Consider the following 288,358-nt stretch of genomic DNA (forward strand, 5'->3'; position numbering starts at 1 on the left):
TTTATATAATGGGTATTTATTTGGGGTAGGAGCTTATAGATACCAGGACATAAAGCATAAGTTACTTCTGTCACCAAAGTCTATTGGGAGCAAGATGGCTGCTGACATCTGTGAGGGTTCAGCCTTCCTGGGTTCCTATGTTCCTGGGGCTTGCTCTTCTCTGGGGTAAAGTTTCCTTTATTCCTGGGGCTGGCTTCTCTTTCCTCAGCATGCTGACTTCTTGGGGCTGCAGCTTAAGTTTTGACATCAAACTCCAACATCAAAATGCCAACATCAGTAACCCTCAACTCTGTTCTTTGCCCTGCCTTTTATCTGTGAGTCACCCTAATCATAACTCAATCATGCCCAGTTGCAGATCAGATTACAAACATAATCCAATATTTCTTTTTGGAATTCATTTCAATAATATTACACTGCTACAGGGAATAATAATAAAGACTTCTTCAGGTGCCTTGCTCAGAGCCTAAAGCTTGGGAAACTTTTGACTTTGGTGTGCAAGGACTCAACGTCAGAGAAACGTCATTAGAAAGCCAGTGTTTTATTAAGCTTAAAATTAGCTTTCACTAATTAATGCCCTTCAGGATAAAATTTGTGTTTAACCTGACTTGATGCTTGGACAGAGATACTAAAACCTTTTCAGCTAAAAGAGGAAACTAATATTAATTACTAAACTTCACTGTGTGTCAGCAACCTTCCTTAGTCATGCTGGCAGATTCACTAATTTGGATGGTATTCACATATATTTACGCTATGTCTGTCATGCAGGCCTTGTTCTAAGCGACCCACACTCATCCTTACACCTCATCCTCTCCTACTCCTGCCCAGGCTCAACCTCAGAACTGGTTTGTTGTAAGGTGCCCAGTGAAGAAAGCCAGATGTTCTTGGGCCTCTACAGAAGAAATTGCGTCGGCAAGCTGAGCAAACAATTCTGTGTCCCCTAGATTCACTTCCAGCTCCCCCAACTCAGATCCCATTCCTTGCCAGCCCCCTGGACTCCTTCCAGTTCATGCAGGGAACAACAGAAATGGAGAAGCAGCCTAGGCCCTGCCTGGCAGCGCGGGGGAGACAGGCTTGGGGTGGGGTAGAAGAAGGTTCCCTGCCCGGTTCCTTTCATACCCGGAGGGCCCAAGAGGTGGCCCACCTTTTCAAGTCTCAGAGGCTGCGGAGCAGCGAGCTGCCGGGCTCTGGCACCTCCCCTTCCGGCTGACCCGCCCGCTCCTGCCTCTTTCCCTTCCGCTGCTGAGGCGGCGGGAGCTCAGTCTGTGCCGACAAACCTGAAGTCCTGGGCGGGAGTCGGCTGGCGAAGGAGAAGCTCCGGTAACGGAGCGGCAGCGAAGTTAGTCAGATTGCGACGTTGGTGCCGGTACCCCGCTGAGCCTGCCCGCTCCTGGCACCGGGAGCCTGCCGTGCGAGGTGGCCCGAGGCGGAGGCAGCAAGTGAAGCTGTGAGATGAAGCCTTCCAGGACAAAGCTTCAGGCAGCTCCCTGATCTCGGGCTCCAGCCGCCCTTCCTAGCCCACCATCAAGCCGACCCCAACTACCTGTGCAGCATACTCGGTCACGTCATGATCGCCCAAGTGGTAGGTGCTATGTGGGGCCCCCCGTGTCGGGCGGGAAGCCTAGTTGTTTGCCTTCCCTACCCGCTCCAGCTTTGGGGACACAGGTCCTGCAGCCTTGGCTGTGCATCCGCCTCATGGGCCAGGACCCTGCTCTGGCAGCCCTTCTTCCTAGCAGTGTACGGGGCAGTTCTTCAGCCTGTGCTGGGGATCCCTTCCCTGGCATGAGATGGCCAGTCCCCTCCCCAGACCCTCAGGAATGGAAGACTTAATATTTGGACTTTGTGATGCATGCAGCATGGCACCGGGCTATCGCTGTCCAAGGGGCACTAAAGATCTTAGTTACTTGTGGCATGTTTTTGTTCTGCACAACTTCTACCTTCCCAAATGGGTATTTCCCTCTCAGTATCTACCGCTGGGGATTGGGTCCTGTTTCCTCCCCAGCACCTAGAAGAGTGTGGGGCATATGATATGCCCAACAAATATTTGTGGAATGGAGAAATGTAGCCGAGAAGCAGTAGGACAGCCCAGATCTTCCACAAAGTCTTCAGTTTATATTGCAGAGTTGTTTTTTTTTTTAAGATTTATTATTTATTTCTCTCCTCTCTCCCCCCCTCCCAGTTGTCTGCTCTCTGTGTCCATTTGCTGTGTGTTCTTCTGTGACCGCCTCTGTCCTTATCGGTGGCACTGGGAATCTGTGTCTCTTTTTTGTTGTTGCCTCATCTTGCTGTGTCAGCTCTCCGTGTGTGAGGTGCCACTCCTGGGTAGGCTGCACTTTATTTTGTGCTAGGCAGCTCTCCTTACAGGGTGTGCTCCTTGCACATGGGGCTCCCCCACGCAGGGGATACCCCTGCATAGCACAGCACTCCTTGTGTGCATTAGCACTGCGCATAGGCCAGCTCCACACGGATCAAGGAGGCCCAGGATTTGAATAGCGGACCTCCCATGTGGTAGGCTAATGCCCTATCCATTGGGCCAAGTCTGCTTTCCTATATTGCAGAGTTTTGACTCCTCATAATTAGCCTAAAGAGAGAAGTCTTTCTTGAGTCCACTGCCCCAGCACAGTGGCTAGAATTGCCCAATTGGTACCCAGAATTAAATCATTTGGAGAGGGCGGCCAGTGTTGGAGGTAACAGAAACAGAGAACTTTCTGTTGGACTTGTCCATAGTACAGCCATTTCACAGGGTCTTTCTGATCTGCCCCTGTCTTGTGGTTTTGTAGCAGGCCTCTCTGGGCAGTTACTTTGCTCTGTTGTGGATAGGGCATGCTGCAGCTCAGAAAAAAACTGTGCCACCTATGTTCCCAATCCCAGGTAGACCTTGCTCTGAGGCCTGTTAACAAAAAACCTCACAACCAGAGGTGAAGTTTGCACAAAGCTGCAATGTATGTGTATTTTGTTTCTTTCAAGGATTGGTCATCTTGTGCTTACTTGAGTGCACAGATGAACATTCCTTTAAGTAAAGGTCTCAGTGTTTATAACTCACAGAAGCATAGATTGTTTTATATTTCTTCTGGGTCAAAGGCTTGTTCTGCTGATGACTAGAGAGTAGTTTTGAAGGATTCTAAGGAAGGACAAATGGAGCAGGTTATCCCTATGTAGAATTTTAAACTGATCTTTTTTTAAAAATAAATATTTAAAATTTAATTGTCTTTTTTAAAGAGGTATATAGACCACAAAAAATGTTACATTAAAAATATAAGAGTTTCCCATTTACCCAGTGTCCCCCAAATCCTCCCACATCAACAATCTCTTTCATCATTGTGGCACATTCATTGCATTTGGTGAATACGTTTTGGAGCACTACTACACTGCATGGATTATAATTTACACTGTAGTTTACGTTCTCCACCAGTCCATTGAGTGGTGGATAGGAGAATATATAATGTCCTGCATCTGTCCCTGCAATATCATTCAGTACAACTCCAACTACCAAAAATGCTCCCGCATCATACCTTTTCTTCCCTCTCCCTGACCTCAGCAACTACTGTGACTACTGTCTCTACATCAATGATACAATTTCTTCCATTGCTAGAGTACAATAGTTCTATAGTAGAATTCCAGTAAGTCCACACTAATGCATATTTTATTCCTCCATCCTGTGAACCCTGGGATGGTAATGTCCACTCCACGTCTAAAATTGAGAGGGCGCTTAGATCCTACATCACTGATGGATGCAATTTTCCTGTTTGCATTTGTAGACACTCTCAGTTCCCTGGTGTGGTGTTTGACCATCTTCACCTCCCTGTTAGCTGCCCTGGATAAGTCCAATGAACTGGAGAGTAGGTGTTAACAACTTTGCTGAGGCTCAGGGCCTAGCTAGCACATGGCCAATACAGAGATTCAAGTCTCCTGAATATACAGAAAACCCAGCACCATCCAGAAGTTCAGTAAAAGTGACAGAAGAGGTGTGTGTAGAATGATGACATCTGAGTCCAAATCCATCATACTCAGGAGCACAAATTCCAAAGTACAGTCCACTGGAAAGGCATTGACCTCCAGAGCCATCTGCCATGACCATAGAGCCTGTGTGTGTCCATAGCCCTCAAGGAGCACCAGTACCTGGGGTTGTATCTATTTTGGCTGTCTCTGAAATTGTGCTGAGACATGCATAAGTGCATACCCTCTGATAACCTCCTGACTCATTTTCAAGTCTCTTAGCCATAAAAACACATTTGTCTTTACCATTTCCCTCTTTTATTCAAGGGCTTTTTCTAGTTGCATCACCAGCTGGTGATTGGTAGTAATCCCTCGACACCAGGGAGGCTCATCCCTGGGAATCATGTCCCACACTGGGGGGAAGATAATACATTTACATGCTGAGTTTGGCTTAGAGAGTGTCCACATTTGAGCAATATGGAGGCTCTCAGGAGGTAACTCTTAGGCATCCTGCAGCTCAAGGCCTAGGTGAAATGTCAAGCCCACTGGCTCATAAGCATAGTCATCAGTATCAAGGGCACATCATGGGACCACCCCTCTTCACTGGTGTTTGCCCTTGTACTTGAGGGATTGTTCCTGTGCCATACAGCAAATTTTATCTAGTTTTTGAGGAACTGCCAAACTGTCTTCCAGAATGACTGGATACTTCTGCATTTCCACCAGCAGTAGATGAGGGTTTCCATTCCTTCACATTCTCTCCAACACTTGTAGTCTGGTTTTTTTAATAGTGACCAGTCTAATGGGTGTAAGATGGTATCTCATTGTAGTTTTGAATTGCATTTCCCTAATAGCTAGTGATGTTGAGCATCTTTCCATGTGCTTTTTAGCCATTTGTATTTCTTCTTTGGAGAAGCATCTATTTAAATCTCCTACCCATTTTTTAAATGGATTGTTTGTCTTTTTATTTTCAGGATATAGGATTTCTTTATATATGCTGGAAATTAGTTTCCTATTGGATATATGGTTACCAAATATTTTTTTCCCATTGGGTAAGCCATCTTTTCACTTTCTTGATAAACTTCTTTGAGATGCAAAATGCTTTAATTTTGAGGAGATCCCATTTATCCATTTTTTCCTTTGCTGCTCTTGCTTTGTTTATGAAGTTCATAAATCAATTTCCTATTACAAGTTTCTGTAGATGCTTCCCTACATTGTTGTCCAAGGCCTTTATAGTCTTCGCTTTTATATTTAGATCTTTGATTCATCTTGAGTTGATTTTCTTGTAAGATGTGAGATGATCATCCTCTTTCATTCTTTTGCATACTCATCCACTGCTGGTAGGAGTGCAGATGATCCAGTCTGGAGGACAGTTTCGTGGTTCCTCAAAAAACTAGCTATAGATTTGGCATATGACCCAGCAATTCCATTGCTGGTTATATACCCAGAAGAACTGAAAACAAGGGCACAAACCAATATATGCACACCAGTGGTCATAGCAGCATTATTCATTATCACCAAAAGTTGGAATCGACCAAATGCCCATCAACAGATGAATGGATAAACAAAATGTGGTATATACATACATACAGTGGACTACTACTCAGCTATAAAAAGAAATACGGTACTAATACATGGAATAGTATGTATGAATCTTGAGGACCTTATGTTAACTGAAGCAAGCCAAAATTTAAAGGACACTTACTACATGACCTCTGTGATATGAATTAAGCCGATCAAGCTGTCTCAGAGAGCTAGAGACTGGCTACTTGGCTTACAGGAAATGGGGGGAGAGGAAAGTTGTGAACTTTCAGCTACATGGGTGAAATCTATTACAAAATTGAGCTAAACTGACCTTTTGCAGTGAGCTGGAATGCTCTCAAATACATATTAGTTTTGTATTTAGGTGTTGCTGTGGACAACATGAATGGGGGAGTGGGGCCCAGGTGAAATGCAGGGCCTTTGGTAAACTTGCTCTGTTTAGGCTGTGGCCTTTTATTAAATTTAAACATTTTATTTAAAATAATGCATACTAAAGATATATTTTTATACCTAAGCATAATAAAATATAGTTTGTAGGTAGATTTAAGTAATTCACATAATTGTAGGTGGATCTTCACAAGGATGCTCTTCAATGTGAAAAGTTTTGTTAAACTTTTTGATATTTTGTATGATGATTCCCAGTCAAGGGCCTTCTGAAGAGCAAACTACAGGGCAGAAGTAGTCAAGAATCTGAAATAGTGATAATTTCATAGTAGCAAGGTTTTTGGTATTTCAAATTCTATGAACTTTACATAGAAAATATTACTCAAATCTTTCGCACAGATATGTTACCTCAACTATAGCTCCTTATTTTTGTTAGAAATAGTCTATTTTTCTCAGGCACCCAGTCATTTTTCAATATAGTACTCTATTTTCCACAATAGTCTTGCATTCTTCATAGTACATCTGCTCAGGATGAAATTAGTTCACACAGAATTCCAGCCTCCTTGAAACATCTACTGTATTTGTTCAGGGAAATATAGGGCCAAAATAGGGGCCAGTTGAAAAAGCTTAATTTTCCTGATTGAGAAAGACATGATGTATTCAAAACAAACCTAGAAATATCGGTACTGGTCATCTTTGACTACCTCTGTTGATAATATTTCAGAGGTGCCTTTTAAAATGAACCATCATATTGGAGCAGACATATTATATATATTTATAAGTAATCTTTAGGTAATTCTGTTATGTTTTGAGGAGGAGGAAATGCCACTAGATTTCTTTTGCTTTGTTTTTTCCTTTGTATTCTCAAAGCATGTATATTTAAACACTAAGACAATCACAAAGAAACCTACAATTAGATGTTTTTTCAATTATCATTTCAAATGCAATAATTATGGTATTGAATTCTACAGGATCCAATGAAATGGAATTATTCAGAACAGCTGTAGTGAACAAATATTTACTTGTAAAATGCTACCCTAGATATTGTAGTAATACAAAATTTCAATAAGAACATCAATTAAATGATAGCAGTTAAACAAAAATGAGATAAATCAAAACTACTTTTTAAAAGCAAAAAACCCAGGTATATATCTTGCTGTAGTTGAGGAGGGGCAGAAGTCAGCAGCTTTGAAAACTGAATCAAAGCTTCAGGCTCCTGAAGTTTGCAGTTGGAACAGTAGAGAGAGTAGGGCCACCTGGGGAAAATGAGGCTTCAACTCTACTTTTGACAATATTCTCTGTTGTAATCATTTTTTTTGATTGCGCTTTCTCTCAGTGGATAGATTTTCTGACTGCTAAGATGGTTGCTCATTCGGCAGACTTTTGATGGCCCCTCTAATATCTCCAGTCACTTGATTTTCTTCACATGTATTCTTTAATAATTCTTGTTTTGCTCCTTCTGACTTTTTAGAAGAAACACTTACATTCACAGTATTAATAACTTTATTCAAGTTAACTTCTGATTGATATAGGTGTTCTCATTTTCTGATTCTCTTTTTTCCAAATTCCAAGTTGCTGTCACCCATGCAATCTTTAAAGTGGTGAGGCAAATTTATGCTCTTCAGGTCAGTTTCACTGAGAGATTTTACCTTGCACTCTTTATCCTCCACAGCCTCTTTCATTCTTGCATTGAAGTGTTCCAGCACTTTCTTCTGTTTTCAGTTTTTTTTTTAAAGTCCTTTCTTCTTTTGCTGCCATCCCACAGCTTCTTGAGCATTCACTTGTATATTTTTCTGAAGAAAAGTGTTTTCATTCACACCAGTTGTTATTTTCTTCTGAAGTTGTTCTTCATTCATTTGAAATGCTTTTAAGGTCTTTATGTTGCATCAGTCACTTGGAATTGGAGGGATTCTGCTGCCTTGTGGAGAGACTGAGTCTGTTCTTGATGGTGAGCCATCATCATTCCATTAGGCTGTGACCTTATTAAAAGTAAACAGAACTTGGCACTGACAAAGGTGAACCAACTTTTCTTGCAAAATATTGCTATATAGTAGTTTGTACAAAATGTTTTCACTTCATTGCTGGGAGTTTCTTACCTAAGGTCAGGGATGGAAGCCAGTGGTTTTTTTATTCTTGCCTTTTTGTAAGGTATTATTTTGTTACAGTACTTTACTTTTCATCTAGAAGTAATTTTGGGCCCAGCTCCTAAGATCCTGTCCAACTCTGCCAGTTGTCTAATCTCTAGAATTTTAAAAGTGAGAGGTTATGTGTATGTGAGAGAAGAGATAGGACCAGTTTGAAGGGTGTGGCAATGTGCAGCAGTTTTCTCTGTACTTGGCTTTTTAGCCTTAATAAAAATCAGGGATGGGAGCAGATATGGTTCAAGCTGTTGAGCTCCTTCCTCCCATATGGGAGCTCCTGTTTGGTTCCCAGTGCCTACTTAAAAAAAAAAAAGAGCAACAACCTAAAACAAATGAAAAACAACTCAGGGAAGCCAATGTGGCTCAGTGGTTGAGCATTGGCTTCCCACATACGAGGTCCTGGCTTCAATCTCTCAACCTGGGTACCCCCCAAAAAAACATCAGGGGCTTTAGGGGACACTCCCTTTGTCCCTTCCCTGGAAAACTCAAGTAATTTGATTCTACATTTTAACTGGAAATGAAAACAGATTGTTATAAAATCATCCTAAGGTCTTAGAAAGTTCAGAATCCCATCAAGAAATATGGATATTTCCACTTCAAATCCTGTGATTTTTTTAGAAAATTTTGACTTTTAAAAATCTGAGTTTTAAAAGATTTTTTTGCATGTGTGATTTATGGCCTATTACAACCTGTTGATCCTTGCTATCAAAAGGTGTACCATATACCAGCAGCCTCTCCAAGTGAGAGCTTGTTAGAAATGCCTCACCCCAGACCTTCTGAATCATCGTAGTCATCAGGGTTCCCCAATTGATGCACATGCCCATTAAAGTATGAGAAGTACATTTCTGTAAGGTTTTGTGCTAAAATCTCAGATGGATGAGAGCCATCAGCTCTCAGAACCATTTAATAATCCACTTCAAGGCTGAAATATTTCTGGAAAAGGAGGCTGCACCTCCATCACAGGATTAAATGATGAGAGAGCATGTAGAAATAGCACCTAGCTTCTTCAATTGCTTTGTAGTAAAGGTTAGCTATCACTATTGCTAATTAATATTCTCTGTCTCTGAAGAAATTTGGTAAGAATGTCACCCCCAAATCATTAAGATATATTTATATTAATGATACTTGTTCACTAATGATTTAAAAGTTAAATTGACATTTTAAATGGGATGGTATTTGATAGTAAAACAAATCTGAAATATGAAAACTAATCAGTGGAATTACATAGATCTCTTTAGAAAGTGAAACCCATACTTGTCTCTTAGTGTAGAGAAAGTCTCCTACTGTTATAATACATTAAACAATAGTAATGTATTTTTTGTGGAAATGAGTTAATTTAAACTAATTTGAATTAGCTTTTTCCTACTCATAGGTCTGAATTCTTTGAAAGCTTATTGTATTTTAGCTCCCATACATCATTTTATGAAATAGTTAATGTAAATCTTATGGTTTTAAAAATCTAGGTACTTAGTGTTAGTTTTATAATCTTGATTGAAAGCAGAATTTTGCTTTCCAAGGGAGGAATACTGTCATATATACTATAATATAAGGCCCTGGATAATAATGACAGCTATCATTTAATGTGGCTTACCCTACTGTTGTCACTTTATGGATGAAGAAATTGCACAGCAGCTGTAGAGGTCATTCAAGGTCACATGGCTAGTGGATAGTGGAGTTGGGATTTGAATCCAGGAAGTCAGGTTTCTGTGTACTCTTCAGTGCCTTCTGCATGCATCATTTTGAGTTGTTCCACATAATGGTACAGAAGACCCTGAGCCCAAGCATGTTTCTGTGACCCTTGGGAAAGAACCTAGACACCTGTGTTGGTGACTTTTCACATGCCTAAGTGGCAGAATTATAAGAATTTCCATTTCTTTGTGGGCATGTGGTCTTCTAGGTGTGCAGCGACTCAGCTGACAGGCCAGCCTGCTTCTGGTGAAGGAGAGGGCAGGGTTTCTCAAAAGTGCCAGGAGCAGAATCAGCATTTCAGTTTGGGAATGATCCTTCAGGGAGCTCTTGTAGCTTCAGATCTTTTCCTTGAGTGACTTTAATGACCTTCTGATATTGCATTCGTTAAGGAATTCTTATATCTTTAAGCCAAGTAATAGAAGATGGTTTTAAGATTGAGATGTTTATCTGCTGATCTTGTAACCTCTTAATCTCATTCTGTCAGTTTACTCAATGGGCGAACATAGATGGTAATGACTAAACTTTTAAGGAATTGTCAGAAATAAAGGGTTAATGCTTTCTTAGGTAACTCATGGACAAATTAGAGTATTTCCATTTAGGGTTTGGGTATGACACATCAGTTTGTTGGAAACCTTTTCAGTTTTTCATGTCCATGCTAATCAACACAGAATCCATGAGGGGTTCCTGCTGGCTGGGTATATGCTGGTGCTGGGTGAGGACAAAGATTTGGTGATAAGTGAGGTAGGGAGCTTCACAGTATTAGATTCTCAGAGCCACCATAAAATGCCTTCTTAAGTACCAAGTGCACTTAGGCAGAATGTTACCTTTGGCAGTTAGTTGCCTTTCTGACCAGGGACTTGGAGTCAAATAAATCCTACCAGAAAAGAAAAGTTATAACCACTCTTCACATTTTTATGATGACTGAAAATAGTAAAATTATCATCGAAAACTTTGGAAAAGAGAATAATTGTTTTACAAGTCACCCCCATTATACCCACGGCCCATAGAATCACCTTTCTTTAGAGGTATGTATGGAGGGTAGAGGTTTGAGAATGTGGACTCTCTCTCTTAAACAAGAAACTTGGAGAGGTTTGAGAACATGGACTTTTCTTTTTTAACTGTGAGACTTTTGGAAAGCTGCTTATTCATGTCAGACCTCAAGCAGGTCTCTTCACGTGTAATCTGGGGATAATGATAATACTACCTGTGTTTTACAGTCTCTTGAGAATTAAATAAGTCTATATGCCCATTCTTTAGCATAGCATCTCACATAACAAACTATCAAAACTTGCTTCAGTATAAACTATCTCTTGAATATTTCTAGGAAATAAAGCCAGGGTCGAAAGGAGACTTTTCACTGTATAATTTTTCCTACCTTTTTGAATTTTGCAACAAAAATAGGTATCTTCCATTCAAACATAACTAAGGCAATATCATGTTATTATCTCTATCTTAATGTAGATTAGCCTTAAAGCAAATATATTGAGCATAGTCTTTATTCTTTTATTTGTTGTCTTTACTTTGTAATTTGGGTATACTGGGGAATGGAATTTGGGAATGTTTTAGATAATGCCTCTTGAACAAACTTGAAGGTGATACTTCCTTTATCAATAAATTTTTCCTGTTAAAAAACAGGCATTTTTCAAACTCATAGAGGAAGAATTTAGAATACAGGTTACCAGGAGATGAGACAAATATTGGGAATATAGAGTTAAGACTTATAATTTAAAGAGTGTCTAGTTGGAAAGATGGAAAATTTTCATAATAGGTGATAGTGATGGTAGCATAATATAGCAAAATTAATTAACAGCACTGTTATACATTTCAGTGTAATGACAGGGGTAAGTTTTAGGTTGTATATATGATTAAAAAAAAACAAAAGCCAACTAATAGGCATTCTGCTGGCATATCACTATAGCAGGTACTTGTATTTTTGTTGAAGCTAATGGTAAAGTTTCTTCTTTTTAAAAGGATTTTCACCATTTTATTTATTAGTTAAAATAATTGTGACACAGTATGTCCTGTTTGGACAAAAGCATTATTTCATTCCCAGGACCCAGACTGTGTACAAGAGGAATAAAAAGAAGGGTAAGATGATAAGAGATTGGGTTCATGAGCAGGTGGAATTTCAGCAGGCAGAAGGAAGGAGGATTGACTGAGAGAGATGGAGAGTAAGAGAGCAAGGCACCCCTTGCCTGGGAAATGGCTGTAGCATCATGTGTGGTGACAGAAAACTCAGTACATAGGCTTTGACAAATGTATAGTGTCATGGATCTGTCATTACAGTATCATATGCAACAATTCCAATGCCTTGAAAATGCCCTGTACAACTGTAAAACTGTATAGCACAAAGTGAAAACTATAATGTAAACTATAGAACCTGTTAACTAGCAATGCTTCAATATTAGTTCATCCATTGTAACAAATTACCTCACTAATATAAGATGTTAATAATAGAGGAAATCATAAAAGTGTTTTGGGTATTATATGGGAATTCTCTGCACTTTTGATATAACTTCTATAATCTAACACTTCTCTATAAAATTTAATATTAAAAAATAAAATCAAATAAGATTAAAAAAGCAAAGCATTAGAAGGAAGAAGAAGAAGAAAAAAGAAACCAAATCAGGGTGCTAGGTAGCTCATTGCTATTGGGTTGTCACTGCTTACAGGCCTTCTCAGTGGCCAGAGCTAAGGAATATATGAATATTTATACTGTATTTATATATCTATATATACATACATTTACATAAAGACAATTATATATATATTAATTTCTGTATATATGGAAAACTGCAAATCCACATAAGACCACCTCCTTAATTTACAGGATCCGGTAAAAATGAAAAGTGGGACCCTTTTGTTCTAACAGCAGGAAAAAAGGTGCCCCAATAATGATATAAAAATATAAAAATTTTTCATTTCTTTCACAGCATCTTTACTTTTCATGGTGTTTTTTTGCTTACTACCTGATGCCATTCTAGTAAAGAAAAAAATAGGTGGCAGACTTGGCCCAGTGGTTAGGGCATCCGTCTACCACATGGGAGGTCCACAGTTGAAACCCTGGGCCTCCCTGACTCATATGGAGCTGGCCCATGTACAGTGCTGATGCGCCCAAGGAGTGCCGTGCCACGCAGGGGTGTCCCTGCGTAGGGGAGCCCCACGCTCAAGGAGTGTGCCCCGTAAGGAGAGCTGCCCAGTGCGAAAGAAAGTTCAGCCTGTAATGGTGCTGCACACACGGAAAGCTGACACAACAAGATGACGCAACAAAAAGAAACACAGATTCCCGTGCTGTTGACAACAACAGAAGCGGACAAAGAAGAAGATACAGCAAATAGGCACAGAGAACAGACAACCGGGGTGGGGTGGGGGAAGGGGAGAGAAATAAATAAATCTTTAAAAAATAAAAATTTAAATGATTAACATGAATTTTACTGTTCTTTTTTATTGCGTAGGCACTTTTAAATGAAAGAATAAGAGCATTTAACTTGTATGTAATCATTATATTACACAATTTCTATTTCAAATTCTTTCATTGCGCATGTATTTTGTTCTTATTGGAATAGTGGAAACCCTGCACAAAACTAAAATGGTTGTTTTTATTTTCCTTTTCATATGTGCCCATTTGCCCAACATACTCTACCTTTTGCTTAGAGATAAATATGTAAAGACTTAAGGAAAGGAATTATTAGTTGCCATATCTTTCCCTGTCCTGTCATCATTTCCCCTGTAAGTGGTTGGCTAACAGAAGGGAACACATGTAACAAAGGATATGATAGGGTTCCTTGGTTGTTTTGTGTTTTAGAAGGTAATTTACTTCCTTTTATCTTGGAAGTAAACTCTGATTTGAAAAGAAAGGGTGGTTCCTTGGAGTGATAGGATCACCTTTACTCATAGAGGTAAATGTTTATTTTTGTACACACACCGAGTCTTGCTGAACACCCATCCATCATATGTTCATTGTAATTTTGTGCTGATAGGATGTTGTGAATGCAACAGGTTAATGAGGTAGCAAGTAATGGTAGATATGCATATTGTACCTGCTCTTCTTCACTGCACTGTTGGACTTCACTTATAAAACACAAGTTAAAGAAAAATGGTTAAGAATTTTAGAATGCTGAGAACAGAGCATTAAACAAAACAGAGCCCTTCTGACAATGGGTCCCTGTGCATATGCACAGGTTATGGGTCCAGGAAGCTGGCCTTCACAGTGGCTTCTGGCAATCCAAGTAAAATCCAATTAAAATCTGTCATTGAAGATGTCATAGGTTTAGTAAGAAAAGCCTCACATTATACACGTGTAAGTACTGATACATGGAAAAATACTATTTATTTTGTAAATGTAACAAAATTTGGTTAGTGTATTTACCCATACATGGCTGGGGAAAGTCTCCAAATAGGAAGCTTATAAATATGTCCAAGGTGAGTTACTATGGAAAACCAATTTGAATTCTCAATGAACAGTTCTCCTTTTTCTTAGACAAGAGCTTATGTTTCATGTTCTATTTCCAAATCATTTATGCTGACCTATTTAGGTTACTATCATGACATACCCAGTGTTCAGACATTTTAACAAGGACCTGAATCATTGTTGAGAAACACTGTGTGGATGTCAGTCATGATTTTGCATATTTATTTTCTTTCTTCCACTTACTGCCAGTGAGTTTTTTTCTACAAGAAGGTAATCTGATTTGTGTGGGTTATGAGTCTCAATTTCTGCTTCATAAATATTCCAGCTGCTCCTCGCACCTCTTGCTGATTCTGGAAATATCCCCTTATTATTTTAGAGTGGATGAAATGATACCTCTTCCTGACTGTCCAGAGAGAGTTGGTCTTTCCCTCTGTGTTCTCCTCTGCTTCTCTCAGTGTGGAACTTAGTAGTTTATCAGGTAATAATGGATTTCTGTTTCCTCCATAAGGATTTCAAATTTCCCCAGGGAAGCTATAGTGTCTTTTTCCTTTCTGTGTCTCTGATGCATGTCACAGTGTGAAGCACATGGTCAACTTAAAAAGGGAACACTTAACAGCTCTTTAGTTTTTACATATTTTCTTCTCGTATTTTAGTACTAGCATTTTTCTCAGTTGAGATGGCATGTTTGTTCAGATGTTGAAAATGAAATGAAAGGCATGATCCCATATGGTTATAATATGCTTTTATTACTAGTAGTTAGGAATTGTCTAAATAGACAGTTATTGTCTGAAAGGATAATATAAATAATCTCTTCAAAAACTGAACTATTTTAATGGCTCCTTTCTAACCATTTTGCAGTTAGTTTAATTAATTTAACCTGCTTGATATTTTTGACTCTTTGCTAAATTATTTAAAAAAACATTATTTTACTTTAATGGCACAAATAGAATTTGATAAAATATATATTTAAAGAAACTGCCTGGTAAGAATTAATATAGGGATCTTTGTTCTTAATGGCCTCCATCTGAATTCTAAGTGTCCGGTTATCTGTGGTTGAAGTGGACCTAGAATTGTCCCTTGGAGATGTTAAGGCACTGCTTCCAGTCATTCTCTTGGCTGTGTCCACATAGAGGCAATGACCTGTTCATGTGCCTTGTAGTTCATCCTACAAACCCTACCTGAACTCAGCTCATGATCAAGGGCTGTGAACTGCTCACATATTGTAATGTGGTATTTGCACATTGCATAGTTGTCAAAGCGAAACTCCAAATGTACTCCCAACAAATGCTTATGAAAATTAAGACAGAAGATTTACAGAAGGTGGTCTGATGCAAGGCATCTTTGTGTATCCCTGTCAGTCTGTCAATAAATAATAGAATTTTCCCACTCACCATCATCTACTTCTTCTCTGTATTGTTAAACTGTTGTTTATATATGTAGATAAATGTGATCTAGTCCATTTGTTCTCTGTTTTTGCTGGAACCTCTAAAAATCCTTCTTAGACCAGGCAGACCATTGGCTTGCAGCTGACATACAGCACATTATTGTGGTCTTCTGTAGACCTGAGTTTATGGAATGGGTAAGTAGTATAATTTAGAAATTGAGAGCTTGAGGTTTGGTGACACATTCCTGAATCCTGCTCTTTTCTGGGCTCTTCTCTTGACCACTGTATGACCACTGTGACTTCTGACCATTTTAAAGCTCAGTTTTCCCGACCCATCTGTAAAATAGAGTAATATGACTCCTTACAGTGTTGCAGAGGCCATTAAAGGAATCATTCATGCGTAACACTTAGCAAAGTACCTGGCTGTATTTGTCAGCCAAAGGGGTGCTGATGCGAAATACAAGAAATCTGTTGGCTTTTATTAAGGAATTTATTTGTGTTAGAAGTTTACAGTTATGAGGCCATGAAGTATAGGTTACTTCCCTCACCAAAATCTGTTGCCATGTGTTAGAGCGAGATGGATACCAATGTCTGCAAGAGTTCAGGCTTCCTCTTCCTCCTACGACTCTGGGGTCTCAGCTTCCTCCAATATTAACTGTAGGCTGGGGGTAAATCTCTCTCCTGGGGCTCATTTGTCTCAGGGCTCAGCTGCACTTCTTTGTCCACAGTGCCAGCTGTAAACTATTGGGTGAAATCTCTTTTCCCTGGGCCTCTACCATGCCTAAGAAACCCTTTTCTCTTTCCTCACATATCTGATTCTCTGTGTATTTAACTCACAGGGCTCAAGCATTAAAACTCCAAACTCCACCTCTGCCGTGCCATTTTCTCTGTGAGTCCCCATCCAGCAAGGACTAACAAAGCCTTAATCATAATTTAATCAAGTAAAAGTGAAACCTCTGAATCCAAAACAATATAATATGCCCAGAAGAGAAGACCAGTTCACAACCATAATCAAATATCTATTTTTGCAATTCATAAACAATATGAAAGTGCTACAGTGACCCATAGTAAGTGCTCAATATATATTTCAAAAAACTATTTTAATGTGATTTTTTTAAGTGCCCCTTGGTGTATTGCCTTTGATATTCATGGCATAACACTATATGACAGAGACAATCTTGGCATTGCAGGGATATTCATTTATTTAACAAGTATTTGTGGATGGTCTGTTTTGTGCCAAGCATAATTCCTATTGTGAAAATAGAGCAATAATAAAATTGGAAATAATTCAGTCCTGAAGGAGCTTATATTCTAGATGGTGGTGGTACTTATTAATGGGCAGGGATTCATCCTGGAGCCTATGAGAAATTGAGAGTGCTATAGAAATAAAGTGAGAGCAAAATAGTGGGCGTGGGGAGTGTTGGGGAGGAGAATGTATTTTTAAAAGTTGTAATGGAGGGCATCATCAAGAAGGGTCACTTGAGCAATACTTGAAGGAAGAATAAGTGAGGCATGCAGATTTCTGGGGAAAAACATTCCATCAAAACATTTAGTGTGGGAATGGGATTGTGGTGTATTCTAGGAATAATCAGGGTACTAATGGAGCTGGAGAGCAATTGAGTGGTTATTCAGTGATGAGGTTGAAACTGGGAGTGTGCGAAGGTGGGACTGGGGTGAGGTGGGGAGGGGGAAGTCACTTAGGCCTTGGGTTCTTCTCATAGTGAGATGGGGCCATTAAAAGGTATGAGTGGAAGGCAAGTTGTTCAGCTTGTGTGTTCCTTTCTCCCTCCCTCTCTCCCACACTTCCTTTCTTCCTTCTCTTCCCTCCTCCCCTTTCCTCTTGCCATTCCCTTCCTTCTTCCACTTCCTTTCCTTCCCTTCCTTTCTTTTTAATATCTATCTCTCCCTCTCTACTCCTTCTGGGATAAACCCAACATCTGTTGGCATCTGTTGAATTTTTTCTCATTCAAATTGAAAATTTCCTTATTCTTGGCATGACCAGTGGTATTGTATTGTACCTCATACAGGGTGGTTCGGAGACTCTGGATCCTATTTAGCCTTCTCCTTTGCAGGCAGTTACCCTCTTGAAGTAAAGGTTGCAGTCCAGATAGAGGTAGATGTTTAAATCCATACTGGGCTCCAATAGGCACCACCCCAGCAAAAATGAAGCAACAACTGTCCCCACCTTGCCTTGCCAGTTGGCATCCTCTCACTTTGGCTTGTTGCTGCCAGCTGGAGTGGATATTTGATTATCTCTTAAGCCCAACTGACAGTTTGGGCAGTTTTTCATTTGGAACTTGGGTGGGTGTTATCAGAAAAGTTTTTGTTGTGCCTTTTCCTGGTCCTTCAATTAGAGGGGCAAGCCTGTTTGTCTGTAGCAGTTGGTTTTGGATTGTGTTCTCTTGTACCCTATTTGGATATATGGAAAGCACAGAGAACTCATCACTGCATTTTTCCTCAAGGCCTGAGGTCCTTAGCTAACTTGCTTTTTTCCTTCCACCCATCCCTGTTTTTCTATATTTATTGTATTATGTCCAAGGATTTTTTGTGGTAAGAGGGAGGATTAGCAAGCAATGTGGCTTCTCCATCTTGCCTGGAGCCAGATGTCTGGTAGTTGCATTTAGCAGATGAACTGTGCCACTTTTGAGACTGAAAGAACATATTGTCTGGATCCTGAATAATAGGCACAAAACAAGATTATGGTCACTACATCTGTAATCCTTGTCCTGGGCTAATCTCAAATAGGAATCACTTTATTACTTAAGTTTCAACCACATTTTCAAGGGCCCAGTATTATCAGATGTATGGAGTTTCTTGATTTTTTTTTCAAAGATTTCTTTCTTTCTTTCTCTCTCCTTCCCCCCCACCCCAGTTGTCTGTTCTCTGTGTCTATTTGCTGTGTCTTCTTTGTCCGCTTCTGTTGATGTCAGTGGCACTGGAATCTGTGTTTCTTTTTGTTGCGTCGTCTTGCTTCATCAGGTCTCTGTGTGTGTGGCACCATTCCTGGGCAGGCTGCACTTTCTTTCACGCTGGGTGGCCCTCCTTAAGGGGCACACTCCTTGCGCGTGGGGTTCCCCTACGCGGGGAACACCCCTGCATGGCAGGGCACTCCTTGTGCGCATCAGCGCTACGCATGGGCCAGCTCCACACGGGTCAAGGAGGCCCAGGGTTTGAACCGCTGACCTCCCATGTGGTAGATGGATGCCCTAACCACTGGGCCAAGTCTGCTGCCTTGATTTCTTATCTTGGCTACTACCTGTGGGATTTCTAGTCAACACTTTTCCTTCTTTCTAATTAAAGAAAGATCAGGAGTGATAACACTGGATATAAGGAGGGATTCTACACAGCCTAAGCTTTTTCTCCTCAATTTTGTTTTTTAGGTGACCTCCAAGGAAGGTCACTAGCTGGTAGGAGTTTGTGCATCAGTGCCTCCAAGATTCTCTGCCCTTGGTGCTCACTTTGTGTGGCAAGAGATATTTCTGACTACAGGCCTCTTGTGTTTCCAGGGCTCAGAAATATCTAAGTTTTTTTGTTGCTTATTTGTTCCCTACATCAATTAGTCTCCAAGTCAGATGTTCTAGGGGTTGCTCCAGTGTGAATCCTGCCTAATTCTATACAGTTACCTCCCAGACCTTTTAAACCTTCTGGGTCCTAATTAGAGGTACTTTATCCCATGGTGATTATTTATGCTTTCTCTAGAATAAATTCTATACAGAAGATCACCCTGCCATTTCCATGAGACCTAGCTTTGTCTCAGTTATCTAGGTAAAAGACTTCTATGGATCCATGGGGAACTGGTTTATGAGAGTTTAGAGCAACTTTGAGTTACTCCTCAACTTTCTTCACTTTGCCATTATATATGAAACATTTTTAAATAGTTGTTGGTACTTTTGGACAAGGAACAAGACTTCATGTGGTTACCTAAGGTTTAGAGGCATCCTGGATGGAGCATATATTTAAGTGAAAACTTAAGATTGAGAATAAGTTTAAATCTGGACAGAGAGTAGCATTGACTGTATTTGGGTGGAAGACATTTTGGACTGGATATCCATATAGCATATTAATATTCCTCTTTCAGACAAATATTTGTGCCCTTGATGTATAGGAAATAAGCAGTCAAAAATGGTTAATTTGTGTTATTTCTCAAAAGTTCAATTTATATTTTATTTTTATCTTAAAGAGGCAACATAATATAGTGGTTAGATCATGGACTCTGAAGTCAGGCTGGATTTTTTTTTAAATTTAAGATTTATTAATTTATTTATTCCCCTTCATTCTGCACTCTCTGTCTGCTCTCTATTTCCATTCACTGCGTGTTCTTCTGTGTCTGTCTTCTCTTTAGGAAGCACTGGGAACCAATCCTGGGACCTTCTGGAGTGGGAGAGAGGTGCTCAATCTCTTGAGCTACCTCAGCTCCCTGGACTGCATCATCTCTTATTGGCTTTCCTCTGTGTCTATTTCTGTTGCATCATTTTGCTTTGCCAGCTCTCTGCTCCAGCCAGCACTCCTGCATGGGCCAACAGTCCTTCATGGGCCAGCACTCCATGTGGAGAAAGGCTAGGTTTTAATCCCAGCTCTGCCTTTTACCTCTGTGCATCTCTGATTCTTCACCTGAAATAAAAGCAAAGTACCTCCATGACTGAGCTGTTGAGAACACTTATATGTGTATTTATATAATGCTTAGAATAGGGCCTAGCCCACTGGGTGGACTGGAGGAGAGTATAAACTACAATGTAAACCATTATCCATGTGGTGCAGATGAAAGAGGTTGTTGATGTTGGAGGAGTGGGGTGAGGGGAATGGAGCTATATGGGGACCTCTTATATTTTTTGAATGTAACATTTTAAAAAAAAGAATAGGGCCTAGTATGAAGTAAGTGATGCTTCTGAGTTAGCTTTTATTATTTTTATTCATTTGAGTGGAAATGCTTATTATGTGAGTTTATTCACTTTTATCAACTTCATAAATTAATTAAAAGTATTTTTTTTGTGTGGAAAAATGAAAGTAATGGTACATGAAAGCATGGAAGCCTATTCAGAGAGACTGAGAGAGGCTGCTTGGCACATGGTTTCAAAGAAATCTTGTCAGACTAAGCATTGAGTGAAGGAGTTTAAAGACATTTTCTTTTTTGCTTTTTATTTATTTTTAAAAGATACATAGATTACATAAAGTGTTACTTAAAAATATAGTGAATTCCCATATGTCCCACTCCCCACACCTCCCACTTCCTCACATCAACAACTTCTTTCATTAGTGTGCATAATCATTGCAATTGATGAACACATTTTGGAGCACTTATGCTCCAGGGTACCATTCCCTCATAGAATTTTGAACAACTAACAAACTCAGAAGCACCGTCTTTCTTAAATCTTTGGTAATGGGTTAAAGTGCTGCAGTAGAAGGGTGATTCCTGAATCAAGAAAGTACCGGTTTAAGCTTGGTAGCAGCCCATGGCACCTTTCTAGCCTCTCCCCCATCAAGTTCCCAGTGTGCTAGGGAGCTGACCTGTACTCCCATTGTGAATCCCGGCCCCTGTTTCTGAGAGAACAGAGTAACCCCTTTGTACATATTTGGGCACTTGTATGTCAGCACCAGTCCATTGGTTGGCAGCCTGAAAAACTGACCAGGAAACTAATCTTTGGCATGGTCTCTTAATTTTCCCTGCAGGCAGAAGCAAATTGTAACCAGCTAATACAGTGTAATAAGCAATTGGGTCAAAGTGGTCTAAGCAAAGAATTACAGGTTTTAAGAAATACAGTAGAGTATGAATATATAGAGGGGGGAAATGCTAATTCACAGGGTATAGTAGGGACATAAGGATTGCTGTAAATGGGGAAATTCTTAAGACCACAAGTAAGCACAAGTCCAGGCCAAGGGAAAGGTTCAAAAAATATGAAGAGGAACCTCCACTTCACTTTTTAAAAAACATGTTTTTTTATTGAAGTATATCATTCATACATGAACATGCATAAGGATAAGTTTAGAGTAAAGGTTGTGAACTTATAAAATAAACTTGCATACATCATAAAGGGACCCAAATATCATCCCTCCACCAATACCTTGCATTGTTGTGAAACATTTGTTACAAAATATGCAAGAGCATTGTCAAAATATTACCACTAACTATAGTCCCTATCTTACATTTGATGTTTTCCCCCCAATCCACCCAATTTTCAAAAAATATTTTTTATTACAGAAGTTGTGAACTTACAAAACAATTATACACATGTGTAGAATTCCCATACAGCATCCCTTCACCAACATACTATACCATGGTGGAATATTTGTTACAGATTATGAGAATATGTGATCAGACTATTACCACCAACCATGGTCCATAGTATATATATGACACATTTTCCCATACCCACTCATTATCAATATAGTACATCTTTGACATGGATGTAAGAATATTATAGTATTGGTGTTAACCACAGCAATGAGGTCACATCAACTCTATTTTCTCTATGGTTCTCTACATTCCTTCCATCCTGCAATATGATTAAATCTGCTCTATCTCACAGAAGGACACTCTTGTATACGTACCATCAACAACAATTCTCATCCATCTTTGGGTTCACTGTGTTATTCAGTCTATATTATTCTCTAGCTTTATTTCAATTGACATTTACTTCCCCAGACTACCATTTTCAACATAATCCAATTTATAAACCAGCTGCTAATCACTAAAATCTGTTACCATCAACTCTATCAATTTCCACACTTTTACAGTCAAGTTAATTAAAACTTCTACATACATTAATCATAAGTAATTCTTCCCAACCCTCCTCTTATGTCCTAATAACCCATACTCTAGGTTTTAACTCCATACATGTATTCTTCATATTTTGTTCATATTAATGAGACCATGGAATATTTGGCCTTTTCTCTCTGGCTTACTTCACCTAGCATAATGTACTTAATATTCATCCATGTTATCATATGTGTCCCAATTTCATTTCTTCTTACTGCAGCATAGTATTCCATTGTACGTATATACCAAATTTTGTTTATCCTTTCATTGGTTCTTGGACGTTTGTGTTTCCAACTTTTGGCAATTATGAATAATGTCACTATGAACATTGGTGTGCAGATATCTTTTTGTGTCATGACTTATAGTTCTTCTGAATATATTCCTAGTTGAGGAATTGCTGGATCATATGGCAGTTCTGTATTTAGGTTCTGGAGGAACTACCAAACTGTCTTCCACAGAGGCTGACCCATTTTACAATCCCACCAACAATGAAGTGTTTTTATTTCTCCACATCTTCTCCAATGCTTATTGTTGTCTGTTTTTTTTAGTAATGGTCATTCTGTATGGTTTTAGATGTTATCTCATTGTTTTGATTTGCATTTCCCTATTAGCTAGTGATACAGAACATTATTTCATGTGCTTTTTGGCCATTTGTATTTCCTCTGTGGAGAACTGTCTGTTTAAATTTTCTGCCCCTTTTTAAATTGGATTGCTTGCTCTTTTATTGTTGAGTTGTATGATCTCAAGGGAAATCAAACCCTTATCAGATATGTGGTTTACAAATATTTTCTCCTATTTAATGGGCTGCTTTTTCACCTTCTTGATGAAGTTCTTTGGATCACAGAAGTGTTTAAGTTTGAGGAGGCCCCATTTATCCATGTTTTCTTTCATTGCTAGTGCTTTCAGTGTAAGGTTTAAGAACCCACCACGTACCACCAGGTCTTGAAGAAGTTTCCCTACATTTTCTTCTAGGGGCTTTATGGTACTTGTTTTATATTTAATTCTTTGATCCATTTGAGTTAATTTTTACATAAGATGTGAGATAGGTATATTTTTTCTTTGTTTTGGCTAAGGATACAAGTTCTCCCAGCACCATTGGTTGAATAGACTGTTTTGCCCTAGCTGGGTGGGTTTGACAGGCTTTTCAAAAATCACTTGGTCATAGATGTGAGGGTCTGTTTCTGAACCATCAGTTTTGTTCCATTGGTCTATGTATCTATGTTTATGCCAATACCATGCTGGGTTTTTTTTTTTTTTTTAATTTATTTTTTTAACCACTCTAGCTAATAATATTTAAATTCTGGAATGGAGAGACCCCAACTTCACTTTTCCTCTTTAAGATGTTTCTGGCTGTTCAAGGTCTCTTACCCTTCAAGATAATATTGTTTTCCATTTGTATAAAATTGCTAGTGGAATTTTTATTGGAATTGCATTGAATCTGTATATCAGTTTGGGTAGAATTGACATCTTAATGATATTTATTCTTCCAATCCATGAGCATGGAATGTTCTTCAAATTATTTAGATCTTTTAAAAATTTCTTTTATCAATTCATTGTCATTTTCTGAATATAAGTGCTTTATATCCTTGGTTAACCTTATTCCTAAATATTTGATTCTTTTACTTGTTGTAAATGGAATATTTTTCTTGACTTCTTCCTCAGATTGCACATTAAAATTGTATAGACAGACACATCAGTGATTTTTGCATATTGATCTGGTACCTGACACTCCACTGAAATCTCTTATTTGCTCTGGCCACTTTGTTGTAGATTTTATGGGACTTTCTAGATATAGGATGATATCATCTGAGAATTGTGAATGTTTTACTTCTTCCTTTCTGATTTGGATATCTTTTATTTCTTTTTCTTCCTGTTTACTCTAGCTAGAACATTTAGCACTCTATTGAACAACAGTGGTGACAGTGAGCATCCTTGTCTTATCCCTGATCTGAACAGAAAAGCTTTCAGTCTTTAACCACTGAATAAAATGTTAGCTCTGGGTTTTTATGTGACCTTTATAATATTGATAAAATTTCCTTCAATTCATGTCTCTTGTTATATTTTTATCAAGAAAGGATGGTGTATTTGTCAAATGCCTTTTCTTCATCAATTGATAAAATAGCGTAATTTTTCTGCTTTGCTTTATTAATGTGGTGTATTATGCTGATTGATTTTCTTGTGTTGAACCATTCTTGCATGCCTGGTATAAAACCCAATTGATCATGATGAATAATTCATTTAATGTTTTGTTGAATTCTATTAGCAATTATTTTATTGAGGATTTTTGCATCTCTATTTGCTAGAGAAATAGGTCTGTAATTTTATTTTTCAAATCTCTTTATCTGACTTTGTTATTAGGATGTTATTGGCATCATAGAATGAGTTTGATAGCATTTCTTCTGGTTCAGTTTTCTTGGAAATGTTTAAGATTGTTATTAAATCTCTTTGAATGCATGGTAGAACTCACCTGTCAGATTGTCTGGGCCTAGGCTTTACATTTTTGGGGCTGTTTGATGACTTTCAATCTCTTTAATTGTTATTGGTTTGTTGAGCTCTTCTGTTTCTTCTAGGGTCAGTGTAGGTTGTTTGTACATTCCTAGGAATTTTTCCATTTCATCTACATTGTCTCGATTTTGGCATAAAGTTGTTCATGATATCCTATTAATATCTTTCTTATTTAAGTGTGTTAATTATTAATGTTCTCATTTTCATTTTTTAATTTCATTTATTTGCATCTTATCTATTTTTTTTTCTTAGTCCAGCTAAAGATTTGTCAATTTTGTTAACCTTTATTAACCAACTTTTAGTTTTGTTAATTCTACTTTTTTTTTTTTCGTTGTTGTTCTCAATTTCACTTATTTCAGCTCTGATCTTTGTTATTTCATTCTTTCTACCTGCTTTGGGATTAGTCTGCTATTTCTTTTTTCTTCTTCCCCAGCTGTATAGTTAAGTATGATTTTAGCTCTTTCTTCTTTTTTAATGTGCCTATGGAAGGCTATAAATTTCCCCTCAGCACTGCCTTTGCTGCATCCCATACGTTCTGATTTGTAGTGTTCTCATTTTCACTCATCTTTAGATATTTATTGATTTCTCTTGAAATTTCCTCTTTGACCTACAGGTTCAAGTGTGTTGTTTAATCTCCATATGAATATGAATTTTCCCTTTTACTGCCTCCTATTGATTTATACCTATATTCCATTATGATCAGAGATTGTACATGTATAATTTCGACCTTGTTGAATTTATTGAGGTCTGCTGTTTTTTTTACACATACACTCAAATGAGATCTGCTTTGTGACCTAACATATGGTCTGTCCTGGATAAACATCCATGAGTACTTGAATATAATGTATATCCTGCTGTTTTGGGTTACATTGTTTTGTATATGTCTATTAATTTTAGTCCACTTATCATATTATACAAGCTCTCTACTTATTGATCTTCTTCTCAGATGTTCTATCCATTGGTGAGAATTGTGTATTGAGGTCTCCAACTATTATTGTAAAGATGTCTATTTCTCACTTCTGTTTTGTCAGTGTTTGCCTCATGTATCTTGGGGCATCCTGGTTAGTTGTGTATACATTTATGATTGTTATTTCTTCTTGGTGAATCATCCCCTTTATTAATAGGTAATGTCCTTCCTTGTCTCTAATAGTTTTTCTTTTAAAGCCTATTTCATCCAATGTCAGTATAACTACCCCAGCTTTTTTCTGGTTACTCCATGCATGGAATATCTTTTTCCAACCTTCACTTTCTTTTTTTTTTTTTTTTAAATATTTATTTATTATTATTATTATTATTATTTTTTAATTACATTAAAAAAATATATGAGGTCCCATTCAACCCCACCGCCCCCGCCCCCCACTCCCCCCACAGCAACACTCTCTCCCATCATCGTGATACATCCATTGCACCTGGTAAGTTCATCTCTGAGCATCACTGCACCCCATAGTCAATGGTCCACATCATAGCCCAGACTCTCTCACGTTCCATCCAGTGGGCCCTGGGGGGATCTACAGTGTCCCGTAATTGTCCGTGAAGCACTATCCAGGACAACTCCACGTCCCGAACCAACCTTCACTTTCAATCTAAGATGAGTCCCTTGCAGACAGCATATTGACGGCTCATATTTTCTTATCCATTCCATGACTTTGTATCTTTTAATTGGGAAGTTTAGTCCATTAACATTCAGTGTTATTACTGTAAAGCCAGTACTTATTTCACCCATTTTGACCTTTGGGTTGTATCTCTCATTTTATTTTCACTACTCTTGACACTTTTAGTTACTGTTACTGATGCAATCATCATGTTTAGTCTCTCTTCCAAGCCCCTTTCTCCTGCCTTTTCCATCTGTAATACTCCCTTTAGTATTTCCTGAAAAGCTGGTCTTTTTTGTTTTGTTATAAATGCTCTCATTTTCTGTTTACCTGTGAATATTCTAAATTTGCCCTCAGTTTTGAAAAATAATCTTGTTGGATACAACATTTTTGGCTGACAGTTTCATAACACTGCCCTCTTGCCTCTGGTTTCTGATGAGAAATTGGACTTAATATTATCAGACATCCCTTATATGTTATTCATTGCTTTTCTCTTGCTGATGTCTGGATTCTCTCTGTCTTTGGTGTTTGACATTCTGATTAGTATGTCTCAGGGTTGGTGTATTTGGATTTATTCATATGTGTGTATGATGTGCTTCTTGGACATGGATATCTAGGTCCTTCAGTAGGGTTGGGACATTTTTAACCGTTATTTCTTCAAACCTTCCTTCTGCGACTTTTCCCGTCTCTTCTTTTGGGACACCCATGACACAAATATTTGCATGTCTCTTGCTATTATTTAGTTTCCTGATATCCTGTTCAAATTTTTCCATTCTTTTCTTTGTTCTTTTGTATGTTTACTTTTGGAGGCTGTTTCTTCAAGCTCATGGGTCATTTCTTCTGCCTCCTCAAATCTACTATTATATTATTGCAGCATAATTTAAATTTCATTTATTGCAACATTCATTCCCATACAGTCCACTATTTTTCTAGTGATGCCTTCAGATTCTTTCTTTTGCTTACCCATTGTCTTCTTAGCATCCTTAATCTTTTTAGACATCTCATTGAATTTATTAAGGAGATTTATTTGAACATCTATAATTACTAGTCTCAAATCCTTTATGTCATATACAGGTTTACCTTTTCTTTAGACTGGGCCATATCTATCTGTTTATTGGTATGGATTGTAATTTTTTTGTTGGTATCTTCACATCTGAGTTACTGAAGTATTTATTCTTATTGCAGTTTCTCCCTTTAGTTTATGACTTTCTTGCCTTTTCTGCCTTTCTGATTGTATAGGAGGAGCTGAGGATGTATTTAGTGCTGTAAAGTATGGAGGCTGAAGTTGTCCACCTTGCCCCTGGAATTGTTGAAGCTTCTTCCACCTTTCTTCTTTGCCCGAGGTAGGGACAGAGCTGCAGCTGTGTATAATAATCTAAGGTGTGCAGGACAAGACTGTAGTTGCCTGGAGAAAGTGATGAAGCTTCACACCCCATCCTTCCATACATGAGGCAGGGATGGAGCTGGAGTTGTGGGCAGCAATCTATGCTGTGTGGGTCCAAAATTACCACAGTTGCCCAGGTAAACTTATGTATACCAGTCTCCCTCCATGCTAGGGGTGGGGATGGACCCTCTGGAGTTGTCAACAGTCTAATCCATGTTGGACAAATATGCCTGCAGTTGCCCTGAGAGGCTGAGGGACTACTCTCCATTCTGCCATTTAGGTGGTGGAAATTAAACCACTAAAGTGCAACACTTCAGTTCCTGTAAGCCAAAAGTACCCACTGTTGTCTAGAGAGGCTGAAGGAAACTCTTCCCTCCTATCCTATTGGGTAATGGGTGTGTATCTAGGAGTGCCCAACAGTTTAATCCCTTTAGGCCAGGAGTATGTATCATTGCCTGGAGAGCCTGAGGAAATACCAGCCCTCATCTAACCTAGTAGGGCATGTGGTTGGATCTACGGGCACCCAACAGTTCAGTCCCTACAGGCAAAATGTACCTACCATTTCCCAGAGAGGCTATGGAGACTCCAGACCTCTCGTGTCCTATTGGGTGTGGAGGTAGATCCTTAGGCATCCAACAGTCCAGTCTGTGTAGGATGAAATGCCTGCCATTGCCTGGAAAGTGTGTGGAAACACCAGCCCCCTTCTTTCCTATTGGGCTTGGTGGTAGATACACAATTACCCACCAGTCAGGCTGTTTCAGTCAAAAGCACCTGCAGTTGTCCTAGGAGACTGAAGGAATACCATCTCACCACCATCTGGGGGGGGTAGAGATGCAGATCGACTTGGAGGCACTCAACAAACCCATTTCATGTGGATTGACAATGTCTGCATTTGCAAAGAGAGGCTGAGGAAACCCAGCTTCTCTCCTATCTTATTGAGGTGTGGTAATAGAGCCTTAGGTGTTTTGACTATTCATTCTTTACTGGCTGAAAGCACCAGGAGTTGCCTGTAGAGCCTGGTACTGGTCCTGCCAGCTTCTTGCTGCCAGTGGTGGGACTGGAGCCTAGACTAGAGATTCCATTCTATCTTGGTGGAAAGAAGTCAGTCCCTAACTTCACTGTAATTTTCAGTCAACCAACTTCCCTTCATGCCAGGGGCAGAGTCAAAATGGCAGCTTCTGGCGTCTTTCCAACTTGGACAGTTTTAAACACTAGATGTTCCTCAGATTATACTTAGGCAGCTCAGACAACCTATCAGTAGCTGAAGTTGGTGGATGACCATGTCTTCCTTTCCAGTTTATAGGAAATGGAGCTTCTAACTCAAGTCATGGAATAGCTCTTGAGGCAGCCTGTGCCACTAGTGTAGGTTGGGCACCAATCTCAGCAGTGTGGCTTGCAGTTCCCAAGAGAGGTAGTACAGGTCCCCTCTCTTTCTCCCTGCAGGAGGTGGGCCTGTGTTTTAGGCTTGACCTGCAATCTGGTCTGGGTGGAAAAAGCCAGTTCCTACTAGCATTGTGATTTGCAATCAGCCCTGCTTTCCCTCATTCCAAGGGAAAGTCAAAGTGGTGGCTACTTTTCTGATTTGAACATGTTCAAAGTTTAGCTGTTCTCAGGATTATACTTTAGCCTGCCAAATTTACTCATCAGTAGGTGAAGTCAGTGCCACACGGTGTCTTCCTCCTTTTTGGGAAATGGAGTTTCCAACTCCAGCCATGAAATAGCTCCTGAGCTGGCTTGTGCCATGGGTACTGGCCTCTGCAGTGTAGAGGGCTTTACTAACAAATCTCTGCAGATGTGCAGTCTTCTCCTTCCATACTTGTTGTTGCAGGATACTCTTGTTTAGTGGGGTCCCCAAAGAGATGCTTTCAATAGCTCTGCAGGATTAAGTCTCCTGTAGGGTAAGCTGATTCTTGGAGCTCTTTACTCTGCCACCATTTATTTGACTTTGTTCTTTACTCTGCCACCATTTATTTGACTTTGTTCTTCACATTTTTCTCTCAGTGATCTTGATGGGAATGTAAAACTCTGAAGGAGAACAGCAGCCAAAGCAAAGTCAATTTCCAAAGGCTGTAAAAGGAGGTTTTTTTTTGCATTGAGATGTTTTTGTTAGCTCCTGGCATTCTGTCAAATCCCTAGCTGGATATAAAATTAAGGAAGAAACAACTTGCAATAAATTCAGAGTTAACTCCTTTTTTTTTTTTTTTAAGATTTATTTATTTATTTATTTCTCTCCCCTTCCCCCCCAATCCCGGTTGTCTGTTCTCTGTGCCTGTTTGCTGCGTCTTCTTTGTCCGCCTCTGTTTTTGTCAGTAGCACAGGAATCTGTGTTTCTTTTGGTTGCGTCATCTTGTTGTGTCAGCTCTCTGTGTGGGTGGCTCCATTCTTAGGCAAGCTGCACTTTTGTTGCACTGGATGGCTCTCCTTATGGGGTGCACTCCTTGCACGTGGGGCTCCCTTACGCTGGGGACACCCCTGCATGGCACGGCACTCCTTGCGCGCATCAGCACTGTGCATGGGCCAGCTCTGCACATGGGTCAAGGAGGCCCGGGGTTTGAACCGCGGACCTCCCATGTGGTAGACAGACGCCCTAATCAACTGGGCCAAGTCCGCTTCCTGGCTGAGGCCTTTTTATAAGGTATGGAATCAACAGTGAATTAGCAATTGTGGGACCTGGGTCCTAGTCCTGGTGGTCTTAATAAGCACATGGGTATATTGATCAAGATGCCTCACTGGGACTATTGACTAAATGTTATTGCGTTGACAGTACCACAAAATGGGTTGGCTTACACAAGGGGAATTTATTGACTCATTTTTGGGGTGGCTAGTAGACATGATTTTTTCTGGGGTTGTAAATACTCAGATGTTCATTTGGGAGAAGCCTTGAGGTTCTTTGTTTTCCCATCACATGGTGATATTTTCATCTTTCTCTTTTGAGTTCCCACTGGCTTTCAGCTTCTGCCTCCTCCTTGTACTTTCTCTGACTCCAGCTTCTTGTTTCTTTCTCTCTCTCTTTTTTCTAATGTTACATTAAAAAAATATGAGGTCCCCATATACCCCCCATCCCCCTCACCCCACTCCTTTCCCCATAACAACAACCTCCTCCATCATCATGAGACATTCATTTCATTTGGTGAATACATCTCTGAGCACTGCTGCACCTCATGGTCAGTGGTCCACCACATCATAGCCCACATTCTCCCACAGTCCACCCAGTGGGCTGGTAACTGTCCCTGCAAAACCACCCAGGACAACTCCAAGTCCCAAAAACACCCCCACATCACATCTCTTCCTCCCACTCCCTGCCCCCAGCAGTCACCATGGCCACTTTCTCCACACCAATGCCGCAGTTTCTTCAATTACTAATCACAATAGTTCAAGAATAGAGTATCAGTCAGTCCACTCTAACCCATACTCTATCCTCCATTCTGTGGACCTTAGAATGGTTGTGCCCACTCTACATCTATATCAAGAGGGGGCTTAGATTTCACATGGATGCTGGATGCAATTCTCCTGCTTTCAATTTTAGGCACTCTTGGCTCCCTGGTATGGTGGTCGGCCTTCTTCACCTCCATGTTAACTGAATGGGGTAAGTACAATAAACCAAAGTGTAGGAACTGCAAGTCTCTTGAGGCTCAGGGCCTGGCTATCACATGTTCAGTCCAGAGATTCAGGTCCCCTGGCTATACATTAAACTCCAGCACCAGCTACAGTTCTGGTAAAAGTAACAGGAGAGACTTATGGACAAAGATCACATCTGAGTCCAGCTCCATCACACAGAAACATAAACTCCAAAGTAGGGCCAACTGACATGGCACTGAACTCCATCTGCCATGACCATAGAACCTGTGGGTCTCTGTAGCCCTCAGAAGAACCAATACCTGGAGTTGTATCTACTTTATCTGTCTCTGGAACTCTGCTCAGCTCTGCATAAGGGCAACCCCTCTGATAACTTCCTAGCTCTTTTTGGAGACTATAGCCATATAAACTCATTTGTCCTTTCCATTTCTCCCTTTTATTAAGGTCAAAAAACATTTTTAACTCCTGGTATTATATGTAGACTGAGATATTCTGCTAGTCCGAGTTGACCCTTTTATTCAAGGTCATTTCTAGTTACATCATCAGGTGGTACTTGGTAGTAATCCCTCGGTGCCAGGGAGGCTCATCCCTGGGAGTCATGTCCCACGCTGGGGGGAAGGTAACACATTTACATGTTGACTTTGGCTTCGAGACTGGCCACATTTGAGCAACATGGAGGCTCTCAGGAGGTAACTCTTAGGCAACCTGCAGCCCTAGGCCTTGCTCTTATTTCAGGTGCACAGGCTCACAAGCATTAAGGGCTCATTGTTGGACCTTCCTTCTTTTTTGGTCTTTGCTGTTGCACTTGGGGGATTTTTACTGTTCCTTTAGGGACTGTGATAGAGCTCCCCTGGCTGGGAACTCAGCACTCCCTCAGTTGTTGTGTTTAACTGTAACCACTATGAAAATATCCAAACATTTTTATGTATCCTGGATATATGCCCTGAAGAACTCCCTGCCAGCCATGTGTCCCCTGTCAATAACATCCCACACCAGTATTCCTCTGCTGCCATTGTTGAACCTCTCTGTGATCCAAAACGTCTCCAAAAATGAAGCCCAATATATTGCCAGCTTCCATTAATAGTAAAATGGAATATAGTGATGAGTTTAAAGGTTAGATATAGAATACATATTAATTTAGAAAAATTAAGGTAAAAATAAATTAGGGTATCAAAAAATTTAAAAATGCAAAAGCTTTGTTTTTGGTGTTTTGCCTTCCATCACTGCAGTAAGTGTTTCCCTGTATGCAAATTGGCAAGGCAACTACTTCTGTCTTTTCCTCAGTGTCTGTGTCCTGTCTTTTTCTTTTTTCATTTTCCTAATTATTAAGCTTATCTTCACAAAAGTTTAGCAATGTTGATTTAGGCCCAGTCTCATTTAGTTGGCCACACCTTAATTAAAAATAACATCTTCCAGAGATCCTCTTTAAAATGAGTCCATATCCACAGGAATATGGATTAATATTAAGAACAAATCTAAAATGATCTACATAACTAAGACTTTAATGGATAAAGTACACTGATACTATTATTTAGACATGTCATTTACAAATGGCCTACAACTTTTACCCTTTAACCAAGGGTTTTCCAAATATTAATAATAGAATGTTTGCTGGAATTGCTCACAGCCAGCACCCATTTTCACTGAGGACAATGGAGGATGCCAGGAGGGAAAAAAATCAAATGCACTGGGAAGTAGATGTGGCTCAACCCCTTGGTCCCCCATCTACCACATGGGAGGTCCCAGGTTTGGGTCCCTGTGCCCCCTAAAGAAGATGAGCAGATGCCACCTCCTGCCACAATGAGCTTAGATGCTATCCTCTGCTGCAATGATCTTAGATGCCACCTTACTTCACAGTGAGGTGGACTCTGCTTCTACCACAACAGGCAGATGCCACAAACCATTAGATGCCACAGCCCAAAGGGAGTGGATGTGGCTCAGACTGTTAGGCACTCCCCTCTCATGTGGGAGGTCACAGGTACAGTCGCTCATGCCTCCTGGAGATGGTGAGCAAACAACGAGCAGATAGACAAAAGAATTATCTGGGGGAGGAGGTTAAATAAAAGTAAAATAAATATTTAAAAACGTGAATCTCTTTTGTCTGGTCCCCATCAGTTGTTAAGTGCAGAATTACCAAATAATCTGGCAATCCTTCTGATAGGCATATACCCAGCAGTATTGAAAGCAGAGACTCAGATATCTGAACACTGATGATTTCACAATTGCCAGAAGATGGTAGCAACCTAAGTGTCCATCAATCAGATAATGGATAAACAAAATGTGACATATACATATACACAATAATGCAAGGTGCTAATAACAGGATGGTGTGTTGGGAAAAAAATTACATTAATGTAAACTATGCAATATTATTAATACTTCAATAATAATTCTCTTTAATCAATTGTGTTGAAGTACTACACTATTGCAGTGTTAATAATAGAGGGATTAAAAGGGAAACTTGTTACATATTCTGTAAACCTACAACTATTCTACTTTTAAAAATTAAATTAACATAGCCCCCAAAAATCTCATTCCCAATCCAGTGTCACCTAGATTTTCTCATATATTTTCCTGCAGAGTGTTTATATGTTTTTGACCCGACCCGCGGATCTGTCAACCCGAGACCTGAAGGAGGGAGTGGGAATGAAAAAGGGACAAGAGACACAAAGAATGGAGACAAGACAGGATTCTGATCAAGTCTCGTTTATTGAGGGTCAATCAGGGGTTCTTATAGCCAGGGATGAATGAGGAGGTACATACTGACAACACATGTGTCAGTAAATAATTGGTTAACTAGATTTATTTTCGTGCCACACGTGCAGATGGTTATTTGGCAACGTTGTGGAAAGACTATTGTGTTCTTTAGGGAGTGCCCAATTGGAGCCTGGGGGAGTGGGGTAAGAATAGAAACTTAATTGCTTCAGGGAGGGTGGGGAAACAGAAACTTAACTGGGTTAGATCTAAAAATAGTGCTTAGCAACAAGATGGCCAATACAACACCTGTGCCAGAGGCAGCTTCCCACATGTTTTCATTTTATATTCAGTTTAATGATCCATTTCAGTTCATTTCTGTGCAGAATTTAGGTATATAATGCATTACTCTGTTGTGATTAATTTAGGTAATCTGTCATTTTTTCTCCATTATTCAGGTCATGCAAGAGTTCATAACACATATATATTTTGTTTTTATCAGTGTTCACTTTAAAGGTATTGTAGTTTTTCTGCTATCCTTTAATCTCTATTAGCCTCTGTACATCAGTCTGTCCTCAAACTCATTTACCTTAAAGTAGGAAAATGATTTTAGTGGGTGACCTCACACACACAGATTACTCTTCTTGGCCTTATTCTAAATGCACCTGTTTAGGGCCTGCACCCATCAATGTTGCCAGGAGAGTTTAATCCTCTAAATGACAGGAAAATCATGGTCCACCATTTATTCAAACCAGACAATGAATAAAGGATAGAATGGATAACCGGGGGAGGGCAACCCTTAATGGACGTAATGTCACAGATGAAACAAAAGAAGAGATTCAGTCTACAGGAGATTAAAACTACAAAAAAAATATTAAACCTTTAAACCTAAGAAAATAGTTTATATGTCTTCAATTTCATTGAAAAGTCAAAAGACATTTTGATTTTTCAAATGCAATGGGGGAAAGCAGACTTGGCCCAGTGGTTAGACTGTCCGTCTACCACATGGAAGGTCCGCAGTTCAAACCCAGGGCCTCCTTGACTTGTGTGGAGCTGGCCCACACGCAGTGCTGATGCGCGGAAAGAGTGCCATGCCACGCAGGGGTGTCCTCGCGTAGGAAGCCCCATGTACAAGGAGTGTGCCCTGTAAGGAGAACCGCCCAGTGGGAAAGAAAGTGCAGCCTGCCTAGGAATGGTGCCGCACACTCAGAGAGCTAACACAACAAGATGACGCAACAAAAAGAAACACAGATTCCCGTGCCGCTGACAATAACAGAAGTGGAAAAAGAAAAACACGCAGCAAATAGACACAGACAACAGACAACTAGGGCAGGGGGTGCAGGGGAAGGCGAGAGAAATAAATAAATAAGTAAATCTTTAAAGATAAAAAAACAAATGCAATGGGATTTCCATGTGAAGGTAACACCTGGTTTTTCACTGCAAAAATTCCTTAGACCAATTACCCTGAAGAATGAAAAATTCTCTATTTTTAAATTAGTAGAACCAGAATAGCTGCCATGCATGATTTAATATCTGTTTAATTTTACACAGAAACATACAATTCATACATTTACCTGGTTATTAACTTCCTTTATAACCAGCTTGGTGAAAGGCTAAAGGGCAGAACAAGCTGAGTAAGCCCCAGCTGCTGAACCCGTCCTTCCCCTTAACAGTTCCCAAGCAGAGCACAATTGGATTTTAAATAATGCCCACCGGTGTCGCACCACCCTCATCATCTTCCTTCCTTAGGTGACAGCTGCCAGAGCCACAGTCAGAGCCACAGTGCACCTCATCCATCCATGGTCTGATCAGCTCACACCACCTTTCACCTCCAGGCTTGCACCAACTCCTCCTCCCCTCCCCATCCTCCTCAGCTCAGCCAATTGGGTGGGAGGGAGCCTGAAACTGGGAATGTGCACACTTGTAAGCCTATGTGGGGGGGGGGTGCCTGAGCCAACCTTGGACCTGTTCCCCCACCCTGGGCAAGACCCCCTCCCGGGATCACATCACACTCACCGAGTCCCTCATCCTCCACCACTGGGCTGCCAGGATTTCTGTTAATTTTTCTCTGAATATTTAGTACAATTCACCAGTGAACCCAACTTATTGCAGACTTTTATTTGTTGTGAATTTGTTTTAATTATGGAGTGAATCTCTTTATTTGTTAAAGGTCTGTTGATAGATTTTCTATTCTTTTGTTTACCTGGGGAGTATGTTTAGCTCACTTGACACAATGCCAATGCAAAAAATCCACTCAGTGGAAGCCTTTGGGGTGTGATGCTGCTAACATGGGCACATCTTAGCAGAAAACTTTGTTGGACTTTATAGAGTAGCTCCTTCTAGTGGTCACTGTCAGAGTGACAGTGTATCTGTTGGCCTCTTTATTTGTTATGGAGTATTAAATTGAATGGATGTACAGAACCTGACCAGTTAGGATGAAAATATGAATAGGGCCATAAAAATGAAAAAAGTTCTGATATGAGACAGCATGAATGAACCTTGAAGACATCATGTTGAATCAAATATGTCAGGCAGAAAGTACAAATAGTGTATGATCATACTTCATTTGAAATAATTAGAATATATATATCTGAATATGGCTAAAAAGGAAAATTTTTACTTGTATAGGTGGCAAAAGAATAAAATATTTTTAAAATCCATGAAACTGAACTACACACACAGTGAATCCTATGTTAAACCATCACTAATAGTATAATTATAGAAATGTGCCATCATCAATTGTAACAAGTATATTAATATAAAGTGTTAATTATAGATTGATGTGTGGGAATGTTGTATTTTATGGATGATGGTATTTTAAACCCACAATTTTTCTAATAGAGTATAGATTTGTTGAGAGCAAGATCACATGTATGAAGATACTTTCAGTATATTTTTTAAAACTTCATTCAGCAAAAGTCCATCAATTAGCTTGTATTAGTATTTGGTTGCCAAACAGCAAGTTACCACAAATGTAATGGTGTTAAACAATACCCATTTATCATGCAGCAGTTTCTGTGGGTCAGAAATCTAGATTGGCTCAGGATCTCCTCTGCTCAGGATCTCACTAGGCAGAAATTGAAGAGTCCCAAGGGCTGCATTCTTCCCTGAAGGTTCTAAGGAGAGTCCACATTTAAGCTTAGTCAGGAAGTTGGCATAATTTGTTTATTTCTATATGCTATCCACATCTCCCTCCATTTTCAAAGCAGCAGTGGCAGATGGAGTCCTTTCTAAGCTTCCAACTTCTGCATTTGCAGGTTCATGTTAGTTAATACAGTGGGCCTGATCTCTTCTTTAGATTTTTAGAGCAAACAAAGCTATACCAGCCTACAGCAGTTTTACAACTGCCACATCCCAGCTGACTGTCCTTTGCCTCATGCCTTCCATTTCCCAGTTCACCAAGTATATAAACATGTGTCTATGACGCCACCATGACCTTTATCCCAACTGTCATTTTTAGGAAGTCTCAAAAATCTTTTTTCCACATCCAGGGCCTTTCTCAGCCCAGATCTCCCAACCTGGAGGGCCCTAGCACCATATGTCCTTCCCTACATCTTAAAACTTCTCCTCACTGGCTTCCTAACTTCCTCTTTCCAGATGGTTCCTCTCCTGCTTTGTTCCCTTGCCCCTGCTTCCTGTCTCCAGCATGTTTGCAGACTCCAGCTGGGACCACACTGCATACTCTTCTCCCTCTTCCTCCCTTGAAGAGGTCATGAGGTCCAATGCAGATCACTCCACCTACTTGTAAAGTAGCCCACTGACAGGATGGTCCAGTGGTGCCAAGGGTAGGTAAGGATAGGGGTGACATCTTTTTGCTGCAAACCATGACACAAGAAGTCACTTGAAGCTTTGCCTACATATTTTATGGGTCCAATATACTCACTAGGGCTCAAACAAACTCCTAGGAACTGATGGCTTCTGAGGTTCGGCGGTTTAAAGGGAAACCTAAATAATCATGTTTGTAGGATGCTTTGCAGCCTTCACAGCCTATTTTTGAGCTGTTTCCCTGGAGCAAAAGTCCTTCTTAAATGCTATGTGTATTTTCTATATTCCTTGCAGAGAGAAGTCCAAAGAGTTGTCACCTTGTCTTTGGAGTCCAATTCTGAAGTCTATCAACCCTGCACCCTCAGAGCTACTCAGGATTTCAGGTGAGGAAAAAATTACTGTTATGTAAAAACAGGGGTCTGTTGGCAGATGCAGTCTTATGGCCCTCCAAGTACAAGCTCAGAGCAATGTTCAGAATTGCTTAACTCATGTTAAGCCTTTATGTGGAACCCAAGGATGGTGCTCAAACTCAAAAATGTTTTATGGGGAAGAGAGGAAAAATAAATGAGAGGAACATGAATTGTCATTGTCGGAATGTGTATATGTGAGAGGGAAACAGGGATCAGAAGTGGACATTATGGATGAAGCCACAGGTCATATACTTCACAGTGTACTGAAATTTTCCCTGGCTTTGGAATGCACAAATTATGAAGTTTTGGATATGTAGTTACATCACAAGGACACAGGTCAAACTGCCAACCATTACAGAATGTAGCTCTTTGGTCTATGGCTATTTTTGTGTGATCTTTTTCACTTTTCTACATTTACAAATGAAATGGAAGCATAACTGTGTGGGGGAAACAGATGTAGATAAAGATAGTGTGTGTTCATATGTGTAGCTTATGGTATAAAGATGAGGCATGTGGTGTGACCCCGTGACCTCCACAGAGAGGACAAAAGAGAAGTGCCCTGGGGCTTGACCTTTTCAGGGTGACAGTAAGGGTAGGACAGTGAAGCAGGTAAGTATAAATTTATAATGGTGTAAATATCCCACTGTACAGCACTTTCCTGCATCAAGCAGATCTTATTTTGTAAGAGAATTGTTATCATTCAGTTCTAAGTCTATGTCGTTAATTTATAACCCATGAGTTATTTACCAGGGTGTTATTTAAATCCTAAAGTATGCAGAGATTTTTGTTCTTTTTGCTAATGACTTATAAATTAATTGTGTTTAGACTAGAGAACATGACCCACATAATATCTATTTTAAAATTTGTTCTGGATTTCTTTATGGGCCAGTATATGAGAGTTTAGGGTTTTTTTTTGGTAAATATTCTGTGAATACACACCAAAAAGTGTATAGTCTTTTTTTACAGGACACAAAATGCTATTTGTCTGTGGAAAAGATTTTTGGTGTGTTTTAATTTTCTAGGTATTTATCAATGTGTTTCCTTGATCTATCAATTATTGGGAATTTTTGTTATAAACAACACCTATATAGTTTTCTCTGTCATTCTGTCAGCTTTTAGTTTTTAAAATATAGTTATAAATGTTTAAAATTGCTATTATTATTGAAGAATTGAACTTTCATCGTGTCATGCTGGAATACTAAGGAGAAAAATAAATTTTAAAATGTGAATTTCATCTTAAAAAAATATTTCAGTTTGCACAATACATATAAAATTTTTTCATTTCAACATTCTTTATATATCATTTAATGCACATTTGGAATACATAGTATGAATAAAAGAATGTAAAGTTCCCATTAATAAACTTGCTCTGCTGCCTTCCTGCTGCAATGATAGTATTTTGGGCACTGTGGTTCAAATATATCAGGAAGAATAAAATTTACTTTGGTATATCAGGTCAAATATATAAGTAAGAATAAATTTCACCTTTTTCTTCTTACTTTTTGAACATGGCTTCGATAATATTTACAATGGCTTCTGTGACTCACATTTTATTTCAGTTGGACAACACTCCTCTAGATCATCTTCTTGTGGCATAAAGGAGATGCATAATATGTCAGGGCCTCTCCCTGTGAGAGAGATGCTACCTGGTCAGGCTCTACTGGCCAAGTCAGGGGCAGCAACTAAATAATGATCTACTACTCCTGGACCTAAATTGCACCCCAGGAGTCTATGCTGATGGACATAAAGTTGCCAATAGAGAGGGGTCTCCTGAGGCATGGGATAGGGTCACTTTTCATTAGGCCAGTGGAGGGACCTCCTAGCGGAGAAGCCTACTGGGCAGCCAAACTGGATCACTGACAAAGGATAGCCTTGCCTTCCACAGAATCAATCAAAACAGTGATCCTGACCATATGCTGGACACAGTTAGGAGGACACAGCACCTCACTCAAAGGTCCAGCCAGAGAGACTCACTGTGATACCCCAGGAAAGAGTGGCAGGCGGGCCCCATAATACCTAGCATGTGACTTACCTTCAACAGGGTCAAGTGAGCCAGAGGAACTGACTCTGCCTCAAGGAAACCAAAGGCAATGGTGCTTTTGAATTGGGCTCCCCTGTGAGGAAGCATATCCTAAGGCAAAAGGTGATCCCTCATGGAGCATGAGGTGCTCCATGGATGGTGGCAATGCATCACTGTTAATTTCTTGATGTGAATGGCTGTTCTGGGGTTATGCCAGCAAATGTCCTAGTATGTAGAAAATATATAATAAAGGAAGCGGACTTGGCCCAGTGGATAGGACATCTGTCTACCACATGGGAGGTCCGCAGTTCAAACCCTGGGCCTCGACCCTGTGTGGAGCTGGCCTACGCGCAGTGCTGAAGCGTGCGAGGAGTGCCGTTCCCTGCAGGGGTGCCCCTCCACATAGGGGAGCCCCACGCTCAAGGAGTGTGCCCCAGCATGAAAGAAAGTGCAGCCTGCCAGGAATGGTGCCGTACACACGGAGAGTTGACACAACAAAAAGAAACACAGATTCCTGTCCTGCTGACAACAATAGAAGCGGACAAAAAGAAGAACATACAGCAAATGGACACAGAGAACAGACAAATGGGGTAGGGGGTGCGGTATGAAGGGGAGAGAAATAAATTTTTAAAAATCTAAAAAAAAAGAAAAGAAAATATATAGTAAGGTATATAGTAAGGTATTTGAAGCTGGTGTGGCATTGGTCCTCAACTTACTCTCAAATGCTCATGGAAAATGTTCTCTCTCCTATACCTGAAAACTTTCTAAAGTTTGATTTTAAAAAAGCAGTTCTGCACACCTCTGTGATTATACTGAGAACCATAGATTTCACGTTCTGGAAAGATTTTATTTGTGGGAATACAACTATTTTAATTTTTATAATCCAAAATAAACTTCCCACAAGCCAAGAATAACATTTCATTTGACAAGCAGTGCACTTCACTTTAGGATAAAAGGCACCTCCGTCATGGCGTGTGTGACCCCCCTTGTTGTCTCCTGGAAAGAACCTGTGAATTTGTTCCAGACCCTCACAGGCTCTGGACCTCAACCACCTCCATTACCCCAGTTTATACTTCTCCATGATCTGTTCATCAGCCTGCAGGCTCTCCCTTTTGGCTCACACTTGCAGCTGCAAGCCTGGGAACACAGCTAATCCAGCAGAGGTCTCATCTCCCACACACAAGCATACCTCTCTACCTCCTCCTGCCTTCTGCATCAACCCTCTGTCTGGATGATTCAGAGAGCATTAGCAGGAGGGTAGAGAGGATTGCTTCAACTCCTTTATTCCTCAAAGTATACTTCTTAATTATAACCATATGAAAAAGATGCTTTTATTAAAATAAAAAGCAAATGTAAGCCAAGGGGAGTGGGTGTCTCTCAAGCAGTTGTGTGTCTGCTTCCTATTTGGGAGGTCCTGGGTTTAAACCCTGGTGCATCCTAAAAGACAAAAGCAAACTACAAGCAAATAAATGAAAAAAAAAAAAAAAAAAAAAAAACAAACCCACAAAAACACTCAGGGGAGTCAATGTGGTGCAGTGGTTGAGAGCTGGCTTCTCACATATACGGTCCAGTTTCATTCCCCCCAGTCCAAATACCTCAAAAAAGTAAACCAGGACAACATTCTCTGTTTTTCATGTCTTACTTAAAATATTTCAGTCAATTTTAGGGAAACAAGGATATGTGGGTCTTGCTTGTTAAAATATCAATAAAGTTGGCTGTGGAAAAAAGTGACAAGAATTCTATTATAGGTGAAGGGAACATGCTTTCAGCAAGGGCTGGGAAAAGGCAGGGAGGGCTCCAGAATTGTGGTGGGGATCATCTCCACTGCAGTCACCAAGGAAAAGCCAGATGGATGCTCTGAGCCTTCAGCAGACAGGACTCAGGCTTCCCACAAAGTAAGATTCTCAGTTCAAATAGCTGAGAGGCATGGGGGTGACTACCCTGATGCAAGGGAGGCAAGTGACTGCATTTCAAATCACTGACATTCAGGTCAAGATTAAAGATCCATACCTCTTAACCAACCCCAAAGAAGAGGATACAGCTTTATCATGAGCAGTTGCAGAGAGAGATATACCTGGCAGCCAAGCAGATGAAGAGGGTAGCTGGGACAACTCCTCTAAAGCAGAGGGACCAACACTGTGACAACAAGGACAGAAGGAAGGGAACACATCATTCACTATGAAGGATGTTTTCTGTTTAGGCATGAAATACATTGAATTACCTCTTGTTTAGTCTGATATGAGGTTTCATATTTTCTTCATCATTTTAAAACCTGTATGAATTATCTTCTTGTCTAACTTGTATCATACCATTATCATAGAGCAGTTTAAAATCTTCCTGAAATAGAAAAAAGAAAGAAAAGAATTCAAGTTCAAAATACCACTCAGAAAACAGCAAAGAATCCTAGATTCCTGTCAAATGAGATGAAAAAGACAAGTTTGAAGTTGAGTGTGAAATGTTGAGCCTGGTTCTTGGATTTTATAAGTAATGTTTAAAACTCCAAGAACATTTGTATAAATGATTCTTGGTGTGAACTTGCATGAAAACATTTCCAGTTAAGAGTTGGTCAAGATCTGTAATTTCTTTGTGAGTCTAATGGACCCAATGTATAGGAGGAAAAGTATTTCACCTAGTCCCTTCCCTTCTCCAGCCATTGTCACTCACTTGGGAGGAACTCAGACATAAAAGGAAGAGGATGAACAATTGTTTTCTTGTCGTTAAGACTGAGGTATGAGCTGAAAAACGGGGCTTATTTTCATCCTCTCCTTTCTGATATTTCCACAGAATAGAATTTGAAATATTTGCCAAAAGATAGATGTTTTGATACTAGTAGAAAGACTTTCCCTAAAATAAGGAGAACCTCATTGAACTGTAAATTATATTAAGACTAAATTACATTAAACCTTGGTCTTCTTTTATAGTCATCTTTCTTGGCACACACTTGTCACCTGTGAATTATGTGTCATGATGGAGAATGACCATGATAGGTGTTTTTATTTTTGTCCTTGTAAAATGCCACAATGAGGGAAGCAGATGTGGGTCAAGTGATTGGGCTCCCATCTACCATATGGTAGACCCTGTGTTTGATTCCCAAGGTCTCTTGGTGAAGGCAAGCTGTCCCATGCCATAGAGAGCTGATGGCCTATGCTTCAGAGGGCTGGTGCAGTAAGATGATGCAATGAGGGAGAGATGCAGAGGAGAGATGGAATGAACACACAGTGAATGGACACAGAAAGCAGACAGCAAGCACAAAAACAACAAGGGGAAGAGAGAAAAAATTTTAAAAGCCACAATGAATTATGTATGTATTTAGTGTCCTTATCTTTATCACTTTCCCATAGTGTCACTGCTGTCAGTGTGCCACAGAATCCCCACATCAGAGAGGCCATGACACATGATGGGGTGGATGCACTCCTGTCGAAAAGCTGTGGTTGTAGGTTCTGCCTGACACTCTGACTCTTGCTATGCCTGGTTCTCCTGAGCACATGCTCCATCTCTCCTACCCACTATCAGTCTGCTACATGATATCTCTGGAGTCGGGAATACCTTCAAGGGCATACCTACAATAAATAAAATAGGAAAGTCAAGATTTTCCTAAAAGTAACAGAAACATAGGAAGAAGCATAATGCCTTTCTCTATACTCTAGAATACAAAATGATTTCTACTGTTAGCAACACCATACTGAGCTAAACAGTGGACTGGGAAAACTATAAAGGTGGGTGAAATATTTCAAAGCAGCTTAAAGGCATTAAATAAACCAAGGCAGCCTGGATCTGTGGGGTCACTCTCCTGTAAATGAGAAATTCATAAGAGCAAGCCTGGTCAATCACATGCAAGACAGCTATGCCCCCCAGCCAACAGCTAATGAACCACAGAACAGAATCACCCAGCTAAGACACAGTTGACTGCAGACACAAGAGGGCACCCAGCCAAGACTACAACCATACAGCTGAGTTCTCTTAAAATATCAACCAACTCAATCATGAGCCCTCATTATTTAAGCCACAAAGTTTTCAAGGTGACTTGTTATGTGTCAATAGTCAACTGATACATAGTAGTCCAATAAAGAAAATGTCCAATATATTCAAAACATGTTTGTCAGTAAAGTTTTATATTTTTTCATAAAAGTTGTTTGCATTTTTTAAGTTTGTTTGGATGAGTTTTTGTACATCTGTATTTGTTGATATTGCAAATGGCATTCTTTATTACCAATTAAATGTTTTAACTGTTATGGCTAGAATATCACTGCAACTCTAGCAACAAAACAAAACAAACAAACAACAGTGTTCTTTCACCAATATGATAGCCTCATGCTAAGACATCTAAAGACAACATCATAACTAAACTGAAGGAGTCCTATCTCATAAATTTTCATGACTAAGAACTTTGGCTTTTTTAAATGCAATAATTCTCAGACACCATACATTAAGTAGAAGATATTTAGTTTTCCAAAAACGAAATTTCCAATGTAGTTGCATACAATCTCCATGTCACAAGAGAAATAGTACTAAGATGACAAAATAGTTCTAGTGCCCTGTTGGACTGAGGGTTATGTGGAACTCAAATGATAAAATGGAAGATAAAATCTTGAGTAAAAATGAAGCATGTTTTTTACATATTGGGAGTGGGATACCCCAGAAAGAAAGAATCCCATATATCCACACATACAAGGTCTTTGTAAACTCTTGACATTTACTTCTGGAGCTGGCAGAGGAATTGTTTAAGGAGTTACTGAATGGTTGTAAATTAGGTCTCATTTTAAGCTGACAATTAAAAATGAAAATAAAATAGTGTAAAATAATTTAGGTATCATTTTTTAAAAAGATTTATTTTTTATTTATTTCCCTCCCCTCCCCTTCCCTGCCCTGTCCCCCCAGTTGTCTGCTCTCTGTCCATTTGCTGTGTTTTCTTTTGTGACCACTTATATTCTTGTCAGCAGCACCCAGAATCTGTGTCGCGTTTTGTTATGTCATCTTGCTGCGTCAGCTCTCTGGGTGTTCAGCACCATTCCTGGGCAGGCTGCACTTTTTTCACACTGGGTGGCTCTCCTTATGGGGCACACTCCTTGCACATGGGGCTCCCCTACATGGAAGACACCCCTGTGTGGCATGGCACTCCTTGCGCGCATCAGCACTGTGCATGGGCCAACTCATCACATGGGTCAGGAGGCCCTGGGTTTGAACCTTGCACCTCCCACGTGGTAGTCGGATCCCCTATCTGTTAGGCCAAATCTGTTTCCCATAGGTATCATTTCATTAGGGACCTTCAGTTTCACAGCACTGATTTATCAGTTTGGTGTTTCATAATATTTTATGCTCAAGCAAGACCTGGCATTAAAGCATAAGTGTGATTGAGCCTCTGCACCCATCAAGTTCAACTGAAGGAAAACCCACACATAGAATCAGTCACAAAAATACCTGAAAATGCCCTGGTATCCCATAAAACAACAATATGGCATATCATTTACCCATTGCTTTCAACATATATTGCAGTTGTACTTAGTTAAATCTGACACAGTATGAAGTAGAAAACAATGAATTTGTGCATAGAGTTTGATCCTGGTTGCACCAAATACTTTTTTTCTTGAGCAAGATCTTAAACTTCTGTTTAGTCCTCAGGTGCTTATCTATAAAATGGGGATAAAAATACAAACTACACAGGATACTTGTGAAGTTTTCAGTTAGCTACATCTCTGGACCCAAAGACAGTGCTCACAAGACAGTCCCTGCAGAATGACAGTCTTGAGTGAAAGACAGCCTGCACTTTTCTGGAAAACCCCAAAGGGGACTGTGGAACAAAGAATCCCTAGAAGGTTAGGCTCTGTATAATGAGAAAGACCCCTAGTACGAGAGAGGAAGCACAGAGTAAAGGAACACTACACACACCTGGGGTGACCAGAGTACACACAAGAAAGCATGATATGATCATCATTTTCTCAGATAAGTTGGTTAAGCTAACAATTATGAGCAATTGCATTAATTCTGCATACATATTCATCAAATTGCTGTATTATACCCAGTGTTATCCATTCCACAGTATACCTGAAAATGGCTATACAAGTCCTACTTATTTACCATGGCAATGACTCTTAGAATGGAGGGAATCAATGACAGAAAGCAACACTCCTGTCTCAAGTTACTGTCATAAAATAGCACCTCCCCACTACCTTTTAATTTGAGATGCTCAGACCCAAATTCAGACTTATCAAAGACAAACCTGTCATTGGCCTTCTCTCTCTAATTGAAAGTAAGACAGGAAAACACTACACACTGAGAACCAGACACAGAGCATTACAAAGCTTTCATTTAGGGAATCCAGGATGACTCATATGTGTTTTGGAGGTCTGAATAAACAATTCCAGAACTGCCAACCTATCTCTGATGTCATGCATATGTGCACTACTGCCTCAGCTTCTCTGCAACCTGTGAGGTATACCATAAACAAAGGAAGTTTGGGTCACCAGAAAGAGGTACCCTTCATGGTAAGTACAAATGTCCCCACTTATGTTGTAATTGCTGTGAATTGTGTGTGACATGTAATGGGGGTGAGGGGACCAAAAGATAGAAGTTTATTAGGTGAGAGTTCTAGCCAAACATCATCCCTTGCAGATGGTGATCTCTTCCAGTGATCATGACAGAAACTTCACTTATCCCACACTGGCAACAGTTAGGAATTTAAACACATCTGCCTCTTTTCTATGGGGAAGTATATCCAGTTTCCTTCATTGCCAATGGATCTCACAGTAAGTTCAGAGCTATCTTTTGGGCCTTTAAGTGGACTTGACACAAGGCAGAAATGACCTGAGCATAAGTGAGAATAAGCTTTTTCACAAAGGGAATCACCTGCAGTCTGGTTCACAAGACCTATCTCTTAAGAGTCTGATTAAACTGGGAATACTCTTCTAAAGCTGATGAATTTTGGATGGTAAAGGCAGATAAATTCAAATTTCTAAACATGGGGAGGGCAATTTTTTGTTTTGTCTAAAGGCCTGATAGAAAATGATGTAGACTTTGTTGGCGATATATAGTAAACCTCTGTAGCATACTCTTTCTTTTTGTTTAACAAGTCTTTAAAAATACATGAATATTCTTAGCTTGTGATTTGTTAAAAAGAAAAAGAATGTGATAACAGGATCCTGTAATGCAGGGAGACACTTGGTAAGGCCCTAAAAGAGAAAATAAAATGCCTATTGTCTTCATTCCCTTGCTTCTTCCTAAAAGCTAAAGTGCTCTATGTCAAACCTCATGTTAAAGTGACAAGATCGGATGTTCTGGGAACTTCTGTGTGAAATACTGACACTAGCCTGCTTGAGTCCAGCTGGCTCTGATTATCCTTTTGCCTTCTTTCCAGTATCAAACTAGGTGGTCTCTTTCTGAGTCAGGCTCCTTTTCTTATTTCCCTGTAAGGCATTCAAGGTAATCAGAGCAATGGAGCTGCTAGATTCTCATCCCAGACTGGCAACAGCCAGGAATTTAAACATATTCACCTTGTTTCTAAGGAAAAAATAAAGCTATGAGACAAAAATCTTCCAGAGACATTTGTCACTCCAGATTTTCTTACAAGTCCCCACCTAAGGTGTTATCCTAGTAAAGAAAAATAATAAGCCCAGACCTGAAGCAGTCTATATTCCTGGTCTACTTTTTGTTACAAACCACTCAATTTACTAGGGGGAAGAGCAGGCACATACTTGAGCTCCTCTCCAGGCCTGTCAGGACCAAAATACCTCGCTGCTGCTCTCCACATTTCACTTCCTCCTCTCACCCTTATATTGATATTTCACCTTCTCTGGAATTTTTTTTTCTTATCCTTTTCTTTGGGCCTTTCTTGCTCATGGTCTGACTTCTCATTATAGTATTTGGAGTCGTGACTGGAGTACCATATTTCAGTCACTTCACTTTAAACTTGAGGATGAACTTCCATGACTTCTCCAAAGGCATCTCTGCATACTCTGAATTCCCAAACTGACAATGGATGTCACTGCTTTCTTCTTGGGCTGGAGGCAGGGGAGGTGATGACAGCCACAGGCCTGGCACCCAGGTCTCAGAAAATGATACACCCTCCACTTGGTGCCATCCCCTAGGCTTCCTTACCCAAGCCATATCCCAGACCTCCCTTGCCCCACATCTCAGACCAACCCCTACCTGCCAAGGCTCAAGGAATCCCAGGTGACATGGGGATCTCAACACATGATGCACAAAGTGGTGGAATGTGGTACCGGGGCCAAAATGGCATGTGCAAGGGATGACCTGACCCATCCCACAGAATGTCATAGGGCTGGGGATCAAAGTGGGTAAAGGAGTCTGACCCAGTGGGGTTGTGGCCCCCTGCATCAAGCGAGTTCACATTAGGGCAGCACCAGCATGGGCCTCTTGCTTTGGTCATTGAGGACAGCAGCCTCAGTGCATGGGGACCAGAAAGGTTACAACCAGGATGGGGGGCTGGACCCCAGATGAAGGTAAAAGCAGGAGTTGTACACTTGACAGAGGCCAGGGCATGGCTGACCTTTTCTGGGTCCTCAGTCTCAGGCTCAGGGCTGAGGTTTGAGCCTGTGGCTGTTAGTCCTTAAAAAACAACATGGAGACAGGATAAGTGAGTTCAGGCTGAGGTTGAGAGTGGGACTAAACAAACAGAAACCAGAGGCTCCTATGTCACTGAGAGGCAGGAAGAGGAAATGGTGAGTACAAAGAAATGGGGCACCTTTGCCCAGTGTGGGCCTGGCAGGGAAACAGGCCTGTCCTGGCCATCATGCCCAGTAGCTCCGGTTCAACTAGGCCTGGTGAGTCTGTCCTTTGCTGCCTCACCACTGGAGGACAAAGCTTCCTGATCCACCTCAGTAAGCTATAGTCACTCCTTCCCAGCCCAGTGGGACCCTTCCTTATCCCCACATTAGCTCAAGTCCTTCATTCTCCTGGTCCCTTGTCACTTGTGCAAAAAGTCACAGTCCTGAATTTCTCTTCAGATTTCCCCTTTTCTTTTTCTAAGGACAACTGCTTACTCGTAGCAGTCCCCAGTGCTCCATGGATGGTGGTGTGGGAGACAAGTTCAGAGCCTGGGGCATGGGTCTAAGCCTTCAGCCTCAGCAAAAGATGGTGGAAGTGGCTGAAAATACTGCCCACTCAGCTGAATGTTGGGGCTGAGGGTGCAGGGGCGCTCCTGAGAGAAAATCAACAAAACCAAACCAGCTTCATCATTCAGGGCCCCTTCTCACAGGAGGATTCCTGGGACTAGTGAGAGGCACACCCCTAGGAGGAAGGATGGGCCTTTAGGATGCTTCCAGCACCTCTGCTCTGGTCAAGGGAAACTGACCCATTGCCCCAAAAACACACCTCCAACCCATACAGACACCTATAGAATTTGTTCTTACCCTGGGGTAGCATCTCATCCCAGTCAGAAGTGTAAACAGGACTCCCAGTGTGTGAGGGCACACTCTGCTAAAATGTGCACTCCCTGTAGGTCGAGGAGCCCTGCAAGATAGCCAGGAAGGTGGGGGCTGAAACAGAAGAAGGGTGATGCATATTGAATGGCAAAAACAAACCATCAGGCCATGTGGGCCACTGGGCCCCTTGGAGTACCTCAGACCTCACCAAATATCCATGAGGTCCTGAGTCTGCCTGCATTCCTCACCCCCCCCACCTCATATCCATTTGCTCCTATACCTGCTCACGTTCTTCTCAGCCAGTTGCTTTCTGATTCCTCTGAAATTCTTCTAAAAAGTTTTTACTTCTGTCAAATTCTTCATTCATTGAATAGTTCCCCACTCCAAACTCCATCAACTGAGAATATAGCAAGTCAGGAAGATGAATAGGAGAAACAGGGATGTTTGATCCTTGAGGTCAAACTCTTCCATTTGTCATGTTTCTGTTTTATTCAGTTTGAAGCTTGGGGCTGTGCTTGCTTTATGTCAAACATGGCAATAAGAACTGCTGTCACCCTGAAGATATTATTAACAATAAAATAACAGAAAAAAAATTGCTCATTATTGCGTTCCTATTATATAGTATTAGCCAAACACAGATTGTTTAGTCAATTTTTTCAAAGCACATACAAATGCTTTTGACATAAAGGCAATCATTTAAGCAATTGAAAAGTTGGAATGGGGGGCAAGCTTCAATCTTCCAGTGCATAAATATGTCAGCTGGGAATCAGAGGCATGGGAAATGAAGGGGGAGGCAGGAATGGTTCTTGCAGGGCCTTGAGCAAATCCTCTATACATGCTCCCTGAAGACCCAAGAACTAGAATGGAGGGGCCAGGATAGAACAGACCGTGCCATCAGAGACATGGGACAAAGGGGAACCATGCCTCTTCTCAGGCCAGGTGTGTGTTCTGCTGGACATATTAGTAGGACGATCCCCAGTCCTAACAGGAGGAATCATAGCATGGAGACGAGTACTAGTTGCATCTGAACAGAATTCATTTTTCACTTCTTAGATATGTTATTGCATAGCAGGGAGCATGTTCAGCCGACACTTGTTATAAGATCACCTGCAATTTTGGCATGAGGTCACACTTAAGCTGGCAGAGTTTATCCTTCCTGATATACTTGCATGTTAGCTGCTGGTATGGGCATTTCAACCATGGACACCTAACCTATGTGCCCTGTATTGAGGTGACTGCCCCTCAGCTCTTGGTGCATTTATGAGACTTGGAACTCCACTATTCAGTCTCCAGCTATTGAGAACCTACCTCACATAAAGTCCACAAAAACCTCTGCCCTGTGAAATGCACCTCTTACTTTCTGTAGAGTGTTTTTCCCAATGTTTATCACATTTGTTTACATCTGCATGAATGCTTTCCTGCTCCTTCTGCATTCACTTCTCAGAGGGTCCTCTGACTGGTTTCTTGAACAAATTCTATACATTATGGTTGGAAGGATGAAGAACAAATAGGGGAAGGCCCAGGTTACTCAGATGCTCAGTCCACAGCCTCCTGTGGACTCCTATGCTCATGTCCCCACCTTGTACCAGACTGGCTTCCTTGTTCCCCTCCCACCTTTCCCCTGCCTGGCCATTTTGGCTCTGAACTTTGAGTCCAGTCTTGACATTGTGATTTTGATTCAATGCTGCCCCTTTGCACTGTACAGACAACCTGCATGAGAGTCAGGGAAGCTGTGGACAGCCAGGTTGGAGTCCTTGGGTAGGGTGGGGAGAGGAGACAGCAGGAAATATGGCAAGGGCATGAGTGACCCAGGCAGGTATCAGTGGAAAACCAGGGATATCCTTGGTCTTCCACCAGAGTCTTCAGTGTAGAGGAAGGGATGGAGAGCCTGGTTTAGTGGGAGGCCCTTGGAGGAGGATGGGGTTTTTGTTCTGTGTAGGAATGAGCAATCACTTTTCCTGGATTGTCCCCAGGCTCAGCCCTCTCAGTCCCTTGCAACTATACTTCTGCTGCAATGATTTCTAGTATTTTTCACCTGTTTGCCTCCACTCCCCTTGGCCTTCCTTGGTGGCTGTCTGTCTTGCTAAACATGAATTCAAGAAGTCCAGTGTCATACATTTCTTGCAGACAGTTTTCCATTTCAGTGACTATGACAGAGAGAGTAATTGGAAGTTCATTCTGGACTTGGTTAGCTGAGCAGCTATCCTTCTATCATGTGTCTCACAAGAGACCACCGTGTCAGAGAGTGAGAGTGAGTGAGGAAGCAGATAAAGTGAAAAAATGATAAGACCAGAGGATGTAGGTGCCCCAGCAGTCCAAGTTGAGGGGTGGTCCTTGCAGATGAGTTAGGTTCATGAAGCCCGTCCACTGGTGGTGTGAACAGACAAGGCTATTAATGTAAGTCAGCACTCTTTCGGAAGGGAGAGAGATGTGGGCCAACACCCTGTGCCCTGTGTATATGCCAGGCAAGAGGATGTCATGTTCTGTGTTTGATGTGTAATCCTCACATACCTGCATGTACCGCATGAGGGTTCCATTTTCCTCTCCATCTGGACCCCATTCTTGTTGGGAGATGGGTCATACCATGACACTTTGTCTAAGAGAGGGATGTTTGACCCATTGTACACTACCATCTCCTTTTAGTATCTGGTGGGTAACTGTAACTCTCCTGGGAATCAGAATAGAAGGGTCCCTGCTGCACATTTTTACTCCCTAAAATGATTTTAAATGATATGAAGATCGTATACCTCAACATGCATGGCTACTAAGATTAGAATTCAGAGATTTGGGAAATGCACACATGTTGTGGGAAACTGGCTTACCTGTTTCTTATTGTAAATGTTACACCTGTTCTATTATAGATGTTGCAGTTGTTAGATGTTGCAGTTTGTCCCTATTATTGTAAATGATGATGCAATTCTAATAGCAAACAGCTGCTTGGTAGTTTCCAATAAGTACAAGATGGAAACTAGGGTGGAGGCTCTCAGTTCCAGAAGCTGTGTGTCCCCTGGTCCCGTCCTTATCTCCTCTCTTGTCTCTCTCTCTCTCTTTTATTTTTGTATTTCATAAAGTTCTGCATTGTCTTCCCTTTGAACCAACCTATTGTGAGCTGATTGCAACAAGTGGCACCCAGTGTGGGGCTTGAGGGGAAGAAGAATCGCTTGGAGTGAAACTAAAGGTGTTATGGTGCAGAGCCCCGAGTGGTTTAGAAAGCCTTCCAAGTCCTCAGTGAGTAAGGACATTCTCGGGTATTTTAGCAGGGTTACGATGGGAAATGGAGACAGTTCAACAAAATATCACCCATATGTCTGTCTCCTAAAACAGCTCCTTAAAGTAGGAGGAGCCAAGGCCAGTGAGCCTCATATTTTAGAACTCTTACAGATTATAGAAACCACTTTGACTATTGTTAAATCTATTTTAGAACCCTTACAAACAGAAGATGAGGAAGAGAAAAATGAAAATAGAGAATGTGAGGAAGTTTCTCCTACTGAATTTTTTGATGATACTAAATCTAATTGCCTTCAGCTCCTTCATTAACTGACTTTAGAAAGCTACTTTCCCCTCTGCTGACACCTCCTCCCCCTCCAGACACACTCAGCCAAAGTTGTCAGCTTTACAAGAGGACGTTTTACAGGCTAGAAGGGAAGGTAACTTGGAGGCACTTCAAATGGCCTTTCCAGTTACCATACGAGAAAGAGTAGTTCTCGGAGTTGATCCTCAAAACCTGAATGGAGTTTACGAGTTCACTCATTAACCCTTCCCATTTAAAATTTTGAAAGAGTTAAAAGCAGCAGTGTAATAATATGGTCCAAATTCTCCTTTTACCTGTGGTGCAGTGCAAGGTCTTACAGAAGGCTCTAGGCTGATTCTGACTGACAGGTCCACATTGGCATGCATAACCCTAGGGTCCGAAGAGTTTTTACAATTCAAAACCTGGTGGACAGATATTGCAGAGACTCAGGCTGCTCATAATATCCCCATTTCCTTGGATCATTTAGTGGGGGTGGGGAATTGGGCAGGAGTAGATCAGCAATTAGCAATGGATGATCAAGCCATCTCACAGGTTAGTTGCTGTTGCTTAGGGACATGCGAAAAAAAATTGAGGCTAAAGGCCAGCCTCTGGTGTCATTTAAAAAAATATTGCAAGGACCTAAAGAACCTTACCCTGACTTTATCACTTGGTTACAAGAGGCTATCAAAAAACAGGTCAGTAATTTAGAAGCTGCTGATCCTATTTTGCAGCTAATGGCTTATGAAAATGCCAATCTGGATTGTCAGAAAGCTATTGGAATTATGAAAGGTAACGTGAATTTGACTGGATATATTAGATTGTGCCATAATGTAGGGATGGAGGGCCACCATGCTACTGTGATAGCTTAGGCTATGGCAGGGATGAAAATCAGTAAGAGGTCCTCTGGAAAATATTTTAATTGTGGAAAAGTTGGTCACATGAGAAAAGATTGTCAGAAAAGGTCTGAGGGAAAAACAATGCTACTTGGACAGAATATTTCTGCTCTGAAATGACCTGAGCTGTGTCTACACTGTGGTAAAGAAAACCATTGGTCTAGCCTAAGTTGGTCTAATTATTATAAGAATGGCACCCCCTTGTTGGGAAACTTCCAACTGTCCCACTCCCGGCCCTGCTCAAAATGCGGTCTTTCCTCGTTCAGCAGAGCAATCCCAGCACTCCCAAATTCTCTGCAGTGCCCTGGACTTATCCCCCGCCACAGGAGGAAGTACAGCCATAGATATTCCTATGGCAGAACCTGTTATTCTGCTTCCAAGAAACACCCCCGTCCATGTAAAAATGGGAATAAAGGGACCTTTACCAATTGGCATTGTTGGACTTCTCAAGAGAAGCAGTCATGTCACAGGGAGTTGGAGTGCATACAGGAATAATTCATTGTGACTATCAAGAAAAGATTGTTTTGTTTTCATGCTAATTCTGATGGGGCCTATTTAGCCAAATTAATAAAATTAGTACAAAATTTTTATCAAGGTGTTAGAAGGAATTTTCGGTTTCCAGTCAATAGCTTACTCCTGAACTTCAGGTCTTAGTGTAGTCTTAAAGAGTAGTAATCCCAAAAATGTGTGTTAACTGTCTGTCTAAATTGCTAAATAAAAGCTTAAGTGCATTTATGCTGCTCAGGTTATTCTAACTGGTTGTGATGTGGGTTATGGGTGGGAGGCTGTTGGTCTCTTTGTAGTTAACCTAAGCTGTCAGTGTCCTGGCTTGTGGGTGTGAGCCAGTAAGCGGCTGTAGTCCTACAGTTGGTGACCAAGGCAATGACTCCAGTCCTGGGAAACAGTTTATCAATGCAAACTCTATAAACTTTAAATATTCAGGGAAAATGCAAACCAAATGTGCTAAAAGCTTGTCTAGAATGTATAAAGTCCATGCTAAAAGTTTACCTAGGATGTGGAAGATATATGCTAATTCAAGCCTATTGAGCACTGAAACAAAAGAACCATTTGGCCCTTCCTCTCTGTATAAAAGGAACTCAGAATTCTTATTCAGGCCTTGGATTTTGGAATGAGAAGCTCCAAGCCTGGCTGGTCATAAATACATCATTTTTTCTTCCCAAAAATTATTCCTGAGTCCTGCCTTTCTATATGCAAAAATTGAACCTCTCTCAACTTCTACAACAGTTGCTGATTACTAGTAAGTATTTCCAAGAACAAGCTTGCATGTTACAGGAAACATCATTCCAGAAGAAATCCTAAAAGCAGTAAAATATAAGATGTGAAATGGAGAGCTTAAAAAAACAGCTATACCAGACAAGTAAGAATTATGAGTCAAATTGTAAACTTTGTTTCTGTTGGTGTGTTGAAATTGTTTTTGTGTTTGTTTGTTCATTGTCAATGTATATTTTAATACTTTCAGATGGTATAAATAAATAAAAACTTCTGAACGGGCTCTATTCAAATGGTCAAAAAATTAAATAAACTCTTACGTTATTACCTAAGTTTGAAATGCTAATGAGATCTCTATAGTTTTAAGTCTTGATTAATAGAATTACTGTAAGTCTTTTCATAAAAAAAATAGTTCTTGCTTAAATTGAAATGAATAATTTATTTTTCTTTATAGGATAAAATGAAAGAGTAAAAGTTAAGCAAATATTGAAAAAGGTAAAAAGTTTGTGGGAATGCTAACTTAAATTTAATAAGGTGTATTTTGTCCTAAAATAAAATGGTTAGTTTTATAAAATCAGAAAATGGAGATATGCAGAACAGAGCTAGTATGCATATAGCAAGTTGTAAAAGTATTGTAGTAGCATTCAGTGAGATAATGTGTTTGTAAAAGTAAAACAGACCTGAATGAATACAAAAAGCACAAAAACTGTGTGAAAAGGTCAACAATGGACTTTTGCAGTTCTTTAAGGCTTTCTGCCCTGGCCTGATGGCAATGAATCCCGCTGCATTGAAGAAACCTGTGACAGTGACCATACTAAGAAACATCAGAGACAATGGTATCTTATGAATAGGTCAACAATTGGGACAAGCTGTAAGATCCCTGCTACTCTATCAAATTCTTAAATGTTGTTTGGTTGGGTAAGAAAAAACTATACTCTCTGCTATAATTGCTAAAGTACAATATTTTCTCATGTTAAAAGAATTTGTAATATTGTTGAAATACTAAAAATCTTTTATCCCTCACTGAGATGTGTTAATTGGGAAAGGTCTTCATGGGAGTTGGAGGACCTCCAGCAGGCTGCTTTAAGGAAAAAAATGGGGGAGAAGGTGGATATTGACTTAGCCTGTGAATTGGATGTGGCCAGTACCACTACTGGCTTTGGGTGGGATTGGTGGCAAAGGCAACATTCTAATACAGTGCCCTTCGGGTTTTAGTCACAATTATGGGAAGGGGCTATAAGTACAATATAAAAAAGTAATTGTGTGCAGCTTAGGAGGCCCTGCTGAAAGTGAAAGGCTTAACCCAGTAGTGTCTGGTTACTCTGAAGACTGCCATCCCTATCCAGGGGTGGATTGCAAATACTAAAAACAAGACAGAAATGATGGACTGTTGTGAATTACTCTCTATGGGGGAGAAATCTGTGGAAGAACATCTGGGACACCTGCCAGCAGAAACAGTCTGTCATGTCCCTGCCCACTCCTCTAACATCCCTCTCAGGACGAAGATTCAGAGCCATGAAATTGGGACCTGAGAGGAAGCAGAGTGGCTCCACTGGAAAAGTGAACATCATGAATTCCTGACCTTGGAGTGCCTAGCCAGCAGTTCCTGCTGCCTACTATTCACCAACAGCTTGTGGCCTTAATGCTCATGCCAATGACTGTGACATCAGCACCCTCCAGCTCCTGCAAGGGGCAAAATATGCTTTCACTGCTACAGACCCTGCATCAGGACTCTTATAACAAGCCAGCTATTATTTTCTGCCTGAAAAATGAGTCCTCACAATGATGGACTAAGTTTAAATTCAACACTGAGTTGTGGCCCCAGGTCCAGTGAAGAGGCTAAGAGCAGGACCAAGGAAGGCATTGAAATTATGTGATAAACTTCTAGCCATCCCATAACCCAAAATGGGGAAGTAAGAATTTGTCATTGCCTATGCCTCACACTATGCAAATTGGGGGAAATGACATCATTTTTGATCAAGTACTGGCCTATTATCCTTGCTGGTAGGAAATCTTAAGCCTGTGAGAAATGAAAGTTTATTCATTAAATGTCTGCTAGTTGGAAATCTTATTGTTTGTTGTATAATCTGTGGTAGTTATGGATTATGTATAAAATTCTTGAATACTAATCAGAACTTTACTAATGAAACATATTGTGTACTTAAGTGATTTGTTGAACTGTAAGTGATATATAAATGTACCTTGATGTAAATCTCATTTTAAGTTTGAACAATCCTGGAACTGAATATATTGAGGGAAAAAAATGAGTATTGTTCAAACTTAAAAGTGAAAATATCATGCAGGAAGCTTTGTTTAATCAGTGAAACATCATTTGTGTAGACTTTGCAAAAACAAAAAGGGGGAAATGTGGCAAACTGGCTTGTTTCTTACTGTAAATGTTACATCTGTTCTATTGTAGATGTTTTGGTTAGATGTTGCAGTTGTTCCCTATTATTGTAAATGATGTTACAATTCTAATAGCAAACAGCTGCTTGACAGTTTCCAATAAATACGAGGTAGAGACTCTCAGTTCCAGAAGCTGTGAGTCCCCTGGTCCCATCTTTGTCTCCTCTCTTGTGTGTCTCTCTATCTATTCTTTTATTTCATAAAGTTCTGCATTGCCTTCCCTTCAAGGCAACCTATTGTGAGATGATTGCAGCACACACACTCATGTAACCAATTCCTAACTCAAAACCTAGAACATTTCCGTAAACCCAAATGGTTCCCTCATTCTCTTCTAATTTCTCCTTCTCTTTCTCAAGCAATCATTGTTCTGATTTCCCTCACCACAGGTTAATTTCTCTGTTCTTGAACATCATGTCAGTAAATCATAATAAGGAACACTGGGGTGTGGTTTATTTTACATACATGATGTCTGCAATGTACATCCATATTATATGGGTTAACATTTTAAATGTGTTGCTGAGGACGATGACATTTATGAATAGATAATGAGTTGTTTAGTCATTACTCTGTTGTATATTTATATTAATTACATTTTGGGACTGGTAAAAAGAACTAAAACAAAATAGAGTTACTATTGCCAAGAGTTTAAGATAGAGTTGGAGGTCATTCTGAAAATTACTCTCAGTAAAATATTAGCCGGATATCACAAACTGCCAAAGTATGAAAAACCTCAAGCAAAAATGTTCCTCAAAATCCCAAGGACATCAGGACACCATAAACAAATCAAAGATAACTCAGTAAACTCATCAAACACAAGTTATATAATATTCCTTCTTTTTAAAAACCCTTGCCTGGAAATGTCAAGACAGGACACAATTTGGGTTGCTATCTGAATTTGGCTCCCCAAATTACAATTCTAGGACCCCAAATAAATGTCTTCATTATCTTGCTGCACATTTTATTTCTCCATTGACAGACAGAATGGCAGAGCAGGAATTTTACAAAGAGCTTCTTCCACTAGAAAAATGGAAAAGCTGAAAAAAGAGACTGAGATTAACTATGTGGAAACACTGGAACCAAAATGGACTTTTCGGACAACTTCAGGAGGGCCAGAGGAAGCAAGAAGACTGCTGAGTACAGCTTTTGTAAATGAAAGCATGCACCAGTGACCAGCCCCCATAGCCTAGCCCAGCAGCAGCTGCCCAGAAGTAAGTGTTGCTGCTTCTGGGCAATCCAGCTTTCAAGAGTAGCCAGGTAGGCAGGGACTAGCAGAGGAAACATCCTCCTCCCAAAGTTGGGGTAAAGGGTTGAGAACAATTGGTAGATCTACGAGGGACCAGCACATATAAGCTGGACTCAGTTTTGGCCCTCTGGGCAGTGGTGCTGACAGCCTCTGACTAGCATCCACCTGGACATAAAGAACTAGTGTGGGAAGTGAATGTGGCTCAACTGTTAGAGTGTCTGCCTACCATATGGAAGGCCCAGGTTTCAATACCCAGGGCCTCCTGGCCCACATGGTGAGGTAGCCCATGCACAGTGCTGCCATGTGCAAGGAGTGCCTTGCCACACAGGGGTGCCCCCCATGTAGGGATGCCCCACATGCAAGGAGTGTGCCCCACAAGGAGAGGCACCCTGTGTGAAAAAAACACAGCCCACCCAGGTATGGCACCACACACATGGAGAGCATATGCAGCAAGATCATGCAAAAAAAAAGACAACAGATTTCCAGTGTTGGAGATTTGGGCCCTAAGGGTATTGGGAATGAAACAAAGAGAAAGAATGAAATGAAGAGAAAGAAAGAGAGAGAGAGATGGGATCAGGGGGTCTGTGAGTAGAGACTCCTCAGACAACTTTATTATCTCCAAGTGGCATTATATATACTCAAGCTATCGTGAGTACATGCAGTGTAGCTACACATTAACAATACTCATAAATTAAAGAAATTATCTCAGAGTACAAAGATTTAGTATTCCTTTCAAACTGCAAAGTGTGTTTGCTTATATTTCTCCCTGCCTTGGACAACTTTTTCCTGTTGACCCAAAAGGCTTAATGCTGCATTCCTATGTTAAAAGCATAGCCTTGGAAACAGCTTGTCTCTTCCTGCAAGACCACTGTGTCTTAGTTTCCCACACCCAGTGCCACCTGATGAGAATGCAAGCAAACACAGAAGAACACACAGCAAATGGACACAGAGAGCAGGCAATGGGGAGGAGGAGAGAGAAACACATTAATCTTATTAAGAAAAGAGCTAGTGTAATTTTTTTGCTTCTGTGTATGGGCATTTCCTGGTGTGGTATGACATAATGGTATAAATTCTGAATGTGGCTTCAATCCTATTAGCAGAAGGTACTTCTGACTTCACAGAAGCATCTACCAGGACTTAAAGATCCCATGTACTTTATCATTTGCTGGGTTCTTTCTTTCTCTAATTGAGTTGCTTATTTTGGCAGATCCCGGAGCGCTCAGTCCTGATGTTAACATCAAATTCCCTGAGAAGGAGCATCTTCTGGCCTTAACGCCAGCATCTACATGGTCATAGAGAAAAAATGCACTTCTTTTTCTTTCACTTTATTTTTTGGTGTTCTTATGCCTTTCTCTGCTTTATGGTTTTGATTGTGGCAGATCCCTAGAGAATGAGAAAAGATGCTGGTCTAGGTTTTGTCCTTGAAAGCGCAGCTTCCGCCTTCTCACCAGAACACAAGAGACTGGCGAGACAATACACTTCATTAACCTCTTTTTGTGTGGGTATTTTAAAAATCTAATTGTTTGTACTTTTTCTTTTCATTTTGTTCTCACTTCTCTTACTCTTTATTTGCTTTTTTTTTTTTTTCTCCTTGACTATGGACTGAAGACTGGGAGAACCAGTTTTCCCAATTGACCAACAAAGCATAATATCCAGAATGTTCCATTCTCAACAACAACAACAACAACAAAACAGAAAATATAAAGAAATAGAAAAGTATCCCCAGTCAGAGGAGAAAAATCATTTCATGGAAAATATTACAAATGGTGTACTGTCTCTGGAATTACTAATCAAAGATCTTAGAAAATCCTTCTTAAATAGAATCAATGAGTTAAAGGAAAAGAAGGACAAATACAAAAGGAAATTGGGAAAATATACAAATGAAATGAAAATTTAATTCTTAAGGTAAAAATTACAAAGAAGAGACGTATGGAAATTTAGGGATTCAAATGTTCAGTAAGTGAAGTGAATAATTGAATAGCATTGAATTGAAATTCAAGGCACATTGGAGGAGGCAGAAGAAAGAATCGTGGAAATGAAAGATCAAAAATTGAAATTGTGCAGCTAAGGAACAGAAGAAAAAAGGAATGAAAAAAAAAAAGCTGAACAGAGCCTGAGGAACCTGTGGAACACAATCAAGTGCATCAGTATATAAATTATAGGAGTCTCAAAAGGCAGAAAGAGATAAATGGCCAGAAAAAATATTTAAAGACACAATGGCAGAAAATTTTTCAAATCTGATGGAAGACATGAATACACAAATCCAAGCAAAATAAAGTCAAAGTAATCTACATCAAGACACTCTCTGATCTATCTAAACAATGCCAAGGACAAAATAGTATTTTGAGATTTGCATATAGCACAGTGTAAGTAAAGCCCAGTTCATAGTAAATGTCTATGCCTGCAAAGACCCATTTATACCTCCAGGGTTTACTGGAATCTGTTTGATTTGCTATAAACATTTGGCAACTTTCTCCAGGTAATCTACCCCATAGCCACCTAGTGTTTCTCTATTGTTGGCAGATAGAACAGCTCATCTTGTTTTTGGGTTCTTCAGAAAATACAGGAGGATTATTTATAAATTCAATTCATTTTTGCATACTGCAGCCCCCCAGAGTTCACTCATTTCTTGGACTCAGGTGGATAAATCAAGCAAGCACACTGATATATCTACTCATGGGTTCCAATCACATTCCAATCCTGGAAGATTGTTCTTCTGATGGACATTGAAATCTCTGACTTTAATGGATGCCTCAAATTCCCATAGTGATTCCCATAGTGTCATGCCTCATATAGGTATGTATAAAGTTATAAGATATTAGGTGTGATTATAGTAACACAAATACACTTGGAAAGGTGAAAATCAGACATTTTTATTACATATAGATCCAAATAAGAGGAGGCTGCCCCGGAAGGCCACACAGGTAATTGCAGCTAAGAAGAGGATAACTGCAAGTGGGAGTGATCCGTGCAGTTAATTATAGCAGTCAAGGTAGGGTTAGCTAGGAGTAAGGGCTCTCTGTATTGGTTACTCTGAATTATTCTGTGGATTCTGGGGAATCAGGCTTACTGAGTTATTTGATACTTGGTCCTAAGGAGATTCGGGTGGGCACATAGTGGCCCTAGAGTATGATGGCCTGATAGAGAGGTTATTGGCGTGTGGCATATTTAGCTGCTCCAGCTAATTTTTAGCATAAACCATACATTTGTGCTAAATGCATGGTTTATGCTTTCTATGGTAATGATTTCATGTTCCTGGTTTTAGCAAGAGTGGGCTTTTGACCAGTGTTAATCCATATATAACAAATATTAACTTTATAAACACCAATTTGATTATCTAATACTTACTCAAGGGCCACTCTGTTGTCAAAAGCTATTTTTACAAGAGTTATCTTGCCATGAATAAGCAGGCCTAATATTTGTTATCCTTTAGAAATTTGAAATACTAGAGTTGTAGACATCCATATTTAGGTGTCAATGATTTTTGATTGTTGGGTTAGAGCAATGGTCCCTGTATTAGGGTTTTCAAGGGAAACAGAATATACAAGGGATGTCTGTCAATAGTAAGAAATTTATCAGACTCTCTCACACAGTTGTGGGGATGCACAAGTTCAGGTTCTGCAGGCAGACCGAAACCAGGAGCTCTAATAAAAGTCCAGTGAAGATTCTTGATGAGTTCTGGGAAATGTTGGCTGTCCAAAGATAAGCTGGGAAATTCTCTCTCAATGCTGGAATCACTTCACCTTTTAAGGGATTCAACTAATTGGGTTAAGCATCACTCTGCTGGTTGCAATCTCCCTCATTGATGTATTTATAATCAGCTGTCTATGATTTACCATTGCAGTAAAGTCAATGGTGACTAAAGTCCATAAAAAAGTCCATAAATGCCCTTGTATTACAGTTAGCCCAGTGCTTGCTTGACCAAACAACCTGGCACAACTACCTGGCTGAGTTGACACAATAGCCTAACCATAACAGTCTCTGAAGCCATTCCAGCAAATTTCAAATGGCTTGCAAATACCAACATTATCGGTATGACTATGGCATGGCAAAAATATTTGGGTGGGGTGGGGGGAGAATTATTAACATTTACATAACTTGGAAGGCCAAGGGAAGCTGGAAAATATGTTTGTGGCTTGGGGGTAGTGGAAGAGCATAGTCATAGAGATTAAGATCCATGTTTGTTGGGCTGGAATTATGGTTCTATGGCATTATCATTAGATTGGAAAATTGTCCATAACCTTTGGCAATGGGGTATTGCTAAAGAAGAAGTATGGGGAATAGAGAATTTTGTTGGTCATAGAGTGAGGGTATGGAGTTGTCCATAGGTTACTTCGATGTGCTATGTACTGTTGAAACATGAGATCAATCACCAGTTTAATGAAGGAAAGGGCACCCCAGATTCAGTGGTGATGGCAGTTTGAAAGAGATTTTAATTTCTCAATATTTTACATCTCTGGGCCAGATATGAGCTAGTTAAAGGGTTGGAAGTAGGATGACAAATCTAGCAGTTGTGATTTGTCAAGGCATGAGTGACTAGCTCAGTGAATATGTGTATAGACTGGAAATCTGTGTAAATATACAAGGGTCTTGGGTGATGTATTTGGATTTAATTTTTCAAATTTAATATTGGAGGGCATCAGGTGCAAGCACTGTTAGGGTAGAGAGACAGAAGTGAGAATATGGATGATGAATAGTGAGAAAGGGAGAAGGAAGTAATGGAGAGGAATGAAAAGGAGGCCTGCAGAATTCTGTTTTACCAAGGAGAAAGCAAAATATGGATACCTCAGTATTGCCACCTGTTAGGAAAGGTAGGTAATATTAGTGGGAATCATAATCTTGGCGACACTCCACACAGATTTATTGTTAAAGGCCCCTAATGCACTTTATATAGTAAAAATTGGTATTACAAGTATGAGGGGTATATATTAAATTACAATTTTACAGGTTTCATCAAGCAAGGTTGTGTCACAGGCTAAGTAAACTGGACAGTCTGGAAAATCACTCAGCCTGGTGGGTCTCATTTTTTAAAATGACACTTGACAGTATAATTAGGCCCTGAAAATTTGAGGATATCTGGGGACTTTCATGGGTGGTGAGACTATCCCAGCTCCGGTATAGTTGGGACCCCTGATAACTGGTTAGGAATATTATGCTGGAAGTAAAAGAAACAGACTGAAAAAGGAGATGCAGAGCATGTTTATTGAGCTAAATTTACATTAATGTAGGAGCAGCACCAACAAAAGGTTTCTGCTCAAAGGGGTGAGCTCAAAGAACAGCTTTTGTGGCTGCTTGAAATGAAGGAACATTATGGGGGAATGGGGATGGATAAAAGTGACATGAATTATGGTTAGTATGAGCACTCTGTGAATAACATGGACAATGGGGGCTGTGGACTGTTTGGGCAGGACATCCTTGAGGCCTGGTTCATTAATTAGCAAGCAGGATGTTGGTGTAATGTTGTGGCCATGCAGTGAATATCTGCAGACTTTGCTGGTGTCAGCCTGAACTCTTTGTTACATTTCTTCCTCCCAGGCTGGGGCAGGGGTTTATTAGCACTGAAAAGTATTATTTGTATGCCAACCTGCTTCAGTTAACCTCCATTTCTTCTTTATCATTCCCTGAATAAAATGGAAACTCAAGGAAAGCAAGGTGGTTAGTGAAATCATTTATTCCAATTCCACATTCCCTCATTTTGGTTGAGGGAGTCCTTTTATACTCCAGGATTATGTATGACTAGTTTGGGTCCTTATAGACTAATACTTTAAAGGTGCAGCGTATAGAAGGAAAAGAGTGGTGGCTGTGAGGTACCAATGAAGTTGGTGATGATGCAGATGAAAATAGATCCAAGGAGAAGGATGATGACTAGCATTTTAGTGCCAAGATTATGGAATATAATCAAGAGGTATTAGGCAGAAGCCCCTTAATTGAGTCCCATACGTCTTTTGGTAGCAGGTTTATGCTGTAAAGCCATTTGGCTTGTTTGAAAATTTCCTGGATGTTGGTCTCCACTCACCTGGCACTGCTGCTCCATGTACAACAAGTTGTGTTGACAACAGAGCAGATGCCTCCTTCTTCTGCCATAAGGTAGTCCCAAACTAACCATTTGTCCATAGTTATTGCTGTGAGGAAATTGAGAATGGTGTTTAGTCCTTGCAGGTCTTGCCCTATATCTTGATCTCTGGCTTCAAGGGTGGCACTGAGGTTGCAGATAACTTGTTTTTGGTATTTGAATTATTTAGGGGACTACAAGCCCAATCCTGAGCCCTATTTCAGCAAGAATTAAACTGATAGCCCTTTGATTTCATGTGGGAGAGGTAAAGTTATAAGGGTAGAAGTTGAGGTCTATTACAGAGGCCATTGTTCATTGCTTACCAGGCTCTGGCTCAGTGAGAAAGCAAGTATATGCTACAGGCCTTAGAATGGTATTGCATAGAAAGCAAAACTTGAGGGGAGATAGAAAAGTATTTGGTCCGTGAGGGACTAAGCAAAAGAATAGGGTCATTTTAGTTAGACAATGAGGTTAATGAAGATTATATTGGCCTCAATTTAGATGAAGGCAATGGAGTTAACCACAACACAGACAAGAGTATATGAGGGACCCTAGGGGAACAGTCAGGGTGTTCTTGTTCTCAGGGGAGAACTATGCATGAGGTAAGAGACAAAAGGAATTTTAAGTGTACTAAGCCCATATGCAGAGATTGGAGAGGTCTATGCCTCAGTGGCCTGTTCCTTCTGTACCCTGTGGAGTCACAGGGTCAGGTCTCCAATGCTTTCAGTGGTCCACTCTGGTGATGGAGGTGGTTTTAGGTGGAACAGGTGAATCCAGGAGTCATTCCCTGAAATGTTTCCAACAGGGGGTGGTAAGTAGTACTTGAAAGTGTCCTTTTTACCAGGGCTCAAGTTCAGTTATTGAAGATTTCACTTCCAACATATCCAAATACCTGGTTGCAGAGAAGGTGGAGAATTGGGAACATCTGTAGAGTGAGAATCTGAAACAGTTTTGTGGGGTTCAGAAAGACTTTCTAAGAGTTAACAGGAGGTAGCCAGTGAGGAGCTAACTTCAGCAGTTTGTGACTAGGGTAATAAGGGCACTGAAGTAAGATGGCATGGGATTCCTCTAGGTTCATGGCTCTGTTACATAAAAGAATTTAAGAACATTCCAGTTTAGTAAGGTCAGTAAAAGAGTTTATTGGAAAAATGAGAAAAAAGAAATACACACCAAGATGTGGATGTGGGCTCCTCCAGCAAAGAGAGAGCATCTGGGGTCAGGGGCCTGCCTTTATTGACTGTTCTTTCCTCCTCTTTCCTAACATTGGGGAGGGGCCTCAGCTATTTGCTGTTCTGACTGGTTGCCTTTTGGTCCCCACCAGTTAGCTCACAGGGTACCAATGATGAAGCATTTTGTTTGAGGTTATTTGGGACCAATGGGAACCTGTTAGGAGTTATTCAGAGCTTCCCATGATTCGAGAAAGAATTCCAAATGGAACTCCATGGCCAGCATCTCAGTGGGTTATTTTGAGCTTTGTTCTTAGTAGCAGCTTTCCCTCAGGGGATTTCTGGATGGGGTTTCCCAGCCATGTTCTCTACTCTATTGGGTCCCAGCTGTGACTCAGTCTTCCCTCATTTCCTATGCTAAACTGTCTCAGTATAGGTCTTCCAGTAGCTATCTTTTACAGGGAAATTGGAGGACTGAAAGGGCATCCCTATAATTTCATGAGGACTAGGGGAGACCTTTAACTCAGGGGAGGGAAAATTGTTTAGTAAGTTTCCCTAGCTGTGTTTTGATTAGGCCATTGGTGCATTTAATTAGGCCATGTGAATGGGGCTGATAAGCACACTGGAGGCACTGTAGGATAGATGAAGTTTGGTAGAAATTTAGAGAGGGGTTTCCCTGTAAAGTGGGTACCATGGTCACTATGGATTTCTCAAGGAAATTCCCAACAAAATTTTGGCTATGGATGTGCCAGTTCCTTGTCTTACAAGAAAAGCCTCTGCCCTCTGAGAAAAAATATATATCATGATGAGGCAATACTTATATCCTAGACAGGGAGGTTTTTGGATGAAGTTGATCTACCAGATCACAAAAGACCCTTGAGGCAGTGGGAACTTCCCAGGGGCAGGCTAAAAGCGTTGAGTGGGGTTGTACTGAGGACAGAGCCTGTAGCGTGCAGCTGTTTCTTGAGCTGCAGATTTTAAATTTCCCCATCAATACTTTCTTTCAAGGTTTTCAAGCTTACTAGACAGCCCAATGGGCTTGAGAGTGAAGGTGTGTCATCATTAGGTGAGTGATTACATCTGGAAGGATGGATAGATCATTGGGGCTGACTCAAAGTCCATTCTGGCGATTTTTATGTCTCGCTTGACCTTCCAGATCTTTGAGATCTTGGGTAAGCATAGTCTACTGGGCTTGTGCAAAGTCATTTAAGAATGGCCATTGGGGCACCATTGGCATGGTGCAGGGAGGAAAGGCAGACTATTTTGGCAGGTTCCAATAGTTCACTAGGTGTTCCATACCTGCACCATGGCAAGATGCAGTGTCTACTAGCACTTTTCCTTGGGCTTCTTCTGAATCAGCTGTGATGTCCTGCAGTTTTCACTACTGCTACTGCCTTGGGGAGCAACGACTTTGGAGAAATTCACGTACCTAAAGCTTGTTTCTGATGGGCTGGCCAGTGGACTTAAGGAAAACCAGGTTCTTCCCGAGCATGCCAAATTCATGGGCTGCTTCAAAAGCAAAGGAAATGTCAGAATAAATGTTAACTGCTTTACATTTGCTAAGCAGTAGGCCAGCATTACTGCTGAGTGTTCTACCTTTTGAGCTCAGATATCTTCAAGGATGGGACCATGTTCAACAATTTCAGAAGAGGTTGTTATTCCATACCCTGAAACTAGATGTCCTTTTTCATCATGATAGCAGGAACTATCTGTGAACCCAATTTAGTCAGGGTTTTTCAGAGGAATTTCATTGAGGTCTGGTCTTGGACTGAGTACTGAGTTGATAAACCTGACGCAGTTATGGGGCTAAGCATCATCTTTGGCAGGTGAGTCAGGGAGGAAAGTAGCAGGGTTGAGAATCTTAACATGCTTGATTGAAATATCAGGGTTGCTTAACTGGGAGGCTTGTAGTTGTGTCAGGCAGCTTGCAGAGAAATGCTGGATAAGGTTGCTGCTTAGCAGAATCTCCACAATATGAGGCACAAGAATTGTGAGAGCTGAGTCTAGAGTCACTTCAGAGACTACCTGGGTCAAAGGCCTGTGGCAATAACTGAGCATAATCAGAAGGGAAGACCAGAGTTACTGCAACCAAGTTCTGTCTGTAATAGCCTATGGGGTGATAATGATCAGCATGTCTTTGGATTAATACCTCACATGCATTCCATCCCTTTTCATTCATAAACAGCTGGAGGGGCAGGGAGTATTTGAATTCCAAGGGAAGGGAAGATTTAACAGTGATTGCTGCAGAAACTGGAACCCTGAAATGGTAGTGTCGGGGAGTGGGAAATATTCAGGTTGGAAGTATTTGAGCACCTCATAAAGGGGCATGGAATGAAAAGAAACAATAAACCCACAAAGGGCAATATTCAGTGGGCCCTAAGAATCACATGGAATTGTCTTCTGGTGATGGGTTGGGGGAAGTTCAGGATGGCCTTGAGGCAAGAAGAGTCCACTGAGAGTCCTTGAGAGACAACTACATGACCATGGAATTTAACAGATGTTTGGGCAAACTAAAGTTTTCTTTGGAAGCTTTGTGCCCTTTCCCTTTGAAGCAAAGGTTTTTCTCAACTTGGCCTTTAAGGAAAGCTGACAATATTTCCTGAATAGAACCATGCTCCACCTATTTTCCTTAATAATAAAATATACCTATGTACTTTATATGCTTAAGTTACTAGTGTATCTTTAAACCTTTTACAACATAAAATCACTATAAAAATCAAACTTGTCTGTATAATGACTCAATTCAGTTAAATGCAAACATAATTTTTCTTTTTTCATTATAAATATTTAATAGATGCAACATTAGCTCATGATCAGTACAATTGTATAGATTTAGGGAGGATATAATTAAGTAAACCAAAATTGTTAGAAATGTTGCATTCTTCAGTTTACTCTTTTATCAGTATTTCAGTAAAAACATTTATGAAACATTTACAAAGACACATTTCTGAAACTGCTCTCTGGAGGGAAGTTAGGAGGCTGGTTGCTATCAGGACTAAGCCATGATTTAACTGCATGCTTGCAAAAGCAACCAGTATTTTTCATTTTTCTTTTTATAAAGTTATTCAGTTTAAAAGTTAGTAAACTTTAAGAGCACTAATTTTATTAATGTGGATATCCAGGTTCAATTTAAATTAAAATGGAAACAGAACAGAGATATATTGGTGTTCTTATTTTTTGACTATTATTCCTTATATTTTTTCTAGATAATATAGTGAAATTATACAAATGAAGCTATGAACATTCATTTTCTCCTAGTAGATTTATTGAAATACTTAAAGGTCCTTTTAATGCACTTTAAAACATCTTAGTTAATGTACTTAAAAACAAGAAAAAATATATATATATAACATGGATTATTGGCACATATAATTATTACACTGTTTCCAAGAAATGCAATGTAATGTATGCAATTCTATAAGAATTTTTAAACTTAGGAAGGTATTTTTTCTCTACAGTTTTGTTAAACTTTTGTAATTAGGCATAAATACAAATTTTATATATAAAACCTTGGAGAGGTTTTTCCTTAAATGAATTATTTTATTTATTAGCACATAAAAAATAAGTATTTAAATATTTATTTTAGATTATACTCTGGTTTTATTATATGATTCTCTGATTGCAGTATATTGAAAAACACCCTCGTTTATGACTTTTACCAGCAGTGCTGTAAATTAATAGGCAAATGTTTGAGTATCCAGACTTATAAACTGAATGATAAGATAGAATTCTTCACAAGACCCCACTGATTTTTCATTAGGATTTGGGAAATCTTACAATTACAAAAGGAGAGGGAAAACAAAGTTAGAACACAGAGGGAGAAGACAGAAGAATTTTAAAGAGCATCAGAAGCTTGGCTTCTCCAATTTCTGGGACTATAAGGGTGTTAATTTATTTTCAGTCATTTGAATAGAGCTCTCTTAAGAGCTTTCATTTATTAATAAAGCATTACCATACAGAGGTAAGAAAATATACATTAAACAGTCACATACCACAGAAAGAGCATAGAAAATATAAAGCTTTACTGTTTTCTACAGTAACTGTAGAAAACAGTAAAGAAACACAAACAGATGATAATACTTTTACTGGTGGATGGTAACAGAGACAATGAGAAGACATAACCAGACTTTAGCTCAACAAACAGATTTTACCTCAACTGCAGTTTGGCAGGCATTCAAAGATCTAAGAGGGGGCTAGCCATGTAAGCTAGGAGACAACCCAAGAGAATGTAACGCAAAGGATTCCTGGAGGTACCTTGTTTTTCTCTGAGGTATCAGAGGTGTCATCCCAGTATCAACCTTCAGATCCCACTTCTGTACACCAACTACTGTTATGCTGAAAGTGAAATAAATAGACATAAAAACAGGGTACAAAGAATATTTATTCAGCCAAAGTTGTATTAATGCATGAGTAGGATCAAAGGGACTAGCTGAAAGAGCAATTGTATTGTTGCTGGAAACAAAAGAAAGATGTGGGTGACTAAGAAGGGATAAAAGAGACATGAATTATGTGCACTCAAAGAACTACATGGACTGTTAGGGCCGGGTGTCCATGAGGCCCAGTGCATTAATTCACAAGCAGAATGTTTGTGTAAGCGTTACTGAATTTCTGTACTTACTGTTGTGATTGTTATTCTAGTCTGCCCTTTTTTTTTCTTTTTTTTTTTTTACAGATATACAAAACTAGACTTACCTTGTGTATAGTTACTATTGTGGTGGTTATTCTAGACTAACTTTCTATTTGTTTATGGTATTTTGTATACTATGCTCATCCCTGTGAATAATTACTATTTTGGTGGTTATTCTAGCCTGATCTTACCTTTTTTTATGGTTATTTCAACACTAGGCTCACCTTTGTGTGTAGTTACTATTGTGGTGGCTATTCTAGAATGACCTTAGCTTTGTTGATGGTTATTTCAACACAATATACACAAGGTTCATGCTTGTATATATTTAGTATTGTGATGATAACCACATCACCCTTCCCTGTTTGAATCCCTAAAAACCCTAGACTATTAAAATCAGGGAGGGAGATTTTCGTGCCCTTGCCCAATGACCTATTTGCTAGACCAGCAAATAACTCTTTCTCCTAGAATGCCAGTGTCTCAGGAATTGGTCTTTAAAGTGCATTGGGAAGAAAGAACCTACATTTGCTTATTATTAACCATGCTGTAACTACAACTAGACTAGAGAATTATACAAATATCATAGAGGAACTTGAAAAATGTACTGTGATAGTACACGATTCCATGAACTACAAGTTACCTTAATAGTTCATGTCCATTTTCATATTTGACACTAGATCTGCAAGAGATTGTCAACACAAATAAATTTTGGTCAACTCTTCATTTGTACACAGAAACTTGGATCATACAGACAAATGACAGTATTCCTTGTAATGGATCTATAAACAACATCACCTTGTCTGTATTTACATTGTTCAGTCAGGCCATATTTTTTGTCGAAATCTTATCAGATATTTGTCTGGGCAGTAAATTGGCTTAATAGTTGGTAAACATCTGGACAATGTGCTCATGGTCTCCTCCCTCCCAGCCCCTCAGGGGTTTATAATCAATTTGAAACTTCACACTGGACTATTCCTCTCAACCCAGGGTCACAAGCAAAAACAGGATTTACCCAGGGAGTTAATGATGCTGCGTTTGCCTCTTTTTGGCAGATTGTTGATACCATGGCTTGAGGATAACACAAATGAAAACAGGATTAGGTATCTATCAATCACAATATGAGGAATTACTGAATCTACTGATAGAGCAATAGCTGCATAGGATATCATCAGATTTATTAGCTAAACTTGTTTTAGACAATAGCATTGCCAAACTTGATTACTTGTTAACTCATCAAGGAGGGATTTTTGCCATTGCCAACACTACCTGTTGTACTTGGGTAAACATTTCTGGGGAAGTTGAGACAAAATTGCATGAAACAATTAAACAAGCCACATAGTTTAAACAGGTAGTCCTTCCTCAGGGACCTTATTTGATCAATTTGATTTCAGTTGCTTCAAATCATGAGGGCCTGGGCTTAGCAGCTTACTATGAGGTGGGCATTTATGCATTTTTATCACCCATAAGTACTCATTATAGTCTCCCTGGTTCACTTCTTTCCTCTCAGGAGTTTGGAATGTGTGTCCCCAGCCACTTGTCCTTCCTCAGGGACCTTATTTGATCAATTTGATTTCAGTTGCTTCAAATCATGGGGGCCTAGGCTTAGCAGCATACCATGAGGTGGGCATTTATACATTTTTATCACCCACAAGTACTCATTATAGTCTCCTTGGTACACTTTTTTCCTCTCAGGAGTTTGGAATGTGTGTCCCCAGCCACTTGTGCCCCAGAAAATGATTTATGTCTGGGATGACATAGAAAGGATGATCAAGGAAAAACTGATAACAGCATGACCTCCTCTGAACCCATCATGAAAACAACATGCAAGTACTTCTCCAAGACCTTAGGTTTTAACAGAAAATGGGCTCAACACCATAAATTTTGACAGCAAACTGAAGCTTAATGAAGTTCCTGTTGTAAATGTTCTTTTTCCCAGAACCTAAAAAAGAACAACCTGTCATAAGTTGCCAGCTTGTGTTCTCTCTTCCTCCTCCAGGAATCTGGATCCCTTCCACTTGCATTTGTGCAAAATTTTGTCCCCAGTTTCTCTTATTTATTTAAATTCTCATCTTTACTCAGTACCCCATTTTCCTTACACATTTCATTTATGGGATATTTTTCCTGTATGTATTTTCTGCCTTAAGTTTCTTCCTTGCAAGGTTATCCTGCCTCTGGAAGTCAGATGGGATCACTGCAGAAAGGTGGATCCCTCCAGAAAAATCTTTTTTGTATTTAGGTGGTCCCAATGACAGTACCTGGACTGAGGGCACCACCCAGCCACCACCCTTCTGCTGTTGTTTTACTCCCTGCCCCCCACTGGAGACCCCTTTGTTTTCAGCATTCCTCAGCACTCTTTGCCACACTGGGTCTCTGTTGGCTTAGATCTCCAGCCTGGACATGTAGTGGGTTCCAACTCACTGCTGTGAGTTACACTAAAATCAGTTTCTGTTGTGAGAGGGATCCAGGGTGTTTGCCACCTCCAGACATCTCCCAAGCTTTGCATGGGTCCCATTGAAAGGGAAGGGAAGAGGACTGGCAAGTCCTGGATGGAAGTTTCCTATCTGATATTTTTGCCTTTCTTCAATTCAGCATTTGTGGATTCCTTCTCCAGTCTCTATCATCCTCCACAATTCTGGAATCTCCCCTAATATTCACTGAATATTTCAGGAGATTTTTTTTCATGGAATGTCTTTTGTCGCCATGTTGATGATGTCACCCCTCCACCATTGATTTTTTTTAAAACTTTATTTCAACTTCAAAAAATAAAATACACAAAATACAACCTAGCAAATTATGGAAGCATTACTCTATAAAATTCTTTCCAGGTATATTTATCTTTTTTTTTTTTTTTTTAAGATTTCTTTCTTTCTTTATTTGTCTCCCCTTCCCCCCTGCCCCGGTTGTCTGTTCTCTGTGTCTGTTTACTGTGTCGTCTTTGTCCGCTTCTATTGTTGTCAGCGGCACGGGAATCTGTGTTTCTTTTTGTTGTGTCATCTTGTTGTGTCAGCTCTCCGTGTGTGCAGCACCATTCCTGGGCAGACTGCACTTTCTTTCACGCTGGGCGGCTCTCCTTACGGGGCACACTCCCTGCGCGTGGGGTTCCCCTACGCGGGGGACACCCCCGCGTGGCATGGCACTCCTTGCGCGCATCAGCACTGCGCATGGGCCAGCTCCACACAGGTCAAGGAAGTCCGGGGTTTGAACCGCAGACCTCCCATGTGGTAGACGGACGCCCTAACCACTGGGCCAAGTCCACTGCCAATTTATCTTATTTTATCATAAAAAGTAATTCAGTTGTTTCTCCAGTGTTGAGAAAAAAACCTAGATGAAGGACAGATTGGTTAAATGACTTGATCAAGGGTTCCTAGTTAATGAAGAAAATGAGGAAAAAGTTTGATTATATTCATATCTCATAAAACAAACCCCATATACATTTTCACCTTTAACATTCATGTAGTACCTTCTTTGTTGTATCTACAAAAATATTACAACATTCCTAGTAACTAAAGTCTGCAACTTTCATTAGTTGATGTTTTCCCATGTATCAGCATATTCTTAACATCTTGTAGTAGAATATTCTTGTATTCATATCATTAACTACAATCCTTATCTGTCACCAAAATGATATATAAAATGTTATACAGCTCTAGATCATCTTCTATCTGTTTTTCCAATTAACATTAACCTCCTCAGAGTACTCCTTACAACCACAATGCCATTTACAAATCAGCAGTGTTTGTTATACTCATTACAATGTGCTCCAGTAAACTATTCATTAAAATATATTTATATTCAATCGCATTAAATATTTGTCATATGTTCAGTATGATCTCCTCCTGCATAACCAATATAATGTCTCCTAGTAATATATAAATTCTATAGTTTAATTCCATAAGCTTACTAATCATATTTAGTAGAAATCAGTGAAAACATGCAATATTCATCCTTTTGGGTCTGTCATTTCACTCAACATAATATCTTCGAAGTTCATCTATGTTGCCATATGCTTACCCATTCATTAGGTGATGGCCACTTAGATTGCTTCTATTTTTAGCAATTGTGAAAAATGCCACTGTGAACATCAGTGTGCAAGTATCTGTTTGCATCCTTGCTTTCAGCCTTCTGAATCTATTTCTAATAGTAGGAATGCTGGATCATATGGCAATTCTATATATAGCATTCTGAGGAACCACCAAAATGTCCTCCATGGAGGCTGCACCATTTGACACTCACACCAACAGTGAAGGGGTCTTCCTATTTCTCCACATCCTCTCCAGCACCCATAGTTTCCTGAATTTTTAAAAATAATTGCCTTTCTGTAAGTCATAAAATGGAATCTCATGGTAGTTTTGATCTGCATTTTTCTAATAGCTAGTGATATTGAGCATATTTTCATGTGCTTTAGGCCATTTGTATTTCCTCCTTCGCAAAATATTCAATTCTTTTCCCATTTTTAAATTAAGTTGCTCATCTTTGTGTTTTTGAGTTACAGGCCCTCTTCATATAACATGGAAATAAAACCTATGTTGGATGTGTGGGTTTCTGAAGATTTTCTCCCTTCTCAGCTCGTCAGCAGTGTATAGAAATGCTAGTCATTTTTTGCATATTAATCTTCTATCGTGTCACTGTGCTCAATTGTTCTATTAGTTTTAGAAGTCCTGTTGTGGATTTGTTGGGATTTTCTATGAATAGGATTGTATCTGCAAAGAGCAAAAGTTTTACTTCTTCCTTTCCTATTTGAGTGTCTTTTATTTCTGTTTCTCGCTTAATGTTCTAGCTAGAAGTTCTAGCACAATATTGAGTAACAGTAGTGATAGTGGGCCTTGATTTTTTTTTCCCAATTTCAGTTGGAAAGCTTTAAGTCTTTCACTACTGAGTACAAGGTTAGTTGTGGGTTATTCATATATGCAATTTATCATATCAAGAAAATTTCCTACTATTCCTATTTTTCAGAGTGTTTTTAAAAAGAAAGGATGTGGTATTTTGTCATTTGCCTTTTCTGCATCAATTGAGATGATCCTGACTTTCCATCTTTAATTTATTGTTGTGAAGTAATTACACTGATTAATCATCTTATGTTGAACCACATTCATATATGTGGTATAAAATGCATTTGATCACAGTGTATCATTTTTAATGTGCTTTTGGATTTTGTTCAGGATATTTGCATCTATATTCACTATAGATATTGGTGTATAATATTCTTTTACATAATATCCCTATTTTCTTTACCACCAAGATGGTGTTGTCTTCTTAGAAAGAGTTGGGTAGTCGTCTTCTTGTCCAATTTTCGTAAGAGTTGGTGCAAGATTTGTATTAGATCATCTTTAAATAATTGGTAGAATTCACCTGTGAAGCCATCTGGTCATGGGATTTGCATTTTGGGAAAGTTTTTGATAACTGTTTCAATTTCATTACATGTGGTTGGTTTGTTAAGGTCTTTAATTTATTCTAGGGTCATTGTGGGTTGTTTATGTGTTTCTAGGAATTTCTCCACTTCATCAGTATTGTCAAGTTTCTTGGCATAAGTTTGTTAAGAGCTACTCTTAGATCTTTTTTATTTCTGCTCTGTCAGTGGTAATATTCCCCTACTCATTTCTGATTTTATTAGTTTCTTTTTTTCTTTGTTAATCTACTAAGGATTTGTTGATTTTGTTGATCTTCTCAAAGAAGCAATTTTGGCTCTGCTGATTCCCTCTTTTTATTTCTCCATTTCATTTATTTCTATTTTAATCTTTATTGTTTGTTTCTCCTTATATAGTGATTGGTTTGCTGTTCTTTTTCTGTTTCATTCAGGTGTTCAGTAAGGTCTTTGATTTTTAGTTCTATTGTCTTTTTTAATGTAAGCATTATGAGCTATAAATTTCCCTCTCAGAACTACTTTTGATGTATCTCATGCATTTTTTCTGAGGGACCAGGGACTGGGGAATGAAATGGGGACCTCATATGTGGGAAGCTGGTGCTCAACCACTGAGCAACATTGACTTGCCTGAATTGTTTTTTGTTTGTTTTGCTTGTTTTTGTTTTCTCAAGAGGCACTGGAAGCTGAACCCAAGACCTCCCATTTGGGAGGCCGGCACTCAACCTCTCAAGACATAGCCACTCCCCTCCCATGAGTTTTGATATGTTATTTTCTCATTTTCAATCATCTTGAAATAGTCACTCATTTCTCTTGCAATTTATTGTTTGTACCACTGATTATTTCAGAGCATAGTTTAGTCTTCATATATTTGTGAAATTTTCCTTTCCCTGCTTGTTATTATTTTCCAACTTTATTCTTTTATGATGAGAGCTTTTACAATTCAAACTTTTAGTATATTTTGAGATCTGATAGATGTCTCAACATAAGTCTGTACTGAGGAAAGAGTAATGAGCACCTGAGAAAAATTAATATCTTGCTGTTTGGGGGTAAACTCTTCCATTAATGTCTGTTAGGTCTACTTCATTAATATTATTAAAGCTCTGTTTCCTTATTTATCCTCTGTCTAGTTGTTCTATTTAATGCTGGGAGTAGTGTTTTGAAATCTCCAATTATTTTTGCAGGCTTTTCTTTCTCCCTTAATTTTTGCCAGTTATGTTCTTCATGTATTTTGGGAAATCTAAGATTGAATAATATTTATTGTCATTTATTCTTGGTGAAGTGTTACTTTTATTAATATAGAGCAACCTTCTTATACTATTATAACAGTTTTACATTTAAATTTATTTTGTTTGATATTACTACTCAATGTCAGTACAAATATATTTTTCCTGATATTAACAGTCAATATCAATATCACTTCTCCAGATCTTTTTTTATGGATAGATCTATCTTTTATGTACATGGAATATCTTTCTCCCAACTTTCACTTTCATCCTGATTGTGTCCTTGTGTGTAAGGTGAGTCTCTTGTAAACAAAAAAATATATGGCTCTTATTTTTTAATACATTCTGTCATTCTACATCTTTTGATTAGGGAGTTCAATTCATTAACATTCAGTGTTATTAATGTAAATGCCTTATGTATTTTGTCCATTTTATCCCTTAAATTTGCATTGCTATCTTACTATTTTCTGTATTTTAACCCTCCCAGTTATCCTTACTTATAATATTCATTTCTATACTCTTCTTCAAGCCTTTTGTCCTTGTCTTTTCCAAGTGGTCTACAACTCACACTTTAGCATTTCTTGTAGGTTGGATCTCTTCATGATAAACTGATGCATTTTTTTGTCTGTGAAGGCTTTAAACTCACCTTCATCGTCTGAAGGATAAATTTTCTGGATAAAGAATTCTTGGTTAGCAAGATTTTATTCTTTCAGTATTTATTTATTTATTTGTTTATTTATTTATTTATTTATTTTTTGTGGGCATGGGCCGATCACTGATCAATTTTATTTTATTTTTTTTTAAAGGTTAACTTTATTTTTTTTTTTGTCTTTTTTTTTTAATGTTACATTCAAAAAATATGATGTCCCATATACCTCCCACCCCCCTCACCCCACTCCTTCCATAACAACAACCTCTTCCATCATTATGGGATTCTTTCAGTATTTAAATATATATTTACCACTCCCTTCTTGCCTACAAGGTCTCTGATGAGAGATCAACACTTAGACTTATCGAGGCTCCCATGTAAGTTATACAGTTCTTTTCTCTTGTTGCTCTCAGAAACCTGTCTTTATCTCTTGTGTTTTGGATGGGTAATGTCTCAGATTTATTCTGTTGAGGGTATGTTGTTCTTGAATATATTTTTTTAAAGATTTATTTATTTATTTTATTTCTCTCCCCTTCTCCCCCACCCGCCCCAGTTGTCTGTTCTCTGTGTCTATCTGCTGCATGTTCTTCTTTATCCGCTTCTGTTGTTGTCAGCAGCACGGGAATCTGTGTTTCTTTTTGTTGCGTCATCTTGTTGTGTCAGCTCTCTGTGTGTGCGGCACCATTCCTTGGCAGACTGTATTTTCTTTCGCGCTGGGCAGCTCTCCTTACGGGGCACACTCCTTGCACATGGGGCTCCCCTACACGATGACACCCCTGCGTGGTAGGGCACTCCTTGCACACATCAGCACTGCACATTAGCCAGCTGCACACGGGTCAAGGAGACCTGGGGTTTGAACCACGGACCTCCCATGTGGTAGACGTACGCCCTAACCACTGGGCCAAGTCCACTTCCCATGTTCTTGAATGTTGATGTTCTTATCTTCCATAAGAATTGGAAAATTTTCAGTCATTGTTTCCTTAAATATTCTTTCTGCCTCTTGTCCATTCTTTTCCCATTTTCAAATACCTATAATGCATATGATTTTGTTTCACTCTATCATTCAATTCCCTGAGACCCTGTGTTCAGTTTTTTACATTCTTCTTGCTTTCACTTCTTATCTCTTTTCAAATTCATATGCTCTGTATTCCAGTTCACTAATTCTGTCCTCAGCCAATTCAAATCTGGTATTATATGCGTCCAAAATATTTTTAATCAAATCCCTTGTGTCCCTCATTTCCATAAGCACCGTTTCTTTGCAGGCTTTCAAATTGTTCCTTATGTTCACATAGTGTCATCTTCATATCCTTTTTCTCTTTAGTCATAGATTCCCTCAACTACTTGAACTGATTAAGGAGATTTGTTGAAACATCATTGATTAATTGTCTTCACTCCTGTGTCTCATATAGTGTCTTGGTTGTTTCTTTGACTGGACCATAACTTCCTCTTTCTTAGTATGGCTTGTAATTTTTGGTTGACATGTGGGCATCTCATTTTGTTGGCTTTTTATTCTGTTGATCAATTTCTTTCTCTTGCCTATTGATTTAATTTCTCAGCTCTACTATGAGATTTGGTTCAATTTTTTTGAAGCTTTCAGATTGCTCAGTTTAAGTTATCGGAACAGGGGCTAGGAGCCACTAATGGGGTGTAGACCATATCTAAGGTACCTCGGAAAGGGAGAGTCTTGCTTCACCTTCCATGCTGCCCGCTAGATGGCACCCTTTGCCAAATCTGTCCACTGAGGTGAATCCTTCAATTTCCACTGACCTGAGCCTTTAAACCAGAGGATAAGAAAAAGTTTATGCTGATTAAATTTATGGAGAAACCACACTCAGCCCTCTACTGCTCAATCCTTCTTCCTTGGGAGGAATGTGTCCTTTCCCCTCTCATTTGGCTTCTGAACCACAGGTTTTACTGAGGCTGTTTGCCTCAAGTGTGGGATGATGTTTGCCATTCTCAGCCATGAGCTAAGCAACTCATAGTTTTCCTTTTGACCTCTTACTTGATCCATCCCCAGTCCTTCCTGGATGTTGTGTGTAACATACTCGATTCAGTGGGTCTCCAAAGCAGTTCCCTGTGATGACTTCTATGCTTTCTTCCTATTTCATAAGGGAGCTGCACCCTGTCTAAGCTACTCTGGTGCCATCATCTGAGAAGACTTACCATTAATTTTTGTTGCTTGGGTTTCACTTTTGCATAAAAGTAATTTCTTTTAGTACCAGACCATTGGGAAGGTTTACATCACATACTAATTTTTACAAGCATTTCTGTTGTCCTTTTCTGTATTTCAAAGGTGCACGTCCATCTTTATGGTTAAGAAGATTCTGTATGCAAGAGACCCTTCAGTAATATCTTTTTTCTCCCCCATAAATATGGATTTCTCTCATATGCCCAACCCATAATAAGGACTGGAGCCCCGATTGAGGGAAGATACTCTCCTGGGACTCATTAATGACAGATTATCATACAGTCCCAGCATCTGTTATGAGACCATTGTTTATGGGACTTACTTTAACCTAAATTTCCATCCACTAAGAATGTTCTCCATTTTTTCAGGGTATAATGAATGAGGAATTCATCTTTCCCCATTAATATCTATTAATTTAAATTATTGCTCCAGGACATTTACATGAAGTGTGTACCATCAAGAAGGGAGATAAACAACTCCGCTTTGTAAATGATAGCAACATTAGAAAATAATGAGGGAGCAAAAACCTTACCCCACCATTAGAAAATAAGGGAGCAAAAACTCTACCCCACCATGATGAAACCAGACAATATTATTCATATTATTATTTGTAATATAATTTTTGCTAACAATTCATGCTGATGTGAGGATGGAGAAGGAGCATAAAACAAGAAAAACCCTTTTAGGTGCACATTTACACCATTCTGTTGGCTTTTATTTTTTTATTATTGGTTTCGGGGAATTCATTGACTTGCAGTTCAGATACTCAAACCTTCCAAATAAGCAACGCTTTCAACCAAAAATGGCAAATTCTGAGGTCCACTTTCCATCAAATTTCTCTAATACAAGCCCTGCTACCCAAAACCTTGCTGTCTTGTCAATCATCACCTGAACCACCAAGCTGAGGCAAAAGCCCCTTACTAATTGGAAAAATAAAAATCCCTGCCCCAGCCTTGTAGGAAGAACTGTGACAAAGAGTTTAGGCTGATACCAGCAAAATCTGCTGATCTTCAACATATAACCACAATGTTATGAAGCAGCCTGATAAGATAGGGAATCAATAAATGGATCTGGAACCTGGCAGAGAGTACACATGGACATCAATAACCCCAAAGATTGCTGTTGGAAGACCCTCCTCAAAATGCTGCCATTTAGAACAAAGACTTCTTCTGGAAGAGAGGTGAAGCCCCAGATATTCCCCAAGGACACTATCATTGAGGCCTCATGGGGAATTGATGAGTGGGGTTATCAATCAAAACACAAATAGCTATAACTCCTCCTATGCCATTAGCAAATGGGTGGAATAATTAATGGTTCAGAAAGCAGACAAGGCCTGAATGCTCTCTCTTGCCTCTGGACCCCAACTCTGTCTGCCTTCTCCACACTTGGATCACTACACAATTAAACCTTGAGATCTATAAACTACAATTGTAGTCCATAAATCAGCCCTCTTTTTCACTTTTAAGGCCTTCCTCTCTACTTGGGACCCCGATCTGTTATTTTCTTCCATTTCTTTTCCCTCCCTGAATAAATTACTGGCCTAACTCACCCAATGTGCTCTTGAAATTCATTTCTGCAGCAAAGAAAGGTGAGCTCAGTCTAGCCAGTTTCAGTATTTCATGTATCAGCTTTTGACTGTTCTATAATATATTGAAAAAGGGAAAAAAAAGTCACCTTTATAACAATCCTGTAACCATAAACTTTTCATAATTCTTAATTCTAGGTTACAGGTCACAAAGCTTAAGGCAGAGTAAAGAGACCCTGCCTCTAGAATTCATATATATATGAAACACATGGTACTGATTAATCCAAAGAGACTGAAGCATTTGGGACAAGAAAGAAATTTGTTATGGGTAGAACAGTGGGGTCCCTTGCAGTGTACATAGATCAGGGTTTATGGTGACAAATCCAACAGTCTATAAAGATACCTCCTTTTGAAATGTCCTGGGAGAAGCACAAACAATGGCATTGACTTTCCAGACCATTAGGATACAGTCTCCAGCTCCATAAGTCTTAAACATGTATGCCAGAGTGCCAGAGTGTAGAAAATAATAGTTTTAGATAAATATCAGGATCCATCTTTATGATTTCTCATCTTACCTTGTGCACAGGACAAAGAAGCAAGCATTAGCAAAATGAAGCACTTCTGCACCAAACAGATACTCCATCTCAAAATTTGAACTTTTTCACCACCAAGATTAGCCTAATAACCTTTTGAATAACACCTAATGAGATAGAAAGCTCAAACTCAAAAAAATGGAGCACAGATCAGAGGGACACATCCATGTACCCTGGAGATGGTGGGGAGAAAAGAAAACACAATGGACCCAGCAGACACTTTTGTCTTTCTTCTTGTCTCCAGAGTCATTAGTAAATGTCACCATTGGATCCAGTCCTCATAGCCAAAACTCCAAACCCTCCCCCCACCAAATCCAAAGGAAATTAATTTAATGAATCTCATAATTGTTTAAGCATTTCATGGGTTGGACAACATATAACCTATCAGTTGTAAGGGAGCATAGAAGAGTGAGAGCAAAAAAAAAGGCTTCTATAAATAAGACAAGGAAGTCTTAAAGAAAATTATTTTTATTGATTGATACAGAATAGGTTTCCTTGCTTGACTTAGCCTTGACTTAGAGATACTAAGCTACAGAAGAAAGTTCTGTTGAGTTATGATAGGTTGTTCTTATGATTCAGTGCGGTCACCCCTCGGGCTGAAGTGTGGTTTGCTGGCCTGGCGAGGGGAGCGGCCGCGGTAGGCCTAATTCCGCTGCCCCCATAATAGGGTGGTTGGTCGGGCCCACCGCCACCCCTGAAGGAAGCTCGGCATGGGCGCAGAGTGCCCTCGGGTCTCCCCTTCTCGGTAGCCATGCTTCTGCGGCCGCCCCTCCTCCCAGATGGCGCCACCCGATGCCTTGTGGGGCGGCACCCTTCTTCCTTCTCCCTGCGCAGGCGCAGGGCAGAAAATTCCAGTCTGCCCTTTTCCCCTCCCCCGACAGCAGCAACAGCCAGGCGTGGGCGGGAAACTCAAGTCTGCCCTCCACCCCAGCAACAGCAGTCACCAATCCCTAAACCCTGCCCCTTCCCCCAGCAACAGTGACAGCCAATCCCTAACCACCACCCCTCCCCCGTCCAGTACCGCCCACTGACTTTTCGCCGGCAACCAATCAGGACAGGGCGTGGCTTCGACCAATCAGCCTTCCCCAGCCCCTATAAAACTGTTGCCTCTCCCTCAGTAAAGGGGACTTGCGTGTTTACCTTGTCTCCGCGGTAGTTCTTCTGCCGTGCGCCCTCCAGTCCTGAGAGCCCCCAACAAGGGCCTGGCCTCCCTTGTCCCCAGTTCGTCACCTGCTTCTCCGGGCGACCCCTTCGTCGCCTGCTTCTCCGGGCGACCCCGTCAGCCGAACCGCGCAACCCCTTGTGAGACTGATCCCTCATCTGCTGCCGGACCGACCCCTCGTCCCAAGCGGGACCGACCCCTCGTCCAGAGCTGGACCGACCCCTCGTCCGCAGCCAGACCCCACCTCTACCGACCGAGCAAGCCGCCGCAATTCAGATCTGGAATAGGAGCACTTATAGAGACAGAACTTTGTTTAGCTGTGGTTTTCTGACATGAGGCTTAGAATGAGTGACTCAGACCTATGTATCTTATATCAGCCTGTAGGCTTATATCTCTCCTTGGTATGACTATAAAAATCCTTTCTATTTTCTCAAAAGAAAGTAGAATTTCCACATTGATTCAACAAAGCATATATTAAAATATCACAGCCTGAAAAAATCCACCTTTAAATAGCTCATGGACTGACCATACAAATGTTTCATACAATATTATGGAGGAAACATAAAAAATTTGAAAGTCATAACCAAAATTCCCTATTTAAAAGAAATTAAAATCAGAAAATAATGAGAATATGGAAAATATCTATGAATATCAAATTATGGGGAAAACTCTCATAACCTTGATACAAATAAAAAAGTAAATCATGAATAATAATGATATTTGAATATATTACATAAATTTACCAGTCAAAAATATAAACCAATATTCTTGAGCTAATTAGTGGTCTTGTATAAAACACTTATATAAACTAAAATAATTAAATGATATAAGCACTTACCGAGAAAAATTAAAAGGAAATTAAGCATTATTGTTTTGTAGACATAGAAGAGAGTTATAGAGATGCAAAGAAAAAATTATTTATAAATGGAAAAAGTAGAAGAAATATCTAAGACTAAAGTTCAACATCTGTAATAGTTCTTCCTTCAATGAAGATAGTATTCTATGTATGCAGAGTCCATTACAAAAGCCACTAGCCACATATAGCTATTGGGCACTTAAAATTTGATTAGTGCTACTAAAGCACTGGACTTTTAGCATTATTTAAATTTAAATATTTTAAATGTAATAGTCATATATGTCTGTTACTTACATTATTGAACTGAAAATGCCTTGGATCTTAGGCAGAACAGTTAAGTAAAGAAATAGATTCAAAACAAAATGTAAAAGGATACAAATAGTAAAAATAGAAAATGAGAATGTTGAAGGAAAGTGAATACAATAAAATGGAAGATATTTCTTTGGTTAAAAAGCCTCTCAATATAGTCAAGACTTATAAAATGCAAGTAAATGTTTCCTGCTCACATCTATTGTTTGGAGAACTATCAGAACTCCAAAATTGGAAGAAATAGTGAGGTCAGCTAGGTTCTGAGACAGGTTCCAAAAGAAAACAGCATTTTCCTCTCTTCCCAAATTCCTGCCCTGTCCAGTTTCTTCTTCTTAAAGTGAATATAACCTCTATTTTTGTATACCCTTTTAAAACAGTCAAACCACATAATGACTATATTCCAGGGGATCACACCAGATAGCACAGATAATTAAACTAGCCATTGATTGATTCTGTGGGATTCACACTGTTCATCCTCATTGGATTTGCCAGATAAGTTCAAAAGTATAACTCCAAGATAATGTTCTATATGTGTGGCTAATGTGAAGAAAAAGTTATATTCATTCATATCTTTGTTCATAATTTCTTTTGGTTGCATTATGTTTACTAATAAATATTCCAGGTTCTGGAGATTTATTAGGGATCCTGACACATGGATCTCAATAGATAAGAGGCTGTAATTCTCTGATATTAATTTGGAAAATAAAAATAAATGGAAGATGAATAAATATGAGCATTTTAACAGACATAATGATGTCACAAAAATTTAACAGGTTACTGGGATGAAGACTAGAGAGTGGAAGTGTTAAGAGTAGCAGCTATGTAGTACTCTAGAATAGGCTAAAAATCTTAGTAATAATCTGAGAAAATACTGAAAGCCAATTTATGTAAAAAAAAGTTATGTAAAAATTAAAGCACATAACACAGTGCAGGACATAATTTTGTTGCCATTTCATTTACTATTGAATTTTGCAAATATTTGAGAGGAATTCAAGGGTTTCCTTTTAATTTGTCATTTTTAATTTTATTTTCCTGTGAAGATCATATCATGTATGCATGAAAAACAAATATGAGAGAATAAATGTTTATTAACATTTAGAACTATTAGTGTTTATATTCATGTTTAAGCATTAAAATATATAATTTCATTCTAGAGAAAATTATTTCTTTGATTAAAATCTCATTTACTTTCTGTACTTGACATTTTCTGTACTTTTTTGAGGCAAAAATCACAATATAAAATTAACCATTTTAAAAGTACTGTCAGTGGCATTAAGTACATTTACCATGTTGTGCATCAGCTTTATCCAATTTCAGAACTTTTTTTTTTTAATTCCAAAGGAAACTTCATGTAAACAAAAGGAGTTTATCCACATTCCCCACTCTCGTTAATCCTGGTCAACCATTATTTATCTTCTCTCTATCTCTATTGATTTACCTTTTCTGGATATTGGATATAAATGGAATCTTCTAAAAAATGTGGCCTTTTGTATCTGGCTTAAGTTTTGAAAACAGCATGTTTTCAAGATTTTTCCATGGTATAGCTTGTACCATTACTTTTTTCCATTTTATGGCTGAACAAAATTCTGATGTATGGATATAACACATTTTGGTTATACATTCATTAGGTGATAGATATTTGAGTTGTTTCCAATTGTTTGGTGGTATATATCAAGGAAAAGAATTACTAGGTCATCAGCTAATACTGTGGTATCTTACTGAGGAAGAGCATAAAAATTATCTTATTGAGGAACTGTATAAAAATGTCCACAGTGGTTTCTCCATTGTGTATATCTGCCATCTATATAAAAGGATTCTAATTTCTCCACATCTTCACTATTTGTTTTAGATTTTCAAAAAGCATAGCCAACCCAGCAGGTGTGACATGATGTCACATTGTGGTGTTGATTTGCATATCCATAATGACCAAACATATTGAGCATCATTTCATGTGCTTGTTAGCCAGTTTCATTTATTCCTTTGAGAAATTTAATTAAAATACTTTCCCATTTTTAATTAAATTTTTTGTCTTTATGTTAAATGCTAAGGAATTTTTAGAATATACATTCTAGATATTAAACTTTTCTTGCACATATGATTGAAAAGTATTTTCTCCCTTTCTGTAGGTTATCTTTTTACTTTCTGGAGAGTGTCCTTTGATGAAAAAGTTTTAAATTTTTTGTGAAATACAATTTGTCTATTTTTTTTTCTTTTGTTTCTACTGATTTTATTATCCTATCTAAGCATCAATTTCCACATTCGAAGTAATGAAGAATTATCCCTAATTTTCTTGTAAGAGGGTTACTGTTTTGTGGTAACATTTACCTCTCTAAATGAATTAATTGTTTGTAAATATTGTAAGGTAAGGATCAAAATTCATGCTTTCCAAAAAAAATTTCATGCTTTTCATGTGCTTGTCCAGTTGTTCCACCACCACTTGATGCATACGCTATTCTTCCCTGATTACTAGACCTTGAAATCTTGTATGTTGAAAATTAATTGAACATAGATATATGGGTTTATTTCTGAAGTAACAATACTGTTCCATTGTTATAATTGTTTATCTTTATGCCAGTATAACTATTTTAATAATTGTAGATTTATATTAAGCTTTGACATATAGAATTGGATAACTGTTAGTTTTGTTTCTTTTTCAGTATATTTTTTATATGTTTAGATAATTACAGGGTCTCCTGTAATTCCATGATTTCAAGCATCATGTCTTATATTTCTTTTGAAAAATGGACTATGGGATTTTGATAGGGATTACATTTTATCTAAATATTTTGGGGAGAATTTCCACCTTCACTATATTGTCTGCCATTCCATTAAATGGAATGTTTTTCCATTTATTTATATCCTCTTTACTTTTTTCATCATTTTAAAAAAAGATTTATTTATTTATTTATTTCTCTCCTCTCCCCCCCACCCTGGTTGTCTGTTCTCTGTGTCTATTTACTGCATCTTCTTTTTTGTCTGCTTCTGTTGTTGTCCGTGGCACGGGAATCTGTGTTTCTTTTTGTTGCGTCATCTTGTGTCAGCTCTCCGTGCATGCAGCGCCATTCCTCGGCAGACTGTACTTTCTTTCGCGCTGGGCGGCTCTCATTATGGGGCGCACTCCTTGCACGTGGGGCTCCCCTACGTGGGGGGACACCCCTGCGTGGCATGGCACTCCTTGCACGCATCAGCACTGCACTTGGGCCAGCTCCACACGGGTTAAGGAGTCCCGGGGTTTGAACCACGGACCTCCCATGTGGTAGACGGACGCCCTAACCACTGGGCCAAGTCAGCCGCCTAATCATTATTTTATAGATATCATTATAAAAATCTTGCATACCTTGGTTAAAATTATTCATAGCAATTTTATTATTTTTGATGCCATTGAAAATTACATTTTACTAAATTGTTTTGATTCTTCACACTTTATTTCCCTAAATACAACTAACTTATGCATGTTAATCCTTAACCTGCAACTTTACTGCATTTATTTACTAGCTCTATTAGTTAGGATGTGTGTGTGCACATGAGTGTAATTAGACATGGGTTTGTGTGGCTGCTATAGGTTTTCCTACATATAAGATCACGTCATCTCAGAATAGAGATAATTTTACTTATTTTCCAAATAGCACTCCTCTTCTTTATTTTTATGTACAAATTGCTCTGTCAGGAATAACAAACAAAATGTTATTAATAGCAGAATGTGAAACTAAGCTTTCTTTCCTTGTTCCTGATGTTAGAAGGAAAGTTTCAGGCTTTTTCCATTGTTTATGATGGTAACTGTAGATTTTTCATGAATCCCCTTTATCAGGTTGAGGAAATTCCCTTCTATTTTTAGTGTGTTGATTGTGTGTGTCATGAAATGATGTTGCATTTTATCAAATTTTTTTCTGCATCAAATTAGAATATCTATTTTTTCAATATAATGTAGTTTATTACATTGTTTGATTTCTATATGGTGACATATCCCTTCTGTTCTTAAGATGACCATGTTGTGTAATCCTATTAACATTTTGCTAGATTTGGTTTGCTAATATTTTGTTGTGAATTTTGGCATCTGTATTCATGAGGAATAATTGTCTGTAGTTTTGGTGTCTTTTTCTGGCTTTCATATAAGGGGAAGCCTGGAATCATATAGTTGGTTAAGTTATATTCCCTTCCCTTCTATTTTTTTTAAGAGTTTGAGGATTAGTTCTAATTCTTCTTTAAATATTTCATAGATTTCAACAGTGTGACCATTTTGTATTGAATATTTCCTTCACTAGGCCCTGCCCATGTACTATAGAGATTCTTTCCACCCTATGAGAGAATGCATCAGGACTCTCCAGGATGGGAATTCAATATGTTTTTGGTTGTTGTGTGGGTGTCTATCTACTGAGACTACACCCCCTGACCACTTGTCAGTGAAGTCCCTGATTGAGGGAACTCCTTTCAATAACATCCTTGATGGCCTTATTTCAAATATTGCCCCAAGTATGAATAAATTGGAAGACTTCCTTGAATATTGAATTCCAGTTTTGGTGCCTATCCAAAGCTTACCAAAACCTCTGTGGTTTTACCAAAGTCTGTCACACTAATAATATACTTTTCTTGACTGCCTCCTCCACCAGAAAATGAAACCCAAATAGTCAGTTGTCTTGTCTGTCATATCTTTCAACAACAATGGAAGTTTAGCATATGAAGAGACTCAGAAACATTTGCAGAATGATAGACAATGATTTGTGTATTTGTTATTTATTAAAGCACAAGTTCTTGGGGATTAATTTTGATGGAAAGCACTTGTGAGTGAAGTAATTGAAGAGTTGAGAAGTTACTGACCATCCAAGGAATGCTGGGGATAATTTAGATGTATATGGGGATTCCCTGTGTCAGTTGCAAGGATGATTAATTAAAAGCCACCAGTGTTCATTGACCCAAACACTTTCACAGAAACCTGAACCGAGATTGTTGATGATTGGAATATATATATATATATAAATATGGAGAGAAAAAGATACCAGAGCCAGGGATTGAAACTGTGACCACATATGTGGGCAGCTGGCACTCAACCACTGAGCTTCATCAGCTTTCCTGAGTTGGATTTTTCATTTGTTGGTTTGTTGATTGTTTCTTGTTTTCAGTAGACTTGAGACCTACCATTTGGGGAACATGTGCTCTCAATCACTTAAGCTGCACCTTCTCCCCACAAAAAATTTTTGTCCCTTGCACTGTAGGGGTCCTTTAGATTATTTCACAGGTTTCCCTTTTCCATTTTATCAAAATCATTTTCATGTTTCATATCTAATTCATGAATAATGTTTGCTGGATTACTTAGTCTAAATCATGGCATCTATTTTTAGTTATTTTAATAACAGATTTTCTAATATTGAAGATAAAAATTTATCCATAGAATTGGTGGTCCTCTCAATCTGTTCTGTGAGGTTTCTGCTGTGGTTAGAATTATTCCTTCCAGGAATCTATCAGTGTTGCGGGATGTTTTTTAAATTTTTGAAAATTTGGAAAATCATGAACAATGCCTTTTCCCTTTCTAAGGATTGGCCTGTTGTCTATGATTTGTGTATTAAAATCAGTACTCAGTGATTACTATACAATTCTTTTTTTTCCCTTTTTTGTCTTTATTTATTTTTTTAATGTTACATTAAAAATTATGAGGTCCCCATATACCCACCCTATCCCCTAACACCACACTCCTCCCATACCAACAACCTCCTCCATCATCATGGGACATTCATTGCACTTGGCGAATACATCTCTGAGCACTGCTGCACCACATGGTCAATGGTTCACATTATAGTTAACAGTCTTCCCCAGTCCACCCAGTGGGCCATGGGAGGACATACAATGCCAAGTAACTGTCCCTACAATACCACCCAGGACAATTCCAAGTCCTAAAATGCTCCCACATCATATCTCTTCTTCCCACTCCCCACCCTCAGCAGCAACCATGGCCACTTTCTCCATCTCATTGCTACATTTACTTACATTACTAATCACAATAGTTCCAGAATAGAATATCAGTAAGTCCACTCTAATTCATACTCTATTGCTCCATTCTGTGGACCCTGGGATGGTTATATCCCCTCCACCTCTATATTGTGAGGGTGCTTCGATTCCACTTGGATGATGGATGCAATTCTCCTGTTTGCAGTTGTAGGCACTCTTGGCTCCCTGGTGTGGTGGTTGACCTTCTTCACCTCCCTGTTAGCTGGCTGGGGTAAGTCCAATAAGCCAGAGGGTAGGAGTTGCAAGTCTGTTGAGGCTCAGGGCCTGGCTATCACATGGACAGTCCAGAGTTTCAGGTCCCCTGAGTATACACTAAACCCGAGCACCAACCACAGGTCTGGTAAAAGTAACAGGAGAGTCTTGTGAACAAAGATCACATCTGAGTCCAACTTCATCACACTCAGGAACACGAACTCCAAAGTAGGGCCAACTGACATAGCACTGAAGTCCATCTGCCATGACCATAGAACCTGTGGGTCTCTGTAGCCCTCAGAAAAACCAATACCTGGAGTTGTATCTATTTTAGCTGTTTGCTGTGGTGTGCATAAGGGCAACCCCTCTGATGACTTCCCAGCTCATTTTTGGAGACTCATAGCCATATAAACTATTTTGTCCTTTCCATTTCCCCCTTTTATTCAAGGCCAAAATGCATTTTTAACTCCTGATATTCCATGTAGGCTGAGATATTCTGCTTGTCTGAGTTGACCCTTTTATTCAAGTTCATTCTTCAGCCGCATCATCAGCTGGTACTTGGTAGTAATCCCTCAGTGCCAGGGAGGCTCATCCCTGGGAGTCATGTCCCATGCTGGGGGTATGGCAATGCACGAGCTTTTTCATTTTTTATTCTCCTGTTTTAGTCAGCCAAATGGGTACTAATGCAAAATACCAGAAATCAGTTGGTTTTTATAAAGGGTATTAATTTGAGGTAGAAGCTAACAAGGCCCTAAAGAGTCCAACTCTCAAAAGTATGCCATAAGACGTATTTTCTCACACAGAGTCTTGCCATGTGTTGTAACAAGATGGTGGGTGATGTCTGCAAGGGTTCAGTCTTCCACCCAAGGCTCCATGGTCTCAACTTCCAATCTCAGCCACACCCTGGGATAAGTCTTGTCTGTTTCCTAGGGCTTGTTTTTCTCCAGGCTTAGCTGTTCTTTATTCTCCATTAGAGGCCAGCAGTAAACTGTCAGGCAAATGGCTCATTTCTCTTCCTGGTGCCTCTGTGCATCTAATGGAGGCTTCTTTCTTTCCTCACATATCTGCTTCTCTGTGTGCTTACTTCCCATGCTCCAGGATCAAAACTCTAACTTTCTCCTCTGCCATGTCATTTTCTCTGTGAGTACTCAATATTCTATTGATGTGGTCCAATCAAAGCCTAAATCATTATTTAATCAAATAAAAGTGAAGCCTCTGAATCCAATCGAATTTAATATGCCAAGGGAAACTGATCATTTCATAAACGTAATCCAATATCTCTTTTTGGAATTCATAAATGATATCAAACTGCTACACTCCACCCTCAGAATTCCAAAAAGATATTACAATATTCAGAAAACCACATGTGAGTAGCAAGTCTATGTACAAAATCACATCACGTCTGTTCATAGAAATGCTGCTTGTTTTGGGGCAAAGTCACCTCTGACTTTAGACCTGTAAGACCCACAAAACAATTCATCTGCTTCCAATATACAAAGGAACAGACATAGGATAAGCATTTGCATTAACATAAGAAGAATTTGGGAGTGAAACATAAGCCTTTGGTCTCCTAGAGTTCTGAAAACCTGCAGAGCATGCTCCATTGGAGTTCATTTTTTCTTTTTTTTATATTTATTTATTTATTTATTTCTCTCCTCCCCCCCCACCCTAGTTGTCTGTTCTCTGTGTCTATTTACTGTGTCTTCATTGTCCGCCTCTGTTGTTGTCAGCGGCATGGGAATTTGTTTCTTTTTGCTGCATCATCTTGTTGTGTCAGCTCTCTGTGTGTGTGGCACCATTCCTTGGCAGGCTGCACTTTCTTTCATGCTGGGCGACTCTCCTTACAGGGCGCACTCCTTGCGCGTGGGGCTCCCCTACACAGTGGACACCCCTGCATGGCACAGCACTCCTTGCACGCATCAGCACTGCGCATGGGCCAGTTCCATATGGGTCAAGGAGGTCCAGGGTTTAAACTGCAGACCTCCCATATGGTAGACGGATGCCCTAACCACTGGGCCAAGTCTGCTGCCCCCTCCATTAGATTTCAAAGTCTGAAAGTTATTCTTAAGTTTATCATTCCTTCTCCCTGGGATTTCATTGAGTCCATCCTTTCCACAGGATTTCCCAGTTGCCATTTCCACCCTTATCAAACATCTGGGTGGTGATTAAGCTCCAAATCTCATCTTCTAAATGTGTTGAGGTGATAGTGATAACCACACTTTACCCAATCACTGGTTTGCAGTCTTAACAACCCTATTCCAGTGAAGTGAAGACAACATTCTCCCTAATCTTTGGCATACAACAAATTGATGCCCTGGCCTTGCCTAATCAACAGGGCCAGGCCCACCCCTCTCAAACCTATGGGGTGTTGACCTTAACTTCCCTGATCCTTGGGGAATTTACTCCACCCTATCTATACCCTGCAGCAGTAAACACTCTTCCTGAACAGGAGGCAGGAACATCCACCCTCTTTACTGCTGTGGCAAACTCACCCTTTCTGTAACATGCTTTGGGTTCCTCTCTTGGCCCAATGAGATGTCTTAATTCCATATCTCAACTTCCATGGTTTTCCTCTTTAAGTCATTTCCTTTTCATTCTCTCCCCTCCATGTCTCTTTTAGTCAAGGCTCACAGTGGTTTTGTTCATATGGCTCTCTCAAAAAGCTTGTTGGTTTAGCATGCATGAAGCAGGGGTCCAAGACACCAGACAGTAAGACTTTACACAAGTTTTTCATAGATTACTGCAGCTTCAATCCTGATTTACAAATTTCAAATTCAGTTAAGTCCTCAAATGGGGCACTATCATGGGGACTTGATTTCCAGAGGTCTGGAATTTCTGAAATCAGTTTCTGTTTTCTTTGTGCCCAACAGTTCAGTTCTCAGCTTATCTCTCTCATCTAGCATTTTGTTATAAGCTGCAAGGAGAAGTCAAGCCACATTCTCTGAGTTTACTTTGGAAAGTTCTTCATCTAAATGCCCAGTCTTACCATTTTCAAATTCAGTCTTCCATAAACATCAGGAGTCAATCTTGCTGAGTTCTCTGTGATTTTAAAACACAGATCACCTGTCTTCCAGTTTCCAATCATAGTTTCATTAATTACTTCTAAATCCTCATAAAAGGCTATTTAGCATCCTAATAATACTAACATCAGTCTCTTCAAAGCACTGCAAGTCTTTTATACCAAGCTGTTCACAATTCCTCCATCAAATACCCATTTATAAAACCCCTGCCGCATTTTGCTAATTGCAAAAGGCCTACTCCACACCTTGGTACCAAATTCTTTATTAGTCACCCAAAGAGTTGCTGGTGCAAAATACCAGAATTTTTTTTTCAAGATTTATTTTTTATTTATTTATGCCCCCCCCCCCCCCCCCGCCGCCCCATGGCTTGCTTGCTGTCTTCTCTCTGTCAGTTTGCTGCTCATTCTTCTGTGTCTACTTGTCTCCCTTTTGTTGCATCTTCTTGGTCCACTAGCTCTCCATGGGCACAGGCCATCAGCTCTCTACAGGTGCAGGCCATCAGCTCTCCATGGGCACAGTCCAGCTTGCCTTCACAAGGAGACCCTGGGATGCAATCCCAGGGCCTCCCATATGGTAGATGGGAGCCCAAGAAATTGGGCTACAGCTGCTTCCCAATTGGTTGGCTTTTATAAAAGTTATTTATTTCTGTAGGAGCTTACAGTCTCAAGTCCCTAAAGAGACCAACTGAAGTTACCTTAAAAGGTACTTTCTCACCCAGAGCCACATGTCAAAGCAAGATGGTGGGTGATGTCTGTGGGGGTTCAGTCTTCCTTTTCCCCATAAGTCTTGGTTGTCCCATCTTCTTCCAATCTCAGGTACAGGCTGGGACAAATATTGTCTGTTTCCCAGGGCTCATTTCTCTGGTCAGCTGCTCTGCTCTCTCACAAGGCCAGCTATAAACTGTCAGGTGAATGGCTCATCTGTCTTCTTGGGGTCTATGCCATATCTAATGGAGCCTTCTCTTTTTTCTCATGTATCTCATCCTCTGTGTGCTTACTTCCTGGGCTCCAGGATCAAAACTCAAACTTTCACCATGCCATGCCATTTTCTCTGTGCAGTCACCAAATGCAAGGAGTCAGGGACTCAACAGCTTACTGATGCAGCGCAATTAAAGCCTTAATCATTATTTAATCAAGTAAGAATGAAACCTGAATCCAGTCAAATCTAATATGCTCAGAGTAACAGACCAGTTCACAAACATAATCCAGTATCTCTTTTTGGAATTCATAAACAATATCAAACTACTATACCTCCCAACAAAGAAAAGTCAAGAACCACATTGCTTCACAGGCACATTTTAAGAAATATTCGAAGAAGAATTCATACCAGTCCTACTCAGACTCTTCCAAAAATTTGAAGAGGAGCCAAAACTCCCTAATTCATTCTTAGGTTGACACCACCCTCATACCAAGGCAGGGGAAAACCTAACACATTAAAAGAAAATTACTGACCAATAATAAATCTTATGAATATTGTTGCAAAAATTATCAACAGAAATGCTACCACCCAAATCCAACAGAATATTAAGAGAATTATATACCATGACCAAGTTGGATTTATCCCAGATATGCAAGGGCCATTGAACATAAGAAAATCAATTAATGTAATACACCACATTAACAGAAGAAAGCCAGTAAAATCCACATGATCATCTCAATTAATGCAGAAAAGGCAGTTGAAAATTCCAGGCCTGCTTCTTCAAGAAAATGGATAGAAAACCCGGAAGAGAAGGGAAACTTCCTCAATATGATAAAAGACATATATGAAAAGCACACAGCTAACATCCCACCTAATGGTGAAAGACTGAAATCTTTTCCTCTTCAGTCAGGAAAAGACAAAGATATCCACTGACACTACTGGTATTCAACATTGCACTGCAATTTCTTACCAGAGTAATTAGGCAAAAAAAAATTTGAAAAAGACATCCATATTGGAAAGGAAGAAGTTTAGTCTTCCTTATTTTCAGATGACATGATCCTATATGTAGAAAATCCTGAAAATTTTATATAACAAAAGCTACTAGAGCTAAAAATGAGTTCAGCAAAGTTGTGGAATATATTATCAGAACTGAAAAACCGATAATAGTGTCTCAAAACATTAGTATTGATCAGTCTGAGGAGGAAGTCAAGACACATGCCATTTATAATAGACCCTTAAAGAATCAAATATCTAGGTGTCGGAGTCTTGTTCGGTGACCCGAGGTATCGGGAATGAAAGACAAAGAAAGATTGGGTTCAGGGGATCTGAGAGCATTGATTTCTCAAGCTCATCAGACAACTTTATTGAGTCGAGGGGCTAGTATATATACCCCTAACATATGTGACATTCAGCACACAATCAAGTTACCTATTACCCTTACCTCATACTATATTAACTAGTGATTGATGAAAACCCAACAAACTTTACTGGAACTATTATTATAAGAATCAGTAACTATACTCATAAATCCTATTACCCAGGTTCTGTTCTATAGGTATTGTTCTGCCTGCAGGTGTGCTGACCCAGCCAAGATTGTGCTCCGCACCGATAGTCATAAGGGACAGCTTGACTCATTGGTCAAAGAAGTAACTTGCTTCCATGGAAACAACATGCCTTTGTTTCCCACATCTAGGAATAAACCTAACCAGAGATATAAAGTTCTTACAGAGAGAAATCAACCAAACATTGGTAAAAGAATTCAAAGAAGATCCAAATTAATAGAATGCTATTACATGTACATGGATTGGCCTTCTGGTTATTAAGATGCCATTTCTACCAAAAGAAACTTTTAGAGTCAATATAATTCCAACCAAAATTGCATCAATGGAAGTGAATGTGGTTTAAGCAGTTGAGCTCCCATGTACCACAAGGGAGGGTCTGGATTTGGTTCCCAGTACCTCCTAAAGAAGATGAGGTAGAGAACAAGCTGATGAAACAGGCTGGTGCAGTGAGCTGACACAACCAAATGATGTAATGAGATGGGGCAACAAAGAGACCGAACAAGGAAAAACAAAGAGAGACAAAACAAGTAGGGAGTACAGATGTTGCAAGTGACTGGTTCCTCCCTCCCACATGGGAGGTCCTAGGTTCAGTTTCTGGTGCCTCCAAAAAAAGTTAAGCATACAATGAACAGACACAGAGAGCAAACTGCAAGCATAAAACAATGAGGAGAGGAGAAATAAATAAAATAAATCTTTAAAAAATTACACCAACCTTCTTTGCAGAAAGGGAAAAGCCAGTCACCAAATGTATATGGAAGGTTATGTATTTCCTAATATCCAAAGCTGTCCTGAAGAAGAAGAATGAAGTTCATAGGACTCATACATTCAAATAAAAATCTTATAAAACACAGGAATCAAAACCATGGTACTGGCATGAGGTCAGACATAAATACCAATGGGATTTAATTGAAGGCTCAGAAATCAAGCCTTACATGGATGGATAACTGATTTTTGATAAAAGGGTCAAGTTCACCTTTGGGGAAAGAAAAGTCTCTTCAATAAATGGTGCTTGCCAAACTGGATTTCCATTTGAAAAAGATTGGAGGACACATTCCTTGCACCTTACACAGAAATCAACTCAAAATGGATCAAAGTCTTAAATCTGAGTCAGAACTTTGAAATGTCTGGAAGAAAATGTGGTGAGACATCTTTAAGAGATTGCATTAGGCAATGGTTTATTAGACTTTACATGCAACACACAAGCAATAAAAGAAAAAAATAGATATATGGGACCTCATAAAAATTAAAAAAACCTTCTGGATCAAAGTATATTATCATGAAAGTATAAGGACAACTTACCCAATAGGAGGAAATAATTGGAAACTGCATTTCCAATAAAACTTTAATGTCCAGAGTATATAAAAAAATACTTAAACTTTTCAATAAAAAGAGAAACTAGCTGTCTAAAATATGGAAAATGGATCAGAACAGACATTTCTGCAAAGAGGATATACAAATGAACAAAAGGCCATGAAAAGTTGCTCAACATCATTAATAATTATGGTAATGCAAATTGAAACCACAATATAATACCATTTCACACTGACTAGAATGGCTTCTATTTAAAAAATGTATAATTACAAGGTTTGGAAAGGATGTGGAAAAATAGGAACACTCATTTATTGTTGGGGGGAACGTAAAATGGTGCAAGTGGTGATATTGGCAGTTTACAGAAAGTTAAGTATAGAAATACCATTTGATCCAGCAATGCTATGACTAAGTATAATTTAAAAATGGAAAGCAATGATATTTGCACACCAAGCATCACAGCAGCATTATCATCAAATGTCAAAAGATGGAAGCAATCCAAGTGTCCATCAACTAATGAATGGATGAATAAAATGCAGTAAGTACGTAATATAGAATATTTATCTGCCATAAGAATGGACTTATGAGACAATGTGGATGAACATTTAAGACATTAGGCTGACTGAAAAAAGGTAGACACAAAAGGACAAATATTGTATGATCTCATTGATATGAAATAATTGAAACAATAAAACTCATAAAATCTGAATCTAGAGTATTGTTTACCATAGAAACAAGATAGGGAATGAGTTAAGTCTCAAATTGTAGTGTTTCTATTTGGGTTGAGTGTAATGTTTTTGTAATGGAATGTGATGATGTTATTACAGTATTGTGATTGTAATTAACAGCACTGAATTACATATTTGTATGGTATTAAAGGGGAAATAATAGGTTCTATATGTGCTATTGAAATAAAAATTAAAACACAGAACTGTACAATAGATTCTGTGAGCACTTTTGTAAATAATAGACTAGTTTTTGTAAATAATAGACTACATATATATGTAGTATATATATACAGATATATATTTGTATATAATAAACTATAGTTTTGTAAATAATAGACTATAGTTACAAACCTTAATATGCTCTTTGAAGAAATGTAACAATTCTGCCACAGAAATACAAGGTGTTAATTGTAGGGTGATACATGGGAACTCTGCATTTTTTGCATGATTGTTCACTAAATCCATTACTTCTCTAAAAATATAAACTGAATTTTAAAAATTGAAATTGAACAAAAAAAGTGAGCATTAAGTCATTCCCACATAAATGAAAGTGTGTGAGCCTGTGACCACTATACATCCCATACAAGAAAGGCAAAATAAATTTCTTCGGGTTGAAAGGGAAGGACAGTGGATAATAGATTGAAGATTCATGAGAAAATAAAGATTTCCCATAGAGGAAATAAGATGAGTGAAAATAAATGCCATTACTATTGTTTTTTGGGGAGGTTATAATTCCACATTTTACATTCTACATGATCTAAAATATAAATGCATGGAAAGAAAATGACTAATCAATTGTTTTTTACTTATATATATTCAGATAATTTGTGACTATAACTGCATAACTGTGGAGAGATATAGGAGTATAGGAATATAACACATATATGATATTGAAGTTGCATTGAAATAAAAAATGAGATTGTTAATAGCTTTAGGAAGGTAAATTTTAACCCCAAGGTGATCACAAAGAGACTAGTGGAAAAATATGCACATGAAGAAATGCAAAGATTTTCCCAAGTGCTCTCTATCAACATGGGAAAAGGACTTGAATAGATATTGATTCATAGGAGCTGTATATATGACCAATGAGCATAAATTATTCAATTTCATTGACAATGGGGGAGATTTAACTCAAAGCCACAGTGAATTACCACTTCACAAAATAAGCAGCATTGTTTGTAATACCAGGTAATGGAGGAAATCATAAATGCTATATTCAAAGAAAATGAAACAAATTACAAAATTATGCAGGGAAAATCATTGTGTTAGCTGTGTATACAGCTAAATTTAGCAATAAATAATATTTGGATAAGCATTCAAATAATGAAATAATTTAACTAAAATTGTGACTTAAATATTTTCAATTTATTAAGCTTGGCAGATTTTCTCTGGGAGTAAGGAAATGTTGATATTTTAGGTATTCGTTAGGAGAAATGCATTTTAAAATGAATGCATGTAACTGAAACATGGTGATGTAACAAAAGAGTCAAAGTATATAGAAACTTTTTCTACATATTAAAACCTAGAAAAAGTAGGACAAGCTCCTGTCACTCTATAATTGGTTGTATTATACAGTATTTTAAACAAAGAATAATTTATTTTGAGGTAAAATTCAAAGCAGGGGAAAGACTTTGGGAAACTATGAACTTAGCAGCAAAATCAGATTACCTGAATTATTGTAGTGTAATCAAAATCCCTGGGAGTTTTTGTGAAATGGTAACATTTTCTCTTTACATCAGAGATTCATTTGAATATGAAACTATTATCACTAACTATAATCCCTAGCATACAATTTGCTTGTTTTTTCCATATTCCACTATTATTAACACTGTACATTGTTGTAAACTATAGTACATAAGTTGCATTAATTGTATTTTCCCATGCTTCTCCACATTCCCACTACCTTGTAATAGTGACATATATCTGTCCTATTTCACAGGGAATTCTTGCATTTATTCCCTTAACCACAATTCTCATCCATTTGTGGGTTCACTTTGTTATTCAGTCCTGAGATTATTCTCTAGTCTTCTTTCAATTGACATTCACATCCCTAGACTACCCTTTTCAGCCTCAACCCCATTTATAAACCAGCTTCAACTCATTGTAATGTGTTACCATAAACTCTATCCATTTCCACACTTTCATTGTCAAGTTAATTAAACCTTCTACACGCATTATGCATCAGTTCTTCTTCTCAGCACTCCTATCACTTAAACCAAAGAAAGCTCTGGAACCAATAATAAACCCAAAAACCAATAGAATAATGTTCATGTGCACCCAATAGGCTTATCTTTGTTTTGTGCTACCTCCCTGCCCCCATCTTGGCATGAATTATTACCTATAATTATATTACTAATAATAATATTGAAAATATTTTCTGGTTTTGTTGTGGTGGTATAGAGTTTTTGGTCCTTCATTATTTTCTAATGTGGCTATCATTTTTACCATATGGAGTTGCTTTTTTCCCTTCTTAATGATATACACTTTATGTAAATGGCCCTGGAGCAATAATTTAAGTTTACTGAAGGAGATTCATGAAGGATGATTAAACATCTATCTCTTATATCCTAAACAATGTGGAACATTCTTAGGTGGTGGATATTCAGGTATAAATGAGTCATATAACAAATGGTCCCATAACAAATACTGGGACTGTATGATAATCTGTCATTCCTGGGCCCTATGAGAATACCTGCCTTCTGTCAGCCTCCAGTCCTTACGGGTTGGGGCATGATAAAAAATCCATATTCATGAGAATAAATATTAAAGGATCTCTTTTATATACAATTCTCATAAACATGAAGATGGACATTCTCTGTTTAAATACATAAAGAGCAACGAGAATGCTTCTAAAACTCAATAATTTCCAAAAGTGTGAAATTAAGAGAAATTAGAGTTTGGGGCAAAAGTGAAACCCAAGACCAAGAATCAATGTTGAGACTTCTGGGATGATGGCATCAAAGTAGTTCAGACAGAGTGCAGCTCTCTTACAAAATAGGGCAAAAGCAAAGAAACCATCTCAGGGAGCTGCTCTGGGGACCTGCAGACCCAGAAAGTGCTGCACACATCATCCAGGAGGGACTAGGGATGGAGATACTAAGAAGCCAAAAGGAAAACTGAATTGCTGGCCTCATGGCTAGGAATGATACCCATCTTCCCACCCGTTAGGCAAACAACATTTCTAAAACCTGTGCCTGAGAAGCCAAAGGACAGGGGAAAGAACATATTACTCTCGAGGAAGAGTGAATTGTTCATCAGAGGGCTGAGTGTGCTTTCTCTTCATTGAATTTAACCAGTATAGGTCAGGTTTGAATCTCTGGCTCAGAAGTTCCAGTCAGTGCAAATGGAAGGATTCATCTCATGGAAAAGTTTGTCAAAAGGTGACATCTGGTGGAAAGGAGGAAAAGTGAAAGAAGACAAGGCTTGTCTCTCTTTTATTGCCCTGGCATCTTAAATCTGGTCTATACTCAATTAGTGGTTCCCTTCCCTTGTTTTTAAAATGTCGGGGGTGTGTGGGGACCTCATATTTTTTGAAAGTAATATTAAAAAAAAAAAGACAAAAGTAAAATAAAATAAAGAAATAACAGAAAAACAGAAAAACAAATTCGAATGCCATAGAAAATCTAAACAAGCCAAAAACTAAAAAAGATCCAAACTTTCCTTACATCGAATTGTCCCTGCAGCCTTCAGTTATGTAAGCCAATACCTTTTTTTGTTCAAAAAAAAAAAAAACGTAGGGCAATCTTAAGGTTTCGAAAAAAGAAGCAACACTCAAGAGCTGAGAAATAAAACCACAAGGTATGAGAGAGAAATTGATTAACAGAGTAAAAAGCAAACAAAATCACTTGCCTACATATCAACAAAAAATTACAAGCCATACTATGAAACAAGAAGATATGGCCTGACCAAAGGAGGAAACCAAGATTCCAGATGAGACACAGGAGTAAAGACTTATTTACACAAATTTACTTAATTAATTTTGGTAGTTGAGGGAAAATATGACTAAAAAGATAAAGGATATTAAGATGACACTATGTGAGCATAAAGAAAATTTTGAAAGCCTGCAAAGGAAATAACAGAGCTTATGGGGAAGAAGACACAATAGATGATATTAAAATTAGAGTAGAAGTAGGAGCTGATGTGGCTCAGTGGTTGAATGCCAGCTTCCCACATTTGAGGTCCTGCATTCATTCCCCAGCCCCAGTACTTAAAAACAAAAACAAGCAACAAAACCATTAGTGGCATATAACAGCAGATTTTAAGTAGTTGAGAACACAGTGAAATGGAAGTCAGAGCATCTTAACTTGAAAAGACAGAAAAAACAGAAAGACAAATGAATAGAAAAAAATAAAGGGTCTCAGGAAATTCAACAATAGTGTGAAATACACAAACATGCATTTTTGGTGTCTAAAAAGAGAAGAGAATGGGAAAGTCCCAGGAGATATCAGTGTGCAGCCTTTTGAGATTTATTCTCTTACAGTCTATAATGCAATATGAGAAACTTTATGTTAAAAGTGCAAATATTCATAAGCACAGCTGCATATTTTTAATAAAAAGAAATTTTCATAAACATCAGTATAGGTTTATATATTTCACAATAAGTTGATAATGATATTTGCAAAATCTTATTCAGATTTTAAAAATCCACTAAATTAGGAAATTAATGAAAGTAAAATCCTTTAATTCCATTCAAATATAAATTCAATTCATAGTAAGAAAATAATAACTTGTATAGTACACTATGCTAGGTATTTAGGTATTCATTATTGCACTACAAATCAAATTTATAAAACCAGCTTCTCATTTTATCTAGGAGAGTTAATAAGAATAAAATTCCCTAGTGATTTCTGTGTGGCCTCTGTGCTAATACTGTCCCCCACATGCTCCTTCTCACTAACCTGTTTCATTTTTTCACATTAATTTCTATCAAGTTTTCATATTTCTTCATTCTCACTTTATTTTTTATTCCGGGCTTCCTCTGGAAAATTCAAGTTCTTTTTCCCAAAGAGAACCAGTATATCTGGTTCCCTGTTGTGTCTCCAGGACTTTGAATATGTCCTTTTACAAGTAATGAACAGTAAAGTATTTATTGAATTAATGAATAAAGCAAACTTTCAATCATCACTCTCAATGGCCCATGTCTTCATTTTCTAACATCATAAGAGGATTTTAGTTTTTTCCATTATCTTTTAAGTGCAAACAAAGTGAATAGAACACATCTCTTTGAGTGAAACCGTGATTTAGTTAATATCAGCAGTCTCTGCAATCCGGGATTGAACCATTTACTGGATTTCTTAAGTGTTTTTCCTATACAAAAGGAATACAAATAGAGCTTGCATTGTGACAGAAAAAGATGCTGAATTTTGGGAGAGGAGCAAATTACGGCTTTTCTGTAGAACTTGCCACAGAATTGAGTAGATATCAAGGTCCTTTCTTATTTTTTGGATTCTGGGGAGTTCTCCAAACTGTGAGATGTGACCTAGCCTTCCCCATTACATTTATAAATATTGTCAATTTTCATATCTTAATTCAATCAAAATACTATCTTGAAATATTTTAATTTTATTGATATGTGATTTTTACTTCTCCAGTTATTCAATTCTCTTGTCAATTGAGGAAAATTTTTTTCAATAAGCTGCAACTAGCGAGTTTATCCTCACCTCCTGCTCACTCTTCAGTGCACTCTGATACAGCTTACAACTCTCCACTTATATACATTACCCTTGAGGGGCTGTTTACCTCCATCTCAATACCAGTGAATGCACCTTACAAGATTCCTCAGTGAATACTCTGATTTCCTCCTTTTGTCATCCATTTCTGTCCTGGCTTCCTAGGACAGAATCTTGGATTTTTTCTGACCTCAAATTTTATATATTTTCAAAGCTATTTTTGAAACATTATATGTTGAGCTCCTCAGAACTCAGTCTCAGCCCTTCCTTTACTTCTAACTTTCTGCCTAGGCAGTATTTTTTTGTTCCTTTCACCTCATTTATCATCTATGTTTATTGAAAATTGATATGAAAATATCATATCTGAGTTCCACACCTGAGAATATATTCTGCAATGAGATTCTTATTGTTTAATCACTAGTAACTTTGACTCATCACCGTTTGAAAATATTGCTCTTCTTTAATAATTCAAACCAGATTGAATGAAATTACCTGTCACATAGTGGCTCAGTAAAGAAACTTTGGAGTTATTCTTCATTCAAAATATCAGTATTTCTATGAGTGATTTTCTATCTCCAAAAATGAAATAAATTCAGATTATATATGTAAAGTAACCTTGCATTTTTTCTTTACATTATCTCTTTATAATGACTCAAACCCCAGAGACACTCTGTTTTATGTGCTAGTATGACTCCATGCTGTTGGTCAGGCCCAGTTCAGAGTTGACATCCAACATACACACTTTTATTTGAAAGGATTATTACTACTATAAAGAATATTGTCTTTCAATGAGTGATCACAACAATCACAGGTGTGGTTCTTGGCACATCAGAATAGACACACTGAACTAAGCCGGGAAGTAAAAGTGTCTTTATTGGCCAGTGGAGAACAGGAGATCTAATTCATCTCAAATCTGCATCTGAATTTAGGAGTAAGTTAATCACTGAGATGAGATCTCTGCTAGGAGCTGGGGAGTTTCTCTAGTGTTCTGTTCTACTTAACATCAAGATACATATTTTGCAGAGTTCCAGGAAAATGGCATTATAGTAGACAGGCAAGGCTCAACTGTCTCACAAAATAACAGAGAAGGCTCCGAAACCTGGCTGACGTACCAGATTTTGGACTTAGCAGACCAGGACAGTGCTGTAAATATGCCAGTTTGGTTAGTGAAAAGGAGATGAAGAATCTAAAACAAGAAATGTGACTTGCCAAAGCCCCACAGTTGTTGGGGAAGGCCCCATCCCCACCCTTAAGACATTAAGCCTGGATAAAATTCCTTGCTCACTGCAGCCAAATGAGAAGGAACAGACATCTTCCTCCTGTCAGCTGTCACAAGGAAAGAGGGGGAGGGCATCAGAGAGTACAGAGTTGTTTCTCTTTAATAAATTCAGATAGCAAGGTTTGCTTTGAATCTCAGGTCTGGCTAGGCCAGAAACTTGGGAAAGTGGAGGTTAAAAGATATATCTTCCTGGAAAATTTCACTGACGAGTACCATCTGCTGGTGGCAAGGAAACTGCAAGAAGAAAATTGTACTTAAGTCTCTCTGTAACCTCAATTTTGCCGGCAAAATCTGTGCCCCAATAGTGAGTCCATCTGATTTTAGTAACAGAAGCTAGTTAGTTTTAAAGACTTGGAATAAGTTAAATGAATAATCAAAGAGCTGTGAAAAAAAAAATGCTAGAAAAGAGAAAGAAATTGACCATAAGAGAAAATTAACCAACATTAGGCAGTTATTACAAGCTCTATTAGGAAACTGGAAGAGATGGTACAACCAGAGGAACAATCCAAATATTCTGATGATATACAGGATTTAAGATAACTAATCTCCTGAAGCAATTCAAGTGATTGAAGGAAAATATGACTAAAGAGATAAAACATATTAAGAACACATGGGGTAATCATAAAGAATAATTTGAAAACCTTCAAAGAAAAGCAACACAGCTTATGGAAATGAAGGACCCAATGAATGAGATTAAAAATATATTAGGGGCACATAAGAGCAGATGTGAATTGTTCTAACACATAATTAGTGATTTCAAGAAGACAATATCCAAACTGAAAATTACAGAACAGAAAGAGAAAATAATGGAAAGAATGGAACTGAGTCAGAACTGAATGACAACATGAAATATGCAGACATATGTATTATCGGTGTCCCAGAAAGAAAAAAAGAATGGAAGAGGGGCAGAAAGAATATTTGAGGAAATAATGACAGAAAACATCCTAACCCTTATGATAGACATAAGTATCAATATCCAAGAAGGAAAATGTATCCCAAACAGAGTAAAACCAAATTGACCTTCTCTGAATCATGTGCTATTTAGAAGGACAAATATCAGAGATAAGGAGAGACCTATGAAAGCAGTAAGAGAAAAATAGTGGATCATATACAAGGGAACATCAATAAGATTAAGTGCCAACCTCTCATCAGAAGCCATGGAAGCAAGAAGAATGTGGTATGATGTATTTCAGGTACTTTAAGAGATAAACTGCCAGACAAGAATGATGTATCTGGAAAATCTGTTCTTCAAAAATGACCATGAGTTTAAAGTCTTCATAGATGAACAAAAATTGAGAGAGTATGTTATCAAATTACCAAAATTACAAGAATGACAAAGTAGTGCTGCTGTCTGAAAGGCAAAAACAAGGGCAAGATACTTGAAAAAGAGAGTAGAAGTGAATATTAGGAAGGGTAAATTAAAGGGTAAAAAGACAGACAGTAAGATAGGAAAACAGAAATCAAAGGATAAAATGAACAAAATAAGTAAAGCATTTGTGTTAATAATAATAAATGTTAAAGGGTTGAACTCCAAAATTTAAAGACATACACTGATAAAATAGATTGTTAAAAATGAGTCATCTAGGGAAGTGGACTTGGCCCAGTGGATAGGGTGTCTGTCTACCACATGGGAGGTCCGCAGTTCAAACCCGGGACCTCCTTGATCTGTGTGGAGCTGGCCCACATGCAGTGCTGATGCATGCAAGGAGTGCCGTGCGACGCAGGGGTATACCCACGTAGGGTAGCCACACACACAAGGAGTGCACCCCATAAGGAGAGCTGCCCAGCATGAAAGAAAGTTCAGCCTGCCCAGGAATGGCACCACACACATGGAGAGCTGACACACAAGATCATGCAACAAAAAGAAACACAGATTCCCATGCCGCTGACAACAACAGAAGCGGACAAAGAAGAACACACAGCAAATGGACACAGAGAGCAGACAATGGGAAGGGGGTTGGGGGGAAGGGAAGGGAAGAGAAAAAAATGAATCATCTAAATGCTGTCTACAAGAGACTCACATCAAATGGAAGGACACACAAAGGTTGGAAGTGAAAAGTTGGCAAATGATATTCCGTGCAAATAATAACAAAAAAAGAGCTGCAGTAGAGATTATATATTAGACAAAATAGATTTTAAGTGCAAAACTCCATAAGGGATGAAAAAGGTCATTATATATTAATAAAAGGAGTAATTGAACCCTCACAGAAAGTGGTAGCCTCTTGCTCCAACACATGGCAACAAACTTTGGTGAGGAAAATAACTGACTTTTTATGGCCTTGTGACTCCAAGATTCTACCCCAAATAAAAACCCTTTATAAAAGCAACGAGATTTCTCGTACTTTGCATCAGGAGCACTTTGGGCTGACTGATACAAAGAAGAAAGTGTTAAAATTGAAGATCTAAGTGCACACATGAGGAACTGGAAAAGATCAGCAAACTAATCCAAAACCAAGTTGAAGGGAAGAAATAGTAAAGATCAGAGAAGAAATAAAAGAAATCAAGAACAAAAAAACAATAAAGAGAATCAACAAAACCAGGATTGTTCTTGGAGATCAGCAAATTAAAAAAAAAAACATTAGCTAGACTGACATAAAAAGAAAAGATAAAAATAAATAACAGCAGAAATGAGAAAGGGAAATGAGAAGGGGGACATTACCAAGGCCCCAGCAGAAATGAGAAATCATAGGAGGACAATATGAAAAAAATTGCCAAAAAACTAGACAATGTAGATGAGAGGGAGAAATTCCTAAAAATATATGAACAATATACTGTGACCCTAGAAGAAATAGAAGGCCACAAACCAGTCACAAGTGAAGAGAGTAACAGTCTTCAAAATCCTTCCAAAAATGAAAAGCCCAGTACCAGATAGCTTCACAGGTGAATTCTACCAGTCAAAGACTATCTAGTACCAATCTTGCTCAAGCTCTTCCAAAAATTTGGAAAGAAAAGAACACTAGAAAACTCATTCTGTTAAGGCAGCATCACCCTGATACCAAAACCAAATAAAGTACTAGCAATAAAGAAAATTGCAGACCAATATATCCCTACTAAATATAAATGCAAAATTCCTCAACAAAATACTTGTAAAGTCTATCCAACAGTATACTAAAATAATTATATGAAATGATCGAGTGGATTCTATGCCAGGCATGCAAGGGTGGTTCAACACAAGAAAATCAGTGTAATAAACCACATTAATAAATTGAATCACACGATCTTGGTTGATTTAGAAAAGGCTTTTGACAAAATACAGCATCCTTGATTAAAAAAACAATCTAAAAGATAAGAATAGAAGTAAATTTTCTCAATATGGTAAAGGGCGTATGTGAAAAACCTACAGCTCGCATTGGCCTCAATAGTGAACATTTGAAAGTTTTCCCACTGAGACCAGGGAGAAGATAAGGATACCCACTGTCACCACTGTTATCCAGTATTGTGCTAGAAGTTCTAGTTTAAATCATTAGACTACATAAAAGGAATAAAAGTCTCCCAAATAGGAAAGGAAGGAGTAAAACTTTCACTATTCACTGATGATATGACCTTCTATAAAGAAAATCCTGAAAAATCCACGACAGAATTACTAGCACTAATAGATGAGTTCAGCAAACTGGTGGGATACAAGATTAATATGCAAAAATCAATAGCATTTCTATACACTACTGATGAGCTATCTGTGGAGGAAATCAGAAATAAACAATACATTTATAGTAGTGAACAAAAGAATCAAATATTTATGAATAAACTTAACCAAGGACATACAGGATCTGTATAGAGAAGACTGCAAAACTTTGCTAAAAGAAAATGAAGAAGACAAATAAGTAGAAGGAAATTCTGTCCATGGATTGGAAGACTTAGTATCAGTAAGATGTCAGTTCTACCCCAACTGATTTACAAATTCCAGGCAATCCCAATAAAAATGGCAATAGCCATTATTGCAGAAAAGGAAAAGCCAATTATCAACATTTGGAATGATAAGGGGTCACAAAAGACTGAAAACTTCTTTAAAAAGAAGATCTAAGTTGGAGAACTCTCACTTGCTGACTTTAAAGCATATTACTTATCTACAGTCATAATACTGGCATGCAGATGGACACATTAACCAATGAAAACTAATTGAGAACTCAGAAATAAAACACACATATACACGTATACAGTCAAGAGATTTTTGGCAGGGTTGTCAAGCACATCCATTGGGGCCAGGTCAGTCTATTCAACTAATGGTGCTGGGAGAACTGGATATCCATACCCAAAAGAAAGAGAACCCCTTCCTCATGTCTTGTACAAAAATTAACTCAAAATGGATTAAGGACCTAAATAAAAAACTGACAACCATAAAACACTTAGAAGAAAATTTAGGAAAAATCTTCATTTTCTTCTGATAGGTGGTAGTTTCTTAAACTTATACCCAAAGCACAAGGAACAAAAGGAAAAATAGGTATATGGCACCTTCTCAAAATTAAAATCTTTTGCGTCTCAAGAACTTCGTCAAAAGGGTGCAAAGGCACCAGACTGAATGGAGAAATTTGGGAATCACTCATGTGATGTGTTTAATTTGCAAACCCAACAATAAAAACACAAACTACTCAATTTAAAAATAGGCAAAATATTTGAATAGACATTTTGTCCAAAGATGAAATACAAAGGGTGAAAAAAACAAAAAGAATTTCAAGTCTCACTAGTGATGTGGAAAATGGAAATCATAACTACAATGAAATGTTTCACATCTGTTAGACTGGTTATTAATAGAAAGTTGGAAAAATACAAGTATTTGAGAGGATGGGGAGAGATAGGAACACTTATTCAATGTTGGTTAGAATGTAAAATACTACATTTTTGTAATAGCAGAGTGATTACATGGGTATGACAGTGATTGGAAACTCGAAGGACTTGTGTATTACTAGAAGGAAAGCTAAAAATGTAGCATCAGACTAGATAACAAAGTGACACCTCTTGTGAAAAACAAATATGGGTATTATTGCATATATAAGACAGTTTTTACAAAATATGAATACAAATATTCTAGAGACAAACGAGCAGATATGTATGGCAAGGGAAGCATAGAGAGATTTAGAGATGATGAATTTTTATTTGCTTGTTTCTCTGGTTCGTTATTATTGGAGTCATGAAAATGCAGAAAAATGATTGAAGTGATGAATACACATCTAAGTGATTATATCAAATACAACTGATTGTACATTTTGGATGGATTTATTCTTTATAATATGTATTAATAATATTTTGTTAAAAATATGCATATTATGCCTGGTGCTTCTTAGTCTTATGGTGAAAATGATAAAAGAATGAGTAAAGCATTACATGTTTACATCATATATTTTTCTTTAGAAAGAAGAACAAAAAGATCTGGTTAATATCAGACTAGTAAGGACTATGTACTTTTTTACAGAAACTTTATGTCTGCCCTAAGGAGCTTGATAAGTTACACATACAAATTATTCTGCTTGTGCTACAAAATCCCCGATTATACATTTTCTTTCAGTCATGGATTTAATTTTTGTGATTGGTCATCATGCAGTCTGGCTACTTCCTACTGAGATGGATGTAGCTATGAATTATCTTGATGGAAGTGTTGACCAATGAAGGGTAAGTAATATTGATTGTTAGTCAAGGGTTTGAGGTGATTTTCAGTAGTCTAGATGAAAAAAATATTTTAAAAATTGTTTCATTTATCAACTACATAAGGAGGTAGTACCTTTAGAAATAAAATGCTTATATTAATAGTAGAATAATCACCAGGCCTGTTTGGAGGATAGTGTGTAGACTTGACCCAACATCATATGGAAGCCAACTAAATAAATCATAGAAAATGAATTGATGTAACTTGATTTTGTTTATTCATATATAATGAAAGAGTAAAAATATTAGAATCATGAAGAATGAGAATATAGCACTCAGCTTTTATTATAGTGCATGCATCTCCTTGAGAAAATAATAGAATGTCAAATACCATTCAGTTTTGTAGAATGGCTTTACACAACAGTCATTTCAGAGTTAATAAGGACTTTACTGTGATAAATATCATATTAGGACTTCAGAGAAAAAATTTTTATAACTTCTGCTCTGTAATTACATCTTCAGTTGTATAGAAGGAACAAAAAATGCTTGTAGGTGATTGTACCAATTGAAGATGGAATGGGAACTTTTGGCTTATAGTAGGGGTCAGTTACTGATAGCTTTATAAATGTATTTATATTTATATTTTATATAAATGGAGTCATACAATATGTAGCACCTTTGTGTGAGTTCTTTTAGTCAGCATGATATTTTTCTGATCTGATATTAACATCATGTATATGTATAAATGAACATACATTTATTCAGTTCAAAGAAAAATGATCTTAAGTATGCAATATTACCCATATTTGTATTTCAGTGAGGTTTTACTATGATATTCAGTCCCTGATACATTTTCCTAGGTTTCTTTTTAGTAATATAAATGAACCTTTATATTTTCCCTTTAAACCACTGCTATACCCATATAATAATTTGCTAGTTATAGACAATGTCATACTTCCATCTTTTCTATTCATTTCCAAAGGTTAATACATATTCTTTTACTAATTCTGCACAAATTAAAATTCAGTTTTCCATTCTGTAACCTCATTCTATTTTCTGGTAATTCATATTGAAATTATTAACTCCAAGAGATTATACTATATATTTAGTTCATAATAGCACAATCATACAGTAGTTGTCCTTTTGTATCTGGCTTGTTTCACTCAGCATAATGTTCTCCAGGTTTTCCATGTCTTCATATGCTTCATGAAGTCATTTCTTCTTACACCTGCATAATATTCCTTCTTGTGTATATGCAACAATTTTTTCATCAGTTTTGGGAAACCTGGGTTGTTTCCATCTTATGGCAATTGCAAATAATGCCACTATGAACATTATTGTGCAGATATCTGTTCATGTTGTTACTCTCAGTTTTTTTGCGTATATTCCTAGTAATCATATTGCCAGGTCATGGGGCAAATTTATATTCAGTTTCTTTAGGAACTGCAAAACAGTACTGTGGCTGTACCATTCTACATTCCAATCTACAGTGAATAAGTGTTCTTTTCTGTCCACATTATCTCCAACACTTGTAGTTTCTGTCTTCTTAATAATGGCCATTCTAATAATGTGAAGTGATATCTTATTGTAGTTTTGATTTCCATTTCCCTAATCACTAGTAATGTCGAATATTTTTTCATCATTTTTGCCATTAATATTTCTTTTTTTCTCCCCTTCCTTCCCCACCCTGTTTTTTTTTTTTTCACTATTTGTGTCCATTCACTGTGTGATCTTCTGTATCCATTTCTCTTTTTGTCTTCTCTTCTCATCTTTCTCCCCCAGGATTCACTGGGATTCATTCCTGGTGACCTCTGATGTAGAGAGAGGTTCCCTGTCAATTGTACCACCTCAGGTCCTGGTCTCTGCTATGCTTCACCTTGACTCTCCCCTTCATCTCTTTTGTTGCATTATTATCTTGCTGCATTACAATTGCAGGGGTACTGGCTCACTGTGTAAGCACATGGCTTGCTGCAAGGGCACTCACCTTACCACAAGGGCACTGGCTTGCTGAAAAGGCACTGGCTCCCCATGTGCACACTCAAGTGGGCACTTGGCTCACCACACAGACACTTGGCTTACCATGTGGTCACTCATGCAGGCACTCAGCTCACCATGCAGGCATTGGCTCATGGTGTAGGGGCTGGCTCACCACCCAGACACTCATGTGGGTACCTGGCTCCACCACATGGGCACTCTTGCAGGCTCTCAGCTCACCATGTGGGCATTTGGCTTTCCATGTGAGCACTCGCCTCACTGCATAGGCAGTTGTCTCACCATGAAGGCACTTTGATCATCATGTAGGCACTGAATCACTGTGTAGGTGTGCTTTATCTTCTTTTTCACTAGGAGGCTACAGGGATTGAACCTGGGCTCTTCCATATGGTAGTCAGAGGCCTTATCACTTGAGCCACATCCACTTCCTGTATTTCTTCTTTGAACAAATGTCTATTCAAGTCTTTTGCCCATTTTAAAATTTTTAATTTTTAAAAAAATTTTTACAAATCAATTTTATTAATATATATGAATAAAGCATACAATTCATCCAAATTGTACAGTCAGTGTTATTTGCTATAATCACATAATTGTGCATTCATCATTTCATTATTAGAGCATTTTCATTATTTCAGTAATAATAAAACACAGACAAAGAAGAAAATTCCTCACCTCTCAATCTCTCTGTTTCCCTGCTGTACATAATTGCTATTTCTGGATATTCAAGCACAAATACTTATTTGTTTATTAAGCAGTTTCATTTCGATATATTCATATACCATATGGTCTATACAAATTCTTCAATCATTCACCTTTAGTATAATCTAAATGCTGTACATCTATCACCGTAAAAATTTCAGAGCAATATCACTGTTCCAAAAAGAAAGACTCCATAACCCTAACATTCCTACCCCAGCCCAAAATAACCACTGATCTAATTTCATCTGAATAATCTGACCTGTACTTATACTCTACATATATGGAACCATATAATATGCAGCACTCCATCTAATCTCCTCCATTCAGTGCAATGTTTCCTTTTTCTCTGATATTAACATATTGTAGTATTAATGTATATTTGTTCAGCTTCAAAGAAAAATGGTCTTCTGTATGCAATTCTACCTATATTCATATTTCACTTAAAATATATTTCACATAACCTATTTAGTTCATAATAGTGCAGTCATACAGTATTTGTCCTTTTGTTTTTGGCTTGCTTCACTCAACATAATGTTCTATAGGTTCATCCATGTTGCCATACATTTCATGACTTCTTATTTTTCTTCTTACCATTGCATAGTATTCCGTTGTGCGTACACACCACAATTTGTTTATGGATTCATCACCTGATTTGTTTCCAACTTTTGGCTATTGTTAATACTGCTGCTGTGAACATCAGTTTGCAGATATCTATTCATGTCACTGTTCTCAGTTCTTCTTCATATATACCTAGTAGTGACATTGCTTGGTCCCATGGCAAGTCTGTATTTAACTTCCTTAGAAACTGCCAGACAGTTCCCCACAGTGTCTGTACCATACTACATTCCCACCAACAGTGAATAAGCTTTCCTCTCTCTCCACATCTTCTCCAATATTTACATTATACTGACTTTTTAATAGAACTTTTCCCCATATTTTGAGTAGTTTGATCTTTTATTATTGAGTTGCAGCATTATATATAACGGATATATACATATACATATACAAATACATTATGTGCCATAGATATTAAACTCTTACTGGACATGTGATTTTGGAATATTTACAATCATTAAGCCAACTGCTTTCTCACCCTTTTGACAAAGTCCTTTGATGTGTAAAAGTGCTTAATTTTGAGGAGCTCTCCTTTGTCCATTTTTCCTTTGGTTGTTCATGCTTTGATATGTGGTCCAAGAAACCACCACATACCACAAGGTCTGTAAGATGCTCCCTTATATTTTCTTTTCCTAGTTTTATGGTCCTTGCTTTTATATTTAGGTCCTTTATCCATTTTGAGTTGATTGTTGTATAGAGAGTGAGATAAGAGTCCTCATTCATTCTTTTTTTAAAAAGATTTATTTATTTATTTCTCTCCCCTCCCCCCATCCCGGTTGTCTGTTCTGTGTGTCTATTTGCTGCGTCTTCTTTGTCCACTTCTGTTGTTGTCAGCGGCAGGGGAATCTGTGTCTCTTTTAGTTGCGTCATTTTGCTGTGTCAGTTCTCCGTGTGGGCAATGCCATTCCTGGGCAGGCTGCACTTTCTTTCACAGTGGGTGGCTCTCCTTATGGGGTGCACTCCTTGCGCGTGAGTCTCTCCTATGTGGGGGACACCCCTGAGTGGCAGGGCACTCCTTGTGCACATCAGCACTGTGCATGGGCCAGCCCACACTGGTCAAGGAGGCCCGGGGTTTGAACCGTGGACCTCCCTTGTGGTAGATGGATGCCCTAACCACTGGGTCAAGTCCACCAACTCTCATTCATTCATTTGGTTATGGATATCCCATTAACACAGAACCATTTCTTGGAAAAACTGTTTTGTTAATATGGACTTGTTAGGTTTGACAGAATCTAGATGGGCATAGATGATAGAGTTTATTTCAGGACTCTCAATTCTATTCTACTGATCAATGTGTTCTTATGTCAATACCATGGTGTTTGAACACTGCAGTATTTTAATATGTTTCAGGGTCAGGTATTGAAATTCCTCCCACATTGCTCTTCTTTTTTAGAATCCATTTGCCTATTTGGGTGCATTTTCCATACCAAATAAATCTGGCAATTGCCATTTATATTTCTTTATAGTAGGCTATTGGAAATTTGATTGGTATTGCATGGAATCTGTAATCAGTTTGGGTAGTGTAGCAGTTTGATGTTATTGATGAATTCCAATAAGAACTATTAGATCATGTTTGTAAACCGGTGTTTTCCTTTGAGTATTAGATTATAATGGATTCAGAGGTTTACTTGATTAATGAGGTGAACCTCTTGTGCCAGTAGGACATTGTATAAGACATGGCAAAGGGCAGAGTCAGGGTTTTTGATGTAGCAGTTTGATGCTGAAACCTTAAGCTGAAACCCCTGGACGTAAGTACACAGAGGAAACAGAAAAAAGCCCTGGGAAGAGAGGAACACTGAACCCATAGAGAAGAAGTGGGAAGGGAGGAACTTAGGAAGCCTGAACCCTCATACACATCAGCAGCCATTTTGTTCCAACACATGAAAATAGACTGGTAAAGGAAGTAAATAATTTTCTGTATGACCTGGTATCTGTTATCTCCTACCCCAAATAAATACCTTTATAAAACAACCAATTGTATCAGCAAACCTTGGCTGACTATTATAAAATTTGGTACCGAGGAGTAGGGAAGTGCTTTTGCAATTACTGAAGGGTAAGGGGTATTTTTTGGATGAATTGCAAGATGCTTGATGGAAAAGGCCTAAATTGCTTTGCAGAGACTCTTTGGCAGCACTGTGGAGTCTACAGTTATCTTTGAGAAGGCCTTAGAAATAACGGTGAGATGGAGGCTAAAGTGACTTTTTATGATGCCTTAGAAGTTAATGATGAAACTATTCTTGGAAAATGGAGGAGAGGCAATCTGTATTTGAAAGGTACAGAGAACTTAGCAAGATTAACTCCTGGTGTTTTATGGAAGGCAGAATTTGAAAACAGTGAGCCTGGGCATTTAGCTAAAGAACTTTCCCAAGTAAGCCTGGAGAATACAACCTGGCTTTTGCTTGCAGTTTATAGCAAAATGATAGATGAGAGAGAGATGCTGAAGATTGAACAATCAGGCAAAAAGTAAACAAAAACTGATTTTGGAAATTCCAAACCTGGAAATCAAGCTCCCAGATGAAAGTGTCCCATTGGAGAACTTAATTAAACTTGGAACTGGTAAACCAAGATTGAAGATGTAGTTATCTAGGAAACATTCTGAAAAGTCTTACTGTCTGATGGCTTGGGCCCCTTCTTTATGCATGCTAAACCAGCAGGGTTTGTGACAGAGCTCTATGAACAAAACCACTATCAGCCTGTAATAAAAAAGATGTGGAAAGGAGAGATCGAAGGAGAAACAGCTTTAAAAGGAAAACCCTGGAAGCTAAGATCTGGAATTAAGACTTCACCTTGGGCCAAGAGAGAAACTCAAACATGCACAGAGATAGGGAGCTTGCCCCAGCAGTTGAAGGGCATGGATGTTCCTGTCTGAAGTTCTGAGTTTTGCTGCGCCAGGGTATAGATAATGGAGCACATTACCCAAGTATTAGGGCAGTTAAGGTCAGCACCCCACAGTTCTGAGAGGGGAAGACCTGTTCCCCAAAGGTTAAGGAAGACCAGGTGGTCAACTCATTACTCTGAGAGGGTTGAGCCTGTATGTCAAAGCTTAGAGGGGATATTGTTTTCACTATACTAGCGGGGTTAAGACACTAACCCAAAGATTGGATAAGTTGTGGTAATCACCCCAACACTCTTGGAGGGAGAGGTCTCTAGCTTGGGTGACACCCAGGTCCTTGATGAAGGTGGAACCAAGAAAATAGTCATTGATCAAGACAGTGGAAAGGATTGGTTCTCATATGGCCCCAAGGAGAAGAAACCATCTTAAGAATGATTCCCAGAATGTGAAATCAACTTAGGATTCCCTGCACAACCATGGATCTGTAGAGTAACTGTGATCCATGTTTCTCTCCCAGTTTCTCCATATTGTAATAAAAGTGTTTATCCTTTGTCCTTTTGTGTATTGGAAGTAGATGAATTGTTTTATAAGTTTCAGAGGTCTGTAGCAGACAGGATTTTGCAACCAAAAACTATTTCTTTAAATTGATGGTGATATGATTTGGTACTTCCATTGTAACTGATTTAAGGTTTTATTTTAAATACTGTAATATATTTTTGGAATTCAGGGGGTGGAGGGTAATGGTTTGATACTATTCATGAATTCCAAAAAGAAATATTGGGTTATGTTTGTAAAGTGACCTTTTCCTCTGGATATATTAGATTATATTGGATTCAGAGATTTACTTGATTAAGCAATCAGGTCAACTTCTTATGTCAGTAGGGCATTGAGTCCCCACTCCTTGGTAGGGGGGGGACTCCCAGATAAAAGACATGGCAAAGGACAGAGTTGAGGTTTTTGATGTTGGAGTTTGATGCTGCAACCTTAAGTTGGAGACCCAGGAAGTAAGCACACAGGATAAAACAGCAAGCCCTGGGAAGAGAGGAACCCTGAACTCAGAGAGAAGAAGGAGCCCAGAAGGGAGGAATGCTCACTGACCTCAGCCATCTTGCTCCAACACGTGAAAATAAACTGGTGAGGGAAGTAACATGCTTTATGGCCTGGTATCTGTAAGTATGTATCCCAAATAAGTACTCTTTATAAAAACCAACCAATTTCTGGTATTTTGTATCAGCACCCTGTTGACTGACTAATACAGGTAGGATTGATATCTTCATGATATTTTGTCTTCCAACCCTGTAACACAGAATGTCTTTCCATTTGTTTAGGTATTCATTGAATTGTCTTAGCATTTTTTAATAATTTTCTGTACTTCTTTGGTTAAATTGATTCATGTGTGTTTGAGTCTTTTTGTTGTTATTGTAAATAGAATTTTTCCATGTTTTCTTCTTGAAGTTTTTCTGTACTCGTGTACAGAAGCATTATTAATTTTTCTAAATTGATCTTTATCCTGCAACTTTGCTGAACTCATTTAATAGATCTATTACAAACTGGACAACCTACTGAACAACCAGCAAGGTAGAAAGGGCAGGAAGCCTTAATTAAAGAGAAAAACTGCACCCAGAATAAATACTCTAGTAAGCTAGATGCCAAGACACCAACAAAAATTTAAATCCATACCAAGAAATAGGAACCTATGGCCCATTTAAAGGAATAAGTTAAGCCTCCAGATGACATAAAGGAGTTGAGACTACAAATCATAGATGTTCAAACAAATTTCCTTAATAAATTCAGTGAGAAGGCTAAAGGGAATAAGAATATTAAGAAGACACTGAATGAGGACAAAGAAGAACTTGAAAGTGTACATAGAAAAGTAGATTATGGGAAAGAAATATGCAATAAATGAAATTAAAAAATCATTGAAATCATATAATAGCAGATTTGAAGAGACAGAATAAAGGATTGGTGAGCTTGAATAAATGGCCTCTGAAATTGAACATATAAAAGTACAAGTGAAGAAAAGAATGGAAAAATTGAACAAGGTCTCAGGGAACTAAAGGACAGTAAAAGGCATGAAACATACTTGTCATGGGTGTCCCAGAAGAAGAGAAGGGAAAAGGGGCAGAAGGTATATTTGAAGAAATAATGGTAGAAATTTCCCAACCCTATTGAAGGACATAGATATCCATGTCCAAGAAGCACAATGTACTCCCATCCAAAAAAATCCAAATAAGCCGACTCCGAGACACATACTCATACTCATCAGAATGTCAAATGCCAAAGACAAAGAGAATTCTAAGAACAGCAAGAGCAAAGCAATACGTAATATTTAAGGGATTCCTAATAAGAATGTGCTGATTTCATGCAAGAAACCATGGAGGCAAGAAGACAGTGGTCTGATATATTTAAGATACTACAAGGGAAAATCTTCAAGCCAAGAATCTTATGTCCAGCAAGACTGTCTTTCAAAAATGACGGCGAGATTAGAATATTTACAGATAAACAAAATTTGAGAAAATTTCTAAGCAAAGGCTAGATTTTCAGAAAATACTAAAGGGTGTGCTAGAGCCTGAAAAGAAAAGACAGGAAAGAGATACCTGGAAGAGAGTCTAGATATGAAGATTGTATCAATAAAAGTAAATTTGTCAAAAGATGGTGAAAAGAAAATAAGACAGATAAAACTCAAGTAGTCAGGACTAAGCTTAACAAATGATGTAAAGCACTTGTATCCAGAAAACTGCAACTCAATGTTAAAAGAAATTTTTTTAAAATGCCTGAGTTATTAGAAGAATATTCCATACTCATGGATTGAAAGACTATCATTAAGAAATCAATTCTACTCAAATTGATATACAGATTCTATGCAACCCCAATAAAAATTCCACCAGTATTTAAAAAAATTGAGAACAATCATCAAGTTTATTTTGAAGAGTAAGGGGTCCTGAATAGTCAGAAACATCATAAAAAGGAAAAGCAAACCCTCATTTCCAGACTTTAAATCATATTACCTAGTTATTGTAAAAACTGTATGGTACTGGCATAAGGACATTCACACAGACCAATGGAACCAAATTTATGTTTCAGAAACAGACCCGCACAAGTATGGTGAAGCGATTTTTGACTAGCCTGTCCATTCCACAAACGGTACTGAAAGAATTGTATATTCATAGCCAAAAGAAGGAAAAGACACACCTATTTCACATCTTATCAAAAAATTAATTCAAAATGGATTAAACACCTAAAAGTAAAAGCAAGAACCATAAAACTTAGAAGTTGTAGGAAAATATCTTCAAGCCCTGGTGATAGGTGGATTCTTAAATGAGATAAGAGGAGAACTTAGATGAACTACTGATGTTTAATGTATGTAGAAGTATTAATTAGTTTACTGTAAAAGTGTGGATGAGTGTGGAAGAGTGGATGGGAACACCTAGAGATTAACAGCTAGTTTATACACAGGGATATGGCTGAAAATGGTAGTCTAGGGATATAAATGCCAATTGACAGAATGCTAGAGAATAATTAGGAACTGAATAGCACAGTAAACCAAGAGGCTTATGTTTTTTATGGTACAGAAGCAAGAGTGTCCTTTGTGAGTTAGGACAAATGTATATCATTAATGCAGGGTGTTAGGAATGTAGAGAAGCATGGGAAAAATACAGCTGGATTGACCTATTGACTGTGGTGGGTATTAATAATTATTCTTGCATCTATGTCAAAGATTTACTGTGTTGATAAAGAGGCAGTGTGGAAAACGTGAGCCAGATGTACACTGTGGACATGGTAACAATCAGATGATGTTATTTTGTCTGTAAGATTTATTCCACCACAGGGTAATTTGTTGATGGAGGTGTGTTGTTTGGGAATTCTCCACATATCCATGTTTGTTTTATAAGTTTACTTCTTTCATAAGAAAATAAAAATAATAATAAGGTGGGTTGGGGGAAAACACAGTAAATGTAAGATAAGGACTATGACAAGTAGTAAGATTTTGACAATATTCTATCATAATTTGTAACAAACATCTCATGACATGCAAGGTGTTGGTGGAGGTTGATATTTGATACCCTTGTATGATGTTATGCATGTTTGCTTTTTTAGTTCACAACTTTTACTATACACTTAATTGTTTATGTGTATTCATATATAAATGATATAAAGATAATAGAGTTGGTTGGGGGAAATATTTTGATTAGTAGTAATATTTTGACAGTGCTCTTTAATCATTAGTTAAAAAGGTTTAACAATAGTGCAAATTATTGGTATTAGGATGAGTTATGAGAGTCCTGTTTGATGTTATGTATGTTTGCTTTGTAAGTTCACAACTATTATTATACAATTATAATTCATGTATATTTATGTATGAGTGATATACTTCAATAAATTCAATTTTTAAAATTACATTCAGTAAAGATTGGATACCTGTCCAATTTGGGTTTGAGTTCTAAATATATATAGATTTGAAGAGATTTTTCCATCTTTCTGGGATCTTCTCTGTAGCTCAGATTTATATTGCTAACATTTCCAGTTATACAGCTCCCATGTTGAAAATTGAGTGTGCATATGTAGATAATCCATTGGTTTTTCATGTTCATCTATTCCTGAAGATATTGTCAAAGAAGGAACTAGTCCTGAATTTGCTTTCCCAGGATAGAGACATCATACCTAAATGTTGTACCACTCTAGGTGTGGAGTGGGCAGACCATTTCTGGTGGATCTAATGGTAATTCAGATTAATTTCTATCTCCCTGATTTGGGGGTAGAGGAGATATAGGAGCCTGGAAGCCTCAAATCTTAAGGTATTTGAAATAATGATAGTATCTAAAACATCATTAGTGAGGTTAGATTCAGTAAGGGATTTTATTTTATTCACCTATTTGTTTAGCTAGTTAACTACTGTTCAGAGGATTGATTAACTCCTTAGGTAATTGGGGTGGTGAGTCCTCACCATTTTTGGCTTTTTTTATGTTGGAGACCCAAGGAATGACTAACTGACAGTGCACTCTGTCCAAAGCATTCTTTCTGAAGGTTTTCATTGTGCCCCAAAAAACAATGAATATAAGGGATTACATCCCATTTGTTTAACCTACAGAATAGATTCAATTGCAAAGTGTTATACACTATGGACCCTTGTACCCATCATTTCTCTTCATCCTCTAATGTATTTTGAGGCGAAATTCCTTACAAGCATGGGTAATTTTCTTTTTTGTCAGTTTCATATGCAAATTTTCACCAATCCAATGCTTTATAATGCAACCTAGTGGATTGCATTTTTCTCTCAACTTAGAATTCTAGTTATTTTTCACTTCAGTTGTTTGGTTAAACAAGTATCAAGAAAGCAAAGCCTAGGAAACCAATCTCAGCAACACCTTCTTAGGCCAGGGGCTGCTGCCTTTCCTATTCCAAGCCCAAATACAAAGCATGACAAACTGTAACTTACAGCTTCAGCAGGGGCTTCTGTGCTGCTGAGAAAAAGATCAGTACAACTTTCACACATAATACAGAGGAGGACCTGATTTCCTTAATAGTCTACCACTTTAGGAATCCTAGATGCCTAGGGCAAGAGACTCCTGTTCCAACACTTGGAATAATATACTCCTATGGCCACAGAGCCAGAGACCATAAATGACTTACCTCTGGATCTAGGACTCTCCTGAGCAGCATCATTCTCACAAGAACACCCATCTCATCTGGGCCACCAAATTGAAGATAACCAGAATGTTCCACAGGCTCATTGTGAGATATGGCAGAGTAGACAAAAGAAAGTATGAAAGAAGGAAAAGTGGATTCATTGGCTGGTTGCAGACAAGAATCTAACCAATCTCAAGCCTGCCTCCATTTTGTGGGATTTTCTTACAATTTTTATATAGGCTGTTTTGAAAAACAAAGTTGAGATCTCTGGGAATGGGCTGGGAAGTTTCTCTAGTTTTTAGTCTAGTTAACATCAAGAAACAATAGGTTTGGTGTTTCTAATTCTCATTGGTAAAGAGTGAGAGTCCAGAACACAGTAATGCTTGTGAGGGAACCAAAGCTAGTGCAAAGAACAAGAATAATCATAAGTGAGAAATTCCAGTCTGCTTTCTCTGGTAGTGAAGACCTAATTCCAGATGTGATTTTGGTCAGTCATTCCTATGTTTTGGAATCAGGGATGAATTAAAGTATCTGAACATCATGAAATACTTTATAAATACAATTCATGGATTTTTATATTCTTATATGTACAATGAAGATAATCATCTTTATTAACTAGAGAAGACAAGACTGGTTACCAGGTTAAGGTTTGGCATTCATGACAGGTGGACCAGAAAATCTTAGTCAAGACTTGAATCTTAGAGCTTCTTTCTCCATTCTCAGGTTTACTCACCTTCTCTTTCTCTGGTTGTGAGTGAAAATCCAGAGGAAGGTAGGCGCCAGCTGAGGTACTGAAAATGCAATCACAGGTGAGTATGAAATTCTTCAACTGAAATTGCACTTCTGTTGTCAGGAGTTGGGAAGTACTCCTATTTGTGTTGACATTCCTAATGGTTTCAGGAGCTATCCAAGTATCTGAACTTAAATTAAGTTTATACAGGACTCTTGAAAAATCATGGCAAGTTAGGGACTGATCAATAAATAATCTCTTTGCAGCCATTACAAGAGTTGGTTCCAGCTTCCATAAAGGCTGTGTATTCTCTGAAAAGGTGACAGATGTTTTCTTTTTCACACCCAAACCACGGCCTTGTTGGACAAATGATGATTTAATGAATCATGTTAGTGCCTGAGATTGGCCTAGGCATGTGGTGAATAGAAGTGGTAGAGATGAGAAAGAACAGAAGTTTATAATCAGAAGGGAGGCTAATTTTTCAGCTGGTACATTGAGTCAGACCAGTGTTACTGGTACTGGGGTGTATGTGTGAGCATATTTGCCAGAAGCACATGAGAAGGTTAGTAAATTAAAAGAATGGTGAGTCATTTATTTATTTTACCCTATATTTTTTAAGTTTCAATGGAATATATTTGCACAATTTGAAATACTTTTTAAAGAGAAAGCTAAAATACCCCCTAACACAGTTGTTCAAATTTCCCAGCTTCAATTTTCTAAGTGATAGTTATTCAAATTTTATGAATGGATGCAATGTATAGGAGCTATTTTCCTTCTTTGTGCTTGTGGATTCAAGAGCTGTATAATAGCTATAATAAAGTTCCTAGGAGAATATCTGAAGATTTGTAGGAACAAGAAGTAATGAATAGGATTATTTTAATATTTAACAGACAGATTAGATGAATATTCAAGAGAAACAAAGAAAACTAATAATTGTGGGCCCCAGAAAAATTTGATTGATAGGTATCCTACCATAGGAATTGTCATTCTAAGACCACCTACTAATACTACTAACTCAGGAGTCCCTGGCTTTTGACTCTGGACCAGGTTTACTTACACATTATAATGAACACATGAAATATGCAGAGTTGAGGGAAGTAGACCTTACTGATCCTGAGTTCTGTATAAAACCTATTCAGTTTTGCAGAATTCCGGTTACTTCTTCAAAGTCCCATGCCATGATTATGAAAAATAGACCTGTGAATTGAGTTTACGTGGAAAGTAATTCAGATATTAAATGATTGTATTTGTCAAAATGCATTCCATATTCTTAAATGATTTTATAAATGAGAGAAAAATGAGCTCATCTATACAGAGGAATAATCTAACCATACTCATTTCTTTTTTAATGATTCACATGATTATTGCTTGCCTTACAATAAATCTGTAAATTTACTTAAAATTGGTGGGAAAGATTGACTTAGTTATAAATGCTTGAGTGAAAGCATTATAATAAACAGCAAGAAAGTATAATTATAGGCTTATTGGGAAATTTCCAGATGTATATCAAACCCCATGTCATGTGATTTTCTTTTGCAAAGGGGTGTTATTTAGTGAGAATGTATTTGGTTCTATAAGTTGGGCTGAAAGAATTCAGTTCAGTATTGCTAATTATTTTTTTGGAACCTTAAACATATTTTGAGTTTTAAATACACAGTCTCTGCTTCTTCAGTGCTGTTATTTTGAACATCACATTCATGGCATTGATAAGAATAGCCCTGTGTGAACCCAAAATTCTCTCATGTTTTAGGAATTAGTGACCTTCAAAGATGTGGCTGTACACTTCACCAAGGAAGAGTGGGATATGTTAGACACATCACAGAGAAAGCTGTTCACAGACGTGATGCAGGAAAATATAAATCACCTGTTCTCAGTGGGTGAGACTCTCAAAATTTTTCTACCATCTGGATGTGTATCTCTCTACATCTAACCTATCTACCTATATATTTTTCATACATCATTTTCCATTTATTTATTGAAAAATCTAGATCAGCTTCATTTTGCTGTATAGGCTATATTTTCTCTTATATTTTATCATTTTAATACTTCATATAAACATACAACTGCTTAAATGGAATTTCTTTCCTTATTTTATTCAAAAAATCAATTATATTGATATATATTAATAAAGCAAAAATCCATCAAAACTGTGCAGTTATCCCAAGTAATCACATACTTGTACATTCAACACTTCATGCTTAGAGCAGTGTCATTATTCTAAATAATAACAAGTAAACTCATCACTTCTTGATCTCTCTGTAATTCCCCTACTGTATGTAGCTGCTATTTTGTTTCCTTCTCTCTAGTACATTTTTATTTATATTTTGTAAAACGTCTTACGTATGCAATATCACCCATATTTATGTTTTACATGATTTTAACTATCTTATAATATTTTATTTTTCATTTATATTTAGTTCACCCCAACAAAATTTAATCTTGACCACAACTTACTGCATTTCTTGAATCTCCATTTCCAACACTCAGGGGTATGCTGAGAACTTAATGAATACATTTTGAATAGATTGATAATTGAATGTGGTGAAATAATTATTCTGCTCCAAGGGCTATGCTGAGGCTTCAGAACACATTAGGAAGAACATTTCATAAATCATTTTCCACATAGAATTTAAATCATCCTGGTGTATGTTTATTGGGTCATTTCTGAACATAATCACTATGGAAACAGATTTCTCCCCATTTAGAACACAAAGAATTGTGAGTCTCTCTTTGTTACATGGGTAGCAACAATTAGTGATTCTCACTGAACTGGGCAAAAGATGAAGAGTTCCATCTTTCTGTTGAAATATTATCAATGATCTGATTTCAAGCTATTTTTGCATTGCTGACCTTCAATACTTACCTCATTCTTTGGTAACCAGCCTTGTACATCATGATCATGCTGTGTTACTATCACAGTTCAAAGCCTAGGTAACATTTTTATTTCACACAAACAGGATCTCAAGTCTGCAAATCAGATATACTTTCTCAGTTGGAAGAAGTGTGCATAGAAGGAATAGAATTTCCTCAATACCAGCATCCAGGTGAGCTCTAATAACCTGTGCATTAGAAGAGGGGTTTCATGCTATACTGAGTATGGGCTTGAATATATTGATTTCAGGATTCCTTGAGGGAGTTATGACTTCTGAAATGTGGCTAAGGATATTTTGGAAATTTTGTTCACATGTGTTTATTCCATGCACTTCTCAGGGCTATTCAAGTATCATTGGCTTGGAACGGGGGATATTCATATGCTAATGCAATTAAACTTTCACAAGACCTTGTCTTGTTCCTATTTTTGGAAAATTTCCCTTCTAGTTTTACTTCCCGTAATCTCACCTTCTTTTCTCATATTCCATGCCTGAAAATCTTTTCTGATTGTAATGTCCTATAATGTTTTCTTATGCCTAGAGAATTCATTAATTTGATATTCTTTCCCAGATAATTGTGAATATTGGAAACATACTGAAAGGAGTAAATGGAGTGTTACAAAATTTTCTTCCCCCTAATGCAACTCTTAACAATTTGTTCTCTTTTTATTACTATAGGTAGGAAAGGTGCCTTTAAAGCATGGGAAATGATAGAAACGATATTGAATCATCCTATCTGTATGAAAGACATTTCAAAAACCATGTTATTGGTAAGCTTCATTGTGTGAATCCTATTATTCCAAATAGATGATCAGGGTTGTAATAAATTAGGTATTCAGTAAAATCATGAAATTATAATATTGGGATTAACTGCTAATCCAGCAAAAATCTGTGATATTTCAATTCAGTGAAAAATTAACCAAAACACAAAACTAACCTGAGTTTATATAAAATTTAATTTTTGCATAAACAGTTATTACATATGTAATCTTGGAAACATCATGAAACTCAAAATTGATGAGATAGTTCTGTAGTTAGATTGATATAATAGAGTAAATCTGTATGGAGTAGAATAATGTTTCTATGAAACTAAATGGAAAATAGTTTAATTGGAGACTATCACTAGTGGGTTAGTCTAGATTTCATATGAACAGAAATGAAGTGATTGATGTATATAGACAAATGTTTTACAATCTGTAATCTATTTCCCCACTCCAGAGATCTCATACACAAAAGAATTCCTTCAGAAGTAATTCTTTGCAAGAAGATTCCTCTCACACATCCATAGTGATGCAACAAGCATTAACTCCCACGACAAAGAAACCCTATTTTAGAAAGTCTCTTCCAACAGTCTTCAGTGACTGTTTTTCTTTTAATCATCATAAACATATTCACTCTAAAAGTAAATCATATGCATGTCAACAAAGTGCTAAAACCTGTGTGCAACCCTCTGGCCCCAGACAATACAAGGGAAATCACATTGGAGAGAAACCCCACAAATGTCATGTATGTGGGAAAGCCTTCAGTCACTCTACTGCCCTGAAACATCATGGGAGAATTCACACTGGAGAGAAACCCCATGAATGTCACCTATGTGGGAAAGCATTCAGTCGAAAGTCTTCTCTTAAACAGCATGAGATTACTCACACTGGAAAGAAACCCTATAAATGTCATTTATGTGGGAAAGCTTTCAGTCAACCATCTAAACTTAAAGTTCATGCAAGAACTCACACTGGAGAGAAACCCCATGAATGTCACATATGTGGGAAAGCATTCAGTCGAAATTCTTCTCTTAAACAACATGAGCTTACTCACACTGGAGAGAAACCCTATGAATGTCATTTATGTGGGAAAGCTTTCAGTCTGTATTCCAGACTTAAAATTCATGGGAGAACTCACACTGGAGAGAAACCCCATGAATGCCATCTTTGTGGGAAAACCTTCATTCAGTCCTCTGTCCTTAAAATACATGAGAGAACTCACACTGGAGAGAAACCCTATAAATGCCATGATTGTGGGAAATCCTTCGGTCAGTCCTCTTCCCTTAAAGTACATGAGAGAACCCACACTGGAGAAAAACCCTATGAATGTCTTCATTGTGGGAAAGCCTTCATTCATTCCTCTTCCCTTAAAATACATGAGAGAACTCACACTGGGGAGAAACCATATGAATGCCATCTTTGTGGGAAAGCCTTCATTCAATCCTCTGTCCTTAAAACACATGCGAGAACTCATACTGGAGAGAAACCTTTTGAATGCCATCTTTGTGGGAAAGCCTTCAGTCATTCCTATACCCTTAAAATACATGAGAGAACTCACACTGGAGTGCAACCCTATGAATGTCATTTATGTGGGAAAGCTTTCAGTCGATGTTCTAAACTCAAAGTTCATGGGAGAACTCACACTGGAGAGAAACCCCATTAATGTCACCTTTTGCGAAAGCATTCAGTTGATACTATCTTAACATGAGAGAACTCACACTAGAGAGAATCCATATGAATGCTATCTTTGAGGGAAAGCCTTCAGTCGATCCTCTGCCCTCAAAAATAGAGAACTCACATTGGAGAGAAAGCACAGTAATGTCATCTAAGCAAGAAAGCCTTCCATCAGTATTCTAATTTTAGGTGATATGACAGTTCTCACATTGGACAGAGAACTCTATATATGCCATCTGTGTGGAAAATCTCTCTTTCATTGTTCTTCCCTTATATGACCTGAGGGAATTCATGTTGAGAAAGTCCAGGAATGTCATCTAATTCAGAAAACCTTCATTGACTTTTCTTCCCTAAAATAACATAAGAGGAATCACAGTGGTATATAACACCATGAATGCCATCATCTTGCGAAAGCCTTTGTTCTTTGCTCTTCCACTTAACAGCATGAGAGAAAACACACTGGAGAGAAGCCCCATCACTAGTAGTTCAGCCCTCCAGCAACATGAGAGAATTCATGCTGGACATAAACCGTAATATCTTCTACCTGTGAATATACTAATTTTTCATCCTTAGACAACATGGTATTATTCAAACTCAAGAACATTCCTATGAGTGTCAACAATTTGAGAAAGCCTTCAATTATTATTCTGACCTTCAATGAATTGAAATAACTCACAAGGTAAAGCTCTTGGATATGAAAGGTACTTGAGCCATAGATTTAACTTTTAAATATACCAGAGAACTCACATAGTGAAGAAACACTAAGTTTGTAGTCAGTTTGAAAGTTCCTACTGTAGTAGTTCATCTACCTAAGGACATTCTTAGAGGAGAGAATCCATATGCATACTGTAGCAGTTTGATATGGTTATGAATTACAAAAATAGATATTGGATTATGTTTGTAATCTGGTCTATAGCTGGGCATGATTAAGTTATGACTTGGGCTTTGATTCCACCAAGTCATTAGGGTGTTGAGTCTACATCCCTTGGTGGGTGGACTCAGATAAAAGGCCAAGGACAGTGTTGAGTCTTTTGATGTTGGAGTTTTGATTTTGGAGTTTGATGCTGAAGTCTTAACCTGGAGCCCAGGAAAGTAAGCACACAGAGGAAAGAGAAGCAAGCCCCAGGAAGAAAGGAAACAATGAATCAAGAAGGAAGCAAGACCCTGGAAGAGAAGAACTCAGGAAGCCTGAACCCTTACAGCCATTAGCAGCCATCTTGCTCCAACACAAAAATAGTCTTTGGTGAGGGAAGTAACATGCTTCATGGCCTAGAATCTATAAGCTTCTACCCCAAATAAATATCCTTCATAAAAACCAATCAATTTCTGGTATTGCATCAGCATCCCTTTGGCTGATTAACACACAATTTGGTACTGAGGAGTATGGGAGTTCTTTTGCAATTAACAGAATGGTGGCATAGTTTTATAAATGGGTAAGGGGTATTTTTAGAGGAATTGTGAGATGCTTGGATGAAAAGACCTATAGTGATTTAAAGAGACTGTTGACCACAAGATGGATGGCAAAAAGACTTTTTATAATGCCATAGAAGTAAGTGATGAAACTATTATTGGAAACTGGAAGAAAGGTGATCCACATTTAAGTGCAGAGAACTTACCAAGATTAACTCCTGGTGTTTTATTAAAGGCAGACTGTGAAATGTTGAAACTGGGCATTTAGTTGAAGAATTTTCCAAAGGAAACCCAGAGAATGCAGCTTGGCTTTTCCTTGCACTTTATAGCAAAATACTAGAGGAGAGAGATATACTGAGAACTGAACTGTCAGGCACAATGAAAACAGAAACTGATTCTGGAAATTCCAAGCCTCTGGAAATCAAGCTACCAGGTGAAAGTGTCCCATTGGAGGACTTAATTGCACTTGGAACTGGTAAATCAAGATTGAAGATGGAGTTATCTAGGAAATACTTGTTAAAAGTCTTACAGTCCGATGGCTTGGACTCTTGCTTCCTGCATGCTAAACCAGCAAGGTTTTAAGAGAGCTGTAAGAACAAAACCTTTGTCAGCCTGAAATAAAAAGTACGTGGAAAGGAGAAATTGAAGGGGAAAGAGCTGTAAGAGGAAAATCATGGAAACTGAGATCTGGAATTAGAACATCACCTTGGGCCAAGAGAGGAATCCCACCCATGTGTACAGAGAGTGTTTCTCCCAGCAGTTGAAGAGTGTGAATGTTCCCACCCAATGTTCTGGAAGAGTTTTTCTGCCCCAGAGTACAGAGAGGGTGGAACACATTCCCCAAGAATTATGGTGGTTAAGGTCAGCACCCCACAGTTCTGAGAGTGGTTTACCTGTCCCCCAAACGTTTAGGAAGGCCAGGTGATCAACTTGTTGCTCTGACAGCATTGAGCTTGTATTCCAAAGGCTAGGGGATTACTGTCTTCACATCACTATAGTAGGGGAGTTTAAGACTCTAACCCAAAGATTGAGTAAGGTGTGGCAATCACTCCAACACTCTTAGAGGGAGAGATCTGGAGCTTGGTTGACATCCAGATGCTTGATGAGTGTGGAACCAAGAAAATGGCCATTGGGCAAACCAGTGGAAAGGGTGAGTCCTCATAAAGCACCAAGGAGAAGAAACCATCATCTTAAGAATGACTCTCGGACTGAAATTGAGTGGAGGATGCCCAGTAGGTTTACTGACCTGTAGACCCATGAACCCATAACTCATGTTTCCCTCCCATTTTCTCCTTTTTGTAATGAAAATATTTATCCTTTGTCAGTCCACATGTGATATTGAAACAGATAAATTGTTTTGTAAGTTTCAGAGGCCTATAGCAAAAGATTAACTCTATTTCTTTAAATTTATTGAGACACGATTTAGTACTTCTACTGTTACTGATTTAAGTTGTTTTTTTTTTCAAATATTGTAATGTCTTTTTGGAATTCAGAGGGTGGAGTATAGCAGTTTGATATGGTTGTGAATTGCAAAAATAAATATCGGATTATGTTTGTAATCTGGCCTGTACCTGTGCATGATTAAGTTATGATTAGGATTTGTTTGTTCATGTCATTAGGGCATTGAATCCCCACAACTTGGTGGGTAGGAACTCACAGATAAAAGGCATGGCAAAGAATAGGGTTGAGGGATTTTGATGTTGGAGTTTTGAAGTTGGAGTTTGATGCTGAAGTCTTAAGCTGGAGCCCTGGGAAGTAAGCACATAGAGAAAAGAGAAGCAAGCCCAGGAAGAAAAGAAAGTTGAACCAAGAAAGAGGTAAGACTCTGGAAGGGAGGAACTCAGGAAGTCTGTAACCTCACAACATTTGGTAGCCATCTTACTTCAACATGTCAAAATAGACTTTTGTGAGGGAAGTACCTTATGCTTTATGGCCTGGTACCTGTAAGCTCCTATCCCAAATAAATACCCTTTATAAAAACCAAGCAATTTCTGATATATTGCATCAGCATCCCTTTGACTGACTAATACACATGTCATCCAAGTAGCAAAGCCCTTAAAAGTTATTCCACACGAGAAAACTCATAAGGTAAATACCATGTAATTGGAGAGTCCTCATCTAACACTCCAACTCATAAGTTCAATAGAGAAATCATATGTAAGTGTTTCTGAAGCTTTACTCAGTATAGCATTGCCTTAATTATCATTTAATTCTTTAAATAAAATGAAGGAACTCTGCAAGAGTGAAATTCTATGTCTATAAGCTGTGCACTATTATTCAGTCAAACAAAAGCCCTGGTGTGCTAATGGAAACAAAGTCAGGAAATAAGATTTTATTAGGAAGATGAAACTCTTTCAGGGATTTCCATTAAAATTGTGGTGGAGAATGTCTTCATTGAAAAAATTGGAAATCATTTATTCAGAGATTGGTGTGGTTGTGTGTATCAGTAATTATGTTTCTGTGAGAGTTTGATATCTTGCTATTTAGTCTGATAATCTCATTCTTCCATTTTGATGTTAGCTCCCTGATTTGAAATTTCTTTAATTTTAATATAAGCAAATAAAATGATAAATTTTTCTCTCTCAGCACTGCATTTACTGTATCCCAAAAGTTTTGCTATGGTATAGTTTTCATTTCATTCACATCAAGTTGTTTCCTAATTATGGCTCTGATTTCCTCTTTATCCCATTGATAGTTTAATATTAAATTGCTTAATTTCCATATATTTGTGAATTTCCTATTTCTTCCTCTAGCTTCATTCCATTGTAATTGGAGAATATAGACTGTATGATTTCAATAATTTTTATTTATTGAGACATGTTCTGTTAACCAACATATAATATATCCTAGAAAATAATTCATGTGCACTTGAGGAGAATATGTATTTTTTTATCAAGTGCTGTTTTCTATATATGTCTGTTCTAGTTGATTCAGCATATCATTCAAGACCTGTATTTCCTTATTAATCTTCTCACTAGATGTTCTATCCCTCAATGAGAGTGATGTAGTAAATTCTCCTACTATTAATGTAGAGTTGTCAGGTTTTCTCTTCAAATATGTCAGTATTTGCTTAATAAATTTTTGGGTTCTTCTGTTAATTGCACATATATTCATAATTGTTACACCTCTGAATTGAATAGTCCCTGTTCTCCAGTATAAAATGATCATATTTGTCCCTCATATATCCTTTTGTTTTAAAGACTATTTGATCCAATATTAACACAGCCACTCAGCTCTCTTTTGGTTTCAACTTGCATGTACATTTCCCCCATTGCTTCATCCTTAAATTGTTTGTATTTTGAATTTAAGTTAAGTTTCTTGCAGTTAGCATATAGTTAAGTCATGCTTTTAAATCCATTTTGTCTATCTCTACCATTCAACAGAAGAATTTATTCCATTTACAGTTAAAAGCACTCCTGATAATATAGGCCTGTTTGTATTGCACTCTTTTGTTTCACACTCTGTGTGTTAATATTTAAAATGTTAACTCTAGGATTTATGCCCTTGGGTATATTTTATTTCTGATTTTCTAGTCAGCTGCTAAGAAGACAAAGATTTTCTTGAGTTTTAGCCCTCCTATCAGGAAGGTCTGCTCAAGGCAAATGCAGTGTGCAGGGTTTTCACCCTCTTTCTCAGCCTCTGTCTTGTCCTGTGCTTTTGTTTGTTAGTTGTTTTGGAGTTTCCACTGTTAACAGGAGTTTGGTTGTTTGCATTTTACTAGGATGCAGACCTCTTTCTCCTGAATAATTGAAGCTGATATATCTTTCTCAGACACTGTCTTCCTCTATAGTTTTCTACACCACTTTCATTGTCTCATGCTGCTTTTGCTTAGCATGCAAATTCTGGTAGTAATGTCACTATGGTGATGCATTTCCCTTGCTATTCTTCCCAGCCATAACACGGCCAGGAACCAATGAAGGGGTAGCTGACTGTCTTCAGTGTGTCCTGTGGAGGAGGACAAAAAGGGCAACAACTCTTCAATGACTCCCTGAAGCTGTACTTTCCTAGCCTGCCAAGTAAATGCAGCACTTCAGCTTCCTGTGCCCCACATCCCAGAAGGACTGCATTTTTAAATGACCACTGCCTCTGCTGCTGTCCAGGACAGGTTGAATCATTGGCTGCTACCACCTATGCCCAGAGCAGACTGAAATAATAACTTCCCTATGTCAGTATCAGTGATCTAAGTTTAAAAATTCAAAGCTGTGATCAGTAAGCAGCTGTGCCTCTCCTTTTCCTGGGGAATATGATTTTTACCTACCTTTCTTTCAGTGGTACCATTGAGACCTGCTGTGATACTTTCAAATGGGCACCAGTAACTGCCATTTGGAAATAATTACAAGTGTTTATCATAGTTTATTGGCCTCCTCCTCCTTTTCTGTTTGCTTTGTTTGTTCTTCTAGTCTGGACTTTCAAAATAGATGTTTCAGACAGTCCTTTCCTGTTGTATGCTTGTTGTGGTGGAATGATTTTGTACTGGAGCTCCCTAATCTGCCTTTCTCAATGTCTCATAATTTTGTTACCACCTCTGTGTCACTATCTTAAATTCTAATACTTTCCTGAATAATGACTGACCTTACTTTAACCACAAGATTAGTCATGGTGGCCTGATTGTAGGTAATCCTGTTCCCAGAATGAGAAGAGATATAAGAAGCCATGAGTCATGTGCATGTATGCCAGGCATGGGAAGGCCCATCCTCATTGGTTTCAGGATGAAACCAGCAAGCCATCCCCATGGGTGATTCTCAATGTCCCATTTATTTCCACCCTTCCTTCAAATGATGTTGACAGCATGCCACAGGTAATCCAAGTGTGCATCACTTCCTCTTCCCAGGATGGTAAAAAGGAGCAAATCCTCAGTTTAGGCCACAAATCCATAAGTCCCATTTCACTCAAGATGACACAATTCAAAAGGCATGAAAGATGAAAATATTGCCAAATATCTCCTGACTATTCCATAATTCAAAAGGCACTCTGCTTGCAGCACAAAAATCAGTGGGGCAAAGTGCCCTATAGTGCATCTTGGAGACACAGGCTCTGTCATAAAAACCTTTTAGTAAATGAACAGTCTTATGTTTAGCACAAATGGTCCAAAGAGCAGGAGATAATATCCAATCACGGTCAGTATTCCAGGGAGGCAGTTAGCTCAGTCAAGCATTGGTAGATGGCTGTTCTACATGCCCCACTCATCAAAGAGAAGAGACACTGTTCTGTTTGAATGTTAAATATTTATACACTCTAGAGGGAAGATGACAATAAGTCTTGTTACCCTTGCTCTTGTGCCCTTCAAAATCTTGAATTATATATTTATGAACACTGAGTAACTGGTATTATTGTAAATCATGGTCAACCTGACAGTGCTTTACTTCCAGTATGCCTAATTAAATGTCATAAAAGAGCCATTGTCCACTCATGGAGCTGAAGGAATTAAAGTTTTATAATTTATATACTTTGATTAGTAGCAGTGCTTCAATATTAGGCTCAACAATTGTAAGAAATGGACCACACTAGTCTAAGATGTCAATAATAGGAATGACCACGTATGGGTGCAGTGGGTGGTATGTGGGAATTCGCTATTTTTGGTGTAATTTTCTATAAATATATATGTAAACCTTTCTAAAAATAAAGTTTTTGAAGCATAACCATCCTAAGGGGAAAAAAGAATCTAAAAATTACTGTTATGATCAGTAATTAAGTATGGTATGTTTACACAGATTTCCATTTAGATGAGGAAATGATGAGGAATGGTATCTTAGCTCTGAAGAATGAAAAAGAATCAGCAATGTAAAGTGCTAAGGAAAGAGCTATCCTAGCAGCTGTCACAGGAAGGATAAATGCCTAATATGGGGAAAGCCATTCCTATGTTCAAGAAGCAGAAGAGAGAGTGGAGAAAATTGGTTGGGGATGCAATTGGATACCTGGGAAGAAGGCCAATCAATTGTGGTTTTGATAGGGCAGCATAAGTTTGGTCAAGTAAATTTAAGTCTGTGAAAGTGGGGAACTTGGTTTAAACATTTTAATTGTCACTGAAAATGTCACAGAAAGGAACATAGTATGAATAGTAGTAAATTTCGAGTACTGAACTCCTGTTTTTCACCGAAAACCTATTAATATCTCATATAATCAGTATGAAAAATACTACTGAATGCATTTGGAACAGGTTATAAAACTTCCTAGTATATTCTTTGCTCCTTGATTCTCCACCTTTCTCTGTGGTACCATCCATTCATTTACTCCTTTGATTTTTCATTCAAAAACACTCCTTGTATATCAAATGGACATTCACAGGGAGAATATGTTCTACATTCAAATTCATAAATATATGATCAAAACATTCAAGGTAAATGCTGTGAAGTTGGAAGTGTAGAGCAGGAGGAACTAAGTTAATGGATATCAGGAGACATTAATGTTACACCCTCATTTTTTATGGGAATTTATCTTAGATAGGTTTCAGAGTTCTATTTTAGGTATTTTGAGGCTTAAGTGTTAAGCCTCATTTAGTTACTGCTGTATTCTTTTAATACTTTGATCCTTTTATTATGAATTATCCCTCATTGTCTCTAGTAATATATCTTATTGTAAAGATTATTTTGTTTGATAGAAACATAACTATTCCAGTTCTCTAATGGTTACTATTTGAATTGTATGTCTTTTCTCGTCATTTTATTTTCACCTTATTTGTGTCTTTGAATCTAAGGTGGGTCTCTTGTAGCAGTACATAGTTAGATCCTGCAATTTCAATGAGTCTGACAATCTCTAACTGTGGTTGTGCTATTTAGGCAATTCACATTCAGTGGAGTTATTGGCATGTCTGGATTTAGATATCCCACATTATTAGTTTTTAATATGTCTTCTCATTTGTTTTGATCCACTTGACTGTCTTCATTTGTGTAAATTATTTTTAGTGTGCCATTTAAATTGACTTATTTAATTTTAAATTTTCCTTTTGATATTCTTTAGGGATTCTAATGGAGAGATTGGTATACACTGTATTTTGTGACAATCTAATTCAGATCAGTGGTTACATTATTCCAGCAATATAGAAACTTTTCTCCAGTGTATCTTCATTTCTTCTCCCTTTTTATGCTGTTGTGATATATATGTTATAACTGCATTACATAATGTTTTAATGACTAATTTATACAATTTTACATCTTTTAAAGCAATTAAGGCAAGAAATGAGAAAAGATGTACATAGAGAGGCTTTTATATTAACACAAATATATATCATTTCTTGTGATCTTTATTGCTCACCATATGGATTAAGTTCTTTTCAGTCTAAAGTAATTGCTTTCATATTTTTCATGAGGCATGTATGATATTTTGAATTATTTGTCCCCAGAACTACCACATCCTTTTTCTTTATGTTACTTTGGGTCTGAATCTGTTTGTGAATAGGACACTTTAAATATATATGTATTATCAATTAAGGTGTGGACTCATTTAGAATAGGATTTTTTACAGTGCTATTTAGGTGTGACCAAAATGAATCAGGGTGAGCCTTAATCCTTATTACTGGATCCCTTAAAAGTAGAACTGATTTGGCAAACATAAATGGGAGAAAGTCATAGGACATCATCATTTGATGAAATACTTCTCTCACCAGAATGGCTGCAGGAGACACTAAAGCCTTGTTGACATCTCATTACTTAATTCTTTCTTTCTTTCTTTCTTTCTTTCTTTCTTTCTTTCTTTCTTTCTTTCTTTCTTTCTTTCTTTCTTTCTTTCTTTCTTTCTTTCTTTCTTTCTTTCTTTCTTTCTTTCTTTCTTTCTTTCTTTCTTTCTTTCTTTCTTTCTTTCTTTCTTTCTTTCTTTCTTTCTTTCTTTCTTTCTTTCTTTCTTTCTTTCTTTCTTTCTTTCTTTCTTTCTTTCTTTCTTTCTTCTTTCCTTCCTTTCTTTCTTTCTATTGATTTTGTAAAAATATTATATTAAAAAAATATATGAGGTCCCATTCAACCCCACCACCTCCACCCCACCTCTCCCCTCCCAGCAACACTCACTCCCATCATCATCACACATCCATTGCATTTGGTAAATACATCTCTGGGCATCTCTGCACCTCATGGTCAATGGTCCACATCATGGCCCACACTCTCCCACATTCCATCCAGTGGGCCCTGGGAGGATTTACAATGTCCGGTGATTGCCCCTGCAGCACCATCCAGGGCAACTCTAACTCCCAAAGGCACCTCCACATCTCATCTCTTCCTGTCATTCCCCATACCCATATCAGCCACCATGTCTACTTGTCCCACTCCAATGCCACCTTTTCTCTGTGGACCTTGGATTGGTTGTGTCCATGGCATCTCTATGTCAAGAGGAGGCTCAGATTCCACATGGATACTGGATGCAATCCTGCTTTCAGTTGTAGTCACTCTAGACTCCATGGTGTGGTGGTTGTCCTTCTTCAACTCCATCTTAGCTGAGTGAGGTGAGTCCAATAAATTAGATTGTAGGAGCTGGAGTCTGTTGAGGCTCAGAGCCTGGCTATCATATTGTCAGTCCAGAGATTCAAATCCCCTAAATATATCTTAATCCCCAACACCAACTACATTTCCCATAAAGTAGCATGAAAGTCTTATGAAAAGAGATCCCTTCTGAGTCCAGTTTCATCACACAGAAACACCAGCTCCAAGGAAGGGCCATCTGACATGGCAGTGAACCCCATCTGCCATGACCATAGAGCCCATGGGTCTCTAGCCCTCAAAGGAACCAATACCTGGGGTTGTATCTACTTTATCTGTCTCTTAGATTCTGCTCCGTTGTACATAAGGGCAATCCTTCTGATAGCCTCCAGACTCTTTTTTTAGAGACTCGTAGCCATATAAACTCATTTCTCCTTTCCATTTCACCCTTACATTAGGTCAAACAGCATTTTAAAGTCATGTTTTTATATATAGACAGGGATATTCTGCTAGATCCGCTTTGAACCTTCAATTTAAGGTCATTTTCCAGTTGCATCATCAGTTGGTACTTGATAGTGATCCCTCGGTGCCAGGGAGGCTCATCCCTGGGTGTCATGTCCCACGCTGGGGTGAATGCATTGCATTTACATGCTGAGTTTGGCTTTGAGACTGGCCACATTTGAGTAACATGAAGGCTGTCAGGAGGAAATTCCCAGGCACAGTGCTGCTCTAGGCCTTGTTCTTCTTTCAGGCATATACGCTCACAAGCATAGTCATTAGTATCATGCTCTCACTGCTGGACCCTCATTCCTTCCTGGTCCTTATCATTGCACCTGGGGAACTGCTGCTGCTCCCCTAGGGACCATGACAGAGCACCCCCAGCCAGGAACCCAGTACCCCCCCCAGCTGTAGTTTTTCATTGTTGCCACTATGAGTATATCCAAACATTATCATGCACCCTGGACATATGCCCTGTGTAGCTCCCTGTCAGCCATATATCACCTGTCAATAGTATCCTATACCAGTATTCCTCTGCTGCCATTCTTGAACCACTCTGTGATCCAAAACTTCCTGAAAATTGAAGCCCAATATAATGTAAGGATCCCTTATTAGTAAAATGGCATAGAGCGATGGGTTTATAGGTTAGATACAGAATACGTGTTGACTTGGAAAAATTCTATGTCCTATCTTTTTTTTTTCTCTAATTATTGAACTTCTCTTCACAAGAGCCCTAGACCACAGTAATTCATATATACAATATGCAGTACTCCCACACATCCACCATAAAACCTTTTCCCTTCCACAGCGATATTCTTATAATTTATTCATATCATATTTACTTAAAGTGATGTAGAGACTATGTGACAACAGCTTTCAAACAAGGTGATATCTGTGCTTACATTGTGGACCATACTTTAGGATATAAAGTTTTCTAACATTTTTAGTTATCCTATGTTTTACATTATGATTTACATTGTCATTCTGTCATCCTCTATATGTTTATGATGTAATATTACATATTTTATATCCATCCTTGTGTATTCTCATGAAACTCCTCTCTTACCCCACATTTACGTTGGTTTCACACATTTAACATCCATTTTCCCATCCCCTTGGTGCCCACAGTGACAGCCAACCTCCGTTTCCCGAGGAGCCACGTCCAGAGATACTTGCAACAGTGTTCAGGCCCTAAATTGCTCAGCTACCCCAATGCCCTGGAAGCCACCCTTTCTCTAGAGAGATACAGTTCCCTCTATTTGATGGCATTATTCCTCCCCAGGATGTGGGTCCACCCCCACTCTCACTACTTGGGTCTCTACCCAATGGTATCACCCACTCTGGTAAAATGAGCATTCAGACATTCCCCAGGAGCCCGTCCCCCATCGGACCAACCCTTCCGAGCATCATAAACAGGTAACCCTCTTAATTATATTTTGATACGATCTTTTAAGCATTTTACTCTCAACCAACACCTGACACTCTCCTGTGTTCGTATCCTACCCCTCCCTCCCCCCACTTTTTGGGCAATATTACTCATCCGCCCATCCCCAGCCCCCCTCAAACCCGCAAAGCCCCCTCCAAAGGCAGCCCCTTGCCCCCATTTTATCTCTTCTTTGTGTTCATACTTACCACCACCTCATCATAAATTCCACCCCTGCAGACGTCGGCTCACATCCTTCCTCCACCCCCTGATTTCCTGTAAGCCTATCGTTCAGTCTCTAGCTCTCTGAGGCAGCTTGTTTATTTCATATCATTGAGGTCATGTAGTATTTGTCCTTCAATGCCTGGATTGCTTCACTCAACATAAGGTTCTCAAGATTCATCCACGTTATCACGTGTGTTTGTAGTGTATTTGTTCTTACAGCCGCGTAGTATTCCATTGTGTGTATATACCACATTTTATTGATCCACTCATCTGTTGATGGGCATTTGGGTTGATTCCAACTTTTGGCAATAGTGAACAATACTGCTATGAACATTGGTGTACATATATCGGTTTGTGTCCTTGTTTTCAGTTCTGCTGGGTATATACCCAGCAGTGGTATTGCTGGATCATATGGCAAATCTATGGTTAGCTTTTTAAGAAACCGCCAAACTGTCCTCCAGAATGGTTCGATCCTTCTGCATTCCCACCATCAGTGGGTGAGTGCTCCCCTTTCTTCATATCCTCTCCAGCATTTGTATTCTTCTGTTTTTTTTAATAGCTGCCAATCTTATGGAAGTAAGATGGTATCTCATTGTAGTTTTGATTTGCATTTCCCTGATAGCTAGAGATTTGGAGCATTTTTTCATGTGCTTTTTAGCCATTTGTATTTCTTCTTTGGAGAAGTGTCTGTTTAAAACTTTTTCCCATTTTTTAAATGGGTTGTTTATCTTTTTATTTTCAAGATAATATGAGTTCTTTATATATGCAAGTTATAAGTTTCTTATCAGATATATGGTTGCCAAATATTTTCTCCCACTGTGTAGGCTCCCTTTTTACTTTCTTAACAAACTCCTTTGAGGTGCAGAAGGCTTTAATTTTGAGGAAGTCCCATTTATCTATTAGATCTTTTGCTGCCGGTACTTTTGGTGTGATATTCATGAAGCCATTTCCTATTACTAGGTCCTGTAGATGTTTCCCTACACTGCTTTCCAAGGTTTTTATGGTCTTGGCTCTTATATTTAGGTCTTTGATCCATCTTGAGTTGATCTTTGTATAAGGTGTGAGATGGTAATCCTCTTTCATTCTTCTACATATGGATATCCAGTTCTCCAGGCACCATTTGTTGAGTAGGCCACTCTCTCCCAGTTGAGAGGGTTTGGTGGCTTTATCGAATATTATATGGCTATATATTTGAGGTTCTATATCAGAGCTTTCAATTCAATTCCATTGGTCTGTGTGTCTCTCCTTATGCCAATACCATGCTGTTTTCACCACCCTAGCTTTGTAGTATGTTTTGAAGTCAGGTAGTGTGATTCCTCCAATTTCGTTTTTCTTTTTCAGTATGTCTTTGGCTATTCGGGGTCTCTTTCCTTTCCAAATAAATTTCATAGTTAGTTTTTCTAGTTCCTTAAAGAAGGCTGTGTTGATTTTTATTGGGATTGCATTGAATGTGTAAATCAGTTTTGGTAGGATAGACATCTTGATAATATTCAGTCTTCCTATCCATGAACAAGGAATATTCTTCCATTTATTTAGGTCTTCTTTAATTTCCTTGAAGAGTCTTCTACAGTTCTCGGTGTATAAGTTTTTTACTTCCTTAGTTAAATTTATTCCTAAGTATTTGATTTTTTTATTTTCTATTGTGAATGGTATTTGTTTCTTGATTTCCTTCTGATCTTGCTCATTATTGGTGTACAGAAATGCTACTGATTTTTGCGCATTGATCTTATAACCTGCAACTTTACTAAACTCATTTATGAGTTGTAGAATCTTTGTTGTAGATCTCTCAGGGTTTTCTATGTATAGGATCATGTCATCTGCATATAATGAAATTTTGACTTCTTCCTTTCCAATTTGAATGCCTTTTATATCTGGTTCTTGCCTCAGTGCTTGAGCAAGTACTTCTAAGACAATGTTAAATAGGAGTGGAGACAATGGGCATCCTTGTCTTGTTCCTGAGTTTAGAGGGAAGGATTTTAGGATTTCTCCATTATAAACAATGTTGGCTGTAGGTTTTTCATATATACTCTTTATCATATTCAAAAAATTTCCTTGTATTCCAATCTTTTGGAGTGTTTTAATCAAGAAAGGGTGCTGTATTTTGTCAAATGCTTTTTCTGCATCTATAGATATAATGTGATTTTTTTCCTTCAATCTGTTTATATGGTGTATTACGTTGATTGTTTTTCTTATGTTGAACCATCCTTGCATACCTGGAATAAATCCCACTTGGTCGTGGTGTATAAATCATTTAATGTGTTGTTGAATACGATTAGCAAGTATTTTGTTGAGTATTTTTGCATCTAGGTTCATTAGAGAAATTGATCTGTAATTTTCCTTTTTTGTGGTGTCTTTGTTTGGCTTTGCTACTAGGGTAATGTTGGCGTCATAGAAGGAGTTCGGCAATATTCCATCTGTTTCGATTTTTTGGAATAGTTTCAGCAGGACTGGTGTTAGTTCTTTCTGGAATGTTTTGTAGAATTCACCTGTGAAGCCGTCTGACCCTGGGCTCTTCTTAGTTGGGAGATTTTTAATGACTGATTCTATCTCTCTGCTTGTGATTGGTTTGTTAAGATCATCAATTTCTTCTTTCATCAATATGGGTTGCTTATGTGTTTCTAGGAATTTGTCCATTTCCTCTAAATTGTCATTTTTGTTGGAATATAGTTTTTCAAAGTATTCTCTTATGATAGTCTTTATTTCTGTGGGGTCAGTGGTGATATCGCCTTTCTCATTTCTTATTTTGTGTATTTGCATCTTCTCTCTTTTTTTCTTTGTTAGTTTCGCTAAAGGTTTGTCAATTTTGTTGATCTCTCAAAAAACCAGCCCTTGGTCTTGTTTATCTTTTCAAGTGCTTTCTTATTTTTTATTTCATTTAGTTTTGCTCTTATCTTTGTTATTTCCTTCCTTCTTCTTCCTGTTGGATTAATTTGTTGTTGTTTTTCTAATTCCTTCAAATGTGCAGTTCTTCAATTTTTGCTCTTTCTTCTTTTTTGATATATGAGTTTATGGGTATAAATTTCCCTCTCATTACTGCTTTTGCTGCATCCCATAAATTTTGGTATGTTGTGTTATCATTATCATTTGTTTCAAGGTAGTCATTGATTTCTTTTGAGATTACCTATTTGACCCACTGCTTTTCTAAGAGTGTGCTGTTTAGTTTCCAAATCGTGGTGTGATATCTGGGTCTCTGTCCCTTGCAAATTTCCAGCTTGACTCCACTGTGGTCACAGATATTGTTCGTATGATTTCAATCTTTATGAATTCATGCAGCCTTTCTTTGTGGCCTAGCATATGGTCTGTCTTGTAGAGTGATCCATGTGTGCTTGAGAAAAATATATTTCCTGCTGTGTTTCGGTATAATGACCTATATATGTATATTAGATCCAGCTCCTCTAATATACTGTTCAAATGTTTTGTTTCTTTAGTGATTCTCTTTTGAGATGTTCTGTCCAGAGTTGATAGTGGTGTATTAAAATCCCACACTATAATTGTAGATGTATCTATTGTTTCACTTAGTTTTTCCTGTGTTTGCCTCATGTATTTGGAGGCACCCATGTTAGGAGCATAAATATTTATGATTGTTCGATCTTCTTGACAGATTGTCCCTTTCACTAAAATGTAGTATCCTTCTTTGTCTCTCACAACTGTTTCACGTTTAACGTCTATTTTGTCTGATATTAATATAGCTATTCCTGCCTTTTTTTGGTTATTGTTTGCTTGTATGATTGTTTTCCAGCCATTCACTTTCTATCTCCATGCGTCTCTGGGTCTAAGATGTGTCTCTTGTAAACAGGATATGGATGGGTCATATTTCCTTATCCAATGTCCCAGTCTGAATCTTTTGATAGGTGAGTTTAATCCATTGACATTCACTGTTATTACTTTCAAGGAATTATTTGTGTTAGCTATATTTTGATTGTTTTTGTGTTTCTCATATTTTGTTTTTTTTTTCCCCTTATAATTTTGTCTTTTTTTGTTGCTCTTATACTCTCCTCCAAATCTGCCTGTCCTGTTTTTTCCTTTTTTCCTGCAGAACTCCCTTTAGGATTACTTGAAGGGGTGGTTTCTTGGTGGTATACTCTTTCAGTTTCTGTTTATCTGCTAATATTTTGAACTCTCCATCATGGTTGAAAGCTGGTTTAGCTGTATAGAGTATCCTTGTTTGGAAATTTTTTTCCTTTAGTATCTTGACTATATCATACCACTGCCTTTTTGCCTCCATGGTTTCAGATGAGAAATCAGCACTTAATCTTATGGAGCTTCCCTTGTATGTAATGGTTTTCTTTTCTCTTGCTGCTTTTAGGATTTTCTCTTTGTCTTGAGCATTGGATAATTTCACAAGTATATGTCTTGGGGTGGGCCTGTTGGGCTTTATGACTAGTGGAGTGCACTGTGCTTCTTGGATATGTACATCTGTCTCTTTCAGTAGATTTGGGAAGTTTTCCTTCATTATTTCCTGCAATAGTCCTTCTGACCCCATTCCCTTCTCTTCTCCTTCTCGAGTGCCTATAATACGTATGTTTGAGCATTTTGCATTGTCATTCAGGTCCCTGAGTCCTAGCTGGATTTTTTCTATCTTTTTATCGACCCCTTCCACTATGTTTGCTTTGTGATGTACTGTCTTCCACGTCACTAATTCTCTGCTCTGCCTCTTCTAGTCTGCTGATATTGGCTGCAAGTGTATTTTTGATTTCTTGAGCTGTGGTGTTCATTCCCATCATAGCTGTTATCTTTTTGCATATGTCTGCAATTTCCCCTCCAAGTGTTGTCTTCATGTTGTTAACCTCTTTCATTACTTCATCAAATTTGTTGGTCATAAATGTTCTGAGATCTTTCATTGCTTGTGCGAAGTTCTGCTCCCCGTCCTGATTTTTAGTTTGTTGATTGGATTCAGTCATGTTTTCCTGATTACTGGTTTCGTTTGTAGATTTTTGTTGCTTTCTGGTCATCATTTTATCTTGACGGGTTTAATCAGTTCCTTAGCTTCTTTGTCAACTCTTGGAGATTAGTTAACTGTTGTTTTTGGGTAAGTGTTATATCTTCTCTTTGTCAGTTTGTTCTTCTTATTCTAATTTCTTGTTGCTGGTTAAGTTCACTTTATTTTTTATTTTTTATTTTTATTTTTTTGATTAAAAATACATATATATTTTTAAAAAGCAGATAGGTATTGAGAAGACAATACAGTGCATTTGATAACATCATCCCAAATGACACCATAGATGCTCAAATCATGAGTCACACAATACTGTCACTGAAAAATAAGAACTCAGGAACATCATCATTCTTAACCTGGTTTCTAAAACCCTTCTTGAAACATTCTTTTTTTTTTTTTTTTTTTTCTTTTTTTTTTAATTTTTTTTTTTTATTGACTTTGTAATAATATTACATTAAAAATATATATATGAGGTCCCATTCAACCCCACCCCCCACCTTCCCTCTCCCCCCCCCCAACAACACTCGTTCCCATCATCATGACACATCCATTGGATTTGGTAAGTACATCTTTGGGCACCTCTGCACCTCATATACATTGGTTCACATCATGGCCCATACTCTCCTCTATTCCATCAAGTGGGCCCTGTGAGGATTTACAATGTCCGGTGATTACCTCTGAAGCACCATCCAGGGCAGCTCCATGTCCCGAAGACGCCTCCACCTCTCATCTCTTCCTGCCTTTCCCCATACCCTTTGTCCATTATGTCCACTTTTCCCAATCCAATGCCACCTCTTCTATGTGGACATTGGATTGGTTGTGTCCATTGCACCTCTATGTCAAGAGGAGGGTCAGATTCCACCTGGATGCTGGATGCAATCCTCCCATTTTCAGTTGTAATCACTCTAGGCTCCATGGTGTGGTGGTTGTCCTTCTTCAACTCCATCTTAGCTGAGTGTGGTAAGTCCAATAAATCAGATTGTAGGTGCTGGAGTCTGTTGAGGCTCAGGACCTGGCTATCACATTGTTAGTCCAGAGATTCAAATCCCCTAAATATATCTTAAACCCCAACATTAACTGCACCTCCAGCACATTAGCATGAAAGTCTTATGAAGGGAGATCCCATCTGAGTCCAGATTCATCACACATAAACACCATTTCCAAAGAGGGGCCATCTGCCCTGGTAGTTAACCCCATCGGCCATGACCATAACTCCCATGGGTCTCTTTAGCCCTCAAAGGAACCAATATCTGGGGGTTGTATCTGCTTTATCTGTCTCTCTGACTCTCCTCAGTTGTGCATGAGGGCAAACCTTCTGCCAGCCTCCAGACTCTTTTTTAGAAACTCGTAGCCATATAAACTCATTTCTCCTTTCCATTTCCCCCTTACTTTAGGTCAAACAGCATTTTAAAGTCATGGTATTTTATGTAGACATGGATATTCTGCTGATCCGCATTGAACCTTCCGTATAAGGTCATTTTCCAGTTGCATCATCAGTTGGTAGTTGATAGTGGTCCCTCGTTGCCAGGGAGGCTCATCCCCGGGTGTCATGTCCCGCGCTGGGGGGAAGGCATTGCATTTACATGCTGAGTTTGGCTTCGAGTGGTTAAGTTCACTTTAGAAGAAAGTGTTAGTACCGGGGAAATATAATTTTTAAGCAAGGAAAAAGTGTAAAGTAGTATTGGTGATATATGTTAACAAAGCAAGAATATGAGATCTGGGAAGATGGAGGTTAGATTCGTGTAAATTGTGTAGAGTTATAGCAGTAGGTAGAGTACCTATTATGAGGTAGATGACTCAATATGGGCGGAATATGGTATGCGCTAAAAAGCTATTGTTTTCATGAGAGAGGGAAAGAGAAAAGAAAGGTAATAGTTTCAAGAGTGGATAACAGAAAACAAAACAAAGATATTAGAAATTAAGAGTGAGACAGTTTGTCGATTAAAGAAAGGGAGGTGGGAGGTTGATTATATGAGAGACAGTAGATGATGACAGATATCAAGATGTAGGGGAAAGAGGATAGTTTATGTACCCTAACTCAGTTCACACAGAAATGAGACAATGGCAGATGAGAAAACCCAGCAAATGTTAGGTGGTCCCTGCAGCACTTATTGTATAATGGAGTTAAAATAAAATAAGTAGAAAATGACAGACAAGAGGGAGAGAGAAAACAGAAAAAGAAGAAAAAGTAAGAAAGAAAGAAGAGAAGAAAGGAAGAAAGAAAAAAGGGGGTGGGCAAAGGATGGGGAACAGATAGGGGAAAGCAAAAAGGAGATATACACAAAGCACAATTGCAATACCAACTATAAAAAAATATATAATAACCCTAAATAACTGAATTTAAAAAAGACTTTAGGGGGTACACTGGGAGAAAAGACTAGGGGATAATGCAATATTAGCAATCAGGACATTAAAAAAAAGTAAAAAATAAGATAAAATGAAAATAAAAACAAAACAAAATAAAATGATAAAGAAAAAACGCAAACGTTGAAGCTAGGGCATTCAATGATCTCAGATGGACCTCAGGGCGTGATGGATTCAGGAGTGGAAAGTCTGAGTTATTGAAGACTCAAGAGGTGTGAGTCTCTGGGGTATGGGTCACCAGAGTTTAGCGGATTCAGACCTGGCAACCTCAAATCTGGTCAAGAGGAAGCCTAGGAGCCCCTCAGTGTAACAGCCCTCAGGGATCCCTGCAGCTGGGTGTCAGGAAGTGAGATCCGCAAACTCTATATTATGTCTGAACCCTGCAATTTACTTACTAGGTTTTATTTTGGTGGGTAAATCGTCAATTCAGCTTTTGGACAGTTCCCACCCTGTGATTCCAGAAAACGGCCACCCGAGGGCACTTCTACACCGAAGCTAATTTACTGAAGCAGATCCGAAATCTGCCGTGGGTTGGGCTCCACTTGTAAATGCCAAAAACGGATTCCAAAACCGGAATTCCCAAGCTTCGCAAAATATTCCCCAATCGGCTTCCTGACGTGTCCCCTTCCCTCGCCGCACCCTGTAACTACCTCCCAATTATGTCCCTTTATTACCAACAATCTAATTCCATTGCAGATTGGCAGCCGGGCCTGTGGGGGCGGGGCTGCAGGTGGAAGCGCTATTACTTGTGTCCGCATTCAAAAATTCCCCCGCTTCACAAAACACCGTCTGTCTCCCTGAATCGATTCGCAAAGGCAACCCGTTCCCTCAACCTCCCAACAGCCCACCCAGGACTCGCGAATTCCCCAGCACCGCAGAGCCGCCAAAAGCGCAGCCGGAGCGCCGATACCGCGGCTCCACTCCCCCCCCAAGGAGTGAACAGCCCATTTGCCAGTCTACCTCCGGGCAATAGAAGCCAAATTATATCTTATAGACCAATCCTCTCTGTTACCTTTCCACCAAATCGATGTCCAGACACTCCCTTTCCTGCAAAAATCCCGAAAAAGCTCGGCCTCAGAGAACCTCCAGCGGTGCCCAGCCTCCTCTTCCCAGGTGAGACCGCAAGGCAAGTTCACTCAGCCACCATCTTGCCCCAACCCCTTATTTAATTCTTGTTATTTAAGCCAACCAGTTAAATATTTGGTATTTGTCTATCTTGGATTGTTTTTATTTCCCTTTCATTTTACGGGACTTAGATATCATGGTTGACAGTACTTTCCTTACATTACTATGACCATGCACTTCCACTGCTTTATGGCCACAATTGATTAATTTTATTGATACTTCTCTCTATTTTATGACATAATTTTCTCTTGCTTCTTTCAAGATTTTCTCCTTGTATTTGATTATCATATTCCATGGTGTGTGGGTTTCTTGTATTCATCCTCGTGTGGTTTTTGAGCTTCCTGAATATGTATATTGTTTATCATTAAATATGGGTAATTTTTGGCTTCTTCAAATATTTTTTTCCTCTCTATGTCTTCTGGGAGTCTTCTTACACAGAAGGTAGTATATTTGATGCCTCACAGATAACTGAAGTTCTAGTAATTTTTCCTCAGCAAAGAGTCAATTATATTGATAAGTTCAATAACCATTCTTTTTCCATCTTGAATCATGTGTTGAATTCCTGTACAGAATTTTTCATCTAGTATTGTTTCAGTAACACTAAAATTTTCATGTGGTTCTTTTGAAAATATTTTCTATCTCTTGAGAATTTCCATTTGTTGCTTCATTGTCATCATGCTTTTCATTCATAAAATATTATCTACTTTAGTTCTTGAAGTATATTTATAATAGCTATGTGGTAGTTTGGTATTGTTTATAAGTTCCAAAAATATATTTTGGATTGTGTTTGCAGACTGGTCTGTTCCTCTGGACATATTAGATTTTATTAGATTCAGAGGTTTCAGTTTTACTTGATTAAATTATGATTAAGGCTTTGAGTCAGCCATGTACTTGGTGGGTGGGGAGAGCAGAGAGTTACAGGGAAAAGGAGAGAGATTGCCCAGACGTTCACCTGACAGCTAACAGCTGGCCCTGTGGAGAGAGCAGAACAGCTGAACCCAGAAACAAGCAAGTCCTGGGAAGAGATGTGAGCCTTATGCCAGCCTACAGATTAGATCAGAAGAATCTGAACCTATAGAGGCTTAACAGAGATTAAGTAAGGCTGAACCTGCACAGTGTCCACCATCAAGTTTCAACATGTGGAAGCAGACTTTGCATGAGGAAAAACTTTTCACTGGTCATTTTATGGCCTTGTGAATGTAAGCTTCTACCCCAAGTAACTAACCTTTATAAAAGCCAACAGATTTCTGGTACTTTGCATCAGCACCCCTTTGGCTGACTAATAAGATGTTTGGTATCTTTGTTTATCAAACTTCTGGAGATAGTTTTTGGGCCACTCCTCTTCACTGCTTTCCCCCATTTATGAATCACTTTCCTCTTCTGAAAACTGGTCATTTTAGATGACAATATATTTTAGCATCTATTTTTACTTGTGGTTTTTATTAGAGTTGCTGCTGTTCTTCATTCCTTATTCATATTTTTCTTTCAGTCCTACTTGGACTAAATCGATGAATTCTTTCTCCCCTGTACTATAAATAATTTATGTCTCTGCTTGCCATACGTGTGTGCATACATATGCATATATGTATGCATAAAAACAAGTCATATGATATTGTATAATATAATATGTATTTCTTGCTGGCTTCCTCTGGGTTGCACCTCTGTCTCTGTAAGGTTATCAGCTAGTAAAAGAACAGAGGTTGTGTTCAACAATATTGGGATACTAAGGCTTCAGTACTCTGGTCATAGTTCTATGTGTGTACAGGAGTATTGAAACTTCATCCCATTTTTGTGTCAGCTCTGGCTTTTCCTTTCCTTGGGCCCTTTCGGTGCTCCTATATGTATGTATACAGCCTCAAAATAAGCAAGGAGCTTATGAATGATTGGGGCCCTGTCTGTACTCTACTACTCCTGCATGGGTCCTCAGCTGGGCATGTGCTTTCCCTATAATATGTCCCTAGGCTAGTAGAGCCCTGGCCCCTCCCCAACCTTCCCTGAGATTTTCACTTTCACTGATTATACTGCAGGCAATGGGCATGCCCTCTGCTCCATTTTTAATGATCCCTTTTTGACTGTTTTAGATACTCTTGGTCTCAATGCCTAATCTGCCTTGGAAAAACCTCCACAATGACCAAGCTTGGGTGGGGAAGAGAATGGGAAAAAAATCAGATCAGATGCCACAGACTTCTAGTCTTCTTAGAAGCATAACTTGTACTAAGATTATTGTATGCCTTTGATCTCTTCTCAGAGATCTCAAATTGCTTCTTTGATCAATTTTTACAGCTCAGTGTCATATTTTGGTGAGAGAATGCATGGATCTTTTTAAATCACCATAGTGTGACATCCCAGATGAAGATTCTTTAGTTAAAAATGAGTATGTCCTTTGGTAGAGGGTAGATGAGTTGGCTCAAGAAATAAGTGGTGAAAGACTAAACAGTAGCACAAGGTGAGAAGTAGAGTGTTTGGAGAAAAGTTTCTCATATCCCATCTGAAATTGTCAGCTGCTATTGGCTATTTGTAGCACGGAGTTTAAAGTAGATTCCCAAATCAGCAGTTTGGACAAAATGGCTTGGACAAGAATGAAAATCACTGTAGACCTTCCTGATATGAGAAGAAACAGAATGAGAGGGAGAGAGAGCTGACTGTAAGATATTGCTTAGGACTTTAATTTTAATGTACTACCTCCTTTCTGCCCAAGAATTCTCTTGTGTGATTTCATGATTTGTAATGTTACAGTCTACAACCCCTTTAAAAGTCTTCAGTTTCTAAACTGAAGGAAAGATGAAAACATTCACAAACCTGGGATTAGATAAAGATGAAAACTGAGACACCCTCTCCTGCCAAACTGAAAAATAATGATTTCTGTTTAACCACATTCGTTCATTTTCTTTTCTTTTTTAAGTATTTGAGCCCTTTATTTTAGAAATAACCTATAGCAAGAAAGAAGGGTTATAATTTTTTTTACTGGTATTTTTAAGTTTTTCATGTACACATAAAACTCCTGCCAGGCACATTATACCGATTCTCTTACTGAGCATCTTGAAAACATGTACATTAGCAAGAACTGTGTGGATTAAAACCACAAAAATGTTGGTCTCATACTACCCATTTTTCTATCCCTATAGCAAATGTATTAAAAAGAACGGTAATTCCATTTAAATTCATACTTCTGTGGTTAACACACACCACATTCTCACCTTATGTTCCAAATGAAATGTACTGACTAGGAACTAAATAGTAATATATTTTGAGGGCGGGGCAAGATGGTGGCTGAGTGAACTTTCCTGATGGTCTCTCCTGCAAAGAAGTGGCTGGGCAGCATTGGAGGTTCTCTGGGACCAGGCTGTTTTGGGATTTTTGAAGGGGAGGTGTCTGGACATCGATTTGGTGGGAAGGTAATGGAGAGGATTAGTCTATAAGATATAATTTAAACTCTATTGTGTGGAGGTGACAGCTGTGCACAGGAAGCTCCCTCCTGGGATGGGTGGAGCTGCGGAACCGGCGCTGCAGCTGCGCTCTTTGGAGGCTCTGCGGTACTGGGGAATTCACGAGCCCTGGGCGGGCTGTTAGGGGGTTGACAGGACGGGGTGCCTTTGCAGACCGATTTGGGGAGACAAGCAGGGGTTTTATTGTGAAACAGAATTTTTGATGGAGGACACAAATAATAGCACTTCTGCCTGGAGCCCCACCTCCCCCCAAGTCCGGCTGCCAATCTACAGCGGACTTAGATTGCTGGCAATAAAGGGACATAACCTGGAGGCTGTTACAGGGTGTGACAGCAGGGAGACACGTCTGGAAGCTGATTGGGGGAATATTTTGCAAAGCTTGGGAATTTCAGTTTTGGACTCTGTTGTCAGCGTTTCTGGCTGGAGCCCCACCCCTGGGCCTGGTTTCTGATGTGTGTCATTAAATTGGCTGCAGTGCAGAGTTGCCCTCAGGTGGCCGTTCTGGGGGCTTACAGGGTGGGAGGTGTCCTGAAGCCGAATTGATGACACATCCACAGACTAGACCCCAGTGAGTGAGTGAATTGTGGGGTTCAGATATATAAGATAGAGTTTGCAGATCTGACTTCCCCCATAGGGCTGGCACCCAGCAGCGGGGAACCCTGAAGGCTGTGTTACACTGCGGTGCTCCCAGGCTCCCTGTTGACCAGATTTCAGGTTGCCAGGTCTGAATCCCCTAAACGCTGGTGGCCCGCACCCCAGAGACTCACACGTCTTGAGTCTTCAATATCTCAGACTTTCCATCCCTGAATCCATCATGCCCTGAGGTCCATCTGAGGTCCCTGAGTGTCCTAGCCCTCAACGTTTGCGTTTTCTCTTTTTTGTTTCATTTTATTTTCTTTTTATTTTCATTTTATCTTATTTTTTACTTTTCTTAATGTCCTGATTGCTAACATTGCATTATCCCCTAGTTTTTTCTCCCAGCGTTTCCCTGAAAGTCTTTTTTTTTTTTTTTTCAGTTATTTAGGGTTTTTTTTTGTTGTTGTTCTTGCTGTTGTGGTTGGTATATATCTTTTTTTTTCCTTTTCCCTACCTGTTCCCTGCCCTTTACCCACCCCCTTTTTCTTTGTTCCTTTCTTCTCTTTTTTTTTTCAGTTTATTCTCTCTCGTCACTCATTTTCTTCTTATTTTATATTAATTATACAATAGGTACTGCAGGGAACACCTCACATTTCCTGGGTTTCCTCATCCTCCACTGCCTCTTTTATGTGTGAATTGATTTTGGCTACCTACACTATCCCCTTTTCCCTACATCTTGATATCCTCCATCATCTACTATCTCTCCTATATTCCACCTCCCTTTGTTTGAGCCACAAAGTGTCTAACTCTTAATTTCTAATGCCTTTGTTTTGTTTTCTGTCTGTTATCCACTCTTTCTTTTCTCATTCCCTCTCTCATGAAAATACTAGATTTTTAATTCATACCATATTCCTCCCATATTCAGTTGACTACCTCATTATAGATACTATACCTACTGGTATAACTCTACACAACTTACATAAATCTAATATCCATCTTCCCAGGTCTCATATTGTTGCTCTGTTAACATTTATCACCAATACTACTTTACACTTTTTCCTTGCTTACACAATTGCCTTTCCCTGGCCCTAATACTTTCCTTTAAAGTGAACTCAATCAGCAATAAGAAATTAGAATAAGAAGAACAAACTGACAAACAGAAGATATAACACTTACACAAAAACAATTGCTAATTAATCCCCAAGACTAGACAAAGAAGCTAAGGAATTGATTAAACCCATCAAGATAAAATGATGACCAGAAAGTAACAAAAATCTACAAACCAAACCAGTAATCAGGAAAACATGGCTGAATCTAATCAACAAACTAAAAATCAGGAGGGGAGCAGAACTTCACACAAGTAATGAAAGATCTCAGAACATTTAACACTGACAAATTTAATGAAGTAAAGGAAGAGGTTAACAACATGAAGCAACACTTGGAGGGGAAATTGCAGACTTACGCAAAAAGATAACAGACGTGATGGGAATGAACACCAGAGTTCAAGAAACCAAAAATAAACTTGCAGCCAATATCAGCAGACTAGAAGAGGCAGAGCAGAGAATTAGTGATGTGGAAGACAATACATCGGAAATAAATCAGATGGTAAAATTGGTTGATAAAAAGAAAAAATCCTGCTAGGACTTAGGGACCTGAATGATAATGCAAAACACTCAAACATACATATTATGGGCATTTCAGAAGAAGAGAAGGGAAAGCTGTCAGAAGGAGTGTTGCAGGAAATAATTGCTGGAAACTTCCAAAATCTACTGAAAGACACAGAAGTACATATCCAAGAAGCACAGCGCACCCCAATCATCATAAACCCCAACGGGCCCACACCAAGACATATACTTGTCAAATTATCCAACACTCAAGACAAGGAGAAAATTCTAAAAGCAGCAAGAGAAAAGAAAACCATCACATACTAGGGAAGCTCCATAAGATTAAGTGCTGATTTCTCATCTAAAACCATGGAGGCAAGAAGGCAATGGTATGATATAGTCAAGGTACTAAAGGAAAATTTTCCAACCAAAAATACTCTATCCAGATAAACTAGCATTCTAAAATGATGGAAAATTCAAAATATTCACAAATAAACAGAAACTTAAAGAGTATGCCAACAAGAAACCTCCCCTTCAAGAACTTCTAAAGGGAGTTCTGCAGGAAGAAAGGAAAAACCAGGACAGGCAGAGTTGGAGGAGAGTGTAAGAGCAACAAAAAAGACAAAAAGAGAAGGGAGAAAAAAAATGCAAACAAAATATGACAAACAAGTCCAATCAAAATGTGGCTAATACAAATAATTCCTTGAAAGTAATAACACTGAATGTCAATGGATTAAATTCACCTATCAAAAGATTCAGACTGGGACATTGGATAAGGAAATATGACCCATCAATATGCTGTCTACAAGAGACACGTCTTAGATCCAGAGACTCATGGAGGTTGAAAGTGAATGGTTGGAAAACAATCATACAAGCAAACAACCAAAAAAAGGCAGAAGTAGCTACATTAATATCTGACAAAATAGACTTTAAATGCGAAACAATTGTGCGAGACAAAGAAGGATAGTACATTTTAGTGAAAGGGACAATCTGTCAAGAAGATCGAACAATCATAAATATTTATGCTCCTAACAAGCGTGTCTCTAAATATGTGAGGCAAACACTGGAAAAACTAAGTGAAACAATAGATGCATCTACAATTATACTGGGGTATTTTAATACACCATATCAATTCTGGACAGGACATCTCAAAAGTGAATCACTAAAGAAAACATTTGAAGAGTATATTAGAGGAGCTGGATGTAATAGTCATATATAGATCATTACACCCAAACACAGCAGGATATACATTTTCTCAAGCGCACATGGATCATTCTCCCAGATAGACCATATGCTAGGCCAGAAAGAAAGGCTTAATGAATTGAGAAATATCAAAATCAAAGAAAATAATATCTCTGACCACAGTGGAGTGAAGCTGGATATTTGCAAGGGTCAGAGGCCCAGATTTCACACCATGATTTGGAAATTGAACAGCACACTCTTAGAAAAAGGTGGGTCAAAGAGGAAATCTCAAAAGAAATCAATGACTACCTTGAAACAAATGATAATGATAACACAACATACTAAAACTTATGGGATGCAGCAAAGCAGTACTGAGAGGGAAATTTATAGCGATAAATTCATATATCAAAAAAGAAGAAAGAGGAAAAATTGAAGAACTAACTGCATATTTGGAGGAATTAGAAAAAACAACAACAAAGTAATCCAACAGGAAGAAGAAGGAAGGAAATAACAAAGTTAAGAGCAGAACTAAATGAAATAGAAAATAAAAAAGCACTTGATAAAATAAACAAGACCAAGAGCTGGTTTTTTGAGAGATCAACAAAATTGACAAACCTTTAGCAAGATTGGCAAAGAAAAAAAGAGAGAAGATGCAAATACACAAAATAAGAAATGAGAAAGTAGATATCACCACTGACTCCACAGAAATAAAGACTATGATAAGAGGATAGTTTGAAAAACTATATTCCAACAAAAATGACAATTCAGAGGAAATGGACAAATTCCTAGAAATACATAAGCAGCCCATATTAACAAAAGAAGAAATTGATAATCTCAACAAACCAATCATAAGTTAAGACATAAAATCCATCATTAAAAACCTACCAACATCAAGAGCCCAGGGCCAGATGGGTTCATAGGTGAATTCTACAAAACATTCTGGAAAGAACTAACACCAGTCCGGCTGAAACTCTTCCAAAAAGTCAAAACAGAAGGAACATTGCCTAACTCATTCTATGATGCCAACATTACCTTAGTACCAAACCGAAACCAAGACTCCAAAAGAAAGGAAAATTACAGACCAATTTCTCTAATGAACCTAGACACAAAAATACTTAACAAAATATTTGCTAATCTTATTCAACAACACATTAAACGAATTATACACCACGACGAAGTGGGATTCATTCCAGGTATGCAAGGATGGTTCAACATAAGAAAATCAATCAATGTAATACACCATATAAACAGATTGAAGGGGAAAAAATCACGATTATATCTATAGATGCACAAAAAGCATTTCACAAAATACAGCACACTTTCTTGATAAAAACACTCCAAAAGATTGGAATACAAGGAAATTTTTTGAACTTGATAAAAAGTATATGTGAAAAACCTACAACCAACATTGTTTACAATGGAGATATCCTAAAGTCCTTCCCTCTAAAGACGCGGATGCCCATTGTCTCCCCTTCTATTTAACATTGTCTTAGAAGTGCTCGCTTGAGCACTGAGGCAAGAACCAGATATAAAAGGCATTCAAATTGGAAAGGAAGAAGTCAAAATCTAATTATTTGCAGAGGACATGATCCTATACATAGAAAACCCTGAGAGATCTACAACAAAGCTTCTAGAACTTATAAATCAGTTTAGTAAAGTCGCAGGTTATAAGATCAATGCACAAAAACCAGTAGCATTTCTGTACACCAATAATGAGCAAGATCAGGAGGAAATCAAGAAACAAATACCATTTACAATAATAAATAAAAACTAAAATATATAGGAATAAATTTGACTAAAGATGTAAAAAACTTATACACTGAGAACTATACAAGACTGTTCAAGGAAATCAAAGAAGACCTAATTAAATGGAAGAATATTCCTTGTTCATGGATAGGAACACTAAATATTATTAAGATGTCTATCCTACCAAAACTTACCTACACATTCAATGCAATAACAATAAAAATCAACACATCATTCTTTAAGGAACTAGAAACACTAACTATGAAATTTATTTAGAAAGGAAAGAGGCCCTGAATAGCCAAAGACATATTGAAAAAGAAAAACAAAATTGGAGGAATCACAATACCTGACTTCAAAACATACTACAAAGCTACAGTAGTGAAAACAGCATGGTATTGGCATAAGGAAAGACACATAGATCAATGGAATCGAATTGAAAGTTCTGATATAGAACCTCATATATATTGCCATATAATATTTGAAAAACCCACCAATCCCTCCCAACTGGGAGAAAATGGTCTATTCAACAAATGGTGCCTGGAGTACTGGGTTTCCATATGTAGAAGAACGAAAGAGGGTTACCATCTCACACCTTATACAAACATCAACTCAAGATGGATCAAAGACCTAAATATAAGAGCCAAGACCATAAAGAGCTTGGAAAGCAGTGTAGGGAAAAATCTACAGGACCTTATAATAGGAAATGGCTTCATGAATATCACACCAAAAGCACGAGCAGCAAAAGAACTAATAGATAAATGGGACTCCCTCAAAATTAAAGCCTTCTGCACCTCAAAGGAGTTTGTCAAGAAAGTAAAAAGGGAACCCACACAATGGGAGAAAATATTTGGCAACAATATATCTGATAAGAGACTTATAACTTGCATATATAAAGAAGTCATATATTTTGAAAATAAGATGATAAACAACCCATTTAAAAAATGGGAAAAAGATTTAAAAAGACACTTTTCCAAAGAAGAAATACAAATGACTAAAAGCACATGAAAAAATGTTTCAAATCATTAGCTATCAGGGAAATGCAAATCACAACCAGAATGAGATATCTTATTACTCCCATAAGATTGGCAGCTATGAAAAAAAAACAGAAGAATACAAATGCTGGAGAGAATGCGAAGAAATGCGAACACTCATCCACTGCTGGTTGGAATGCAGAAGGATCCAACCATTCTGGAGGACAGTTTGGTGGTTTCTCAAAAAACTAACCATAGATTTGCCATATGACCCAGCAATTCCACTGCTGGGTATATACCCAGCAGAACTGAAGGCAGGAACACAAACCGATATATGCACACCAATGTTCATAGCAGCATTGTTCACTATCGCCAAAAGTTGGAATCAACCCAAATGCCCATCAACAGATGAGTGGATCAATAAAATGTGGTATATACACACAATGGAATACTACTCGTCTTTAAGAACAAATACACTACAAACACACGTGATAACATGGATGAATCTTGAGAACCTTACGCTGAGTGAAGCAACTCAGGCATTGACGTACAAACACTACATGACTTCAATGATATGCAATAAGCAAGCTTGCTCAGAGAGCTAGAGACTGGAAGATAGGCTTACAGGAAATTGGGGGTTGGAGGAAGGATGTGAGCCGGCGTCTGCAGGGGTGGAATCTATGATGAGCTGGCGGTAAGTATGAGCACAAAGAAGAGATTAAATGGGGGCAAAGGGTTGCCTTTGGGTGGGGCTTTGCCGGTTTGCGGGGGGCTTGGGATGGGCAGATGGGTAATAGTGCCCAAAAAATTGGGGGGAGGCAGGGGCAACATATGAACATAGGAGAGTGTCAGGTGTTGGCTGAGAGTAAAATGCTGAGAAAACTATCAAAATATAATTAAGAGTGTTATCTGTTTAGGATCCTCAGAGGGGATGGTCTGACATGGGATGGAATCCTGGGGAATGTCTGAATGCTCATTTTGCCAGGGAGGGTTGTACCATTGGATAGAGACCAAGTAGTGAGAGTGGCAGTGGACCCACATCCTGGGGAGGACTAATGCCATCACAAAAGAGGGAACTGTATATCTCAAGAGAAAGGTTGGCTCCCAGGGCATTAGGGCAGTGGAGCAAATCAGGTCCTGAACAATGTTGCAAGTATCTCTGGACGTGGCTCCTCAGGAAATGGAGATTGACTGTCACTGTGGGCCCCAAGGGGAGGGGAAAATGGATGTTGAATGGATGGAACCAAGGTAAATGTGGGGGTAAGTGAGGAGTTTCATGAGAGTACACAAGGATGGATATAAAACATATAATATTACACCATAAACATATAGGGGCAACAGACTAATAATGTATACCATAATGTAAAACATAGGATAACTAAAAATTTAGAAAAGTGTATATCCTAAAGTATGGACCACAATGTAAGCACAGATGTCACCTTGTTTGAAAACTATTGTCTCAGAGTCTGTACATCAGTTTAGTAAATATGATATGAATAAGTTATAAGAGGATCGCTGTGGAAGGGAAAAGTTTTTATGGTGGATGTGTGGGAGTACTGTATATTGTACATATGAATTACTGTGATCTAAGGCTCTTGTGAAGAGAAGCTCAATAATTAGGAGAAAGGAAAAGAATAAGATAGGATGCAGAATTTTTCCAAGTCAATACGTATTCTATATCTAACCTTTAAACCCTTCGCTATATTCCATTTTACTAGTAAGGGATCCTGACATTATATTGGGCTTCACTTTTCAGGAAGTTTTGGATCACAGAGTGGGTCAACAATGGAAGCGGAGGAATACTGGTATGGGATATAATTGACAGGGGATATATGGTTGACAGGGAGTTATACAGGGCATATGTCCAGGGTGCATGGTAATGTTTGGATATACTCAAAGTGGAAACAATTAAAAACAACACTTGGGGGAGTACTGGGTTCCTGGCCAGGGGTGCCCTGGTGGTCCCTAGGGGAGCAGCGGCAGTCCCCCTGGTGCAATGGTAAGGACCAGGAAGGAATGAGGGTCCAACAGTGAGCCCCTGATACTAATGACTATGCTTGTGAGCCTATACACCTGAAATAAGAACAATGCCTAGAGCAGCACTGTGCCTGGAAGTTTCCTCCTGACAGCCTTCATGTTACTCAAATGTGGCCAGTCTCGAAGCCAAACTCAGCATGTAAATGCAATGCATTCCCCCCAGCGTGGGACATGACACCCAGGGATGAGCCTCCCTGGAACTGAGGGATCACTACCAAGTACCAGCTGATGATGCAACTGGAAAATGACCTTGAATTAAAGGTTCAATGTGGACCAGCAGAATATTCCTGTCTACGTATAATAACAGGAGTTTAAAATGCTGTTTGACCTAATGTAAGGGGGAAATGGAAAGGAGAAATGAGTTTATATGACTACGAATCTCTAAACTAGAGTCTGGAGGTTGTCAGAAGGATTGCCCTTATGCATACCTGAGCAGAATCTCAGAGACAGATAAAGTAGATACAACTTTATTTGAGGGCTAAAGAGACCCACGAGTTTTATGGTCATGGCAGATGGGGTTCACTGCCATGTCAGTTGGCCCTTCTTTTTTTTTTTTATTTTTTTAAATTGATTTTGTAAAAATATTACATTTAAAAAATATGAGGTCCCATTCAACCCCACCACCCCCACCGCACCCCTCCGCCCCCCAACAACACTCACTCCCATCATCATGTCTCATCCATTGCATTTGGTAAGTACATCTCTGGGTATCTCTGCACCTCATGGTCATTGGTCCACATCATGGCCCACACTCTCCCCCATTCCATCCAGTGGGCCCTGGGAGGATTTACAGTGTCCGGTGATTGCCCCTGAAGCACCATCCAGGGCAACTCCAAGTCATAAAGGCGCCTCCACCTCTCATCTCTTCCTCCCATTCCCCATACCAATCAGCCACCATGTCCACTTTTCCCACTCCAATGCCACCTTTTCTCTGTGGACCTTGGATTGGTTGTGTCTGTTGCACCTCTATGTCAAGAGGAGGCTCAGATTCCACATGGTTACTGGATGCAATCCTCCTGCTTTCAGTTGTAGGCACTCTAGGCTCCATGGTGTGGTGGTTGTCCTCCTTCAACTCCATCTTAGTTGAGTGAGGTGAGTCCAGTAAATCAGATTGTAGGAGCTGGAGTCTGTTGAGGCTCAGGGCCTGGCTATCATATTGTCAGTAAAAAGATTCAATCCCCAAATATATCTTAAACCCCAATACCAACTACAATTCCAGTAAAGTAGCATGATAGTCTTATGAAAAGAGATCCCCTCTGGGTCCAGTTTCATCACGCAGAAACACCAGCTCCAAAGAAGGGCCATGTGTCATGGCAGTGAACCCTATCTGCCATGACCATAGAAGCCGTGGATCCCTTTAGCCCTCAAAGGAACCAATACCTGGGGATTGTATCTACTTTATCTGTCTCTTAGACTCTGCTCAGTTGTGCATAAGGGCAATCCTTCTGACAGCCTCCAGACTCTTTTTTTTAAGAGACTCATAGCCATATAAACTCATTTCTCCTTTCTATTTCCCCCTTACATTAGGTCAAACAGCATTTTAAAGTCATAAGTTGGCCCTTCTTTGTAGCTGGTGTTTCTGCGTGATGGAGCTGGACACAGATGGGATCTCTTTTCACAAGACTTTCATGCTACTTTACTGGAATTGTAGTTGGTGCTGGGGTTTAAGATATATCTAGGGGATTTGAATCTCTGGAGTGACAATATGATAGCCAGGCCCTGAGCCTCAACAGACTTCAACTCCTACACTCTGATTTATTGTACTTACCCCACTCACCTAACATGGAGTTGAAGAATGTCAACCACCATACTATGGAGCTTTGAGTGCCTACAACTGAAAGCAGGAGGATTGCATCCAGTATCCATGTGGAATCTAAGCCTCCCCTTGACATAGATGTGCAATGGACACAACCAGTCCAAGGTCCTCAGAGAAAATTTGGCATTAGTATGGGAAAGGTGGCCATGGTGGCTGCTGGGTGCGGGGAATGGGAGGAAGAGATGAGATGTGGAGGCATTTTCGGGACTTGGAGTTGTCCTGGGTGGTGCTGCAGGGACAATGACCAGACATTGTAGATCCTCCCAGGGCCCACTGGATGTAATGGGGGAGAGTATGGGCTATGATGTGGACCATTGACTATGAGGTGCAGCGATGCCCAGAGATATACTTACCAAATGCAATGGATGTGTCTTGATGATGGGAGAGAATGTTGCTGTGGGAGGAGTGGTGGGGTGGGGGCAGTGGGGTTAAATGGGACCTCGTATTTTTTTAATGTAATATTTTAAAAAAATGAATAAAAAAATTTAAAAATATATATATATTTCAACCAAAACCATGAATAGTCTACACCATCAAGACTGTCATAGTTAAATTCAGTAGATGAAAAATAGAGAAAGTGGGGGTGTGCAGCATCTCTAAATGCTTTTTTTTTTTTTACATTTCATGCAATGGCCTTTTATTTTATTTTTTTGTCTTTATTGTCCCCATATACCCCCCACCTCACTCACTCCACTCCTCCCCCCATAACAACAACCTCCTCCATCATCATGAGACATTCATTTCATTTGGTGAATACATCTTGGAGCATCTCTGCACTTCATGATCAATGGTCCACACCATAGCCCACTCTCCCACATTCCACCCAGTGTGCCACGGGAGGACATACAATGTCCAGTAACTGTCCCTGTAGCACCACCCAGGACAACTACAATCCCCGAAAATCCCCCCACATCACATCTCTTCCTCCCACTCCCTACTCCCATTAGCCACCATGGCCACTTTCTCCACACCAATGCCACATTTTCTTTGATTACTAATCACAATAGTTCATGTATAGAATATCAGTAAGTCCACTCTAATCCTTACTCTATTCCTCCATCCTGTGGACCTTAGAATGGTTGTGTTCACTCCACCTCTATATCAAGAGAGGGCTTAGACTCCACATGGATGCTGGATGCAATTTTCCTCCTTTCAGTTGTAGGCACTCTTGGCTCCCTGGTGTGGTGGTTGACCTTCTTCACCTCTATGTTAGCTGAGTGGGGTAAATTCATCCATTTTCTCAACCCACTGTCATGTGCTCAGTCTTGTTCCTCTAGGAATCCTATAAGCACTCTGCCCTGGACCCTGACCTTCACACACATCTGCACCTTTGTTTTCTGAGGCTGGCTTTCTCTAAAAAGCCTTGTGGCACATATATATGCCCCAGGGGATTGCAGTAGAGTAAGGCTGGTGCTGCCACCCCACCCCACACCCGACAAGTCCATAATACCACATTCCCAACTGCACCTGGCACTACCCCAGATGGATCTTGATGTCACATTGATTCTGGCCTTGATGTTCTCAGAGATCCTGAATGTCCTCCCAGGGGAGATGGAGAAAATTTCTATGCTCTTTCCAAGGCTTTGCTAAAGCATACTCGTGGCACTTACAGCCATTTGGGGGATGTTTGGTGGAGAAACACTTATTCATTCTCACCTGCAAGCATGCCCTCCCTCCACAAACCTCCCAACCCTAGAGTGACACTCTGCTCTGTTTCCCATTAGTCTCCACCCACTCAACTCTAAGTTCTATGAGAAGAAGCTACTCAGCCTGCCTTCCTCTCATGCCCAAGAATGGATCCCAGCACAGGGCAAATCATCAAGCCCGGGTCCTCTGTTCCCAAGGAATGGAAGCCCTGGGATATGGCCAAATGGAGTGGAGGCCACAGACCTTGAATCTAAGCTCTCTTATCTGAGAGTGATGGACAAGGAAGAGACCTTGGGATGAAGAGGGACTAATGAGCCAGGATCTCATGCTTGGGCTGGGCCCCAGAGAAGACACTGTCTTGCTTACCTTCTGAGATCAGAGGAGATCAGTTACCACAGTATTATAGCCTTAGATTCAGGCTACTGCTCTTTGGAGCCTTAAGAATCATGCTGTGCAGTGGGCCCCACAGAGCCTTGCCCAGTTACAGGGGGCCCCCAGTGCAGGACTTTGGGCCATGGGGCCCAGAGGGACCAGCCCTCTCTATACCTCTGCCATGGTGGTATACCTCCCACCTGGCTCCACACTGAGGGCCAGGGCAGCGGTCAGAAAGTGAGCTGGACTTGGCAATGTCCAGCTATCTTTCTGGCTGACCAGAGGCCTAGAGCCTACCTCTGATTTGCTACTTATACACACACCAATTATGTCATCCTCTGGGTGGTGTTCCCTTGAGCCCTCGGTGCTTCTCTACCCTGCCCAGGCTGGCTTAGTCCCTGGAATGCCCTCAAACCCCTTTTGACCCATCACACAACCCATTCCTACCACATGTTGGCTCCTGAATTGAGCACTTTGTCAGGAACATAACAGTGGCATGGCCTCTATCATGAGGACCAATGGAACTTTTTAGGCTTATGGAAGTACAGGTCTCTGGAGTGCCTATCTACACAGATGGGAGTCTGTTGCAAGAAAGTGCTATTGGAGTGCACCAGCCCTTGAATTTTGGACAGTTAGCTTAAATACATTGGAATGCCTATCATTAATCAAGTGCTGCAGTGGTGTCTCACCACTTTAAACACATATTCCAGATATGGGAAAGCAATTTCGCATGCATCATGTCTATACTGGGACCACTGTTGTGGCCTTGAAGAAAGAGTAGGCTATGTGATCTGATGTACAAGACTCCAATCAGATCAATGTATCTCATTTACAGCACACTTGTCCCAGCAATGGTTGTTCACTCATTGCATGATATTGGCCTTTCATGCTTCCTATGACTTCTAAGGAAACTAGGTGTTAGAACATTGAAATGGATGACTCAGGTAACAACTACACAAAGATCATCAGAAGGAACAACTTATATTTGTGGAACTCTTGTGTAATTAAAGGTATTTGGACATTAAACACTGCACCCACTGGAAGAGAAACATGACCCTGCAACATATATTGGGAAATACTGAGTTCTAATGGGGTATAGGTCCAGATAGTCACTTGATTATCTTATGTCTCTGGAAAGGAATACAAATCTCAGTGTGCTCAATTGAGCACACAATTCTGGGTGGTGATTTGTGATCTGGGATGCAGTGGTGTTGAAAAGAACCCCCAAATTCCAAACTGGAGTTGATGGAGGTGACTTCCTTTTATGGGATTCCATGGGAACATCAGTAAGTGCAACAAAATGTCAAAGCACTTGCATCTTCTAGTTGTACCTGGAACTCATGGTGGGCAATATAATTGGTTCTATCAAATTAGTTCAGGATATGACTTCCCACCCCAGATGGGATGATCAGAAATGGAAGATCTGGGTTAAATAAAGGATGTAAAGGAACCCTGCAGAAATTGTGTCTTCAGGGCTCTGACAGGCAGCCTGGGTGGCCATATCTTGGCATACCTCACCTCAAGTTATAGGGCAAGAACAGTCTCACCTCCGGGAGTTAAAATGAAGGGTGTTAAATGGTATTGTGTCTTTCACAGTAAAGGATAGTCCCCTTATCAAATGGGCTCAATGATACAGACTTTTTCTGGAGCCACCAACTGAAGCAAATCTGTCAGCTCTAGCAGCGTTTAGCCATCATTCCACATCATTCCAGCCAAACTGTCAACTTTGTGGACTACACTGGTCTAGTGGATGTATTACCTCAAGGAAATCATTCTATGGACAAGTAGGATAGATTCCATTGGCCGTGGCAGATGTCTTTTGAAGCCCAAGAGTACCAAATGCCCCAACCTTGAGGGAGAAATATGTCCTTTGTATTGAAACACTAAATGTCACCAGGACATCCCTGGGAGAAGTTCCTTATGGCAGCAGTAACAAAATTATATGATTTGATTCTGAGGATTTTCTTTTGAGCCCACCAAAATTTAATATTACTTACTATAGGCAACAACACTATTTCAGGATTCAGGAAGGAGTCTAATGTAAAATAACTTGCCTACAGTTGGCACACTAGAGAATCTAATACACCAGGGAAGTCAAGGGCAAACTTAAAGGCCATTTCCCAGCTCTTGCCCTCTCCCACTTCTATTGTTTGCCTATGCCTCAGTATGTTTCCATCCCACAACCTGGTGCATATGTTAGGTCTAATTGAAAGACCTGACTATATCTAAAATCCAGAAAGTGGAAACATTCAGTCCCAGATGCTTATCAGGATGGTAACCCTTAGTGGCAGATCCCCCACAGGTTGGGGTGCATAAATATTGAACACTCAAATAGCACAGAATCTCTCCTATCCATTATAAGTGGGGAGTACAGGGCTGCCAATTTCCAATGCTGGCCAGAGCAGTTGACCTCCCTGGGAGAGTGGCCATGATGAAATATTTTACTCTGCTATTTTAGACAATTTGTTATCTGTGAGGAATAAAGTGTTCATTAAAAGTTTTGTGCCTAAGCCTGTATTCTGACTTACCACAGAGCAAATTTCTCCACAGATTTTGATGCTGCCAACAGAGTGCATAGGGAACTGTGGAGGAGAGTGAGTTGATTTTCATTGGTCTTGCATTCCTTTTCTACAGGAACATCTTGAACAAAACAGGACTGATGTCTTTATGACTAAAGTGAAGGTTCACCCCAACCTACAAGAATGGGTAGAGGTAATGGCCCAAAGGTGTGAGCATTCTTTTTCCTTCTTAGGGAGCAAGGGTGGCAGTAAATGGGAATATGAGAACCTCGCAGTGAATTTCATGTTGTTGGATAGGTGGTTATACAATGAGATAAACCAGGCATACACACCTAGGCATTCAAATTCTTAAATCTGTTCTCATTCTGGAAGCAGGCAGAGCTTCAGTTAGGCCATGCAGATTGATCTGCCTTGTGGTTAGTATGAGGCAGTTCATTATTCAGCAGAATATCAGAACTGAAGATGAAGACCAGGAGGAGTGTATTAGTCAAGGTTCTCTAGGAAAACAGAATCAAAAAGAGATATCTGTCAATAGTATGTGATTTTATGAGTCTCTTACACAGCTTTGGGGATGCACAAATTCAAATTCTGCAGGCAGACTGCAACCAGGGGCTCCAATGAAATCCAATGAACGTTCTTGATGAGTTTTGGGAAATATTGGCTGTCCAAAGATGGCTGCGGAAATTCTCTCTGAATGTTGGAATCACTCCTCTTTTAAGCGTTTCAACTGTTTGTGTAAAGCTTCACTCATTGCTCATGGCAATCTCCCTAATTGGTGTAATTGTAATCAGCTATCTTAAGATTTACAACTGCAGTAAAGTCAATGGTGACTAAAGTCCATAAATGCCCTTGTATTACAGTTAGTCAAGTGATTGACCAAATAACTGGTCACAATTACATGGCCGAGTTGACACCTAAGCCATACCATCACAGTTCACCCCTTATCAACTCAGCAACCATACACATTGCCTTAAAACATTCTTAGTCTCTAAGTAAAAACAAGAACAGACATGCATTTGTATATTTCTGCCTAACAATGTTCAGCTCTCCTGCATATAGCTGGAAGCACATTAATTCCATATAGAACAAGGTGCAAGTTCTTGGGTAATATTCACTCTTAAACTTGACATCTTAAATATGACATGAAACTGAACAACTTGTTATATGATAAGGGAAAAATTGGGGAAAGAAAACAAATTTGTTTTGTGTACATATGCAATCATCATCACAATGAAACAAGGAAGAAAGATTCATGACCATAAAAGCCTTCATTACTGTAATTGGTCACATGGTCGAAGTTCATATTAATTACAACCTTCTTCCACTAACCATTCCATGTTTCCGTTATCCTCAGCAAGCACTTTAACTGGCGTGGTTCTTTCTTTTCTTTTTTTAAATTCATTTTTTAAAAAATATTACACTCAAAAAATATGAGGTCCCCATTCACCCCCATCGCCCCCACCCACCCCCCACAGCAACACTCTCCCCCATCATCATGACACATCCATTGCATTTAGTGAGTACATCTCTGGGCATTGCTGCACCTCATGGTCAATGGTTTACATTATGGTCCATACTCTCCCACGTTCCATCCAGTGGGCCCTGAGAGGATATATAATGTCTGGTAATTGTCCCTGCAGCACCACCCAGGACAACTCCAAGTCCCGAAAATGCCTCCACACTTCATCTCTTCCTCCCATTCCCCGCACCCAGCGCCACCATGGCCACTTTTTCCACACCAATGCCACATTTTCTCAATTACTAACCACAATAGTTCATGAATAGAATATCATTAAGTCCACTCTAATCCTTACTGTATTCCTCCTTCCTGTGGGCCTTGGCTTGGTTATGTCCATTCCACATCTATGTCAAGAGGGGACTTAGATTGGCTGTGGTTCTTTGTATTGTAGCAGACCCAAACTTTTATTCCTGAAGATTTGGGCAATTCCTAGTCCTGCTTGGATTGGGTTGTTGCAATTTTCCATTGACTTTAATCATAGCACATGGCAGTACTAGTAGATGCCCTAGAGGACCTCCTGTATTCTGGGCAAACTCTTCTTTACCCCCATTATGTAAATGCAGACCTATTTCCCCTTGTTAGGGTGAATCACCCCAGCAAGTACAGAAATTCCCTTCTTTGTTGATTCAGAGTTAAGAGGAGCCCAATGTGGCCAGGTGGCAGTCTTAATTTCCAGTTCAATGGAATCATTGTGGTGGTCACTGGTGACAGCACTCCTCCTTTTGGGACTAAAACCTGTAGACAAGCAGAGTTTGAGGTTGCAGGGGCAGGAAGCAAAAATTTTCCTTATGGGTCACTAGGGGTAATAGTGAATGGTGCCACTGTCATTTCCACCTCTTGATTCCTAGAACCATGGATCCTGGTTATGGGAGAAACAGCACCATAGAGTGGAAGTGATTTAGAACATATACAGCCTCCTGGAAAGCATTCATCCAGCCCTGAGGTATTGCCACCTAGTTGGCATCCTAACTGAGTCTTCAAAAACCCACTCCACCAGGTGAAGAAGGACAACCACCACACCATGGAGCCTAGAGTGATTACAACTGAAAATGGGAGGATTGCATCCAGCATCCAGGTGGAATCTGAGCCTCCTCTTGACATAAAGGTGCAATGGACACAACCAATCCAGTGTCCACATAGAAGAGGTGGCATTGGATTGGGAAAAGTGGACATAATGGACAAAGGGTATGGGGAAGGGCAGGAGGAGATGAGAGGTGGAGGCGTCTTGGGGACATGGAGCTGCCCTGGATGGTGCTTCAGGGGTAATCACCGGACATTGTAAATCCTCACAGGGCCTACATGATGGAGTGGAGGAGAGTGTGGGCCATGATGTGAACCAATGTATATGGGGTGCAGAGGTGCCCAGAGATGTGCTTACCAAATCCAGTGGATGTGTCATGATGATGGGAGCGAGTGTTGTTGGGGGGGGGTGGGGGGTGGGGGGGTGGGGTTGAATGGGACCTCACGTATATATTTTTAATGTAATATTATTACAAATTCAATAAAAAATAAAAAAAAAAAAGATAAAAAAAAAAAAAAAAAAAAAAAAAAAAAAAAAAACAAAGTACCTTACATTTTCAAAAAAACCTATTGAAAGAAATAAAATTTGAAGAAAATGTTAAAAAAAAAAAAAAAAAAAAAAAAAAAAAAAACCCACTCCACCGTTCTATCAATCCAGCTGCTTTAGGGTAATGGGAACATGGCAAGACCAGTAAATTCCACAGACATGTGCCCATTTCCACACATCATTTTGCTGTGAAATGGGTTCCTTTATCAGAAACGATGTGTGGAATGCCATGGCAGTAGATAAGACATTTGGTAAGTCCATGGATGGTAGTTTTGGAAGAGCCTTTCATAAAGGAAATGCAAACCCATATCCAGAGTATGTGTCTATTCCAGTTAAAACAAATTGCTGCCCCTTCCATGGTGGAAGTGGTCAAATGTAGTCAACCTGCCACCAAGTAGCAGGATGGTCACCTCAAGTAATGGTGGCATATCAGGGGCTGAGTATGGGTCTCTGCTGCTGGCAGATTTGGCAGTTAGTAGTGGCTGTAGCCACCTCCAGCAGAGAGGAAGCTGGGGGACGTGCACCCAGCCTCTCTGGGAAACTGCCAGCCAAGCCACAGATGCTGGTGATTGTCCTACTTTGGCAGCAGGAGCCACGCCAGGATCTATTCTGACAGGAATTGGAAGCTACACTTCCCAAAAACAGGGGAAGAGGACACAGTTGGCCACTGATTTAAGCTACTAAGTGGTGGGTTTGGCTGGCTAGAGTATAACCCTAAGAAGAGCTCAAGTTTGAAATTGTCCAGGTCAGAAAGAGGCCTGTAGCTGTTATTTTGACTCTGCCCCCAGTCTGAGAGTAAGTGGGGCTTACCAAAAATCACAGGGATAATAGGGACTGGTTTCTTTCACCCAGGTTAGCCTGCAGCCCCATCCTAGGCATCAGCCCCACCTCTGGCAGGGAGGAGGCTGGTGGGCTCTGCACCAGCCTATCCAGGTAACTGCAGGTACATTTGGCTGGAAAGGACTAAGAAATTGGAAGTGTATTGAGGCAAATGCAGTCATCTTGGACCTGCACTGCATAGACTGCTGCCCATACCTGCTGCTCTATCCCTGCCCCAGACAGGGGAGAAAGGGACATGAAGCTTCATCAGTCTTTTGGAGCAACTAGAGCCTAAGCCTTCATGACTTGGATTATTCCACACTGCTGTGAATCTGTCTGTACCCCTGGCAAAGGAGAAAGTTGGGAGAAGCTTCATAATTTCCTGGGACAATGAGGGCAGCTTGAGCCTCCACAGCCTATAGTATCAACTACATCCTTGGTTCCTACTGCACAACCAGCAATGGAGAAATGGTAGGAAGCCCTAAACTAAAAAGAAAAACTGCACCCAGAATAAATCCTCTAAGTCAGGTGCCAAGACATGAAACAAAAATTTAAATCCACAACAAGAAACAGGAAACTATGGCTCAGTTAAAGGAACAAGATAAGCCTGCAGATGACATAAAGGAGCTGAGGCAACTAATTTTAGGTGTTCAAGCAAATCGGCTAAATAAATTCAATGAGATGGCTAAAGAGATTAAGGATATTAAGTAGACACTAGATGAGCACAAAGAATTTGAAAGCATACATACAAAAATGGCAGATCTTATGGGAATGAAAGGTGCAATAAATGATATTTAAAAAACAATGGAATCATATAATAGTGGGTTTTAAGAGGCAGAAGAAAGGATTGGTGAGCTTGAAGAAATGAGCTCTGAAATTGAACATAGAAAAGAACAGATAAAGAAAAGAATGGAAAAAAGTGAACAAGGTTTCAGGGTACTAAATGACAGTAAAAGATGTGCAATCATACATGTTATGGTTGTCCCAGAAGGAGAAGAGAAAGGAAAATGGACAGAAGGAATATTTGAAGAAAATGTGATAGGAAATTCCCCATCCCTATTGAAGGACATACATATCCATGTCCAAGAAGCACGCACTCCCATCCAAAAACTCTGAATAGACCCACTCCAAGACACATACTAAACAGAGTTTCAAATGCCAAAGACAAAGAGAGAATTCTGAGAACAGCAAGTAAAAAGCAATGTGTAACATTTAAGGGATACCCAATAAGATTAAGTGCTGATTTCTCACTGGAAACCATGGATGCAAGATGACAGAGGTGTGATATATTCAAGATACTACAAGAGAAAAACTTCCAGCCAACAATCTTAAATCCAGCAAGATTATCTTTCAAAAATGAGGGTGAGTTTAGAATATTCAAAGATAAACAGAAACTGAGAGAATTTCTAACAAGAGATCAGATTTTCAGGAAATTCTAAAGGGTGTGCTAGAGCCTGAAAAGTAAAGAAAGGTGAGAAACATATAGAAGAAAGTGTAGAAATGAAGATTATATCAAGAAAGTAACTGAAAGTGTCAAAAGAGTGTTCAAAATAAAATGACAGATAAAACTCAAATAGGAATAAACTTTACAAATGATGTAAAGCCCTTGTGTTCAGAAAACTGCAACTCAATGTTGCTGGGAAAGGGAAAAAAGGGTTTGATGTTGGATAAATGGGAGTAGCTAATTGTATGAGAATTGCTGTGATCTACAACTTTTTTGAAGACAAAATTATGATTTAGAAAAATAAAGAAGAAAAGATACAGACACTGAGGAAGAAATGAAAGAGATTGCCTTGCCACTCTACATAGAGGGGAACAAGTATTCTAGTGATGAAAGGCAAAATGTCAAAAACAAAGTTTTATATTATTTTTCATATTTAATATCCCAATTTATACTTTATTTTAGTTTTTCAAAATAAGTATGTATTATATTTCTAATCTTTAAATCTATCACTATATTTCATTTTCCTATTAATTGAATTTGGCAATATATTAAGCTTCTTTTTTGTAGTTTTGGACCAGAGAGTCTCAACTATGGCATTATCCCTTCCCTGTACAAATATTTACATATCATAGATTTCACTCATGTTGGCATCATCTCACAACCTTCCTCTTCCCCCCAACTTACTTAAAGCTTATCATCCAGTCTCTAGCTCTCTGGGACAGCTTGGTTTGCTTATTTCATGTCACAGAGGTCATGTAGTATTGGTCCTTCAATGCCTGGCTTACTTCACTCAACATAAAGTCCCCGAGTTGCTCAAAATCAGTAGCCATTAGGGAAATGCAAATTAAAACTACAATGAGATACCATCTTATTCCAATAAGACTGGTGGCTATCAAAAAAAAAAAAAGACTACAAGTGTTGGAAAGGATGTGGAAGAATGGGAACACTCATCTACACTTGGGGCAAAGGCAGAACGATCCAGCCATTCTGGAGGACTGTTTGGAGTTTTCTCAAAAAACTATATATGCCTTTGCCATATGACCCAGCAATTCCACAGAAGAACTGAAAGCAAGGACCCAAAGTGATATAAGTCCACTAATGTTCATAGCAGCATTATTGACTATTGCCAAAAGTTGGAATCAACCAAAATGTCCATCAACAAACGAATTGATAAATAAAATGTGGTATATACATACAGTGGAATACTAATCAGCTATAAGAAGGAATACATTACAAAAACAGTGATGCTTTGGATCTCCTGGAATTAATGTCAAGTCTAGGCAATGTCTGATAATCCCTGAAATGTCCGATCACTTCCTTTTCCCTAATGCACAGTAACTCTGGTAAAAGTCCATAGATCTCTTTGGGGAAATATGGGATCAAGATTAACAGTATAAATTTTGGGCAGTTTAAAAGGATCCTTCCCCAAGGAGACTTGGCCTTCTCTTCATTCAGTGGAGTCTGTGCCTATAAACTGTCTCAAGTCTAGGAATTGATTAAGGGACTGTGATTATCTACATCTGTAATTTGAATTAGGGTTTGTTCACTTGATGTAGAACTCTTTGGTTTAAACAGATCCAGAAGAAATTTACTAGACTGCTCATCTATTTCACTACTAAGTACCCCATGATGTATTAACCAACCCCATAACTCTATCTATGCTACTCAGGCTATTTTGAGTACATTTTTGAATCTGCCTTTCATTGCAGTATCCACACCCACCTTGACTTTTACCAGATTGACATTCGATCTTGCCCATAATGTTTAAGTATTCTAATTCCATCACAGCCCTCCATACATTAATATGTGGACTACAAAGAAGAGGAACCACAGAGCTCTTCAGGGAAGATGGAGTTGGTCTTATGAATTTATTACTCACAGTCCTGGTTAAAGGTGTGTCGTTTGGATATTCCTGGGGTGGGTGGGCAGCTCTCAAATGGCAAATCCATTCTAGTATTCCAATCTACCTAAACATTTGAATTCCCTCTTCTACTGTATACCAGGGCAAATTGGGAATCTCAACCTCACAGCTGCTAGGCCATCTTTTGGTCCATGTTTCAGTCAGCCATGCAAACAAACTATTAGAATCCTTTCTAATCCCTAGAGCTACAGCACTGAATCCAGAATTTCTGCTTAGTGGGCCCATATCAATAAATTCAGCCTGTTCCAATTATATATTCCTTCCACCAAATCCCATACCCTTATCCATTCTCACACATATTCCCCTGATTTCTGTCTATATAAGTTGGAAAACTCATGCAGTTCTTTCTGCATATACCTTATTTCACCTTGGGGAGACTGTCGTGATTTTAGTATAGTAATAGGTCTCAAAGACAAGAGAGGTGGTGGGGGTAGGTAAGGAGAAGGATTAGAAATGCCTTGCAAGCTACTGACCTCAGGGTATTCATTTGCATTTTCTTCTGGTGAGACAGAATTAATATCTTCAGGCTGGATTAGTAAGGCAGTTTCCTCAGGCAGACTAGAAACTAAGCAGTGCATTCCGGAGTTTGGCTGGTATGTGTCTCATACCAGCTTGGGGGAGGTCCAGACATCATGGGGCAGACCAGAGGCTGGACAGGGCAGGCTTCAGTATGGCTGGTATGCACCTCAGGACTGGAAGTTGTTTCAGACTCCCTGGGGAAGGCTGGAAGCTGGATGATAAAATGTTAATAAGGTTTGGACTCCACGGGGCAGGCCATAGCAGGTTGACCAGGTTAAGTCTCAACAAAATTCAGGGTTCCAATGCCTCGATCAATATTACCATCATCCCACATATCTCCATTCCAATTTCCTTGATTCCACTCATTTCCAATGAATTCTTTAACTGCAGAAACTGTGAAGTTGAGATTTTAGTTTCCTTTGTAACTCCACTACTCATACAATGAGAGTCTGAGTTTGGTTCTCAAATATTTTGGTCTTGTGGCTACAAGAGACAAGATTTTCTTTCAGAACACACATAGAAATTTTTGTATCATTCATGCGGCGTTTCAGTTTCAAATTTAAAGTCTTTCATTTTTAACAGAATCCAGAGTATCTAGGATGAGCCAGCCAACATCATTATACCATTTGACTACACAAAACTCTGTCAAGGTGTTGAAAACACTCTCACCCAGATCCTTGCTTCTTAAAAGCATAGAAGTAGGGGAATACAGTCATGATATTTTGTGTATCTTGGTTGCCAGCTCTCACCATGGACTGTGAGCAGCCTCTTCGTTATTGGAAAGGGAGCCATCAGTACCCTTGAATTCAAGTAGAGAAGATAACCAGTTGCAAAATTCCCAGAACCACTTCAGACACCCCATATTTAAGACTCTGTTCCTTGAGAACCACTCCTGGTACCAAGCTGTATTAGTCAGAGATCTCTAGGAAATCAAAAAGAGATATCTGTCAATAGTATGTGATTTTATACAGTCTCTCATGCAGCCATGGGATGCACAAGTCCAGGTTCCACAAGCTGGGGCTCTGATGAAAGTCCAGTGAAAATTCTTGACAAGTTCTGGGAGATATGTCCAAAGATGTGTTGGGAAATTCTTTTTAAATGCTGGAATCTCTTCCCCTTTTAAGGCATTCAACTGATGGGGAAAAGCATCACTCATTGCTGATGGCAATCTCCCTGATTGATGTAATTGTAATCAGCTATCTATGATTTACCATTGCAGTAGATTCAAGGGTGACTAAAGTCATTAAATAACCTTGCATTACAGTTAGCCCAGTACTTGCTTGACCTAACAACTGGTCACAGTTATCTGGCTGAGCTGACACAATAGCCTAACCATCACAAGGAGAAAATGAAATTACAGCATTTTACATAGGAGATATGGGATATGAAAGAAAGGTAATGCCAGAAGCATAGAGAGGATATTCCATCTTTGCTGTCCTGATTTTACAATGAGGATACTGCTACTACCATGATCAATCAAGAATGGCGACATCTTAACTGCAGCACATCAGAGCCAGTCCTCCAACAAATTTTTCATCTGTTGGAGTTAAGGGAGGGTGAGGGATGGGGAAGGAGAAATTTATGGTGCAACTGCAGCCTCTATTTAATGGAATACTTCAGGGAGTGAAAAGAGCATATATCACTCAGGGTGACCTCCCTCTGAACTCCAACTAGGACTTGGAGTAAAGAGTATGAAACTGGGGTCTTGCTCAGTCAGAGTTTTGGCACATGGATATTCCACACCCATCAGAAGGATTTTGCCCCTTCCTAGGTTCCACAGTTATGATAGGACACTGATGATTTTAATAAAAATTATCCTCCTGAGTGGGCCCAAAGCTGTTTTTTTCTCTTCAACCCAGGGATTACACTGGGAGACACTATTGAATACCCTCTGTGATCCACATTAAGGGTGGCCTCTAAAACAATTGACAAAAGAACCAGAAATGTTCATTATGCACCTGCTTGTTAACCCAGCAAGTGCTGAGGTCCACAGGATGCCTCAGCAGCCTCACCTTCCTTAGGTCCCCTCTCAAAAAACTATATTTTTGTGGTTATTAAAGGAAGGAATTCCATGAGACAATATAGACAGGATGTCCAGTGAAGAATTTTGGGAAAGATGTAAACTAGATGGAAGGCCATGAACCCAAAAGGGACAATCTTCCTTCCCCAATATCCCCTCTCCTCAATTGCCAGATATGGGTAAGAGAGGAGGAGAAGGAACTTGGAGATCTCCTGCCTCCATCTTCAAATCTGAGGAGTCTGGCCCCTATAAGAGACCTCTTTGCCAAGATACGACAAAATTGCAAGTGTCTAAAGAGTGGGGCCAAAACCCCAACTGTCCTCCAGTGACCCTAGCCCATTGCTCCAGTGGGTATACAATTTGGGAACCTAGAACAAAGCTTTATAGAACCCAGGTCTCTATCATTCCAGTAGATGCAATGGGGAGGAGTTGCAATGTTTTGGTCATTACACAAGGGAATGGGGATTGGAGATTACTGCTATCCTGTATGTTTGTCCATTTGGTCTTTGGACATCCCCGTGAACATGGTTCCTGCCAGTAAATACACTGAAGTAATTGATATCATGCACCATTAAACACCCCAATGATGACTACAAGTATAAGGTCCCCAATTCCAACAAATTCTAACCATCAATATTGGGGCAAATAGCTGAAGTACCCCCAGTGTTTCCACCTATTTGCATTTCCCAACATTGGTAATACTGACTTACTGGTGAAGAAAAAGAACTCATAAAAGATCTGTTTGTAGCTTTCCTCTGCACCACCATCTCCACCTTAATAGTCTGGTATGATCGGTTGAACAGGCAAGTGCAGCATGGTGACTAATACAGACTATTGGCACTTGAATGCATAAGTTCTGCCTTTAGCACCTGCAGCTCCAGATACTGTGGCTTGCTTTGAAACCAGCTGTTCCTCCACTCATGTTTGATATGCAGTTGACCTGGTGAATGCCTATTTTGCCTTCTCACTCTGAAAGGAGGACCAGGATCAATTTTTCTTTCCAATGGCAAGGCCAACAGCTATCTTTACAGAATGGCCGCATGAGCATTTTTTTCTTCCCCTCCCCTGCTCCCACCCTGCTGTTTTTGCTCTCTGTATCCATTTTCTGTGTGATCTTCTGTATCTATTTCCCTTTTTGTCTTCTCTTCATGTCTTTTTTCTCTAGGATTCACTGAGATTCAATCCTAGGGACCTCTGATGTGAAGAGAGGTTCCCTGATAATTGTTCCATCTTAGTTCCTGATCTCTGCTGTACTTCACCTTGACTCTCCCCTTCATGTCTCTTTTGTTGCATCATCATCTTGCTGCAAGACTCACTTGCATGGGCACTGGCTTCCCATGCAAGCACTTGGCTTGCTGCATAAGCACTCAGCTTGCCACATGGGCATTCAGCTCACCATGTGGACAGTCAGCTCACTACATGGGCACTGACTTACCATGCAGGCATACTTTCTCTTCTTTTTCACCTGGAGGCCCCAGGGATTGAACTTGGGTCCTCCCATATGGTAGGTGGAGGGCCTATCACCAGAGCAACATGTTTCCCCAACATGTGTATTTATTTATTTATATTCACATAGTATTTTATTTGCTGACCTCTCTGAAATATTTCAAAATTCATAATGGCCAGTGAAACTTTCCATGGTAAAATGTTGCTCAACTTTGTGGCAAATTTCAAACAAAAAAAATATTTTAATGTAGTGCCTATGTTTTACTCTTTAATCAACAAGGAAAATACATGTCGGTGGTAAAACACAGGTTACAAATACAAGATAAATATCAGTATCATACTTCTGGCTTACTGGAAAACACAACAGTTATGACAGTCATGCTTAACACCTTGGTTACATAAAGAGAAAATGGGCAGAGGGTCACAGAGGTGTGCAAAGATTTAACAGTTCAAATAATCTCTAGCCCTTCTGAGAAATTACAGATAGGCTATATGTAGTAAATATTTTTGTAATATGGTGATTTCAATCATTAGTGACCATCATTCAGTTCATGCATTCAAAGTAATTCTTTTTAACCACTGAAAATTGGATTCAAATAAGTTATAGCTCAGTGACCTAAGGATACTACAAATCTCTTACATTCAAAAATATAGTTTAAATCTGGAAAGTTTAAGGTAAAGAATACTTGTTATTCATAATTACCTTTAGATATAATTGAGACTACACAATTTTACTTAATTAGATGTAGTACTGTGCAGAGTTACTTCCAGTTACCATATTATATATTTATTGGTTAATAGCACAAATTTTTATGTTCCAAAAGAATTATCAATCCAGTAAAATGGCTACATTTAATTTTATTTTAAAAACAGATGAACTAAATGGAAGGAAGATTGGCTTCTCTTAATATCTTTTTCAAATTATTGATACAAATTTACCAAAGAAACAATTATATATTTTGCCTAATATCCAATAATCTGTAAAAAGTTTCCAAGATAGATGCATTTCTTGTTCAGTTTCCAAAAATAAATAGAGGGTTTCTAACTGAAAGCATTTACATTCTTAGCTCTCTAAAGTAAACACTGAAAAACAAAGTACAGGAAATGATCTCCCGGCTTTGAATATCTCACTTAGTTACATAAAGCATTTCGGTCTCAACACTCCCTGAAATTCAAAAGATATTTGTTTACTTCCTAAGAAATGACAAAACAGTCTTCATTTCAAACCATTCAGTCCATTTCCATAGCAACTCTGCCGGATTCCTCGGCTACTCTAAGTCCCATTAGTTGACTGGGAAATTTTTCAAGCTTCTTTACATCTTGAGCTTGGTCTGTTCTATACAACAAACAAACTAAATCATCTGTTACTTTAATATACAGACTCCCATCGGAATGCCTATATTTGAGAACCACACATGTCTTCATGGGGTCCGCGAGGTAGAGCTTCTAGGCGGCATAGCAGATGGTTAGTACTGTGACATTGTGGGCCCGGTGGGGACAGGCAGGCGAGGCTGCAGGACTCGAGGCGGCACCATCAGCCCAGCCACTGTGTGCCCCCCGCAGCCCGGGCCTGGGAGCCCCAGGCACCCACACCCCAACATGTGTATTTAAATTCACTCACTATCTGCCACAAGTGAGTGCGGTAGTCTTGAGTCAGCTTCCCCTGGCCATAGAAGTCCAAGTGCTCCATTATATTGATGATATCATATTGGTGGGCCAGTGTGAGAAATGAATTGCCTAGGGATTACATGCATTGCTAACTGAGATTCAACAATCCACTTGGGCCATAAATTAAACAAGATGAAAGACCCAGCCCAGCAACTCACTTTCTTCAGTAATATATTGGGCCAAGCAGGCACTAAATTCCTAACCTAGGACAAAAGTGACTACTGTCTCTAAAGTCATCCACCTCTGAAAAGGAAGCCCAGTGTATTTTTAGGTTATTTTCATTTTGGTATTGGCATATTCTACAACGTTATGTCATCCTGACACCTCTATAATGAGTCATATGGAAAGCAGAGCTATGTGTTTTTAGGCAACAAGGTAACCAGACACAGCCCAGAACTAGCCCTTCAAAGGGCAACTTCTGTTGTGCTTTTGAGTCTTGATGGAAATAGAAAGAATAAAGATTACCATAAGCTCTCAGGTCCTCCTGAGTCTAGATATTCCCATTATATCCTGATTGCTGGGTAATCTGAACACTTATCTAGGCTGTGCCCAATAGTGGAGTATCATTAAATGGAAGTGATAAACATAAGACTGTGCTTATCCAGGCCCCCAAGGAATGACATGTTTGCACAAAGTGATTGCAGAAGCATCCCTCAACAATGATCGTGTTGCAATTTGAGATGAAGGCCTTCCCCTTACTGCATTGGAATCCAGAGAACCCCAACTCAAGGATGCCCAACAGATGCTGGTTTACAAATGGATAAGCCAAGCTAAAGCCATCTGGCATCCATTGGGCAGTAGTCTCTGTTTCCTTAGCTAGCAAAATGAAAGTTAAAAAAGTGAAAGTTGAAAAAAAAACAAGATAAAGAATAAGAGAATGTATTGCTAACAAATGTGCTGTCTTGATTTGGAAGTCTCCTATGACAAATATCACACAGTGTTTAGTTTAAATAATGAAAAATATTGCTTCACAAGGTCAGAGGCTTGCATTCCAAAATCAAGATATCAGCAAGGCTATGCTTTCTCCTGGAGTCAGTCCTCTGGTGATGGCAGTACTTCAAGCAGTTATATCCTAGATCTCTTTGTGTGACTTTCTCCAGCTGATGTTGGACAAATTCATTCTGCTTATAAATGACACAGTAATAAGTACTAAGCCTCCCCCCCATTCATTTGGGTCACATCTAAAAAGGAACTTAGAAATCTGTATTCTCAAATGAGTCCACACACTACCTGACAATACATCTTCAAAGGATCCTATTTACAAGTAGATTCATGCCCATGGGAAAACTGATTAAGATGAAGAACTTGGCAATTATGGGTATAAATAATTCAATCTCCTATACATGCCTTATGAGAAATCTGAAAGCAATTACTTCAGACTGAAAAGAATTTATTCCATAGGGGAGCAATGAAGAACACCAAAAATTAAAAATATGTGGGTTAATATAAAAGCCACTGTTTATATACTTTTTCTCATTTCTAGTCTAAATTTCTTTAAAAGATGTAAAATTGTATAAAGCAATAAGTATAACATTGCATGTTCCAATTTAACATATATATATATATATACACACACACATATATCTCACAACAGCATAAAGAGAATGGGGAAGAAATGGAGATACATTGGAGCAAATTTTCTATATTTCTGGAATATTGTTTGCATTGATTTGAAGTAGACTGTCATAAAATAAGATATATGCCAAACTTTCTACTAGAATTCTTAAAGAATAACTAAAGGTAAGTTTAAAAATAAACAAGTCAATTTGAATCACGCATTAAAAAATAAAAAATAAAATGAAGACAGTCAAGAGGAACAGAAGCATAAACAAAAGTGGAGGCACAGAAAATAACTAGCAATATGGTTTATATAAATCAAAGCATATCAATAATGCCATTAAATGGGAACTGCCTTAAAAGTCCAATAAAATTTAGAGATTGTCAGGTTGAAAGAAATTTCAATATCCAACTATATTCTGTATACAAGAGATCTAACATAGATTCAAAACCACAAATAGGGCAAAAATGAAATAATGGCAAAAGACATGCCATTCAAACAATAACCATTAGATAACTGGAGTACTTTTATTAATAGACAAAAGAGATGATGTAACAAGAAATTTTACTAGGAAAAAAGTGGGCATTTCTTAATAACAAAAGAAGAAATGCATCAAGAAAATATAACAACTAACAACTATAAATATATGCAAACTTAATGCTTATGCCTCAAAGTACCTGAAGTAAAACTCTGATACCTCTCTCAGAGATAGCCCTGTACAGAAAAGGAGGCAAATTTTCCTGTCTCTTGATCTCCTCCAATTCAGTTCCCCCACTTCACACTGCCAATTTCACATAATTTAGCCTGATTGTTTTACTCATATGTTTAATAATTTGGCTCACATAGAGCATGTTCTCTATCTGAATGTACAACCTATATTAATGTTAGTACATACAGTTGATGAAAAATGAGTATTGGAGGGTGGGGCAAGATGGTGTCTGAGTGAGTGCACCTTATAGTCTCTACTGCAAAGAAGTGGCTGGGCAGCATTGGAAATTCTTCAGGACCAGGCTGTTTCGGGATTTTGCAGGGCAGGAGGTGTCTGGACATTGATTTGGTGGGACAGTAACAGAGAAGATTTGTGTAAAAGGTAAAATTGAGGCTCTCTTACATGATGATAGGGCCTGCATGCAGTCTGCTCCCCCCTGGGGTGGGCAGCACCTCAGCACCATGGCAGAGATTCCTGGTGGCTCTGTGGTGCTGGGGAATTAATAAGCCCTGAGCGGGCTATTCAGGGGCTTGCAGGGCAGGAGGCCTTCAGAAACCAATTAGGTGAGACAGAGTTTTTTGCGAGGCATGGAATTTTGGATTTCTGACATGAATATGAATGCTTCCAGCTGGAGCCCTGCCCCCTAGGCCTGGCTGCCAATCTGCAGTGTCCTTAAATCACTGGCAATAAAGAGGCATCACCAGGAGGCTGTTTTGGGGGCTTGCAGGGTGGGAGGTGTCTGGAAGCCGATTAGGTGAATCTTTTGTGAGGCACGGGATTTTGGGTTTCTGATACTGATATCAGTGCTTCTGGCTAGAGCCCCGCCCCTAGGCCTGGTTGCTGATCTGCAGTGTCATTAAATTGGCTGCAATATAGAGGCACCCCTAGCAGGCTGTTTCAGGGGATTGCAGGGCAGGAGGTGTCCTGAAGTTGAATTGGTGATAGAAGAGACTCTAGTGAGAGGGGGAATTTTGGGATTCTGACACAGAGGTCAGAGTTTGTGGATGTGACCGCCCCCCCCCCATAGGGCTGGCACCCAGCTGCGGGGATCCCTGAAGGCTATGTTGCACTGCGATGTTCACAGGCTCCCTGTTAACCAGATTTGAGGTTGCCAGGTCTGTGTCCCCTAAACCCTGGTGGCCCATATCCCAGAGACTCACACCTCTTGAGTCTGCAATAACACAGACTTCCCATCCCTGAATCCACCATGCCCTGAAGTCCATCTGAGGTCCTTGATTGTCCTAACCCTCAACAATTGCATTTTTTTCCTCTTTCCTTTTTCTCTTTTTTTTATTTTATTTTTTATTGTCGTGGTTGCTAATATTGCATTATCTCCAAGTCTTTTCTCCCATTGTATCCCCCAAGGTCTTTTTTTCATTTATTTAGGGGTTTTTTGTTGTTGATGCTGTTGTTGTTCTCTTTCTTCTTTTCTTTTCCTTACTTGTTTCCCTCCCTTTTCTTTACCCACCCCCCCTTTTCTTTCTTTCTTTCTTCTATTTTTTTTCTCTTTTCCCTCTTTTTCTTCTTATTTTATTTTATCTTAATTACACAATAGGTGCTGCAGGGAACACCTCATATTTGCTGGGTTTCTTCATCCTCCATTGCCTCATTTCTGTGTGAATTGATTTTGGCCACCTACACTATCCCCTTTCCCCCACATCTTGATATCCTCCATCATCTACTGTCTCTCCTATATTCCACCAACCTTTCTTTGAACCCCCAATTATCTAACCTTTAATTTCTAATACCTTTGTTTTGTTTTCTGTCTTTTATCCACTCTTGATACTATTGTCTTTCTTTTCTCTTTCCCTCTCTCATGAAAACACTAGTTATTAAATCCATACTATATTCCTCCCATATTCAGTTGACTACCTCATTATAGATACTCTACGTACTGCTATAACTCTACACAACTTACATGAATCTAATATCCATCCTCCCAAATCTCATATTGTTGCTCTGTTAACATTTATTACCAATACTACTTTACATATTTTCCTTTCTTACTCAGTTTGCTTTCCCTGGTGCTAATATTTTCCTTCAAAGTGAACTCAGCCAGCAACAAGAAATTAGAATAAGAAGAACAAAGTGACAAAGAGAAGATATAACACTTACGCAAAAACAACAGCTAATTAAGCTGCAAGACTAGACAAAGAAGCTAAGGAACTGATTAAAACTGTCAAGATAAAATGATGACCAGAAAGCAACAAAAAAAACTACAAACAAAACCAGTAATCAGGAAAACATGGCTGAATCCAAGGAACAAACTAAAAACCAGGAAGGGGAGCAGAACTTTGCACAAGTAATTAAAGATCTCAGAAAATATCAGAGACAAACATAATGAAGTAAAGGAAGAGGTTAACAATATGAAGAAAACACTTGGAGAGGAAATTGCAAACATACGCAAAAAGATAACAGACATGATGGGAATGAACACCACAGTTCAAGAAATCAAAAATACACTCACAGCAAATAGCAGCAGATTAGAAGAGGCAGAGGAGAGAATTAGCGATGTGGAAGACAGTACATCAGAAATCAGATAGTAGAATGGATCTATAAAAAGATAGAAAAAATCCAGCTACGACTTAGGGACCTGAATGACAATGCAAAATGCACAAACATATGTATTATAGGCATCCCAGAAGGAGAAGAGAAGGGAAAGGGGCCAGAAGGAGTGTTGCAGGAAATAATGGCTGAAAACTTCCCAAATCTACTGAAAGAGACAGATGTACATATCCATGAAGCACAACACACCCTAAACATCATAAACCCCAACAGGCCCACCCCAAGACATATACTTGTCAAATAATCCAATGCTCAAGACAAAGAGAAAATTCTAAAAGCAGCAAGAGAAAAGAAAACCATTACATACAAGGGAAGCTCCATAAGATTAAGTGCTGATTTCTCATTTGAAACCATGGAGGCAAGAAGAAAGTGGTATGAATATAGTCAAGGTACTAAAAGAAAAAAAATTTTCCAACCGAGAATACTCTATCCAGCTAAACTAGCATTCAAAAATGATGGAGAGTTCAAAATATTCACAGATAAACAGAAATTGAAAGAATATGCCAAATAGAAACCTCCCATTCAAGAAATTCTAAAGGGAGTTCTGCAGGAAGAAACGAAAAAACAGGACAGGCAGAGTTGGAGTAGAGTATAAGAGCAAAAAAAAAAAAAAAGGGAAAAAAGAGAAAAAAACAAAATATGACAAACACAAGTATAATCAAAAAGGCTGACATAAATAATTCCTTGAAAGTAATAACACTGAATGTCAATGGATTAAGCTCGCCTATCAAAAGATTCAGACTGGGACAATGGATAAGGAAATATGACCCATCTATATGCTCTCTACAAGAGACACATCTTAGACCCAGAAATTCATGGAGGCTGAAAGTGAATGGTTGGAAAACAATCTTACAAGCAAACAATATCCATAAAAAGGCAGGAGTAGCTATATTAATATCAGACAAAATAGACTTCAAATGTGAAACAATTGTGAGAGACAAAGAAGGATACTACATATTAGTGAAAGGGACACTCTCTCAAGAAGAACAAACAATCATAAATATCTATGCTCCTAACAAGGGCACCTCTAAATACAGGAGGAGAACACTGGAAAAACTAAGTGAAAGAATAGATGCATCTACAATTATAGTGGGAGATTTTAATACACCACTATCAACTCTGGACAGAACATCTCAAAAGAGAATAACTAAAGAAACAAAATATTTGAGCAGTATATTAGAAGAGCTAGATCTAATGACATATACAGATCATTACATCCAAATACAGCAGGAAATACATTTTTCTCAAGTGCACATGGATCATTCTCCAAGATAGATCATATGCTAGGTCACTAAGAAAGGTTTAATGAATTCAGAAAGATCAAAATCATACAAAATAATATATCTGAGCACAGTGGAGTGAAGCTGGAAATCTGCAAGGGCCAGAGGCCCAGATTTCACACCAAGATATGGAAATTAAACAGCACACTCTTAGAAAAACAGTGGGTCAAAGAGGAAATCTCAAAAGAAATAACTACCTTGAAATTAATGAAAATGATAACACAACATACCAAAACTTATGGGATCAGCAAAAGCAGTACTGAGAGGGAAATTTATAGACATAAATTCATACATCAAAAAAGAAGTAAGAGCAAAAATTGAAGAACTAACTGCACATGTGGAAGAATTAGTAAAAAAATAACAAAGTAATCCCACAGGAAGAAGCAAGAAAGAAATAACAAAGATAAGAGCAGAACTAAATGAAATAGAAAATAAGATTGACAAAGCAACTACTTCCGTCTTTTCCTCAGTGTTTATGTCCTATCTTTTTCTTTTCTTTTTTCTATTAAGCTTATCTTCAAAAAAGTTTTAGATCACAGTAATTCATATATACAATATAAAGTACTCCCACATCTCCAACATAAACCCTTTTCCCTTCCACAGAAATAATCTTTTTACATATTCATAGTATATTTACTGAAACTGATGTACAGATATTGAGACAATAGCTTTCAAACAAGGTAACATATGGGTTTACATTGTGGTTTATATTTTAGACTATACAATTTTCTAAATTTTTAGTTATTTTTTGTTTTACAATATGATTTATATTTTAGCCCATCAGCCCCTATATATTTTTGGTGTAATTTTACATATCTTATATCCATTGTTGTGTACGTTTGTGGAACACTTCTATTGCCCAAACAGTTACATTGGTTCCATGTATTCAATACCTCTTTTTGCCTCCTCTTAGGGCCCTCAGTGACAGCCAATCTTCATTGCTTGAAGGGCCATGTTCAGAGATACTTGCAACAGTGTTGAGGGCTTGATGTGGTCAACTGCCCTAATGCACGGGGAGCCACCATTTCTTTTGAGAGATACAATTCCCTCTATTTGAGGGCATCAGTCCTCCCCAGGATGTGGTATACCTCCACTCTCATTATATGGGTCTCTATCCAATGATACAACCTGCTATGGCAAAATGAGCATTCACATATTCCCTAGGAGCCTGTCCTGCATCAGATTATCCCCTTTAAGCATCTTTTTTTTTAAGTTGAAATGGGAAGTTATTTATTTATTTTTAATTGTCTTTTTAAAAAAAGATACATAGATCACAAAAAATTTTACATTAAAAAATATAAGAGGTTCCTATATACCCCACATACCATCTCTCTCCTCCCACATAAGCAACCTCTTTCATCATCGTGGCACATTCATTACATTTGGTGAATACATTATGGAGTACTCCTGCACTGCATGGATAATAGTTTACATTGTAGTTTACATGCTCCCTCATACCATTCGGTGGGTTACATCAGGATAAATATTGTTCAGCTTCTGACACTGCAATATCATATAGAATGACTCCAAGTCCTGAAAATGCCCCCACATCACATCTCTTTTTCCCTCTCCCTGCCCTCAGCAACTACCACAGCCACTGTCCCCACATCAAATGATAATATTTCTTCCATTGCTAGAGTCACAATAATTCTATAGTAGAATACCAATAAGTCCAGTCTAGTCCATATTTTATTCCTCCATCCTGTGGCCCCTGGGATGGTGTTGTATATGTTACCACAATATAAAATGTTAAAAGTGATCCTCTCAAATGGAAAAAAAAAACAGAAAAAAACCATTAGGAATTAGGATTATAAACAGTTAACCAGGTGCTTGACACATTGTTCGTGAATGAACTAATTATATTTTCTGCTTTTTAAAAAATTAATTAATTAATATTTCAAAAATATGAGGTCCCCATGTTACCCCCCACCCCCCTCACTCTGCTACTCTCCCCTTAGCAACATTCTCCTCCATCATCATGACATATTCATTGCATTTGGTGAATACATCTCTGAGCATCGCTGCACATCATGGTCAATGGTCCACATCATAGCCCACATCCTCCCACGTTCCATTCAGTGGGACATGTGAGGATCTACAATGTCCAGTAATTGTCCCTGCAGCACCACCCAGGACAACTCCAAGTCCTGAAAATGCCTCCACATCTCATCTTTTCCTCCCATTCCCCACACCCAGCAGCCACCAGGGCCACTTTTTCCACACCAATGCCACATTTTCTTCAATTACTAACCACAATAGTTCATGAATAGAATATCAGTAAGTCCACTCTAATCTTTACTCTATTCCTCCATCCAGTGGATCTTGGATTGGTTGACATTCTTCAACTCTATGTTAGCTGAGTGGAGTAAGTCCAATAAATAAGAGTGTAGGAGCTGAAGTCTGTGAGACTCAGGGCTTGACTATCATTTGGTCAGTCTAGATATTCAGATCCCCTAGATATATCTTAAACCCCAGCACCAACTACAATTCTGGTGAAGTAACAGGAAAGGCTTGTGAAAAGAGATTACATCTGAGTCCAGCTCCATCACACAAAACACCAACTCCAAAGAAGGGCCAACTGACATGGCAGTGAACTCCATCTGCCATAACCATACAACCTGTGGGTCTCTGTAGCCCTCAGAAGAACCAATACCTGGGGTTGTATCTACTTTATCTGTCTCTGATACTCTGCTCAGGTGTGCATAAGGGCAACCCCTCTGATAACCTCCAGACTTTTTTTAGAGACTCATAGCCATATAAACTCATTTGTCCTTTCCGTTTCCCCCTTGACTTAGGTCAAAAAGCATTTTTAACTCCTGTTATTATATGTAGACAGGGATATTCTGCTGGTCCAAGTTGAACCTTTTATTCAAGGTCATTTTCTAGTTACATCATCAGCTGGTACTTGGTAGTGATCCCTACATCAGATAATCCCCTTTAAGTATCTTAAGCAGGTAACTTTCCATATTATATTTTTGAAAAGGTTTTCCCAGCATTATACTCTCAATGAACACCTGACAATCTCCTATGTTCATATGTTGCCCCACCCTTCCCCCAATTTCATGGGCAGTATTACCCATCCACCCATCCCTAGCCCCCCTCAAGCCCACAAAGCCCCACCCAAATGTAACCCTATGCCCCCATTTTATCCCTTCCTTGTACACATACTTACCTCCAGCTTCTCATATATTTCACCCATTTAGATGTCAGCTTGCATCCTTCCTCTACCCCCCAATTTCCTGTAAGCCTATCTTCCAGCCTCTAGCTCTCTGAGGCAGCTTGGTTTACTTATTTCATATAATTGAGGTCATGTAGTATTTGTCCTTCAATGCCTGGGTTGCTTCACTCAACATAAGGTTCTCAAGATTCATCTATGTTATCATGTGTGTTTGTAGTGTATTTGTTCTTAAAGCTGAGTAGTATTCTATTGTATGTATATATCACATTTTATTTATCCATTCATCTGTTGATGGGCATTTAGGTTGATTCCAACTTTTGGTGATAGTGAACAATGTTGCTATAAACATTGGTGTGCATATATCATTTTGTGTCCTTGTTTCACTTCTGCTGGGTATATACAAACTCCTTTGAGGTGCAGAAGGCTTTAATTTTGAGGAAGTCCCATTTATCTATTTGTTCTTTTGCTGTTCATGCTTTTAGTGTGAAGTTCATGAAGCCATTTCCTATTACAAGGTCTTGTAGATGCTTCCCTACACTGCTTTCCAAAGTCTTTATGGTCTTGGCTCTTATATTTAGGTCTTTGATCCATCTTGAGTTGATCTTTGTATAAGGTGTAAGATGGTAATCCTCTTTCATTCTTTTACATATGGATATCCAGTTCTCCAGGCACCATTTGTTGAATAGTCCATTTTCTCCCAGTTAAGAGGGTTTGGTAGCTTTATCGAATATTATATCGCTATATATATGAGGATCTATATCAGAACTTTCACTTCAGTTCCATTGGCCTGTGTGTCTCTCCTTATGCCAATACCATGCTGTTTTCACTGCTGTAGATTTGTAGTATGTTTTGAAGTCAGGTAGTGTGATTCCTCCAATTTCATTTTTCTTTTTCAATATGTCTTTGGCTATTCGGGGCCTCTTTCCTTTCCATAGCTAGTTTCCTTTCATAGCTAGTTTTTCTTGTTCCTTAAAGAATTTTGTGTTGCTTTTCATTGGGATTGCATTGAATGTGTAGATCCGTTTTGGTAGGATAGACATCTTAATAATATTTAGCCTTCCCATCCATGAACAGGGAATATCTTTCCATTTATTTTGGTATTCTTTGATTTCCTTGAACAGTGTTGAGTAGTTCTCTGCATATAAGTTTTTTACATCTTTAGTTAAATTTATTCCTAGGTATTTGATTTTTTTATTGACTATTGTAAATGGTATTTGTTTCTTGATTTCCTCCTGATCTTGCTCATTATTGGTGTACAGAAATGCTACTGATTTTTGCGCATTGATCTTATAACCTGTGACTTTACTAAACTCATTTATGAGTTCTACAAGCTTTATTGTAGACCTCTCAGAGTTTTCTATGTATAGGATCATGTCATCTGCAAATAGTGAAATTTTGACTTCTTCCTTTCCAATTTGAATGCTTTTTATACCTGGTTCTTGCCTCAGTGCTCAAGCAAGTACTTCTAATACAATGTTAAATAGAAGAGATGAGAGTGGGCATCTTTGTCTTGTTCCAGATCTTAGAGGGAAGGATTGACGATTTCATCTTTGTAAATGATGTTGGCTGTGGGTTTTTCATATATACTCTTTATCATGTTCAGAAAATTTCCTTGTATTCCGATGTTTTGCAGTGTTTTTATCAAGTGTACTGTGTTTTGTCAAATGCTTTTTCTGCATCTATAGATAAAATCATGTGATTTTTTCCCTTCAATCTGTTATATGGTGCATTACATTGATTGATTTTCTTATGTTGAACCATCCTTGCATACCTGGAATGAATCCCACTTGGTCATGGTGTATAATTCATTTAATGTGTTGTTGAATATGATTAGCAAGTATTTTGTTAAGTAATTTTGCATCTAGGTTCATTAGAGAAATTGGCCTGTAATGTTCTTTTCTTGTGGTGTCTTTGTCTGACTTTGGTACTAGGGTAATGTTGGCATCATAGAATGAGTTAGGCAATGTTCCTTTTGTTTTGATTTTTCAGAAGAATTTCAGCAGGATTGGTGTTAGTTCTTTCTGGAATGTTTTGAAGAATTCACCTATGAAGCCATCTGGCCCTGGGCTCTTCTTATTTGGAAGGTTTATAATGACTGATTCTATCTCTTTACTTGTGATTGGCTTGTTGAGATCATCAATTTCTTATTTCGTCAATATAGGCTGCTTATGTGTTTCTAGGAATTTGTGCACTTCCTCTGAATTGTCATGTTTATTGGAATATGGTTTTTCAAAGTATCCTATTATGATAGACTTTATTTCTGTGGGGTCAGTGGTGATATCTCCTTTCTCATTTCTTATTTTGTGTATTTTCATCTTCTCTTTTTTTTTCTTTGTTAGTCTACTCAAGGTTTTGTCAATTTTATTGATCTTCTCAAAGAACCATTCTTTCTTTTGTTTATCTTTTCAAGTGCTTTCTTATTTTTTATTTCATTTAGCTCTGCTCTTATCTTTGCTATTTCTTTCTTTCTTCTTCCTGCAGGGTTATTTTGTTTTTGTTTTTTTACTAATTCCTCCAATGTGCAGTTAGTTCTTCAATATTTGCTCTTCTTTTTTGATGTGTGAATTTATGGGTATAAATTTCCCTCTCAATACTGCTTTTGCTGCATCCCATAAGTTTTGGTATGTTATGTTATTATTTTCATTACTTTCAAGGTAGGTATTAATTTCTTCTGAGATTTCCTCATTGACCCACTGTTTTTCTAAGATTGTGCTGTTTATTTTCCATATCTTCATGTGAAATCTGGCCCTTGCAGATTTCCAGTTTTGCTCCCCTGTGCTCAGAGATATTATTTTGTATGATTTTGATCTTTCTGAATTCATTGAGCCTTTCTTCGTGGCCTAGCATAAGGTGTGTCTTGGAGAATGATCCATGTGCCTTGAGAAAAATGTATATCCTGCTGTATTCAGGTGTAATGATCTATATGTGTTTGTCCATTAGGTCCTGCTCCTCTAATATACTCTTCCAAGGTTTTTTTTTTATTGATTCTCTTTTGAAATGTTCTGTCCAAAGTTGATAGTGGTGTATTAAAGTCTCCCACTATAATTGTAGAGTCATCTATTCTTTCACTTAGTTTTTCCAGTCTTTTCCCCACATATTTGGAGGTGCCCTTGTTAGGAGCATAAATATTTATGATTTTCTTTCTTTTTGAAAGATTATCCCTTTCACTAATATGTAGTAGCCTTCTTTGTCTCTCACAATTATTTCACATTTAAAGTCTATTTTGTCTGATATTAATATAGCTACTTCTGCCTTTTTTTGGTTATTGTTTGCTTGTAAGATTGTTTTCCTACCATTCACCTTCAACCTCCATGAGTCTCTGGATCTAAGATGTGTCTCTTGTAGACAGCATATAGATGGGTCATATTTCCTTATCCAATGTCCCAGTCTGAATCTTTTGATAGGTGAGTTTAATCCATTGACATTCAGTGTTATTACTTTCAAGAAATTATTTATGTTAGCCATATTTTGTTTGGATTGTGTTTGTCATATTTTGTTTGTGTTTTTCCTTCTCTTTTTGTCTTTTTTGTTGGTCTTCCCCTCTCCTCCATCTCTTCCTGTCCTGCTTTTTCCTTTCTTCCTGCAGAACTCCATTTAGTATTTCTTGAAGGGCAGTGTTCTTGTTGGTATACTCTTTTAATTTCTGTTTATCTGAATATTTTGAACTCTCCATCATTTTTGAATGCTAGTTTAGCTGGGTAGAGTATTCTTGGTTGGAAATTTTTTTCTTTTAATACCTTGACTATATCATACCACTGCCTTCTTGCCTTCATGGTTTCAGATGAGAAATCAGCACTTAATCTTATGTAGCCTCCCTTGTATGTTTTGGTTTTCTTTTCTCTTGCTGCTTTTAGAATTTTCTCTTTGTCTTGAGCATTGGATAATTTGACAAGTATATGTGGTGGAGTGGGCCTGTTGGTGTTTATGGTGTTTGGGGTGTGTTGTGCTTCCTGGACATGTATATCTATCTCTCTCAGTAGACTTGGGATGTTTCCAGCCATTATTTCCTGCAGCACCCCTTCTGTCCCCTTTCCATTCTCTTCTCCTTCTGGGATGCCTATAATATGTATGTTTGTGCATTTTGCATTGCCATTCAAGTCCCTAAGTCCTAGCTGGATTTTTTCTATCTTTTTATCGATCAGTTCTACTATCTGTTTGATTTCAAATGTAATGTCTTCCATGTCACTAAATCTCTCCTCTGCCTCTTGTAATCTGCTTCTATTTGCTGAGAGTGTATTTTTGATTTCTTGAACTGTGGTGTTCCTCTCCATCATATCTGTTATCTTTTTGTATATGTCTGCAATTTCCTCTCCAATTGTCTTCTTCATAGTGTTAATCTCTTTCTTTATTTCATTAAAGTGGTCTCTAATATATGTTTTGAAATCTTTAATTACTTGTCCAATGTTCGGCTTCCTTCCTGGCATTTAGTTTGTTCATTGGATTCAGCCATGTTTTCCTGATTACTGGTTTGGTTTGTAGTTTTTTTGTTGTTGTCTGGTCATCCTTTTATCTTGACGGGTTTAATAAGTTCCTTAGCTTCTTTGTCTAGTCTTGGGGATTAATTAGTTTTTGTTCATGCATAAGTGTTATATCTTCTCTTTGTCACTTTGTTCTTCATACTCTAATTTTCCTGTTCCTGGCTAAGTTCACTTTGAAGAAAATATTATGGCCAGGGAAAGCAAAATGAGTAAGAAAAGAAAATGTATAAAGTAGTATTGGTAATAAATGTTAACAGAGCAATAATGTGAGATCTGGGAAAATGGATATTAGACTCATGTAAGTTGTGTAGAGTTTTAGCAATAAGTAGAGTACCTATAATGAGACAGTCAACTGAATATGGGGGGAATATAGTATGAATTAAAAAGCCAGTGTTTTAATGAGAGAGGGAAAGAGAAAAGAAAGCCAGTTATATCAAGAGTGGATAAAAGACAGAAAACAGAAAAAAGGTATTAGAAATTAAAGTTAGACAATTTGACAGGTGGAATGTAAGAGAAAGAGTAGATGAGGGAGGATAGAAAGATGTGGGGGAAAAGGTATAGAATAGGTGGCCAAAATCAATACACATGGAAAAGAGGAAATGGAGGATGAGGAAACACAGCAAGTGGGAATTGCTCCCTGCAGCACCTATTATATAAATAAAATAAAATAAGAAGAAAAGGAGAGAAAAGAGAAAGAGAGAATAGATAAAGGGGGTGGGCAAATAAAATGGGCTGAAACAAGCAAGAAAAAGAAAAAGAGGAAAAAAACTAAATAAATGAAAAAAGACCTTGGGGAATAAAACGGGAGAAAAGACTAGGAGATAATGCAATATTAGCAAGCAAGACAAAAAAAAAAAAAAAAAGAACCAATGTTTTAAGGTAGGAATCCTCTTTGCTGTTAAGTAATACACTTAGGGATCTGACCTTCCCCCTTTCTCCTTTCCCCAGTTCTTTCTCCCAGGACAGCAGGAAAGCTGCCTGAGAGGTCCAGTAGAAGATTTAAGTAGGTCCTTGTTGAACCAACTCAACACAGAAGACTGACTCTTTATTTCCAGTGTGAGAGCTCCTACACCTCACCAGAAACCCCAAATATGTTCCTGGAAGCTTGGATATCACCTCCTAGAGTCCCTCCCCCTTAGGTGTGCTAGGAGAGGTCTAATTGATTTTCTGACTCCACCTTCTCCCACACCAAGTTTCCTATCATGGGACGTTTAGGTAAATTGGGGTTTTTCAGCAGATTCACCTCTCCTTTCTTCCTAGACTGTCCCCGAGACAGCTGGTATATTCCTCCATGTTCAAGGAGAGAGAGAGAGAGAAAAAAAACACAATGCTGAGGGCTAGGGTAATCAAGGACCTCAGACGGACCTCAGGGTGCAGAGGATTCAGGAATGTGAAGTCTGTGATATTGCAGACTCAAGGTGTGTGAGTCTCTGGAATGTGGGCCAACAGGGTTTAGGGGACACAGAACTGGGAACCACACATCTGGTTAACAGGGGGCCTGGGAGCACCACAGCACAACACAGCCTTCAGGGATCCCCAGAGGTGGGTGCCAGCTCTATGGGGAGGGGTCGCACCCACAACCTCTGACCTCTGTGTCAGAAACCCAAAATTCCACCTCTCACAAGAATCTCTTCTGTCACTGTCTCACCAAATCGACATCCACATACCTCCTGTCCTGCAAGCCCCTGAAACAACCCACTCAGGGTTTGAGAGTGCCACTGCACAACAAAGATCTCAGGGATGCTGTTGACGGGCTGCCAGCCCTAGGGCGAGGGGTCCCGCCCACAACCTCTGACCTTCATGTCAGAAACTGAAAGTTCCACCTCTTGCAAGAATCTCTTCTGTCACTGTCTCCCCAAATCAACATCCAGGCACTTCCTGCCCTGCAAGCCCCTGAAACAGCCCGCTCAGGGCTTGGGAACACCTCAGTACAGCAAAGCCTTCAGGAATTGCCAGTCCCAGGGGGAAGGGTCCCTCCCACAACCTCTGACCTCCATGCTAGAGACTCAAAATTCTTCCTCTTGCAAGAATCTTCTCTGTCACCGCCTCACCAAATCGATGTCCAGACACCTCCTGCCCTACAAACACCTGAAACAGCCCAGTCCAGCAGACTCCAACCATACTCAGCACTTCTTTGCAAGAGAGATTATGAGGTACACTCACTCAGATGCCATCTTGCTTCTATTTTCTTTTAAATGTTACAATAAAAAAAATATTAGGTCCCCATAGACCCCCACCCCACCCATCCCACATCTCCCACATCAACAACCTCTTCCATCCTTGCAGAACATCCACTGCAACTGGCAAATACATTCTGGAACACTGCTGCACCACATGGACTGTGGTCTACATTGTAGTCCAGACTCACCCCCAGTCCACGTAGGTCAACTCCAAATCCTGAAAATTCCTCCACACCATATCTTTTCTTCCCTCTCCTGACCTTCAGCAGCCACCACGGCCACCCTCTCCACATCACTACTACAGTTTCTTCCCTTATTAATAACAATAGTTCCCCAGAAGAACACCAGTAAGTCCACTCTAATCAATAGTCTATTCCTCCATCCTGTGGACCCTGGAATGGTTATGCCCAGTCACCCTCTACATCAAGAGGGAGCTTAGATTCCATATGGATGATGGTTGCAATTCTCCTGCTTGCAGCTGTAGGCACTCTTGGCTCCCTGGTGTGGTGGTTGACCCTCTTCACCTCCCTGTCAGCTGGCCAGGGTAAGTCAAAGAAACCAGAGGGTAGGAGCTGCAAGTCTGCTGAGGCCCAGGACCTGGTCATCACATGGACAGTCCAGAGATTCAGGTCTCCTGAGTATACACCAACACAACACCAACCACAGGTCTGGTAAAAGTAACAGAAGACAAGTGTAGAAAGGTCATATCTGAGTCCAACTCCATCACACTCAGGAACACAAACTCCAAAGTATGGTCAACTGACATGACCCTGAAAACCAGAGCCATATGCCATGACCATATAACCTATGGGTCTCTGTAGCCCTCAGGAGAAGCAGCACCTGGGTTTCCATCTACCTTGGCTGTCTCTGGTACCCTGCTGAGGCATGTATAAGCATAACCCCTCTGACACCTCCCAACTCTTTTGGAGACTCATAGCCATATCAACTCACTTATCCTTTCTATTTCCCCCTTTTATCAAAAGTCAAAAAGCAGTTTTTAACACCTGATATTACATCTAGACTGAGGTATTCTGCTGGTCTGAGTTGACCTCTTTCTTCAAGGTCATTTTCTAGTTACATCTTCAGCTGGTGCTTGGTAGTAATCCCTTGGTGCCAGGGAGGCTCATCCCTGAGAGCCATGTCCCACTTTGGGGGGAAGGCAATACATATACATGCTGAGTTTGGTTTAGAGAGTGGTCACATTTGAGCAATATGGAGGCTCTCAGGAGGTAACTCTTAGGCACCCCACATCTATAGGCCTACTTCATATTTCAAGCACACAGGCTCATAATTGGACCCATCAGTATCAAGGACTCATCATTGGATCATCCATCTTCATTGGTCTTTGCCATTGCACTTGGGGAATTGTTGCTGTTTCATTGGAAAATGTGATAGAGCTCCCCTGGTCAGGAACACGGCACTCTCTCATCTGTCATTTCCAACTGAAACCACTATGAAAATATCCAAACCTTTATATGTACTCTGTATACATACCCTGGGAAACTCCCTCCCACCTATATGCCCCCACCAATAACACCCCACACAAGTGCTCCACCCCCACATTAGTTGAACCTCTCTGTGGCCCAAAATTTCTTCAGAAAGGAAGCCCAATATATTGCCAGGTTCCATTAATAATAAAATGGAATATAATGATGGATTTAAAGGTTAGATATAGAATACATACTAATTTAGAAAAATCAAATAAAGGAAAAATAGATTGGGATATCAAAAAATGAAAAAATGAAAAATCTTTGTTTTTGACATTTTGCCTTTCATCACTGCTATAGGTGTTGCTCTGTATGTACAGTGGAATTGCTGAGTCATACGGCAAATCTATAGCTAGTTTTTTGAGAAGCTGCCAAACTGCCTTCCAAAATGGCTGGGTCCTTCTGCATTCCCACCAGCAGTGGATGAGTGTTCCCATTCCTCCACTTCCTCTCTAGCATTTGTAGTCTTCTGTTTTTTGATAGCTGCCAGTCTTATGGGAATAAGATAGTATCTCATTGATGTTTTGATTTGCATTTCTGTGATAGGTAGTGATTTTGAGCATTTTTCATTTGTTTTTTAGCCATTTGTAGATCTTCTTTGGAAAAGTGTCTTTTTAAGTCTTTTCCCCATTTTTAAAATGGGCTGTTTGTCTTTATTTTTAAGATATAGGAGTTTTTTATATATGCAAGATATAAGTGTCCTATCAGATACTTGGTTACCAAATATTTTCTCCCATTTTGTAGGCTCTCTTTTCACTTTATTGACAAAGTCCTTTGAGGTCTAGAAGGCTTTAATTTTGAGTAAGTCCCATTTATCTATTTGTTCTTTTGCAGCTTGTGCTTTTGCTGTGAAGTTCATGAAGCCATTTCCTATTACAAAGTCCTATAGTTGCTTCCCGACACTGCTTTCCAAGGTCTTTACAGTCTTGGTTCCTATATTTAGGTCTTTAATCCATCTTGAGTTGATTTTTCTATAAGATGTGAGTTGTTAATCCTCTTTCATTCTTTAACATATATATATCCAGTTCTCCAGGCACCCTTTGTTGAGAGAGTTTGGTGGTCTTGCCAAATACCATATGACTGTATATATGAGGATCTATCTATATCAGGACTCTCAATTCGGTTCCATTGGTCAGTGTGTCTATCCTTCTGCCAATACCATGCAGTTTTCACTACTGTAGCTTTGTAGTATGTTTTTTTTAAACTTTTATTTGCATTTATTGTATGCTTAAGTTATTCCCGAGCCATAAGTTTTTGTTTCTTCAGTTTCTTCTGGGATATCTTTTTCTTCTGTGCAACCTCCTCTTCTGGTTTAGGAACAATTTGTTCTTTTTCAGTAAGGATCATCTCAATGTGGCAGGGGGAGCTCATGTATGGGTTAATCTGACCATGGGCTCTGTAAGTATGCCAGCGCATCTTGGGGGCTTTGTTCACCTGGATGTGCTCAATGACCAGCGAATCTACATCTAAACCCTTAAGTTCAGCATTACTCTCTGCATTTTTAAGCATGTGCAACAAAAATTCAGCACTCTTTTTGGGCCACCAACCCTGTGTCCAGCCCCACTGTTTAGCCTGGGCACACCTGCCAACACCACCATTATAACGACAGAATGGCACACATTGCTTCTGTAAAGTGACATCTTTCAGATACTTGGTGGCTTTTCGAATATGCATACCCTTGATGGCCTCGGCAGTTTCTCGGGTGTTCTTAAAGTGAACACGAAGATTTGAACCTCTTGATTTGCATGATTTTGTGGGGTTTTCTGGGTCCAGGGAATAGCGAACCATTTTCAGAGATCACCTCAGGCGACTTCTGTAGTATGTTTTGAAGTCTGGTAGTGTGTTTCCTCTAATTTCATTTTTCTTTTTCAATATGTCTTTGGCTGTTTGGGGCCTCTTTCCTTTCCAAATAAATTTCATAGTTAGTTTCTCTAGTTCATTAAAGAATACTGTGTTGATTTTTATTGGGATTGCATTGAATCTGTAGATCAGTGTTGGTGGGATAGACATCTTAATAATATTTAGTCTTCCTATCCATAAACATGGAATATTCTTCCATTTATTTAGGTCTTCTTTGATTTCCTTGAACAGTCTTGTGTAGTTCTCTGTTTATAAGTTTTTTACAACTTTAGTTAAATTTACTCCAAGATATTTAATTTTTTTATTTACTATTTTGAATGGTATTTGATTCCTGATTTCCTTCTGAGCTTGCTCATTATTGGTGTACAAAAATTCTACTGATTTTTTTGCATTGATATTGTAACCTGCAACTTTACTGAACTCTTTTATAAGTTCTAGAAGCTTTGTTGTAGACTTCTCAGGGTTTTCTATGTATAGGATCATGTCATCTGCAAATAGTGAAATTTTGACTTCTTCCTTTCCTATTTGGGTGCATTTCATGTCTGGTTCTTGCCTCAGTGCTTGAGAAAGTACTTCTAAGACTATGTTAGATAGGAGGGATGATAGTGGGCATCTTTGTCTTGTTCCTGATCTTAGAGGGAAGGATTTTAAGATTTCACCATTGTAAATGATGTTAGCTATGAGTTTTCATATATACTCTTTATCACGGCCAGAAAGTTTGCTTGCGTTCTGATCTTTTGCAGTGTTTTTATCAGGAAATTGTGCTGTATTTTGTCAAATGCTTTTCTGCATCTACAGATATGATCATGTGATTTTTTTTCTTCAATCTGTTTATGTAGTGTATTACATTAATTGATTTTCTCATGTTGAACCATCCTTGCATACCAGAAATGAACCCCACTTGGTCATGTTGTATAATTTGTTGAGTGTGTTGTTGAATTGGATTAACAAGTATTTTGTTGAGGATTTTTGCATCTATGTTCATTAGAGAGATTGGTCTGTAATTTTCCTCTCTTGTGGTGTCTTTGTTTGGCTTTGGTACTAGAGTAATGTTGGCATCATAACATGAGTTGGCAATAGTCCTTCTGTTTTGAATTTCGAAGAGTTTAATTAAGATTGGTGTTAATTCTTTCTGGAATGTTTTGTAGAATTCAGATGTGAAGCCATCTGGCTCAGGTCTCTTCTTCATTGGGAGATTTTCAATGACTGATTCTATCTCTTTTCTTGTGATTGGTTTGTGGAGATCATCAACTTCTTCTTTTGTCAATGTAGGCTGTTTATATGTTTCTAGGAATTTTTCCATTCCCTCTAAATAGTCATCTTTCATGGAATATAGTTTTTCAAAGTATCCTCTTATGATAGTCTTTATTTCTATGGGGTCAGTGGTGATATCTCCTTTCTCAATTCTTATTTTGTGTATTTGCATCTTTTCTCTTTTTTTCTTTGTTAATCTAGCTAAGAGTTTGTCAATTTTCTTGATCATCTCAAAGAACTAGCTCTTTGTTTTATTTTTTCAAGTGCTTTCTCATTTTCTATTTCATTTAGTTCTGCTCTAATCTTCATTTTTTCTTTCTTTCTTCTTCCTTTGGTGTTAGTTTTTTGTTGTTTTTTTTTACTATTTCCTCCAAGTGTGCAGTTAATTGTTCAATTTTAGCTCTCCTTTTTTGATGTATGAGTTTATTTATTTTTTTGATGTATGAGTAAATTTCCCTCTCAGTGCTGCTTTTGCTGCATCCCATAAGTTTGGATATGTTGTGTTATCATTTTCATTAGTTTCAATGTAGTTATTAATTTCTTTTGAGATTTCATCCTTGACCCATGGTTTTTCTAAGAGTGTGTTGTTTAACTTCCAAATCTTGGTTCCAAATCTGGGTCTCTGACCCTTGCAGATTTTCAGCTTCATTCCACTGTCGTCAGAGAAATTATTTTGTATTATTTCAATTTTTCTGAATTCATTGAGACATTGTGGCCTAGCATGTGTTCTATCTTGGAGAATGATCCCTGTGCATTTAAGAAGAATGTATATCCTGTTGTATTTGGGTGCAATATTCTGTATATGTCTATTAGGTCCAAATCTAAAATATTGCTCAAAGTTTTGTTTCTTTACTGATTCTCTTTCGAGATGTTCTGTCCATAGTTGATAGTGTTATATTAAAGTCTCCCACTGTAATTGCAGGGGCATCTATTGCTTCACTTAGTTTTTCCTGTTTTTGCCTCATGTTTTTGGAGACACCTTTGTTAGGATCATAAATGTTTCTGATTGTTCTTTCTTCTTGTAAGCTTATCACTTACACTAGTATGTAATAACCATCTTTGTCTCACACAATTGTTTTGCATTTATAGCCTATTTTGCCTGATATTAAAATAGCTACTCCTGCCCTTTTTTTGTTATTGTTTGCTTATAAGATTGTTTTCTACCCATTCACTTTCAACCTCCTTGAATCCCTGTGTCTAAGGTGTGTTTTTTGTAGACAGCATATAGATGGGTCATATTTCCTTATCCAATATTCCAGTCTGAATCTCTTGACACTTCAGTTTAATCCATTGACATTCAGTGTTTTTACTTTCAAGGATTTACTTATATTAGCCATATATTCTTTGGATTTGTGTTTATTACATTTTGTTTGATTTTGTTTTTCTGTTTTTGTCTTTTCAGTTGCTGTTACACTGTCATCCAACTCTGTCTCTCTTGTTTTTTTCTTTCTTCCTGCAGAACTCCTTTTAGTATTTCTTGAAGGGCAGGATTCCTGTTGGCATATTCTCTTAGTTTCTGTTTATCTGTGAATATATTGAACTCTCCATTATTTTTGAATCCTAACTTTGCTGGATAGGGTATTATCAGTTGGAAATATTTTTCTTTCAGTACCTTGACTATGTCATACCACTGCCTTCTTGACTCCATGGTTTCAGATAAGAAATCAGCACTTAATGTTATGGAGCCTCCTTTGTATGTGATGGTTCTCTTTTCTCTTGCTGGTTTTCATGTTTTCTCTCTGTCTTGAGCATTGGGTAACTTGACAAGTATATGTCTTGGAGTAGGCCTGTTGGGATTTATGCTGTTTGGTGTGTGTTGTGCTTCCTGGACATGTACATCTGTCTCCCTCAATAGGTTTGGGAAGTTTTCAGCCATTATTTTCTCAAACATCCCATCTGTCCCCTTTTCTTCTCTTCTCCTTCTGGGATGCCTATAATGTGTATGTTTGCACATTTTGCATCACCATTAAGGTTCCTAGGTCCCTGCTGAATTTTTTCTTTTTTTTTTATCGGTTCTACTATCTGTTTGATTTCAGATGTATTGTCTTCCACATCACTAATTCTCTCCTCTGCCTCTTTGCATCTGCTATTTGCTGAGAGTGTATTTTTGATTTATTGAATTGTGCTGTTCATCACCATCATATCTGTGAAGTTTTTGTGTGTGATTGCAATTTCTTCTGTATTCTCTCCAATTGTTTTCTTCATATTCTTATTCTCTTCCTTCACTTTATCAAATTGGTCCCTAATATATGTTTTGAGAGCTTTAATTACTTGTTCAATGTTATGTTCCTCTTCCTGATTTTTAGTTTGTTCATTGGATTGGGGTATGTTTTCCTGATTATTGGTTTGGTTTGTAGTTCTTCATTGCTGTTTGGTCATCAATTTATCATGATGGGTTTAATCAGTTGCTTAGCTTCTTCATCTAGTTTGGCATTTAATTAGTTGTTTTTGCTCACATGTTAAGTCTTCTCTTTGTCACTTTGTTCTTCTTATTCTATTTCCTTGTTGGCTAAGTTCACTTGAAGGAAAATAAAAGGCCAGAGAAGGCAAAAAGGGTAAGAAAAGTAAATGAATAATAGTAGTACTGAAAGTAAATATTAACAGAGGAACCATGTAGGATCTAGGAGAATGGATATTAATTCTTGTAAGGTATGTAGAGTTATAACAGTAAGAAAAGTAGAGTACATATAATGAGAAAATAAACTGAATATAGGGAGCAATATAGTGTGAATTAAAAGACTGGTGTGTTCAGGAGAGAGGGAAAGATAAAAAAAGGACAACAATATAAAGAGTGAATGTAAGACAGAAAATAGCACAAAGATATTAGAAATAAAAGTTAGAAAAATAATGGAGCAAACAAAGGGAGGTGTAATATAAGAGAAACAATCAAAGATGGAGGATAGAAAGATATAGTGTTGGTGACCAAAATCAAAACACACAGATGAGAGTAATGGGAGGATGAGGAAATACAGCAAATATGCAGAATGTAATGTAAAAAGAATAAAAAAGAAGAGAAAGAAAGAGAGAGAGAAAAAAAGGGACAAAAGGGAGTGGGGAATTAAGCAAGAGAAAGAAAAAGAGAAAAAAAGAAAACAGAAAGAAAAAAGGGCCTTGGGGGGATAAAGAGGAAGGAAAAACAAGATAAGCCAACCAAATACTAGGGAAAATTTCAAGCAAGTTCTCCTCTTTGTAGGTAAATAAAGCACTTAGGGATCTGACATACCCCCTTTCTCCCTTCCTAACTTCCCTGTCTCCCAGGCCACAGGAAAGCTGCCTGAGAAGTCCAGTAGGAGATTCAAGTGGGTTCTTGTTGAACCAGCTCTGCTCAGAAAGCAATGACTCTTAATTTCCAGAGTGCACTCACACCTCACCAGGAAACCCAAGTATGCTATTGGAAGCTGGGACAGCACCTCCCACAGTCCTTCTCCTTTAGGTGTGCTAAGAGAGGGCTAGTGGATTTTCTGACTCCACCTTCTCCCAGGCCAAGTTACCTATCCCAACATATTTAGGTGAATTGGGCTTTCTCAGCAGGCTCACCACTCCTCTCTTTTCAGACTCTCCCTGAGCCAGCTGGTATGCTTCTCCAAGCGCAAAACAAAAGCAAAAACAAAAACACCAAAACCCAAACAAACAAACAAAAAAGGGGGGAAAAACACCAGAAAATCAAACCCATATTAGCCAGGCCCCCGTGCTGCTCCCCCCCCAACTCCCTCGCACCTATGGAATAAGTCGAAAACCAGAGGACTAGGGCAATCCCAGACCTCTGGGAGTGCTGGACTTGGGAAAGGGAGGTCTGGGACTCTGCAGACCCAGGGTATATAGGTCTGTGGAACATGGGCTATGGGGGCTCAGGGGACACGGACCTGGAGACCATGCATCTGGGGACCACAGGGCCCAGGAACACCACCATACAATCAACAGTTCTCAGGGAACACCATGGCCACCAGCCCACAGCTTCTGACCTCTGTACTTTGTAGCTGCAATTCTACCTTTAGCAAGCACCACCTCCATCACTGTCCCTCCAAATTGACATCCATACACCCTCTGACCTGCAATCCCCCAAGACAGCCCACTACAGCAAGACTCCAATCCCATTTGGCTGCCTCTTTGCAGGAGATGCAGTCCTGCCCTGCCTCACCACTTATTTTTATTTCCAAATTAATTTCAGAGAATTCAGGCTTTTATCTATGTATATCCAGTGTGTCATGATCCCTCATCTCCAGGATCTGGAATATTTCTTAGTACATATATTGTAACCAAAGGAAATTATGATTGATTTTAAAAAATGAATGAATCTTTAGAATTTCTCTTCAAAATAGTCTTAAATCCAAAATCATCTGAGAGTTATAATTTTGAACATATCTGAGAAATCCACTGAAGATGAACAGTATGTGTTCCACAGAATTAATCACTGACTAGTTTTGTTCGTGTATTCATGGTCTTACCCCCTGGAATAAAATCCTTATGTGGTTTGACTGTTTTAAAAGGGTACACAAAAATAAATTATGTATTTTCCTTCAGAAGAAGAAGTGGGACAGGGCAGGAATTTGGGAAGAGGAAAATGCTGCTTTCTTTTGGAACCTGTCTCTGAACTTAGTTGACTCACCATTTCTTCCAGTCTTGGGGTTCTGATGAGTTCTCCAAACAATGGGTATGAGCAGGCCACATTCGCTTGCACTTTTATAAGTTCAGACTATATTCAAATTATTTTTTACCAAAGAAATATCTTCCATTCTATTATATCCACTTTTGCATAACCATTCTCATTTCCTATTTTCTACTATTTTTGTCCTTTATTTGTTTTTGCTTTGAATCTATTTCATTACTTATAAATGCGCTGCTTGAGATTCTAGGTATTTTCTGTTCAATAATGTAAGCAAATAGACATAAGTGACTATTGAAATTATTTGTATTGTATTTTTATTTTTCTTAAAAGATATTTAGATTACATAAAATGATACATAAAAATATGAGGGCTTCTCATATGCCCTACTCCCCACACCTCCCACTTTTCCCCATATTAAGGACTTCCTTCATTAGTGTGATATATTCATTGCAATTGAACACATTTTGGTGCATTGCCCCTAAACATGGATTATGGTTTACATTGTACTTTTTAAAAATTTTCTTCCCCCCCACTCTAGTTGTCTGTTCTCTGTGTCAATTTGCTGCATGTTCTTTGTCCACTTCTGTTGTTGTCAGCGACCAGGAATCTGTGTTTCTTTTTGTTGTGTCATCTTGCTGTGTAAGCTGTCTGTGTGTGTGGTGCCATTCCTGGGCAGGCTGAACTTTCTTTCGTACTGGGTGGCTCTCCTTATGGGGCATACTCCTTGCACGTGAGGTTCCTCTATGTGGGGACACCCCCGCGTGGCAAGGCATTCCTTGTGTGCATCAGCACTGTGCATGGGCCACCTGCACATGGGTCAAGGAGGCCTGGGGTTTGAATGGCAGCCCTCCCATGTGGTAGACGGGTGCCCTAACCACTGGGCCAGGTCCTCTTCCCTACATTGTACTTTCACTCTTTCCCACATAATGCTGTAGATTAAGGTAACATATATAATGATCTGTATCTGTCATTGCAACATCATTCAGGCAATTATATGTACTGAAAAAGCTCCCATATTACACCTGTTTTCCCTCTCCCTGCCCTCAGCACCTCTAGTTGCCACTGCCTCCCCATCAATGATAAAATATCTTCAATTGCTAGAAGCACAATAAGTCTATAGTAGAATATCATTAAGTCAACTCTAGGATATATTTTATTTCCCAATCCTGAGGATTCTGGGATGGTGACGCCCATTCCACCTTCAATTGAGAGGGGACTTTGATCTCATATGGCAGATAGATATGAATCTCTTGCTTGTAGTTGTAGACTCAGTTCCTGTATGGTGGTTTTCCTTGTTAGTTGTCCTGGGTGAGTCAAATGAACTGGATAGTATATGTTGCAACTCCACTGAGGCTCAGACCCTAACTGGCACATGTACAGCCCAGATATTCAATCCTCTTGGATTAACACCTACCAACTCCAGCACTAACTATATGTTCAAAAAGAAGGGACAGAAGAGCCCCTTGTAGGAAACCATAACTGAGTCCATCTCTCACACTCTGGAGCACAAACTCCAAAGGAGTGCCCACTAGCAAGACTCCAAGCTCCAGAGTTATCTGCCGTGACCATAGGACCTGGGTGTCTCCAGGGCCCTCAGAAGCATCACTATTTGGGTTACTATCTACTTTTGGCAATCTTTGATATCCTACTGAGATGTGCATAAACGTTAGTTCTGGGATGACTTCCTGACTCACTTTGATATATCTTAGCCACATAACTCATTTGTTTTTACCTTTTCCCCCTTTTATTCAAGGTCGTTTTCCAGTTGCACTGCTAGTTGGTGTTTGGTAGTAATTCCTCAGTGCTAGGGAATCTCATCCCTGGGAGCCATGTCCCATGCTGGGGGAAGGTAATGCATTTATATGCTGAGTTTGGCTTAGAGAGTGGCCACATTTGAGCAAAATGGAGGCTCTCAGGAGCTAGCTCTTAGGCACCTTACAAGACTAGACTACATTTCAATTTTGAGTGCAAAGACTCATAAGCATAGTTGCCAATATAAAGGGCCCATCAATTTACCATCCTAGTTCACTAGTCAGTGCCCCTATACTTGGGGAATTGTTGCTATTTCACTAGAGAATGTGGCAGAGCTACCACATGATGGGATTTCAATATTCTTTTGGTTATTGTGTGAATTTCCACCCACTGTAGCAATGCCCCATGAACATTTGAAGGCATTTATATGCCTTATATGTATGCCCAATTGAACTTCCCCATCACTGACAACCCACAACAATGACCCACAACTGTCACAGTTGTAACCCATCAGTGGTCCAAAACTTCTATAAAATGAAGCCAATAAAATACCCAAATACAATTATAGGAAAATGGAATAATAATGATACATTTGAACATAAATAAAATACATAAAAATTTTTGAAAAACTCAAAATTAAAAAGTTAAATTGGAATATTAAAAAGGAAAACTATTAAAAGTTTTATTTTGTCATTTTTTCTTTCATTGCTTTTGTCCTGTATGTACAGTAACATTTACTTCCAGTTATTCCCCAGTGTTTTACTTTTTTTCATGTTGTCTTCAAAGTAGTTTTAGGACACAGTAATGTCACATACATAATACCACATATACAAAAACTTTGTACTTTTTCCCCTTCCCATATTAGCAACCTTTTTATATTTGCATGGTACTTTTGTTAAAACTGATTAACAAATATTGAAACATAGCTACTAAAAAAGGTCAATTGTTTAAATTATGGTTTAGATTTTAGGCTATACACTTTTATATAAATTTTTGATGAAATTTAACATGGCTTGTATCCATCATTGCAAGATCATGTAGAACACTAACATCATTCTCTAAATACTCCCTCTTCTGTCTATTCTATTCCTCCCTGCACACACCACAGAAGCCATGGTGACCACCATGCATCAATCCTTGAAGGCCAAGATTTATAGTTACTTGCAATAACATTGAGGACATGACACACTGGTTTGTCCTTCCCTATTAGGAAACACCCATGCTCTTGAGAGACTCCTGATCCTTTGAGAACATATCAGACCTCCCCAGGATGAGAGTACAACTCCTTCCACTCATTATGTGGGTCTCCACTCAGTGATGAAACACACTGTGACAACATGATCACTCACATTCCCTAGAAGCCTTCCCAAGTAGCACTCTGTCCTGAATTCCCCCATCCCACAACCTAAACAAGTAAGTTTTCCTTGTCATATTGCCAAAAATGTTTTTCCAACATTGTAATTTCAACCACATACCTACCAATCCCATGTTCACCTGCTCCCTGTCCCAACCATACCCCAGTTCCATATACCATCCAACCCACACTCCCCAACCTACATTCCTGTCAATCCTGCACCAGTCAACTTAATAGTATCACTACACCACTTTGTGTTCCTTTACTGCCCAACTACACATTTCCAACTTATTATAGATTTTGCCCATAAAGGTGTTGGCTTACAACCTTCTTCTCCCTTTCTATTTCCTGTAAACCTATCTTCCAGGCTCTAGCTCTCTGAGTCTGCTCAATTTGCATAATTCATATCAGTGAGGTCCTGTAATATTTGTCCTTTAATGCCTGCCTTGTTTCACTCAACATAAGGTCCTCAAGATTCATCTATGTTATCCCATGTGTTAGTACTGAATTCCTTCTTACAACTGAGTAATACTACATTATATCTATATACCACAATTTGTTTTTCCATTCATCTGTTGATGGGCATTTGTTTTTTTCTTTTTTTTATTTATTTGTTTGTTTAGTTATTTTTATTTATTTATTTATTTATTTTTAAATTTTTAAAATTGATTTTGTAAAAATATAACATTACAAAAAAATATATGAGGACCCCTTCAACCCCACCACCCCCACCCCACCACTCCCCCCCAGCAACACTCATTCCCATCATCATGACACATCCATTGCATTTGGTAAGTACGTCACTGGGCACCTCTGCACCTCATGGTCAATGGTCCATATCATGGCCCATACTCTCCCCCATTCCATCCAGTGGGCCCTGTGAGGATTTATAATGTCCGGTGATTGCCCCTGAAGCACCATCCAGGGCAGCTCCAAGTCCCTAAGACATCTCCACATATCATCTCTTCCTGCCATTCCCCATACCCATTAGCCACCACGTTCACTTTTCCCACTCCAATGCCACCTTTTCTCTGTGGACATTGGATTGGTTGTGTCCATTGCACCTCTATGTCAAGAGGAGGCTCAGATTCCTCATGGATACTGGATGCAATCCTCTCGCTTTCAGTTGTAGGCACTCTAGGCTCCATGGTGTGGTGGTTGTCCTTCAACTCCATCTTAGATGAGTGAGGTGAGTCCAATAAATCAGATTGTGGGTGCTGGAGTCTGTTGAGGCTCAGGGCCGGGCTATCACATTGTCAGTCCAGAGATTAAGATCCCCTAAATATATCTTAAGCCCCAACACCAACTACAGCTCCAGCACAGTAGCATGAAAGTCTTAAGAAGAGAGATCCCATCTGAGTCCAGATTCATCACGCATAAACACCAGCTCCAAAGAAGGGCCATCTGACATGGCAGTTAATCCCATCTGCCATGACCATTGCACCCATGGGCCTCTTTAGCCCTAAAAGGAACCAATATCTGGGGGTTGTATCTACTTTATCTGTCTCTTAGACTACTCAGTTGTGCATAAGGGCAATCCTTCTGACAGCCTCCAGACTCTTTTTTAGAGACTCGTAGCCATATAAACTCATTTCTCCTTTCCATTTCCCCCTTAGATTAGGTCAAACAGTATTTTAAAGTCATGTTATTTTATGTAGACAGGGATATTCTGCTGATCTGCATTGAACCTTCCATTCAAGGTCATTCTCCAGTTGCATCATCAGTTGGTAGTTGACAGTGATCCCTCGGTGCCAGGGAGGCTCATCCCTGGGTGTCATGTCCCACGCTGGGGGGAAGGCATTGCATTTACATGCTGAGTTTGGCTTCGAGACTGGCCACATTTGAGCAACATGAAGGCTGTCAGAAGGAAACTCCCAGGCACAATGCTGCTCTAGGCCTTGTTCTTATTTCAGGCATATCAGCTCACAAGCATAGTCATTAGCGTCAGGGGCTCACTGTTGAACCCTCTTTCCTTCCCGGTCCTTGCCACTGTACCTGGGAGACTGTCACTGATCCCCTAGGGACCACGACAGAGCACCACCGGCCAGGAACCCAGTACCCCCCCAGCTGTAGTTTTTAATTGTTGCCACTATGAGTATATCCAAACATTACCATGGACCCTGGACATATGTCCTGTATAGCTCCCTGTCAGCCATATATGACCTGTTAATAGTATCCTATACCGTATTCCTCCATTGCCATTGTTGAACCACTCTGTGATCCAGAACTTCCTGAAAATTGAAGCCAAATATAATGTCAGGATCCCTTACTAGCAAAATGGCATATAGCAATGGGTTTAAAGGTTAGATATAGAATACGTGTTGACTTGGAAAAAAAATCTACATCCTATCTTTTTCTTTTTCTTTTTTTTCTTCCCCCTAATTATTGAACTTCTCTTAACAAGAGCCCTAGACCACAGCAATTCATATATATAATATACAGCACTCCCACACATCCACCACAAAACCTTTTCCCTTCCACAGCGATACTCTTACACCCTATTCACATCATATTTACTTAAAGTGATGTACAGAGTCTGAGACAATAGCTTTCAAACAAGGTGACATCTGTACTTACATCGTAGTGCTTACTTTAGGATACACAGTTTTCTAATTTTTTAGTTATCCTATGTTTTACATTATGGTTTACATTATCAGTCTGTGGTCTCCTATATGTTATGGTGTAATATTACATGTTTTATATCCATCCTTGTGTACTCTCACGAAACTCCTCTCTTACCCCCCATTTACCTTGGTTCCACACATTTAACATCCATTTTCCCATCCACCTTGGTGCCCACAGTGACAGCCAACCTCTGTTTCCCGAGGAGCCACGTCCAGAGATAGTTGGAATAGTGTTCAGGGCCTAACTTGCTCAACTGCCCCAATGCCCTGGGAGCCACAATTTCTCTCGAGAGATACAGTTCCCTCTATTTGATGGCATTAGCCCTCCCCAGGATGTGGGTCCACCCCCACTCTCACTACTTGGGTCTCTACCCAATGGTGCCACCCACTCTGGCAAAATGAGCATTCAGACATTCCTCAGGAGCCCATCCCGCATCGGACCATCCCCTCCGAGCATTCTAAACAGGTAACACTCTTAATTATATTTTGATACGATTTTCTCAGCATTTTACTCTCCACCAACACCTAACACTCTCCTATGTACGTATGCTACCCCTCCCTCCCCCCACTTTTGGGCAATATTACCCATCCGCCCATCCCCAGCCACCCTCAGACACCCAAAGCCCCTCCCAAAGGCAACCCCTTGCCCCCATTTTATCTCTTCTTTGTGTTCATACTTACCACCAGCTCGTCATAAATTCCACCCCTGCAGACGTCGGCTAACATCCTTCCTACACTCCCCGGTTTCCTGTAAGCCTATCTTTCAGTCTCTTGCTCTCTGAGGCAGCTTGCTTATTTCATATCATTGAGGTCATGTAGTATTTCTCCTTCAATGCCTGGGTTGCTTCACTCAACATAAGGTTCTCAAGATTCATCCATGTTATCACATGTGTTTGTAGTGTATTTGTTCTTACAGCCAAGTAGTATTCCATTGTGTGTATATACCACATTTTATTAAGCCACTCATCTGTTGATGGGCATTTGGGTTGATTCCAACTTTTGGCAATAGTGAACAATGCTGCTATGAACATTGGAGTACATATATCCGTTTGCATCCTTGTTTTCAGTTCTGCTGGGTATATACCCAGCAGTGGTATTGCTGGGTCATATGGCAAATCTATGGCTAGCTTTTTGAGAAACCACCATACTGTCCTCCAGAATGGTTGGATCCTTCTGCATTCCCACCAGCAGTGGATGAGTGTTCCCCTTTCTTCACATCCTCTCCAGCACTTGTATTCTTCTGTTTTTTTCATAGCTGCCAATCTTATGGGTGTAAGATGGTATCTCATTGTAGCTTTGATTTGCATTTCCCTGATAGCTAGAGATTTGGAGCATTTTTTCATGTGCTTTTTAGCCATTTGTATTTCTTCTTTGGAGAAGTGTCTGTTTAAATCTTTTTCCCATTTTTAAATGGTTGTTTATCTTTTTATTTTCAAGATATAGGAGTTCTTTATATATGCAAGTTATAAGTTTCTTATCAGATATATGGTTGCCAAATATTTTCTCCCACTGTGTGGGCTCCATTTTTACTTTCTTGACAAACTCCTTTGAGGTGCAGAAGGCTTTAATTTTGAGGAAGTCCCATTTATCTATTAGTTCTTTTGCTGCTCGTGCTTTTGGTGTGATATTCATGAATCCATTTCCTATTACAAGGTCCTGTAGATGTTTCCCTACACTGCTTTCTAAGGTTTTTATGGTCTTGGCTCTTATATTTAGGTCTTTGATCCATCTTGAGTTGATCTTTGTATAAGGTGTGAGATGGTAATCCTCTTTCATTCTTCTACATATGGATATCCAGTTCTCCAGACACCATTTGTTGAATAGGCCACTCTCTCCCAGTTGAGAGGGTTTGGTGGCTTTATCGAATATTATGTGGCTATATATGTGAGGTTCTATATCAGAGCTTTCAATTCGATTCCATTGGTCTGTGTGTCTCTCCTTATGCCAATAGCATGCTGTTTTCACCACCGTAGCTTTGTAGTATGTTTTGAAGTCAGGAAGTGTGATTCCTCCAATTTCGTTTTTCTTTTTCAGTATGTCTTTGGCCATTTGGCGTCTCTTTCCTTTCCAAATAAATTTCATAGTTAGTTTTTCTAGTTCCTTAAAGAAGGCTGTGTTGATTTTTATTGGGATTGCATTGAATGTGTAGATCAGTTTTGGTAGGATAGACATCTTAATAATGTTCAGTCTTCCTATCCATGAACAAGGAATAATCTTCCATTTATTTAGGTCTTCTTTGGTTTCCTTGAACAGTCTTGTATAGTTCTCAGTGTATAAGTTTTTTACCTCTTTAGTTAAATTTATTCCTAAGTATTTGATTTTTTTATTTACTATTGTGAATGGTATTTGTGTCTTGATTGCCTCCTGATCTTGCTCATTATTGGTGTACAGAAATGCTACTGATTTTTGCGCATTGATCTTATAACCTGTGACTTTACTAAATTCATTTATGAGTTCTAGAAGCTTTGTTGTATATCTCTCAGGGTTTTCTATGTATAGGATCATGTCATCTGCAAATAATGAAATTTTGACTTCTTCCTTTCCAATTTGAATGCATTTTATATCTGGTTCTTGCCTCAGTGCTCGAGCAAGTACTTCTAAGACAATTTTAAATAGGAGCAGAGGCAATGGGCATCCTTGTATTGTTCCTGAGTTTAGAGGGAAGGATTTTAGGATATCTCCATTATAAACAATGTTGGCTGTAGGTTTTTCATATATACTCTTTATCATGTTCAAAAAATTTCCTTGTATTCCAATCTTTTGGAGTGTTTTAATCAAGAAAGGGTGCTGTATTTTGTCAAATGCTTTTTCTGAATCTATAGATATAATCATGGGATTTTTTTCCTTCAATCTGTTTATATGGTGTATTACATTGATTGATTTTCTTATATTGAACCATCCTTGCATACCAGGGATGAATCCCACTTGGTCGTGGTGTATAATTCATTTAATGTGTTGTTGAATACAATTAGCAAGTATTTTGTTAAGTATTTTTGCGTCTAGGTTCATTAGAGAAATTGGTCTGTAATTTTCCTTTCTTGCGGTGTCTTTGGCTTTGGTACTAGGGTAATGTTGGCATTATAGAAGGAGTTCGGCAATGTTCTTTCTATTTCGATTTTTTGGAATAGTTTCGGCAGGATTGGTGTTAGTTCTTTCCGGAATGTTTTGTAAAATTCACCTGTGAAGCTGTCTGGCCCTGGGCTCTTCTTAGTTGGGAGATTTTTAATAACTGATTCTATCTCTCTGCTTGTGATTGGTTTCTTAAGATCATCAATTTCTTCTTTTGTCAATATGGGCTGCGTGTTTCTAGGAATTTGTTCATTGCCTCTAAATTGTCATTTTTGTTGGAATATAGTTTTTCAAAGTATCCTCTTATGATAGTCTTTATTTCAGTGGGGTCAGTGATGATATCTCCTTTCTCATTTCTTATTTTGTGTATTTGCATCTTCTCTCTTTTTTTCTTTGTTAGTCTCGCTAAAGGTTTGTCAATTTTGTTGATCTTCTCAAAAAACCAGCTCTTGGTCTTGTTTATCTTTTCAAGTGCTTTCTTATTTCTATTTCATTTAGTTCTGCTCTTATCTTTTTTATTTCCTTCCTTCTTTTTCTTGTTGAGTTACTTTGTTGTTGTTTTTCTAATTCCTTCAAATGTGCAGTTAGCTCTTCAATTTTTGCTCTTTCTTCTTTTTTGATATATGAGTTTATGGCTATAAATTTTCCTGTCAGTACTGCTTTTGCTGCATCCCATAAATTTTGGTATGTTGTGTTATCATTATCATTTGTTTCAAGGTATTCATTGATTTCTTTTGAGATTACTTATTTGACCCACTGTTTTTCTAAGAGTGTGCTGTTTAATTTCCAAATCGTGGTGTGAAACCTGGGCTTCTGTCCTTTGCAAATTTCCAGCTTGACTCCACTGTGGTCAGAGATATTGTTTTGTATGATTTCAATCTTTCTGAATTCATTCAGCCTTTCTTTGTGGCCTAGCATATGGTCTATCTTGGAAAATGATCCATGTGCACTTGAGAAAAATGTATATCCTGCTGTGTTTGGGTGCAATGATATATATATGTCTATTAGATCCAGCTCCTCTAATGTACTGTTCAAATGTTTTCTTTCTTTAGTGATTCTCTTTTGAGATGTTTGGTCCAGAGTTGATAGTGGTGTATTAAAATCCCCCACTATAATTGTAGATGCATCTATTGTTTCACTTAGTTTTTCCAGCGTTTGCCTCACGTATTTAGAGGCGCCCTTGTTATGACCATAAATATTTATGATTGTTCGATCTTCTTGACAGATTGTCCCTTTCACTAAAATGTAGTATCCTTCTTTGTCTCTCACAACTGTTTCACATTTAAAGTCTATTTTGTCTGATATTAATATAGCTACTCCTGCCTTTTTTTGGTTATTGTTTGTTTGTATGGTTGTTTTCCAGCCATTCACTTTCAATCTCCATGCGTCTCTGGGTCTAAGATGTGTCTCTTGTAGACAGTACACGGATGGGTCATATTTCCTTATCCAATGTCCCAGTCTGAATCTTTTGATAGGTGAGTTTAATCCGTTGACATTCAGTGTTATTACTTTCAAGGAATTATTTGTGTTAGCCATATTTTGATTGGATTTGTGTTTGTCATATTTTGTTTGTATTTTTTTCCCTTCTCTTTTTGTCTTTTTGTTGTTGTTGTTGTTGCTGTTGCTCTTATACTCTCCTCCAACTTTGCCTGTCCTGTTTTTTCCTTTCTTCCTGCAGAACTCCCTTTAGAATTTCTTGAAGGGGAGGTTTCTTGTTGGTATACTCTTTCAGTTTCTGTTTGTCTGCGAATATTTTCAACTCTCCATTATGTTTGAATGCTAGTTTAGCTGGATAGAGTATTCTTGGTTGGAAATTTTTTTCCTTTAGTACCTTGACTATATCATACCCCTGCTTCTTGCCTCCATGATTTCAGATGAGAAATCAGCACTTAATCTAATGGAGCTTCCCTTGTATGTAATGGTGTTCTTTTCTCTTGCTGCTTTTAGAATTTTCTCTTTGTCTTGAACATTGGATAATTTGACAAGTATATGTCTTGGGGTGGGCTTGTTGGGGTTTATGACCAGTGGAGTGCACTGTGCTTCTTGGATATGTACATCTGTCTCTTTCAGTAGATTTGGGAAGTTCTCAGCCATTATTTCCTGCAACACTCCTTCTGACCCCTTTCCCTTCTCTTTTCCTTCTGGAATGACTATAATATGTATGTTTGAGCGTTTTGCATTGTCATTCAGGTCCCTAAGTCTTAGCTGGATTTTTTCTATCTTTTTATCGGCCCCTTCTACTATCTGTTTGATTTCTGATGTACTGTCTTCCACATCACTAATTCTCTGCTCTGCCTCTTCTAGCTGCTGATATTTGCTGCAAGTGTATTTTTGATTTCTTGAACTGTGGTGTTCATTCCCATCATATCTGTTATCTTTTTGCGTATGTCTGCAATTTCCCCTCCAAGTGATGTCTTCATGTTGTTAACCTCTTTCATTACTTCATCAAATTTGTCATTGACAAATGTTCTGAGATCTTTCATTGCTTCTGCAAAGTTCTGCTCCCCTTCCTGATTTTTGGTTTGTTGATTGGATTCAGCCATGTTTTCCTGATTACTGGTTTGGTTTGTAGATTTTTGTTGCTTTCTGGTCATTATTTAATCTTGACGGATTTAATCAGTTCCTTAGGTTCTTTGTCTGCTCTTGGGGATTAATTAGCTGTTGTTTTTGCGTAAGTGTTATATCTTCTCTTTGTCACTTTGTTCTTCTTATTCTAATTTCTTGTTGTTGGTTAAGTTCACTTTAAAGGAAAGTATTAGTGTTGGGGAAAGGCAATTGTGTAAGGAAGAGAAAAGTGTAAAGTAGTATTGGTGATATATGTTAACAAAGCAAAAATATGAGATCTGGGAGGATGGAGGTTAGATTCATGTAAATTGTGTAGATTTATAGCAGTAGGTAGAGTACCAATTATGAGGTAGATGATTGAATATGGGAGGAATATGGTATGAGCTAAAAAGCTCTTGTTTTCGTGAGAGAGGAAAAAAAGAAAAGAAAGGTAATAGTTTCAAGAGTGGATAACAGACAGAAAACAAAACAAGGGTATTAGATATTAAGACTTAGACCCTTCGTGCATCAAAGAAAGGGAGGTGGGAGGTGGAATATAGGAGAGACAGTAGATGATGGCAGATATCAAAATGTAGGGGAAAGAGGATGGTGTAGGTAGCCTAAATCAGTTCACACAGAAATGAGGCAGTGGAGGATGAGAAAACCTCAGCAAATGTGAGGTGTTTCCTGGTGCACCTATTGTATAATTGAGTTAAAATAAAATAAGTAGAAGATTAGGGACACAAGGGGGAGAGAAAACAGAAAAAGAAAACAAATAAAAAAATAAAAAATAAAAATAAAAAAAGGGGGGGAAGAGAAGAAAGGAAGAAAGTAAAAGGGGGTGGGCAATGGGTGGGGAACAGGTAGGGGAAAGAAAAAAAAACAGATATACACGATCCACAATTAAAAACACCAGCTACACAACAACAACCACAAAAAAACCCCTAAGTACATGGTGGACGATGGGTATGGGGAAAGGCAGGAAGAGATGAGAGGTGGAGGCGTCTTTGGGACATGGAGCTGCCCTGGATGGTGCTTCAGAGGTAATCACCAGACATTTTAAATCCTCACAGGGCCCACTGGATGGAATGGAGGAGAGTATGGGCCATGATGTGGACCATTGTCTATGAGGTGCAGAGGTGCCCAAAGATGTACTTACCAAATCCAATGGATGTGTCATGATGATGGGAACGAGTGTTGTTGGGGGGGGGAGGGGGGGTGGGGTTGAATGGGACATCACATATATATTTTTAATGTAATATTATTACAAAATCAATAAAAAAATAAATAAAAAAAACCCTAAGTAACTGAATAAAAAAAAAGACTTTGGGGAATACTCTGTGAGAAAAGACTAGGGGATAATGCGGTGTTAGCAATCAGGACATTTAAAAAAAAAAGTAAAAAATAAGGCAAAATGAAAATAAAAACAAAACGAAATGAAACGATAAAGAAAAAATGCCAATGTTATAGGCTAGGGCTTTCAAGGACCTCAGATGGACCTCAGGGCGTGATGAGATCAGGGGTGGAAAGTCTGAGATATTAAAGACTCAAGAGGTGTGATTCTCTGGGGTGTGGGCCACCAGAGTTTAGGGGATTCAGACCAGGCAACCTCCAATCTGGTCAACAGGAAGCCTAGGAGCCCCGTAGTGTAACACAGCCCTCAGGGATCCCCACAGCTGGGCGCCAGCCCTATGGGGGAAGTCAGATCTGCAAACTCTATATTATGTCTGAAACTTGCAATTCACTTACTTAGTAGGGCTCATTAATGTGGGTATATCGCCACTTCAGCTTTTGGACAGCTCCTGCCCTGTGCTTCCAGAACACTGCCACTTGAGGGCGCCTTTACACCGCAGCCATTTTACTGGCACAGATCTGAAGCCTGGCCTGTGACGCCGAAAACAGATTCCAAAACCGGAATTCCCAAGCTTTGCAAAATATTCCCTAAACGGCTTGCAGACGTGTCCCCCTCCCTCGCCACACCCTGAGACAACTTTCCAATTACGTCCCTTTATTGCCTACAGCCTAATTCGGTTGCAGATCGGCAGCCAGGGTGTGGGCGGGGGGCTTCAGGCGGAAGCGCTATTATTTGTGTCCACCATCAAAAATTTTCCTCCGCTTCACAACAGAACACCGTCTATCTCCCCAAATCGATCCACAAAGGCGGCCCGTTGCATCAACCTGCTAACAGCCCGCCCAGGACTCGTGAACTCCCCAGCACCGTAGGACCACCAAAAAGCTGAGCCGCTGTGTGACACCGCAGCTCCATCCACCCCCAAGAGGGAGGAACCCGTGTGCGGGTCTCACCTCTGCTCAATAGAACCCAAATTATATCTTATAGACCGATCCTCTCTGTTACCTTTCCACCAAATCAATGTCCAGACACTTCCTGTCCTGCAAAAATCCCAAAAAAGCCCCACCTGGGAGAACCTCCAGCCACTCCCAGCCATTTCTTCCCAGGAGAAATCGCAAGGCAAGTTCACTCAGCGACCATCTTGCTTCCACCCCCCCGTTGATGGGCATTTGGGTTGATTCCAACTTTTGGCAATAGTGAATTATGACATAATCATTGGTGTGCATATATCTGTTCATGTTCTTTTTTTTTTTTTAAAGATTTATTTATTTTTAATTCCCTCCCCTCCTCCGGTTGTCTGTTCTCTGTGTCTATTTGCTGCGTCTTGTTTCCTTGTCCACTTCTGTTGTTGTCAGCGGCACGGGAAGTGTGGGACGTGCCATTCCTGAGCAGGCTGCACTTTCCTTCATGCTGGGTGGCTCTCCTTATGGGGCACACTCCTTGCGCATGGGGTTCCCCTACGTGGGGGACACCCCTGCGTGGCAGGGCACTCCTTGCGTGCATCAGCACTGCACATGGGCCAGCTCCACACGGGTCAGGGAGGCCCGGGGTTTGAACTGTGGACCTCCCATGTGGTAGATGGACGCCCTAACCACTGGGCCAAGTCCGTTTCCCTGTTCGTGTTCTTGTTTTCAATTGTTTTGGGTATATGCCCAGCAGTGGAATTTCTGGATTATATGGCAAACTACAGTTAGTTTTTTGATGTACTGCCAGATTGTCCTCCACAATGGCTGGACCATTCTACATTCCCACTAGCTGTGGATGAGGGTTCCATTCCTCCACATTCCCTCTAACACTTGTAGTACTATGCTTTTTAATGACCACCAGTCTAATGGGTTTGTGATGATATCTCATTGGAGTTTGTATTTTTATTTCCCTAATCGCTAGTGATGTTGAGCATATTTTCATGTGCTTTTAAGCCATTTGTGTTTCTTTGGAGAACTGTCTGTTCAAATCACTTACCCATTTTTAAAATGGGTTATCTTTTTACTTTCAAGGTATAGGATTTCTTTCAATATGCTGGTATTATGCTCCTAACAGGTACGTGGTTACAAAATATTTTCTCCCATTGGGTAGACTGCCTTTCACTTTGTTGGCAAACTCCTTAAAGATGCAAAAGTTTATAATTTTGTGGAGGTTCCATTTAACTATATTTTCTTTTGCTGCATGTGCATTGGGTGAGAAGTTCATGAAACCATTTCCTATTACAAGGTACTGTAGATGCTTCCTTAGATTGTCTTCCAAGGTCTTTATGGTCTTGGCTCTTATATATTTTGACCTTTTATCCCTCTTGAGGTGATTTTTGTACCAGGTGTGAGATGGTTTTCCTCTTTCATTCTTTTGGATATGGATATACAATTTTCCAAGCACCATTTTTGAAGAGGCCATTCTATCTGAGTTTAGTGGTCACGGTGGTCTTGTTCAATATAAGATAAATGTACATGTTAGGATCTACATCAGAACTCTCAATTCAGTTATGTTGGTTGGTATGTCTATCCTTTTGCCAATACTATGCAGTTTTGACCACAGTAGATTTGTGTTATATTTTAAAGTCATGTGGTGTGTTTCCTCTAATTTCATTTATCTTTTTCAATATGTCTTTGATTATTTGGGGCTTCTTGTCCTTCTAAATAAATTTCATAGTTAGTTTTTCCAATTCAGCAAAATTTGCTGTATTGATTTTTATTGGAATTTCAATAAATCTGTTGCTCATTTTGGTAAATTAAACATCTGAATGGTGTTTAGTCTTCCAATCCATGAGTATCTAATATTCTCCCATTTATTTAAGTCTTCTTTGATATTCTTTAACAGTGTTGTGTAGTTTTCTGTTTCTGTCATTTACATTTCTAGTTAAATAAATTCCTAGGATTTTTATTCCTTTAGTTGCTATTATATATGGTATTTTTTTCTTGATTTCCTCCTTAAATTGCTTATATTGGTGTACAAAATTGTTGCTGATTTTTCACATTGATCTTATAGCCTGTTACTTTCCTGACCTCATTTATCAGCTCTAAAAACTTTGTTGTAGATTCCTCAGGGGATTCCATGTATAGGATCATGTCATCTGCAAATAGTGAAATTTTTACTTCTTCCTTTCCAACTTGGATACCTTTATATCTTTTACTTGCCTAAGTGCTCAAGCAAGTACTTCTAATGCAAAGTTAAATAGAAGGAGTGAAAGTGGGCATCCTTTTTTTGTTCCTTATCTTAAAGGGAAAGCTTTTAGGATTTACCATTGCATAAGATGTTTGCTGTGGGGTTTTTATATACACCTTTTATTATATTCAGAAAGTTTCCTTCTATTTCTATTTCTTGTAGTGCTTTTATCAGGAAAGGTGCTTTATTTTGTTGAATATTTTTCTGCTTCCATAGAGATGATCATGTGATTTTTTTCTTTCTATCTGTTTATGTGGTATATACATTGATTTTCTTATGTTGAACCATCCTTGCATATCAGGGATGAAACCTTCTTGATCATTGTATTCCATTTGTTAGATGCGTTGTTGAATATGAATTGCAAGTATTTTATTGAGGCTTTTAGCATTTAGGTTCATTAGAGAGACTGGTCTGTAATTTCCTTTTCTTTTGATATCTTTGTTTGGTTTTGCTATTAGGATAATTTAGGCATTATATATATATTTTAAAGATTTATTTATTTCTCTCCCCTTCAACCCCCCCACCTCAGTTGTCTGTTCTCTGCATCTATTTGCTGCATGTTCTTCTTTTCCACTTCTGTTGTTGTCAGTGGCAAGGTAGTCTGTTTCTTTTTGTTGCATCATCTTATTGTGTCAACCCTCTGTGTGTGTGGTGCCATTTCTGGGCAGGCTGCACTTTCTTTTGTGCTGGGCAGCTCTCCTTATGGGGTGCACCCCTTGTGCATGGGGCTTCCCTATGTGGGGGCACCCCTGCATGGCATGGCACTCCTTGCATACATTAGCACAATGCATGGCCAGCTCCACTTGGTCAAGGAGGCCCAGGGTTTGAACTGTGGACCTCCCATGGGGTAGACGGACACTCTAACCACTGGGCCAAGTCCGCTTCCCCAATATTGGCATTATAGAATGTGTTAGTCAATGTTCCTTCTATTTCGATTTTTTTTGGAAGAGTTTAAGCAAGTTTGGTGTTAGTCCTTTCCAGAATGTTTGGTAAAATTCACCTGTGAAGCCATCTGCCCAAGGGACTTCTTAATTGTGAGGTTTTTAATGACTATTCTTCATTTGTGATAGGTCTGTTGAGTTCAACAACTTCTTCTTTCATCAGTGTAGGTGACTTGTGTGTTACTAGCATTTTGTCCAATTCCTCATAATTAGACTTCTTGTTGGCTTTTAATTTTTCCAAAGTATCCTCTTATGATAATCTTTATTTGTGATGTCAATGGTGATATCCCCTTCTTTGTTTATTATTTTCTGTATTTGCATCTTCTCTCTATTTTTCTTTGTTTGCCTACCTAAGTATTTGTCAATTTTATTGACTTTCTCAATGAACCAGCTTTTGATTTATTTTTTGTAGTACTTTCTTATTTTCTACTTCATTTAGTACTGCTTGAATCTTCATTATTTCCTTCTTTATTCTTTAAGGTTGTTTTTGTTCTTTTGTTTTGTTTTGTTTTATTCTCCCTCCCCACCCTGCTGTTTTTTATGTCTGTGTCCATTTGCTGTGCAATCTTATGTATGTATTTCTCATTTTGTCTTCTTTTCTCACTTTTCTCCTCTAGGATTCACAGAGATTTGAACCTGGGAACCTCTGATTTGGAGAGAGGTTTCCTGTCACTTGTACCACCTAGGTCTCTGGTTTTTCTGTTGCATCTCACCTTGTCTCCCCATTCATCTATCTTTCTGTTGTGTCATCATCTTGCTGCATGGCTCACTGCGTCGGCACTGCCTTGTTACATTCACAGTGGCTCACCATGTGGGTTGCTGTGCTGGCACTAGCTTGCCACTCAGACCTAGCTCACCATACAGGCATACTTTTACCAGAAGACTCTGGGGATCAAACCGGGTCCTTCAATATGGGAGACAGAAACCCAATCACATGAGCCACATCCACTTCCTAGTTTGCTAGTTCATTGTTCTTTTTCTAATTCCTCCAGATGTGCAGTTAGGTCTTTGGTTTTAGCTTTCTTCTTTTTTGATATATGCATTTATGGCTATGAATTTTCCTCTCTGTACAGCTTTTGCAGCAACCCATATGTTTTGATATTTTTTAATCTTTTCATTCATTTAAGGTAGTCTCAGATTTCTTTTGAGATACCTCCTTGACCCACTGTTTGTCTAAGAATGTGTTGTTTAACTTCCATATCTTTGATGCTAATCTCATTCTCTGGCCTTTACTGATTTCCAGCTTCATTCCATTGTGGTCAGAGAAATTTCTTAATATAATTTTAATCTTTTTTTTAATTCATTGAGAGATGTTCTGTGGCCTTACTAATGGTGTGTCTTGGAGAATTATCCATGTGCACTCAAGATGAATGTATATCCTACCTTATTTGTGTGCAGTGTTCTATATGTGTCTATTAGGTCCAGATCCTGTAATGTATTATTCAAGTTCTTTATTTCTTTATTGATTCTCTGTCAAGATGTTCTAATGGTGATAATGGTGCATTAAAAATCCCTCAGTATATTTTTAGAAGCACCTTCTCCACTTATATTTTCCAGTGTGTGCCTCATGTATTTTGAAGCACCTTAGGTGCATAAATGTTTATTATTGTTCTTCTTGAAAGATTATCCCTTTACCAATATATAGTGTCCACCTTTGTCACTTACAGTAATTTTGCATTAAGGTCTATTTTGTCTAGTACTACTATAACTATTCACACCAAATTTGTTCATTGTTTCCTTATAAAATTATTTTCCAAACATTCACTTTCAGCCTCCTTGAATCCCTGGGTCTAAGATCATTTTCTTATAGACAGCATATAGATGGGCCATATTTCCTTGTCCATCTGCCAATCTGTGTCTCTTTACTGTGAATTTTATCCTTTAACATTCAGTGTTATTACTATCAAAGAATTACATTAGCCATATTTTCTTTGGGTTTATATGGGTCATATGTTTTTTTCTCTTTATGTCTTTTTAGTTTTTCTTACAACTTCTTCCAAATATTTCTCTCTTGCTTTTTTCCTTTCAACATGCAGAACTTCTTTGTATTTCTTGAAGGTGAGTTTTCTGATTGGCATATTCTCTCAATTTCTGTTTACCTGTGAGAATTTTGAACTCTCTCATTTTTGAATGCCAGCTTTGCTGGAAAGAGTATTCTTGGCTCAATGTTTTTTTCTTTTAGTGCCTTAATCATGTCAAACTACAGCCTTTTTGTCTCCATGATTTTACATGAGAAATCAGCACTTAATCTTATTGAGCTTCCTTTGTATATGTTGTTTCTCTTTTCTCTTGCTGCTTTCAATATTCTTTTTTTGTCTTGAGTATTGAACAATTTCACAAGTATATGTCTTGGAGTAGGCCCATTGGGATTTATACTGTTTGGGGTGCACTGTGCTTCCTGGACATGAAGCATTTTTTCTTCCAATACTCCTTCTGTCCCCTTTCCCTTCTCTTCTCCCTCTGGATTGCTTATAAAGCATATGTTTGTGGATTTGTGTAGACATTCAATTCACTAAGTCCTTGCTATATCAATCTGTTCTACTATCTGATTCCAGATGTAGTCTTTCATGTCAGTAATTATTTCCTCTGATTTTTAAAATGTGCTGTTATTTGCTGGAGTGTATTTTTGATTTCTTGGATTGTGCCTTTCACCATCATATCCATTATCTTTTTAAAAACTTTTTTCCCTCTTTATTTTTTTAAATGTTGCATTTAAAAAATATGAGATCCCCATACACCCCCCATCCCCTCCCACCACTCCTCCCACATCAACGACCTCTTTCATTATCATGGGACATTCATTGCATTTGGTGAATACATTTTGGAACACTGCTGCATCACGTGGATATAGGTTTACATTGTAATTTACACTCTTTCTCTGTCCATGCATTGGGCCATGGCAGGGCATACAATGTCTGGCATCTGTCCCTATAATGCCACCCAGGACAACTCCAAGTCCTGAAAATGCCCCCACATCACATCTTTTCTTCCTTCTCCCTACACTCAGCAGCTACTGTGGCTTTTTCATTTTTTCATTTTTTGATACTCCAATTTATTTTTTCTTTATTTAATTTTTCTAAATTAGTATGTATTTTATATCTAACTTTTAAACCCATCATTAGATTTCATTTTACTATTAATGGAACCTGGCAATATATTAGGCTTCCTTTTTAAAGAAGTTTTGGACTACAGAGAGGTTCAACTATGGCAGGGGAGGAACACTGGCATGGGATATTATTGATAGGGGCACATGTTTGGGAGGGAGTTCTCCAGGGCATGTATACAGGGCACATAAAAATATTTGGATATTTTCATAGTGGTTTCAGTTAAAAATGACAACTGAGGGAGTGCTGAGTTCCTAGCCAGGGGAGCTCCATCACAGTCCCCAATGGAATAGCAACAGTTCCCCAAGAGTAATGGCAAAGACTAATAAAGATGGATGTTCCAACAATGAGCCCTTGATACTGATGGCTACGATTTTGAGCCTGTATGTCTGAAATATGAAGTAAGCCTAGAGCTGCAGGTTGCCTAAGAGTTACCTCCTGAAAGTCTCCATGTTGCTCAAATATGGCCAATCTCTAAGCCAAACTCAGCATGTAAATTCATTACCTTCCCCCCTGTATGGGACATGACTTCTGGGGATGAACCTCCCTGGCACTGAGGGATTACTTCCAATCACCAGCTGATAATATAACTAGAAAATGACCTTGAATTAAATGGTCAATTCAGACAAGCAGACTATCACAGCCTGCATGTAACATCAGGTGTTAAAAGTTGCTTTTGACTTTGGATAAAAGGGGGAAATGGAAAGGACAAATGAGTTTATATGGCTATGAGTCTCCCAAAAAGATTTCAGAGGTCATCAGAGAGGTAACACTTATGCACGCCTCAGCAGAGTACTAGAGACAGCCGAAGTAGATACAAGCCCAGGTACTGGTTCTCGCGAGGGCTACAGAGACCCTTAGGTTCTATGGTCATGGCAGATGACTCTGAAGCTCAGTGCTGTGTCAGTTGGCCCTACTTTGGAATTTGTGTTCCTGAGTGTGATGTAGTTGGACTCAGATATGACTTTCTACACATGCCTCTTCTGTTACTTTTACCAGACCTGTGGTCGGCATTTGGGTTGGTGTATACTCAGGAGACTTGAGTCTCTGACTGTCCATGTGACACCCAGGCCCTGAACCTCAGCAGACTTGCAACTCCTACCTTCTTTCCCCAGCCAGCTAACAGGGAGTTGAAGAAGGTCAACCACCACACCAGGGAGCCAAGAGTGCCTACAACTGCAAGCAGGAGAATTACATCCATCATCCATGTGGAATCTAAGCCCCCTCTTGATATAAAGGTGGAGTGGACATAACCATCCCAGGGTCCACAGGCTGGAGGAATAGAGTATGGATTAGAGTGGACTTACGGATATTCTACTATGGATCTATTTTGATTAGTAATGGATGAAATTATGGTATAAACATTATCTTTTTATGTATGTTTATAATTTCTTCAGTATGCTCTTTCAGTATATTTTTATAATCCTTAATTTCTTCCTTCACTTCACTAAGTTGGTCCATGATATTTGTTTGGACAGCTCTGATTAGTCATTCCATGTTCTGCATTTCCTCATGGTTTTTAATTTGTTCATTGGATTGGGTCATGCTTCCTTTTTCTTTATATGACTTGTAATTATTTGTTGGTGTCTAGGCATCTGTTTGTCTTGATGGGCTTAATCAGTTATTAGATTTTCTCTCTACTATAGGGTTTTATTTAGTTGCTGCTTTTGTTTGTGTTAAATTTTCTCTTTGACACTTTGTTTCTCTTATTATATTTCTTTGTTTTTGTCTATATTCCCTTGGCAGAAAAAGATTAGGGTCAGAGAAAGGGAAAGAGGAAAGATGAGAAAAAGAATAACAGTAATAATAATAGTAAAATATAAAAAAGAAACCATATAAGACCTAATAACACGATTAATTAACTCATGTAAGAAATTCAGTGAATAAGAATAAAAAAAGTGGAGTACAATGAAATGTGGAACCAAGTAGAGAAAAAAATATATAGAATGATTTAAAAGGCCAGAATGATATGAAGAGAGGGAAAAAGAAAAGACAAAAGGAAAAAAAGTTTTAAATGAAAGAAAACAGAATATAAGAGAGAAATAAAAACAAGAGAAATTGAAGAGTAAATAAAGAATTGGAGTGCAAGGACATGTGGCTCAAGTGATAGAACTTCTGCCTACCATTGGGAGGACCTTGGTTCAATCCCTGGGGCCTCCTGGTGAAAAAGATCAAGGGAAAGCATGCCCACATGACAAGTCAGTGCCTGAGTGAGAGCCCATGTGGTGAGCCAGTGCCCACATGGTCATCCAATGCCTGCACAAGTGCCCATGCAGGTGCTTACATGGTGAGCCAGTGACCTGTGCAAGTGAGTCATGAAGGAAAATGAAGACACATCAGAAGAGAGACAAGGGGAGAGTCAAGGTGAAGTGCTGCAAAACCCAGGAACCGAGGTGTTGCAATTGACAGGGAATATGTTCCCCATCAGAGTTCTCCAGGATCAAATCCTGTTGAATCCTAGAGGAGAGAAAATGAGAAGAGAAGACAACAGAGGCAACAAAAATAGAAGGGTGGGAGGAGGGGAAGGGGAAAATAAATAAATAAATGTTTAAATAAAAGAACAACAGAAATCAGAAGATAGAAAAATTAAGGAAGGAAAAGAAATAGTGTAGGTGGATAAAACTGGTATAGAGAAAAAAAGTGAAACAAAGGAAGAGATACAACAACAAAGTATAAACAAAGCAGCAGCACCTAATTACAGAAAGGGGGAGAAAGAGAAAAAATAGAACAAAAACAAACACATAAGCAAATAATCATACAAAAACTAAGGAAAAACATTCTCTCTTATGCCCCTGAGTAGATTCTCAGACTGCAAGTGTTCATCAATCAATTACCTTGAATCTTGGCATCTGCAGATTTTGACGTGGGTTTTAGTGAATAAAGTAAGTTAAATTTTAAAAAAGGACACTTTTGAAGAAAAATAAGAGGCCCAAGAGAAGCTAATGCAAAAATAATATCTATATGTTCCCTGTCCAAAAATATCAGCTGGATAATATCACATGGATAACCATGTGGATCACTACCCTAAGAAGAGATGGGAATCAAACCAGGGACCTAGAATATTCAAGGTGGATACTCCTGCACTGAGCTAAACTATCTCATTGTGTCAGTTAGCTCTTCAGGATGCTATCCTGTCACTGTACCTCAGACAAGTTTGACTTTTTACAACTGGGTAGATTCCTGCTGATTTGTAGTCTCTGTCCCTGACACATTTCTATTCTTATTGATTTCTTTCCCAGGGTGGAAGGACACAATAGTCTGTGTAATCAGAATCCCCCTCACCTCACCTGGTCAGGTTGAGTTCCCTTAATTCAAATGTGACCCTGGTAACTGAACTCACCACAGAGAAATGACTCTTAACCCCTGTACTAGTCAGGGTTCTCTAGGGAGACAATCAACAAGGGATATCTGTCTAGAGTAAGAGATTTATCAGTGTCTCTCATGCAGCCATGGGGGTGCACAAGTCCAGGTTCTGCAGGCAGGCTGCAACCAGGAGCTCCAATTAAAGTTTAATGAAGACTCTTGACGAGTTCTGGGAAATGTTGGCTGTCCAAAGACGAGCTGGGAAATTCTCTCTCAATGCTGGAAGAATAACTGACTCTTTTAAGGGATTCAACTGATTGGGTTAAGCATCACTCACTGCTGATGGTAAACTCCCTGGCTAATGTAATTATAACCAGCTATCTATGATTTACCAATGCAGGAAAATCAATGTGACTAAAGTCCATAAATGCCCTTGTTTTACAGTTAGCCTAGTACTTCCTTGGCCAAACAACTGGCACAATTACCTGGCCAACTTGACAAAGTAGCCTAACCTTCACTGTTCACCCCTTGTCAACTCGGCCACCATAAACATTACCTTAAACCATACTTAGTCTCTAAGTAAAAACAACAAGAGACATGCATATATACATATTTCTGCCTAACAATGTTCAACTCTCCTATGTACAACCAGAAACACATTAATTCCATACAGAATAAGGTGCAAGTTCTTGGGTAATATTCACTCTCAGACTTGACACCCTCAAATATTATTGCAAGAAATGGATGCAACTTGTTGTATTACAAGGGAAAAATTGGGGGAAGAAGACAAAGAAATTCATTTTGTGTACACATACTATCATCATAATGAAACAAGGTAGAAAGATTCATGACCATTATAGTCCTCATTTCTATAACTGGTCATGTGGTCAAAATGCATATTTATCACTACCTCCTTCCACTACCCATTCCATGCTTCCATTACCTTCAGCAAATACCTCAGCTGGCCATGGTTCTTTGCCTGGTGGGGTGACCAAAACTTTCATTCCTGAAGATTCTGGGCCATTGCTAGTTCTGCTTGGATTGTGTTGTTGCAATTTTCCATTTACTTTAGTCATAAGACATGGCAGTATTAGGAGATGCCCCAGAGGATCTCCTGTATTCCAGGCAAACTCTTCTTCACCCCCATTATGCAGATGGAGTATTATTTCTCTTTGATAGTCAGGATCAATCACCCCAGCCATTATAGTAATTCCCTCCTTTGACTATTGATTCAGAGAGAAAAGGAGCCAAAAGTGGCCAGGTGGCAGTTTTAACTTCCAGTTCAGTGGAATCATTGTTGTGTTCCCTGGTAACAGCACTCCTCCTTTTGGGATTAAAACCTGCAGACCAGCAGAGTTTGAGGTTGCAGTGACAGGAAGCAAACATTTTCATAGTAGGACACTAGGGGTAATAGTGAGTGGTGCTCCCATCCATTTCCACCCCTTGATTCCTGGAACCATGTATCCTGGTTATGGGAGAAACAGAACCATAGAGTGGATGCTGATTTAAAGCATATACAGCCTCCTGGAGAACATTTCCCCAGCCCTGCAAGGTATTGCCACCTACTTGGTGCTCTAATTGAGTCTTCAAAAGGGCATTCCACCGTCCTATCAATCCAGCTGCTTCAGGGTGATGGGGAACATGGTAATACCAGTGAATTCTATGGACATGTACCCATTCCCACACATCCTTTGCTGTAAAATGGGTTTCTTGATCAGAAGCAATGCTGTGTGGAATGCCATGGCAGTAGATAAGATATTAGGTAAGTCCACAGATGGTAGCTTTGGAAGAGGCATTGAATGCAGGAAATGCAAATCCATATCCAGAGTATGTTCCTATTCTATTTAAAAGAAATTGCTGCCCCTTCCATGGTGGAAGAGGTCCAATGTAGTCAACCTGCTACCAGGTAGCAGGCTGGTCACCTCAAAAAATGGTGCTATATCAGGGGCTGAGAGTGGGTCTCTGCTGTTGGCAGATTTGACATTCAGCAGTGACTGTAGCCAAGTCAGCCTTAGTAAGTGTAAGTCAAGTCTGTGTTGCTGAGCACATGCACAACCCCCATCCCTACCTCCATGGTCACTTTGTTCATGAGCCCACTGGACAATAACATGAGTGGCTGGAGAAAGAAGCTGAGAATTAGCCACAGGATGGGTCATCATATCCACTTGATTATTAAAATCTTCCTCTTCTGAAGTTACCCTCTGGTGAGCATTCATGTGGGACACAAAAATTTTCATGTTTTATGCACACTCAGAAAGGTCTATCCACAAACCTCTTCCCAAGACCTCTTTGTCACCAATTTTCCAATCATGTTCCTTTCATTTCCCTGACCATCTAGCCAAACCACTGGCAACAGCCCACGAATCTGTAGAAATGTATCTCTGACCATTTCTTCTTCCAAGCAAAATGAACAACCAGGTGCAATGCTCAAGTTACTGCCCACCAGGAGGATGTCCCAGAAAGAGGCTGCATTGCTGCAGCTGTCCACTTTTGGGTGGTACCTGCATATTGTGCAGGAAGATCTGTAAACCAGGCCCAAGTATTCTCTTCCTCAGTCAACTGATTGTTAGGGACTCCCCAAGAGTCCAAAGCTGTGGGTTGGGAAAGAGAAGAAAACGTGGCAGGGGTGGTGACCGTGGACATTTGGCTACTTCCTCATGTTACTTCCTCATGCTTTCAAGACATGCTCGAGTCATATCTCATATATACCACTTCCTCTTTATTACAGAGTGCTGCTATGAATGCCTAACTTTATGGTTTGGTGGGTCAGACAATATCCAGCTCATGATAGGCAACTCAGGTCTCATGGTTGTTGGAAACAAAGACAGAGTGGTCTCACAAGGAGAGACATGCTATTCCTATGCCTACACTTTTAACAAAAGGAATGCAGCAACTAAGCCTTTTGGGTGAACAGGATGAAGCTGTCTTGGGCCAGGAGAAATATGAGCAAACACACTTTGCAGTTTGAAAGGAATACTAAATCTTTGTACTCTGAGATAAGTTTTTAATTTATGAGCATTGTTAATGTATAGTTACATTGCTTGTTATCACAATAGCTTGAGTATATATAGAGCCACTTGTAGATAATAAAGTTGTCTGAGGAGTCTCTACTCATAGACCCCCTGATCCCATCTCTCTTTCTCTCTTTGTTTCATTCTCTCTTTCTCTTTGTTTCATTCCTGATACCCTTTGGGCCCTAATCTCTTACAATGGTAACTTGATGGCCCATTGTTAAGCATTCAGGCTCTACTAAAGCCCATTAGCAGGCCAAAAGCTGTTTCTCAAAAGGGGAGTAGTTATTTGCAGAGGATGGCAGGACTTTGCTCCAAAACCCTAGGGGTCTACGTTGTGATTCCCCTATAGGGCCTGCCAAAGGCTCAGACAGCATCTCCATTTGACTGAAACTTCCAGGACAATTGGATCTGCTGGATCATGTAGCCCAAATGGTAGTGTTGCTTGGACAGCAGCCCAGACCTGACACAGAGCCTCTTCTTGTTCCAGTCCCCAATCAAAACTAGCAGCTTTTCTAGTCACCTGGTAAATGGGCTGGTGTAGCACACCCAAATGAGGAATGTGTTGTCTCCAAAATCCAAAGAGACCAAATAAGCATTGTGCCCCTTTTTTGGTTGTAGGAGGACCAGATGCAACAGTTTATCCTTTACTTTAGAAGGAATATCTTGACATGCCCCACACCACTGGACACCTAGAAATTTCACTGAGGTGGAAGGACCTTATATTTTAGATGGATTTATCTCCCATCCTGTCTCATGCAAATGCCTTACTAATAATTCTAGAGTCTTTGCTACTTCTTATTCACTAGGTCCTATCAACATGATATCATCAATATAATGGACCAGTGTGATGTCTTGTGGGAAGGAGAGATGATCAAGATCCCTGCAGACAATATTCTGACATAGGCCTGAGAGTTGATATACCCCTGATGAAGGACTATTAAGGTATACTGTTGGCCTTGCCAGTTGAAAGCAAACTGTTTTGGGTGGTCCTTATTAATATCAATTGAGAAAAAACACATTTGCCAAATCAAATGTTGCCAAATCAACCAGGTACCAGGGGACATGTTGATTTGATCAAGCAATGATATCACAATTGGGACTGCAGCTGAAATTGGTGTCACCACGTGGTTAATTTTATTATAATCTACAGTCATCCTCCAAGATCCATCTGTTTTCTGTACAGGCCAAATAGGAGAGTTGAATGGGGATGTGGTGGGAATCTTCACCCCTGCACCCTTCAAATCCTTGATGGTGGCAGAACTTTCTGCAATCCCTCCAGGAATCCAGTATTGCTTTTGGTTTACTATTTTGCTAGGTAGGGACAAGGCTTCCACTTGGCCTTTCCAAGCATAATAGCCCTCACTCCACAAGTCAGGGATTCACTGTGGGGATTCTGCCAATTACTGAGTATGTCTATTATGCATACAGGAACAGGGGAAATAACCACAGAATGGTTCTGGTGACACACTGGACCAACTGTTAGACAGACCTGAGTTAAAATTCCATTAATCATCTTACTTCCATAAGCCCCTACTTTGGTGGACCACAGTGACATTTTGGAATTAATGCCACTTCTGAGCCTGTGTCTAATAATCCCCAAAATTTCTGATCATTTCCTTTTCCCCAATGCACAGTTACTCTGGAAAAAGGCTATAGATCTCTTTGGGGAAAGGTGGGAGGGAGATTAAGAGTATAAATTTTGGGACTCGGGGGGCAAGATGGTGGCTGAGTGAACTTGCCCAGTAATGTCTCTGCAGGGGGTGGCTGGGCAGCGTTGGGACCGCGCTGTTTCAGGGATTTTTGCTGGTTGGAAGGTGTCTGGACGTCAATTTGGTGGGAAGGTAACAGAGAGGATACGTCTATAATATATAAACGGAGGTCCCAGCTGGGCGCGGAAAGTTCTCTCCTTGGGTGGGCTGAGCCACGGTATCGGGCGCTGCTGCAGCTAGGGGAGCCACCGCGGCCAGGGTTTTTTTTTTTTTTCTTCCTTATTTTGGAGGCTCTGCGGTGCTAAGGAATTTGCGGGTACTGGACTGGCTGGTGAGGGGTTGATGGGACAGGACTCCTTTGCAGATCGATTTGGGGAGACAGATGGTGTTTTGTTGTGAAGCGGGGGACGTTTTGGTTGCTGGACAGGGAGGGTAGCGCTTCCGCCTGGAGCTCCATCCCCACAGGTCCGGCTGCCAATCTGCAACAGAATTGGATTTTTGGCAATAAGGGGACACAATTGGGAGATTGTTGTAGGGTGCAGTGAGGGAGGGGGACACGTCTGGAAGCCGATTGGGGAATATTTTGCGAAGTTTGGGACTTCTGGTCTTGGAGTCTGTTTTCGGCGTTTCCAGCTGAAGCCCAGCCCACCCGGCGGGGCTTGGGATCTGGGTCATTGAACTGGCTGTGGTGTAGAGGCACCCTCAAGTGGCCGTTTTGTGGGAGCACAGGGAGGGAGCTGTCCAAAGGCTGAAACCCTGAGGAGTAGGTGAATTGCAGGGATCAGACATTAAATATAGAGTTTGCGGACCTGGCTTCCCCCACGGGGCTGGCACCCAGCTATGGGGATCCCTGAGGGATCTGTTGCACTGTGGGGCTCCTAAGCTTCCTGTTGACCAGATTTGAGGTTGCCAGGTCTGGGTCCCCTGGACTCTGGTGGTCCACACCCCAGACTCACACCTCTTGAGTCTTCAGTGTCTCAGACTTTCCACCCCTGAATCCATCATGCCCTGGGGTCTACCTGGGGTCCTTGAGTGCCCTGGACCTTAACGTTTGCATTTATCTTTATTGATTCATATTGTTTTGTTTTTATTTTCACTTTATCTTATTTTTTACTCTTTTTGATGCCCTGATTGCTAATATTGCATTATCCCCTAGTCTTTTCTCCTAGCGTGTCCCCCAAAGTCCTTTTTTTATACAGTTATTTAGGGGTTTTTTTCGTTGTTGTTTTAGATAGTGTTGCAATTGTGGCACATGTATACCTGTATTTCTCTTCCCCCTACCTGTTCCCCACCATTTGCCCACCCTCTTTTTCTTTCTTCCTTTCTTCTCGTCTTTCTTTTTTTCTTTATTATAATTAGTTTTTCTTTTTCGGTTTTCTCTCTCCCTCTTGTCCCTCATTTTCCACTTATTTTATTTTAATTCAAGTATATAATAGGTGCTACAGGGAACACCTCACATTTGCTGGGTTTTCCCATCCTCCACTGCCTCATTTCTGTGTGAACTGATTTAGGCTACCTACACTATCCCCCTTCCCCTGCATCTTGATATCCGCTATCATCTACTGTCTCTCCTATATTCCACCCCCCACCTCACATTCTTTGATCCACAAAGTGTCTAACTCTTAATTTCTAATACCTTTGTTCTGTTTTCTGTCTGGTATCCACTCTTGAAACTATTACCTTTCTTTTCTTTTTCCCTCTCTCACTAAAACAATAGCTTTGTAGCTCATACCATATTCCTGCCATATTCAGTCATCTACCTCATAAAAGGTACTCTACCTACAGGTATAACTCTACACAATCTACATGAATCTAACCTCCATCCTCCCAATCTCATATTCTTGCTTTGTTAACATATATCACCAATACATTTCTACACTTTTTCCTTGCTTACACAATTGCCTTTCCCTGGCACTAATACTTTCCTTTAAAGTGAACTTAACCAGCAACAAGAAATTAGAATAAGAAGAAAAAAGTGACAGAAAGAAGATATAACACACAAAAATAACAGCTAATTAATCTCCAAGACTATACAAAGAAGCTAAGGAACTGATTAAACCCGTCAAGATAAAAGGATGACCAGAAAGCAACAAAAATCAACAAACCAAATCAGTAATCAGGAAAACATGGCTGAATCCAATCAAAACTACAAAAATCAGGAAGGGGAGCAGAACTTCACACAAGCAATGAAAGATCTCACAACATTTATCACCAACAAATTTGATGAAGTAATGAAAGAGGTTAACAACATGAAGACAACACTGGGAGGGGAAATTGCAGACATACGCAAAAACATAACAGACATGATGGGAATGAACACCACACTTCAAGAAATCAAAAATACACTTGCAGCAAATATCAACAGACTAGAAGAGGCAGAGCAGAGAATTAGTGATGTGGAAGACAGTACATCAGAAATCAAACAGATAGTAGAAGGGGTCGATAAAAAGATAGAAAAAATCCAGCTAGGATTTAGGGACCTGAATGACAATGCAAAACGCTCAAATATACGTATTATAGGCATTCCAGAAGGAGAAGAAAAGGGAAAGGGGTCAGAAGGAGTGTTGCAGGAAATAATGGCTGAAAACTTCCCAAATCTACTGAAAGAGACAGACGTACATATCCAAGAAGCACAGCGCACTCCACTGGTCATAAACCCAAACAGGCCCATCCCAAGACATATGCTCGTCAAATTATCCAATGCTCAACACAAAGAGAAAATCCTAAAAGCAGCAAGAGAAAAGAAAACCATCACATACAAGGGAAGCTCGATAAGAATAAGTGATGATTTCTCATCTGAAACCATGGAGGCAAGGAGGCAGTGGTATGATATAGTCAGGTACTAAAGGAAAAAAATTTCCAACCAAGAATACTATATCCAGCTAAACTAACATTCAAACATGATGGAGAGTTCAAAATATTCGCAGATAAACAGACACGGAAAGAGTATACCAACAAGAAACCTCCCCTTCAAGAAGTTCTAAAGGGAGTTCTGCAGGAAGAAAGGAAAAAACAGGACAGGCAGAGTTGGAGGAGAGTATAAGAGCAACAAAAAAAGACAAACTAGATGGGGGAAAAATACAAACAACATATGACAAACACAAATCCAATAAAAATATGGCTAACACCAATAATTCCTTGAAAGTAATAACACTGAATGTCAACGGATTAAACTCACCTATCAAAAGATTCAGACTGGGACATTGGATAAGGAAATATGACCCATCTGTATGCTGTCTACAAGAGACACATCTTAAACCCAGAGACGCATGGAGATTGAAAGTGAATGGCTGGAAAACAATCATACAAGCAAACAATAGCCAAAAAAAGGCAGGAGTAGCTATATTAATATCAGACAAAATAGACTTTAAATGTGAAACAATTGTGAGAGACAGAGAAGGATACTACATTTTAGTGGAAGGGAAAATTTGTCAAGAAGATCGAACAATCATAAATATTTATGCTCCTAACAAGGGTGCTTCTAAGTACGTGAGACAAACGCTGGAAAAACTAAGTGAAACAATAGATGCATCTACAATCATAGTGGGGGATTTTAATATACCACTATCTACCTTGGACAGAATATCTCAAAAGAGAATCACTAAAGAAACAAAACATTTGAACAGTATATTAGAGGAGCTGGAACTAATAGACATATATAGATCATTACACCCAAACAAAAGCAGGATATACATTCTTCTCAAGTGCACATAGATCATTCTCCAAGATAGACCATATGCTAGGCCACAAAGAAAGGCTGAATGAATTCAGAAAGATTGAAATCATACAAAACAATATCTCTGACCACAGTGGAGTCAAGCTGGAAATTTTCAAGGGACAGAGGCCCAGGTTTCACACTACGATTTGGAAATTAAACAGCACACTCTTAGAAAAACAGTGGGTCAAAGAGGAAATCTCAAAAGAAATCAATGACTACCTTGAAACAAATGATAATGATAACACAACATACCAAAATTTATGGGATACAGTAAAAGCATTACTGAGAGGGAAATTTATAGCCATAAATTCATATATCAAAAAAGAAGAAAGAGCAAAAAATGAAGAATTAACTGCACATTTGAAGGAATTAGAAAAACAACAACAAAGTGACCCAACAGGAAGAAGAAGGAAGGAAATAACAAAGATAAGAGCAGAACTAAATGAAATAGAAAATAAGAAAGCACTTGAAAAGATAAACAAGACCAAGAGCTGGTTTTTTGAGAAGATCAACAAAATTGACAAACCTTTAGCGAAACTAACAAAGAAAAAAAGAGAGAAGATGCAAATACACAAAATAAGAAATGAGAAAGGCGATATCACCACTGACCCCACAGAAATAAAGACTATCATAAGAGAATACTTTGAAAAACTATATTCCAACAAAAATGACAATTTAGAGGAAATGGACAAATTCCTAGAAACACATAAGCAACCCATATTGATGAAAGAAGAAATTGATGATCTTAACAAACCAATCACAAGCAGAGAGATAGAATCAGTCATTAAAAATGTCCCAACTAAGAAGAGCCCAGGGTCAGACGGCTTCACAGGTGAATTCTACAAAACATTCCAGAAAGAACTAACACCAGTCCTGCTGAAACTATTCCAAAAAATCGAAACAGATGGAATATTGCCGAACTCCTTCTATGACGCCAACATTACCCTAGTAGCAAAGCCAAACAAAGACACCACAAAAAAGGAAAATTACAGATCAATTTCTCTAATGAACCTAGATGCAAAAATACTCAACAAAATACTTGCTAATCGTATTCAACAACACATTAAATGATTTATACACCACGACCAAGTGGGATTTATTCCAGGTATGCAAGGATGGTTCAACATAAGAAAAACAATCAACGTAATACACCATATAAACAGATTGAAGGAAAAAAATCACATTATATCTATAGATGCAGAAAAAGCATTTGACAAAATACAGCACCCTTTCTTGATTAAAACACTCCAAAAGATTGGAATACAAGGAAATTTTTTGAATATGATAAAGAGTATATATGAAAAACCTACAGCCAACATTGTTTATAATGGAGAAATCCTAAAATCCTTCCCTCTAAACTCAGGAACAAGACAAGGATGCCCATTGTCTCCACTCCTATTTAACATTGTCTTAGAAGTACTTGCTCAAGCACTGAGGCAAGAACCAGATATAAAAGGCATTCAAATTGGAAAGGAAGAAGTCAAAATTTCATTATATGCAGATGACATGATCCTATACATAGAAAACCCTGAGAGATCTACAACAAAGATTCTACAACTCATAAATGAGTTTAGTAAAGTTGCAGGTTATAAGATCAATGCGCAAAAATCAGTAGCATTTCTGTACACCAATAATGAGCAAGATCAGAAGGAAATCAAGAAACAAATACCATTCACAATAGAAAATAAAAAAATCAAATACTTAGGAATAAATTTAACTAAGGAAGTAAAAAACTTATACACCGAGAACTGTAGAAGACTCTTCAAGGAAATTAAAGAAGACCTAAATAAATGGAAGAATATTCCTTGTTCATGGATAGGAAGACTGAATATTATCAAGATGTCTATCCTACCAAAACTGATTTACACATTCAATGCAATCCCAATAAAAATCAACACAGCCTTCTTTAAGGAACTAGAAAAACTAACTATGAAATTTATTTGGAAAGGAAAGAGACCCCGAATAGCCAAAGACATACTGAAAAAGAAAAACGAAATTGGAGGAATCACACTACCTGACTTCAAAACATACTACAAAGCTAGGGTGGTGAAAACAGCATGGTATTGGCATAAGGAGAGACACACAGACCAATGGAATTGAATTGAAAGCTCTGATATAGAACCTCAAATATATAGCCATATAATATTCGATAAAGCCACCAAACCCTCTCAACTGGGAGAGAGTGGCCTACTCAACAAATGGTGCCTGGAGAACTGGATATCCATATGTAGAAGAATGAAAGAGGATTACCATCTCACACCTTATACAAAGATCAACTCAAGATGGATCAAAGACCTAAATATAAGAGCCAAGACCATAAAAACCTTGGAAAGCAGTGTAGGGAAACATCTACAGGACCTAGTAATAGGAAATGGCTTCATGAATATCACACCAAAAGTACCGGCAGCAAAAGATCTAATAGATAAATGGGACTTCCTCAAAATTAAAGCCTTCTGCACCTCAAAGGAGTTTGTTAAGAAAGTAAAAAGGGAGCCTACACAGTGGGAGAAAATATTTGGCAACCATATATCTGATAAGAAACTTATAACTTGCATATATAAAGAACTCATATTATCTTGAAAATAAAAAGATAAACAACCCATTTAAAAAATGGGAAAAAGTTTTAAACAGACACTTCTCCAAAGAAGAAATACAAATGGCTAAAAAGCACATGAAAAAATGCTCCAAATCTCTAGCTATCAGGGAAATGCAAATCAAAACTACAATGAGATACCATCTTACTTCCATAAGATTGGCAGCTATTAAAAAAAACAGAAGAATACAAATGCTGGAGAGGATATGAAGAAAGGGGAGCACTCACCCACTGATGGTGGGAATGCAGAAGGATCGAACCATTCTGGAGGACAGTTTGGCGGTTTCTTAAAAAGCTAACCATAGATTTGCCATATGATCCAGCAATACCACTGCTGGGTATATACCCAGCAGAACTGAAAACAAGGACACAAACCGATATATGTACACCAATGTTCATAGCAGTATTGTTCACTATTGCCAAAAGTTGGAATCAACCCAAATGCCCATCAACAGATGAGTGGATCAATAAAATGTGGTATATACACACAATGGAATACTACGCGGCTGTAAGAACAAATACACTACAAACACACGTGATAACGTGGATGAATCTTGAGAACCTTATGTTGAGTGAAGCAATCCAGGCATTGAAGGACAAATACTACATGACCTCAATGATATGAAATAAACAAGCTGCCTCAGAGAGCTAGAGACTGAACGATAGGCTTACAGGAAATCAGGGGGTGGAGGAAGGATGTGAGCCGACGTCTGCAGGGGTGGAATTTATGATGAGGTGGTGGTAAGTATGAACACAAAGAAGAGATAAAATGGGGGCAAGGGGCTGCCTTTGGAGGGGGCTTTGCGGGTTTGAGGGGGGCTGGGGATGGGCGGATGAGTAATATTGCCCAAAAAGTGGGGGGAGGGAGGGGTAGGATACGAACACAGGAGAGTGTCAGGTGTTGGTTGAGAGTAAAATGCTTAAAAGATCGTATCAAAATATAATTAAGAGGGTTACCTGTTTATGATGCTCGGAAGGGTTGGTCCGATGGGGGACGGGCTCCTGGGGAATGTCTGAATGCTCATTTTACCAGAGTGGGTGATACCATTGGGTAGAGACCCAAGTAGTGAGAGTGGGGGTGGACCCACATCCTGGGGAGGAATAATGCCATCAAATAGAGGGAACTGTATCTCTCTAGAGAAAGGGTGGCTTCCAGGGCATTGGGGTAGCTGAGCAATTTAGGGCCTGAACACTGTTGCAAGTATCTCTGGACGTGGCTCCTCGGGAAACGGAGGTTGGCTGTCACTGTGGGCACCAAGGGGATGGGAAAATGGATGTTAAATGTGTGAAACCAACGTAAATGTGGGGTAAGAGAGGAGTTTCATGAGAATACACAAGGATGGATATAAAATATGTAATATTACATCATAAACATATAGAGGATGACAGAATGACAATGTAAATCATAATGTAAAACATAGGATAACTAAAAATGTTAGAAAACTGCGTGTCCTAAAGTATGCACCACAATGTAAGCACAGATGTCACCTGGTTTGAAAGCTATTGTCTCAGACTATGTACATCACTTTAAGTATATATGTTGTGAATAGGTTGTAAGAGTATCGCTGTGGAAGGGAAAAGGTTTTGTAGTGGATGTGTGGGAGTGCTGTATATTGCATACATGAATTGCTGTGGTCTAGGGCTCTTGTGAAGAGAAGTTCAATAATTAGGGGGGAAAAAAGGAAAAGAAAAAGATAGGATGTAGAATGTTTCCAAGTCAACACGTATTCTATATCTAACCTTTAAACCCATCGCTATATTCCATTTTGCTAGTAAGAGATCCTGATATGATATTGGAGCTTCAATATTCAGGAAGTTCTGGGTCCCAGAGTGGTCCAACAATGGCAGCGGAGAAATACTGGTGTGGGATACTATTGACAGGGGATATATGGCTGACAGGGAGCTATACAGGGCATATGTCCAGGGTGCATGGTAATGTTTGGACATACTCATAATGGCAACAATTAAAAACTAAAGCTGGGGGGGTACTGGGTCCCTGGCCGGGGGTGCTGTGCTGTGGTCCCTAGGGGAGCAGCAGCAGTCCCCCAAGTGCAGCGGCAAGGACCGAGAAGGAATGAAGGTCCAACAGTAAGCCCCTGATACTAATGACTATGCTTGTGAGCCTATAGGCCTGAAATAAGAACAAGGCCTAGAGCAGCACTGTGCCTGGGCATTTCCTCCTGACAGCCTTCATCTTACTCAAATGTGGCCAGTCTCGAAGCCTAACTCAGCATCTAAATGCAATGCCTTCCCCCCAGCGTGGGACATGACACCCGGGGATGAGCCTCCCTGGCACCGAGGGATCACTATCAACTAACAACTGATAATGCAACTGGAAAATGACCTTGAATTGAAGGTTCAATGTGGATCAGTAGAATATCCCTGTCTCCATAGAATAATATGACTTTAAAATGCTGTTTGATCTAATGTAAGGGGGAAATAGAAAGGAGAAATGAGTTTATATGGCTATGAGTCTCTAAAAAAAAAAGAGTCTGGAGGCTGTCAGAAGGATTTCCCTTATGCACAACTGAGCAGAGTCTAAGAGACAGATAAAGTAGATACAATCCCCAGGTATTGGTTCCTTTGAGGGCTAAAGGGACCCACGGGTTCTACGGTCATGGCAGATAGGGTTCACTGCCATGTCAGATGGCCCTTCTATGGAGCTGGTGTTTCTGCGTGATGAAACTGGACCCAGAGGGGATCTCTTTTCATAATACTATCATGCTACTTTACTGGAATTGTAGTTGGTATTGGGGTTTAAGATATATTTAGGGGATTGAATCTTTTTACTGACAATATGATAGCCAGGCCCTGAGCCTCAACAGACTCCAGCTCCTACAATCTGAATTATTGGACTCACTTCACTCAGCTAAGATGGAGTTGAAGAAGGGCAACCACCACACCATGGAGCCTAGAGTGCCTACAACTGAAAGCAGGAGGATTGCATCCAGTACCCATGTGGAATCTGAGCCTCCTCTTGACATAGAGGTGCAACGGACACAACCAATCCAAGGTCCTCAGAGAAAAGGTCGCAATGGAGTGGGAAAAGTGTACATGGTTGCTGATGGGTATGGGGAATGGCAGGAAGAGATGTGGAGGCGCCTTTGGGACTTGGAGTTGCCCTGGATGGTGCTCCAGGGGCAATCACCGGACATTGTAAATCCTCCCAGGGCTCACTGGATGGAATGGGGGAGAGTGTGGGCCATGATGTGGACCAATGACCATGAGGTGCAGAGATACCCAGAGATGTACTTACCAAATGCAATGGATGTGTCATGATGATGGGAGTGAGTGTTGCTGGGGGGGTGGAGGGGTGCGGTGGGGGTGGTGGGGTCAAATGGGGCCTCATATTTTTTAATGTAATATTTTTACAAAATCAATAAAAAAATTAAAAAATTAAAAAAAAAGAAGGAAAAAGGACCCCACTCTCACACCTTATCCAAAAGTTAAGTCAAAATGGGTGAAAAATATAAAAATAAAAGCAAGAACAATAAAATTTCTAAAAGAAACTGGAGGAAAATATCTTTAAGACATCAAAGTAAGTGATGGGTTCTTAAAGGAGATAAGAGGAGGACTGAGATGGGCTACTGATGTTTCATGTATGTAGAAGTTATAATTAGCTTTACTGTAAAAGGGTGAAAATGTATAGAGTCACGGTAACACATATTGAGTAACAGCTAGTTTACTAATAGGGATGTGGCTGAAAATGGTAGTCTAGGTATGTAATTGCCAACTGACAGAATGCTAGAGAATAATCTAGGAACTGAACAAAGCACAGCAAACCAAGAGGTGGATGAGAATTGTGGTTTATGGTACAGACACAAGAGTGTATTTGTGAGCTAGAGCAAATGTAAATCACTACTGCAGGGTGTTGGGAATGTGGAGAAATACAGGAAAAATACAGCTGGAGCGACATATGGACTGTTGTTAGTAATAATAAAATATTCTTGTATCTATGTGAAAGATGTACTGTGTTGATAATGAAGCAGTATGGAAAATGTGAGCCAAATGTACAGTATGGACATGATAAAATCAAATGATATTATATTATCTGTAGAAAAATTTTCCCCACGGTGTGGTGTGTTGATGGAGGGGTGTTGTGTGGGAATTCTGCACATGTGCATGATTGTTTTATAAGTTTACAACTTTTGTCATAAAAAATACATTTAAAAAATAATAATACGGTGGGTTGGGGAAAAACACACCAAATATAAGATAAGGACAATGATTAGTAGTAAGATTTTGACAATACTCTTTCATAATTTGTAACAAATGTCTCATGACATTGTAAGGTGGTATAGGAGGGTTGATGTATGGGACCCCGTACGATGTTATGCATGTTTGCTTTGTAAGTTCACAACTTTTACTATACACTTATTGCTTATGTATGTTCACATATGATATAAAGATAATAATAATAGGGTTGGTTGGAGGAAAATGCTTTGGTTAGTAGTAATATTTTGACAATGCTCTTTAATCATTAGTTTAAAAGGTTTAACAATAATGCAAGTTATTGGTGATAGGGTGAGTTACGAGAGTCCTGTATGGTGTTATATATGTTTGCTTCGTAAGTTCACAACTATTATTATACACTTATTGTTTATGTATATTTATGTATGAGTGATATACTTCAATAAATTAATTTTTTAAAAAAAGAGTATAAATTTTTGGCAGTTTAACAGGATCCTTCCCCAAGGAGATCTGGCTTCCTTCTCATTCAAGGGGTCCTGGGTCTGTAAACTGCCTCAAGTCTGGGAGTCGATTAAGGGGCCATGATTCTATGTCTGTAATTTGAATTAGGATTTCTTTCACTCAAGCCAGAGCTCTTCTGTTTATATAGATTCTGAAGAAATTTAGGAGGTTGCCCATCTATTTCATTGCTAGGTATCCCATGATGTATTAGCCAACACCATAACTCTAAACGACTCAGATTTTTTTTCAATGCTTTTTGTATCTACCTTTCTTTGCAGTAGCCACAACCACCTTGACTTTGGCATTTAACTGCTGATACTTGACTTTCACCAGACCGACATCCAGTCATGTACACAATGTTTAAGGATTCTAATTCCATCACAGCCCTCCTTACAGTAATACCTGGACTACAGAGAAAAGCAACCACAGAGCTCTTCAGGGAAGATGGAGTTAGTCTTATGAATTTATTCCTCACAGTCCTAGTTAAAGGTGTGTCCTCTGGACATTCCTGGAGTGGGTGCACAGCACTCAAATGGTAAATCCATTCTAGCATTCCAATCTCCCTAAGCCTTTGAATTTTACTCTTCTACCATGTACTAGGGCAAATTCGGCATCTCAACCATAGACATGCTAGGCCATCTTTTGGCCCATGTTTCAATCAACCATCTAGCCAAACTGTTAGAGACCTTTCTAACCCCTCAAGCTACTGCATTGAATCCAGACTTTCTGCTTAGTGTGCCCATATCAATATATTCAGCTTGATCCAACTTTATATTCCTTCTACCATTATTCCATACATGTTCCCCTGATTTCTGTCTATATAAGTTGGAAAACTTATTTAGTTCTTTTTTTAAGAGTTTTATTTTATTTTTTTAACAATTTTTATTCATTTTTTAAATATTACATTAAAAAAATATGAGGTCCCAATATACCCCTCACCCCCTCACCCCACTACTCCCCCCATAGCAACATTCTTCTCCATCATCATGACACATTCATTGCATTTGGTGAATACATCTCTGAGCATCGCTGCATCTCATGGTCAATGGTCCACATCATAGCCCACACTCTCTCACGTTCCATCCAGTGGGCCATGGGAGGACCTACAATGTCCGGTAACTGTCCCTGCAGCACCACCCAGGACAACTCCAAGTCCCAAAAATGCCTACACATCTCATCTCTTCCTCCCATTCCCCACACCCAGCAGCCACCATGGCCTTTTTTTCCACACCAATGCCACATTTTCTTCGATTACTAATCACAATAGTTCATGAATAGAATATCAGTAATTCCACTCTAATCCATATTCTATTCCTCCATCCTGTGGACCTTGGAATGGTTGTGTCCATTCCACATCTATGTCAAGATGGGGTTTAGATTCCACATGGATGCTGGATGCAATCCTCCTGCTTTCAGTTGTAGGCACTCTTGGCTCCCTGTTGTGGTGGTTGACCTTCTTCAACTCCATGTTAGCTGAGTGGGGTAAGTCCAATAAACCAGAGTGTAGGAGCTGAAGTCTGTTGAAGCTTAGGGCCTGGCTATCATATGGTCAGTCCAGAGATTCAGATTCCCTAGATATACTTTAACCTCAGCACCAACTACAATTCTGGTAAAGTAACAGGAAAGGCTTGTGAAAAGAGATCACATCTGAGTCCAGCTCTATCACACAGAAGCACCAACTCCAAAGAAGGGCCAACTGACATGGCAGTGAACTCGATCTGCCATTACCATAAAACCTGTGGGTCTCTACAGCCCTCAGAAGAACCAATACCTGGGGTTGTATCTACTTTATCTGTCTCTGGGACTCTGCTCAGGTGTGCATAAGGGCAACCTCTCTGATAACCTCTGGGCTCTTTCTTAGAGACTCATAGCCATATAGTTCTTTTTGAGTATATCTTACTTCCTCATGGGTCACTTTGTATTTCACCTTGGGGGGATTGTTGTGATTTTAGTCTAGTAATAGGTCTCAAAGACAAGAGAGGTGGTGGAGGTGGGTAAGGAGAAGGATTAGAATTGCCTTTCAAGCTACTGATCTCAGGGCATTCCCTTGAATTTTCTTCTGGTGGGACTGGATTAATTCTTCAGGAAGGGGTTGGAAAGTAGTTTCCTCAGGACAGACTGGAGGCTTGGCAGTGCATGCTGGAGTTTGGCTGGTATGCACCTCTGGGCTGGGAGGAAGTCCATACACCCTGGGGCAGGCTGGAGGCTGGAAAGGGCAGGTTTCAGTTTGGCTGGTACCCAACTCCGAGCTGGAAGTTGTTTGATTCCCTGCGGCAGGCTGGAGGCTGGATGATACAAGGTTGACAAAGTGTGGCCTGGACAGGACAGGCCATGGCAGGTTTATCTGTCAAAATTTCAGCAGAATTCAATTTCCAATGTCTACAACAATATCATCATCAATGTCACCATCCCAATTCTCTGGATTCCACTCTTCCAATCTGTGCCTTCACTTTAACTGCAGAAACGCTGCGGGGCTGAGATTTTATTTTCCTTTGTAACTCCGCTACTCAAAAAATGACAATCTGAGTTTGGTTCTCAGATATTTTGAGCTTGTGGCTACAGGAGACAAGGTTTTCTTTCAGAGCACAATTAGAAACTTTCACATCAACCATTCGGTATTTAAGTTTCAAAATCAAATCCTTTATCTCATCTCTTCTTTGGTAACATTATCCAGAGTATCCAGGAGGAGCCATCCAACATCATTAAACCATTTGACTCCAAAAACTCTGTTACGGAGTTGAAAACACTCTCACTCAGATTCTTGCTTTTTACAAGCGTGGAAATAGGGGAATCCGGTGATGCTATATGGTGGATCTTGATGGTCAACTCGTGGCATGGACTGTTAGAATCCTCTGTGGTATTGGAAAATGAGTCATCAGTACCCTTGAGTCCAATTGGAGTAGAAAGACAATTTCAAAACTCCCAGAACCACCTCAGACATCCCATGTTTAAAACTCTGTTCCTCAAGAATCACTCCTGGTACCAAGCTGTATTAGTCAGGATTCTCTAGGTAAACAGAATCAACAAGGGATATCTGTCCGGAGTAAGAGATTTATCAGAGTCTCTCATGCAGCCATGGGGGTGCATAAGTTCAGGTTCTGGAGGCAGGCTAAAACCAGGAGCTCCGATGAAAGTCCAATGTAGATTCTTGATGAGATCTGGGAGATGTTGGCTGTCCAAAGATGAGCTAGGAAGATCTCTCTCAATGTTGGAATCACTTTGCCTTTTAAGGGATTCAACTGATTGTGTTAAGCATCACTCACTGCTGATGGCAATCTCCCTGATTGATATAATTATAATCAGCTATCTAAGATTTACCACTGCAGGAAAGTCAATGCTGACTAAAGTCCATAAATGCCCTTGTATTACAGTTAGCCCAGTGTTTCCTTGACCAAACAACTGGGCACAATTACCTGGCCAAGTTGACACAATAGCCTTACCATCACAACCCCTTTCCAGACTACCCCCTCCTCCTAGGAGATGCTAAGAAGGTCCTTGGAAGCTTATTAAGTTCTTCCTACTGCCTAATTCCCTCGGGGAGGTTGGAATTTTGATAGTTTTCATCATCAAACCAGTCATTTGCCTGACTTTAACCTCTCCCGGCCCAAGTTCCTCTCTTCCAAGATGGCTAGGTATATCAGGCTTCCTGAACAAATTTGCCTCTCCCTTCTTCCTGGGGCAAACTCATGTCAACTGGTAAGCTCCGTAAACTTCAAAAACCATCCAGGTAACCAAACCCACAGAAAGGAAATATCTCTCCACCCTTTATCAGAACACCCTTACACTAGAATAATGCTTCCACCTTCTCGTGGCTGGTCAGAGTCAGGGTTTCACAGCAACTTTTTGTCTTGAGGGTGAGGCTTAGCCACACACCATTTTTCACAGTTTCTCTTGGGTTCTTTAACTCTTTTTGCAGTTCCCTCCAGATTGATGCTCCGAAGCTTCCTTTTCACCCAGGCAGGATCTTGCCATTCTCAGCCATTTTTTTTTGCAAGAGAGATGTGAGTGCCCACTTAAACCAATGTCATTTTTCTCTTTGTCCAAAACTTTAAGTTTATTAAATTTAAATGACAGAAAATATTCATTGCTTTAGTAGCACTTAGCAAATTTTTAGTGCCCAAAAGCTATATGTGTCTAGTGGGTTTTGTAATGGAATGTGCAGGCATATATCACCATCTTCATTGCAGAAAGAACTATTAGAAATGTATTGAATCTTGATATTTTTCTATTTTTTCTGTTTATGAATAATTTATTCATTCTCTATAACTCTCTTCTATGTCTACACCACAAGGGTGTTTAATTTTAATTTTATTTCTTTTAATTTGTTAGGTGCTTATAACTTTTAATTATTTTTTATAATTTATATAGTATTTTACACAACAGAAGACTAATTAATTCAGGACTATTAGTTTAGATTTGTGACTCCTGTAATTTTATGTAATATATTAAAATATCATTGCTATTTTTCATAATGTATTTTTTCTTTGTGCCAAAGTTACTTATAAGAGATTTACCCTCTTAATTTTATGTTCATCAATTATATTTTCCATGTTTCTCATATCTTTTAGTTTTATTTCCTTTTGAATAAGGAATATTGATTATACCTTTCAAATTTGTGATGTTTTTCTCCATTATTGTATGACACATTTGTTTGATGGGTCCATAAGTTCTTTAATGGTGGATTTTTTTTCAGGGTGTGGTACATTGTTAAATAATTATATGCTTTGTTATTATATGCTTTGTTAAATAATTGTGGAAATTATTCTAAATTTTTTTGAGAAAATAGTAAGGATATTTATTGTTGTAACAAAAGAGATAAATGCATATGGGATGATATATGTTAAATAAGCCTGAGTCCCTCATTCTAATTCCCATATCATCAAACCAAGCCTTAGCTAATTTCCTATCTCTGTATGTAACTGTTCTTGCCCCAGATCTTAAATCATGAGAACAACCAATCATAAATCAACAACTCCAGTTTTCTTCTGTAGCTTAGTTCCTTTAAGTCAAGGCTAAACCAGGTAAGGAAAACTATCCTGTGTCAATAAATAAGATTATTTTCTTTAAGACTACCTTGTCTGCATCCAGTACCCATGTGGAATCTAAGCCCTCACTTGACATAGGTGTGCAATGGACACAACCAATCCAATGTCCACAGAGAAAATGTGGAATGGGTGTGGGAACGGTAGCCATGGGGGCTGCTGGGTTTGGGGAATGGAAGGAAGAGATGAGATGTGGAGGTGTTTTTGGGACATGGAGTTGTCCTGGATAGTGCTTCACGGACAATTACGGGACACTGTAGATCCCCCCAGGGCCCACTGGATGGAACGTGAGAGAGTCTGGGCTATGATGTGGACCATTGACTATGGGGTGCAGTGATGATCAGAGATGAACTTACCAGGTGCAATGGATGTGTCATGATGATGGGAGAGAGTGTTGCTGTGGGGAGAGTGGGGGAAGTGGGGAGTGGGGGCGGTGGGGTTGAATGGGACCTCATTTTTTTTAATGTAATTTAAAAAAATAAATAAATAAATAATTAAAAAAAAAAAAGACTACCTTGTCTGATCTTTAAAAGCCTTTTGGCTTTCACTCTTCTAAGCTTCCCTTCATTTTATGGGTTGTATGTTGTCTGTTCCATGAAATGCTTTAAAATTTTGAGATTCATGAAATTAATACACTTTCTATTTGGGAGGGAGGTTGGAAGTTTTGTCTAGGAGTACAGACAGGATCCAAAGGTGACTGCAAATGATTCTGAAGACAAGACGAAAGACAGTCAAAAGTGTCTGCTGAACCCTTTATGTTTTCTTTTTTTTAATTGACTTTGTAATAATATTACATTAAAATATATATATATGAGGTCCCATTGAACCCTACCACCCCCACCCCACCTCTCCCCCCCCCCCCCCAGCAACACTCCTTCCCATCATCATGACACATCCATTGCATTTGGCAAGTACATCTTTGGGCACCTATGCACCTCATGGTCAATTGTCCACATCATGGCCCATACTCTCCCCCATTCCATCCAGTGGGCCCTGTGAGGATTTACAATGTCCAGTGATTGCCCCTGAAGCACCATCCAGGGCAGCTCCATGTCCCAAAGACACCTCCACCTCTCATCTCTTCCTGCCTTTCCCCATACCCATCAGCCATCATGTCCACTTTTCTCAATCCAATGCCACCTTTTCTATGTGGACATTGGATTGGTTGTGTCCATTGCACCTCTATTTCAAGAGGAGGCTCAGATTCCACATGGATGCTGGATGCAATCCTCCCACATTCAGTTGTAATCACTCTAGGCTCCATGGTGTGGTGGTAGTCCTTCTTCAATTCCATCTTAGCTGAGTGTGGTGAGCCCAATAAGTCAGATTGTAGGTGCTGGAGTCTGTTGAGGCTCAGGACCTGGCTATCACATTGTCAGTCCAGACATTCAAATCCCCTAAATATATCTTAAACCCCAACACTAACTGCACCTCCAGCACATTAGCATGAAAGTCTTATGAAGAGAGATCCCATCTGAGTCCAGATTCATCACACATAAACACCAGTTCCAAAGAGGGGCCATCTGACCTGGTATTTAACCCCATCGGCCATGACCATAACTCCCATGGGTCTCTTTAGCCCTTGAAGGAACCGATATCTGGGGGTTGTATTTGCTTTATCTCTCTCTCAGACTCTGCTCAGTTGTGCATAAGGGCAATCCTTCTGACAGCCTCCAGACTCTTTTTTAGAGACTTGTAGCCATATAAACTCATTTCTCCTTTCCATTTCCCCCTTACATTAGGTCAAACAGCATTTTAAAGTCATGTCATTTTATGTAGACAGGGATATTCCGCTGATCCGCGTTGAACCTTCCGTATAAGGTCATTTTCCAGTTGCTTCATCAGTTGGTAGTTGATAGTGGTCCCTCGGTGCTAGGGAGGCTCATCCCCGGGTGTCATGTCCCACGCTGGGGGGAAGGCATTGCATTTACATGCTGAGTTTGGCTTCGAGACTGGCCACATTTGAGTAACATGAAGGCTGACAGGAGGAAATTCCCAGGCACAATGCTGCTCTAGGCCTTGTTCTTATTTTAGGCTAATCAGCTCACAAGCATAGTCATTAGTGTCAGGGGCTCACTGTTGAACCCTCACTCCCTCCCAGTCCCCGCCGCTGCACCTGGGAGACTGTCGCTGCTCCCCTAGGGACCACGACAGAGCACCACTGGCCAGGAACCCAGTACCCCCCCTGCTGTGGTTTTTAATTGTTGCCACTATGAGTATATCCAAACATTGCCATGCACCCTGGACATATGTTCTGTACAGCTCCCTGTCAGCCATATATCCCCTGTCAATGGTATCCCATACCAGTATTCCTCCATTGCCTTTGTTGAACCACTCTGTGATCCAGAACTCCCTGAAATTTGAAGCCCAATATAATGTCAGGGTCCCTTACTAGGAAATGGCATATAGCGATGGGTTTAAAGGTTAGATAAAGAATACGTGTTGACTTGGAAAAAATTCTACATCCTATCTTCCCCCCCCCCCTAATTATTGAGCTTCTCTTCACAGGAGCCCTAGACCACAGCAATGCATATATATAGTATACAGCACTCCCATACATCCACCACAAAACCTTTTCCCTTCCACAGCGATACTCTTACACCCTATTCACATCATATTTACTTAACGTAATGTACAGAGTCTGAGACAATAGCTTTCAAACAAGGTGACATCTGTGCTTACATTGTGGTGCATACTTTAGGATACACAGTTTTTTACATTCTTAGTTATCCTATGTTTTACATTATGGTTTACATTATCAGTCTGTCATCTCCTATATGTTATGGTGTAATATTACATGTTTTATATCCATCCTTGTGTACTCTCATGAAACTCCTCTCTTACCCCCCATTTACCATGGTTACACACATTTAACGTCCATTTTCCCTTCCACCTTGGTGCCCACAGTGACAGCCAACCTCCGTTTCCGGAGGAGCCACTTCCAGAGATAGATGGAATAGTGTTCAGGGTCTAACTTGCTCAACTGCCCCAATGCCCTGGGAGCCACCCTTTCTTTCGAGGGATACAGTTCCCTCTATTTGATGGTATTAGTCTTCCCCAGGATGTGGGTCCACCCCCACTCTCACTACTTGGGTTTCTACCCCACGTTGTCACCCACTCTGGCAGAATGAGCATTTAGACATTCCCCAGGAGCCCGTCCTGCATCAGAGCCTCCCCTCCGAGCATTCTAAACAGGTAACCCACTTTATTATATTTTGATATGATTTTCTCGGCATTTTACTCTCCACCAACACCTGACCCTCTCCTGTGTTCGTATGCTACCCCTCCCTCCCCCCACTTTTGGGCAATGTTACCCATCCGCCCATCCCCAGCCTCCCTCAAACCCGCAAAGCCCCAACCAAAGGCAACCCCTTGCCCCCTTTTATCTCTTCTTTGTGTTCATACTTACCACCATCTCGTCTTAAATTCCACCCCTGCAGACATCGGCTCACATCCTTCCTCCACCCTCTGATTTCCTGTAAGCCTATCGTTCAGTCTCTTGCTATCTAGGGCAGCTTGGTTATTTCAAATCATTGAGGTCATGTAGTATTTATCCTTCAATGCCTGGATTGCTTCACTCAACATAAGGTTCTCAAGATTCATCCATGTTATCACATGTGTTTGTAGTGTGTTTGTTCTTACAGCCGAGTAGTATTCCATTGTGTGTATATACCACATTTTATTGATCCACTCATCTGTTGATGGGCATTTGGGTTGATTCCAACTTTTCGCGATAGTGAACAATGCTGCTATGAACATTGGTGTACATATATCGGTTTGCGTCCTTGTTTTCAGTTCTGCTGGGTATATACCCAGCAGTGGTATTGCTGGGTCATATGGCAAATCTATGGCTAGTTTTTTGAGAAACCGCCATACTGTCCTCCAGAATGGTTGGATCCTTCTGCATTCCCACCAGCAGTGGATGAGTGTTCCCCTTTCTTCACATCCTCTCCAGCACTTGTATTCTTCTGTTTTTTTCATAGCTGCCAATCTTATGGGTGTAAGATGGTATCTCATTGTGGTTTTGATTTGCATTTCCCTGATAGCTAGAGATTTGGAACATTTTTTCATGTGCTTTTTTGCCATTTGTATTTCTTCTTTGGAGAAGTGTCTGTTTAAGTCTTTTTCCCATTTTTTAAATGGGTTGTTTATCTTTTTATTTTCAAGATATAGGAGTTCTTTATATATGCAAGTTATAAGTTTCTTATCAGATATATGGTTGCCAAATATTTTCTCCCACGTGTGGGCTCCCTTTTTACTTTCTTGACAAACTCCTTTGAGGTGCAGAAGGCTTTAATTTTGAGGAAGTCCCATTTATCTATTAGTTCTTTTGCTGCTCGTGCTTTTGGTGAGATATTCATAAATCCATTTCCTATCACAAGGTCCTGTAGATGTTTCCCTACACTGCTTTCTAAGGTTTTTATGGTCTTGGCTCTTATATTTAGGTCTTTGATCCATCTTGAGTTGATCTTTGTATAAGGTGTGAGATGGTAATCCTCTTTCATTCTTCTACATATGGCTATCCAGTTCTCCAGACACCATTTGTTGAATAGGCCACTCTCTTCCAGTTGAGAGGGTTTGGTGGCTTTATCGAATATTATGTGGCTATATATGTGAGGTTCTATATCAGAGTTTTCAATTCGATTCCATTGGTCTGTGTGTCTCTCCTTATGCCAATACCATGCTGTTTTCACCACCATAGCTTTGTAGTATGTTTTGAACTCAGGTAGTGTGATTCCTCCAATTTCGTTTTTCTTTTTCAGTATGTCTTTGGCTATTCGGGGTCTCTTTCCTTTCCAAATAAATTTCACAGTTAGTTTTTCTAGTTCCTTAAAGAAGGCTGTGTTGATTTTTATTGGGATTGCATTGAATGTGTATATCAATTTTGGTAGGATAGACATCTTAATAATGTTCAGTCTTCCTATCCATGAACAAGGAATAGTCTTCCATTTATTAAGGTCTTCTTTGATTTCCTTGAACAATCTTGTATAGTTCTCGGTGTATAAGTTCTTTACTTCTTTAGTTAAATTTATTTCTAAGTATTTGATTTTTTTATTTACTATTGTGAATGGTATTTGTTTCTTGATTTCCTCCTGATCTTGCTCATTATTGGTGTACAGAAATGCTACTGATTTTTGCGCATTGATCTTATAACCTGCAACTTTACTAAACTCATTTATGAGTTCTAGAATCTTTGTTTTAGATCTCTCAGGGTTTTCTATGTATAGAATCATGTCATCTGCAAATAATGACATTTTGACTTCTTCCTTTCCAATTTGAATGCCTTTTATTTCTGGTTTTTGTCTCAGTGCTCGAGCAAGTACTTCTAAGACAATGTTAAATAGGAGCAGAGACAGTGGGCATCCTTGTCTTGTTCCTGAGTTTAGAGGGAAGGAGTCTAGAATTTCTCCATTGCACACAATATTGGCTTTTGGTTTTTCATATATACTCTTTATCATGTTCAAAAAATTTCCTTGTATTCCAATCTTTTGGAGTGTTTTTATCAAGAAAGGGTGCTGTATTTTGTCAAATGCTTTTTCTGCATCAATAGATATAATCATGTGATATTTTCCTTCAATCTGTTTATATGATGTATTACGTTGATTGATTTTCTTATGTTGAACCATCCTTGCATACCTGGGATGAATCCCACTTGGTCGTGGTGTATAATTCGTTTAATGTGTTGTTGAATACGATTAGCAAGTATTTTGTTAAGTATTTTTGCGTCTAGGTTCATTAGAGAAATTGGTCTGTAATTTTCCTTTCTTGTGTGTTTGGCTTTGGTACTAGGGTAATGTTGGCATCATAGAAGGAGTTGGGTAATGTTCTTTCTGTTTTGATTTTTTGGAATAGTTTCAGCAGGATTGGTGTTAGTTCTTTCTGGAATGTTTTGTAGAATTCACCTGTGAAGCCGTCTGGCCCTGGGCTCTTCTTAGTTGGGAGATTTTTAATGACTGATTCTATCTCTCTGCTTTTGATTGGTTTGTTAAGATCATCAATTTCTTCTTTTGTCAATATGGGCTGCTTATGTGTTTGTAGGAATTTGTCCATTTCCTCTAGATTGTCATTTTTGTTGGAATATAGTTTTTCAAAATATCCTCTTATGATAGTCTTTATTTCTGTGGGGTCAGTGGTGATATCGCCTTTCTCATTTCTTATTTTGTGTATTTGCATCTTCTCTCTTTTTTTCTTTGTTAGTGTCGCTAAAGGTTTGTCAATCTTAATCTTTTCAAAAAACCAGCTCTTGGTCTTGTTTATCTGTTCAAGTGCTTTCTTATTTTCTATTTCATTTAGTTCTGCTCTTATCTTTGTTATTTCCTTCCTTCTTCTTCCTGTTGGGTTACTTTGTTGTTGTTTTCCTAATTCCTTCAAATGTGCAGTTAGTTCTTCAATTTTTGCTCTTTCTTCTTTTTTGATATATGAATTTATGGCTATAAACCTCCCTCTCAGTACTGCTTTTGCTGCATCCCATAAATTTTGGTATGTTGTGTTATCATTATCATTTGTTTCAAGGTAGTCATTGATTTCTTTTGAGATGTCCTCTTTGACCCACTGTTTTTCTAAGAGTGTGCTGTTTAATTTCCAAATCGTGGTGTGAAATCTGGGCTTCTGTCCCTTGCAAATCTCCAGCTTGACTCCACTGTGGTCAGAGATAATGTTTTGTATGATTTCAATCTTTCTGAATTCGTTCAGCCTTTCTTTGTGGCCTAGCATATGATATATCTTGGAGAATGATCCCTGTGCGCTTGAGAAAAATGTATATCCTGCTGTGTTTGGGTGTAGCGATCTATATATGTCTATTAGATCCAGCTCCTCTAAGATAATATTCAGATGTTTTGTTTCTTTGGTGATTCTCTTTTGAGATGTTCTGTCCAGAGTTGATAGTGGTGTATTAAAATCCCCCACTATAATTGTAGATGTATCTATTGTTTCACTTAGTTTTTCCAGTGTTTGCCTGACGTATTTAGAGGTACCCTTGTTAGGGGCATAAATATTTATGATTGTTCGATCTTCTTGACAGATTGTCCCTTTCACTAAAATGTAGTATCCTTCTTTGTCTCTCACAATTGTTTCACATTTAAAGTCTATTTTGTCTGATATTAATATAGCTACTCCTGCCTTTTTTTGGTTATTGTTAGCTTGTATGATTGTTTTCCAGCCATTCACTTTCAATCTCCATGCGTCTCTGGGTTTAAGATGTGTCTCTTTTAGACAGCATGTGAATGGGTCATATTTCCTTATCCAATGTCCCAGTCTGAATCTTTTTATAGGTGAGTTTAATCCGTTGACATTCAGTGTTGTTAATATCAAGGAATTATTTGTGTTAGCCATATTTTGATTGGATTTGTGTTTGTCATATTTTGTTTGTATATATGTTTTTTTTGTCTTTTTTGTTGTTGTTCTTGGTCTTATACTCTCCTCCAACTCTGCCTTTCCTGTTTTTTCCTTTCTTCCTGCAGAACTCCCTTTAGAATTTCTTGAAGGGGAGGTTTCTTGTTGGTATACTCTTTCAGTTTCTGTTTGTCTGCAAATATTTTGAACTCTCCATCATGTTTGAATGCTAGTTTAGCTGGATAGAGTATTCTTGGTGGGAAATTTTTTTCCTTTAGTACCTTGACTATATCATACCACTGCCTTCTTGCCTCCATGGTTTTAGATGAGAAATCAGCACTTATTCTAATGGAGCTTCCCTTGTATGTGATGGTTTTCTTTTCTCTTGCTGCTTTTAGGATTTTCTCTTTGTCTTGAGCATTGGATAATTTGACAAGTATATGTCTTGGGGTGGGCCTGTTGGGGTTTATGACTAGTGGAGTGTGCTGTGCTTCTTGGATATGCACATCTGTCTCTTTCAGTAGATTTGGGAAGTTTTCAGCCATTATTTCCTGCAACACTCCTTCTGACCCCTTTCCCTTCTCTTCCCCTTCTGGAATGCCTATAATACGTATGTTTGAGCGTTTTGCATTGTCATTCAGGTCCCTAAGTCCTAATTGGATTTTTTCTATGTTCTTATTGACCCCTTCTACTATCTGTTTGATTTCTGATGTACTGTCTTCCACATCACTAATTCTCTGCTCTGTCTCTTCTAGTCTGTTGATATTTGCTGCAAGTGTATTTTTGATTTCTTGAACTGTAGTGTTCATTCCCATCATATCTGTTATGTTTTTGCGTATGTCTGCAATTTCCCCTCAAAGTGATGTCTTCATGTTGTTAACCTCTTTCATTACTTCGTCAAATTTGTCGGTGATAAATGTTCTGAGATCTTTCATTGCTTGTGCCAAGTTTTGCTCCCCTTCGTGATTATTGATTCAGCCATGTTTTCCTGATTACTGGTTTGGTTTGTAGATTTTTGTTGCTTTCTGGTCATCTCTTTATCTTGACGGATTTAATCAGTTCCTTAGCTTCTTTGTCTGCTCTTGGAGGTTAATTAGCTGTTATTTTTGCATAGGTGTTATATCTTCTCTTTGCCACTTTTTTCTTCTTATTCTAGTCTCTTGTTGTTGGTTAAGTTCACTTTAAAGGAAAGTATTAGTGTTGGGGAAAGGCAATTGTGTAAGCAAGGGAAAAGTGTAAAGTAGTATTGGTGATATATGTTAACAAAGCAAGAATATGAGATCTGGGAGGATGGAGGTTAGATTCATGTAAATTGTGTAGAGTTATAGCAGTAGGTAGAGTACCTATTATGAGGTAGATGATTGAATATGGGAGGAATATGGTATGAGCTAAAAAGCTATTGATTTCGTGAGAGAGGGAAAGAGAAAAGAAAGGTAATAGTTTCAATAGTGGATAACAGACAGAAAAGAAAACATAGGTATTAGAGATTAAGACTTAGACCCTTCGTGGATCAAAGAAAGGGAGGTGGGAGGTGGAATATAGGAGAGCCAGTAGATGGTGGCGGATATCAAGATGTAGGGGAAAGAGGATAGTGTAGGTAGCCTAAATCAGTTCACACGGAAATGAGGCAGTGGAGGATGAGAAAACCCAGCGAATGTGAGGTGTTTCCTGCCGCATCTATTGTATAATTGAGTTAAAATAAACTAAGTAGAATATTAGGGACAAGAGGGAGAGAGACAACAGGAAAAAAGAAAGAAAAAAAGAAAGTGTGGGGAAGGGACAAGAGGAAGAAAGTAAAAGGGGGTGGGCAAAGGGTGGGGAATAGGTAGGGGAAAGAAAGAAAAAAAAAACAGATATGCATGACCCAGAATTAAAACACCCACTACACAGCACCTACCACAGAAAAAAAAAGCCTTAAATAACTGAGTAAAAGAAAGAGTTTGGGGGATACGCTGTGAGAGAAGACTGGGGGATAATGCGGTGTTAGCAATCAGGAAATTGAAAAATGTAAAGAATAAGTCAAAATGAAAATAAAAACAAAACAAAATGAAATGATAAAGAAAAAACACCTACGTTGAAAGCTAGGGCATTTAAGGACCTCAGATGGACCTCAGTGCATGATGGATTCAGGGATGGAAAGTCTGAGGTATTGAGGACTCAAGAGATGTGAGTCTCTGTGGTGTGGGCCACCAGATTTTAGGGAATTCAGACCTGTCAACCTCCAATCTGGTCTACAGGAAGCCTGGGAGCCCCGCAGTGTAACACAGCCCTCAGGGATCCCCACAGCTGGGTGCCAGCCCTATGGGGGAATTCAGATCCGCAAACTCTATATTATGACTGAGCCCTGCAATTCATTTACTTAGCTGGGCTCATTAGTATATCTCACTTCAGCTTTTGGACAGCTCCCGTCCTGTGGTTCCAAACCACTGCCACTAGAGGGCGCCTCTACACCACAGCCACTTTGCTAGTACAGATCTGAAGCCCGGCCTGTGACCCCGAAAACAGATTCGAAAACCGGAATTCCCAAGCTTCGCAAAATATTCCCTAATCGGCTTCCAGACGTGTCCCCCTCCCTTGCCGCAGCCTAAAACAACTTTCCGATTACGTCTCTTTATTGCCTACAGCCTATTTGGGGAGACCGGCTGCCGGGCTTTTGGGGGTGGGGCTTCAGGCGGAAGCACTATTGTTTGTGTTCACAATCACAAGTTTCTCCCGCTTCACAACAAAACACCGTCTATCTTCCCAAATCACTCTGCAAAGGTGACACTTTGCATCAACCCACCCACAGCTCACCCAGAACTCGCGAACTCTTTAACAGCTCAGAGCTGTCTAAAAGCGGTGCGGCCGGGCTGGACCGCAGTTCCCCCCACCCCCAATAGGGAGGAGCCCGTGCGTGGGTCTCACCTATGGGCAATAGAACCCAAATTATCTCTACTAGACCAATCCTCTCTGTTACCTTTCCACCCAATCGATGTCCAGGCACTTCTGCCCTGCAAAAATCCCAAAACAACCTGGCCTTGGAGAGCCTGTAGCCGCGCCCAACCATCTCTTCCCGGGACCTACTGCAAAGGCAAGTTCACTCAGCGACCATCTTGCCTCCTCCCCCCTTTATGTTTTCTTTTCTCCACATCATCTTCAAGATAGATGGATGTTTCCCTCTCAGATCTGAGCTCCACTATTTTTGAATTTGAGCTCTCTGATGTCTTTAGCTGTCAACCAAAAGGATATTAGGTTAATCTTATGATGAGAAATATCAAAGCTCAAACCTGAGTCCCTAGGCTTTTGGTACAGAAGAGTTTCACTTTTCTACTGCTGGTTTCTTTGTCATGTGCACAAGATAAGAAGAGAAATGATAAAGATGGGATTCTCATCTTTAATTAAAACTATGATTTTGTACACTCTGACATTCTGGCATATTACAATTCAAAAATTTATGGGACTAGAAGCTGTATTAATCTGAAAAAATGGCAAAATTTCACCAAAGACAACCTTGGAATTAGATATCAATGTTGGGAACTATTCAAATAGAGAAAACTACTCATCACTCTTGTAAAGTACCTTCCAAACTAAAGAGCTGAATGGAATGCCTACTTTAATTAGTTCTTAGAATTTACTAAGATAATGCAAGACACAAAATTACTTTCATTAAATGACGTTGCAAAAGACAAATGAGAATTTGAAAGCTCATTGGATTTCTGTTTTCTTTACTTCTGTTTTTGTTTCTGCCAAATAACTAAATTAGATTTATTTGATGATATAAGTTCTCTATGTGTGCCTGTGTCTGTTTGATGTGTGACATTTTCTTACCTCTAAATGACATTATCAAAGTAAATGTTTAACCAAGTCTTAGGAATGTTTACTCAAGAACACAGAGGAAATTCCAGATATTATATATTGTGTATTAGAGCCCTCACTTTGATGCAATTGCCTGTAGTTATCAAAATATGTAAAAGCTCTAGCAGATGCTGCCTTTCATCACTGGAAAAGATGTTGCCCTGTATGTAGAGTGGCAAGACAATTTCTTTCTTCCTGTGTCTACATCCTTTCTTTGTTTTTCTAAATATTACTTTGTCTTAAAAAACATTTTAGATCACAGTAAAGTCACATATAAAATATAGAGGACTCCCATATATCAAACATCAGACCCTTTTCCCCCTTCCCCAGCAATGATCCTTTTACAGTTCTTGTTATATTTGCTGCAGTTGATGTACAGATATTGAAACATAGCTATCAAACATGTTTCCTTTTGGTTTACATTATGTTTTATATTTTAGACTGTACAATTTTCTAAATTTTTAGTAACCTTATGTTTCACATTATAGTTTACCTTTTACCTTATAAACTTCTATACATTTTTGGTGTAATTTAACATGTCCTATATCCATCATTGCATGATCTTATGGAACACATCCATTACCCACCAGTTACCCTGCTTTCATCTATTTTATACCTCTCTCCCCCTCCCATCAGAGCTCACATTGACAATCAATCTTCACTACTTCGAGGGCCAGATTCACAGATACTTGCAACAATGCTGAGGGTTTGACATACTAGACTGCCCTAACATATTGGGAGTCACCAATTCTCTCAAGAGACACAATTCCATCTATTAGAGAATATCAGGCCTCCAATTTTTATAATATTTTTCATTTTTAATACTCCAATTTATTTTAACTTTATTATACTGTTTCTAAATTAGGATGTATTCTATTTCTAATCTTTAATCCCATCACTATATTTCATTTTCAAATTAATTGAATTTGGCAATATATTAGGCTTCATTGTTGAAGAAGTTTTGTATCACAGAATGGTTCAATTATGGCAGGGGAGGAACACTGATGTGGGGTGTTATTGATGGGGGCACATGGTTGGGAGGGAGTTCTCCAGGGCATGTATATAGGGCACATAAAAATGTTCAGATATATGTTAGGTATTTTTCTAGTAGTTACAGTTATAAATGACAACTGAAGGAGTGCTGAGTTCCTAACTAGGGAAGTTCTATCACATTCCCCAATGGAACAGCAACAATCCCCCAAGTGCAACAGCAGCAATCCCCCAAGTGCAACAGCAAAGACCAATGAAGGAGGATGGTCCACTGATGATCCCTTGATACTGATGACTATGCTTAATGAGCCTGTGTGCATGAAATATGAACCAGGCCTAGAGCTGCAGGGTGTCTACAATTTATCTCCTGAGAGCCTCCATGTTGCTTAAATATGGCAACTCTCTAATGTAAACTCATCATGTAAATGCATTACATTCCCCCCAGCATGGGATATAATTCCCAGGGATGAGCCACCCTGGTACTGAGGGATTACTACCAATCACTAACTGGTGATGCAACTTGAAAGAGACCTTGAATAAAAGGTTCAACTCAGACCAGCAGAATATCTCAGCCTACATGTAGGATCATTGTTAAAAACTGGTTTTTGACCTTGAACAAAAGGGGAAAATGGCAGACATGAGTTTATATAGCTAAGAGTCTTCAAGAGAGAGTCAGGAGGTCATCAGAGGGGTCACATTTATGCACATCTCAGCACAACCCCAGAGAGAGCCAAAGTAGATACAACACAAGGTACTGGTTCTCCTGAGGGCTATGGAGATACACAGTTTCTATGGTCATGGCAGATGGCTTTGGAGTTCTGTGTTGTGTCAGTGAGCCCTACTTTGGAATTTGTGTTCCTGAGTGTGATGGAACTGGACTCGGATGTGACTTTTCTACACATGCCTCTCTGTCACTTTTACTGAACCTGTGGTTTGTGCTAGGGTTGGTGTATATTCAGGGGACTTGAATCTCTGTACTGCCCATGTGCCTGATGGGCCCTGAGCCTCAGCATAGTTGCAACTCCTACTCTCTTGTTCATTGGAATTACCCAGGTCAGCTAATAGGGAGGTGAAGGTGGTCAACCACCACACCAGGGAAATAAGAGTTCTTACAACTATAAGCAGGAGAATTGCATCCATCATCCATGTGGAATCTAAGCCTGCTCTTGATATAGAGGTGTAGTGGATATTACCATCCCAGGGTCCACAGGATGGATGAATAAAACTATGGATTAAGGTGGACTTGCTGATATTCTACTATAAAACTATTGTGACTAGTAATGCAAGAAATTGCAGCATTGATGTGGAGAAAGTGACAATGGTAGGTGCTGAGGACAAGGAGAGGAAAGAAGAGATGTGATGTGGATGGATTTTTGGAACTTGGAGTTGTCCTAAATGATATTGCAGGGACAGATGCTGGACATTATGCATCCTGCCATAACCCATTAAATATACTGGGGGAGAGTGTGAACTACAGGGTTAACTATTACCCATGTGGTGCACTGGTGCTCCAAAATTTGTTCACTGAGTGCAAGGAATGTGTCACAATGATGAAGGAGGTTGTTGACGTGGGAGGAGAGGGGTGGCAGTGTGGGGGAGTATATGGGAATCTCATTTTTAATGTAACATTTTTGTGATTATGTATCTTTAAAAAAAATACAATTTTAAAAATGTGAGGTGGGGGTGGGGAATGGGGTATACAGGAACCTCATGTGTGTTTTTTTAAAAAAATTATTTATTTATTTTTTTAAATTACCTTACGAAAAATATGAGGTCCCATTCAACCCCACCGCCCCCGCCCCCCACTCCCCCCACAGCAACACTCTCTCCCATCATCATGACACATCCATTGCACCTGGTAAGTTCATCTCTGAACATCACTGCACCCCATAGTCAATGGTCCACATCATAGCCCAGACTCTCTCACGTTCCATCCAGTGGGCCCTGGGGGGATCTATAATGTCCTGTAATTGTCCGTGAAGCACTATCCAGGACAACTCCACGTCCCGAAAATGCCTCCACTATCTCATCTCTTCCTCCCGTTCCCCACACCCAGCAGCCACCATGGCTACCATTCCCACACCCATTCCACATTTTCTCTGTGGACATTGGATTGGTTGTGTCCATTGCACATCTATGTCAAGTGAGGGCTTAGATTCCACATGGGTACTGGATGCACTCCTCCCGCTTCCAGTTGTAGACACTCTAGGCTCCATGTTGTGGTGGTTGACCTTCTTCAACTCCATGTTAGCTGAGTGGAGTAAGTCCAATAAATCAAAGTGTAGGAGCTGAAGTCTGTTGAGGCTCTGGGCCTGGGTGTCATATTATCCGTCCAGAGATTCAAATCCCCTACATATATCTTAAACCCAGCACCAACTACAATTCCAATAAAGTAGCATGCAAGTCTTGTGAAAAGAGATCCCCTCTAAGTCCAATTCCATCACGCAGAAACACCAGCTCCAAAGAAGGGCCATCTGTCATGGCAGTGAACCCCTTCTGCCATGACCATAGAACCCGTGGGTCTCTTTATCCCTCAAAAGAACCAATACCTGGGGTTGTATCTACCTTATCTGTCTCTTAGACTCTGTTCAGTTGTACATAGGGGTATTCCTTCTGACAACCTCCAGACTCTTTTTTAGAGACTCACAGCCTTATAATCTCATTTCTCCTTTCCATTTCCCCCTTACATTAGGTCAAACAGCTTCCCGAAGTCATGTTATTATATGTAGACAGGTATATTCTGCTGTTCCGCATTGAATCTTTAATTCAAGGTCATTTTCTAGTTGCTTCTTCAGCTGGTATGTGGTAGTGATCCCTCGGTGCCAGGGAGGCTCATCCCCGGGTGTCGTGTCCCACGCTGGGGGGAATGCATCGCATCTACACGCTGAGTTTGGCTGTGAGAGTGGCCACATTTGAGTAACATGAAGGCTGTCAGGAGGAAACCCCCAGGCACAATGCTACTCTAGGCCTTGTTCTTATTGCAGGTGTATAGGCTCAAAAGTGTAACCATTAGTATCACGAGCCCACTGTTGGGCCCTCCTTCCTTCCTGGTTCTTGCCGTTGCACCTGGAGGATTGCCGCTGCTCTCCCAGGGCCCACAACAGTGACCCCCCGGCCAGGAGCCCAGTACCCCCCAGCTGTTGTTTTTGTTTCCACTATGAGTATATATAGACATTACCATATACCCTGGGCATATGCCCTGTATAACTCCCTGTCAACCATATATATCCTGTCAATAACATCCCATATCAGTATTCCTCCGCTGCCATTGTTGAACCACTCTGTGATCCAAAACTTCCCGGAAAGTGAATCCCAACATAATGTCAGCTTCAAAAGAGTCTTGGATCACCGAAATTCATATATACAATATACAGTATTTCCCCAGATCCACCATAAAACCTTTTCCCTTGCACAGCAATAATCTTTTAACTTATTCATATCATATTTCCTGAAACTGATGTACAGATTCCAAAACTATAGTTTTCAAACAAGGTGACATTTGTGCTTACTATGTGGTCCATATTTTAGGCTGTACAGTTTTCTAAATTTTTTAGTTATCCTATGTTTTGTCTTATGGTTTTCATTATTAGTCTGTCGTCCCCTATATGTTTTTGGTGTAATATTAGCTGTTTTATATTCATCCTCGTGTACTCTCACATAACTCCTCTTTTGCCCCCTTAGAGAAGTATTACCTTGCTTCACATTCCTGCTGTCCACCAGATGGCAACCTGTAGCAAATCTTTTCCACTGAGATGAACCCTTCAATTTCCACTGCCTGGAGCTTCTGAGCAAGAGATCAAGGTTAAACTCACTGAAGAGACACCATACTCAGCTCTCTGCTGCAAAATCCCTCATCCTTGGGAGGAATGTGCCCTTTACCCTCTGCTTTGCCTTCTCAACCATAGGTTTTACTGAGGTTGTTGCATCAAGTGCTGGATAATGTTTGCCATTCCCAGGCATGGATCCAGCAAATCAGTTTTCCTTTTGGACTGAGTCTATCCATCCCCAGTCTCTCCTGGATGATGTGTTTAGCACTTGTTGGTCTCTAGGTCCCAAAGCGTTTCCCTGGGATTACTTATTTGCTTTCTCTCAATATCTTATTTTATTTTATTTTATTTTTTGTCCCCATATATCCCCACCCTCCTCACCCCACTCCTCCCATAACAACAACCTCCTCCATCATCATGGGACATTCATTGCACTTGATGAATACATCTTCGAGCCCTGCTGCACCACATGGTCAATGGTCCACATTATAGTTTACACCGTCCCCCAGTCCAACCAGTGTGCCATGGGAAAACATACAATGTCCAGTAACTGCCACAGCAGTAACACCCAGGACAACTCCAAGCCCTGAAAATGACCCCACATCACATCTCTTCTTCCCAATCCCCACCCTCAGCAGCTACCATGGCCACTTTCTCCACATCAATGCTAGATTTACTTCCATTACTAATTACAATAGTTCATGAATAAAATATCAGTAAATCCACTCTAATCCATACTCTATTCCTCCATCCTGGGGACCCTGGAATGGTTGTGTCCACTCCACTTCTATATCAAGAGGGGGCTTAGATTCCACATGGATGATGGATAGAATTCTCCTGCTTTTAGTTGTAGGCACTCTTGGCTCCCTGCTGTGGTGGTTGACCTTCTTCACCTCTGTGTTAGCTGGCTGAGGTAAGTCTAATAAACCAGAATATTGGAATTGCAAGTCTGTTGAGGATCAGGGCCTGGCTATCACATGGAGAGTCCAGAGATTCAGGTCCCCTGAGTATACACTAAACCCCAGCACCAACCACAGATCTGCTAAAAGTAACAGGAGAGGCTTGTGAACAAAGATCACATCTGAGTCCAACTCCATCACACTCAGGAACACAAACTCCAAAGTAGGGCCAACTGACATGGCACTGAACTCCATCTGCCATGACCATGGAACATGTGGGTCTCTGTAGCCCTTAGAAGATACAATACCTGGGGTTGTGTCTGCTTTAGCTGTCTCTGGGACTCTGCTGAGGTGTGCATAAGAGCAACCCCTCTGATAACCTCCTGGCTCTTTTTTGGAGTTTCATAGCCATATAAACTCATTTGTCCTTTCCATTTCCCCCTTTTATTCAAGGTCAAAAAGCATTTTTAACTCCTGATATTACATGTAGGCTGAGATATTCTGCTGGTGTTAGTTGACCCTTTTATTCAAGGTCATTTTCTAGTTACATCATCAACTGGTACTTGGTAGTAATCCCTCAGCACCAGGGAGGCTCATCCCTGGGAGTCATGTCGCATGCTCTGGAGAAGGTAATTCACTTACATGCTGAGTTTAGCTTTGAGACTGGTCACATTTGAACAATACAGAGGCTCTCTGGAGGTAACTCTTAGGCCCCCTCCATCTCTAGGCCTAGTTCTTATTTCAGGCACACAGGCTCACAAGCATAGTCATTAGTATCAAGGACTCATTGTTGGACCATCCTTCCTTTTTGGTCTTTGCCATTGCACTTGGGGGATTGTTGCTGTTCCATTAGGGAATGTGATAGACCTTCCCTGGATAGGAACTCAGTATGCCCTAACTTATCACTTTAAAATGTAACCACTATGAAAATATCCAAATATTTTAATGTACCCTGGCTATATGCCCTGGAGAACTCCCTGCCAACCATGTGTCCCCTGTCAATAACATCCCACATCAGTATTCCTCCCCTGCCATTGTTGAAACTCTCTATGTTCCAAAACTTCTTCAAAAATGAAGCCTAATATATCGCCAGGTTCCATTAATAGTAAAATGGAGTATAATGATGGATTTAAAGGTTAAATATAGACTATATACTAATTTAGAAAACTTTATCTCAATTTCTTAAGAGAGCCGCACTCTGTCTAAGCTACTCTGATGACATCATAGCATAAGTCTCACCATTGATTCTTGTTGCTTGGGTTTCACTTTTGCCCAAAAGTCTAATTTCTCTTAATACCAAACCTTTGGGAGGACTTGTATCATACACTAATTTTTACAAGTGCTTCTGTTGCACTTTTCTGTATTTAAAAGGAGCAAGCCCATCTTCATGTTTAAGAAGATTTTGTATACAAGAGACCCTTCAATAATACCTTTTCTCATAAATATGGATTTTGTATCATACCCCCAACCCATAATGATGAAGTCCAGGATGAGGGAAGAAGCTCTTCTGGGATTATTAATGACAGAATATCATAGTTCCAGCATCTTTTATGAAGTTATTTGTTATGGACTAACCTTTACACAAATCCACCACCTAGGAATGTTCTACATTTTTTCCAGATACAAAGAATGGATGCTTAATGTTCCCCTATGAATCTCCTTTAGTAAATTTAAATTATTGCTTCAGGGCCAATTATGTAAATTGTGTGTCACCAAGAAGGGATGTGAGTAACTCCACTTGGTAAATGATAGTTACATTAGAAAATAATGAGGAGAGGCAGGGCAAGATGGTGACTGAGTGAGTGCACCTCACAATCTTTCCTGCAAAGAAGCAGCCAAGTAGGGGTGGAGTCTTGCTGGAGCAGGGTGTTTTGGGGGCTTGCAAGGCAGGAGGTGTATGGACGTTGATTTGGAGACTGGGACAGAAGTAGTGCTTGCTAAAAGTAGACTTGTGGGTTACTAGCACAGAGGTCAGAAGTTGTGGGGAGATGGGACACTTCCCACTAGGGCTGGTGGCTGCAGTGTTCCCTGACAACTGTCAGATATGCAGCAGCATCCCCAAGCTCCATGATCCCCAGATGCATGGTCCCCAGGTCTTTGTATCCTAAGCCCCCATAGCCCACGTTCCACAGATGTACATACCTTGAGTCTGCAATATCCCAGACTTCCATTCCCCAAATCCAGCACTCCCAGATGTCCAAGATTACCTTAGCCCTCTGGTTTTGGACTGATTCTGCTAGTGGGAGGGATTTGGTGGGAGGTGCAGAGGACTCAAACTAATGCAGGTTCAATTTTCTGGTCTCCCCCTTTTATTTATGTATATTTGTATGCTTGGAGGAGCATACCAGCTGGTTTGCAGAGTGCCTGGGAAGAAAGGAGTGGCAAATCTGCTGAGAAAGCCCAATTTATCTAAACACCGGGGGCTAGGAAACTTGATCTGGGAGAAGGTGGAGTCAGAAAATCAGCTAGCCCTCCTGTAACACACCTAAGGGAGAGGGACCACAGGAGGTGCTTTCCATGCTTCCAATAGCATACTTGGGGTTCCTGGTGAGGTGTGGGTGCTCTCTCTTTCTGGAAATTAAGAGTCATTGTTTTCTGTGCTGAGCTGATTCAACAAAAACCCAATTGAATCTCCTACTGGACCATTCAGGCAGCTTTCCTGCTGCCCTTGGAGAGAGGGAAGCGAGGAAAGGAGAAATGGGGTGCATCAGATTCCTAAGCATTTTAACTGCAAAGAGTATTCCTTGCTTGAAACTTTGTCTGGTATTTTGTTGGTTTGTCTTATTTTTTTTTAAATTCTTCTTTATCCCCCCATGGTCCTTTTTTATTTATTTCTTTTTCTCTTTTTCATTTTATTGCTTTATTCCCCCTTCTGTCCCTTTTTTTCCTTTTATTTTTTTATATTAGGTGCTGCAGGAAGCATGTCACATTTGCTGTATTTCCTCACCCTCCAGTTCCTCCTTTCTGTGTGTATTGATTTTGGTCACCAACACTATCACCTTTCCTCTACATCTTTCTGTCCTCCACATTCATCATTTCTCTTACATTACACTTCTCTTTTTAGCCCCCAATTTTTTTTTTACTTTTTTTTCTAATATCTTTGTTCTGTTTTCTGTCTTATATTCACTCTTTATATTATTGTCCTTTCTTTTCTCTTTCTGTCTATCCTGAACACACTGGACTTTTAAATCACACTATATTCCCCCCCCATATTCAGTTTATTGTCTCATTATATGTGCTCAAATGTTCTTACTGTTATGACTCTACAGAGCTTACATGAGTCTAATATCTATTCTCCTGGATCACACATGTCCCCTCGGTTAATATTTACTATCAAAACTACTATTATTCATTTTCTTTTCTTATTTCCTTTGCTTTCTCTGGCCCTAATATTTTCCTTCAAGTGAACTTAGCCAATAACAAGGAAATAGAATAAGAAGAACAAAGTGAAAAAGAGAAGACTTAACATGGATGCATAAACAACAACTAAAATTGGACAAAAAGCTAAGCAACTGATTAAACCCATGAAGATCAAATGATGACCAGACAGCAATAAACTAAATGAACAAACAATCCAATGAACAAAGTAAAAACCAGGAAGAGGAATAAAACATCAAACAAGTAATCAAAGCTCCCAAAACATATACTAGGGACCAATTTGATGAAGTGAAGGAAGAGATTAAGAATATGAAAAAAACACTTGGAAAGAATACAGAAGAAATTGCAATCATACACAAAAAGATAATGTATATAATGGTGGTGAACAGCACAATTCAAGAAATCAAAAACACACTCTCAGCAAATTACAGCAGACTCAAAGAGGCAGAGGAGAGAATTAGTGATGTGGGAGAGAATACATCTGAAATCAAACAGATAGTAGAACTGATTGATAAAAAAAATAGAAAAAATCAAGCAGGGACTTAGGGACTTAAATGACAATGCAAAATGCACAAACATATGCATTATAGGCATCCCAGGAGAAGAAGAGAAGAGAAAGAGGACAAAAAGGGTGTTGGAGGAAATACTGGCTGAAAACTTCCCAAACCTATTGAGGGAGATGGATGTACATGTTCAGGAAGCACAACACCATCCCAAACAGCATAAGTCCCAAGTACCCCAAGACATATTCTTGCCAAATTATCCAATGCTCAAGACAAAGAAAAAAATATTTTAAAAAAGCAAGAGAAAAGAGAACAATCATACAAAGTAGGCTCCATAAAATTAAGTGCTGATTTCTCATCTGAAACCATGGAGGCAAGAAGACAGTGGTACGACATAGTCAAGATAATAAAAGAAAAAAATCCAACCCAGAATACTCTATTCAGCAAAGTTAGCATTCAAAAATGATGTAGAATACAAAATAGTCACAGATAAACATAAACTAAGAAGAATGTCAACAAGAATCCTGCCCTTCAAGAAATACTAAAGGGAGTTCTGCAGGAAGAAAGAAAAAAAACAAGAGAGACAGAGTTGGAGGAGAGTGTAAGAGCAACTAAAAGCACAAAAAGAGAAAAAAAATCAAACAAAATATGACAACCCAAATCCAAAGAAAATATGGCTAATAAGTAATTTCTTGAAAATAATAACACCGAATGTCAATGGATTAAAATCATTTGTCCAGATACTCAGACTGGAAGACTGGATAAGGAAATATGACCCATCTATATTCTCTCTACAAGAAACATATCTTAGACCCAGTGATTCAAGGAGCTTGAAAGTAAATGGCTGGAAAACAATCTTACATGCAAACAATAACCATAAAAGGACAGGAGTAGCTATATTAATATCAGAAAAGATACACTTTAAATACAGAACAATTGTGTGAGATAAAGATGAACAATACATATTAGTGAAAGGAATAATCTTTCAAGAAGAAAGAATAATCATAAACATTTAAGATCCTAAAAGGAGCTCTCTAAATACATGATGCAAACACTGGAAAAAAATAAGTGAAGGAATAGTTGCCTCTACAATTATAGTGGGGGTCTTTAATACACCACTACCAACTTTGGACAGAACATCTCAAAAGAGAACCAATAAAGAAACAAAGACTTTGAACAATATATTAGAGGCGCTGAACCTAATAGACATATACAGAACATTACACCCAAATGCAGCAGGATATACATTCTTCTCAAAGGCACATGAATCATTCTCCAAGACAGACCACATGCTAGGCCACAGAGGAAGTCTCAATGAATTCAGAAAGACAAAAATCAGACAAAATAATTTCTCTGACAACAGTGGAATGAAGCTGGAAATCTGCAAGGAACAGAAACCCAGATTTGCCAACAAGATGTGGAAATTAAAAAGCACACCCTTAGAAAAAAAGTGGGTCAAGGAGGAAATCTCAAAAGAAATTAATAACTAACTTGAGGCAGGTGGAGCTGCGGCACTGGTACCATGGTGGCAATTCCTAGAGGCTCTGCAGTACTGGGGAATTCATAAGCACTAAGTGGGCTATTCAGGGGTTTACAGGGCAAGAGGCCTTCACAACCCAATTTGGTGAGACAGACGGGAGTTTTTTGCAAGGCGGGGAATATTTGATTTCAGACATGAATAATAGCACTTCTGGCTAGAGCCCCACCCCCAAGGCTGGCAGCTGATCTGCAGCAGCCTTAAATCGCTTGCAATAAAGAGACATCACCAGGAGGCTCTTTTGGGGGCTTGTAGGGTGGGAGGCGTCTGGAAGCCGATTAGGGGAATCTTTTGCGAGGTGTGGGATTTTCAGTTTCGGACACTGATATCAGCACTTCCAGCTAGAGCCCCACCCCCTAGGCCTGGCTGCAGATCTGCAGCATCCTTAAATTGGCTGCAATATAGAGGCATCCCCAAATGGCTGTTTTGGGGGCTTGCAGGGCAGGAGGTGTCCTGAAGTCGAATTAGTGATACAGCCACAGAAGAGACCCTAGCAAGAGAGGGAATTGCGGATATCTGACACATAGGTTAGAGTTTGCGGATGTGACCTCCTCCATAGGACTGGTACCCAGCTGTGGGGATCCCTGAAGGCTGTGTTGCACTGTGGTGCTCCCAGGCTCCCTGTTAACCTGATTTGAGGTTGCCAGGTCTGTGTCCCCTAAACCCTGTTGGCCCACACCCCAGAGACTCAGACCTCTTGAGTCTGTAATATCACAGACATTCCATCCCTGAATCCACCATGCCCTGAGGTCCATCTGAGGTCCTTGACTGTCCTAGCCCTCAACGTTTGCATTTTTTAAAAAATTTTTTATTGTCCTGGTTGCCAGTATTGCATTATTTCCTAGTCTTTTCTCCCATTGTATCCCCCAAGGTCTTTTTTTTTTTTTCATTTATTTAGGGTTTTTTTGTTGTTGCTGTTGTTGTTCTACATCTTCTTTTCTTTTCCTTACTTGTTCCTCTCCCTTTTCTTTACCCACCCCCTTGTTCTTTCTTTCTTATCTTTTCTTTTCTTTTCTCTTGTCCCTCATTTTCTTCTTATTTTATTTTATCTTAATTATACAATAGGTGCTGCAGGGAACACCTCACATTTGCTGGGTTTCCTCATCCTCCGTTGCCTTATTTCTGTGTGAATTGATTTTGGATACCTACACTATCCCCTTTCCCCCACATCTTGATATCCTCCATCATCTACTGTCTCAGATACTCCACCTCCCTTTCTTTGATCCCCAAATTGTCGAACTTTTAATTTCTAAGACCTTTGTTTTGTTTTCTGTCTTTTATTCACTCTTGAAACAATTATCTTTCTTTTCTCTTTCCCTCTCTCATGAAAAGACTTGCTTTTTAACTCATACCATATTCCTCCCATATTCAGTCGACTACTTCATTATAGGTACTCTACTTACTGTTATAAATCTACACAACTTACATGAATCTAATATCTATTCTCCCAGATCTCATATTGTTGCTCTGTTAACATTTATTACCAATACAACTTTGCACATTTCCCTTTCTTACATAATTGCCTTTCCCTGGCCCTAATACTTTCCTTCAAAGTCAACTCAGTCAGCAATAAGAAATTAGAACAAGAAGAACAAAGTGACAAAGAGAAGATATAACACTTATGCAAAAACAACAGCTAATTAATCTCCAAGACTAGACAAAGAAGCTAAGGAACTGATTAAACCCATCAAGATAAAATGATGACCAGAGAGCAACAAAAAACTACAAACCAAACCAGTAATCAGGAAAACATGGCTGAATCGGAGGAACAAACTAAAAACCAGGAAGGGGAGCAGAACTTTGCACAAGTAATTAAAGATCTCAGAACATATATCGGAGACTAATTTAATAAAGTAAATGAAGAGGTTAACAATATGAAGACAACACATGGAGAGGAAATTGCAAACATATGCAAAAAGATAACAGATATGATGGGAATGAACACCACAGTTCAAGAAATCAAAAATACACTCGCAGCAAATAGCAGCAGATTAGAAGAGGCAGAGGAGAGAATTAGTGATGTGGAAGACAGTACATTGGAAATCAAACAAAAGTAGACTCGATTGATAAAAAGATAGAAAAAATCCAGCTAGGACTTAGGGACCTGAATGACAATGCAAAACGCACAAACATATATATTATAGGCATCCCAGAAGGAGAAGAGAAGGGAAAGGGGTCAGAAGGAGTGTTGCAGGAAATAATGGCTGAAAACTTCCCAAATCTACTGAAAGAGACAGATGTACGTATCCAAGAAGCACAGCACACCCCAATCATCATGAACCCCAACATGGCCACGACAAGACATATACTTGTCAAATAATCCAATGCTCAAGACAAAGAGAAAATTCTAAAAGCAGCAAGAGAAAAGAAAACCATTACATACAAGGGAAGCTTCATAAGATTAAGTGCTGATTTCTCATCTGAAACCACAGAGGCAAGAAGGCAGTGGTATGATATAGTCAAGGTACTAAAAGAAAAAAATTTCCAAACAAGAATACTCTACCCAGGTAAACTAGCATTCAAAAATGATGGAGAGTTCAAAATATTCACAGATAAGCAGAGATTGTAAGGGTATGCAAGAAGAAACCTCTCCTTCAAGAAATTCTAAAGGGAGTTCTGCAGGAAAAGAAGAAAAAACAGGACAGGCAGAGTTGGAGTAGAGTGTAAGAGCAAAAAAAGGAAAAGAGAAAAACAAACAAAATATGACAAACACAAGTCCAATCAAAATATGACTAACATAAATAATTACTTGAGAGTAATAACACTGAATGTCAATGGATTAAACTCACCTATCAAAAAATTCAGACTGGGGACATTTGATAAGGAAATATGACCCATCTATATGCTGTCTACAAGAGACACATCTTAGACCCAGAGATTCATGGAGGCTGAAAGTGAATGGTTGGAAAACAGTCTTACAAGCAAACAATAACCAAAAAAAAAAAAAAGCATGAGTAGCTATATTAATATGAGACAAAATAGCCTTCAAATGTGAAACAATTGTGAGAGACAAAGAAGGATACTACATATTAGTGAAAGGGACAATCTCTCAAGAAGAACAAACAATCATAAATATTTATGCTCCTAACAAGGGCACGTCTAAATACATGAGGTAAATGCTGGAAAAACTAAGTGACAGAATAGATGCATCTACAATTATAGTGGGGGATTTTAATACACCTCTATCAACTCTGGAAAGAACGTCTCAAAAGAGAATCACTAAAGAAACAAAATATTTGAACAGTTATATTAGAAGAGCTGGATCTAATAGACATATACAGATCATTACACCCAAACACAGCAGGATATACATTTTTCTCAAGTGCACATGGATCATTCTCCAAGATAGACCATATGCTAGGCCACAAAGAAAGGCTTAATGAATTCAGAAAGATTGAAATCATACAAAATAATGTCTCTGACCACAGTGGAGTGAAGCTGGAAATCTGCAAGGGCCAGAGGCACAGATTTCACACCAAAATATGGAAATTAAACAGCACACTGTTAGAAAAACAGTGGGTCAAAGAGGAAATCTCAAAAGAAATCAATAACTACCTTGAAACAAATGATAATGATATCACAACATACCAAAATTTATGGGATGCAGCATAAGCAGTATTGAGAGGGAAATTTATAGCCATAAATTCATACATCAAAAAAAGAAGAATGAGCAAAAATTGAAGAACTAACTGCACATTTGGAGGAATTATGAAAAAAAAACAACACAGAGTAATCCCACAGGAAGAAAAGAAAGAAAGAAAGAAAGAAAGAAAGAAAGAAAGAAAGAAAGAAAGAAAGAAAGAAAGAAAAGAGCAGAACTAAATGAAATAGAGAATAAGAAAGCACTTGACAAGATAAACAAGACCAAGAGTTGGTTTTTTGAGAAGATCAATAAAATTGACAAACCCTTAGTGAGATTAAAAAAGAAAAAAAGGGAGAAGATGCAAATACACAAAATAAGAAATGAGAAAGGAGATATCACCACTGACCTCACAGAAATAAAGACTACCATAAGAGGATACTTTGAAAAACTATGTTCCAAAGAAATGACAATTCAGAGGAAATGGACAAATTCCTAGAAACACATAAGCAGCCCATATTGACGACAGAAGAAATTGATGATCTCAACAAACCAATCACAAGTAAAGAGATAGAATCAGTCATTAAAAACCTCCCAACAAAGAAAAGCCCAGGGCCAGATGGCTTCACAGGTGAATTCTACAAAACATTCCAGAAAGAACTAACACCAATCTTTCTTAAACTATTCCAAAAATTTGAAACAGAAAGAACATTGCCTAACTCCTTCAATGATGTCAACATTACCCTAGTACCTAAACCAAAGACACCACAAGAAAGGAAAATTGCGGTCACCCCTCGGGCTGAAGCGTGGTTTGCTGGCCTGGCGGGGGAGCGGCCACGGTAGGCCAAGCCGCTGCCCCCATAATAGGGTGGCTGGTCGAACTCACCGCCACCCCTGAAGGAAGCTCGGCATGGGCGCAGAGTGCCCTCGGGTCTCCCCTTCTCGGCAGCCATGCTTCCGCGGCCGCCCCTCCTCCCGGATTGCGCCACACGATGCCTTCTTTCTCCCTGCGCAGGTGCAGGGCAGAAAATTCCAGTCTGCCCTTTTCCCCTCCCCCGACAGCAGCAACAGCCAGGTGTGGGCGGAAAGGTCCAGCCCGCCCTTTTCCCCTCCCCCGACAGCAGCAACAGCCAGGTGTGGGCGGAAAAATCCAGCCCGCCCTTTTCCCTTCCCCTGACGGCAGCAACAGCCAGGCGTGGGCAGGAAACTCAAGTCTGCCCTCCACCCCAGCAACAGCAGCCACCAATCCCGAAACCCTGCCCTTCCCCCAGCAACAGCGACAGCCAATCCCTAACCACCACCCCTCCCCCATCCAGTACCGCCCACTGACCTTTTGCCGGCAACCAATCAGAACAGGGCGTGGCTTCGACCAATCAGCCTTCCCCAGCCCCTATAAAACTGTTGCCTCTCCCTCAGTAAAGTGGACTTGCGTGTTTACCTTGTCTCCGCGGTAGTTCTTCTGCTGTGCGCCCTCCAGTCCTGAGAGCCCCCGACAAGGGCCTGGCCTCCCTTGTCCCCAGTTCGTCGCCTGCTTCTCCGGGCGACCCCTTCGTCGCTGGCTTCTCCGGGCGACCCCTTCGTCGCCGGCTTCGCCGGGCGACCCCGTCAGCCGAACCGCGCAACCCCTTGTGAGACCGATCCCTCGTCTGCTGCCGGACCGACCCCTCGTCCCAAGTGGGACTGACCCCTCGTCCCAAGCGGGACCGACCCCTCGTCCAGAGCTGGACCGACCCCTCGTCCGCAGCCAGACCCCACCTCTACCGACTGAGCAAGCCGCCGCAGCTGGCGCCCAACGTGGGGCTAAGCAACCCCACCACAGCACAACGTGGGGCAAAGCAACCCCACCACAGCTCAACGTGGGGCAAGGCAACCCCACCACAGCCTCACTCCATAACCTGGCGGCCCCCCCCTCCTCTCTTCTCACCGTGGGACTTCTCTCGTGCAACATTGCTGCTACCTGAGCCTTGGCTACCTCATACGATCCACGGCGGTCTGGGAGAATCGCTGGATGGCTTTCTCCTTCCATGTCGGGGGTTTATACCGACCCGCTATGATTAAGAGGAGCCTTGGATTTCTCGGGAGCGCGCGCTTGCACGTCTGAAGTAATCCTACCACAGCCCTACGCCCTCCTCTCTTCTCACCTTGGGACTTCTCTCGTGCAACATTGCTGCTACCTGAGCCTTGGCTACCTCATACGATCCACGGCGGTCTGGGAGAATTGCTGGATGGCTTTCTCCTTCCATGTCGGGGGCTTATACCGACCCGCTATGATTAAGAGGAGCCTTGGATTTCTCGGGAGCACGCGCTTGCACGTCTGAAGTAACCCTACCATAGCCCTACGCTCTCCTCTCTTCTCACCCCTATCTTTTCGCTCTGCATTGCTGCTCCTGAACCTTGGCGACCTCATACGATCCACGGCGGTCTGGGAGAATCGCTGGATGGCTTTCTCCTTCCATGTCGGGGGCTTATACCGACCCGCTATGATTAAGAGGCGCCAATAAAACTCTCAGGAGCGCGTGCCTGAGCACCTCCACCCCTGCCTTCACCTCTGCCTCCTCCCCTCTGCGCTTGCTCCCCTTTGCCTTGCTCCACTGCTCGTCGTCCCGCCCTCCCCTCGTCGGGGCCTTCTCTTGGCCCGCGACCACCGTCGGAGCCCCACCGGCTCCGACCCCTCGTCTCACCGCGCACCTCAGCTCCCATCGCCGCGCTCTCAAGGTAAGGGCCCCTTTTCTTATCGGCTCCAAAAGGCCATTAGCAATGGGTAACATCCTATCTGCTAAGCGAGCCCCACAAGTTCGGGCTCTCGCCGGTCTCCTAGACACTCACCGGTGTAAGATCTCTTTCAAACAGCTTCAAGTATATTGGGACCTTTTTCTCCCCTTTAATCCGTGGCTTACCACGTGTCGGCTCTGGGACCCGGACACCTATACTCGCCTTATAGATAGGGTCACTTTTGCTGTGGAGCAGGAAGGTAAAAGATTCCCTCCTGGCTTATTACAGGCAACATAAAGTCCAGAAAAAATCTTGAAGGGTATAATCTATGATATGCTATATAAAAAAAGATTTAAAGCAGCTATACCAAGAAAGTAAGAATTATGAGTCAACTGTAAATAAATTATATATTTCTGTTAATGTGTTGTAATTGTTCTGTGTTTGTCTGTCTGTTCGTTCAATGTCAACGTATATTGTGATACCTCCGGATGGTAAATATAAATTACTAGAAATCTTTAAAAGAGCTCTATTCAAATGGCCAAAAATTAAATAAGCGCTTATATTAATACTTAAGTTTATTATATTAATACATAAGTTTAAATGTTAATAAGATATCTACAATTTAAAAAAATTGTAAGTCTTAATTAACAAAATTAACTGTATGTCTTCATAAAAAGTTGTTCTTGCCTAGATTAAAATGAATAACTTATTTTTCTTCACAGGATAATATGAAGAATGTAAAACTTATATGAATATTAAAAAGGTTAAAAGTTTGTAAAAATGCTAACGGAAATGTAATAAGTTTTGCAAAAAGACGTATTTTGTCCTAAAGTAAGATGGCTAATTTTTCATAAACTCTTGAAACTTAATTTGCATGCGGCAAGTGTAAAAGGTATTGTGATAACTTTACGTGGGGGAATGTGTTCTGTAAAGATAAAATTTATCTTCAATAGTTTACATTAAGGTATTAAATGGATAATTCCAAAAGGTCATTCTTAAATATATATATAAAACTAAATTGATGATAATAATAATAAAAGGTAATTTTATAACAGGAAAGATTAACAGCAACCAAGCTCCCCTACCAACTTGCTTTTAGGAAACGGTTTCTAATATTGCATGCTACTAAGTATTTAAAGAAAAGTTATTCTTAAGGAAACAGAAGATGATTTTGTCTTTGCAGCCATTGTCTATTTAGCAACACCCCTCGCTATAGGCCTAGCCACTGTTGCGCTGGACGATTGGAACCTTAAACAAAGACTCCTCCTCACTGTCATCTTCCTATCTATCGTTACTATATTTACTGCCCTCATTCTCCTTCGTTTATAAAGCAGTCTCCTACAAACCACAAAGCTTCTGTCTTAAACATACCATTCTCAACCCTATCCTCTAAATGATCTTCTCACTTCCCCCACAGCCTTTAATACTCTATTTCTTTCTCATAACCTTTGCTTTCTTGATAATATTTTCCGCCATCTGTCTAGCCACTACCACCCCAGAAGATTGTAACCACAGCCCCCCATGCCGCCATCGCTCTCAAGCAGCTCCAGCCCCGCGAAACGGCCCGCAACCTGCTTTCCCCAGCCTGCGGCCTGCTTTCTAGCATCTAATAACGTTTCTGCTTTTAACAGCTCCCCATACTTCTGCAGAGCTTCCTCCTGTCTCGACCTCACTCCTCTTCTCAGCCATCCAAAGCGTCCTTTCTCGTCCCCCGCCCCCCTCCTTTTTTCACTTGAACCCCTACTGCGTTGCAGATTGGGCCGCCCCATGTCGGCCCGCCCCATTAACATCGGCCTCTCTCGCACCCGTGAAGACTTTGGCCTTCTTATTGTCCTCGCCTACGTCTCCACCACTCCTGACGCTGCCGCCACCACCATCGCTGGTGCCCTGACGCGACTTGTCCTCACCGCTGCGATCTTCCAGACCATCACACAGTCTGCCTCTACCGCTCTTCGCCGCCAAGAAGAGATCAACTACCTGTAACACGCTGTCATCCTGGACTTTTAACAAGCAGATGGACCTTATAGCCACCGAGATCAACAAGAATTGGACATTGGCCACCCTTGCTTGCAACGGCAAGATACTGCCCCCCAAATTGTACATTTATCCCCGGCATACTCGCCTCCCTCTTCAGCCCCGCTTCCCTCATTGCTTACTGCCTCTTGGGCCTCAGCTACTTGTTGCTGCTGCCATCCTGGTCCTTATTTGAAAAGAAGGGGGAAATGCAGTCACCCCTCGGGCTGAAGCGTGGTTTGCTGGCCTGGCGGGGGAGCGGCCGCGGTAGGCCAAGCCGCTGCCCCCATAATAGGGTGGCTGGTCGAACTCACCGCCACCCCTGAAGGAAGCTCGGCATGGGCGCAGAGTGCCCTCGGGTCTCCCCTTCTCGGCAGCCATGCTTCCGCGGCCGCCCCTCCTCCCGGATTGCGCCACACGATGCCTTCTTTCTCCCTGCGCAGGCGCAGGGCAGAAAATTCCAGTCTGCCCTTTTCCCCTCCCCCGACAGCAGCAACAGCCAGGTGTGGGCGGAAAGGTCCAGCCCGCCCTTTTCCCCTCCCCCGACAGCAGCAACAGCCAGGTGTGGGCGGAAAAATCCAGCCCGCCCTTTTCCCTTCCCCCGACGGCAGCAACAGCCAGGCGTGGGCGGGAAACTCAAGTCTGCCCTCCACCCCAGCAACAGCAGCCACCAATCCCAAAACCCTGCCCTTCCCCCAGCAACAGCGACAGCCAATCCCTAACCACCACCCCTCCCCCGTCCAGTACCGCCCACTGACCTTTTGCCGGCAACCAATCAGAACAGGGCGTGGCTTCGACCAATCAGCCTTCCCCAGCCCCTATAAAACTGTTGCCTCTCCCTCAGTAAAGTGGACTTGCGTGTTTACCTTGTCTCCGCGGTAGTTCTTCTGCCGTGCGCCCTCCAGTCCTGAGAGCCCCCGACAAGGGCCTGGCCTCCCTTGTCCCCAGTTCGTCGCCTGCTTCTCCGGGTGACCCCTTCGTTGCCGGCTTCTCCGGGCGACCCCTTCGTCGCCGGCTTCGCCGGGCGACCCCGTCAGCCGAACCGCGCAACCCCTTGTGAGACCGATCCCTCGTCTGCTGCCGGACCGACCCCTCGCCCCAAGTGGGACTGACCCCTCGTCCCAAGCGGGACCGACCCCTCGTCCAGAGCTGGACCGACCCCTCGTCCGCAGCCAGACCCCACCTCTACCGACTGAGCAAGCCGCCGCATAAAATTACAGACCAATTTCTCTAATGAACCTAGACGCAAAAATACTTAATAAAATACTTGCTAATCATATTCAACAACACATTAAACGAATTATACACCACAGCCAAGTGGGATTCATTCCAGGTATGCAAGGATGGTTCAACATAAGAAAATCAATCAATGTAATACACCATATAAACAGATTGAAGGGAAAAAAATCACATGATTATATCTATAGATGCAGAAAAAGCATTTGACAAAATACAGCACCCTTTCTTGATAAAAACACTGCAAAACATTGGAATACAAGGAAATTTTTTGAATATGATAAAGAGTATATATGAATAACCCATACCCAACATCATTTACAATGGAGAAATCCTAAAATCCTTCCCTCTAAATTCAGGGACAAGACTACAATGCCCACTCTCTCCCCTTCTATTTAACATTGACTTAGTAGTACTTGCTCGAGCACTGAGGCAAGAACCAGATATAAAAAGCATTCAGATTGGAAAGGAAGAAGTAAAAATTTCATTCTTTGCAGATGACATGATCCTATACATAGAAAACCCTGAGAGGTCTACAGCAAAGCTTCTAGAACTCATAAATGAGTTTAGTAAAGTGGCAAGTTATAAGATCAATGTGCAAAAATCAGTAGCATTTCTGTACACCAATAATGAGCAAGCTCAGGGGGAATTCAAGAAAGAAATACCATTTGATGCTACTTTACTGGAACTGTAGTTGGTGCTGGGGTTTAAGTTATATCTAGGGGATTTAAATCTCTGGACTGACAATATGATAGCCAGGCCTTGAGCCTCAGCAGACTTCAACTCCTACACTCTGATTTACTGGACTTACCCCACTCAGCTAACATGGAGTTGAAGAATGTCAACCACGACACCATGGAGCCTAGAGTGCCTACAACTGAAAGCAGGAGGATTGCATCCATGTGGAATCTAAGCCCCCTCTTCACATAGATGTGCAATGGACACAACCAATCCAAGGTCCACAGAGAAAATGTGGCACTGGTGTGGGAAAAGTGGCCATGGTGGCTGCTGGGTGCGGGGAATGGGAGGAAGAGATGAGATATGGAGGCATTTTTGGGACTTGGAGTTGTCCTGGGTGGTGCTTCAGGGACAATTACCGTACATTGTAGATCCACCCATGGCCCACTGGATGGCACGTGGGAGAGTATGGGCTATGATGTGGACCATTGACCATGAGGTGCAGGATGCCCAGAGATATACTTACCAAATGCAGCGGATATGTCATGATGCGGGGAGTTAGTGTTGCTGTGGGGGGAGTGGTGGGGTGCGGGCAGTGGGGTTGAATGGGACCACATATTTTTTGAATGTAATATTTTTTAACAAAATGAATAAAAAAAAATTAAAAAAAGAGAAAGAAATACCATTTACAATAGTCAATTAAAAAATCAAATACCTAGGAATAAATTTAACTAAAGATGTAAAAAACTATACACAGAGAATAACACAAGACTGTTCAAGGAAATCAAAGAGGACCTAAATAAATGGAAGAATATTCCCTGTTCATGGATAGGAAGACTAAACATTATTAAGATGTCTATCCTACCAAAACTGATCTACACATTCAATGCAATCCCAATAAAAATCAACACAGCCTTCTTTAAGGAACTAGAAAAACTAACTATGAAATTTATTTGGAGAGGAAAGAGGCCCTGAATAGCCAAAGACATATTGAAAAAGAAAAACAAAATAGATGGAATCACACTTCCTGACTTCAAAACATACTACAAAGCTACAGTAGTGAAAACAGCATGGTACTGGCATAAGGAGAGACACACAGACCAATGGAATTGAATTGAAAGTTCAGATATAGAACCTCATGTATATAGCCATATAATATTTGATAAAGCCACCAAACCCTCTCAACTTGGAGAGAATGGCCTATTCAACAAATGGTGCCTGGAGAACTGGATATCCATATGTAGAAAAATAAATGAGGATTACAATCTCACACCTTATACAAAGATCAACTCAAGATGGATCAAAGACCTAAGTATAAGAGCCAAGACCATAAAGACTTTGGAAAGCAGTGTAGGGAAACTTCTACAAGACTTTGTAATAGGAAATGGCTTCATGAACTTCACACCAAAAACACGAGCAGCAAAAGAACAAATAGATAAATGGGACTTCCTCAAAATTAAAGCCTTCTGCACCTCAAAGGAGTTTGTCAAGAAAGTGAAAAGGGAACCTACGCAATGGGAGAAAATATTTGGCAACCATATATCCAATAAGAGACTTATAACTTGCATATATAAAGAACTCCTATATCTAGAAAATAAAAAGATAAACAATCCATTTAAAAAATGGGAAAAAGATTTAAACAGACACTTCTCCAAAGAAGAAATACAAATGGCTAAAAAGCACATGAAAAAATGTTCCAAATCTCTAGCTATCAGGGAAATGCAAATCAAAACTACAATGAAATACCATCTTACTCCCATAAGATTGGCAGCTATGTAAAAAACAGAAGAATACAAATGCTGGAGAGGATGTGAAGAAATGGGAACACTCATCCACTGCTGGTGGGAATTCAGAAGGATCCAACCATTCTGGAGTAGAGTTTGGCGGTTTCTCAAAAAACTAACCATAGATTTGCCATATGACCCAGCAATACCACTGCTGGGTATATACCCAGCAGAACTGAAAACAAGGACACAAACCGATATATGTACACCAATGTTCATAGCAGCACTGTTCACTATCGCCAAAAGTTGGAATCAACCCAAATGCCCATCAACAGATGAGGGGTTAATAAAATGTGGTATATAAATACAATGGAATACTACTCAGCTTTAAGAACAAATACACTACAAACACATGTGATAACATGGATGAATCTTGAGAACCTTATGTTGAATGAAGCAACCCAGGCATTGAAGGACAAATACTACATGACCTCAATGATATGAAATAAGTAAACCAAGCTGCCTCAGAGAGCTAGTGATTGGAAGATAGGCTTACAGGATTTCGGGGGGTAGAGGAAGGATGTAAGGTCACATCTACATGGGTGAAATCTATGATAAGCTGGAGGTAAGTATATGTACAAGGAAGGCATAAAATGGGGGCATAGTGTTACCTTTGCATGGGGCTTTGTGGGTTTGAGGGGGGCTAGGGATGGGTGGATGGATAATATTGCCTAAGAAATTGGGGGGAGGGTGGGGCAACATATGAACATAGGAGATTGTCAGGTGTTGGTTGAGAGTATAATGCCGAGAAAACCTTTTCAAAATATAATTAGGGGAGGGGAGGCAAGATGGTGGCTGAGTGAACTTCCCGGTTACTAGCTCCTAGGGGGAATCGGCTGGGAGGCGTCGGAGACTCTTTGGGACTGGGCTGTTTTGGGATTTTTCTTGGTCTGGAGGTGTCTGGACATCGATTTGGAGGGAAGGTAACAGAGAGGATCCGTCTGTGAAATATACACAGAGATCCCAGCTACGTGTGGAGGATTCCCTCCTTGGGTAGGCGGAGCCGAGGCAGCTAGCACCGCGCCGAGCCCTGGTGGGCGGCGGCCAGGGTAGCCTAGCTGGGCTGCAGCAGGCAGCGGGCGGGAGAGCTGAGCCGCGCTGCACCGCGGCGGGCGGTGGGTGGGGGAACCGAGCCCAGCCGAGCCCAGCCAAACCCAGCCGAGCCACAGCAGCTGGCGGGCGGGGAAGCCGAGCCCAGCTGAGCCCAGCTGCGCCACAGCGGGCGGCGGGCGGGAGAGCCGAGCCACGCTGTGCCACGGTGGGCAGCGGGCGAGGGAGCTGAGCCCAGTCGAGCCTAGCCGCGCTGCGGCGGGCGGTGGGCGGGAGAGCCGAGCCGCGCTGTGCCACGGTGGGCGGCGGGTGAGGGAGCCGAGCTGCGCTGTGCCGCGATGGGTGGCGGGCGGGAGAGCCGAGCCGTGCTGCAACGTGGCGGGCGGTGGGCGGGGAAGCCGAGCCTGGCCGAGCCCGGCTGCGCTGCGGCGGGCGGGGGGGCCGAGCCCAGCCAAGCTTGGTCAAGCCCAGCCGAGCCGCAGCAGGTGGCGAGCGGGAGAGCTGAGTCGCCCTGCGCCGCGGTGGGTGGCGGGCGGGGAAGCCGAGCCCAGCCGGGCCCAGCCGAGCCCAGCCGAGCCCAGCCGAGCCCCGGCGGGCGAGGAAGCTGAGCCCAGCCGAGCCGCGGCGGGTGGGGGAGCCGAGCCCAGCCAAGCCCAGCCGAGCCGCGGCGGGCGGCGGGCGGGGGACCGGAGCCCAGCCGAGCCCAGCCAAGCCGCGGCGGGCGGTGGGCGGGGGAGCCGAGCCCAGCCGAGCCTGGCAGCGGGGTTTCTGTTCTTTGTTGTTTTTTTTAAATTTTATTTTATTTTATTTTTTATTTTTTTTTGTTGTTGTTGTTGTTGTTGCTGTTGTTTTTTAATCCTCTCTTTCTTGTCCCCAATATTCTTCTTATACTATTTTATCATAGCAATACAATAGGTCCTACAGGAAATACCTCACATTTGCTGGGTTTCCTCACCCTCCACTGCCTCATTTCTCTGTGAATAGATTTAGCCTATCTACACTATCCCCTTTCCCCTACAACTTGATATCCTCCACCATCTGCTATCTCTCCTATATTCCATCTCCCTTTCTTTGATCCACAAAGTGTCTAACTCTTAATTTCTAATACCTTTGTTTAGTTTTCCATCTGGTATCTGCCCTTGAAACTATTACCTTTCTTTTCTCTTTCCCTCTCTCACGAAAACAATAGCCTCTTAGTATGTACCACATCCTCCCATATTCAGTCATCTACCTCATTATAGGTACTTTCCTACTACTATAACTCTACACAATTTACATGATCTAACCTCCATCCTCCCAGAACTCATATTGTTGCTTTGTTAACATATATCACCAATACTACTTCACACTTTTTCCTCCCTTACACAATTGCCTTTCCCCAGCACTAATACTTTCCTTTAAAGTGAGCTTAACTAGCAATAAGAAATTGGAATAAGAAGAACAAAGTGACATAGAGAAGATATAACACTTACGCAAAAACAACAGCTAATTAATCTCCAAGACTAGACAAAGAAGCTAAGGAACTGATTAAACCCATCAAGAAAAAATATTGACAAGACAGCAACAAAAATCTACAAACCAAACCAGTAATCAGGAAAACATGGCTGAATCCAATCAACAAACTTAAAAATCAGGAAGGGGGGCAGGACTTCACACAAGCAATGAAAGATCTCAGAACATTTATCACCGACAAATTTGGTGAAGTAACGAAAGAGGTTAACAGCATGAAGACAACACTTGGAGGGGAAATTGCAGACATGGGCAAAAAAATAACAGATATGATGGAAATGAACACCACAATTCAAGAAATCAAAAATATACTTGCAGCAAATATCAGCAGACTAGAAGAGGCAGAGCAGAGAATTAGTGATGTGGAAGACAGTGCATTGGAAATCAAACAGATGGTAGAAGTGGTCAATAAAAAGGTAGAAAAAATCCAGATAGGATTAGGGACCTGAATGATAACGCAAAACGCTCAAGCATACGTATTATAGGCATTCCAGAAGGAGAAGAGAAGGGAAAGGGGTCAGAAGGAGTGTTGTAGGAAATAATGACTGAAAACTTCCCAAATCTACTGAAAGAGACAGATGTACATATCCAAGAAGCACAGAGCACTCCACTGGTCATAAACCCCAACAGGCCCACCCCAAGACATATACTTCTCAAATTATCCAATGCTCAAGACAAAGAAAAAATTCTAAAAGCAGCAAGAGAAAAGAAAACCATCACATACAAGGGAAACTCCATAAGATTAAGTGCTGATTTCTCATCTGAAACCATGGAGGCAAGAAGGCAGTGGTATGATATAGTCAAGGTACTAAAGGAAAAAAATTTCCAACCAAGAATACTCTATCCAGCTAAACTAGCATTCAAACATGATGGAGAGTTCAAAATATTCACAGATAAACAGAAACTGAAAGAGTATATCAACAAGAAACCTCCCCTTCAAGAAATTCTTAAGGGAGTTCTGCAGGAAGAAAGGAAAAAACAGGACCGTCAGAGATGGAGGAGAGTGTAAAAGCAAGAAGAAAGACAAAAATAGAAGGGGAAAATAAAATAATACAAACAAAATATAACAAACACAAATCCAACCAAAATATGGCTAACATAAATAACTCTCTAAATGTAATAACACTGAATGTCAACGGATTAAACTCACCTATCAAAAGATTCAGACTGGGACACTGGATAAGGAAATACAACCCATCTATATGCTGCCTACAAGAGACATATCTTAGACCCAGAGACTCATGGAGGTTGAAAGTGAATGGCTGGAAAACAATCATACAAGGAAACAACAACCAAAAAAAGGCAGGAGTAGCTATATTAATATCAGACAAAATAGACTTTAAATGTGAAACAATTGTGAGAGACAAAGAAGGATACTACATTTTAGTGAAAGGGAAAATTTGTCAAGAAGATCGAAAATCATAAATATTTATGCTCCTAACAAGGGTGCCTCTAAATATGTGAGGCAAACACTGGAAAAACTAAGTGAAAGAATAGATGCATCTACAATTATAGTGGGGGATTTTAATACACCACTATCAACTCTGGACAGAACATCTCAAAAGAGAATCACTAAAGAAACAAAACATTTGAACAGTATATTAGAAGAGCTGGATCTAATAGACATATATAGATCATTACACCCAAACACAGCAGGATATACATTTTTTTCAAGCGCACATGGAACATTCTCAAAGATTGACCATATGCTAGGCCATAAAGAAAGGCTTAATGAATTCAGAAAGATGGAAATCATACAAAACAATATCTCTGACCACAGTGGAGTGAAGCTGGAAATTTGCAAGGGATAGAGACCCAGACTTCACATGATAATTTGGAAATTAAACAACACACTCTTAGAAAAACAGTGGGTCGAAGAGGAAATCTCAAAAGAAATCAATGACTACCTTGAAACAAATGATAATGATAACACAACATACCAAAATTTATGGGATGCAGCAAAAGCGGTAGTGAGAGGGAAATTTATAGCCATAAATTCATATATCAAAAAAGAAGAAAGAGCAAAAATTGGAGAACTGCTCATTTGAAGGAATTAGAAAAACAACAACAAAGTCACCCAACAGGAAGAAGAAGGAAGGAAATAACAAAGATAAGAGCAGAACTAAATGAAATAGAAAATAAGAAAGCACTTGAACAGATAAACAAGACCAAGAGCTGGTTTTTTGAGAAGATCAACAAAATTGACAAACCTTTAGCGAGACTAAAAAAGAAAAAAAGAGAGAAGATGCAAATACACAAAATAAGAAATGAGAAAGGTGATATCACCACTGACCCCACAGGAATAAAGACTATCATAAGAGGATACTTTGAAAAACTATATTCCAACAAAAATGACAATTTAGAGGAAATGGACAAATTCCTACAAACACATAAGCAGCCCATACTGACGAAAGAAGAAATTGATGATCTTAACAAACCAATCACAAGCAAAGAGATAGAATCAGTCATTAAAAATCTCCCAACTAAGAAGAGCCCAGGGCCAGATGGCTTCACAGGTGAAATCTACAAAACATTCCGGAAAGAACTAACACCAATCCTGTTGAAACTATTCCAAAATATCGAACCAGAAGGAACACTGCTTAATTCC

The 288,358-nt window shown here is 39.4% G+C and overlaps 1 protein-coding gene and 1 pseudogene across 3 annotated transcripts; one reads left to right on the forward strand and one right to left on the reverse strand.

Annotated features, from left to right (window-relative positions):
• The first annotated feature begins 814 nt into the window (after nt 1-814).
• Nucleotides 815-132,600, forward strand: LOC101446133 (zinc finger protein 596). Of its 3 annotated transcripts, XM_058281951.2 has the most exons (8): nt 909-1,579; nt 31,243-31,302; nt 38,046-38,134; nt 123,294-123,379; nt 125,051-125,177; nt 126,258-126,344; nt 126,849-126,940; nt 127,389-132,600. In XM_058281951.2, the coding sequence occupies exons 4-8, from the start codon at nt 123,368-123,370 to the stop codon at nt 128,592-128,594; spliced, it is 1,524 nt and encodes a 507-aa protein (XP_058137934.1). In that variant the 5' UTR covers nt 909-1,579; nt 31,243-31,302; nt 38,046-38,134; nt 123,294-123,367; the 3' UTR covers nt 128,595-132,600. The 3 variants fall into 3 exon arrangements, with proteins under 3 accessions (XP_004449430.2, XP_058137934.1, XP_058137935.1); XM_004449373.5 differs by lacking the exon at nt 31,243-31,302 and having other exon boundaries at nt 815-1,579; XM_058281952.1 differs by lacking the exons at nt 909-1,579; nt 31,243-31,302 and adding an exon at nt 27,572-27,675.
• A 65,889-nt stretch (nt 132,601-198,489) lies between these two features.
• LOC101446880 (large ribosomal subunit protein uL22 pseudogene) lies at nt 198,490-199,075 on the reverse strand (annotated as a pseudogene).
• Between the last annotated feature and the right edge of the window lie 89,283 nt (nt 199,076-288,358).

This window comes from Dasypus novemcinctus, chromosome 19 (assembly GCF_030445035.2).
Source record: "Dasypus novemcinctus isolate mDasNov1 chromosome 19, mDasNov1.1.hap2, whole genome shotgun sequence".
In the NCBI taxonomy this organism is placed as follows: domain Eukaryota; kingdom Metazoa; phylum Chordata; class Mammalia; order Cingulata; family Dasypodidae; genus Dasypus; species Dasypus novemcinctus.

Excerpts from the sequence above, each read along its gene's own strand:
- LOC101446133 (XM_004449373.5), top strand. Across the intron at positions 126,345-126,848 it reads TCCTCAATACCAGCATCCAG|GTAGGAAAGGTGCCTTTAAA; the intron begins GTGAGCTCTAAT and ends TTATTACTATAG. Across the intron at positions 126,941-127,388 it reads TTTCAAAAACCATGTTATTG|AGATCTCATACACAAAAGAA; the intron begins GTAAGCTTCATT and ends TCCCCACTCCAG.